Source organism: Cygnus atratus, chromosome 8, assembly GCF_013377495.2.
Source record: "Cygnus atratus isolate AKBS03 ecotype Queensland, Australia chromosome 8, CAtr_DNAZoo_HiC_assembly, whole genome shotgun sequence".
NCBI lineage: Eukaryota > Metazoa > Chordata > Aves > Anseriformes > Anatidae > Cygnus > Cygnus atratus.
The window spans coordinates 10027217-10310512 of NC_066369.1; the positions used below are offsets into that span (position 1 = coordinate 10027217).

General features: G+C 46.1%; 9 protein-coding genes across 16 annotated transcripts; 6 read left to right on the plus strand and 3 right to left on the minus strand.

Moving 5' to 3' along the window:
- Positions 1–538: 538 nt before the first annotated feature.
- On the minus strand, positions 539–17690 carry NTMT2 (N-terminal Xaa-Pro-Lys N-methyltransferase 2). Its single transcript, XM_035537688.1, has 4 exons — positions 17537–17690; positions 10712–10887; positions 4638–4887; positions 539–866 (listed from the first exon to the last, which is right to left on the minus strand). The coding sequence occupies exons 1-4, from the start codon at positions 17688–17690 to the stop codon at positions 592–594; spliced, it is 855 nt and encodes a 284-aa protein (XP_035393581.1). The 3' UTR covers positions 539–591.
- Positions 17691–31040: 13350 nt separating this feature from the next.
- On the plus strand, positions 31041–98341 carry KIFAP3 (kinesin associated protein 3). 2 transcript variants are annotated; one of them, XM_035538256.2, is made up of 20 exons: positions 31041–31199; positions 35951–36082; positions 36838–36992; positions 38277–38332; positions 38818–38959; positions 40298–40397; positions 41336–41460; positions 41889–41987; positions 42685–42863; positions 45129–45291; positions 57535–57635; positions 62046–62154; positions 63352–63464; positions 64402–64567; positions 64780–64905; positions 65287–65385; positions 66796–66881; positions 75714–75903; positions 80076–80175; positions 97913–98341. In XM_035538256.2, exons 1-20 carry the CDS (start codon positions 31168–31170, stop codon positions 98019–98021), a joined length of 2382 nt encoding a protein of 793 aa, XP_035394149.1. In that variant the 5' UTR covers positions 31041–31167; the 3' UTR covers positions 98022–98341. The 2 variants fall into 2 exon arrangements, with proteins under 2 accessions (XP_035394149.1, XP_035394150.1); XM_035538257.2 differs by having other exon boundaries at positions 31065–31199; positions 97756–98341.
- Positions 98342–103941: 5600 nt separating this feature from the next.
- On the plus strand, positions 103942–120179 carry SCYL3 (SCY1 like pseudokinase 3). Of its 5 annotated transcripts, none has more exons than XM_050712379.1 (15): positions 104356–104440; positions 105733–105910; positions 106489–106779; positions 107147–107332; positions 107972–108085; positions 108991–109047; positions 109845–109947; positions 110553–110664; positions 111328–111405; positions 113122–113261; positions 113997–114184; positions 114687–114858; positions 116675–116818; positions 117484–118211; positions 119495–120174. In XM_050712379.1, the coding sequence occupies exons 3-15, from the start codon at positions 106615–106617 to the stop codon at positions 119555–119557; spliced, it is 2250 nt and encodes a 749-aa protein (XP_050568336.1). In that variant the 5' UTR covers positions 104356–104440; positions 105733–105910; positions 106489–106614; the 3' UTR covers positions 119558–120174. The 5 variants fall into 5 exon arrangements, with proteins under 5 accessions (XP_050568335.1, XP_035394153.1, XP_035394155.1 ...); XM_035538263.2 differs by having other exon boundaries at positions 104378–104440; positions 113997–114109; XM_050712378.1 differs by lacking the exons at positions 104356–104440; positions 105733–105910 and adding an exon at positions 103942–103989 and having other exon boundaries at positions 119495–119937.
- A 151-nt stretch (positions 120180–120330) lies between these two features.
- On the minus strand, positions 120331–138512 carry FIRRM (FIGNL1 interacting regulator of recombination and mitosis). Its single transcript, XM_035538259.2, is given in 23 exon segments — positions 120331–120859; positions 121157–121270; positions 122070–122150; positions 122479–122583; positions 122974–123087; positions 123517–123612; positions 124833–124955; positions 125642–125827; positions 126921–127010; positions 127354–127405; positions 127772–127854; positions 128879–129065; positions 129573–129681; positions 130627–130775; positions 132461–132525; positions 133675–133755; positions 134200–134338; positions 134883–134967; positions 135346–135508; positions 136434–136574; positions 137089–137193; positions 138433–138458; positions 138461–138512. Coding segments are annotated over 23 exon segments (2526 nt in total). The 5' UTR covers positions 138507–138512; the 3' UTR covers positions 120331–120673.
- Positions 138513–140022: 1510 nt separating this feature from the next.
- METTL18 (methyltransferase like 18) lies at positions 140023–141961 on the plus strand. 2 transcript variants are annotated; one of them, XM_035537957.2, is made up of 2 exons: positions 140023–140119; positions 140487–141961. In XM_035537957.2, exon 2 carries the CDS (start codon positions 140647–140649, stop codon positions 141682–141684), a length of 1038 nt encoding a protein of 345 aa, XP_035393850.1. In that variant the 5' UTR covers positions 140023–140119; positions 140487–140646; the 3' UTR covers positions 141685–141961. The 2 variants fall into 2 exon arrangements, with proteins under 2 accessions (XP_035393850.1, XP_050568337.1); XM_050712380.1 differs by having other exon boundaries at positions 140066–140091.
- A 4494-nt stretch (positions 141962–146455) lies between these two features.
- Positions 146456–149724, minus strand: LOC118243680 (14 kDa phosphohistidine phosphatase-like). Its single transcript, XM_035537958.2, has 3 exons — positions 149329–149724; positions 148812–148936; positions 146456–146641 (listed from the first exon to the last, which is right to left on the minus strand). The coding sequence occupies exons 1-3, from the start codon at positions 149456–149458 to the stop codon at positions 146549–146551; spliced, it is 348 nt and encodes a 115-aa protein (XP_035393851.1). The 5' UTR covers positions 149459–149724; the 3' UTR covers positions 146456–146548.
- An 18119-nt stretch (positions 149725–167843) lies between these two features.
- On the plus strand, positions 167844–174046 carry SELE (selectin E). The gene is given in 10 exon segments (XM_050712344.1): positions 167844–168171; positions 168926–169033; positions 169969–170154; positions 170619–170804; positions 171269–171454; positions 171919–172104; positions 172565–172750; positions 173211–173396; positions 173504–173700; positions 174026–174046. Coding segments are annotated over 10 exon segments (1770 nt in total).
- Positions 174047–203477: 29431 nt separating this feature from the next.
- RXRG (retinoid X receptor gamma) lies at positions 203478–222943 on the plus strand. Its single transcript, XM_035537709.2, has 10 exons — positions 203478–203555; positions 211241–211500; positions 214207–214351; positions 215003–215182; positions 218889–219049; positions 219782–219911; positions 220179–220311; positions 221086–221177; positions 221485–221590; positions 222589–222943. Exons 1-10 carry the CDS (start codon positions 203507–203509, stop codon positions 222734–222736), a joined length of 1404 nt encoding a protein of 467 aa, XP_035393602.1. The 5' UTR covers positions 203478–203506; the 3' UTR covers positions 222737–222943.
- Positions 222944–229495: 6552 nt separating this feature from the next.
- LMX1A (LIM homeobox transcription factor 1 alpha) lies at positions 229496–256803 on the plus strand. 2 transcript variants are annotated; one of them, XM_050712317.1, is made up of 8 exons: positions 229496–229575; positions 230050–230232; positions 252684–252916; positions 255376–255545; positions 255647–255724; positions 255802–255871; positions 255977–256147; positions 256643–256803. In XM_050712317.1, exons 1-8 carry the CDS (start codon positions 229496–229498, stop codon positions 256801–256803), a joined length of 1146 nt encoding a protein of 381 aa, XP_050568274.1. The 2 variants fall into 2 exon arrangements, with proteins under 2 accessions (XP_050568274.1, XP_035393812.1); XM_035537919.1 differs by having other exon boundaries at positions 229496–229571; positions 230046–230232.
- Positions 256804–283296: the final 26493 nt, after the last annotated feature.

The following is a 283296-nucleotide window of genomic DNA, read 5'->3' on the forward strand; positions in this document are numbered from 1 at the left end:
TGAAAAGCAAAAAAATAAAAAATAAAAATTTGCATAGCTGATGCCAATGAATGGATAGAACTTTCCTTACATTTTAGATATAAATATTTTTAAAGTACAGATAGTGATGACAGTCAAAAGTTGGGTTAGGTTTTCCAGCAGTTATTATTATGAATATCCTGCTTCAGTGATCTGACAGATCCTTCTTAACTTCCAAGAAAATTTAAGTGCCATAGTAAAAAACAGGCTTATTTCTTAACCCCTCATAGAGAGCACTCTAAAATGTATTAGCCACTACAGAAACTTCAGACCTAATTATTTTCTATTAGTTGAGTTTTGTCATAGCATTGACTCTTCAATGAAAGAGAAATCTCACAAGGAGCTGTTAGAAAGGTTTTTAAAAACAGAGGGTATGATGAAACAGGCAGGATTTAGAAGCAGACTATTCCCTGGAGAAGCTGGCTCAATTTTTATTCTCCCCTGATCCTGCCCTACAGTAACAGCAGTAGCAGTGCATGGTTAGTAGGATTCCAGCAGATGCTTTTCTTCCCCTTTCTCCTCCCCAGTCCTGTGGTTCATTCATAGTCCAGTATCTGCCATCACATTATGCAGTCAGGAATGGCCAGGGCTTTTCTGCATGGCCAGCATCCAGACAGGGACACACTGCTCAGGGAATCCCTCCTGCCTCTCCTCTCGTAGGATGGTGAGTCCGCTCATTTCAATGAGGCTGTGGAGGATGTTGAGGTCTCGGATCACACTACTATCCAGACAATCCAGGATACAGCCCTCCCTGGCTACATTGTCCTTGAGAATGATAACACCATTATCCTTCAAGCCGTTCTGGCACCGGATGAGAAACTTCAGGAGATCTTTATCTGTCAGATAGCCTACAGATGAAAAGATGGAAAACAGATCACTATTAACCATTCAAACAGACTCCCCCTGTGCACATCAGAATGGTGCCTAGATCTGATTCTTCATGTCCTAATTACTGATCTTTAGGAAAAGATCTAGATCTGCCAGGTTTCATTATGAAAACCTGGGCAAATCAATGAGATCAACAGTTACAAGCTCAAATCAATATTTATGATCCATATTAGTAGTAGCAACAGATGTGGACAGAAGTCAGTGGCAATAGTGCAGAAAATACTGGGTGCTGAAGGGTTCTTTAATCTGGTGGTTAAAGTCATAATAAGAATCAGTGGCAGGAAGCTGGAGCCAAACAAATTCAAACTGGAAATAAATGACAACTGTTTTAACAGTGTAAGTAATTACCAATTGGAAACTACCAACAGAAGTGGTGGATTTACCACCTCTTGAAGTCCTCAAATCAAGCGTGGTTGACTTTCTCAAGATACGTTTTAATTGAACACAAACTACTCGCTCAGTACAAGGGTAAAGCAATGAAATATAACAGCTTGTAATATAGAATAGGTCAAATTAGATAATCTAACAGTCCCTTCTGGCTTTTTGTGCTACAAATCTCTGTAACTTCATGTAACATTATGTGCCCATCAAAGAAGCTCTGGATTAAAGATCCAATGAGGAATGCAAGACCTAACAAACTGTCAAATAAACATATTGTCTTCATATTGCTCCATACTGTTGTGATTTCTGCATATACCATATGTGTTTAAAAACAGGAATTTTTTAATATGTTATTGAGATTGTGTTTTGCATCTCCGTTCTCAAAGATCACTTCTGTTGAGATCAGTAGAGTGGGGCTCAAAGAAGAGCAAAATGAGAACCTCACATGTGAAACCTATCTAAAATGAATTAACAAGGGCAGGTGGTCAGAAACTGAATTAAAAACTTGAAAAAGTTGATTGTATTTTCTAGTCAAAATATTTAGTTTTCTTCATCGTAGATCTAAACTTTTATAAATGGAAGTTGCCATTTCAAAACCACGTTTTGATATAGAATGTCATTTTTTTTAAACGACTTCACTCTCCCCAAAAAAAGAGAAAGAAAAAAGACACAAAGCCCAAAGCTGAATACCTTCAAAGCTGAAGGAAAATGGTAATTTCAGTACGAAATGTAAACTTACATTTGTATTTCTTCATAAAGTAACAGCCAGGGCTCATATAGTTATGTATATGTAAGACAAATCAAGATTGCATAGGCAAGATTCATTGAAGCATTTGGCCACCTAATTTGGAATTTAATGTTCTCTTAACCTAGCTTTTAGCCTAGTTTCCCTCCAAAATGAGATCTTCATTGTGTTGCTATCTGCCAGTCTGTCCTGCCCCGCTACCCCAAAAAGTGTGGAGCTTGTTGGCATATTTCAGTCAAATTCAAGATAGTGGTGGAAGCTTGATTAATACTGAAGATTACTATATAGTTAATTGCAATTTATGGCTGAAGGGAGGAAGGAGAATCAGCCCTCCATTTCTACAAAAGAAGAGGCATATGCTGCCTTTGTCAGCTGATCAGCACAGCCCCAACAAGTCTTCACTCGTTCTGTCTCATGTTGACTGGGATTTGTTCAAGAGATGACACAGGAGCTAGGTTTACTGTAATGGTTGATTGATTATTCAAAAAGAATAGAAATGCAAAGGAAAATTAAGTTGTTCTGAAGCAATTTGTTTGTATAGCAATAGAGGAAAGACCTGTTCTAAGACCAGTTTCATTACTGTTTAAGACTACATGTAGAGGACAAATTAAGTGCTCCTGAATAAAACCATCTCCTGTGCTGATCTCTCTGCCTTTGTCTTTTGCCTAACAAGAAACTATTTCTGGGGTTTTGGTGAGGAGAAGTTGTTCAGGACTCCTATTGTGCTTTAGAATAACGAATCCTGCCAGCTGAAATTGCACAAGGGACACTTAGGTCCAATGATGAGGAGAAAACCTTTCTGGAAGGACTGCTAGGCACTGCAGCAGGTTTTCCAGAAAAATTACGAATTCTTCAGCAGTAAAGATTTTAAGGAACAGCTTGGGAAAAAACCTGCCAAAAATGGTATTTCTGACTGATTGGGACAGGAGAATAAAAAGTTGACTTTTCAGGTCACCTTCAATTCACTTCTGTAGTTGCATGACTATTCCGTTTGCTTATGGGCTTACAACACTTTTCACTCAAGGATCTCTGCACACTTTACAAAAGTAATTAATTCCCATATCATTGCTGTAAGTAGGAGGGAAAAAAAAAAGAATCTTTTCTGGGGGGAGGTGAGGAGCATAGCCCACACTGTCTAACTGCCTCTTTGCTGCTATTAATGCTCCAGTGCATTCACTGGGGTGGCTGCAGGAGAAGTAGCAGGTATTTGTTATATGGGGTGGTGGTGTTGGATGACACAGCTAACTGAACCTGTTGGATAAGCATCAGTGCATGTAAAAGATACAATCATCCAGTTTATAGCTTTTGATGATTTCACCATGGTGTGGTTTTTTTTAATTATTTTTTTATTTATTTCAGGTTGTTTCCTGAAATAAACCCCAGGTCTCAATAAACAATCATCAGATTCAGAAATCCCTCCGAGAACACCAGCAGGAAGGAGAGATTTCCACTGGCAGAGGCTAAGAAAGGACCAAAGGGGATATCCCTGAAGGGCCACTTAGCCTAACGAGTTCTGTGTGTGAGGGGTATCATGCCAGTGTTTCCCACAAGATCTTTGCTGGAAACCATCCCACGGGATGCCAAAACATGATGCAGAAGTGGTGAAACCTGTGTGGAAAATGGCTTTCTGCAAAGAACCAAAGGAAACCATCCTTAAATGAAGGCAGTATCAATCTTGTAAGCACAGAAACCCAACAACCTGTCCTACCTTCAAATGCTTGCACTGCCCCACCCACAAAACGGGTGAGATCTCTCAAAAAGGCTCATGTTTCTTGTTAAATTGCATGGCACAAGGTGAGAAATCATTACGGGTATCTCCCTGGCAGTCTGCAGTACCCAATGGCCCATGAAAAACACATGTGCAAAGGGGTGTCCAAAATCTGCCAAGATTCAAGACACCAACAATGAGGTCTCACATGCTGTATATCCTCACAGCCAAGCTTGATCCTTACACATTGGTACTGCCACAGTGCTAGTCTTTCTCCCACCACATGCCAGATGTGGAGGTGTTGACAGACCACTTCTCACATATGAGGCCAACGCTCTGTATCTGTCTGCAGCAGTAGTAGGTAAGAAGGAGGATTCCTGCTCAATATATAAGGCCTATCTATAAGGCATACTCCACAGCTGCACCTTAGCATGCAAGCTGCTCCCAAGTATGTGTACCTTCCTCCACTATCTGACATGAAAAAAGCAACTTGATCTGTACCCACTGTTCATGTGGCTAGGGAGAACTCTCAGAAGTCTCTTGTGAGATTTTAAAGGAAGCAGGAGTGTTCCTGGGATGGCAGGGTACTGTGGCAAGCTTTAGGAGATACGGACTGCGAGGACTGCCTGACTCCCCAGGAAGGCTACAGGAGTGCAGCAGTTTCAGATTTATTTATTTATTTTCCTATTTGCTTGTCCTGGCTGCTATGGGACCAGGTACTGGAACTGACTGAGTGCAAAACTAGCCCTGTGCCTCCAGCACTGGTCAGTTCTGGCCTGGCGTTATCAAAGACTTGAGAACCTCCTTTTACAGCTGCACCATTCTTTTAACATTAATTTTAGCACAGGCTGTGTAGTTCTCTGAGATGCTGAGCTGGATGAATCATGCTGAACTAACCTGAAACCCACTGAATCCAGATGACATCATATCTTTGTGGGGCTGGAGTGAATTCCTGGAGGCTTTTGCAATAATACATCTCTACTCTGTCCTCCTTGCCCTGCAGGTAGTTCGGGACCTCAGCCAGAAAATTCTCCATCATATCCACCAGTTCCACGCTCTTGAAAACTGGTAGCAGGACATGCTTGCTGATCCGACCTATCCCAGAGCCGCAGTCCAGGGCGCGGTTGGTGCCGGCTTTCCCCACCCCCTGTGGAACACAAGAAAATCATTTGAAATCTGAAAACTGAAAGATCATAGCAACCGTGTTACCAGCTATGGCCTTTTGTCCTAGTGTCTTGTCTTCTTATTTGTTCAGGACTTTTGCAAGATTGATAAAAACCTGCATTAGTATCAATACACCTCTGGGTGGCTATGGGGCTGCTACATTTCCAGAGAATGTCTTGATGCATTTTTCCTCCATAATCATTTCCCCAGCTGAGAGCAAAGCCCAGAGACATGCAGAACCTCACGTTGAGTGTCCAAGCCAGGAGAAGGAGGGAGTGAAGACAGACCTCCCCTCGTGCTCACCTGGATTCCCTCCCTGCCCGACTCCTATGAGCCAACACTGTCTGCACCAGGTTCTCCTCCCCAGCATCCAACACCCCAGATCTCCAGCAGCCACTGCTCATTTGGAGCTGCAAAACATGAAGGCTGCATTTGATGGGACTTCTTCATTGCAGCTCCGCATTTAGTGCTGTACAGTAGGTTTTTGCTTGGTGTATGAAGAGACATAATCTTTCACAAGTTCCTAGGTTTCTCAGAAGATCCACTGGTCTCTGTAAAGTTTTTTGCAACGTCATCTGTCATGTATTTGTATGTCACAGCCAACTACATGACTAGGTAAGTCTCATTGTATTCTGAGCCCAGTGAAGGCCTAATGAAAAAAACAAGAATATACCAAATACTGCATGCAAGAAGTAACTTCTGTAGCACAGAATGCCTAAGGTGTCCATCGACATCTCTGCAGATGCATAGTGTCCTTGAGATCCAAGTGTGTTTTCCAAAATAAGTTGGATCTGACCAAAGATCATGGAGTTTTAGGTAACTTATCACAAAACAAAAGTTTGGACTGGAGCATATAAAGAATTTCTTTTTTTTTTTAGACAAAGAAACAAGCAAGATGATTGATTAGCTTCTGCTTAAGTATTCCTTTTTTTCTTCCTAAATATCGTCTCTGGATAGAGATCAGACAAGAAAAATTGTTGCACAGAGGATATGTCTTTGAGAAAATAATGAGTCACTGTAAAAGGACCTTTATAATGAAAGCTGTATTTTACCCCTGAAGCTTCCATTCTAGCTATAAAAAGGCTCTTAAGAGCCTGCTGCAGTTCTGTAAAACAGAAATTTTAAGTCTGTACAGTCACCGACTGTGGGACTGGAGCTCCCCTGGCCAAAGTTATCTGTTAAACAAATATATTAAAAACAAATGTAAACACCTTTTCCCTGTCTCTGGAACTGAGCATTGAAGCAAAAGCTATGAGCCAAAGTCCCTGCTGCACCTTTGCTGCTCTTATAGGAAATAAGCCCAGGAAGAGTCCAGCTCTTCCTGCTTATTTGGGAGACCCCCTCTGTAATGACCAAGCATAAATCACGTAACTCACTGTTTTTCTGGCCTTGCTTCAGTGGGTAATTCAGTAGATTATTAAGGTCAAAGGACAGTACTGTCAATGACATGACTATGAATAGCCCAACTCAGCATCTGGTTACACAGAGTAACTGTAGAAAGAGCACAAGGACCTCAATCTCACTGGTCTCTGGGGCTGCTGGTCACAATTTGTATACCTAGGAAGATTAGGAAGATTAATCTCCTGATGTGTGCAGGAGTCCACAAGCCTTCCACCCTATCCGACTCTGGAGAATACCTGTTTGTAGTTAGCCAGAAAATGTGAGCTATTCTTCATTCCCAGGCTGGGCTTAGGAGCATGTGGCTTTTACTGAAGACCAGACTGAGCTGTAACAAGCAGTTCATGAAAGGAGAAGGAACAGTGCATTAGATCTTCACAAGGTGGGTTTCTGTACTGTTTGCTGGCAGGTAAATACAGGCTTATGCTGATGAGATTAAGTAAAATGCTTGAAGAGAGCTGGTGAGAAAACAGGGATCATTTACCAAAAAGCTAATAGAATTAGATAAAAAGCCATTCAACTTCTTTGACTTTGTATATCAGAGAACCTACAGTCACAGTACCTTACTAAAAACAGGGAATTCATTTCCCATGATGTGTCACAACAAGGACCTCTGATGTCACATCTCCATTTGCCATCAAGAAAAGGGAAAGGAAACACTCATGGGAGATGAAGCTTGACCCCATGCTTCACTGACAGGGAGCAAGAGCACCAGGCAGTCAGATGAGAAGCCCTGCAAAGCACCACAGCTCCATTTATAATGAAAATGTTGACATAATTCCATGTTCAGCTAATATATTTTCAGTTTGGGAGTGCTCAGATCTTTGACAGGGTATTAACATTTTCTTTGGAAGGCAAGCATTTTCCCAAAAGCCTAATTGAGTTGAAAACTGGACTTCTTATTTAAAATAATAGTGTATGTGAAAATTTTAAGCCAGAGCAGGCTTCAGAATTTAAGATTGACTGCTTCTCTTTTTACTTGCTTCCTGTTACTCAGAATCACTATCACTGAGGTCATGTACACACCCAGAAGTTCTGCTGTAAAGCTGTATAGGGCACTCACAAAGCTCCTTAGAAATAAAGAGTTGTGGCATATGTTCATGATGCTACTACTTCAGGTGTTGAAAGGGCAGGAAGGCAGTCTAGATGTGTAGGGGAAACAAAAGAAATCAGAGTTCAAGAAATAGTTAAAAAACACAGTGGCTTTCTTTCTAAGTAAATAAAAAACCTTTTTCAATCAAGTATCTTCCATCTCCCTGATCAAACAGAAGAAAAATCACTTTCCAGAAGCTTTTCATTCAGAAAGTCCCTCATAAGGCAGCTGAACTTAGGGCAAGACAGGGCAGCAAGGAACGAAGGGTTTGGGGGCAGAAGGGGAGCTATAAGAACAATATAATCCCCATCTGTACTGCCTCACACACCTAAGCTCTCAATTTTTCCTTAATTAATGGTTTATTTGTTTTCTTTGCTTCCTTTTTTAACAGATTACCTCTGGATTAGGGTCTGGAAAACACAGTGTCTGTGTGGACATCAAGGCTTGAACTGGTGTGAATACATTGCCGTAAATACGCGTTGGTATAGCTCTGCTGATAACCTTTCAAGTATGACTGTACCTAAGACAACCTATAGCTTGTCTGTATAGCACTGTTGGCTCAAGTTCTCGCTCAGATGTTGCTCTTGGTTTGAGTTCTGCCCACACACACATAAAACCTCTTAACTTGAGCACAGTGGCACTTTTAACTCAGTTTGAATCGCCTGGGCTGGAGACAGGTTAAAATATAAGTGAAGCCCTTAGTTTTCTATTGCCTTGTTGTAATTCCTTCCATGTGCCCAGGCAAGATAAATTCTCCCATGGTAAAGAAATCTGTAGCTCAGTTTACAGTGGTGCTAAGAATCATGCTAAGAAATGCCATACATGAAGGTATGCAACATCAGTCATGGAAGGGAAATGTCACTGTGTGGCATTTCCACACCAGCCAAACTAACTCAGGAAGGGTAATTTGAGTGGAACTGGGCAACTGTTTTTTAAGGAGCACTAGTTTTGCCAGAAAATAAAGTTTTGGAAGAATAAAACTCTCTGTGAAATTGATACTTCAAATCTAGAGAATAGTTCTAGCCAAAAAAACATGGGAAAGAATGTTGAAAATGTCAAGATACTTCTTTTTGACGACTTTCAAGGAAAAAAAATAACTTGTCAACTTTTCATTTCTAAACAGCATTTTTCATTTTGGAACTGACTTATATCTTGAAAACAAAGGGAAAAGTTTTTTTCAGAGGGTAAAACAATCAAAAAATAAATGAAATACGTTCAGTTGATCTGAAACTAATTTTCCTATTTTCTGTTTCTGTTAAATTTCTCTGTAAAAAAAAGAAAGCATAGTTTATCTTAGGGTGAAGCAAATTGGTTTTTTTCTACTTTGATTGCCTTATTGGAAAAAAAAAATATCCATGGAGCCATAAACTTGGGAAGACATAGCTCAAATTAGCTGTAGAGTAAGGTCACTACTACAGAAAGCCAGTAAATATCTGTATCTGCTTGAGTAGGATTCAAATTGCAGTAGTAAGAAAGGAAAATAAACCATAAGTAAATAACCAATTGACTGTATCTCAATAGAGGACAGGCTTTAAGAAACTAAATCAGAACTAGCAAAACATGCAGATTCCTTTCTCTTCCTTTTTTTTTTTTTTTTTTCTTGTTTGATCCTGGCCATTCAGAGTATCCTTTCTATCCCTGGCTAATAATAGGAGCAGGAACTCTGCTCTGGAGTATTTTGTACCTGTCATCACACCTGATGCATTGGGTATGAGTTCTCTTTGGCCTGTGAAACTCTGCTACAGACTGTACTTCTTTCCTTTTTGGGGAGAAAGTTTTAACAGTGTGGTGCAAACTGTCTGTTCAGGAAACTGAATCTATATGATGTCTAGGAAGCGTGAAATCTTTCCCTGAACACAGGCTTATGCATCACTTGAATTCCACAAACGTCCTTAAAACAAGACTTAAGTAACATGTAAGGGATATGCCTTGGGCTGGCTCTGGGCTCACAAGTTGCATTTCTTTTTTTTTTTTTTTCCTGAAAATGCCATGTTACTATCAGGTTCATCTGCCTTTCTGTATTTACTTTACATTTTCTTATTTTGTAAAAAGCCTAATAGAGCGAGGCCTTCAAATGTTGGTAAACCATTAATACAAAACACTGTCATTAGAAATAACGTATTTTTTCACTTAGGTAATCGCAGTTTGCAATTACCTGAAAACACAGTGCCCCCAAAGCCTCTGTCAGGTACAGTAAACTTTTTCATCAGCTGCCCTTCACTGCTATATAGGATGTTTATCTATTGTTAAACCACACCTCATTTTCCATCCCACTTCATTTAAACTGTGCCCTTTTGAAACACAACATCTAATTAACTTATTGAGTTTTTTTTTCCACAATAGATCATTAAGGCTAAAAAAAAGGTCATCTGGCTATGCCAAGTTTGTACATTTGAGTAGAAAATGAAGGATCTGTGGTAGTGTTATATAGAACTAGTAATTTTGTGAGCAGGACAATTTAGGAAATTTGGTTCCCTGTAGGTTTGTGAGTTCTTTAGCATCTAATACTGTTGTTGAGCTAATTTAGCAGGCTTTTTATCCCTGGGAAGAGCAAGAGGCAGTCAGAAAACCATTGGACCACACTTTAAAAAAATGTACAGATTCCTAAAGATACATTTAGGCATCAGTGGGATTTTCTGAAACCCAAGTGCCAGTGATACTGCTATTGTACGTGCTTTTAAAATCCTACTTGGCATCTCTTTGCATCTCAGGTCAAACCAGACCTCTAAGATCTTTACAGACCTTTGGAGATCTGCCTACAAAGTCCACAGTGATACTACAATGGTCAAGAATAATATATTTTTCCTAATGGGTAGCTTATTCTATATACTGCTAACACTGGGAGGGGAAGGAGGGTTGGTTTTTCTTGCAGCATTCTCAGAAAAAAAATCTATAAATAGGCAAAACAGAAGCTTGGCATTTAGTCTCAGTTACTTTCCCAAATAGACTGCAGGAATTTGCACAGACGATCATGAAAAGTCCCAGTCCTACACTGAAAATTAATCTCCCACCCAAGCTATAGGAAGTCCTTGCACAATCCTCTTTGCAAGCTTCAGAGTGTGAGAAAGGGATGCAAAACAGGTAAATAATGACATACAGCCAGGCAAAATGTGTATTCACGATGATGCGTGATCTGGCAGGATGCATGTAAATTATATGTTCCTAGCCCCCATCACAGTCAGTTACGACGTGCGCTTCATGCATATCAAATGCAACATATGGTGCCATTTACAATAGCTGTGACTGGGCACACTGCATGTCATTTATGACACACACCACCACTGTCTCTTGCAGAAGATGGGATTAAATGACTCACCCCAACAAACTTCCTGAGAAATTCCCTGGAGGATTCAACGTCTATATTGGAGAGCTCAATGTAGTCTCCCATCATGCCCTCTTCTGTGGCTGGTACCTCCTGGTAGAAGTGTTTGGCCCTGGCGTAGAACTGCATCTCCCCATTGATAACTTGACTTGTTAAAGCGTAAAGTTTCACTGTAGGCAGATAAATCATTGTTTTATTGTTAATGACAGATATTTCTGGGTTAGTTTTATTGTTCTGGAGGCATGGTGGTGAAGAGCTACGAATCTAAGGTGAGCCTCCATATCAGCAAACCTCTGTTTCAAAAGCAAAGGTAGAAGGAAGGGTGTTGGATTTAATCCTGCAAGGCTTTGAAAGGACACAGCACCTCTTGGGCACATTCAGTGCCTCCCAGGCTCAGACCTCGTTTGTCATTACACAGTACAATTTCCCATCAGTGAAAAATCATTTCAGTTTGAAGATGAACATTCATGCCAAAGAGAGAAATGGGGTTGGTTTTCTCCCAGAATTGCTGTGGGCAGAGTTTATTGCTGTACAGAATCCACACTTCTGCTGTCACAAACCTAACCGCTCCTTACGGCCTGCACATTTCCATACACGCTTTCTAGCCATTGACAGCTGCGCGGAGAGAGTATCACAAGAGTGCAGATGAATGAGACACTTGCTCTCGTTTATTTTTAGTGATACTGTACAGTCTGGGGCACTGCAAGTAAACTGAACCCAAGAGCAGATGGTACTCTCAGGCCTAGAAGACTATACAGGGAGGAAGATAATTTAGAAGAGAGAGTCCTAGATTTTCTTCCGTCATAGATCAAGGAGCAAAATAATAAAGCTCCTGTGTGCAGAGGCTTGGATATTTCTTTTCAGTGCTTGGCTATTTGCTGGTAATAAACAGCAACCATTTATTTGAGGCTGTTTTATTAGAACCTGTGAGTTCTGTTGGCTAAAGGCTTATTTTCCCCCATTCTCTGAAGAACTGAGATCTATGTGCTGCATCTGTTTCTTTTCTCTACTTGTTGTGTATTGACATATCAAACGTAGTTATGTTTCATGGCTCAAAAGTTGGGACGGAGGCAGGCCAGAAACAGTTTGGAAACCAGCAACTCTTGCTGTCCCCCTCACATACAGGTGCACGGGCATTTTCCTGCGTGTATGACAAGGAGCTGTTCCCAGCCAGGCCTTCCAACAAAACCACGACTACAAGCCTGGGGTGAAAGCCAAGCAATAAGGAGGGATGGAGTCACGCTGGGAATGTCTTCGTGAGCACCACTTCACAGTGTGAACCCAGCCCTGCTGCAGATTTCAGCGTGCTCAAGGAACTGGAAGCAAGCAAGCAGCAAACACGTTTCTGTTAAGGGCAGTGGGAAGGGGGACCTCCCTGCAGGCTGAGCAAACAGGACAAGGGAGCAGGACTTAGTTGCTGCTCAACGTTTGCCTTCTGTGGGCTGAATCTTTAAAACTGCTGCTGGTAACGCTGGCAAGGCTCTGAACAGGCCATGCCTTGCTTACCCCGCTGGGAGCAGGAACTATGCCCTCCACTCAGAGGATGAGAGTTAGGCCAGAGACCCCGAACATAAGCCTGAAATGAGGGCAAGCAAGCTCAGCAGGGAATGATAAGTGTGTGCCTGCCCATCCTCAGCAGGAGAATGACATTTTGGAGGCAAATGATGGGGGACAAAGGAAGTAGAATGGAGAATAATTACCACCAAGGACCACTCAGAACAGAATAGTGCTATTGGGTTACACACCAGCAGCATGCCCGGCATATCCTTCATCCAACAAAAGCAGCATTACCAGCCCCTCTTGTCATCACCTGCTTAAGTCAACTGCCGAACGGATACTATTAAAGCTTTAATCCATTACACATTTATGTTATGCCTGAGAAATTTATACCACAAGAAGCACTGAGCCCAGCAAGGGTCAAACCTGGGAGTTTTACACACTCCGCTGATTATATTCACATTCTCAGAAGAAACCATTTAGCTGCAGAAATTAATATGAAAGGGGCAGCAGCCAATCCCCAGCACAACTTGGCCAGGGTGGCTCCCAGAGCCTGGGAAATAAAGGCTCCATTGGTGGTAGGGATTCTTCCGGTAAATGATCTCCATCCTCCCTCGGGAGCGGCACCAGCTTATTTTCTCTGGGTCTTTTTTTCTCCATTTCAGATGCCAGCCTGCCTGGTGAACAGAACTGAATCCCTGGATGCTGCTTTACAAGATCTTCCCTATGAGAGCCCAGTGATGATTTCTAGGGTTTGTTTAATGGAACTATCAAGGGACTGTGATTTATCCCGTTCCGCTAGACTGAAGGGAAATGCATTTACAGGCTGTCTGCACACTGGGACAGGGTGTTGCAGGCAGCTGGCAGCACGAATGACAAATATTCAGGGTCCTTCTACTCAATACATGAGCCTGACCCGAGGCAACACATGGAGACGATATGCTGCTCGGGATATCAGATCTGTAGTGTGTGCTCTCAGATTTCTCACTCAGAACCAGTGTCAGACTCGCAGAATGCCTGCCGGGACTCGCATGCATACACCAGCTGACTTCTGCTCCTCCCTGACCAGCTGGGGCCCCAGAGCCCTGCCTTATGTGCTGGCATCTGAAACCACCTCTGGTCTGAACATCCACAGGGTTTTCTCTACACAGCGAACTTTGCAAAGATCTTTTTGTGCAAGTGTCCCCTCTGAGGGCATGCAAGGACACCGGCTAAAAGGGTGGCACTGTACCCAAAGCCTCCTCCTGCAGAGCCACAGAATCTCGCTCCTGGAGTGTGCAATCTACACAGATGATTTCCACCTCTCGCTCCCTCAGTGTTTCTCCTCCCTCTCATGAATTTGCATCGCTGCCAACTTTCCCAACCCACAACCCAATTTTCCAGACACAACCAATCAACCTCACCTCTGATCTGCCTCGCAGCTGTGCCTGGCATGCAGGCTTGAGCAGCAGGACCAGAGGGAGCAGGAGGTTTGCCAGCTTGCAGGAATCTACCGCAAAAGAGAAGTGCGAGGAGACACATGTCCTTGGTGGCAGTTAGTGTTGCAGCTCTGCTCCAGCACACCTCCCCCTCATCACAGGACCTGTCTAGCCAGAGGCATCTTCCCATTCCGCGACCCACGTGGGACTATCTCCTGCATCAGGAAATGAAATACTTGTGAGGTCTGTTACTGACACAGCCTGATTTCAATGTACTCTGCAAAGCAGGGCACAGGCAGGACAGGATGATGGAGCCTGTAAGTCTCACACAGATTGGGGCGGGGGGGCAGCTTTCACAAAGTTTGCAGTGTTAACTTAGGTGCCTTGTAATGTTTCGTGTTAGGAATGTGTTTCTAGTAAAGCGAGAAGAAACTTTTTATCATGGCATACAGCCTCTCAGCTGAACCTGCTGGCAAGACCCTCGAGCAGTGAAGGCTAAAATGAACCCACTGGAAAGGAGGCTGAGAGCAGAAAGTGGCTCCTAAAGGTCACCCGCAGTCATGAGGTGTTAGCAATTTTCAGTTGCTGCAGACGTGGTCTGGATGCTGAGTGGTGACCTAGATCTGAATGCCAGCCCCTGGACTAGACAGAGAACATCTACCTAAGCCCTTTTTCCCTGTAAAGTCCAAAAATGCTATCTCCATTTTTTTGATGGATCACCTCAAAATTTTGTTTCCCTTTTCTGCTCTAAAGCTCTAGAGAAATGGGACCCCATAATACACAGGATTGGGCACAATCCCAACCTGCAGTACAGGTTCTTGGTTGCAGGGTTTGCTCAGCTAAATTTCCCTGGCAGAAGTAAATGTTGCAAATAATTTTTTTGAAGTTTTTATTTGTGAACATTATTTTGTGGCTCCAACTGCTTTCTGCAAGATATTGAACTAACTCCAGTTTGGCTGGGTATTCCCTTTTAAATGCAACATCTGCTTTGTGCATCAGCTGAAAAATAGTTAGTTACTCTGGGTGCAGAGTAGAATTCACCTCTCTACTATGGTCCGAGAACCATTTAAACTCTGTTTTATAGAGGATGAACATCAGCCCACCCCCAAAGCAGATTTTGCTTAGACACGTGCCTCACATACTGAAATATTTGGCTCTGTGGACTGATCATCTGAGTTTTCCACTGCAGATCTCACCCCCCTGGCACCAAGTCCCACAGCCCACGTAAACACATGCACTATTTCCAAAATCTGAGTAGCTTCATTAAAGTCCACTGGGCTTAGGGGCATTCACACATTTAAGTACGCTGTTGGATCAGGGCCTAAAGTTACTCATGTCTTTTATTTATAAATGTTACCCCAGCCTGTAAAAATGACATGTTTCTCTTAACAGGCTGTGATACCAGATATGCTCAGCTCATAGGTAAACATGCCTAAGTGCTCCCCCACTGAACCTAGGAACAGAGGGGTGGGGGAGTGTGGAGTTTGCATGGCTTTAAGTAAACTTTGTACCTTGCCGACTCTTGATTGCAAGGAAGGTTTCAATGTGAGGCCTGATTTCAGTGTAATTATTCATGCGTAGGGTTAAGCACACGCGTAAGTACCCTGCTAGGTCAGAGTCTTGGTGTTGTAGTAGTGGTTTAATTCTGTTTACACAGAGATATCTGGATCTAGCCGTGAAGTTCAGTTCATTTCTGGTCAGTTCCTCTCTGAACTGAACTGGAAAATGACATTCTGCAGAGATGTTCGGACCTGCCACATTCTTTCCTCTCCATCACAGAGAGCACAGGATCACAGGATAGTCTGGATTAGAAGGCACCTGAAGAGGTCGCTAGTCCAAACTTCTGCTCAAAGCAGGGACAGAAATGCGGTTGGATGAGGTTCCTCTGGACTTTACTCAGCTCAGTCTTGAAAGCCTGCAGTGATGCAGAATTGTATAACCTCCCCGGGCAACCTTTTCCAAGGCCTGACTGTCCACACACAAAGATTTTTCCTTACAGCCAGTCTGAACTTCTCTAGCTTCAATTTATGCCCACTGTCTCTTGTCCTCCACCTCACACCACTGTGAAGAGCTTGGCTATTCAGGTCACTGATAAAGATGTTAAATAGGACAGTTCCCCATGAATTCCACTGACCTCGAGATTGAACATGACATATTGCCATGACTTTCTCAGCCCAACCACCCGACCATTTCTTAACCATCTGAGTGTCCACCCATCCAGACCATGACATGCATACTGTGGACTCACAGTACATTTTCCATGGGGTCCAACTGATTTGGTTATGCTGGCAATAAAGTGGAAAACTTTAGAGAAGTTCTAATAATGACTCAGAGCATGAAAAACCTGGCAGAGGGACTCTTCAGTCTGACAGGTAAACATTTTGCAAAGTTTGTTGGCTAGGAATGGAAATTCAAATAAAATTCAGACCAAAAATGAAATATAGTTTTAAAAGAGTGAAGTAATTAGGCCTGGTAACAGCTTAATTATGTACTGATGAATTCTCAGTCATTTGCAGCTCTTAAACCAAGTTATTTTTGTCTTCATAAATATATACTGTAAGCCAGTCATATGTTATAAGCATGATCCAGGTACTTTTATGTGAAATTCAAAGCTAGATGTTCATAACAGTACCTTCTAGTCATAAAATGATCTACCAGTACTTACACTAGCAGTTACATTGTAGGAAATCCTGCTCAGTTTCTAATATGTTGTGTTTATTTTCAAAACAAATGAAAGAATAACATTGTCATAGACTTCTTGAGATTACATCGACCTATAATTAACTTTCCTTCCTTTCCATCTTTCCTTCCTTTCCATCGTTCATAGCTACCTACCACTAGGGACAGGAGTATTTACCTTCCACGTTTCATTTTAGATAGCTGAAGATACTGCTGTATGTGAAAAGCCACATCAAAATACTATGAAAACATGGAAATACTTCTTCTCTTTACAGACTCGTGAATTCTAGCACCTTGAGCAGAGTTCTTACTGGGGTCTGTACAATCTTACAGAGTTGGGTAATCCGCTTGCCTACGTGGATCTTTCAATCAGGAAGGAACCCTCAAGAATTCACTCTGAAGCACAGTTTAGTAGGTCGGACAGACACAGCCCTTCCGTCTTAAATTACTACAGTTCTAACATTGAGAGGAAGCTGAATAATTCTGCTTAAAAAGTAATATGGTAACATAATAAAGCTTCAAGTCAAATCTACTTTTTAGGTATACTGTCCTGGGAAAATTCTGATTCTTATTCAAGGTCAAAGTTTCATAAGAAATGAACATTCTTTTCCTGCAAGTAAAAAAAAAATCTTGGCATCCTGTACTTTTCACTGAAATTAGGCTATAAACAAATGTTTTTGAAGCATATTCCTCCCAGATAACTGTGGGCTAGACAGCCTGCTGCAGAGATCTGGATTACAGCCTCTTGATAAAAAAAACTTAAAAAGCATTACCTTGCAAGCACTTGTCCAAAGCAATCCATATGACAAAGCTAAGGACACACCAAGAAACAACGCAACAGGTATCGGGCAACAGAAAGTACAGCCTGTCAGCTCTGCTACTCCGGGATTTGTCCTTCCAAGTTCCAAATAGGTCAATTCATGTTTTACTTAAATGGTGAGAAGAAAGGGTGCCATCACCCAGAAACTAAACTTTCCTTCACTCTTGTGTTTTTTTTCCTTGCCCTTCTTTACGAATCTGTGGAGTATTCAGGTTAAACAACAGGGTACTGAGTTAAAGGGAGAGAGAGAGTAACAAATAGTGTAGCTAGTACTATAGGCTCCCTAGCAGGGCTTCTCGAAACTACTATTTTTGTCATTAACGTGTCTGCACCCTGCCATCTAACATGACACATCCTTCCGGACGTGGTCACACACGCACACATGCTCCTGCCCACGTTACTCACCCAGGGGAAGCTTTTCCAGCAGATAAAGGTAACTCTGAAAGAAGTCATTCTGGATTGCCTTATGCAAGTCAAAGGACATGCTGTGGCGACAGAGTTCTTCATCTGTTTTGTGCCAGCGTGACTTGAAAGCCAAATGTGCTCCTTTATATGCCATGATGAAGACGTTTTTCGCAAGGGTAGACGGTTGTTGTGCCTGGTGCTTCCTGAAGGACATGTCCTTCCAAAGAGACAGAGGCAGCGTCATTTAAACTGTGGCACTGTGCTGTCATTCTATATTGGGGTGTGTGTGTCTAGAGCAGCGCAGGGGGCGGAGGCGGGCGAGAGCGGATTAAGAAATGCTGGCTGTTGGCACTTCCTCAGAGTAATCTCTGGAGTGTCGCCCTCCGAAACAAGCAGGTGCTGGAAAGCGATAAAAAACTCAACCAGGAAATAGCTTAGCCAGGGTAAAAGTATATCTACTCCAAAAAAGAGTGGCTTTAATTCAGTTACGTTTTTCTTTCCCTAATCTATTCAGCCTTCACTTCAAAGAAACTGAGATACTATCCAGGGTCTCCCATCTCCCTCTTTAATCTCACAGGGCAATTTTGTTTCTCTGTCTCTCCCTCAGTATTTGTTTCTCAGTCTGGGGGGGGGGCAAGAGGAAGGCCAGAAGACCAGAACATGGGCATACCTTTGTACAAATTGTGTGCCCTAGTAAATTGTGATAATTGCACGCAATGAGAAAACAATACGTTCAACTTCATGCTTTGCTGCTGTGTATGGCAAGACAAGCTCTTCTCTACACACTGTAGGGTCTGCCCGGGGTTATTTAAGCTGTTTAAATGGTACAGAGTATCTCATCTGCAGAGGCTGGCTGGAAGAAATTGCTGTCTGGGAGCAGCCAGAGAAGGGTAAGAGCTTTTGTTTTAGCTAACAAAATGCATGGAAGAACGAAAGGAGATAAACTGCCTATTAATAAACTTGGACAAATACATTAGCTGGAAAAGAGGGGGAGGTTCAGGCTATTACAACAGCAAAATTCTGGAAGAGATAGAGTAGGGTCAAAAGCTGAAATGCTTTTAGGAGGGAGAATGGTAAGCTGCTGAAGGGAGCTGTGTGCCGTAAGTACATCACATCCCAGAGCAGGATCAGGCCCTCAGCAAGCGACAAGGACAGAAACGTACTGCTTCAAAATCTTTTTCGTCACTCAGCAGCTCGGGCACTCGCTGTGGTACAGATTCACAACTGCTGAGCTGCGAAGGTACCTGGCAAGGTACCTCTGGGGGCTTTGTGCCGATGGCACTGACCTCCACACGTTGTGCCTGGGAGTCTGACCTGCCTGGTCAGCGCTGTGAACCAACTCAGTTGCCAGAAATGTGTAAGAAGGGAGGCAGAAACATGCAGCTGAGGATGGGGTGGGGAGAGTGGAATCATGGCAGGGGTTAGAACAACTCTGGGGCCACTGCACCAAAGCCTGAGACCTCCATTGAACAGAGAGCTACATTCTTCACCCCTCCTTAGAAACTTCATCCATCCCTTGAAATAACTCAGACTCAATTTTTCTTCCGTGCTACAATCTAGCAGAGAAGCATAAGGCTCTCTCCAACTGTTTTTGATATATCTGGGCCCAGACACAATCCTGGTTTATCTCCTGGTTTTCTCACAAATCTGGCCCTTTCTTTTTGCTTATCTATTTCCAGCCACTTGCCAGTTAGTGCGCCAGGACCTGATGTCTCAAGACAGCATGTGAATGCTTCGGAAAGACGTTGCACAAGCTCACTTTGTCACCGACAAAAGACACCCCTAGGAACTCACGGCCCACCTGCTCCGCATTTGACATCGTGCTTCACATTTGTCAAGGCTCTGGTTTTGGCAATGTCCATTGTGTAGCACAGTGACCTCTCTGCTTAGACACAGAAAAGACTCCAAGCATGAAACCTAAGCCGTGGTGTCTCCTAGTGGAGTCGAGTGCTAGGACAGCACGGTTGAGTGTGCTGGGACCACAGCCTCAGGGCTCCTCATAGCTTTGATACTCACGGGGTCACTGAACGAGGTTCACTGGATTGCTTCTTTACACAGAGTGTTGGTTTTAACCGTTTTTGTCCCACTCAAAAAGAGTGAAGATCCATGGAAGGCTGCATAAACACTCATTATATTCATTCTTTTTGCATGTAATCAAGACTAAATCCCTGTTCAAAATAGCTTTATAATCTAAGAATTACTAATGGAAGCACATCGAGTCCTCAGATGCTAGGGCAGCTGAGTAGGTGAATCACAACAGCACCAGGACTTTTAAAGCACTTTCAAAGCAATTCCTATTGCTGTCAAAGGTTAGACAGAAACAGATTTATGCCCAGAAGTGGCCTATGAAAAATGCCACAGAAGTTGCATTTTTTTTTCAAAAAGTGGATGCCGTATTTTCTGCCTATTTGTCAGCAGCAGCATCTCAATGTCTTCTGCTAAGAACTACTCACAACTCTGCTTGCTTCACACTGCCTCCTAACTCCTCGTTTTCAGCAGGATTGGTACTGATCTACCTAGAAGCTGCAAACAGTTCGTGCACTAATATATAGCCTATATCTCCATTAACAAGAACAGTGGGGATTGAGTATGGGTACAGTGGCACCCACACTACTTGTAGCGTCACTGCTGAAATGTGAGTCAGCCCTCTTCCCAACTTCAGCTTCCTTTCCCAAATGGCCATTTGACCCTTTCTGAAGTTTTCTGAGGCAGACAAGCCTACCTTTTTTTAGGTAGTTGCGACTCTTGAAGAGTCTGGACTTCTGGGTGAACTAAAATAACAGTAGACACAGCCATAATGCATGACAGTCATTGCCTTAAACAGCTTCTTGTCTAAAATAAGAATGTGTTTGTATTTAAGAGAGTAAACAAATAGTTCCTCCATCTGTCTTCTGCCTCCTCCCTGTGAGATCAGGCAGCCCAAGGACATCAGGTTTATCACAGACTAAAATGAAGGATCAGCTAGAGTGGCTCCTAGCTAGAGTTAAAATACCTGCGGCTGATCTCTGCCTGAGGGTAGCAGGTTTAAAGCAAGGTATCAGATGGCTTATGATGAGTCACTGCAAGATCCAAAGCAGATCTGCTTGTTGGAGCGTCAGGGAGAGCTTGAACTTACTTTTATACTAGTAGGCAACTGCCTCTGCAGATCCGAGCTATACTTGCTACTTCTGAAACACATCAGCTGCACAGAAGAGAAAAAGGGAAACATGTGCACTAGCTCCACATATCATGCAGGTCACAAAGGGTCAATTTGGCCTTTAAATTACTGTGTTCTGCTTACAAAACACCTGGTATGCAATGTGATTTCCACACGGACAGGCCATCAGGATCGCTGTAAGATGTCTCTTTATCTTAAAAAGGCATCTATATTAATTCTTCTCCCTTGTGCTCACGCCTGGCATACGATGTCAGCAATAAATGCGGTTAAAACGAGTAATTTTTGTTTTATCTTTGACAACAAGTTTTTAAAAGTTCCTGAAAACCACAGGATCATGTTGATAGAAGAGGCAGAGGCAGAGAGCACACGTGCAGCTATGAGGGCAGTGAAGAACAGCTGCAGGTTGGACGGCAGGTGGTAACCTTTATAACCGACTTTGCTGCAGCCAGAAAAGCAACTGCCTGTATTTAGCTGCAACTGCAGCTCCAGCCGCTTATTCAGTGCAACAGTGGATGCCAGTGCCTGGGTGCCGAGCTGGGAAATAGCAATATGACAATGAATGAACGAATTGTCTGACTTGTTAAAGTCCAGAACTCTTAGTCACAATCCTCACCCACCTAAACTCCACTCATGGGTCCAATTAGACTCAGCGATCTTCAGATGTATTGCTGTGAAAATAATTACTTTTTCAGTTGAGTGCGGAATTGAGAAAAAACAGCGTTTTGGGTAGATGAGAAACTGAAATATTTCTCGTCTCAGACGAATAAAAAAATCCTGTGTCAGGCCAAACAAAATGTTTTGTTTTGTTTGCAGGGTTACTTCCCTTCTACTTCTTTGTTTATTTGTAATTAAATTTAGGTAAATGTGGTTTCAGTGTACCATTTACAAGTGCAAACAATAATGTTGTTGTCACCAGTAGACCAGTCAGTCTCGCAAAATCACTCTGTGGCAAAAGGACACAAGGAAATGCAGAGCAAAACAGGTCCTTGGGCAAAGACCCAATCCCTGGGATAAGACTTCTGATCTCTCATGAGAAATCCTCTCTTTGAACCACATTTCCAAAGCAGAGTTCACTGCCTGTAGGTCAGGATGACTCACGCCCTTCGGGGCATATCCTGCACAATTCCCGTGCCCTTTCGCGGGTACAGTCACAGCAGCAATCTGTTATCATTTATGCAATTGGAATTTAGCAATCTGGAATTCCATCTAAAGCAACAAAACGCAGCATGTGAGCCCTATGGGTAAAGACATTATAATTCATGGAAATGAAATTGGCCAGAGCTTTATCCCTATGGAGGGAATACAGAGTTCTTGCCTTCAAATCCTTCTAGCTCTGGAGCCAACACTAAAGTACGTTTTTAAGGGAGCGAGTGAAGCCAGTCTTAGGTAGGAGTGGGAGCCTGCCTCATGATGTCTCAAGCACAGCGACAGTCACAGTGGGGCCCTGATTTGGAGATCCATAAACAGTATGCTAACGCAAATAGCGATATTTGGGGAAGACTCCTGCATGCTTTGGCTGGGAGGATTTTATTTGGTTCTGGTTAGGGACTCTCAGTAGTGCTGGGGCTGGAGGGAAGGAAGGGCAGGGCTCCTGACGAAACTGCAGCGGGGGCTGCTCTGTTGTTCTTGATAAGAAGCATGACAGCTGTGCCCACAACATCTGGTTTTTATTGAACCCTAGTGAGAGTTCCTTGCTGAGTCTCTTCCACCCCATATGTGGTGGTTTAATTGATGGAGCCTGAGAAGGTTTTAGGTCCAGCGTGGAATGCCGCCTTTCACTGTGATATGTGACTCCAGATACAGTAAGGGCTGGGCTGCTTAGAGTCATCTTTTAAAAGCATTTCTTCTCAATATTGTATTTTGTATATATTGCCCTCTGTTGGCTCGAGTGCATGATAAAGCTCCTTCTCTAGGTGAAAGCTAACAAAAACCTCCTTCTGGGTGAGTGGCAGGGCTTGTGGGTTTGGAAAATGCAGGATCAAGTTAGCTGCAGCCCTGCGTGTGCGTGCGTGCACAGCTCACATCCCCCATGGCTCTGCGTTTAAGAATGCAGGCACAGCTCTTTAACCAAGGAGGAAGGAGGCCTGGAGACTGGCTGTCTCGGCCACTGTGGACTGCACATGAGAAGGGAGTTTTAAGGAGTGACCGGAGGGTATAGTGGTTTGGTAAGCCAGGATAAAGAGGATGTTGCACGCTCAGGAAACAGTACAAAAATCAACAGAGAAAAGCCTGTGGGAGAACTGGGCAAGTGGGAGATAAGCTAGACAATTTCTTTCAGCGCTGGCACATAACTGCCAGAAACACTTTGGTAAAAGGTCTCTCAGAGAGGCTTTATTTTCAATTCCTAAGCAAAAGAAAGATGGCAAACCACACCATCAAAGCTCCTCCTGCACACAGCACTGCCAGAAAAACATGCCTCTCCCACTTCCTTCTCAGTTGGATCCTTCCGACCTAAGGCTTAACACTGACCCATCTGCTCAGACCAAAAAGCATCTCGCCTGGTTAGCTTGTCTCAAATGCCAAATGGCCGCAATGTCTAGGGAAGCAGTCTAAATCCACTACCTGATAAATGTGCTTTGGCTGATCAAGCTGCTCCCTCACAGCCAGACTGCATTTTTGTGAACCCCTAAAAAAACCAGGCATGAAAGCTCCTATCCTGGGCATACCAAAACACACACTAGTGACGTGATGGGACATGACGGTGGTGATGCCAGGAGGGGACAGCCCTTCTCTGGAGTGTGAACATAATAAAAATACAGAAACTCCAACCTGAGGAAGTAAAGGGTGCAATTAATAACAACAGATCTGTAGAAAGAAGTGATGTGGGCAGGCCATGGGTTAGGCAGGTCATTGAACCTCCCGCAATTTGCCAGAGAGGGAGCAGGCTTATCAGAGAGGCTGAGGTATAAAGATCCAGGCTTTCAGATCTGGAGCTTTGTGGATCCCTCTCTGCTGTTGGCTAGGAGTGCAAATGTCAGATTGGCATTCCCCTGATCTGGTAGGGCAGCACACTTCATAGCACCAGTGGAGAACATCCTTCTTGTTAGGACAGTTAAAGCTAGACTGGAAAATGTGTTGTTCTGTGAGTTGTAGAGCCACACGATGCTTCTGTCTTACTGCTTCTACCTGAAATAACCTCCATGCCTCCCCTCATTTGCCACCTATTGTGAAAGACGGATCATGGACAAGAGACTGCCTGTGCTGCGGCCAGCGTGGAGCTGCTCTGAGACAGCTTGGCCAGCCCATTCATCTGTGTTGTCTGGCTGGCTAGTGTGCAGAGTGACTGACCCCTCGCTGCTGCCAAACAGCTGTACTCCGCTTCGCTCTCCCTCAGCGGAGTTTCTATCATGGGTCTCTCTCATCTACCTGGCAGCTGGATTGCACGGACCTCAAGAAATTTAATTAAATTTCAGATGCTGTGCACATCTTTCAATGGTGACTGCACTTGGCCAAAATGTCAAGAAGTTATTAGCTGGAGGAAGAAGAGACCCGATGAATGCAGGGATAGGTAACACAGGATAAAACTCATTTCCTCAGGAAGCCAAAGGAAAACAAGCTGAAAGGGAAAAAGAAAAGTGGATTGTAAGAAATGAGTGACAAGTGACCTTGAAAGGCGTCTTCCACCTTTAGCTCCTGAGAAGGTATGGTTTGGCAGAAGCCACAGGGTGCAGTTCCAGGGAACTGGAAATTAGAGGGCAGCAGGAGCTGTAAGCAGCATTTTTACTGGATCAGTAGGAGCATCACGAGTACACTAGCCCCTGCGTTTCAGATAGAATGTATCTGTGACATTGCTGGCTGGGATAACCTTCATCCTTAAATCGTCTTTGAGTTGCATGGAATTTAACAATAGTAGGAACTATGCACTTAAATCCTGAGCATGCCTTGGAACACTAAACGCAGTTTCTGAAGACTAAGTGGTACTTATCAAGGGGAAAAAAACCTAGATTAAGCCCTACTCCTGGGCAGCATAAACTCTAAGGAACATGGATTGCAGGGACTATAAATACTGCTCTTACCAAGAGGAGTGGCGGCAAAAGACACCTTCATTCAGAATTGAAAGTAGAAACACAAATGATGAAGACTGGAAACTATTTGCTTTGCACGAACACTTTCTGTCTGAGCTTGTAGACTAGAAACATTCAAAAGCCAAACGGGTGTGTGTTGTCCCTTGGAACTGAAAAATAATCAAGACATGAAAAGTTCGAGATGGTTAATGCTTCCTCCAGAGGCTGGGGATTAGAAGTCTGGGCAAGTAGCAGAGGAGGAAAAAAAGAATAAAATAAAAGAAGAAACTCTTAAGTGACCTGACAAGGGAAACTTAAATCTTATTTTTAAAGGGTTAGGTTGTACTAAAGCTTGAAAAATTAAATCCACAGCTGTCTCCAGAGTACTATATCTCACTACGAAAGCTTCAAGTAAGTTTATCATGTATCCAACACCTAGACATTGGACCTCAGGGACCACTAGGATAATATTTCCTCTGGATTAGCAAGAAAGCTAGAAAGTGACATTTGTATGAGACTAAGTTTAAGGGGTTTTCTTATTATAAAATGATAAATGAAGAACGAGCTTACTGGGAAGGAAAGCTCTTACAGTTTGTAAATCTAACGCATCCCTATTTTTTCTTTAAAAAATGCACTGTTATCTCCTAAATTAATTTTACTTGGTGACATCAGTAATTTGATGTTTCTAAATCTATCATCTTCCCAGTGAGGATCAACAAGTTCTTTATGAGCAATATTTTTAATCTTGTAATCCCCTTTATGAGGAATGCTTTTAATTTCAGAGATCATGAGCACTGGCATCGAGACAATATAATATATATGAAAAAATTCAAGAAAGAAACTATAGGAAACACAGGATGGATCTGGCACAATTACAGTGCTTTCCTTCTTCTGGGATTCTTCAGTATTAGCTAATAAAGGCTAGGATATGTTGGAATGCTAGTAATTAACTCACCTCGCTGTGCCTTGCCATGACAACTGATATGCCCCTGGGTTCCAGGGAAATCTTGTGAATCATATCAGATGCAATACTTAGCCTGAGCTGGGTGAACTAAGGACAAGCTTATTATGTTAACTTTGAAATCTGAAATCCAACAGCAAATTGAGTTTTGGACAAAAATGAAACTCAGACACCTATACAAAAGCCAATGGTGGAGTTTCATTGGATAAAGCTCTTTTTATTTATTTTGCACTTTCTGTGTTTGTCTAAAGCCTGCTGGTGTTAAAAACAGACCACAGGTCCACAAAGCAAAATGACTACAGTCTGTGGATGGGCTACAGTAATCTGGCATTACCCCTTTCTGCCCACAAGGCACATCAGTGACAATTGTGTTTTCCAGTACTACTGAAAATCCCCCGAGTTACACACCTACGTGCTACTCTTTGCCCATACAGATGCACATGCAGGAGGTGTAATGAAGAAAAGGCATACGGAGCGAAATTAAACAGTGAAAGCTAAACAAGGGGAATTACCTAAACAGCTCACAGATGGTAAGTAAATTACTTGAAAGCTGAAGGATTGTTTTTTCAACACACAGCTCAACAGCACTGTAAAACTTCCATTATTGTAACCCAGAAGCTCATGAGAAATAGTCATTACCAGAGCTCAACTCCTGGGCTCTCATATTTTCTTACCCATGGCTGTCTGGAGCAGGGCCTGATCCCCCTTCCTTCAGTGCTTTCCAGTCTCCTGGAAACTGCAGCCGCGATGCTGAAGACCTGACCCTGTGTTCCCTTCCTCCTCTCCTGCCTTCTGCTGCTCCTCATATGCCTTGTTGTTAACACAATCACCACCCTCTTCTGACACAAGCAGTCTCTTCCAGGCTCCCCATACACTCCACTGCTCCTCCCTCACTAGGTTTCACAGTCTGCTGCTTCTGTGCTCAGCTGACAAGGACAGCACCTGGAACAAAAAAATGCTCCAGAGCTCAAGTTGCTGGCAAATAATATCCACTATTGTCACAGACATTTTGGGAAGCTCCACAGGAAAAAGATTTCAGGTCACTCTGCCTACTGACATCATTCCGCCCAGAGCTGGTGGCACAGGTAAAGAGTACAAGGTGGGACGTAGGCAGCAAGCAAGTACAAACTTAAGGCTCTCCTAAGTCTGAGGGAGATGCAGCCCCATGATGAGCCTTCACTCCTTGCCATCATCTCCCAGCTGACTGTCACGTAAGTTACCTTTGTTTTTACAATACATACAGATGAAACAAGTTAGTGTAAGAAAAGAAGGAATTTACTGTATACTCATCATCCACGTTTTCTTTTCTACATTTAAAACCAGACGGGACTTTCATGACCATCTAGTTGGCCCTTCGGTATTAATACACATCCAGTGATACCTGCATCAAGACCAGCATACCAGTACCAAGCAGAAGGAATACTTCATGCTCTTAACAACATGAAGTCGTCCTTCTTATCTATTCTTACCTTCAGCTGAAGCATTGGAAATTGAAGATAATGGAAAAGATTTTACCTGTAAAGTGCTTTGCAAAATCTTCGCTTTTTTCTAAGAAAACAGACATTGTCTGAGACATTTTTAGTATACAGTTTCTCTTTTGAATATGTTTGAATAAGTAACTTCTTTCAAGTCAAATGACACTTAAGCAATACCACTTCAGCTAAAGTACCTATTCCTTGCTCTTCCTTTGCCTTTTTTTTTTTTTGAAAGGCATTTTTTTGTGCAAAGAATTTGATGATCACATGCAGAATCCTTTTCTTTTGGAGGGGAGGGATGAGGAAGAGGGGGAATTCCTGATTTATGATCAAACATAGGCTTGTTCAAGTGTAAAGGAGACCCCTTCTTGCAAACACTTAAGCTGGCACTTAACTTTATTACTGTGGCAAAATTAAGCATGTGCTTGAGTGGTTGCAGAGTCAGAACCATAAAATGTCATGGCCTTTATAGCTCTGAGTCTGCTTTCTGCCTGCTGCATCTAATAAACGTTAAGAGGTGAAATTCTGTCCCCATTGGGGTCAATGGTAAAATTCTCCTTGATTTTATTGGAACCATGATTTTGCATAAGAAATCTGCACCATTGTCACCAAGGTCCCCAAGATGGTATCAGCAGAGAGATGCAATCTGCTCATTACTATGTGGTCAATTTTATATTTTACCTTTTTGTGTTTTCCTCAGTCTAATTAAAATGAACCCAAACTGAAAGCACATCATTGGCTCTTTGGATAGGGTTACTGCATTTCAGGGTTTCAGAAAATAAGCATAAATCAGATACACAAGCTCTAGTGTACCATTTAGAGAACACACTGAAAATACACAACTCACTGTTCTGTTTTGTGTGCCTCAGAGAAAGATTCCCTCTTAAAGGGTTGATCCACTAAGGGAAAAAAAGGTAATATAGCATCATTGTGGTACATTTTATATATTCCAACACTTCTTAGGTCAGCCTTACTTAGGACCTGAGTAAACTGGTATTTTTTCCATAAGTAGCAACCCTCACCTTTCAAGTCAGGCACTGAAAGTCTACGTAGATGGTTGGCATTCCAGATCATCAGCTGTGGTTGAACTTGTGTACTGCATTCCTGCCTTGCAGGCTTGCAGAGGTGTGCACACAGAGTTTATAACACTCCTGCTGCTGAGGAGCATTGAGGCACAAGACGGCTGAGGTCAGTTTACGACCAGCTGGATATACTTGCTCAGCCAAGTGAGCAAGAGTGCAAGGCCACCAAATGAAGTCGCTTTCACGGAAGTGAGCAATTCTGATTTGAATAAACTGAGGGAGAAAACAGCATACCCTTTGACCTATAGTGTCTAGTTAAAAGAAAGCTCTGCTTCTCTATGAAGAGATCTGTTTCTTTTCACATGTTTAAAATTTTCTTTTTACATCTAAAACAATGAAAATGTACAGCTAATTTTCCCCACTGGCTAAGTTAGCCGCAAATTGATGCATTTACTTAGGTCAGTGTCAAATTAGATATCGTAAAAAATACAAATCAAGCTCTCCAGAGACTCTTGTTCTCATTTCAGTCAAGTCTCACTTTCAAGGATAACAAGAGCACCTAGTATTTACCAGCATGATCATGTGTTTTACTGAAAATGCCCTTCTCTTGTGTAGATGGTCCTGTCACTGCTGATCAAAAAGCCACTTGAGAATCATCTTGATCTATGTCCCAACATTCATTCAATCGAGTTAAGCCAGACTTTCTCTTTGCATATCAAATTTTACTTTGCCTCATCTCATTCCTTCCTTTTAATATAAACTTTAAGCCCAAGGCTCATTACCTTCATGCCTCAATCACTTACTATGTGACAGCACATCAGATCAACACCATCTCTATCCCCCGCTGAGTTACACAGCCTAATCACTTAAAATATTTACTCTGAAAGTCATCCTTGCAGATTGCTGTACTTTATTTCTGCTTATAAAAGGCATTACAGAAATTTACACATAGTTCATTTTTACGAGGCCTAGGAAAATGTCCTGTATTCACCATTTTCCCCTTGAAACCCACGGACATTCTTTTACCTAAGAGGATAATACAGTCTTTCAGGGAGAGTACAAACCTCAGGGTAGGTTTCTTAATTTCTCAAGAGAAAAACTAATCTATTATATTTTAATAATTTTTCCATACAAAAGCAATGTTGGTTCTTTTTCATGATGATGTTGAGAAGCGCTTGGACTGTGCACTTAGCCACACGGTCTGAATTTTTGGGTAGACCTGTGTGGAGCCAGGAGTTAGACTCGATGATCCTTATAAGTCCCTTCCAACTCGGGATATTCTATGATTTTATGAAATAACTGGACAAGATTCAACGAAACTTTAAAGCAATCAGAACCTAAGGCATTCTCTGTATGCGGCCTTGTTATAACAAAGGCCCGTATAAAGCTCATTGAAGACAATGGAAACATCTTTGTTAACTTCAAAATCAGGCTTAGTATCAATCTGGCTTAGCACCATGATGAATTTATTTAAACTAAGAGAACAAGTAGGAAAAAACAAAACAAACCTACCATGAGACAGGACAGGTGTTGTTCCTACTGCAGGTGTTGCTTCTATGTCACTGAGTATATTCTGTATATCTGGTTACATCTGGCCACATCCTGAGAAAAATAAAAAAATCTCAGTTACACTTTCCACAGAGTCCCATCCAGGCTGGCCTAGGGCACTTCCAGGGATGGGGCATTCACAGTTTCTCTGGGCAACCTGTTCTAGTGCCTCACCACCCTCTGAGTGATTATTTGTGTGCACAAGCATACATATGTATGTAATTATGTATATGGTGGTATGGAGCAATGGAGTAACATCGCAATAGCAGCGGTATCACCCTGCAAGGGCAGGCTTTCTGCTTGACTCCCTCACTGTTTGAGGACCTGTGCCCTAACAAAGTGGCTGGAAAGCTGTGCAGAGGAAAAGGATCTGGGGGTGTTGGTCAATGCCCGCCTGAACATGAGCCGGCAGTGTGCACAGGTGGCCAGGAAGGCCACCGGTGTCCTGGCTTGTATCAGGAATAGTGTAGCCAGCAGGGCCAGGAAGGTGGTCGTTCCATTGTACTCAGCTCTGGTGAGGCCGCACCTCGAATGCTGTGTTCAGTTTTGGGCCCCTCACTACGAGAAGCACATCAAGGCCCTGGAGTGTGTCCAGAGGAGGGCTACAAAGCTGGTGAAGGGCCTGGAACAGGAGTCCTGTGAGGGGCAGCTGAGGGAACTGGGGGTGTTCGGTCTGGGGAAGAGGAGGCTCAGGGAGACCTTATTGCTCTCTACAACTCCCTGAAAGGAAGGTGTGGGGAGCTGGGGATAGGCCTCTTCTCGCAGATAACTAGCAACAGGACTAGAGGGAATGGCCTCAAGTTGTGCCAGGAGAGGTTCAGGTTGGAGATCTGGAGAAATTTCTTCTCAGAAGAGAGCAGTCAGGCATTGGGATGGGTTGCCCAGGGAGGTGGTGGAGTCACTGTCCTTGTGTGTGTTTCAGGAAAGGTTGGATGTGGTGCTTAGGGACATGGTTCAGTGGGGGATAGTGGTGGTAGGGTGATGGTTAACCAGATGATCTTGAAGGTCTTTTCCAACCTTAATGAATCTGTAATTCTATGATTCTCACCCCACCAGGCCCCTGGCGCCGCACTTCTCCTCAAGGCGCCATCTTGTCAGCCCCTCGAGGGGGCTAACCCTGAGGCAGCAGCCCGGCAGCTAACGGCTGGGAGCACACCGAGCTGGGTGGAAGGAACCAGGCACACATTGCCACTGCACCCTGAGGGGACAGAGGGGGACATAGAGGCCAGCCCCGAGCAAGCCCCGAGCAACGCAGGGACGCAGCAGCCACCTCACGCCCTCTGGGGGGGCTCCGCGCCCACCGCACAGGCGCAGCCGTGGCCCCGCCGCCCGCATGCGCGTTCGGCCGCCCCGGGCTGAGGCAGCGGCGCCTGCGCGCTGAGGGGCGGCGGGGCGGGGCTGGCGCTCACCCTGGTAACAGCACCGCTGAGGGGCCGCGCCCGGCCCCGGCCTCCCCCCGCCGCCATGCAGGGCGAGGACGCCCGGTACCTCAAGAGGTAACCGGGACGGGGACACCGGCACCGGGGGGTGGAGGCTGAGGCTGAGGCTGAGGGGAGCGGGGTGCGGCGGGGAGGGGGCGGCTGAGGCGCGGCCGGAGGGCTGAGGCGCTGCGGGTTGGGCTGTGGGGGTTGACCTGGTGTCCCCTGAGGTTGGATGGAGGTTGTGGGGTGGGGAGGCGCGAGAAGGGGTTGAGGTGTGGGGTTTTGGTGAGGGGTGAAGCTGTGGAGGTTGAAATTGGGTTTTCGGGGGGGGGGGTGGGAGCTAGGAAAAGGGTCGGGGGCTGCTGTGGGTGAGAATGAGGGAAGGGGCGTTGTGTGTGGGGAGGTGAGCGGTTTGAGAGGGGAGGTTTTTGGGATTGAGGAGGTTTGGGAGATGGTTGGAGGTTGTGGGGTGGGGAGGGAGACGGGCAGGAGGCGTTGGGGTGATGGGGTGGGTGAATGTTTTGGGAAGGGGAGCTGGGGGCTTTGGGGCAAGCTGAGGGGTGATGCCTGGTAGGCAGGGGCTTGGTGGCGGCTGGTTAGGGGGGAGTGAAGGTTGGGAGCTGGGTTTGGGATGGGCGGCATGCTGGTGGCAACTGGCAGGAGGAAGGCTGTGTTTTGGAGAGATGCCCTGCTTCAGGATGACCGTGGTGGCACTGTGGTGTGTGTTTGGGTTGAAGCAAGCGCAGAGATGAGCGGATGCTATTAGGAGATGAGCGGGGAGGTTTGTAGGGGCTGGGATGAGGCAGGTGATTATGGTGGGGAATGGTGGATGCAGGCTGGGGGGGGATGTTGGGCAGTAAGGGCACATTCAGGTTGCAACAGGGAGCTAAACTGGTTTGGAGGGGATGTTAGAGCACGGCATGGTAGATTGAGGTAATACTAATATCAGGTAATAAGGGGGAAAACAAGTGTTTTGGGATGGTAAACTGAGGGTGGGAGGATGACTATTGTGAGAAGTGAGCTGTGGTATGAGTCCATGTAGAAGCAGATTGGGAGGAAAGGATGGGGTGACAAGGTGAGGGATAAAAGGGTGAGATGGGGGATTGTTGGAGGGGCTGCAAGCGGGTGGCATTGGTTGTGGGGTAGGTTCTGTCTGGAGGAGGGGAAGTGGAGTGTGAGTTGAGGCTTGAAGAGGGCAAAGTGACAGAACGGGAAGAGAGAGTAAGGAATAGCTAGGGACGGGTCATGGATGGGGAGGAAGGCTCGATGGGGGCAGCATGGCTAAGAAAGGAGAGTGTTTCCACCCTGAGGGGATGTGATGATCCTGAGGGGTCACCATGGCATATACAGTGGGTGATCTGCACTTGATGTGATGGATGAATGGTGCCTTCCTCTATTTGGCAGTGAGGCTAGTCAGCCTACAAATTAGGCGTCCAGTTAGGCAAACATTAGATCTCTATCAGTTGTTTCAGAGCAAAAGCACTAGCTTGCAACCCCACAAGGTGTCAGGCCACCAAAGCCTCTTTTAGACTTGATGTGTGAACAGTGTCACTTTCTCTCACTATGCGGGTGATTTTACCCATCACACCTTGAATTCTGTGGAGTTCCTGAAATCTTCCCTTTCCTTCCCATGGTATTCAGTAGCATTTGTAGAAGTTGCTGTTAGGCTGTCTGGGTTTTGCTTTTTTCCCCAGTATGTCACGTATTAAGGTCTTTAATTGGAAATGGTGGAAAAAGATCCTGATATTTTTTTATTTTTTGATGAACATTAGATGATGTTACATGACATTCTGGCATATAAATGTGATAACAGGTAAAATTCCAAGGGCTGCCTGTATGGAAATAGCTGCAGTGTCACAACAGTACCCATTTCTAGCCTTGCATATTCTGTTTGTGCCATCTTATGTGACCTTGCAGGAATCTTCTTTATGTAATTATCACTGCGACAAGCATCGTTATTTTTCTTTTTAGAGAGAAACCCAAAAAACAGCTGAAATGCTGTTTAACATGACTAGGCTTGTGTGCAAGTCTGCAGTTTCTCTGGTCTCTGTTTCCCTTTGTCGTCCTCCATGAGCAGCCCCCCTTCCACCATCAGACTCGCTAGGATTTGTTATTGGATTTTCAGCCTTATCCACGTGCACGATTTGTGCCACTTTTAATTAGGATAGCTTGGTTTTGCTTTTTCCCCCTGAAGGAATTAGTCGATAAAGGGCATTCGCACACGGGCTTTGGCTATGTGAGCTCAGCTGGCACAGCTTTTGTCTGTAGCAAAGGCCTTCCTCTTTTAAACCTTTAATAGAGTGGGATTCTGGTTGACAAAGCAGGCAGTGAAGGGGGAGGACAGGCTGATGTGTGCAGGAGTTCCCCAGTGCATTGCTGCTTCCACCAGCTGCGAGGATGTCTGTATGTTTAAATGTTTTATGAAATTACTGGATGCTTACAAACTGAAGATGGATAGAAAAATCAGTAAAGTAGATGTTTGTTGATTGGGGGAGTTCTTTAAATCAGGATTTTTTAAATTTTTTTTTGGATGATGCTGGCAATCTGAATGCAGTGATCTCCAAACAGAACACAGATTTAGTGGCAGCGTAGGTCTCCAGGCAGTTCACAAGATAAGGTTTTTCAGAGGGGGGAGGTTAGATGCGAATTGATTTGTGAATCACTTAGCCAGGAAGTAGCTCAGACAGCGAGGGTGGTTATCAGGACGAGAGGACAGAAAATCTCTGCAGCTGTAAGTTCACCAGCTTACCCATCTGTCCCTCGTAAGAGGAAAAAATACAGGAAATGCTAAAACTGTTTAAGCAGTCTTAGGCCGAGGTTCTGCTGTTGCTAAGCTCATCAGTGGTTTACTGCTGCCAAAAGGAGGTCTCAAGGCTTCCTTTTTATCCCTGCTCGTAGCTAGGAAGTGTTATTCCCTTTCTACAGAGCACTTCAGTAGAGTAAAAGTGGAAAAACTCCCTCTGCCCCAAACATAACAAGTTTTCTGTTGGATTGCTGCAAGTGGCTGTGGAAGGGTTTGACGATCACTCATGCTGAACCAAGGTGACTGCCAGGAGCAGGGAAACGATGGGAAGATCAAACCCTTCTTCTCAGCGATGAGTTGTTAGTTCAGCTTAGTTCTTGTAAAACTATACCCAACTCCTTCAGGCCTGTCTTCCACCGATCCCTTTCTTTTATCTAAAAATGAGGAAGCACTTAATAGGGGTTTGACCCTCAAGAGGAGTGTTTTGTGGCTAGGATCTCCTGGTAGGTGTAAATACGGGGGAAATATTTTTGGCTGTGAGGAGAGAAAGCTGCTTTTTTTTTTTTTTTTTGAAATAGATTTCCCATAAGCTGTCTGCCTTGCAAGGCTGGACCTCTTGAGGCTTTTGTATGAAAACAGAGAATAGACTGACATGAAGCATCCGCTTCAGAGTACAGTTAAAGGAAAAAAAAAAGTCTCTTCAAAAATGTTAAGTGATAATTGCAGTTTTGCTATGGTCTCATCAAGGAGGATGTTGCTCTTTAGCAGTGAGCTATATTTGTTTGCCCTGTAGCTTTAAGTCTTTAAGGCTTGTAGTTGAACTAGGCGCTCTGTTTCCCAGTCCTTTCCGTGGTTTGTGGGGTTATCTGGGCAGCTGTTAATCTTAAGGAAAAGGTATTTTTTGCAGTTGCATCTCTGCAGAAGGGAAAACAGACACCATAGCAGCTGAGTGGATGGAGGCATGCATTCCAAACATTTTGTACAGAGAGTGGTTACACCAAAGGCTGCATCCAGATTTACTAACTTTTCTAGCTCTGTGAGGCTTAAGAAGTTTCCTTTGATCTAATCAACCCTGTGCCACAGCTGGCTGACACCTCTCTTATGATGATACTTGTGAAGACAGCCACCTGTAAATCTCTTTACTGACATGATCTGATGTAAAAACAAAACCCAAACACGTTAGGATTTTTTGTTTTACTTGCAGTGTTTTAGCAGCTTGGTTTGTGGTGTAGTTGTACGTACCCTATTGGCAATACCAAGGGGGAAAGGCAAGTGTCGGGTTAAAGACAGACATGTAACTGTTTTCTCCGGGTGAGGTTTTGCCATCGGTTGAAAACATGGCCAAACGTAGCCCTTGTAGCTGTGTGACCAGAATTGCTGGCACAAAGAAGCAAGCAGGATAGGCGCTTTTGGCAGTGACAAACCCAGCTGGCTTTTCCCAACTGCCTGTAGCTGTAGTAAAGCAGCTACCCGTGCTTGATTTATACCTATTGATGCCAGCTGCTGATCTGGTAATTGCCTAAACCTGGCAACAAGCACAGCGAGGTGAAGATGTCTGTGCTTCAGGAGAGAATAGTGATTTTGGAATTAAAAATCAATTACAAATAAGTAGAACTGTCAAGATTTAGCTATGCCTACCAAGACAGTCTTTGGGCAAAAATTCTCCTTCGTAAGCGGCGGTACTTGTCCCACTAGGTCGATGCCATTAGTGGGAGATTTTGAAATACTGGTGGGGGAATCAGCCGGGTAATTCACCTTCCCTGTGAAGTACATCTTTTCCCTTATCGTCGTTCCTTAAGAGAGCTGTGAGACTTAATTAAAGATTAATCCTCTTTCTTCCGTGTTTGACTTCCATGACTAAGAATGGCCAATGATTTGGGTGTTTCTGTACATACTAGAGGCAGTGCTTGAGAACTGTGGTACAGCTGTCTGAAATGAAGAAATATGGTACAGAAGGAGAGCAATGCTTGGGTTAAGGATATGAATAGAACTGGAAATGGGTCATTTTTAGTGATCTATATTCCGGCATGGTTTTTGAGGCTTTCAGTTGATCAGTAATTCATTTTTTTCTTCTTCGTGGCAGGAAGGTAAAAGGAGGCAACATAGATGTGCATCCATCTGAGAAAGCCCTCATTGTTCACTATGAAGTGGAAGCAACGATTCTGGGAGAGATGGGAGACCCCATGCTGGGGGAGCGCAAAGAATGCCAGAAAATGTAAGGTCATAAGTTCTGATAACTTATCTGGTTTTACAAGCCATAAATTCAGTAACTCGGAGTATCATCAGCCTGTAAGAAATAATAGGTTTTAATCTTTGTACAATTTAGCACTAGATTAACAGAGGGTTTAGAAGGCGTGAAGTAATGTGCCTAGGAGAGCTGACATCTAAAACATGTTGTAAACTGGTTTTTATCTGTGTACTTTAAGGTGTTTTGTAAATAAGTGATTATTCCCATTCTACATGCTGGAAACTTGAGGTACAGAAAAGTGAAATGTTTGGCTTCTACTCAAGTGATGGCTAACGTTGGAGCATGCAGTACTGTCGAACCTTCTGGCAGCCTTATGCTCTAGCTGTTAGCCTGCATATCTCCTGTTCTTTCAGTCCATCTACTGCTACTGATTTTGCTGTGGCATCTACATTCTAGATTTGGTGTTTTTCTTCTGAGTGTTAAAATATTCCCTATTGAAAAAATCCAGAGAACTATTGTAATATTTATTTCTAAGCTGCAAGTGTTGCTGCTTGTCAGCTGATGGACATTTGTACTCTGTCAAATCTGGTTGACAGTTACCTACCCTTTAGGACTGTAGAGAACTGCTGCTTTCACGTTACCTGTGTAAGCCACGGCACAGACGTTGGGGATATCTGGATTATTTCTGCTTCAACAAATTCCTGATTGTGTAAGCTTAAATCAAAGGACTCAGGACACGAATATCTTAAAACTGAGAAGAGACCTGTCTGACTCTGTTGCAGCATTCGGCTAAAGAGTCTTAATGCAAACACAGACATTGCTTCCCTGGCTCGAAAGGTGGTTGAAGAATGCAAGCTCATTCACCCCTCCAAGCTTGCAGAAGTAGAACAGCTGTTGTACTATTTACAGAATCGCAGAGATGCCTCAGCTGGAAAAGGTAAATAACTCAAGAACAAAGTAGCTTGGGACTGGGTTGCTTCAATATGGAAAACAGCAGCGTGAGGCTTTTCTTAGCTGACATCTTGATGTACAAGCTCTCCAGAGATGAGAATGGGGAAGATGTCTAGTTAAACCACGCTTGGAAACAATGACAGTTGTGGAGTGAGGTCTGTGTGTGGGAAACTGTCATGTTACCAACCAAAATATCTTTTTTTAGTATTGGTGTTTATTGCTGGCTGCCCTGTGCTTTAGCAAGACTTGAGAGGTACAAATTTCACTGTTCGGTGCAGCCTCTTCATGTTGCATCTGCCCTTGCAATGACATCAAAGACTGTTAGGAGGATCTTCCTAAAGAGATCTCAGTCATCACCTGGTGCAAGGGGGGGATAGTGTTCCTTGGCAGAATTCACACCGTCTGTAAAGGTGGGGTGAGGAGTTTCACAGCCTGACGAGCTTTCGTACAGTGTAGCAGCTTGGGGTAATACTCGTGTCTGAACTTCTTAAGTTCCTGGTGAACAAGTTACTGAGTACAATAATTCTCTGCTCTGATGCCGAGGCATCTTGATGGTCATCCTGAGTGTCTTAAGTTTAAGATAAATGTTCTGCTCAAGGGATGATTTCATGCTTACCATCTGATTGTGCGTTATCTCAGCCATGGGCGGCAAGGTTTCTTGCAGTCATGAAATGGTAAGCTCTGTTCTCAAGTAGAATTTGAGAACTTTCAAATACATGGAATGAGCTGAAAACAAAGATTAATGTCACTTACATGCTTTGTGATTGCTTCAGGTGTTTTGCCCTCTTTTATTCTGTGTATACTTGTCATGGTGTATTACAGGGCAGCTTTGCCATAGTGTGCAAGTAGAATCAAAGCTGTTAAGGTATCTCAGTATGGAAGTGAGTTCAGTTGCTCTGAACTTGCAGCAGGGCTTATTGCCCTTTCTCTGCCCAGCTAACTGGGCTGTAACTGGTCCTTTAGACTGAGGAGTCAAAGGCATCTGAGGATTTATTTCGTTCCCTGCGGGCTGGTTAGTTTCAGAAACCTGACATACCCAGCAGTGTTGGTCTGACAGCGATATGGTTTAGTGGAGTACTTAGTGTTAGGTCGGAGGTTGGACTCGATCTTGAGGTCTCTTCCAACCTAGAAATCTGTGTCTGTGTCTGACAGGTTGGCTGGACGCAAGAGAACTTTGACCATGATTTTACCAGAATGTAGACTGTAGAAATAGTATGTTTTGGTCTGTGAATATGTCTAAGTTAACTGCAACTGTGTCTTTTCATTATAGAAAAGAAAGAGAAATCCAGTAAGCCAAAAGATCCGCCCCCATTTGAAGGCATGGAGGTAAATATTGGTGTTAGACGAGAAATGAAAAAAACATTTACTAACAAAATAAGTGGTTATATAAGTGGGGAGGAGAAAAGCTTAATGCTGTTTTTTTTGTTTTTGTTTTTTGTTTTTTTAAACAAAGAACTTGGTTTAGAAATATTGCACAATGGAATAAAAATCATCTCCATAAAGGGTAAAATATTTGACTTGCCTACTTCCCCCTCCAACCATAGCACACAGCAGGACAGCAAGTGAGGTCTGGAACATAGGACAGGATGCAGGGAGTCATGTCTGAGCATCCTTTGTTTTTTTTGTAATTAAATCTTCTCAGATTTCCTGGTGTTCTGATTCTGGATCTGTTTTTTTTTCTCGTTTTATTTTTTCCAAACATCTTAACTCAAAGCTGTGTGCTCTTTTGTCTTGTGACTGAAACATTGTGATCAATTGTGTTGAATTGACATCTCTTTATCTGCAAAACCATTGCTTATGACTGCTTTCAGATTGATGAAGTTGCCAATATCAATGACATGGATGAGTATGTTGAGTTACTGTATGAGGACATTCCTGACAAGGTGCGCGGCTCTGCCCTCATCTTGCAGCTTGCTAGGAATCCTGATAATCTGGAAGAACTGCTTATCAACGGTAACAAGGGATTTAAACTTTTCTTAATGCTGTGCTGTTTTTGTGGAGCTTTCTTGAGGGAAAAGCAGTTCACCTTTCATTTAAAATTTTCTGTAGTTCGCTGTATACTGTAGTTATGCTTTATGCTTGTCCTCAGTAATATGCTAGACTGATTTTAATTTCATAATAAAAACCGGCTGTCAAACTTCAGTTAGATCTATGTACAAAAGGATGCATTTTAGGTTGTTCTTAGGTGGCTCTAGACCAGAAATCCTCCAAGTCTCAATAGGTGTCATCTGTTTTTTCTGATCCTAGTTTTTTTAATCTTAAGTTGGCACTGGTGCTGGAAACAACAACAACAAAAAAGATCAGACTGTAGATGAAACGTGTTTTGAAAATGAGATCTGCAGTCTGACATAATTATAGCTGTTGAGTTTCCAAAAGAATTAATAAACTGAATGTGGATGCATCACCCACTTATTTCACTACTTAGCATACTCCTCTTGTTTAAGATGGATCCATTTTAAAATCGTATTAGAATTTATAAGACATTGACATTAGTGTCATTATGTCTGCATATGTATTCCACACTGAAGTAGCTCTCAAAATGTGCCTGGTAGAGCACCTAATGTGTGTTTGTAAATACACGCGTACCTGTGCATACACACATTTCCTGTTGCCTCCTTTCCACAGAGGTATGAAAAAAAGCCCTTGTAATGTGTAAAGGAAAGTCAAACTAAAGACAAACACAACCCAAAACAGACTTCCAAAGGGAGGGTGTCCTGTTAATATAGTCCTTTTTTTCCTTGCATCCTTTATATATTTTATTGATCGTTCTGCCTCCTCATTCCTCAAGTTTGTGGTGACTTCAGCATGTGCTTTACCCATTCTGCAATGTCTGTGAGTAAGATTATTCCAAGAATTGGAATGGGAGTACATAAACAGAAAGTAATGGATGAAAAAATTGTCATAGATTTAGGTGGAATTTCAGAGGAATTTGGAAGTGAATGTGTTGATGTTGTCAATAGGGGCCACAGTGTAATATGGAACATATGCTGGCAGAGGCGATGGCATCTTAGGGTCAGTAGCAGGTTTAAGTTGACTAATGTTTGGTTGCATTATCCTTGCGTGTCACCTCCTCTTAGGGTTTGTATCTGGATGGCTGCTCAGGGTACTCTTTATGTTAGTACCATCTGCAAACAGAATTTTTGAACAGCGTTACACATTCAAGTGAGATAGATCTGAAAATCATCCATTAAAAATGATAGATGTAGAATAAAGTGTATTCAAATTCTGTCTTACGAGATAAAAGGAGGGAGGTGAAATGCTAATGCTCACCTAAATCTTGTTTTCCTTCAGAAACTGCCCTGGGTGCACTGGCTAGAGTGCTGAGAGAAGATTGGAAACAAAGCGTGGAACTTGCTACCAATATAATTTATATTTTCTTCTGTTTTTCAAGGTAAGTTCAGGGCCCTGTGTGTAGGAACATCAGGAACTTTTCTGTGCTTGGTGGCTTTTCATTTGTTCTTTGCACTGCATTACAACACCTCACTGAAACGGTAAAATTTTTTGAGTTTGGAACACACGTTTTAAATGACAGAACTGAGGCACAGAAAGAATCTCCTTGGTGAGGCAGTGTGTGGTAGAGGTGGGAAGAAAGTAGTAAGAATTTTGACCTATAGGTAAGAGGCTGCGTTGCTATCTTGTATTTTCTTCAGCATTCCTACAGGGAAGAAGCAGCATTCAAAACTGAAGTGAGTGTTTGTTCTTAATGAGATATGTCAGCATTTCAGCATACCCTGACTAGAAAATAATTCAAATGGAATTTGCATTGTGACTTGATTTTAGACCTCAATTATATTTTTTGAGAGTAGAGAGTCCTCTGAAGTGCTTCAAATATGGAAAGCAGTGGTGACCGGAAAACATTCTCCTGAATGTGTGAAATTTGTTTTTATTTTGACTTGGAACAACACTTGGAGATGTTGGAGTTTTCATCCCATTAGAAGGAAGAAAAAGTTTCCATTTGGGTCCATAATATTAAATCAAAAAGGCAAAACATTTATTTCTGTATTTCCTTTTAAATTCATGTTATTAAGCATTATTACTATAAGAACTATGTTTCCTCTTGAAAATTGTTTTGCTTTGACAACTCGATTGTGAAAACGCCTGCTTGCACTTCTGAAAACTTGAAAAAATATTCATGTTTTGGTGAGTTGTTTGTTTTGAAATAATTTTCCTATAAAAACATGCTATAATAGGGCAGAGAAGTAAATACCTGCTTGTTTTTTATGATAATTAGGTGATAGAGTGTTGGGACCTTGCTACCCTAGATGCCAAAACAGTTTTGAGGTTGTTTGCATTGATTTTTTACTCAGAGGTGTTTTTTCTTCAATGTAGTTTTTCTCAGTTTCATGGAATAATCACACACTACAAAATCGGAGCTCTGTGTATGAATATCATAGACCACGAGCTGAAGAGACATGAGCTTTGGCAGGAAGAACTTGCTAAAAAGAAGAAAGCTGATATCCTTTTGGTATGCTGGGGCAGCTTGAGGGCTTTTGACTTCTCTTGATGGCTGTTGTCGAGTTATACAAGATCAGCGTAGAGCAACTTCAGTGGAAGCAGTGGAAATATCATTGTTGATACAAAAAAATCAGAAGTGAGAAGTTTCAATCTGTTGAAGAGATTATTTGAAGGCTATGAGAACGACACAAGAAAAAAGATAGTGTATTATTGTATAAGCAGTATGTCTTAGAAACATTTTTGCTGACTATTAAGATGTAATACATCCAAGACTTGGGGAGTATAGGGGGGTGAATCAGTGTTGATTAGAGGTGTAGCAAGCTGTGGCTGAGGTGGTGTCTTTCCACTGGCTGAATAACACGTCTGAGGACAATGGTCATCCAGGCTATGTAACTTCTATCTGAACTCCTTAACTTCTGTAATTTACTTGATGAAGATCCTGAAAACCAAACCCTGAAAAAGGACTATGAGAAAACTTATAAGAAATACCAAGGGCTGGTTGTCAAGCAGGAACAGCTACTCAGAGGTATGGAATCCAAATAGCGAAGTATTTCTTTATTGGTTAGTGTGGGTAGAGGGTTTTATTCAGATGATTGTTATAACCATGACAACTTAAACATACTGAATGTGTGTATGAATGTGGAATATCTTGGCAAGGAATAGGGAGAAGACGAGTACTTAATCAGATTGACAGTATGCTAACAATTCTCCATGTGATCTGTCAGTCTTAGAGAAAACAGCGAAAGCGATCAGCTTAACTTTTCCTTGCTAGTGATGTTGGGTGTGGTGGTGGTGGTTTTTTGATTGTTTTGGTCTGTTTATTTATTTTTAAGTTGGCCTTCATCTGACTCAGGTTGAATACCTTCTACCCTGTCTCAGTTTTTGTATTCAAATATACTTAATGTCAGACTGAAATGGTCTGAGTGGCAGAGCTTTCTTGGGAAAACTTTCTAATGGCTCCCATTGGAATTGAAAGAAAAAAAAAAGCCTCTAGTGATCATAGTCTATGATTTTATTTTTTTACAAAACCACTGTTAGAACTAATTTTTGTAATGCTTTCTAAACAGGAATAAAAAGCCTTCATGGTCAATTTTGTTTAAAATGCATTGGGAAGTGAGTGGAATGCTTCTGAAAGTCTTGTCTTAAGCACTTAATGTGTATGTGGAGACCCACTTAGTTCGATTGTCTTTGACCTGTTGGTATGATTTATGTTGGACTCTTAGTTGCGCTTTACCTGCTCCTGAATCTTGCGGAGGATACTCGCACTGAGCTGAAGATGCGAAACAAGAACATTGTCCATATGTTAGTGAAAGCACTGGACCGTGATAATTTTGAGCTGCTTATCCTGGTTGTATCTTTCTTGAAGAAACTCAGCATTTTTATGGAGAACAAAAACGATATGGTAAGGCTCGTAGTACTCCAGTGCAGTGTTGGAAAACTGTATGCAGTCTCTGAAAACATTGTGTGGGTGGAAGGAAGAGGGAGATACGTCTTTTGCCACCCTGATTCTGTAGCCCTGATTATCTTCTCTCCTTATGAGAAAATTAGTAAAAGAAATACAACATGCTGCAAAAATTTCTGAAGGGCTGTTATCCCAGACAGACTGAAGCTAACTCAAAATATGATATATGGAGTTCCAAAATTTTAACTTAGCACCCCAAAATTTTATCATGTGCATGCCTCTAGAGATGTCCATGATCCTTTCCCTAAACTTGACTTTTCTGACAACATATTGTTTCTGCTATGTGTTGTCTTGGAAAAACAGTGAACCTTTTGTGGTTTGCTAGACTAGTCTACTACGTTCCTAAGTTATCTTTGTCTCCTAAGAAGGAAGGTGCCTTTAACTTTTGTAGATGAAATCTCAAACTTCTGAAACTGTAGACTTTTTTTCTTCCTGAAAAAACTTCCTTAAGTTCTAGCCAAGTATTTGATTAACTGAATTCCCAGTGGATTTTAGTAGATACACGCCTTCATTTCTATGCCTTTATGACAGTTATTTAAATAAAAATGATAGATTTTCCTTATCCAAGAGGTAATCTGAGATTAATGTTATATTTAGGAGATTAAAAGATTTATGTAATAGAAAATTAATTGCAACTTTGTTACTGGAACTATCACACACATGCATATGTATTGAACACGGTAACAACATGTGTCCCACCTATTTATATAGGACTATCCTGTTTCTTAACAAAAATAAGATGCAAAGTATCTGTTTTGGAGGAATATAGACTATTTATCAGGTGTTTGGTCTTAGATTTATTTTATAGCTGTGTAGTGCCCTGAAGGACTTTATTAGGAAAGTAAGGATTAGCTCTACAGCCCACTTATTTGTTGGCATGCTTTACACATTCCATCTGATTCAGCGGAAAGACAAATGAAACAAAATCGTTGAGTTTATTTTATTGCATAGTGTTTGAAATGTTTTGAAAAGGATTTTAAAAAGGTTTGTATACTACAAGTCGGCTTTCTGTTTGATAAAAGATGCATGCTTTTTTTCCTCCAAAGCCTTATTAAGGAAGGTACCTATGAAGGAGATGTTCTAATACGTTTATTAGGCTATAACACACAAATATTGAAGGCAAAAGTGAGCTAAGACTAGTTGTGCAATGTCTGTTTCTAAGTAAAACTAAATAATCCGCTTATTTATAGCACATTCTTTCCTTTGGTATTCAAGTGCTGTATTAAATTCAAAGCAGTGAAGTAGGAGTTCTTGGTATCTGATTGTTTTTGATCTAAGGTATCCAGTTGTTTGATTATTGCCCCATACCATGTGAGGAGAACTGTAATTTCTTTTTTTAGAATTAATTCTCTGTGTGTTTTTAACTGGAGGGCCAGTTACATCCATGTATAAGTTTGAAGAATACAGAATAATTTTATGTTGCTCCTTCTCGCCAAAGAAGGTTCTGGGAGACAAAGAATGCTTTTAAAAGATTTTTATCAAATAAAAGCAGAGAAATGATGTTTAAAAGACGATAAAAAGCTTTCTGAAGTCTTGCCAGTCAAAGCTCAGATGTCTTTTCTGGCTGGTAATGTGAACATGATCTCAGGATCTGATACCGCTTCTCAGTTCCTAGATTCCACTTTTTAATTTGGAAGTGATACATGTTTCAAGATGACTTTCATACTTCTATTAAATTAAAATACAGGAAGGCTCGTGTCTGTTCTGAGAGCGCATGCAAAGCTCTGGCTAGGGGTTCATTTCAGATTCGTAAGGAAAGGTCTCAAGCTCCTTTTGGATGCCAATTCTGGCTTTTTTGGTGGGGTATCTCTTTTACTTTAACATCGGTTGCTCCCACTTAAATTGGTTCACCACTCTCCATGTATGCCTGCCTTCCACCCCTATCTAGTCTTGCAAGTGATTTCTTCAGATGACATTCTTACAGTATTCTAATCATGGAGAATATTTCCAAGGCATCTGAACTGTTTGGCTGAATTTTTTAAAGTCAACGTGACACAGCAAACCAATCTAGAATACTTCAAGCACGAAGATGTATGTGAAGCTGCTTGAGGTGAAAATGTATTGATGGTTACTGTTGCGGGTACAAATTGCATGTCCACGTGTGCATGGTTGCATGTGAATCTGTAGCACACTGAGAGGGCTTTTACCTGGAAGACAAAGCTAAATTTGGATGGATTATGGGTTTTTCTTTTTCTTGATATACAGGTAGAAATGGATATTGTTGAAAAACTTGTGAAAATGGTACCTTGTGAACATGAAGACCTGCTGAACATCACTCTTCGGCTCTTACTAAATCTCTCGTTTGACACAGGCCTGAGAAATAAAATGGTGCAAGTTGGTCTGCTCCCCAAACTCACTGCGCTCCTAGGTATGTTTTGTTCCAACACAGACGTTTCAGCAGGGATAGCAAAGCTGTTCGCATCATGATGTAGTGTGCCTAAAAATTGCTGGGTCGCTTCTCTCTTTGCCAAGGAACTCTCACCACACCCAACTTTTTATCATTCAAATCATCTTTCCAGATGAAGGTTTAGATGGAAGTCTAAAATAATGCAGTTCCCAGTAGATTTATTCCTAGGTTCTCTTAAGCTCTTGAATGAGTCTTCTGGTCTTTAAAAATAGCTTTGATTGCTAACTGAGAATCATTTGAGCTGACACATGGGTGATGCTTGTAATATTAGAGGAACACCTAGGAAAAATAGCCAACCACTTCAGGGAGCTTAGCTGATGAAGCTACCAGCTACCTCTGGTTTTTATGAAGCTGGTTATATGTTCTGCCTCACGTTACCATAGTGGTCTAAATAAAAAGATCAGAAGCTTCCTAGCATTGTCAGCCTCAACTCTAGACAGTACTGATTTATAGACTTCCAGCTTGACGGTCTAATTTATGTTACGATCACGTGCATACTTCTGATGCAAGCAAAACTTTTTGTTGCCTATAGGGGAAATCTATGGAGATAATAAGGAGGCCAGAAAAAGCAGAGGATTATCTGATCACTGTTGTGTGCTGAGCTCTCGAGACGGAGCTTTTATTACTCCCTGTATGTTCTTTGGCTGATGCTATCTAGAAGCTGCTCCGGTAGATTTACAAAAATGTTTAGTATGATTTGGCTGTAAGGATTGCTGAGTGCTCATTTTTAAGTGGGAGTTGAGGATCTTGTATTGTGGAGCCCTAAATGCATAAAACACTGCAAGACATTGTTTAAGTTTTCCGTGATATGTTGGGTTTGGGATATATTCAGTCCAACGCAGCTGGTGTATCCAGATGTAATGGAACAAGTGGAATGCAACAGTGAAACTGAGCTTTCTCTTCTACCTTTGTGTAGTCTCTAGGGATTATTCGCTTTCTCAATTTTACAATCAGCCACAGCATGGCCTTATTGCTGTTTAGTATACAAGTTAATACCACGAACACTTACACTGATTTGGAAACCCTAATCCTGTCAGTGATTAATGTAGTGGCTATCTGATACATTCTGAAGTTCCTTAGATCTTTCTATGCTTTCTGCCTCACAATCATGTTTTTACTTAATATCCTCCCCTGGGCTGAGCTAGGAAGAAGAAAAATGGCATTTGGAATCCCTCTTTATACTTTTTTTCCTTATCCTGGTGACAGTGACAATTCTCAGAAAAGTAGACTGAGAAGGTGGAAGCTGGTCAGAAAATATATTCTATCTCATCTGAGAGGGGTCTTGCTAGGTAGTCTGGTTCGGCTTGGATGATGGCTTCTGGGTACGAGTCACCCCAGGCAATGGCATAACTCATATCACCGAAGTCCCTGCTCCCAAGAATCCCCCATTTGATACTAGAGTCAGACTAAACTCAGCAGTTAGATATCTGCTTTCTAGTGTCTGATTCTAATGTGGAGAGGAGAATTTCTCTTCAAATGCCATTTGCTTGGACTTGAGCGTAGGCCTCTTCAGAAGATCTGGCTGCTAAAATCACAGTCTGTTCCTGAAGTGGCTGTTAAGGTGATCTATGGCAAGTTTTGCTAGCACAGACAGTGAAGCTTCTGGAAGTACTTGACTGCGTGGACAGTCCTTCTTCCCTTGAGTTGGAAGATTTCAACCCATTTTTTTGTGGTTGGAGGCAAGTGCAGTCTGACCTATCTCCCTCCCTGTAGAAACATTGGATAATTATTTTGTGGTGTGCTAATTAGAAAATGTAGGTGGAAATATTGTCAATTACTTTGTTTTTTTAAGTCAGCTCTGTGATTCGCGAGACCTGTCTTGATACGGCGATTCATATACTTCTCCAACTCATCACTTTGTGTATCCTGGCTCAAGGAAGGCTGTAACCTTAATAATAAAATAATCATGTGCCAGGTGCCCCTTTTATGCAGGTTACTTGGGCATTAAACACACATTATTCAAGTCAGTACCCTTCGGCTTACATTTGCAGGTCACCTTAAAGTGCTAACACATCTCAGCAGCTGTTGACAAGTTACCATACAGATCCTAATGCCAAGAGGTCAAGTTTGTTGACTCAGCCTACTGAAATTTAACATTTGTGCATGCTGTGCCTTTCAGTCTTTAGCTCTGGGTTTGAGATGAGTATAAATTAAGTGTAGTAGGTGTTTAAGGGGAGAGCTGAGATTGCAAGGAAGGAAAGGACAGGATTTGTCAAGCAGAAGTTTAGGACTTAGCGCTGAGATGACTTTCTTCGACAGTCTGCAGTCCTGGAGGATGTGCAGCTTTGCCAAGCGACTCGTGGTGGCTTGGGAGCAGGAGGGCTGCAAACGTAGTTTGAGTCTGAAAGTGGAAGAGGTGGAATGGCTTCAACTGAGCTAGCAAAGGAATGGACCGAGTATGGCATGGATATATTAGAGAAGGACCATCATCTTTGCCTCTCTTTCCAGCATGTTGAGGCTGCTGTTGAAAGCACAGACACAAGAAATTCTGCTTAGTTTTGTTTCCATTTTAATTAGCCTTTTCTTTTTAGTAGTGCCAGTGCCTGCTTCCCCATTTAGCTTTGCCAGTCAACACTACTTGCTAGTTTTCGCGGCTTCTCTTCACAAGTCTGAAGTATTGTATGTGACAAAACTCCTCTTGTTCCCTCCAGGCACCCAAGTTAATCAACTACAGCTGATCTTTATTATGCTCAATCTCAAAGAACTGGGTGCAGTTGAGGGAAATCTGGCTTCAGACTTGCTGATCAGAAGCTGGAGCAGAGCTGTGGAGGCCTATGGGATATAGCCTGTTGTATTCAGGTTTTTCCATACATGAGCTACTTGAAGAAGTATGGAAAGAGATTTTGTTAATTGTGTGACTTCACTTCTTTAATAAAATCTTGTACTTGGTGGTCACCAGGGTCTTGCTGAGAACTTTGTGCTGGTGGCCTTGCTTAAGTACTTAAAAATCGTTTTTAGTGATCTTTCTTTTTTATCCATTCACCATGTGATTGTTTTATGTGCCAGAAGTGTAATTTCAGTGGATTAAGGTGAGAATTTGGGTAAATTCAACAAGTGGTTAAACTACTTGCTTTCCTGAGATGTGAAAAACCCAGATTCAGTGCCTTTAATCATCACCTTGGAAAGAGAGACCAAAGCTGTACGCAACAGAATATTGTGTGGAAGCTTGCTTTGCTCTTGCACTGCTCTCATTTTGCTCTGCATGGCATAATTCATGCGGAGCGTACGAGTGACTTGCTGCAAGTACAGTAGAGTTTGATGGCTAGTCTATTTGCTTGTGGAAAGTATTGTCATTGAAAGGGTGAAGTGTAGAGCTGAACCTTTAAAGAAAGGATCTGAATTTGTTTTCTTAATCCCTGTGAGCATTCTTCCAGTGTTGGACAAAAGGGAAATGTTACCCTTTTTCATAATCCTAGCCTTGTGTGATTGGTTTCTAAAGTAAATGCCCTGGCAGCAAACAGGAGAAAAACATTGTCTACAAGGAAGAATAAAATAACTTCTTGTCTGGACCAAATCCACTTTGTTTTTCAGTTAACTGGCCAAACCAAATGCAAAATTTTTAGTACGGCTCTTAAATACATGCACAGCTTGTGATTCACATTCTTCTAATGAGGCTGCTCTTTTGTGTTGTGTCTGAGTGGTTTCTTAGCGTTCGTGAAGTGAGACAAATAGTTCTCCATTCTCCATGAGAACAGCAGGCAGCTTGTACAACAGAACCAGTTGAGTGCTGCCGTTTGTGTGATGGCAGGATGCAATCTCTTCTTGGTGGACTCCTGTTCAGAAGAAGCTCCTGGCAGTAGGTGTGGCAAGCACTACTGGGGTTTGTGTGTCCTCCTGTGTGAGGTGTTCCTCTCCAAATGATAGAAATGCTAGGGAATGGTGTGGAAGCTCTTACAGTGGGAGCTGTGCTGCTGCTCAAGAGGTAAAATGAGCAGGGAAGATTTCCTTGAAAGAGTAGCTCTGGCTGCATGCAGGGAGCAAAAATTTTGTGTTATGTGCGTTTGTCCCTTTGAGCTGCTGGACAGTTCTTAGGGGTACTGAATGCTATTTGTCTTGAAATGCCGCTCTGTTTTCATTCACTTCCCAGCGCAAGCCGTGTTTAAAGAATGAAAACCCAATATGCTTGGAAGTCAGACAGAAGGATCTTATCATGGTTGCTCAGAATTATAAGCTGTTTTTGAAAATCAAGATCTGATGAAACACAGAGATTGGTGAGCTGAAAAATGGGTGGGTTGCAAAACACTGCCAGTTACAGATCCGTCTCAGATGGGACATGGAGTGTAGAAGGGTTGTTCATGGGGTTGTGTTACACAGTGCCAAGGTGTTCCCTCTCAAAAGGATTTCAGATTGTAAACATCTCGGGTTATGTTTTCCAGTACAGATTACCGTAACTGAAAGAAAATTGCCTTTGTGGATTTCTCTTTAGCCAAGAAGTGTTTGTTATACATTGCTCTGAAATACAGTGTGATCAGTCCTAAGTAGCAATAGTAGAGTGTTGCTGGTCACAGCATGTACTGAGCCTGGATATTTTATTAACGTGAGGGTCCTGACCTGATGCTCTTCAAGTCTTGAAACACCAAGAAATTCTGTCAGCATAGTGGAAGTAATAGCCACCTGATCTTAGGTAGAAATCTAAGGGTTGTGCGACAGTTTGCAAACTCCAAAGTAGGTCAGACTTTCCCTTTGTGTGAGTTCTTTATTTGAGCTGAAGGTAGCCAGAGCAGGGTGTGACTTTGTCAGTCTGAGATTTACGGAAGAGTGTTTTCACTGGATTCACTGACAGATTTTTTTAAGAGAGTTTTATTTTCTAATATCAAATTTTCTGATTTTCTGGAAACTGCTGAAATTCCTCTGATATTTTTCTGTTCTTTATGAGTTACGTTTAATGAGCAATCAAAGAATTGCCAAATGGTTGTATGTTGGTTTCTTAACAATCAGGTCTTGATAACGGTATGCAGCCAAGGCGTGTTGTATGTTGACTGCTGTTTAAAAACCCAAGAAGTAGTTTGCTTTCTAATTAACGGAGTGCTGTGGTTTTTTTAATGTTTGATTCCTTTTATGAAAGTTTCTTTTAAGAAGGCTTAAAGTAGATGTGTTCTCTTTATGAGTTCACTTGGCCTTTTTGTAATGAACTTATTATGGAGCTTCACACATCTGTTGGAAAATGGAGCTTCTTATAGGCTACTGCAGTGTTTTTTCTGATTTTAATAGGCCTCGTTTATCGTGTAAAGAAACATACTTTTTCTTACCTGATCAAGTGAGCAAACAATAGGGGTCAGATGTGGCAAAGACCCTAACAAAAAGCACATGTCCAGCCATCAGGGTGAGGTAAAGTCATATCGGGATTGCTTGAAGTTATTAATGGCAGTAAAATTTATGCTTCCTCCTGTTTTCCCAATTAAATTGAGAAACCTTTTTTTTCTAAGGTGGCTCTGTAGCAGCTGGTTCCAATCCTTGTTGTGTGAATATTGCCTGGGGTGTCTCCATTCCTTTATAGCGGAGGCTGGCTGTAGCACATTAAGTAACAGTTCAGCTACAGGGACCAGTCTGTTGGAAAGCAGTAATTATTTAGGGATTTATTTTAATGGTTGCTTTTTTTTTATCATTTGTGGTAAGTATGGCCATCGTTTTTAAAACAAACAAAGTAACAAAACAAACAAAAACAACAGAAAAACCCTCTTTAGCATTCAACTTGTAATTTCCTATTAGATGTCCAAATAAAAGTAGCATGTCTAACTGACTTAAGGAGAGTGGGTGACTTAGACGGGCAACTTTAGTATTACTAAAGAAGAACTAGCTTCAGACATGGAGGAATATAAAACAAAGTAGAGATTCTTCAGTATCAATACTGTGTTTGAAGCAGAAATAGAATCCCAACTAACTCTATTTTTATGCTAAAAGCTTTCCCTATATCCCTACTTTATGCTACTGGCAGATTGCAGTGATTTATCAGGAAGGAATAACTGAAATTTTTATACCGTTTCTGTATTTGCTTGCAAGTTTTTAAGAACTATTGTCTAAGACTTTTGACTCTATTTTAGTACTGTTGAGTTAGAAACAAAGTATATTGCAATTTTATAGCTCTTACAGGTGGAACATTGCTGATCTTAATACTAAGCCTTAATACTTCAGGTGAGTGGAAGAAGAAACAAACTTCATGGGAGGTGACTGAAAAATAGAAATGCTTATGGCAGGAGCAAGGGCAGGAGTGGAGAGATGGCAGTAGTCTAAAGATGAGGAGGCTGAGTTTCTGGAAACTTGCAAATCTAATGAATGCAAAGGAGATCCCCTGAGCCTGTATTTCTACTGTGGAGCTTACAATATGTGACTGCTTAATTAAGTGAATTATTTTAGTTGTTTCTTTGCATAATTTCAAGAGCAAGTTAATAGTTCTCAGTAGAAAGTAACCTAGTCTTCTGCATGAACTGTTTACATCTGAAGCTTTAGAGGGCACAACTTGGATGCCTAAAGCATGACAGAACAGAACCAACCAACTCTAGTTTCCTGGAGAATCTCCCTAAGGATTGGGCACTTCTACTCTTAGAATCAAAAATCATTTAGGTTGGAGAAGACCCTTAAGATCATCAAGGCCAACCGTCTACCTAGCACTTCCAAGTCCACCGCTAAACCATGCCCGTAAGCACCACATCCACACGTTTCGTAAATACCCCCAGGAATGGGGACTCGACCACTTCCCTGGGCAGCCTGTTCCAATGCCTAGCCAATGTTTCCATAAAGATGTTCTTTCTGATATCCAATTTAAACCTCAAGCGAGGTAAGTTTCAATAAAGGATATATCTAAATTTAGCAGCATATGGTGTACTACTCAGTGGCTGTGCTTTTTCTCCTTGTCTAAGCAGCAATGCTGTGGGTGAGGAGCTTACTGTGTATTTTTCAGTCTGTTTTGTGTAGAGTTCAAAGCAAAGAAATTGAATCTAGTGCTCCAGATGTGCAGCTTCATTTTTGTCTGTAGCTGTAACATTAAATAACTCAACCAAAATTAGTCGTTTATTAGTTCATTGGCTTAGAAATTACTGTTATAGTTCCTTCTTTGTTTCCTAGAAAAGAAGTGTATCCATATTTCAGATGTGGCATGTGCTTAGCTCTTTGGGGAGGGATGGGGGAAGGGAGGACACAGAAATCTGGATTTTAAGGTAGGCTTATGGTAGGAAACGAGTTTCAAACACAAAGGTGGCACAAGAAGGGTTATTGGTAATTAATATCATAGCATTATTTACATAGCCTAGTCTTTTTGAGTATGAGCAGACTTGCAATTTCTTTCAGGTTCTCTTGATAAAACAAAGTGATATATCCAATATGATTTATATTTACATATGTAAATCAAACCAATGTGTGTCTAAACCACACGTGGAGCAACTTAGCACAACTGTTGCAGAGTTGGTTGCAAGGAATTGTACCGGACAGAAAAATTGAGTTACCTTTTTATCACTTCCCCCCCAAGATCCCTATTAATTATGATACATATGAATGAATGAACTCTTAACTTCAATGTAAGTAAAGTTTTGACAGCAGTGTGAGACAGTGTATGAATAAGATGTTCAGTTTGTTACATTTCCATCCGCCTATATTTATTATTTGCCTACTGTTGTAACAGCTTTGACTTAAGAGTATCAGAATTTGAAGCTGAAACAAAGATTCACTCTGCCATTTTAAGAGGTAATTCTTTTAGGTTCTGGTTTTGATTTAGCGTAGTTAATGTTTTGCACGTGAGTTGGATAGGGTATATTTCATATCTGAAGTGCAGACATTGATGATTCCATTAGAAATGATGGCTACTTGAATTACTGATACTCTTACATTTGAATAATTTAATCCATAATTTATATCCTCATTGTTACTTTAGCATTTGAAAGCTGAATGCTGCTGCTGAAACTCAAATTGGCATTTCAGTTTTACAGCTTCAGGGTTTCTCTTTTGTTATTGTGGAGCGAACAGAGGATCTCTTCATTTTAAGCTCACAAACTCAACTATAATGTTAGGACCAGATCTTGTTATCAAGAAATCATTTTTTCTTTAGCTTCTGCTACTGGTACCATTCGATCTTTAACCTCAGTAAGAATGAAACATAGGATTCAGGCGCTGGTCCACAGAACTGGCACATGGCTTCTTATTAATGTTCAAAGGCTAAAAATCTGAAGCCATTTTGAACTCAGAACCCATCGTGTATTTATTTCCCTCTCTAATTTGCAGAAAACTAGTTGTGAAAACAGCCCGAGGGACCTGATATTTTTCCATCCCAGCTGCTCCAGCTGAACTACAGCTGCAAAAAAAATCTAAGTATTGTTTCTATAAACTGTTGAGTGTATTTTATAACACAATAATTCCCACAAAATCAGTAACTGCAGTTAATGACCGGTTTGTTAAGGCATTAACTGCACTCAGCTGGGAATGACCAATTTCTCTGGAATGGCTGTATAAGAACTAAGGATAATTCAGTAACACTTTCAAATAATTATTTGGTTAATTAATGGTAAATTCTTTTGGAAATCCTATCAAAGTACTTGTGACCCCCACATTTAATATCCAATGAGTTCATTATGATTCATGTTTTATTGCCATAAATACCAGAAGAATCCATAATGACTAGGCCATTATTTTCCAGGGCTGCCCTTGCTGCTTTAGGCCATTTGGCTATTCCACCTTCAGTCATAAAATGCTTGATGCTCAAAACTACTAGCGTTTGTAGGCCACAACTTTCTGGCACCCCACCAAAAGTTTGGTGATTTTTATGAACGCATTTGGCAAAGACCTTTTTTCTTTTCTTTCTCTTGCTTTTTCTGGTTAGGGGAATAATCGATGCCTACTGTACCAACCCATAAGGAAGTCTTTCTTGCAGTGTCTGCTTTTTCATGTGTGGCCTTCAGCCATGGTCACAAATAGCAAAAAAGGTGTTGCTTCTGTGCTTTGGAAAGTTGTTCTTTGGCCAGGTACTAGGCAGGGTTTGAAATTTTCGCAGCCATGTTTCTAAGTAATGGCTGACCTATGGCTTTATTCATCATCATTCAGATGAGTGTAAAACAAAACAAAAAGGTGATTTTGGTACTGGCAGGTTCAAGTCATAGTCAATAACTGGCAGTTTATATTTTTGGGAACGAAGCCCCAGTGTAACAGGATGGCATTTGGCTTATTGGTGGATTTTTTCAAACAGTCTGTCACTTCCTACCTTTTTACACCATCTTTAGCCTACAAGATGATGCTTAGTGTTCATAGCATTGTAGCTGTTGAATCTGTTCTCTTCCTAATTTTAGACAAAGTAGTTATGCACAGTTTCCAGTCAACTTTCCAATAGGCTCTATGCTTCCTAATTAAGCATGATATTAACAATTTGCTTTAAATCATTGTGACTGTTCTAAAGAACAAGCCCCTCTTGATTTTCCTGAAGCGTTTGATTCTTTGGATCATGAGTTGCCACAGTTTTACATAAGAACTGATAGAAGTGGGAGGTTTCTGTTTTTTTTTCCACTAAAGTGCTTCCACAGGGAAATTTACGACAAACTTCTGGAAATCAGCCTGAAATTCTGTCCTTTCTGTGAAATTAAAAGGGAAACAAAACTTAAAGAAAATGTCTATACCATTAAATCCTTAAGAGCTGGTTAGCTGCACGCTGTTTTCTTTGAAGTTTAGTTCTATAGTTTGTTTTCATTTCCAAGTTAGTAGAATTAATTTTTTTCCTGTTTATTCACTTGAAAAGAACTTTCTTGCTGTGCCCGTGAGCATCCCAAACCCCCTCCCTGTTCCCTGAGTTGCCGGTAGGACAAGGAAATTTGGGATGATGGGTCAGTTAACTGCGGAGCAAGAAAATTTAAATTTGGCTCTTCTTTTTGAAACTATAGCTGTCTTTTCCTTCTGTGTGTCATGAAATCTACCATATGGAACATGCTTTCGGAGACTGATTTAAGCGTTGGCAAGTGACTTCATTCAGACAAAATAAATTGGTTTGAGTTTTAAGTATTTTTCCCACTTCAGGTTGAGTGTCTAGGTCTTTTTGATTTTTTTTGGTAATCTAGAAGCAGAAGCAATGCTGTCACTGTCTGATAGCTACGATATTCTTTGGGCATCGGAAATGATACTGTAACATACTGGACCTATGAAAAAAAGGGAAAGAGAGAAGAGTGCATATTGTCTTTCCCCAAAAACAGAAGGCTTTGGCTGCTACTGTGGCTGTCTTATTTTCAAATAAGCTAGTAGTATTAACAAATACTAGGAAATAAACTATGGTTGCTACAGAATGTAAGGATTTATCTTAACTGATGCTCTATCTTAGCACAAATGAAATTTGCAAAAATAAGGAGGGGGGGGGGAACATGAAGGGTAGAGGTTAAGCAAGTATAAAGTACCATCATTCTCGTTGGCTGCCTGCCAGTTCGTACCTGCTGAAGATCTGGCCCAACTTCCCTCTAGTCTGTTTTCCATGTTACTGGGGAGCCAACTTTCCTCCCTTATTCTGGTTTACCTTTTACTTCACATAGTGTTTCCTGCACTACCCAGTGAAGTGTAATTGTAATTTGAGTCTTAAATTTGAGTCTTGATGTTTGAGTCTTAAATGGAGGCATGGAAAGAAGTGTTAAGAGCAGTGTAAACAGCTTTTCCCTAACCCCATGAAATTTGAGGGCATAATTTACTCTTTAAATTTTTATATTTGCTTAGGAGAAGCCTTTAGCTGTATGCATAGTAAAGCGTTTTTCTTTTTCCCCATGCAATTGTTGGATTTACAATGTCACTACAAGTTGATAAGTAGGTAAGATGACCAGTCACCAGAGAAGCACAAAAGACAGTAAACACTTCATTTTGTTTGCTTAAAACAGAATTTGTATGCTTTAGCACATGCTTTAGTATGGTCTTTGCTTTTATTTTAATAATAGCCTGATCAGCTTTCAAAGTTGGTCATTATCCTCTCCCTAGCTGATAAATTTGTGGAAGGTTGAGATAAAAGTTGTGGGTTTTTTTTGTTACCTCTCCCTCTCCCCCCAGTAGGTGATCCACCGGAAAGATCCAAAAGGTCAGCTATGTTTTTAGGAAAAGAATACTTCAGGAAAGAATACTTCACTGTTGTATAGCAACTGCCAGAATGGTTTCATGGGTTTTTCTGGTAATTCAATTTTGAAAAAAGACACAAAATGTGCATTCTCAGGATAAAGGCATCGTATTCTTGCTGCTTAAAGGAAATTCCAGTTCCCAATGATGTATGCAGATGAAAAATTTAACTGGGTTGGTTGCTGTTTTAGATCTTGATGCTTTGCCAAAGCGTGAGAGAGATGGTCCAACTTAAGTGTAAGTGGGAGGTAAGATATTTCTGAGCTGTATGAGACCTGTGAATCAATTCTGAGTTGGTGACCTTATTACATACTGGCCTAACTAATATAAACATTCAGTTGTATGTGTTACCCCATATATAGCCAGTATCCTGCTAATGCGGGGCTAGAGAAGAGCTCAAGACGGTGCTCAGTCCAAATTTCAGCAGAGAGTCAGGACCAGGCATATCTATGTTTTTCTTAGCAAGCATTTATGCATTTGTCTAAGCTGTTTTTATAGTCTTCCTGTTAAATACTTCATAGCCTACTCATGTAAGTTGCTTTTTTTTCTTTAGAATCTTTGGTAAGCATTAGTGTGCAAATAAAATATACTATTTTCTTTGAAATGTATGAAACACAAGGCACCCACAGTTTAGGATAATAAAACAATCAGTGTGTGATTTACGTGAAAGGCACTGGTTTCCTTCTACAACACTTTTTAGAGCAGTAGTTCTTATTTATCTCTGTGACATTGATGCGTTCTTTGGTATTTCACTTTGAGACAAGCTTATCGTTTCAACAGGAATATCCACAGCTAAATCAACATTACATTTGGTATTTAATTTCCTAGCTGGGATGTGATGAAGGCTTTCTCTGGATGGTCCGTCATTAATAAGTGTTCCTTTCAGAAAATATATTTCTTGCAAAGTGGTACTAAGGAAATGTTCTGAGGTGCTGAGAAGAGAAGTAGTTGGCATTGCCTTTGTTCCCTCTTTGCACAAAGATGTTGTTCACTTGGACGTGCCAGACAAGACCTTTTCATAAATGCTGCATTTTTGTTTTAAATTTTCCCTCCCTTAATTAGGGTTTTCCTGCTTTTCATTCCTCCCCTTAAGTGTTTATAGTACTTAAAATGCAAATCTTGTTAATATGGATTTTTTTTTCCTTCTAGCAAATGAAAACTACAAACAAGTAGCCATGTGCATTCTGTATCACATAAGCATGGACGATCGCTTTAAATCAATGTTTGCCTACACAGACTGTATCCCGCAGGTATGTGCTTTGTCTGATGAGGTGTCAAGATGCATCTTTCTATGTGCACATCTTTTCCTCACTTATAGCAGAGCTCGCACTGACACCCACAGGTGAGAATGGGAACAGGCGTGATGCTGCTGAGTCAGTAGTGAGCCACCTACTCTTCAGGCAGTCTGACTGTTCTTGCTGTGTTTTGATGGTCCCAAGAAAAAGGTCGGGTGACAGATATTCTTTGTCAGTACTGCTGAGCCTTGAGCTACATCGAATTGGTGAAAAATACAGGGGACCTGATAAATTTCTGTGGAAGATTGGGAATACTTGAAAGAGATGAAAACTTGTGCGTAGTAAATCCTTAGGGAACCTCATGGAAAGTATTTCCTTTACTGTTTTAGAAGCAATTTTTTTCTGATCCCATTGGGTATCAAAATTTCAGTGTCTCGTGTGTTACAGGATATGAACTGGAAACCAGCCAAGCAGTGTTGCATTGCTGCATGACAATTCCTTTTCCAACTGCAGGCGTGTACAACAGTTGGAGACATGAAGGCTATAGAGGGCTCTTCACAGATCCTTCAGACTATACACTTTTTCATAACTTTGTCTCCAGCCATATTCTCTGACCCATGCACAGGCACTGTTTCATGCTTGTAGGGAGGTATTTTATGTGTACTCTCTTGATTTTAGGTTGTAGCATGTTTTTTAACAAACATCGAATACTCTCTAACCAATCTCTCTCAGTCCTGATGAGGCTTGGCGTCGAGAAAGCCTGCGTTGCATAAACGTAGAAAGCTCTCTGGTAGCTCTTTCAGAATTGCACCATGGTATCTTCTTTCCTGCCAAACATGTTTTTAACATCAAATACATCTAGAATGGGAAGTTGCCATGGAAAAATTTCAGAATGTTTCTGGTCATTATTTCATGACAAAAATTGCGATGTTTTTCCAAATACAGGAGGGTTTTGGAGAAAAGAGAGGGGAGAACTGGTGGGAATAATTACTGTATGTTACCAAACGTTCTTGCAAACATCCTACTGGCCACGTTTTCTGTCACAGAAGTAACTTTGCTAAGACATTTGCATGATACGAGGGACCTGCTTTGTTCTCAACAGTCACCTGCCAAACAAATTCACTGTGTTTCAGGGCTCACTTATGATGTACTTTAGGGAATTTTGGCTTGCATCTTAGCATCTTAGGTCCCCAGTGTCAAACATAAGGAGGTGTGGATCTTCAGTGAAATCATACACTAAGCTTTAGTAAACATCGTTTTTCTGATGGGCAGTGGCTGCTCAAAGTAGTGTTTGTAGGGCTTTATCTAGAGCCCACTGGAACAGAAAACAAATCCACTGCCTTAACTGGACTTCCGATAAAACTGCAAAATTTGAAAAATACCTATGGCTATTGATTCTTTAGTGGCTGATGTAAGTTTATGCAGATGATATCTGTAGGCTGTTCAAAAAAGACAAGCTGGATAAACAGATTTTATTCATGAACATTGAAAATTAGGACAATTATTAAGGAAGACAGAGGAAACAGAAAATATGGGGAAGTAGATATTTCATCAAGAGAAGAAAACGACCTTTTAAAAGGACTCCCTGCCATCTGATTCTACCCTGGAAAACTGAATTCTCTCTTCAATAATAGTGTGTGCCCTTCAGTGGCTTTGTCTCCTTTTGAGGAAAGGTGTACATCTAAACTGGCAAATGCTCGATGACGAATTTTTAGCTGTTGTAGAAAATCCATCCCCTGTTGTCATTTTGAACATGTGAGGTGCTTGAGGAGGGCTTTCGCATGCTGTCCCAGGTAAACATCCTTCTTGTGGATTGTAGGAGTTAGTGGGTGCTATTCTAGTAACAGTTAAAAGTGAGTATTAACAGTTCATTCTTGTTTAGACCTCAGCAATGCGTGTTTTGTTTAAATAGGTGCAAATGCCATCCAGATGCTTATAAAAGCATTTATTGGTAATAACCTGGCCAATCAAAGGGCATGGTTAGGCAGTGATGTCATGGTGATATTTAATATTTTACCGCAGAGCAGTGTGCAAGGTTCTCTGCAGCTACCCACATGTTTTCCACCACAGTTGTCCTCTTTGGCCCCTCTTTGATCTATAAGCTTCTTTTCAGCTTAATGCTGGTAAACGTCCTCTCTTGACAGCACCCTTTGCTCCTGTCCGCCATTATCTGCTGAAGTTCAGAAACCAGAGCATCACTTCAAACAGCAGAGTTAGGGAGTAGCCGGTCAGAAGAGATTCCTGAGGCATGCAGTTCTGGCATAATCATTCAAAGATGTTTGAGCTGGGCTCGGGGAGGGGGTTGGACAGAGGTGTATGTGAGCAGAGAACTGTGGGGGTTGGCCTCTGGTCACTGGTAAATAAGTGAAGGCAGGTGCCAGAGAGTCTAGACACAGTGATTTCAGTCCTGGTCTGTGGTATCTGATACTCAATATGGGACTTGTCTGATTGAACACTACTGCCTCTTCATTGCACATGCTGCAGTCTTTTTACTGCCTTCCTGTTAAATCAGTAAAAGATGACAATGGACATAGTAAAAGCAGAACAAATTTAATTTTAATATTTCCTATTTGGCAGCAATTACTCTTCCTTTTGAAGTGGCACAAGAAGCAATCAAATTAAATGAAGACATAATGGGAAACATGGAGCTCGTACAAAACTATTATTTTAAAATTTGAACAGCTTAATTGAAACTGGATATATTTTTCCTTTTTATAGAGAAGTAGCTCAGTAATTAACAGTGTAATCCCTTGTTAAACATCTAATTTCCACAGATTTTGTATTGTGTAAGTAATGAGAATGTTTCCCTTCAAATTGTTTGAAGGGCTTTAAAAATCTATTTTTAAAGGTTTTGTAACAGAAGAGTTGCAGGGGGTGATTTCTGAATGCTCATGTTCTACGTGTTAAGTAGCAACTTTCTTCTCTGGTTAATTCGGTCTTATGTGATTGTCAGGCTTACGGATTTAATAAACTAGAGGTTTTATAAGTTCTTAAAACAGCATAAGGAAATCTGATTCTACCTTCTTAAGAAAGAGAGGAAGAAATCAGTGATGGCTTTTAAATCAGTACGTGGAAGTCTCGGGGAAAAAAAAGATTAATAACTGTTGTAACCTAAATATGTATGGCTTTACTTGGGGTCTGTTTGGAATGTGACAGCTTGCTATCTGGTCATATGTAAACATACTGAATTGCTGCACAAAATACTTGGGAGTGAAATTCCTGCGATCCTATTGTTCCTGTTTTTATTTTTTTCTCTAAATAGGTTGTTTACCCGCTTTCTCTAGTGTTTAATGCGTTACAAACTGTCTTGCCACCAGGGGGCAAGCACGCAAATACTTAATGATAAGTTGCGTTTTTCTTCCTGTGCTCCTATTTGAGAAAAGCTGAGCTAAATATATTTTATTTTGTCTCGCTTATCTTTAGGTTCAGTTGTTTCTACTTCGAGTAATCTCAGGCTTGTCATCGCACTGCTATGCATTGTAAACTTGACGTGTCTTATGAACTGAGCAGGTTTATAGGAGCAAGCAGGGTGATATCCTACAGCCCCTCAGTAGGGAAGCAGTGCAACTTGCCTGCTCTGCGGTTGGAAACAAAGAAATGAGACGGATGTAGAGTCATGTTCATATATTCAATATGCCATTTCAAAAAATGCTCATATTGAACAAAACAATTCTAGATAGCCTGAGATGTAATGGACAATACAGGCTCCAGGTGTATAAAATGATGACAATCTATAGGTTATTTGGCTGAGGAATCATCTGGGAATTCGCAGTCGGAACAGTATTATAGGCAATTGTCTATTTATGTTAACCTAGGTCGTTTCTTCCTGTTACCAAAAAAACCCACAGGATTACTGGTGAGAAGTCTTCGATATATGGCAATGTTCTGTTATAGGAATTAAAGATGCAGAGGTACTGCGTGTTGTTTCAGATGCAACACATTTTACCTATAAACAGAGTAATTTGAAAGCAAAATAGAAGTAGAATTATTCTGTAATTAAGTATCTGTTTAGAGTCGTAATTTTATTGAACAACCAGGTATTATTCTCAATTTATGTGGAACTAACTTGATTCCGTATTAAATTTGTTTTCAAAGGTTAGGTGGATTTATCCATTCACAAGTTTAAATAACACTGAAAATTAAAAAAAAAAAAAAAAGGACAAACAAAAAACCCTCAGTGGCAGCAATAAAATGTAACTAATCCAAGTTATTTTAAGGTGATGAGTGACTGCCATTTTTGGCACTCTGTACATGCATTGTTATACCCAAATAATGGAACCATACGTCTTGTGTCCTTGACTTCACTGTGCCTGTAGAAATGCTGAATATTTAAAAATAAATAAATACTGTACTTGACATCATAATACTGTTCTTCTAAAGCTTTGGATAGATTAATGGCTTAAATGTGCTTGTGTTTCTTGGCAGTTAATGAAGATGCTCTTTGAGTGTCCTGATGAGCGAGTTGACCTGGAACTTATTTCTTTCTGTATTAATCTTGCTGCTAACAAAAGAAATGTGCAACTTATCTGTGAAGGTAAACATACTCAGATTTTACTGTTTTTTGTGTGTATATGTACGTATAAAACAAATATAGCTGTTTATAAATTCACATATATTTTCTAAAAAATGAAACTCTTTTGGGTAAGATTGCAAACAAATGACTACATCCTCCCCAAAATTGGTCTTGGTGGCAGGAGTGAAAGCAAGTAGCCACATATGCCCGTGTCTCATATATGCATGAAGTTCTCTAAAATATACTGATGACATTACTCTAGGAGAATATGAATGTATGAAGAGATCAAGGTTTCGTTCATCCTGATGCCTAAAATCCACCTCCAGCTAATCAGTGTTTAATCTGCCACTACCATCTTTCCATTATTTTTTTAATTGAGCTTCTCTGACATTCTGGTATTTTGTTATGTGGCGTAGGTAGATGTCTGCATTTTGTTCAGTAGCTCTCTATCTTGCTCATTAAGTTTCATTATTTTCATTCTAGCAGTTTTAAGTGGCATATTATTATTTAGTAGCTCTAATTTTAATTTGTGCTCAAAATTTTCACTGTGGACTTACTGTGAATAATTTATTAGACTTTAAAAGGGAAAATTGAATCAATGGATTTTGAGGCTAGTAATCCAACTTCAGAGTTCTCTGTGTAGCTCTGTACAAGGGGGAGATCCAATTTTATATTAAAGGAAAAAAATCAAGTTGTAGCAGTTACTAAATGGGCAAGGTGATCTTGTGGAAACATAACTTTGCACAGGGCAAGTTGCACTGTTAATCACGTACTGCAGATCTGCATGTCTATATGTGCATTTCCACACACCGTTCTACGTGACTGGTAAATAATCTTGCAAAACCATAACAACTCATTTTATTCTAGGGTGGAGAGAGAGGTCTCTGAGCTAGTACCAACGGTTGTGCTGCGTCTCCACTGACAGTAGGATAATGGTTCAGATCTAGAACCTTGGTTTGAATAAATGACTAGAAATACCTGAAGCATTTATTTATTTGACTTTTTAGCAGTGTCCCACCAGTACACACAGTTGTTTTAGAGAGGCTATAGAACTTAGAGCAGTTTTTTCTTTTCTTAAACTAGGAAGAAGTAGTAGTTCTTGTCTAGTTTCTTCACTTTTTCTTTTTTAAACGTGGGGTTTTGCTCTTCTTCTGCTTCAATAGGCCATTACATTTCTCATTTTTATTTGGAGGACTTCCTAAGTGTTTTTCTTTTCAGGAAATGGTTTGAAAATGCTAATGAAACGGGCTTTGAAATTTAAAGACCCACTGTTAATGAAGATGATAAGGAATATTTCACAACATGATGGGCCAACTAAAAACCTGTTTATTGTAAGTATTATCTGTTCCCTAATGTGATCTCTGATTCTTCCTACTGGAAAAGTCTGGCTTTGGAGAGCTGCTGTATTATGGCTTTGCAGATGCCCAGTTTGATTTTTCTTGGCTGTTATGGGCTGATTAGTATTTATGTTTTGTTTTAGGAGGGTATCTCAGTTGATAGATCAGGATTTGGTTTTCTTACTACAGGGAAAACACATCCTAAGCTCTATCCAATAAAACCCTGTTCCAAAGGGAACAAAAAGCAAAACAACTGCTGCGGTGCATGTCGTAACATTTAATGGTTGTTCTAAATATCTGCTTTTAGAGTTAGAAGGCAAAATAAGGTTTTTTTCACTGGGCTAAGTGGCTTATATGATTGGATATTCTAACAATTTTGAGTTCTTATTATTCAGTTAATCATGTAAAGCTGCCTTTTCAAAAAAAAAAAGGGGGGGGGGCATCATTGTTATTGTGGAAATTAAGTATACTGTTAAAATAAGAATTCAATATCAAATTGTCTTAAAGCTGCATGGAATTAAGTGAAATGTATGACTCTTCTCTGTTTGAAAGCCTTGTAGTCATTTCTTTAAAATCTTTGGGGAAGATGGTGTTGTTGTCACTAACAAAGTATGGTGTTCACATTCTTCATTCCTTTATTTTCTAATAGTTTTCTCAAACTTTGTTAGTGTGTGCAGTAGTAGCTTCTTTTGGAACACCTGAACAAATGATTCACATCTCCTGAAAGTGAAAGGACTGAGAGGAAGAACGCTGACGTGCTTGGATTGTGATTTTCAACTGAAATTGAATCTTTTATTAGCCCTTGCTTCAAGAGAAGAGTCTCCTTTAGCTTTCTTTGGAGAAGTAGTTTTGATTTGACCAAGTGGTGGGTCCTTCAGAACCCCAGGTTGTTTGCCTCTAATATGTTATCTGTCTGCTGTGTTTTCGTTAGGATTATGTTGGTGACTTAGCAGCTCAAATATCAAATGATGAAGAGGAAGAATTTGTGATTGAATGCCTGGGAACGCTTGCAAATTTGACCTTACCAGATCTGGACTGGGAGCTTGTGCTGAAAGAGTACAAACTCGTTCCATACCTCAAGGATAAACTAAAACCAGGTCTGTACAAAGGTTGATTAGTCTTTCGAAGTAGAGTCTCTCAAAGAGTACTTACAGAGTGCTCTTTCAGAGTAGAGTGTATTTACCTCTAACTTGTGGTTGTTTGGGGAAGCATAATGCTGAAAAACAGAATTATATATACAAACAAAAATACAACTGCCAGAAGACTAAGGGTTTCAAAGAGGTAATGCTTTCTGCCTTTTGTCTTCCAGGTTCTGCAGAGGATGACCTCGTTTTGGAAGTAGTGATAATGATTGGAACAGTTTCTATGGATGATTCTTGTGCTGCTCTACTGGCCAAGTCTGGGATCATTCCTGCGCTCATTGAGCTTCTAAATGGTATTTTGTCTTGTCCTTCACAGATGTTTAGTTGCCAGAGCTGTGCTGTAACCAAATGCTCCATTCATTTTCTCTTGCAAGACAGGGCTAAGTGTTTTGTATATAAAAGGAGGAGCAATTGCTCCATTATTGTTAGAGATGTTTACCTAGAGGTTTTGGATTTGTTTTTTTTTTTAATACCTCCACAGCTCTTGCTGCAATCTGTAACCTTTCTATTTGACTGGAACAGGGAAAGAGGCATGCAGTTTGTACTGTCAGGTGATGAAGTCTCGTGTACCGCTGAACTGTCTAGCTGACGTGTAAGAGCTGGGCTTTCTCTATGCATCAGGAGCTTCTAGTTGTGAGATCTTAAATTATGGTTTGTTTTTTTTTCCCTTGCAGCTCAGCAGGAAGATGATGAGTTTGTCTGCCAGATCATCTATGTCTTTTACCAGATGGTCTTCCACCAAGCCACCAGAGATGTCATTATCAAGGAAACACGTATCTTTTTAATGGCCAAACGTCTAGAATCACAGCAGCTAACTTACTGATGTTTGGCCCATAAACCTCTTGTCTCAGAGGTCTTGGTAAATGATTTATTTCAGCTGAAGGAAAAATCCATATAGCCTAGGCATGTGGAAGGACTGCAGGATGAATAGTACAGATTAAAATTTGGTTTACTTTGAAACAGGGCAGAGGTGTCATTGAACTAGATCCTTTTGTTTCTTATCCAACCTGAATTATTCTGTGGCTTGTTTTGCTAATCATAGTCCATAGAAAAACTAACTTAGAACATAGATAAACTTCTTTCTCTGCACTCTTATATGTATATGTTGCATAGTCTGAAGTACATTAAAGTACTTCAGTAGCATTCTTTCTTACATCACTCTGGATACCATAAATAATGCCTGCTCTGCATTTTTCATCCACTGTACCATTCTTCAAATTTTATGTTTAGCATAAGTTTCCTAGCTTCTCCCTGCTATCTAGACTTTGATTTCTGTTCCTGGCTTTCCTCTTTCTCCTTTTTTCACCTGACTGTTGTGACTAAATCTGTTCTTTGGTTTCCTTATGTCATGGATCTGTTAAACTTTTGATATGGTACTTGTAACTCCTATTCAGTCATTACTTCTTATTCTTTCAGTCACTTTTGATGTTGAGCTTATTCAGGTGAACTGAAAGCTGTGGAAGGAGGCGCTGTCTGTTGTTGTGGTTCTTATATGAATGTTAAGTTTTATTGAAACATGAAGAGTAGGTTGATTGGGACCCTTGCAGGGACAGCAGATTCATGGTTACTTTGCAAACAATGTAAGGACTACGTATTAACGTCATTTCTTCTGTTGGGCTCTGTGGAATATCTGAATAGCTTGTTGGGGTGTTCTTTGTCTCCTGTTTGGACTCCCGAGTGCCTGGTTTTTAAAGAAGAAAATGGTGTTTAAATCTGTAATGATAAAGCACCAGCATTCAAGTAACACTTTTCTCATTCAGATTAAACAAATCTAGTAATAATTTTCTCACTTGCACCTGACTGTTTTTTTTTAAGACAAGTACACTGGAATATTTTTTTAGAGAGGGGAACACCCTAAAGATTACAAAAGTAACATTCTCAAAAGATTAAACTATTCCACAGAAGTGGACTAATGTATGTTAGTCAAAAAGGCACAGGTGTATGGGTTTTCCCTAGCAGATCAGAATATATTTCCTTTGTAAGAGGCAAGTAATTTTTCTTCACAACTTTTGAAGAATATTTGGGTATCTTAAAATGTGATTTAAAAAAAAAGTGGTGGGAAGGCTGCTGAAATTCAAATGTGATAGAAAATTCCTTGCTACGGTTCATAATGAAATTTGCAGTTGGAGGAAGGCAGGTCTGTGCAAAAGACGTAGCCTTTATCCTTAACAGTTTATTTCCAGAAGCTCCAGCATATCTTATAGACCTGATGCATGATAAAAATGCTGAGATACGCAAAGTTTGTGACAACACTCTGGATATTATAGCGGTAGGTCTGATTTTTCTCATCTGCCCTTCAAGAACCTCTTTACGCGACATAATTCTGAAATAATAACTGGATACCAATAACTTGTACTTGCAAATTAAAAATATTTTTCATGTGCAGCTTCCTAATCACATAGGTAAAAGATGAATTTTCACAGATCAATAGCAGTCGTCCATCTAGCCTGTTACCAAACTTCCAAAAACAGAATATATACTTTGATAATTCATACTTAACTATGTGAAAAAATAATTATGAAAAATCATACTTAAGTGTATGAAGTACACTTACAGTTAACTATTCACTACAAACACTTCTAACGAATGCTTTTTTACTTAAAGAAAATTAAAATTAATCGCAGTGCAGAAGTATGCCAACCTTTCATTGTCTTAGTTTTCCAAACAAATGGCTCTTGTTACCCAGCAGCTTTTATTCAGTCTTTCTACCGTACTTGGTGCCAGTATTTTTTTACTTTTTTTCTTTTTCAAAAAGAAAATGTGGGAGGTGATCCTAATGCTGACGTTTCTGTTGGGAGAACAGGCAGTATAATATTGGAGTTTTTAATACTGTCTTCAACTATTGGATAGATTTCCTTTTAGCTACATGACTTAGTTTGTCTAAATATCCACTGATCAGAATAAACCTTCAGGACAGTTGTTTTGTATTGAACTTAACCTTGGGAAAAAAAATATTGAATTTTGAAGCGCTATTGCTTTATTAGCTTTTATACCGTATATAGTCTACTTCTAGGGATCCTTGGCTTTAGAAGCTTTAATATTTCCTGTGGTGTTTTTCACTAAAGTAAAAACATTGTGATACAGGTTCCATGTAAAAGTTGTTTCTCTGCTAAAATTCCTTCTAGCCTGTTTAATTGGATTGACTTATTGACAGAAATAATCCATCTTTCAGAAGTGTTTTAGGACTGTATGGACTGTACATCTTTTGTAGCCATCATGAAATTAAATCTTATAAATGAAGAGTTTAGCTATGAGTCAATAATAATAATAAAATATTTGACTACGGTAATGCTTTTCCTATCAGCCACCTAGTTTCTTCTTCAATGGGATTGTGCATACTGCAGCTTGTTCTCTGAAAGGTTTTATATAAAGACCTAAATTCTGGTCTGCACAGTACTATAATGTCTTTTATATTTTTCTGTTCATTAGTAATGCCTCCTAATTTAATATTCTTCTAAAGTAAAAAGCAAAATGACACTTTCTGTGCTGGAATTCTTGTTATCCATCTCTGCTTTGCTTCACAGAGGTATGGAATGACAATCATGCCCCACTAGTGAGTGGCAGAGCTGCCACTGACATTCATTAAGGGCAAGATTTCAACTAAGATGAATTTGTATTTAATACTTATTTCTGTTGGGTTTTGTGTTCAGCTTATCAAGATCAGTCACTTCCAGAGACATCTCCAGTTGAAATAGAAAGTCTTTATCCACTGGGTGAGGCTGGACACTGGCAAGTGTTTCCAACACTTCTTATTTTCCCTTGGAGCCAGTGCAGTTTGTAGGTGTCTGAGGGGCTGTTAAATTCATAAAGGGAAGCTTTGCAATCGGGGACTTAATTTTTCAGTAGTTCTAGTTAGTAGTGTTATCCGATTATGGTAGGAGTTAGTAGAGCATATTATGTTAGTAGTTATGTTACTAGATCCTGTTATATTAGTAGTGTTATTCAGCAATGTTTATTTTTATAGAATTCAGAAGAATAAGTACGTTGCTTCATATTCAACATTAACTTCTGAGTAAAATCTACTTGGCTTCTTCTTTGTCCTTCCTTCCTGAGAAGGGGTAATCTTTCTGCTGCACATTTAAAAAAAAAAAAAAATGTGCTATGATAGTAGATGGAGAGAAAATCTCTGAACTTGTGAGAAGCACTGGACAGGGCTTCCAGGGCCTTGAGAAAAGAATAGATGATCTGGTACTGCTGATATTGGGAGTAGGAGAGATGCTATCAGGCGCATACTAGGAGTATTTCATACATTGGTAAACTATTTTGGAGCAGTGCCACACAGAATTATGTTCTTTGGCGTGTTAGAGGTACTTTTCTGTGAAGGTCTTTGCAACTTTATCATCTAGCTGTTGGATTAGAAGTTGCATAAACCATAACTAACACCATGCCTGTGCAGGGAACAGAAAGTACAACACACCCTCTTCTCTGGAAGATAGAAAGCAGTCAAGTAGTCGTTTTCTCTTGGTATGTTACAGGCTGGTTTTACACCACCTTCCAGTACAAAAAAAAATCACAGGCAATGAAGACGACGTATTCCGGATGGTGATTGGAGAATATATGAAACAGTAAGTTATCAAAACCTGAGGGTTTTGATAGGTGTTCTACCATTTAGCTCAGGTGATAGGGTAAAGTAGCCTGTAAACACAGATGCTCGGTTGTGTGGCAGTTTTACGTTGCCAGTGTCTTCTGAGGTGTCTGAACAGACATCTCTAGCATTGTTGAAATTTCTTATCAGTGCTAAATCCACAACAATAAAAACTGAAGTTTGCAGTCTTGTTGTTCTGTACATGCTGACAGAGTTAGCTCCTCTGATGATGGAAATCAGAAAGTAAATGATGGAGAAGAGAGATTTTAAAGTAATTTCTTCTCGGGGAAGACAAATGCTTCTTTCACTCATCAATAAGCTCTATATAGTGTGATTGAAATAACACTGAAGCAAATCAGATGCCTTATAAGCCTTAGGGGAGATATGCTTTCTGTAGTAAAGTAATTGTCACAGAAATTATGGAAATGTTACACTGGTGATGATTTGTTTAATATAGCTTGGCTGGACTCTGCCATTGATGAACTGAAACAGATGTGTTGCTTTAGCATAGTGTGTTCTGGGGAGTCTTGGCTTTGCATTGGTCATGCAAGATACTGCTTTTGTCTGTGTTGATAATTTAGGAGAGCTTCAGTTTTGTTTCATGTGCTGAGTCTTTACACCAAGCAGCTAGTTTAGTGTATTTGTGCACCTAAAGCTGGACAGGTCCCATGGCTCAGCTGAAAGCCTGGAATCAACACTTGGTGTAGGATTCTCAGGCAAATGAAGTTCCCTTTTCCTTTGATTCAGTAGCCTGGCCATCTGCTCTTGATGCTTGTGAAAGAAACGTCAGCTTAGGAAGGTTTTATTCTGTTCAGTTCAGACAGTATTATCAAGAGCTGAGGGAATTATTAATGTCTCATTGTTCTCATCCTCTGTTCCTAGCTCTCCCTCATTGCTGTTAAATGTTTTTTTCCCTTTTTTTTTCAAAGGATCACCAGATCTGTTACACTTTGGTCTAATGATGCTTTTCACTCCCCAATTTTTCCCCGTTTTCCTATTGTTTTTTTTTTAATTTTTAATCTAGGTCCAGTGCACCATCTTGTTTCCCATATGATCTATAGTGGATCATCGTGCTTTTTTCAGAAACAAAAATGATAGCTACAGCACTGTCCACGTGATTTAGGAAGGACCTCATGCTTAAGATGTATTTTCTAGCCCTTATTGTTTTCCCCAAGTATTTGTAATGAAAGCCAAATAACCTTTTTCATACGGAAGGCTGTGTTGATGAATGGCTTGCATCTTTCTGTATTAGCCAAGTGCCCAACACAAATCCTCCATGTTGGGAATGCTGGAAGTTCACATAACAATTAGGAATGTGCTGTGAACCCTCAGTGCTCTGAGGGATTTGGGGCCGGGTGTGCAAGATGTTGACCAGCTCTCAAAATCAAGGAAGAGCAGACCACAGGGATTTGGTGTGGGCTTTATGTCAGTGTGCTCTGAAAATAGATAACCTTTGACTCCACTTGGTGTCCTCCATCCATGAAGAGTGCTATACTCACTCCAGGAAGAGAGGTTCTACCTTTGTTGAGACTCCCTATGTCGGTGGTGTCTTGTTCCCCTGTTACCTTCTAACAATCCTGAATGCAGAAAACAGCTAGGGTGTGGGGCTGCCGGCTGAACTGTTGACATGTGTTTTCACTGATCAGCTCCTGTGTTGTGAAATATGAAATCAGTCCACTTTGGTGCTGGTACCTTTTTGTGGTAAAGGGTATGCATCCAGCAGGAAAGGCTCTACCTGGACTAGAAGAACAGCCACACTACAAGGGGCATTGGATAGAGCAGGCGGGCTCTGATTCTGTCTTTACATGAACCTATTCTGGACGGGTTACCATCTAGTATTGGTGATTGCTCTTTGGAGTAGAAAAACTAGGAAGGTCAGCCAAACCAGTGGTCTCTGTTACTTCCATAACAACAGGCCAATGAGAGACCTTAAATTTCTCTAAGGAAAAAAAGAAACCTCTCTTCAACTATTGACAATATAGGGGTCCTGTGGAAAGTGTGCTTTTTGCGTAGGCACCTTAATTTAGGGGACATGAATATTTGTTCTTTTTTCTACCTTGCCATTAATGTCATATCATAGGTTTCTACTAGTTTCCCATCAGAATATATTTATTGATGAGCCCGTTTGCAGAGAAGTGACTGAGTTTTGTGGGTGTAAGTGGTGGAAGGATTTTTTTTTGACCTGTGAATGAATTGTCCTCTGGTGCTACTTACCCCAAGGTAGGTGTCAGAGACACCTGCAGAAGGTGATCCATAACATCTGTTTCTATCCATGGATTATAGAGGCACACAGTTCAAATTACATGCCTAACTTCTGGCTAGCTAGACAAGATAAATCTTTAACTAAAAAATGTTTAATTTAACCTTTCATGTAAACTGTGTATTTTAGGGATGGTTAAATAATGAAGAATATAACATATCACTTTACCAGCTATGGCCTTAAACATAATGAGCATTCAACTTACTGTATAGCGGTTTTAGTTTAGTATGAGGAATCGCATCAAATGAACCCTATTACAGACCCAATTAAAGGGCAACCACATTAAAGTGAAAAGGAAAAATCTGTTTTTCATCAGCTGTGAGAGAACACAAAGCAGATCTGTGTAGCTCTATGTTATCCTATAGTGTGTTAATCAGATACAAGGTGTGACGGAAGCCAGTGACAAAGGGGACCCCTGATAGGGAACAGACACGCTCTGATAATAGGCCAGTTAACGCTTCATAATGTTTCAATGGTTCAGTAGTAAACAAAGTTGGAAGTAGAACTTCAAAAAGGATGGCACATTCCTCGCAGAGTCGAACCATACATCTTCTATGACACTTTAGGATTTATGGAAACCGAATGTTGAAAACAGTGATGTCAGGGAGCTCCAAAGAGAATAAAATCAATGTTTAGGATTCCTCCTTTTATGTTACTGGCCGTGCTGTATTTGAGGAGGGGGGTGGTTGTGGAGTGGAGAATGGGCACATTCCATCCGCTGCTTTTCCAGTGGACTAACATTTAAAAATGCTGGGGGGCACAAACCTGTGTTTGTGTCTCTGTGATGTTTAGTTTCCTGGTTTCATTTTTGCAGGAATTCCTTAGTTTAAAGAAGGTGAACTTCATATTTAAAAAAAAAAAAAAGCTTTTTATAGCTGAATATATGATTATTGGAAAACTCACTGTTTTAGGGGATCTTTTTGCCCTACATTACTTTAATTTGGTTTCTTTAATTTGGTTTCTTTGTGCCTTTTGGCTGTAGTCCTGCATTTACAGCTTTTCTTCCATTCTGATGTTATTCCATTAATCACTTGCCCAGTGGTGTTTCTGCACATTTCTATGGAAAATCTACAGACATACCCTTGATCTCGCAGTACTTAAATGAACTTTTCTGTGCTGAGGTTATGTAAATTGTTCTAGATTACTGCAAATCATCCTTCTCTAGGATTGCTGCCAGAATGAAACTCTTGACATAACTGATCGTTGATCTGATTCTGGTGTGGTCACATCTTTGTTTTTATTGCTCATTCATAGTGAAATGCAAGTTAAAAACTTAATAAAATAGACAAACAGTTTGATAACTTGTGATTTATAGGTAGTGTGAAACTATGTTCAGTCTCGTAACTAGTAATTTGCCAGGCAGTTGCTTATTCTGTCTTCCGAAAACTTAGATAAATGAGGTGAAATACCTGAGAGTTTGGAGCCTCTTAATATCAGATGGGAAACATCAAATAATACACAGAAGTTCTCTGCTCTCTTGTTGCTGTCTAAAGAAGAACAAACAAGCAAAAAAATAGTTAGGGTCTGAGAAATGCTAACTAATTTTTGAAGGATTGAAGAGTAATAAGTTCATGTCTGTTTGTGGCAAATGTCCAGCCAGTTCAGACAGTGATGTTGGGCAGGTGGGATTCATTTGAGGTGGTAACTTTGGGAAGGTTGACATGTTTTCAAAGTGCACTTATGATAAATATGAATGAGTGATTTAGCTACTGGCCTTTTCTTGTTTTGGGAACTTTTAAAAGTAAACAAGGTAATGTGAAAGGAATTCAGCTTTCCCACAGATTTGTCTAATTTGCTGTTTGTTAAGTTTATTTCCCCCACTGCTTTGCAATCATCATTTCTGGGAATAGTTTTCTTAAGGCTCCAGTCTGATCTCTGGCGGTTACAAGGTGTTTCTTTAAAGCCTGTGAGCAATTCACGACTGCTGAGGGTTGATAGCCCACACTTTAGCTCTGGCAGATGCAGCAAAGTAGATGTTTCCAAGATGCTAGTCAGATATCATCATTGAAACTCCTGCCTTTCTTTTTTTTGGGGGGGGTTATTTTATAAATTTAAATGATGGGCCTGCCTTTCCAAGGGGACTGTTTTGTACTGTAACTTCTAGCCTTTCCTTTCAATTTGGGGGAGTTCTTTTTCTCTTGAGGAGTTCTTTTTCCTAACAGTATAAGGCATAGGGTTGGCTTGTTAGTCTTCCTCCCTAAGGGTGCTGCATTACTGTATGGCTGACAGGAACTTGGAATTTTGCTAGAGGCCAGCAGGGACTGGGAACCTTTATAGATCCTGCAGATGATGCTTGCTCTGTGCACAGAAGCTATGCAAGACACTAGGTGTCGAACAGGACTGCTTGTGTGCCAGAATGGTGCAGAAGGGAGTTAGAAGCGTCTCGTAATTGCTGCTGGTCAGGGGTGGAATCTGAGAAATTCACAATAATGCCCCAGACTGATCAGAGCCCCACACTTGCAGGTGCTTGCGTGGATGTCCCATCAAAAAGGAGTTTACATTCTGCTTTAAGCCAAGAGAAACAAGCTTGCCATTCCTCCAAGTAAAACATAGTTTAAAAACCCGCTGCCATAGAATGACGGTTTGTGGTTGTGCAATGCTATGTGATTCCCCATGAAATCTTGGAGGCTCCAGATAGACTCGTTGGCAATGCCAGAGAATCCTCTGCCAGAATGACTGAACCAGCTGGTTTTTGCATTATCAAACAGTCAGAAAAGTGGAAAAGGCAAAGGATAGGGAACGTTACCTATGTCAGGTTAACAGCAGTGAAGACAAGGTAGCTTCACTATTAAGTTCAAAGCTCAAGTTTAGCCACAGGGGTTTCGGAGTTTTAACCTGAGCTACTACGCCACCTTATTCTGTCTTCACTGCTGTTTTTTGACCTGGAGTTGTAGACAGATCAGCTTTTGCATGTCTAGCTGGAGCAGTTTAAGAAATTACCACTTCAGCAGCCAAGACATTGTCACTAATTGTGTGAACACTCTTCCTCCCCTTCTGGGCTTAAGTAAAGTGGATTTTAAAAACCTTAAACTTCTCCAGCTAGATCTCCAAGGAAAGTCTGTCTAGATCATTTCTTAACTCTCAGGATGGTTAACATATGATTTTCAGTTTTGTTTCCTTCCTAGTTAGGTTAGAAGACAGTGAAGTAGATACACTGGGACTTGCTTCATAGGGATATTTCTTCCCACAAACAGGAACCACTTTTTGGTTATGAATGTTGCTCTTGGTCACAGTCCTTTGATTAAAAAAGTAATAGCCATTGTGCATTATTTGTCGATCTTCCCAAATTGATAACATCTGCAATTTTCTTATGTTCATGAGTTCCTATAGTTAGCTGTGCCCTACTTTTCCAGTCATATTGGAAATCTGAGTATTATGAGGTCTGTGATGGCTCAGTAGTAATCAACAGCCCATATAGTCTGGTCTGCTTAGAGGAGCCTTCTAAACAGCTGATTGCATGGTGACCACTGGCTACGTCATTTCCTTCTGGTATGCCTTTATACTCAATATCATGTTATTAGAGTGCAGTCGGGCTATAATCCAGACTGAAATTTCATGCCTGCCTTTTGTTTCCGCAGTGGCCTGTACTTATATCCTGTTTCCCTCAGAGCACTCTGGAGAAGTTCTTCTCCAGCTTTAGCTTTGTCTTTGGTTCCCATAACCTCTTAATGAATGTTGTGTGCTATTTTTGTGGGTGTTCAATATTAGAAATAGTAAGCTATTACAAAATTTGACAAGAAGTTGGAAATTAAATCCTGTTTTACTGGAGCTCTTCAAATAAAATGAAGACTTGCTGGTTTTATCACAGCCTTTTTTGTTGTGTTTTCTAGTAACTAATTGTCATAGCGAACGCTTGTCTCAGGAGATCATGCTGTGTATTTGGTCAGTGTTAGTATTTAGTTACTGAAGTCCCCCTAAAAATTGGCAGTAATTGGCTCTTCTTGATCCTCCAAGTGAGGAGACCATGGTGATGGAACTCCTTTGCTTATAGCAGGAGGTTTTTCTGAACAGTGTAAAGTTAAAAACCATAAAGGGAATATTGTACTGGTGTTGCATGTACAAAAACAGAATAATGCATAGAGTTTGCAAAATCATTACCCTTTTTTTCGCTCAAAGTATTCTGTAGGCTTAATAGAGGATTTAAGTCACTGAGCACTGAAACTTGGATCTTTTGCTGATGTTAAATTCTTGTTAAACCAAACGGGTCTTTGTCTGTACTTCATCCTAAAATCTTGTGTGATGATTTTGTTAAACAGGAATATGATGAGGAATGGGCTAAAAAAATCCAGAGTGAGAAATTTCGATGGCACAACTCTCAGTGGCTGGAGATGGTGGAGAGTCGGCAGATGGATGACAGTGAGCAGTATCTGTACGGGGACGATCGTATTGAGCCCTACATCCATGAAGGGGATATTCTGGAAAGACCTGACCTCTACTACAATGCAGGTAAGGCAGCATGCATTAGTATTCAGCACGAGGACTGCTACCCCAGTTGTATTTGTTGCCACTGTGCGTCAGCAGCATTGATGAATACTAGTCAGGGGTGTGTTTGCCCTTGTTAGGATGTTAATGAAGGACTGAGTACTGTATATCCATGAATTTACAAAGTGTGACAGGTCTTTAGAAATGCAAACAGATCTACCTTAGCTAATCAGAGTAATCAGAGCATGATTACAGAACTAAATAAAGGTGGTCCAGCCTTGTTCCTTCACAGCTGCCTCTTATGTCTGTAGCTTGTTTGCTTAGCCAAACACAAACCCATTCTTATCCCTGTTAAATTCACAGAGCAGTACAGCTATGGGATTTGATGCTGAATTTTGCTCTATCTTGTGTGTTACTTCTGTAGCAGATTTGTTTTTGCAGAACTTAATGCAAGACTTGACTTGAGCCACATTAAATGTGTAAGTTCCTTAGCAGTGGCAATCATGCTGTGAATCATTATTTGTATAATATTGCTGTCGTATATCTAGGGAAGCATGTGAATTTCTATTGTTTTCAAGATCATCGTATGAAAAAGCTTTATTACTTGATAATCTGAAGAAGTTGATTAAAAACTTAAGAACATAACTCTTATTAATAGTGCGTAGTGGCATGGTTCTGGAGGTTTTCATGTGAAGTCTGCTTGCTTGCTCTCTCCGTCTGTAAAGATTTGTAGTTAGTAAGAACATTAAACATTGCCATACTGGATTAAGACACTGATGTATCTAATCTAGTATTCTCTCTTGCCACCCGTTTCAGAGAGAGGTTCAAAAAGCCCTGCAGGAGATACTCATGAAATAATGTGCGCACTGGATAAAAGTCTGCATAACCTTTAATAACTAGGAGTTGGCTTATGCTCTCAAACTTGTGGTTTTTATATCCTTTTTAAACCCCTGGATGACTGTGTGTGTGTGTGTTTCTTTTAATTGCTGGGATTGAGTCTTTTTCTATTCTTTTTCCATGTAAGTGTCCAGTCCTTTGCTATGAAGCATGAGTCACAAAACTCTGACTCTGGGCGAATTTGCAGGATAGTAATAAGAAAAACAAAACCACTGAAACCTGTAAGCTTGCTTTGTAGCTGCTGTGAGAAAAGAAATGTGCAAGACCTCAGCAGAATTTTAAAATTCATTCTCAAAGTATAAGAGAACTTAAGGATTTTTACTCATTTCGTGGTTACATATGTCAGCGATAGCAACTTGCCCTTTCAGTGGTATGTTTTTCCCTTTTGAATCCTGCAGCACTGGATTTGTTTTCCTGCACTGGTCCTTCAAGGTTAGCAGTGTCAGTCGTGTGTAGTACAGTATCAGGGTCTCTGATTACATCAAGTCTATTTCAGGCTTCCTACATTAAAGACATGACAGCATGCCTATTGCAGTCCTCCTTTTATAAGTCTTAAACCTTTGCTTATTTCACGGGACCGCTTCTTTTCCCAACAACATGAGCTAGAGATGGAGTGTCACCAGTAATACTGAATTTCCTGGTTTTTAACCGTTCATGTTATTGGCTTAATGTTATTTCAACAAAGATTTTTGTGTTGGAATTGATACTTGACTAGGAAGGAGAGGCAGATTTCCAATGATATGTTCTGCAGATGTTTGAAAAGTGCTTTTGTTTTCAAATGTATAAGAGTAACTGATTGTATTTAAGATACAGATTCACTTCTCAAGTTCCTTCCAGCAAGCACCAGTCATGGTGTGCTTCGGAACTCTGCTAAATTTATAGATTTGAGATATGACTGGGGGGGGGGGGGGGCATAGTATTCCTTTTTAAAGGCTATGGATTATTGTACCAACTGGAGTAGGCATTTGGGTTTCTGAACAGCATGGCATTACTTGGTCAAAAATAACAAAAATAAAAATCTTTTTGCAGTCAGAAATTAAATGTTTGTGTTTTGGCACAGTGGTTTTAGAAACAGCCTGCACTGCTGGCTCATGCATGGTACAAATCCCCACCTGAGCTATAATAATTCTCGAGTCTCCTGCTGACAAGACGAGTTCCTGTTGCAAAGGTATACCAATATCTCTTGCAAAGAGATCTAAACCTGTACGAAAAACTTGGTAGAATTTCTGAAGTTACCTTCAGCTCAGTGTCTTCTTTGCTTTGAAAGTACAAAACCCTAATTTATGTTGAAATGTACATAACAACGGATGTCCTTTTAACTGTAATTGTATTATATGCAGCTGATGATATCCATGTGCTTTCATTTTCATATAAATTCCTGTGAGCCGTAACTGAGTGATATGGTTTGAATGTTAGCACTCCTGATTGAAGACGCTTTAAGCAGCAGCAGCTCCGGCCTCAGAGTGAAAATGTAATGCCGCCTTCATTGGTAGAAAGATAGTGAGATGTTATTTTTAAGTGTCTCTGCTTTCAAAGAAGTTTTAAGCCAACCTGTTTAAAATACAAAGTCCCTTAGTTTTATTGGTTTTCATCTGAAATGTAGGTGCGGAAATGCTAATGTCCATTGCTTTTTTTTTTTTTTGAACAATACAAGAATAGGAAAACTTCACAGAACTGTTAAGAACTATTTCAACTTTCCTCCCTGCTGTTTGGTCATCTTACATCCGTGTGTACTCACGTCTATCTGAACACACTGAAAGGCAGTAATACGGATCTGTGCCAGCATGTTTGCTTGTCAAGTAATACTCTTTCACATACTGTATACACATGCATGCAATTAGAATATAGCCATGTTACAGCTGTCTTTATACTGCTAAAAAGTAGTCTGATCATGGCTAGCATTTTTCATTTGCAATCTGTTGCATTGTATTCAGTCACTTTCCCGTGAGGCATTATCTTCTAAACGAATCTCTGTAGCACCTCATCAAATGTCTGCTAGAAATCTAGATGTGTCAATTCTATTCCTTTTATCATTTGTCACTATATTATCTTCAAAAAACCATCAGGTAAATTCATAAAGCACATGGAGGTTTGTTTGAATGCCTGAGTCGTCATCTTTAAGCCCTTGTGTCTGTAAGTAACTTTCCACTGCTTCCTGCACAGGCAGTTTTGTAGGTTTGAAACCACAGAGGTTAAGCTAAGTGGCCTGTGGTTCCGTGGATCTTATCTCTCTTTCTTCAAAGTGGAATGGCATTTGTAACTTCCTAGTCATTAGGAATCTCTCTATCCTCTGTTAAACCATTAAAGTACCCGTTAGAATGTACCTGTTTCTGCCCTGTTTTTATTGGGATGCTTTCTGCACTGCAAGTCTGGGGTTGTTTTCGTACAGTAACAGAGATGAACTGAGATAGGGTCTATTTGAATAGTGTTTACCTAATTAGAGCCTCATATTAATTATCAGGTTTTAACTGTGCCCTTATTATTAACAAGAAATGAGTTTGGGGAATGGGAACAGGAAAGAGTTAAGCTGAGCTCTCACTCAGCTGGGGTCAGTTCACTGACTTCACTTCAACTTCACTTCAAAGACACTCTGGATTTACACTGATGTAACAGAGGGAAGATGTTAGCCCTTGGTTTCCTTCTCTTTATAAAGCAAGCAGAGACTATGAAGCCTTTAAAGAATACTACTGGCTTTACAGATGTTTGCCTCTTCAAATGCTGGTGCTTTAATATAAATGAAGCAAAAGAAAGCAGTAATCTATCTTCTTGTGAGTTTGTTGTGTGAAAAGACCACCCTTTTAGGGAATAGCAAGAAGACGTTGAAATAGGGAACAAAAAATTGTTTCCAAGATGCTTTCCTATTTCTTTTCCTTAACCAGTTTTAAAAGATGGTGGTAAAAGGCAGTCTCTTGAAAAATTAAGACCTTTGTTGCTTTTCTACTTTTATGCTGCTGGCCTAGATCCATGTTTAACCCTTGCCATTACTTTTTCCTCTGTGTTCCCTTTCATGATGTGGCAGACAATATGGTTCTTGATCTAGTATCTCCAGGTCTTAAGATGAAGAGGTAAGAAATGTTCTTAGGTGTAGCTTATCTCAGGGCAGTAGACTAGATGGAATCCCAGTGAAACTTCTGTTGTAGCTGAAGTTGCTCCTTTTCAGTATTATTGTTGCTTGATATTCCTCCCAGAAATAATCCAAGTTGCTAATGAATTTGAGAAAAAACAGCACAAATTAGTGCCCGCCTGCCCCGAAATCATGCACTTCTTTTACAGTCTCTGTATCTTTCTTGTTTTTACAGATGGCCTAATAGCCCCTGATGGAGCAGTGAGTCCAGATTTCTTCAGTGATTATCATCTTCAAAACGGAGACCTTGTTGGGCAGCATCCCTTCTCCAGCAGGTAAGTTGCTGTTTGTGAAGAATGCATACAACCATGGAATCATAGAATATTCTGAGTTAGAGACCGTGCTACGGTCAGTCTGTACCATCTATACCAACCAATGTTGTCTAAAACATTGGTTTCCTTCCTAAGTAATAACATTTTTGCACCACTTACAACTTTAGTCACCATTTGTAGGTATGACCAGTTCACAGTATGCATAGCTGAAGCAAAAAAGTTTCTTACTTTGGCTTCTTGTAGTTTTTAAGGGGCAGTGGAAGGTTACTTGTTTGTTTATTGTACTCATGATGCACCAGAAAGCTGAATTAACATTCAGGCAATATAGCAAGGGTGTAATAGTGGCAGCGTATGTAACAAAAAATTGACTAAAATTCTCAGATCTGGGAGAAAAAAAAAAAACACAGAACTAAGATGTGTTACCTTGAGAAGGGAGAAAAAAAAGTGTTTATACTCAAAGGATCAAGTTCAGATCACTGTGCAACCCTTTGTGTGGAGCTTGTGTTTGGGAAGGGGATACTGGCATGAAGTCTAAGAAGAGTCGCTTGCCAGGTAATGTTTTGGCTAAATTTCTAGTAAGAGCGACATTGTTAACTTACTTATGAAAACTATGATTAATATTTTAGCAAAAGGATTAGAGATGGACCGGTATGTACCACGTCATCTGATCTTTTCCACATGTGCAGCCTTCATCTCAGGGCATGCTGGCGATTGAAAAACTGAGGGAAGTATGAGCCATCTGCTGCTCTTGGAGTTGTTCTGTGTGGCTCACGGTCTTCAACATTAACATAGACACACAACCCAGGAGATGACAGGTTTCTGTATTAACCAGAAACTGTATGGCTATGTAGTCCCAACAGTCTTTATGGCCCCGTGGAAGAAGAGGAAAAAGAAAAAAAGATGAAGAGGGAAGTTTGTAGCCTCCTTTCTTTCCAATAAACTAAGATAGCCCTAGTCATGATCTTCTTGGCTTTCCAGAAAGTTTTCAGCTGGGAAAGATCTTGAGTGTCCGTGGGTAAAAGTTAAAGTAGATTGCTTGGTCTCATATTTCAAGCCTGTATCAGGGAGCTACGTTAATAAGCTGTGTTTTAGTCTGATTGTCTTCCAAGTAAAATGAGTAGCAAAATGCACCTGGTGTATCCTTAATTAAAATAAACATTTGTAGGATTTCCTTGTGATGTCTCCAGGCATTTTGGAGGCCCACCTTAAAAAAGAGGACAGACAAACTGCAATTTGTCTAACTACAAACTTTGTAATTGCCCTTTGTTGATAGCCTCTGTAAATATTCAGATTTCTCGTTACGATTCTGTTTTCTCGGTAGGCTTTTTTTTTTGTATGACTGCTTCATGGATTTATCTGCAGTCCAGACACGGTCTAATTGGAAACAGTATGGACTGCTGCAAATGTTCTGTCCTATTTGTAACATAGGAGGACTGAATTGTTTGATAGAATAGATACTGGCAGTCGGATGGCGAATCCTACTTTTCAGATGTGTGTCATTATCGTTTTGAACTTCTTGGCGCCAGAAGCCAGGATTTCCTGATGCTTAGAGCTAATGTAAAATGCATTATTGCTCCAGGCATGAGGCATGGAATTGCCAGTCCCATGAGTTTGAAGAGTCAGACCCTCCCTTTTCCCAAATTTCAATTGGTGTTGGAAGGTAAAACCATACGTGCTAGGGACCCTAATTAAAAATAATAGCAGCAAGTCAAGGCTCTTTTTATGTGTTATATAGAGTACATTTCATCCATACCAAAACATAATTCGAGGGTATTTTTATGCTTACAGTTTAAAGCTAACAAGAACCTTATGTCAAGGATTTATTTTTAACCAGTTCCAGCTTTTAATAAATCAAGATTTTTGTTATAAAAGTGGTTCATTTTATTAATATTTGGATATGTTTTCAGAAACTTTTCAAAAGAAAGCTGTTATGATTTGCATAGACAACTAACAAGTCAGTTAATCCTAGGATCTTTTTTGTGAGTTTGAGGAGGGATGACTTTAAAATGAGTAGATGCATGTTTTTCAGTCTTTTCATTTGTTACGCTTTTTATTATGCATTTAGTTGTGTCTGTCTTCTGGTCTTGGCCTTTTATATTAGGCTTTATTATTCTGTAATAGAAATGGTTGTTCGCTAAGCAGTGCGGTGAGTTGGGAACGGAGTGAGTCTTTTCCATCATTTAAGACCACCATGTGAAATTTGAGGTAGGTGACAACCATGAGCAGGTTTCTTTCTACTCAACTTTGAATAATCCTTTCTCCTACTTTCTGCGGTCCTAGGAGGAAAAGTTAGGCTATGTCAGCTATTTAATTTCTCTGAGGTTATTTCCTATCCTTGCAGCATGCTCAGAGTAAATCGGGACTTCCCCTTACCTTCAGGAGAGCCTGCATAAATGTACTTACAGGTCAGCCAGCAAGACCGACCTTTTTAGTGCCTGAATCTCATTGAGAAGCTGAGCTGGTATTGAACTAGTGCTGATGTCCCCAGTGTGTTTATAAAGGGAGGCATTACCAGGATTTAAGTGTGTCTGATCACCAACCTCACTTTTTGGAGCCAAAGAAAGGGGTCTAGGAGACTTTTCCATGGCTGTAACCAAACTCAAGTTGCCTGAAAGGCTTTCACCATGAGCAGTATTTAATAACACCTGTACAAGGGAACTCAGCCCACACCAGCTGCCTTATATCAGACTTAGACCAGTTATATTGCATGGAGCAGATAGTGAAAACCATGTGCTGCCTTGGTTGTAGGATGTTAGTTCTAGCAGTGGTCCAGGGATTGCCTTTTCAGTTCCACTGAGTTACATTCAAGAAAATTGAGGGGAATTGGAGCAGCAGATATATCCAGGTGTGTAATCAATGAAATTATTGACTTCCCTGTAACCCAGCAGGGCTACCACTGCAATCTCCTGTGGAGTCCCTGTCCTAGGAGTCACAAGACACACGTGTTGGACCAGACATGCTGCACAGTCTTATGTGGGTAGGAAAGTCTTTTTTTGAAGTCGAGAGTAAAGTAGGAGTTTTTGTTAAATATTTATATGTACCTGGACTCACTGGGCTAGAACACAGTTGGTTTTATTTCCATTGTGTTTTTTTTAACAGGGAAGCATGAAATAATTCTATTAGCAGTAAGAACACATACAGATTTGTCAAACCAGGTGGAATATCATAAGTGTTGGATTTTTCAAAGACATGTTCTTCCCTTTATAGGGTTTCTTAGAATGCCCTTCAAAACAGACAGTACTAACTACTGTCAGAGAATGCTGCCCTAGATGATGAACTCCTACAGTACAGAACAACATTGAAGAGAATTGTAAGAGTATCTAGCCCTGAATTTAGTATGTAAATTTGCTTGCGTGCTGGTTCTGGCCATATCACGATGGCAAGTAGGGATAATGGATGTTTCCAGTATTTGTCAGCATAAAGGAGAAGCAGCACATCAGCAAAAACCTGGAAAGCTGGCATTTTATAATATTGCCACCCTCATTTTAGGTACCCAAGACATTGTTAGAAATAAAGTTGTTTTGTTTCTGGTCATAAGCTGTGAAACCCCACAAGCTATTAGATTAAAGCTCTTATTTCTGAACTATATTTTTAATAGAGTTGTGCTATTGTGTAAGATGTCCGTAGAATTATTTCAGAATATAACGCATGTAGAAATACTGATAAAATACATAAATAGCCTCTCTTGTTTTCCTTAAAACCTTGGAGCAGAATGTAAGCAGATCGTAAGGTATGTTTTCCATTCTGCGCAAAATAAATGGCTGAGAAGGTTGTTTTGACAGCTTGTATCCAGGTTGTTTCATTGGCTAGGAAAAGACTTTTGTGATTAGATTACCAGCTTTGAATTGTCGTACTGTCTTTCAGAAGCAGATGGGCATTAGGTATAGATTTGAATTTTTCATCTGTTATTAAAAATCTGTATTCAGTGCTCCTGGTTCTGATAACTCTTAATATAGAGTGAAAGTTTTACGAGTGTAGCAAACAAAAAATCCCTCACCTTTTGGCTAAAGTGATGACAGCTTAGTGTCTGAGCTGCAAGGGAGAAAAACCAGCTGAAAGACATCTTCAAGAATCTGTGGTCATTTATCAAATTTTAATCACCTTCTAGAGATTATTTTCTTAAGACACAGGCATCATAGTGATGGCTAAATATCTTATAATTTCCACAGTATTTTTTCTTTCCCTTTTGGGAAGAAACTTTTTAACCTTTCCCAGCTATAACTAGATAATGGTAGAAACTTTTACATGTGAAAGGCAATTTGTTGTAAATAGCTTCATCAGAGTTCCCAAATTCTGTCTTGTCTGTAGCTTTAGAAAGATTAATAGGAGTGCTGGAGGTAGCCCAAACTTTTTTTCTCTCAGAGGAAGCTTTCTCCAGTACAGAATCTTTTAACCTGATTATAAAGTGGAGCAGAGCTGCCATTGCATGGTCTTCGTTTTCACAGAGACAAGGTGTCTCTGTGTGCGGTTCCCAGCGTGTGTACTCGCATGTCCTCTCCACAGAGATTTGATGGAAGCTTCTTCCCAGGAAACAGTGAGGTTTGGTGTGTCAAACAATTGTTTTTTATGGGGTGACTGTCTCACTCCTTGATGGAACATCTTTTCTCTTGCCTGGTTTAATGACCTAAATCTGTAGCTGTTTCTCCTCTTTTTACCATGGTAGGACATTGTGATATTTTGTGAGTTCAGGACATGGAGCCAGGACCCTGCAGGCTGCTCTGTGCTGCCTTTAAGCTGTGTCTATTGGGAAGTATGGGCATACATAAGCTAGGTTTTGTGTCTTGGGTTGGCAGAAACTGGTCTTGTGGGCTTCAGTGACTGAATGGCCATAGGTGCTAGTGGAGCATAGAGAAGATTGTTACTGTGGCTTACGTCATCCCTAGCCAAACTACCCACTTGTAATGTTTGCATGTGCTGAAAGCCCATATTGAATGGCAAGCGTAGTCATATCCATGGGCTTTTTTTGCTTGGGTACCCTGATGAAAATCAGAGGTGAACTTTATTGAGGGAAGGACCTAGAGCTGTAGCCTTCCGTTCCTATTAGCTTCTGCGGTGTGGTGCAAGCTCTCAGTCGTGTCACAGCTGAGTAGCTCCTGTTCGGGTCGGGTGCAGGAACTGCATCATGTGGTGGCAAATAAACACTCTGAATGTTTATCAAAATGTTTTTAATTGGTTGTACCTGTAATTTGTCTCCTACATCAGCACTTACAGCTATCTTCCATATAGATCCTCATCTTCACAAAGCAGTCCGATGTTGTTCTTCTCAAGCACTGAGGTTAGGATTTCATTTCTTTTCCTTGCTTAGTTTCTAAACCCTATGAGATATGTTTCTGATATAAAGAACCTTCTTCCTAAGGAAAAGACTGGAGGAGTGGAGGGATCCTGCTGTGGGAGTATTTCTCATCCATTGTATCTTTCTTTTGAAACACCAGTTTTCAGAAAGGTTTGTTTAGAAGTTTGAGCTATCCCTTCCCAGCCTTTCAGCAGTTAATTGCCATCTTGCAGGTAATCTCTGAAGGTGAAAAACTGGTGCATGAGTTGAGAGTAAAAGTGAGCTGCTTCATGCAACCCTTTACAGCCATCAGTGGCAGAAGAAGCTGTGTTTCACAGGTCTTAGAAATATAAATTAAGATTTAAAAAAAAAAAGTTCTGATGTGGAGTCTGTGCTAGAGGAGAAATGACAGTATTCACATTTCTTCAACATCTGAGTAGAGGTAGTGATGTTTTCCTGTCTTAGAGGTGTGATCAGAGATGGACATATAGTAAGTATAAAATCTTTTAACTGACGGAAATAAAAGCTGGTATAATGTAAATTATTATTGCAATATGGTTCTACTTCAAAACACTTTACCATAGTGATATCACTTGGTTTTGTGCATTACTTTTTCTTTTCCATACTTAAAATTTATTTTAAAAGGGGGGAAAAGAAAAGTTAAAATGGTTTTTCCTCTGCAGTACAGAGTTGTACTCAGCTTCTACCATTTCTCAGCTTCCACCATTTGGACACTATTTAATTTGCATTTCCTAAGAGAATTGAATTAGGTTTTACTGGTAAATTGGGCCTATAACCTTGTAGGCAAGTTTTTATTAGTTTATCACACATCAGTATTAGCAAATTGTAAATCCCACTGAAATGAATTTGAAAAGGCCTTAAAGAGAGGCCCAGAACCAATGAAGTTTCTGGAGACAAATAAGGTTTTTTTTGTTGGTTTTCTTTATCCCACAAAAATGTTGTTAGTGGTAGCAGTCATATCTTTTTTATCATAGTCTGTTGTTCTAACTGCCTACATGTTTAGTTTTTAAGAAGTTAAACTCAGCTTGGCCAGGAGGTTTTCACTAAATTTCTGATGCTGCTCAATAAGGCTTGACATAATAAAGCACACATCTTAGGTGGACAGTGCAGCATTTAGTGACTATTCATGTGCAACAGGCAGATAAGCTTAGTCACTTCTTTTTGTTCATCAGTGTCTGTTCAGGTCCTACATATGTATGGAATGAACATCTTGCATCTAAAAGATAGTAGTAAGGAAGCAGGGCCTGCTGTCTTTTGGAGCTTTTGATTCCAGTCTAGGACACGTAAATGGAAAGACTTAGCTTGATTTCTGCAGGTCTTGGATCATGGCCTGAATGTCAAAATCCACTGTATGTACGTATTTGTTTCCCTTTGGCACTTAAATGTGAGAGCAGTGCTTTCAGAACGTGAACACTTTATCACTAAGCTTTTGAATGCAAAGTTCAATTTGTTGGTGTCCAGTTTATAATAATTTGTTTCTGTACCATTAAACTACAGTTACCTCATTCCTTTCCCTGGTGTGGCCATAGTTAGTGGCCATATTCCCTCCTAGCTGTCATTTTAGTAGTTTTTTCGTACCGTTGTTTCAAAGCCTTGTTTATAGAAATTAAGTACTGCAACCTGATCATGTTGTAATCCAGTATAGGTCTGACCAGGATGTATTGAATCAAATTATGCTCTTACGCAGTGGACAGTTACTGTAGCAATTTTGAAGACCGGGGTTTGATTCTTCAAGGGAAAAAGACTTTTCCTGACCCATGCGCATCAGATTTTCCCAGAGCTTGGAGGTCTGCGCATACTGCACCAAAATAAGGACAGTGGTCTTCAAAAACAGTTATTCTTCATACAGCAACTGCTTAATGTGCATGGTTGCTTATGTGTCATTGCTCTCATCTTAGATTGCATGAGGAGAAGCTTCCTAACGGCTCTTTGTGTCCCCCAACACGCAGCTGATATCACAGCACAATGCATGGTCCTTACCCCAAAGAGCAAGGATAGTTGAGGTGGGCAGGGAACCAAAGGTGAGGAGTTTTGTCTCTGCCAGGTGTCAGAGCCTTCAGCAGAGCAGTGCTCTCCTGGCTGCTCTCTGTGCACTGTTGACCAGACCACACCACCTCTCCAAGGTGTGTGGTCCCTGATCATGGAGGATCATGTTGCACTCGTTTAATTTACTGTAAGAGTTGTTTAATTGCTCTGAACAATCACACTAGTATGCTAATAGATGAAATAGCTTGCTTGGGAATATTTTGAAGGTGTAAGTTTTTTTGGCAAGGTGCAGATGTCATTTGGGAAGAGTTAGCATTGAGGTTTTAATGCACTTCGGCTCTTTTGGAATATAGGATACTAGGGCCTCTTTCACTTGCACTCGTCTTTCACATTTTTGGGCTGCTTTTGATTTTATTATATTCCACCTGCAGTTGGCCTCATTTAACCGACATGGTCTAGGTGGCTATTAAGAATTTTAAAAGAATGCCAAAATGCTGCAGCAGTTAGCTCAAGTCCTTTGGAATGTCCTACCAAAAAATCCCCCAAACCTGGGTCTGTCTCTTTTGAAATGTAACATTAATTAATTCCCACGTTCTGTCTGCTGCTCTTAGTCCCTCCAGATGTGCTACTAGGAATAGACTGGCTCCCTGGTTACAAGCCATCTGGGCTCTGTAAACTGATTTGCACTTATATTAAACAATAAGTGAACAGAACGCGGAAGAGTTATTAAAGCAAATGTACATTGCTTATAAATCTCAAAGTAAAATATTAAAACGTAGTAAATGGGAATGGAATGTGCAAATGAAGACCTGCCTGTTTTTAATGAGTTTAGCTGTGACCTTCTCGATTTCAACCAAAAGAAAAGAATTTTATTTTTCTCTTTAAAATGAAAAAAAAAAGAAAAAAACTATAAAACTGCTTACAGAAGTATCTGAGACAAAAACAAGGAAATATAATGTTCTAAACTTGACTGGTCCAAACCACTCAAGCTGCTGTGACAGCTCATAAAACTGAGAGTAGTTTTTAACTGGACTCTGTTTTACATTGCCAGAGTGAATTTTCCTTGCAGGAAGTAGCCAGAAGGTTTATTTAGTTTCCAGACTGCTGCTTTGATCTTTCCATTCTGTCACTTCTCAGGTTACATAGCCCTTTTTCACTGCAGTAAATCTGCAACAGTTAATGAGAATAAAATTTCCTCCTTCTCACTGATCGCATGCTGTTAAATGCCAAACCACAGCCAGCAGCATATTTGCAGAATTCAGCTGCACTGTACAAAAACAGCACAATCAGTTTAATCTTGTTGTTTTTGTAATTCATTTTATTGAGCTTTCCTTTTTCAAGTGACCTATTTTATCAAGGCAAGTGGTTGCAAGGCCAGACCTGGAAGAAAGATTTAAAACTGTAATAAAGTGAAGGGTATTTTGTATGCTACGTATAAGCATGCTCACAGGATTCAAAATTAAACATACTATGGGTAGTTCTTAAGTCCCATATATCAGTGGGATATTTCTGATCGTTATTATCTGAAATGAACATGTGCTGCAAACAAGTCTCTAGTATTAAAAAACAATTGAACGTATCAAATTAATTTCTTTTGCCAAATAGTTGAAATTGCGTTGATTATAAAATTTGACACAGAATCTGTCTTTATCAGCCTCAGTCATGCATGTATGATGACAACTACCCTTCTCTCCCTCTGGAAAACTAAAAAAATTCTTTTTAACCATGAGACTTACGGAAAAAAAAAGTATACAAGTTTAGAGAGTTTATTTGCCTTCTGGGTTTTGAGCTTTTTAAGTTTTGTTGTTTTTTCCAAGACTCCCTGCCCAACTTTTAGCCTAGAAACATTTTATTTTCCTTCCATTTAATTACAGTTGAAATTTTTGCATAATAATGTTACTCAAAGATGTAGATCTCCAAGAAAATATTCAACATCTGTATTTGTATCTGGCATGTTCCCTAGTGTATCTAATGGTAGAGCAAAGAAAAGTGGTAAGAGGCGCTTAGATTTACTTCCTTCTTGATTTACACTAAAACGATCACTGGTCTGGGATGGATTTTGACAAGACTTCACTAGGGCCCTGTGTTGATAAATAAACGGGTTGAAATCTGGATAATCCTCTATGGTGGCAAAAATATTTAATGTTTGTTTATCGGTAATAATGCTCCCATTGCGTTTGCTGTGTGTGCCCTAGTGAACGCTGCAAATCCCCTAGTAATGTTAACTTTCAGAAGAGACTTTGAAAGCTTTTATTGGCTGCAGCTGTAAACCAAGGCAGAGCAGAGTTTTTTGACTCTTCCCTCCTTCCCTGCAGCATCTGGATTGTCCTCCCTGTCGAGTTGCCTGGTTCTTGGTGCTGAGCCTGGAGGCAGCACGACTATCAGCCAGTAACCTGTTGGCACGGCTCTGGGTATTTGTGCACAAGGGGGAACTTTTTTCCCCGTTTGTACTGAAGCACAGAGCTGAGTGGCAGTGCTTGGACTTGAGGAGCTTGTATAAATATTTAAAGGAATAATTGTTCAGCTAGGAGTGCTTCAGTCCAAGGCACTGAAAACTTGCATTTCTGCTTCGACTGCTTATCTGGGAGTGCATTTTCATAGTGACCCTGATCTGTAACCTAGCACAAGAAGCAAGAAACACTTCCCGTCTGGAAACAGGAAGGCTGGTCAGAAGCCTGTGGAAGATGTGGATTAGATCCTGAGCTGATACAGTCAGTGACAAGTCACCTCTGCGGAGTTGCCTCCTCAGGATCTTATTCTGCTCTGGCTGTTGGCTGAAGCTGCTGTACAAAGCATAATACTGACATCACTGGAGCTCAGTAAAAGAGATGTTTGAAACAGCCCCAAGCCAAACTTATTACTAGGTTAAGGTGAAGGCAATGTGCTCTTCAATTTATGGTGCTGACACAAATACTTTAGTCTGCCCAAGAAGAGAGGGGGAGGAAAAGACATGTTCCTTGATTATTTTTTTTTTATTGCCTGTCTCTCAGGGTCTTTTTTTATGTTGTAGTTTTTAATTAATTTTTTAGAAATGGATGTATCTAATCAGTGGGTTTGGCCAGTTGTTGAGCCAAGAGCATAGGAGATGTTTCTGTCAGGCTTATAATGGAAAGTCAGAACTCTTGGTTTCCATTCCAGCTCTGACTGTGCACTTGACCTTTTAACAAATCCTGTGCAGAATGGCTGAGAAATTCCCCTACCGTGTGGTGGAGCTGTGAGTCTGGGTGAGGGAATGCTAGTGAAGTTATTCTGATGCCTTTCAAAGAAACAGGAGAGTTGCATGAAACAACTGAGTTGCTAGTTTGCCTGCTGGCTGTAATCTGGATTGGTTGCTTTCCTAGCAGTTGAAAGTCTTTTTTTGTCTTTTTGAGGGGTGTTGTAGATGAAGGCTTCTGATTCTTTTCTATTGGTCTAATTTGAGTCTTCTAATTACTGTAATTGATCATTTGGTGTCTTCAGCGTTTGGTTTTGTTTTCTGTCAATACTGCATCTGGGAAACTGAGGTCATGGAGAAAAAGAGCAACTTGCCTGGGATCACCCAGCAGGTAACTGACAGAGCAAGAAACTGAGCCTGAGTCCCGGGCTGCTTTCACAGAGCTGAGATGGCAAGCTCCATGGCTTTCAAGCAAGGTTCTGACCGAATTTGGCTGAGCAAGGTCATTTGTTTTCAACTCAGTGCTTTCTTACCCTTCAGTTGGGAAATATGTTTTTTAAATGCTGCCTTCCCACCAGTGAGTTTTGGCATGCTTGTTGCTTGATGCGTAGCTGGAGCCTGACACAGAAGATGCAGTGCTCACATATCCACAATTGTCAGATCTGCATTTGTTTATGATTAAATGGCAGAAACAGCGGTATTGTGCTGAGATACAACTGGGCACCCAGTCCAGAAACAACTGGAAACTTTAAGTCATTAAGTGCACTGAAGAAAGCTGGATCACATGGAAGGGGAGACATGATCATATCCATAAAAGCTGTATCATCATGCACAAGGGAGCTAAAATAACATCGCCTGGGTTCGTTCTGACATTTCTTATCTTTTGAGCAAATACAGTATTACTCTTAAAAGTAGATTAATATTAAATGCTAACGTAGAGGCAGGCTTGGTGTTTGATGCAGTGTGCAAAGGCAGAGTCCCTGCCCCAAAGCTCCCCTCCCACTTGAGCCTGAGGGATAGAAAGTATGGGGAAAAAAGCTTCCCAGATAGGGGAGAAAGTGGGGCTGTAAGAGACAGAATTTAAGAGGCTTGTGGTTTATAGTTTAACGTCATTACCAGTAGTGGGAGAATCTACGGTTACAGAACATTTATATAAAGAAACGTGTTGGGTTTTTTAAGGCTTCTCAGTTGTATGCTGTTTCTCTATAACCAATGGTTTGCCTTCTTACTCTGAAGGACAGGAAAAATTATGGCTAGCAATGCAAAACTGAAGTAGCAGCTGGCACAGAGAAGTAAACTGGATCATCTTCTCAATTGCTAGACTCTAAGCAAAGGCAAAAGCTTTATGCCATTTTCTGATGACTTCCACTGTTTCGTGATGTTTATTATGAAAATAATTTATGAAGAGTTAGTTGGTGGCAGGTATCAGTAGAAAAGCCAGAGAGCCCTTGGTTTCCCAGACTTTGAGCCTTTGTTAAAGTTGGGTTAGCTGTACCTGCAGAGGATTAGCTTCCACCACCTTAAATATTTCTTACCTGAAATAACTTAAGAAACTAGAGGTTTCTGTTTTATTGTAGAATTCAAAAATGTTTCCTACCTCCTTTGGCTGGGTGCACGCCACCCTGAATCCTAACCGTGCGATGGGACAAGGCCTGGATGTCCTCCTGCCTTTCCCTGACCCGGTCTGTGCACATAGGAAAGCTGTGGAGAGAGGGAGCTGCAGTGTTTGCAACGGGTCTCCTGATCTGCCTGGGAGGACTGCAGCCTCTGCTGCATCCCGTACGTGATTATGCTGCCCTGCACCACAAATGTCGCAGGCGTACAGTCTGGCACCTTTCATCAACTCTCGAGGGGGAAAAAAGCCTCAGAGGAAAGAAAAACCTACGGACTTTGCTCTTGTTGGCGAGCGTTACAGTCTATAACCTGCATCTCAGTTGTGCCGGTTATAATGCTGTGCTTGTCTGGAGACTAGAGACTGATGTGCCATTCCTGTGGCTTTGGGACCTCCTGAGGGGGAAAATACAGCCTGGAGCGTTCCTGTCTGTTATGTATAGGAACTTGATACAGCATTATAGCTGATGGGTTTACGGCATGAGCGTTTATATGGGAATACAGGATGGTAACTGTGCCATAAGTTACCAACAGTGCTGTCGCACGCTAGTAGGCTCACAAAGGGAAACGTGAGGACTTCAGGGACGCGCTGCACCTTTCTCTTACTCAGCAGGGGTTTTGTGAAGCCAGAAGTGTGATCAGTGGGAGCAAGAAAAGGTGTCGTGTGTAAACACGGGCTGCGTATTTAGGCCTGCAAATAAACCCCCCTCAGCTCTTCATTTGAACACATGGAGAATGGTGTGATTCCTTCCTGAGGAGTTGGTAGGGCGGCTGAGAGCTGCGTAAGTTGTTTGCTTGGTCTTATCAAGGTCAGAGTACCCAGTGAATTATAAACTTACATATTTTACAGTAAAATATGCTTTTATTGTAAAATAAAATTATAAAACTTGTATCCCTATTGAGTGGTGGATAGCCTGTCAGACGTGAGCCTTGCTGATGCAGAGTAAGGAGAGAGGTCTGCTTCAGAGCAGGTTTAGGATGAGAAAAGATGCAGCTGAAAATGTAGCTCTGGGGGAAGCTGTATGTGCTTCAAGTAAGGTTTGTCTTGGATTTCATTTTCAGTGGCTGGTGATTTCAGGGTGCTTTAATTTTGGGCTTCTAACCATGAAACTGAAAAGGATGAGATGTAGGACCTAAAGTATAAGTTCCTAGACTGTTATTGCACCCTTGAACATCAAGGCTCTGTTTCTGAGCCAACTTTACCTGCTCAGGCAGCTACCACCTTTTCTTTATGGTATGATTTTTTTGCTGTACTGCTCCATGCCTCCTTCTCAAGCAGTTTTTCTTTCTGGGATTGCTCCAAGATCTGTGCATCCTACCTGTGGGTTTCCAGTTGGACTTCAAGGGCTTGGCTTCAAGCAAGAATTTCCTGAGTGACCCGGGATTTGCCTTTCTGAGGCTGTGCTTCTGCCAGAGGAATTAGTCCCCATTTCAGAGCAGCTTGTCAACGCTAGCACTGCTAACAGTGTGAATGCTAGCGTGGACAGGCTCAGGTGTCTATCGCATCACGAAAACTCACAGAAAGCAGCTTTGCTCTGTGGTCAGCCTGCACCCAGGTGCTGTCACAGTGCAGACCAGCCTCAGGAGCCCCCCTGCCTGCACCATGAGCTCATGAGCAGCACAGAAACCTGAGTGGGGACCCCAGCAGAGGGCTGCTGGCAGAGCGTGCCCCGTCTGAGGCAGCCAAGTCTTCCAGACGTGCCACAAAGCCTGTCTGAGGCTCTGCGTTCAGGAGGGAGTTAAGGAAAGTATTTTGTGGACACAGTGGGATGCTGGCTGCCATTTCCTGTGATCGGTTGGACTTTGTTTTAAATGATGTCAGGGCACCTAGGATCTGAGATGGGCACATTAATTTGGATGTTATGAATCCGAGTGAAGTATCAATAAGCAGAGCTGTTAAGAAATCTCTCCGTACTCATGCCCATCAGGAACGCTTTCCTCTTCAGCATGTGTTCTTCAGCTCCCCAGCAGTACAAGCAAATTGGAAAGTTCAGCTGTCATTTGGGGAAGGTCATAGATCACACTAGCAGCCCGAGTAATCCAAGAGGTTTTAAGTATCATAGCATTTAGTTTAAAGTGAAATTTGCTCTGACAGGGGCTGGCAGACCAATAGGAAAAAGAAATATTTGTGCTTGGAGAAGTGCATGTGTAGAGACCGCGAGTATAACTGATGGCTGGAAGTGATTTCAGTCTAAAAAAAACAAATCATTAAGAGAGTGCATAGGGGTAAAATACACAGTTCATATTTTAAAGGGTTTCAAAATGAACCAGCAACTGAGGTTAGCATTACATAGTAATTAGCTGTGCTGTTCACTGTTTAACTCCATGAGCTCCAGGCGTGGTGGTAAACGTGCACAAGAAAGCAGTTGTGCTTTGACTGCGTGGTTAGCAAGCTCCGATCTGTGTGCACGTGTGTGATTTTGTGAGACAAAGCTGCCTTAAATAACTTGCAGGGTAGGGCAGCTGTGCAGTTCGTTTATCTGAGAGGTTATTGTGATACTACATGATCTGTACCCATTCTACAACAAGGATTGCATGCGTTTCTGTTAGGTGTCCAGCTGAACCAGGCTGCCTAAAGGTAGGAAAATAACAATTTGGGGATGTGTACAGTTGCCTTGATGGCCTAACTGTGCCCCTCACTTTCTGGGAGGACAGGCTGATGCTCTGTTGAGCACAGTTTCCGTGTAGATGCTGTATAAATAAAACTGACAACATGCTTTACCTAGGAGCAAATTTTGAAGTTGATTGCTGGTATAAATCTAAGAGCACATGGCACAAATCACCATCTTAGGCCAATCATTAGCCCAGGAGTGTTTATAGCTGAAATCTACCATCTTTCCTGGCTGTGCCCTTTTTGCTGTTCTTGGCGGGAGTGGCAAGGATTCAGCAGGACTCAGTTTTTAAACCAGTCTGCACCTCTGTAGGTTATGCTTGCAGAGTCATTGCACTTCGCTTGCCAGCCTCATGAGTAAGCCAGACTTCAGTCTGCAGATGCGTTTGCTGTTTTGTTGCCCTACCCCTGTTACCTCTTGAGGTTCAATAGCCTTTCCTTCCACCGAGAGGACAAGCTTTGTGCTGTTTGCCAGCCCAAACAATCAAACAAGCAAATCTGGGTAAGTTTCAAGATCACTAACACACAAAAATGAAGCCAACTTTTTTTTTGAAACAGGGGCAAGCCTTCATTTACTGATGAGAAATATTTAGATAGGGAAGAGCGGTGATTCGATCAAGGTGTTTTAATGTGATTTTCTATTCCTTTTTTTTCTTTTTAAACTGTCCAAAGCAGTTATCAGCTGATCCATCTCCTCCAGTTTTCTTCAGGACACTAACATATGTCTAAACCGTTTGGAAACAACTGATACTCCTCAAAGTTTAAACTCTAGGGATCTTTACCTAATTACTTACACATTTATAAAAAAATATATATATAAAAATGATTTGCTGAGAATGTAATTGAAACCATATTTTCCCTGCTCACTTTATCAATTTAAATATATTTAAAAGTGTTTGAATAAGTATTTCTGAACTGGAAATAGCTGGGAGAGCTCTGCCTGCAGCGATAGAGACCCATTGCCACCTCGTGGCTCAGCATCGTTATTACACCTCGCCCAAAGAAAAAAAGGGTTTCAGTTTGGTAGCAGAGTGAGCAAGAGCTAGGAGAGGCCAAAAGGAGTTCTTGAAGCTCTGCAGTTCAGGAAGCTGTGTCTGACAGAGGTCCGTCTGCATGCTGCAGAGCAGTGGTAGAAGCAGGGACCATCCTCTGACCGAAGTGCGTGCAGGCAGAGGTAGAGCTGGAGTGCAGGGTTTGGTGTTTCTTGAGACAAGAGTTAGATGCGGAGAAAGTAACAGGACTTCTCATAACGCCATTTCTTAGGAGTCTTTGCAAGCTTCAAGCCCGCTAAGAAAAAGCTGTTGTTTGCCAGGAACAAACAAGGGACCTGGAGAATTTGCCTCAGATGTTACCAGCTCATTTCATAATGGGCTTGGAAAAGAGTAATAGGACTTTGGAGTAGGTATGGGAAGGAATTGGTGGCCAGAGGCAGGTGTGGAGCCAGAGGTGTGCTCACATAGCTTTGCATCACTACAGGGGGCAGTACTCCTGCTCTGCTTCCTTTGCCGTGCTGAAGGGACTGATCAGACTTCAGGGTCAGACTGATGGCTCCGTGTACAAGTTGTGAGACAGAGGCATTGCCAACCCAAATACGGACAGGCAGACGTGGAAATAGCACTTTCAGGGCACTGCATTCCTCCAGAAACATTCAGGTGGATGTTCAAGTTCAGGCTTGTGGGTTGTGTTCCCTCCCTCTCAGGGGACAAACCTCAGCCTCAGACCTTCCACCTTCATGTGATTATCAGAATATCCCACACGTGAACCAGTTTCCTGAGAAACCAGGCACAGAGTCCTTTCCTAGGCCCTTGTGGCAGCACAAACCGAGGAAAATATCTTTGTGAGGACAAAGTGCTGGACATGGTCCCCCAGTGCTTCAGCTGAGCCCTTTCAATCCAACCGATTCAGTAGTGCCAGCTTTTTGGTGAGCCAGGGCCTGGGGCCCACCCATTGTACGTCTTCTGGATGGGTCATTCTTTCCCAGGCCTTGACTGTTGCATAACCCATGTTCCATATGTCTAATTGGCAGTAATGAGGTTCAGCTTTTCCCCACTCCAAAAGCACTTTGGTTCTTTGTGTTTTGACAGTCTTCAGAAGGGAAGTTCAACTCCTTTCAATGCATCTTCAGGCAGACAATAAATCAGAATCCTTTTCTATTTGTCCTGCTGATGTGGAAGTTAAAAAGTGACATAGCTAAGAATAGGCAGTCATCCAGCATCTTAGGCAATGCTCATTTTTCCTCTACCTCCTGCATGAGAGTTATTGTTGAGCGTGAAATATGTGCCACTTTTCCCTGCACAGTTCTTGTGCTGTGGGACTTTTTAGGTGTAAAAGATGCTCTTCTGTATGAAAAATGACATATTGTGTCTCATCAGAACATAGCCATTTACTATATGATGAATTCTTTCTGCCATTTACTTTTCGGTCTTGCAGCCCATCAGAAACATTGTCCTTTGCTGAACTATGTCGCTATGCCAGATATTCTCACTTTCTCATTTCTAGCTGGTGTTTGCCCAGGGGCTTCAGAAATTGGCTGTCTCTTTGGAAGAAAAATAGATTTGGATGTGCTGTGCAGGCACGGGGTTACCAGTGGGCTTTGCAAGAGGCATACTCAAAGCCTTCCCACAAATACATGTAACCTTCAATATACAGACAGAGAAACTGAGTCACGGAAGCAAAGTGCTTTGCCAGTAAATCCATAGACGGATAGGAGAGAAGAGTTGTGTGTCTTCTGGGATTTTCATTTGAGCTGAAAGTCAAAAGCAGTTCACAAGAAGCTGGTTAATCCCACAATGCCAGCTCGCCATTTCTCTGCTTTCAGAAAATAAAAATAATAAAAAGCTTAAAGCGTCAGTGCAATGACTTGCTAGGCCTGCCTTTCCTGGACAGGAGTAGTGTTGATTTTTCTGCAGCATATCCTTTTTTTGCCAGGGGAAGAGAAGATGGAGCAGTGCTGGCTAGAATGGGGAAGATGGCTTGCTAAACTGCCTTCTAGAACCTACCTCCATCGCGTGCAGAGTTGGAGCAACCAGCACTAGTACACCTTCTCTACCATACAAAAACCTGTAATTTCTTTCCCTTTTTATAGCATCGGAGTTGATGGATTTGGTCAGACACCAGGGGTTCCTGGCCGCCCAGCAACTGCGTATGGATACCGCCCAGATGAACCGTACTACTACAGCTACGGGGCACGATAAAACGGCCCCCGCGCGCTCCAGGACGCTGCTCCCTGCCCTGGCCGGCGGTAGATCTGTCGGCGGTAATGCATGACTGTACCACGACGGGTCCATCCCTATGTATCCTTTGGCGTGTGTAGCTCCGGATAAACCTAGCCTTTCTGGGTCCAGTGTCGTAGTGACTGTTTTACTCCTCAGTTGCTCTTTATCATTTTTGTACAGTATTTGCTCTGTGACTTGAAAGCAAGCATTGAAAGCTACTGGACTGGAAAGCGTCACGTTATGTATATTAAGCTACTAATTTAATTTCTATTAAATATAAAAACCTGTGTGGTCAGTGTTGAATGTGGTGAATGCGTTTCTAACCCATGTTTCATTTGTTTTACAAGGCATTTAAGAAGAATGCTTCATGTGAAGCGTTTTTAATGTGGACCATTTCCCTCTAACACTTCAGTAACAGGAACACTGTTAAGCCCCAGCATCTCCTGGCACTGTCTTCACAAGTAGTTACTGAAGTCCAGTCTTGGGCCTGACACCTTTTAATAATGGAAAGATGGCACAGATTCACCCCCCTTAGGCTTCAAGCATTTACAGCCTAGCTGAAAACACTTAAAATTAGAAACTGTAACACAAAAATACCTTCACCATGAGTGTTCCTGTAGGCTGAGAGAAGACAGCCACCAACATACTGAGGACTAGAGAGAGGAATAAAACCACTGTGGCTTGGTACAGAATCAAGGTGCAAAGTCTTTCCCCCAACTTTCCCATCCTAAAATATGAATGTAGCCATCCTGTCCTGGTTGTTCACAGGGGTTTAAGTGGGATCTAAACCCAGGTGATGGACTGAGCAGCAGAGACATTTTGAGACATCTTCACATTGGCTTAATGCAATCACAGCATTGCAAGTGTAAGTCCATGTTTGAAACGTGCTACGTGAAAGCAGAATTGAGGCTAAGGTCTTCCACCCCTACCCATAACAACTCTCAAAAGCATATGGACAGGGCCCTCTCTGGCCACTACTATCAAGGCAGCAGTTCAAATAGTTTACTTTGAAAGTGAAAAGCTACCTCTAACTTGTGATTATTTTTAAATTGATGTGCAGAATTGTTCCTCTCTTCTCTCTCATGGCTGGCTTAAATTGAAAATATACTTGGATGATGGGCTTATGCTACTAAAACAATAGCCAGTGATTCCTTACGAGTGGTGGCGATGCAAGGAAGGCATTGGGGGTGTTTAGGAAGTTTGTATTTGCCTTATACCTTTAAAGTATCTGAAATCAAGATGTTTTTTAAACCTTGCTTTATCTTTTAAAGGTGCGCAGGTACATTTATATGCACTGTTGCTTGCTAGGTCTTATACTGCGTGACTGGAAATGATTCTAAAATTAGCCATGGTATTTCTTACTAGTTTTCAGTGTCCTCCCTGTGCTGGCTTCACATTAATGGCTTCACTTACTGGAGGTAGGTGGAAGAACAGCCTTGCCAAGATTAACATTTTTTAATAATTTTTCTATACTTTTTTTTAACTAATTCATGTGCAATTGCTTAGAAAATTTAAGTCCTTACTAGAAATGCTGCAGAAAACATGAATTAAACTGGTGGGTTTCCAGTGTCATACCCGTCAAGATTTTTTCCGTTGGTCCGAACCCACATGTTATCTGCCCAGCAGTTGTGCCGCATTTAGTGAGAACCTTTCAGATATTTTATAGCTATAGCTGTGAGAGGAATCACCCAAACTGTGTATTCAAATGCAAGCATTTTTTTTCTTTTCCAGAAAATTAGCATGAAGTTATTTAAAGAAATTGCCCTTTTTCATGGAATGTGTTTTGGGGAGGAGAACAAAAAAAGTGGGTCCTTAGAGCATAGTCAAACTATCAATGAAACTGAAGGAGCCTTTAATTGGAAGCTTCAGGTTAACAAGGAACTACAGTTGAGCTTCAGCAAATGGGTGGATATCTGTAATTGTAATACAGCTGTGACCATGCTGAGAATAAATGGCAGTGGAAAAATCTCTGGCTGCATTTTTAGTATTCAGTGCTAGGAGTTTATGAGAAAAGAATAAAAGATCAAGTATTTGTAGCTTTGCCTGGCAGCAGCTAAGAGAAGAACATCATTTATCTGCAAGCAGAGCTTGGTAAAAATTACTCAGCACTTAGTAGCCTGAGGACAGAGCCTGCTAGCCAAGATGAAAACCAGCTGTGCCACTATACTCTCTAAGGCAGGAGAGAGGCTGATTTTCTCTTTAATTACAGTTCCTGAGCCAGAAAGGGGGAAAAAAAGATATGAGCACATACACTTTTCAATCTATATCACATTTCCTGTGGGTGTCAGAGGGAGACTGGAGGGTCTGACCTGTAGGGTAACTTTTTAATTATCTGTATTTATGGATTCAGTCCCTGAGTACTGTATCCTGCATAAAATGGGACACGGAGGGATCTGTTTTCTTTTAGCAACTTCTACTTTTGCACTTTCCTCCTTTTCCTCCTTTCCCCAATTTTACATTGCTCCTCTTTTCTTCCTCCTACAGCAGCAATCCCTAACCATCACAGGAGTATCCTTCCCTGTCTGCTGTTAATTAATTAATGAGTTTGGTTATGCAGGAGCCTTAGATATAATTAGGCTGTAAAGTTAATAGTACAGTGAAATAAGCATAGGCTGAGAAGTTCATATATTTGTTAGCTATTACTCAAGCTTTCTACAGTTGTACGTTACACTTTGTGAGTTTTTTTACTTAACGCAGCATCCTAAGATCTTGTTTTAAATTATTGTTTATGCCACACTAGCACCTAGAAGGTTACTAGAACAACATAAGGTGGGGAAAGGCAGAAGTGAGCAAATATCCTTGGCCTAGACAGCTTAGGAAGGACCTGATTCAAAGTCTTCTAAACACTGGTGTGTGCATAGAGTTGCCTGCTAACAGTTTAGCATGTATTTCATTCTGAAATAAGACTGCCATGATTCTGTTGAATTTAATCCATTTTGGATTAAACTAAACAGGAACGAGATGTATCTTCTGGAATAAGCCAGACAAGCTCTGTTTAGATACAACAGATTTCAAGCCCCTCTGGCAGGTTTCTTTAATGGAATTCCTGTAATGCACTGCTGGTAAAACTAAGCTCTTCACTCTTCATGGGAAAAAGCAGCATGCTCAGAATAGCCCCAACCTTTGTTTCTTTCATGACTGTCCTCAAAAAAAAATTAAAATAACAATGAAGCTGACTTACTAGTGCAGCTTCTTTTGCAGCTGACAGCCCTTAAAGTTGGTGTGACCTGCTCATTTTTTTTTTTTTTTTTTTGAGATTCAGGAGAGAGCACTGAGGCAACCAGAGGCACTGGAGCTGCCTGCCTGCACAGGCTGGGGAGGACAGCGCTGCTTTGCACATAGCTCACAGCTAGAAGCTGACATTTTCACCCAGTCAGTCTAGAAATGTGCTTGAATGAGAACACAGACTTTTCTCGAGTTGGTATGTATCCTGTTGCTTTGGGCTGTTTTTTGTTTTTTGGGGTCTCCATCCCCCAGAAAGAAAACCCTGCTTCTGTCTATTAAGCAGTTGAGTACTTTAGAAATACTCTTAGTAGCAGAAGGGTGCTGTAACATAGCTGCAACTAATGTGACTATGCAGCAGGAGGACATCCTTGGAAAAGGTATCAGCTGTGGTTCAGGCAGGTGCAAGGAATGCCACCCACCCCAGCCCCGTTTCTTCCCTCTGCCTTTTCCAAAGGCTTTGTGGCCTGGAAGAGGAAGAGCTGTGGAGTATTTCTGCAGTGCAGATAGCAACTGAAGCAGAGTCTGCTGGGCAACGCTCCCTGACTGTTCTTTAACATCTTAGTTGCTCTCTTCCATAGATGTGTTTTCCTTTGTCCTTTTTTCCTTTCCTTTGTCCTTTTCTACAGTAAGTAGCTCTCTGTCTCTCCACTGTGCTGATCTTTTCTCACCAAAATTAGTTAAGTAACTAGTTACAAACCTGATCAGGTACTTTCTGACAGCTCTGTGATCCTTCTAGTTTCTTGTCTGCTCTTGAGAGTCCTGAATTACTCTGGAGGAGCCTACGCGGGCTGCTCTTATGAAAGGCAAATTGCAAATTTTGAAGGGCAGAAACCCAGCTCTGGTGTTTGCCTAGTACCTAGCGCTGTAGGACCCTGGTGAGGGTGAGCTCCTCCACAGCACTTCAGTTTGAATGAAACAATGGAGCCATATGGGAACAGCAGATAAAGGGAAGAAATGCTTCTCCAGAGGATCACAGGCAGTCGAGCAAAGTAAATATGCTATAAATGATAGAGCAGTCAGCATGCTTTTTCCTGAGAGCCTCCTGAGTCACCTCACTGCCTGAAGCCTGCAGCCAGAGCTGTGAGTGGAAGTCATTGCTTATTAAGTATATTTTGTCTTTACCTGCAGTTGCTCAGGTCTTCTACCTTTCCCCCATCACATGTGCATGCACAGGGGATATCTAAATCTGTGCATAGGTCCTTGTGTGGCTTCTCTGAGGTGAGGAGTGTCCAACCCTTTTGCACTTGAGGCCAGGGTCTTTTAGCGTAAGTATTTGGGACAAAGACTTCTGATCTGTCCAAATAGGGAGGCTGCATTTCTGAGCTTCATTTTAATTTCTGTTCCTGTCTGCTTTATTGTCACCCCATGGTGTGTCACGTACTGTGCCTCACATACTACTACACAGGGTAAGGACCTGTTGTACTCTCCTGCACCCCTCTCCTTCCTCCGTCTGCTTTATTTAAAAAGACCCAGTTCTTCTAGCTACCCCTAAAGCCATCTGCCCTAGAGGGGACACTGAGCACTCTGCCCCACTGCTAGACCTCCCCATGCACCGCATTGCAAGGCCGCTTTCCTCTCTGCTTACCGAACAGCTCAACCAGAGTCTGGGTGTAGATCTGAGGGGGTCCCTTTTTCTGTCCAGATGTCAAAGGGGCCCTGGCATTAATGAGTTACCGGCCAGCAGACCAGTATCTCTAGGAGTACTGTCCATGTTCTGGGCAGTTTCTGGCTCTGCCAGAAAGGGCATGGGGGGAGCTCATTGCTAAAGAATAGGCTCTACAAAGTTCATGGCAGCTTTGACAGCACAAAATCTAATGCATGCTAAATTGGTGGAGTTCAGTTATAAAGAAAGCCAAGGAGTTAGCACAGCTTAGACCACCTTTGTTAAGCACCCTGCAATAGCCATTAAATCTTTGTCTAGACAGGGCCACAGGTATGGGGTGTGCTGCTGGGCCCTGCTCGCTCGAAACATTAGGTTCAAAATGACTGAGCAAACCACATCCTAATGCCCTGGCGCTGCATGAAACTGGAATAACATTGGCAATATGAAAATAGTGTGTGAAAAGCTCAGACCTCCCACTGCACTATAGTAATTCCTTTCAACGTTTATTCGGCTGTCCAAAATACTCACATGAAATCTCTCCCTGGAGTCACTTTATTCTGCAGCATAGAGAGCAATTAGTTTTAATGGCATTAAATAGATCTCCTTATGATGCACGAGTTACACCACCAAAGCAAGGGTGGGGGGGAGAGCTGTCCGAGAGAGACCACCTGCCTCGCCTCCGCAGCTCTCACCCTGTCACCCACCCGCTATTTGGGCTGCTCCAGGAGCTGTTGCTGGGCTCCCCAGGGTGCTGGTGTGGGGCTGAGCATGGCGACCCTGCAAGGGGAGCTGGAAGGAAATTAGCTCACGGGCTGCAGCTGGGGCCGTGCACTAGGATGGAGACACCTATTCCCCGAGCACCTGGGGCCTGTAAATCACATGCACGGCTCGTTGCTGCACAGCAGGGCATCTGTCCTGGCTGGGAGGCACGGGGCAGAGAAAAGCCAGGGGAGGATGGGCCTGGAGCCCGGAGCCCTCGGGGCTGATCACAGCGCACCTTGCGCGGAGTTTGTGTTGCGTTGGCTGCCCGTCAACCCTCAACCCTGCCGTTTTCTGGCTTCCCCAGATTAACGCGAGCTGAACCAAGCCAAAAGCCCCAGTGGTGGCTGTGGCGTACCGGTGAGTGCCTCTCCTAAAGGGACGTTCAGTGTGAGGGACTGCTGCGTCCTGCAGGCAGAACCACCCGAGGTGTGGGACTTGGTGGGCACACGGCTGGGTCGGAACCCCCTGTGGTGGCAGAAGGGCTGGGATGAAGCATGGGGATGGGACGAGCCCCCCAGTGGTGGCAGAAGGGCTGGGATGAAGCACGGGGACGGGACGAGCCCCCCGTGCTGACGGGAGGGACGGGCTCGCACCGAAGGAGCCGAGGCCGCCCAGCAGCCGGGCGCGGAGACGGCCCCGCCCGCAACCAAAATGTCGGCCGCGCCCTCGCTGAAGATGGCGGCCGCTCCTCCTCCTCCTCCCGCTGCCCGCCCCTGTGCTGCCGGAAGCGGGCTCGGCGACGGCGCCGTGAGGGCGGCAGCGGGCGGCGGGGCGCGGCGGCACCTCCCGGCCCGGCCGCTGCCTGCAGGTGCGGGGGGACGGGGAGGGCCCGGGGCTCGGAGCCCGGGGCGGGATGGAGGCGGCGCGGGGGTCCCGGGGGAGCTGTGGAGGGGGCGCGGGGTGCGGTGGGGGTGAGCTGGGGAGGCCGGGCTGCCCCGGCTGCCCCGCAGGGCTCGGTTGCGGGGGGCGATGCTCGCCCCGAGCCCGTGGTGGTTGGGGCGGGGGCAGCCGGGCTGCGAGCAAACCCTGCCATGGTAACGCTTCCGAGCCCGAGTTTGTGAGCGGGGAGCGCGTGTGTGAGTGCGGGGTGAAGGCGAGGCACGGGGTCACCCCCTGTTTTGGGCTGTCCTGGACGAACCCGAGCGGTGAAGGAGGCGGAGGTGGCACGGAGCTGTGTGAACGCGCTGTGCCCAGCAGGAGCAGCAGGTCTCGCACCGTACAGGTGAGCGGCACTAGGCCTCGGGCAGCCACAGCAAAGCTCTGCCTGGAGAGGAGGCCTCTGAGCTGAGAGCACATCCCACCAATTTCAGGGCGCTGCGAACCCTTCCAGTGCCAGGGAGCTCACAGGACAGTCCTTTTAGACACATCTGTAAATGCTGTGCCGTGTTTCCTTTTCACCTGCTGGCTCGGAGGCTGCAGTTCAGAGTTGTGTTGTGGCTTTCCCAAAGGTTACGCGAAAGGAACAGCAGTGACAAGGGGCACGTCCATCCCTGACACTAGTGGGGGCAGAACAACAGGGAGCTGTGTGTTCTGTAGATAACTCAGTGTTAGATTTTAGGTGGATCAGAACACACAAGCTCAATTTACAAATAAAATTCAGGCTGTAGCAGCCATTTTACGCCCACCTGGTACAATCTGGAGGGTTAAGTTCTGTTCCATCAGTTAAAGCTGTAATGCTTTCCGTATCTAACGCGTTCATACGGCTCGTTCCTCCCAGCGAGAAGCACGCCTGAAGCTGCAGCTGCCTGCTTGTTACAGGACGTTAGCTGTCAGACAAAGATGGTTAAATGATGTATGAGCAGGGACTTGTGTAAAATCAGTCTCCCGCCTAGAGAGCACTCTCTTGTCACTGTGGGAGGAAGTAACACCCTCGGTCTAGCAAGAAAGTCCTGTTCTATTGCTTGTTAGCGCTCTTTTTGACTAGTGCCTTGTAGAGTTGGTGTATATTATATTTAATGAAACAATGGATCCCGACATGTTTAAATATAGGACACTTTTTTTTTTTTGGTTGTGGGAATTATTAAGATAACCAATTCTTGACCAAAACAGTGAAAATAAACTGGGAAATAATAACAGAAAAACTTTTCAAAATACACCCAGCCCTGCTAAGGTTGGAGCTCCTGGGAAGGCTGAACATGAGGCTGGGGCAGAAGCTCTGCTGGAACAGCTCTGACAGCGAGCTGACAGACTCCCACGTTGTTGTCCTCCTGGAGCCCCGGGTCATGGCTGGAAACGACCACCACAAAGCGATTCCGTAGTTGCAAAAAATATGCTCGGGGTGAGCGATGTTTTTCCCACTTCTCCTGAAATCGGGTTTTGTGCTCATTATCGAAGATCGTTTGCCAGCTTGTGTGCGCAGAGCGGTTGTCAGGATCTCAGCTGTAGCCTTTGATCACCAGCCTGGTTGCGGAGCACGTGCTCTGTCAGTGTTTTCTAAAAGAGCCTCTGCAATCAGCGTGTTTGTTTTACCAGCTCTGCATGCAAGGAAGCAGCACAGAAATCTGTCGGCCTCTTCCTCACAGAGGCAGTGGGATGGAGGAAGGGCTGGTGGGCAGACGGAGCATTGCAGATGGAAGGAAGGTAGTCAGGGGAAAGCTTGCTGCAGGTTAGGGCCTGGCAGGAGAGCTCTAGGGTCTGAGCCCCGTCCTGTTCGGGTTGTGTTTCTGCAGCCACTGTGTCGCTGCGTTGCTGCCTGCAGCAGGGTGTAGTACCGCTTTCACGGGTAGAGCGCTTCCTGCCTGTTGATCTGAACCTGCTTGTGGACACTTTGATGATGGGGATTGTATTTTTGTCCTTAACTCGAAGGAGGGGATGCTGATGAGATGAGGTTCTTCATGGCTGTCTCATGTTTTGCAGAAAATGCTCTGAAAGTGAACTGGATAGTGCCTGCCAGAGCTCAGTCCGCCTGAATAAACCTACCTTCACCCACGGGCCTGTTTGTCATCAAGAGGGAAACTCTCCAACAGCCTAACGCTGCGAGTGATGGGCTCGGAGAACAGCGCTTTAAAGAGCTACGCACTGGAGGAGCCGCCGTTCACGCTGCCAACTGGACACACGATTTATCCAGCTGTGCTACAAGATGGCAAACTGGCTTCCGTCTTCGTGTACAAGCAGGAGAACGAAGATACAGTTCATAAAGCTGCCAAGGTACTGGAGCAAGCGTGCTGGCACAGACTTGAGGGAGTCGTTCCTCCATGTTCTGGGAGGGGTGGGATCGGTCACTGAGGGTCAGAACCTTGTGGGTAAGGGAAGGAGAAGCGCTCAGATCTGCCCCTGGCTGAGCTTTCTAAGTCAGAGTCTTTCTAAGCCAGACCCTACTTAAAGTACCACGTTTATTCTTTTGTGTAAGACTTTGTTTCTAGATGTATTATAAAATATCCTGCAAAGAGCGTGCTGTGGGCTTGGTGAGGAGCAGTGCGGGGCTGTCTCAACACAAGCAGAAAATGTGGCTAAAGCTGTATGGCCGATATCTGCAGCTTGGATGAGGTCTAACGGGTGTCTTTGTTTCTGGAAGCACCTGAAAACCTTGCGCCACCCTTGCCTTCTGCGCTTCCTTTCTTGTACTGTGGAAGCCAACGGGATCCACCTGGTTACCGAACGCGTGAAGCCTTTGGAGATGGTCCTGGAGACGCTCTCTTCTGCAGAAATCTGTGCAGGGATCTACGACGTGTTGCTGGCGCTCATTTTCCTCCATGACAGGGTAAGTACCAGCAGCAGCAGCAGCTGTCAGGCTTTGGTGGGAGCCAGGTGGCATGTGCCAGGGGAATGTCATCGCTGGGCTTGCCTTGCTCATTCCTGGTCCCTCACAAAAAGACAGACCCACACCATGTGATTTTTTTAGGCTGAAACTGCTGAAGTCGTTGCCTGTTTTTTAGAAAGAAGGGTAATTGAAAATGGTATGGTTCTAGGAAATAAAGCTCATGAGTTGAGACCTGCCTGTAGTGCTTCATAGTTAACGAATTGGATTGCTCATTTTTTGCATTTACTTAGATCTGTTGCCACAGGTCAGCAATTGGTGTCGTTGCTCCTCCTGGACAAACATTGCGTGTTTGTCCAGGGCTGAATCTCAATTCCAGCTCCGAGTGTAGCTTTCGAGCTTTGTGTTCACAGTTGGAGGTTTTCTCTGGACTTACAATTGCATTGCAGGGGCTGTGACAAGTAGAGTTTTGTCTGCTCTGAAACCCCAGACGTGCTGTATGATATCTGGTAGTCACCTACAAAATCCCGAAGGGTTTGTAGAATCGTGTGCTTTTTGGCAGCTTTTCCTCAGTTCCTCGCGGCTCCTAATTAGCACTGATTAAGATTTTATGTCTCCTGTTACCCTCTTTTTATGTTTCAGGGAAACCTAACGCATAACAATGTCTGTTTATCATCTGTGTTTGTAAGCGAGGATGGGCACTGGAAACTGGGAGGAATGGAGACAGTCTGCAACTTCAACGAAGCCACCCCAGAGGTAAGAGCCCAGCAAGGTGCAACCCTCCAGTGCCGGGAAGAGGGCTCCCGGCCTGCTGACGCTGGCCTCCTAGTGATGAGAAGGCTCACTTCCAGCTCTCACCTGAGCATTTGCTCTAGGGACGCTTACTATAAACAACAGCATCTACAGAAACTGAAACTAATTCCCCATTAGGCAGAAAGCAGCCACTTTTCTAAGGGAGGCAGCTGGCTGGAGGGTAGATTAAGACTGGAGAGAGGGAGAAATCTTTGCTCCTCTGGACTGATTAAAAACCAAAAACCAAAACTTTAGTGTGTAGCAGGAAGATCCTAAGTTGAAATAAATCAATACAAAAATAATTTAAACAACCCTAGCTTTTGCTGCTGGCATCTTCATTGCTTGTTGCTGGTCTTGGCAGAAAAAGCAGTTTGATTTCTGCTGCGTGCTGTGCAGAGTCATTGCTGCAGCCTGGCTCTGTACGGCAAGACTAGATTGCCTTTTCTCCCAGAGGGTGCACAAATCCTTCACAAACCGTGTTGAGCGTCCTGGGCATGTATCACCTTTCAGAAGGGATTGTGCGTGGTGGTGCACAACAATGCAGAGCGCAGCAGTAAAATCCACCTGGCAAAGGACATTAAATCCTTTCCCTGCCCAGATGGATCATGCAGGGATGACAGGACTAAGACCTAATGGGACGAGGTGGCTGTGATGCCCTGGAGTTGCTTCCTGCCAACTTGGTGCTTCACACCTGCTGCTTCGTGCTTCCCTCTGTCAGAGCGAAGTGTGGTCTGCCCTGGGTGCCAGCTGAAGGGCAGAGGATGGCCTCTGGCCACGGGTTCAGTCCTGGCCCGCAGTGGGGGCTCGCTCCTGCTGCGTGGCCCAGCCGAGCCATGGAGGCAGCTCACGTCTCCCTTTTCCCCTTGCAGTTCCTCTGTCACGTCAAGTCGGTCCGAGACCAGTCGTGCATCCCATGCGAAGAAATGGTAGGTACCACGACTTCCCGGCGGAGCTTGGAGTTGGTGTCACATGGCAGCGCCGTGTTCAGAAAATCGTTTTCTTTCACACATTCTGTTTCCTTGCGTCTGAATGGGAGGAAGTGGCTATTGGATAATATCTGGGGTTTATTCTGTTCCTTTTTTCCTTCCCCTTCCCTCCTGTCCTTGTTCTGGGTATGGTGTTGGGTACAGAGAACTGAAATTGTGAATGAGGAGTGATGAAATAGCAAGCTCTTGTAATATTTTTTTCAGTCAGTTTGTGTTGCAGCTTTAATGCTTTTAAATTGCTAATGCTTTGTGAAAATAAGAGTAGTTGCTGGGATTGCCGAGTTCACTGTGGTCTCACGATTGTGAAGCTCTCACACAGCTTCTTTTTCCACTTGAAGTCATCTTATATCTATTAAACATCCTACAAGTTGCTTATCCTAAAGGAGCTCTCTCTGATTAACACCTGTTCCCATAGAAATGCTGAAAGTTGTTGACTTGTAATTGCCGTGTGTATTCATGGGGGAATTGTTGCATCGTGATGTGGTTGCTCCTTTGGGTTGTAAATTCCCTGATGTGTGCTTTTTGTTGTTGTTTGTTTTTTGTTTTTTTTTTTCACTTTTTTTTTTTATTGTTTTGTCATAATGCTCTACTTGTAGGGTACTTAGTGGAGCTTTGTTGATATAAAAAGAACTGGAGAGTATATATGGGGGAGGGCATAGAGATCTGTGGCAACTACCAAGTATTTCATAAACTCGTGCTTTGCTCATCTTGGTTTTTGTTTTTTTTTTTTTTTTCAGTCTGCAGATTTCAAAATTCTGCCCAGCAGCTACGGGCATGCAAGGGACGCCTACGCTTTTGGAACAATGGTTGAAAGTCTCCTGACGGTCCTAAATGATCAGGGTGAGAATGACACGTTTGTTTGCTACGTACAGACCTGTGTGGCTTTTTCCTTGCACGTGCCACCAAAGACATTTGCTTGTTGGAGCTGACATGCACCACAGGTTTAGTGTCCATCACAGTTCTTCCTGTTCACTAGGTTAAAATCCAGACCTCAGCATCTCCTGTTTTCCCATCTCACTACATTTGAATGTGGTCACATGTGGCTGGAGCACATGCAAAAGCCCCTGCAACATGAGCACTCCCAAGTCTGCTCTGCAGCAGAGATTTGCATGGTTCTGCCCCAGAAGCCACTGGATCAAGGGTTAGGGATGCAGACGCGCAGCCCGTGGATGTTGTGTGCCACAGCTGAGTGGGGGCTGCTGCCTACTAGCAGAGAAAGAGTGGAAAGCTTCTAAGGGGACAGTAACATTCCTTGATGCCCTGATAGCCACACAACTTAGGGAGAGGTGGAAATGCTGTTTTCTCTTCCTTTGGGAGCAAATATGAGCAGTTTTGCTATCAAATAAAGCTTCTAAAAGTAAGTTTTCAGGAGGGTCGGAGGAATCCTGAACATAGTTTGCCCAGTGGTGAGAGAGAAATCTAATTGTAGGTGCTCTGGCTTTCAGTTTCAGCAGATATTCTCTCCAGCTTTCAGCAAACCTTGCACTGTACACTGCTGAATCCAGATCCAAAGTGTCGTCCGCCACTGTCCAGCCTGTTGTCTCACGAGTTCTTCAGGTAAGGAAAGAAATACCTCGCCTCTCTTGGTACGTCTTGATAGTGTTTATTGCTGTGTTGCAAGTGTGCAACACCTGCATTTTGTGACGGTGTGTTACTTATCTGATGGGAAGCGTAGATTGGATTGCTGCCTCTTACAGGGCTCTTTGACAGAGACTCCTTAAATTACGAAGGCATTATCAGCCTTCCAGATGAGGCACTGAGTCAGCACCGGTGATGGAAGTGTGTCCCCTTGCCACATGCAGCCAGTTGGATTGCCCCAAGCTCAGGGGAGGTAGTGGGAAGATAAAATCATTAGAGGTACAACCTGAGCAAAGCACGCTCTGAGATAATCCACGCAGCTGTCTGCTGTCACCTAAGTGCTGTCTGGGTGGTGGCGTTAGCGTGAGGTGGCACTTCCTTCTGCTTCTTGCCCTGGGAGGGTGCTCAGAGGCAGCCGGTGCCCTGTGAATTTGCTGACTTCAAAGCGTGGCGCTGTGCAGGTGTAACTGTTGGGTAACTGGTCAGACTGCCACGCCGACATTCTTGGTCCACCAGCTTTTGAGTTGTATTCCCCTTTCTGCTTCTGTCTGCTAAAAGGACAGGGATCTGCAAGCTCTTAGTGGTGAGTGGTTTAAGCATCAGTGAGGATCGTGCCTGACAGCCTACTTTTTTTGTTCTTAGGAATGATTTTCTGGAAGTTGTGAACTTTCTGAAGACCTTAACAGTAAAATCTGAGGAGGAAAAAACTGAATTTTTCAAGTAAGTGAAGGAACTGTAACCTGGAAGTTTCTTATCTGAGAAATGCTTCTGTCAGATTAGGGTGTCAGGGGGAACCGGGAAGGCTAGTGGCCAGAGAGGTACTTCCTTGAGTGCCAGATTTTGATTGCTTTGGCAGAATATTGTTTGCTCTGTAATATGATTTGTGTTTTCTTCCACCCCCTTTAGCAGCACTATCTGTAGTGCTGCGCTGTGGCTAAGCAGGAATCATTTGAGAAGCACGTTCATCTGCTGTAGTGTTGTGGTAGGGGAGGCAGCATGGTATAACAATTTTTTCTGCACAATCTGGAGATCAGCTTGTCCTCTGTCTCCCCACTGGAGCTGTCCCAGGGTCCTGCTGCGTTACACAAAGGCTATCTGCTTACCCAGTTTCAGAGTATAAAATATCAGAGAACTTCTTTCAGTGTGGTAGAAGAAAAGAATTTTTCCCTCACACCATTCTTGGAAGTAGCTTTATTTTGGATGTGACTTTGTAAAAAAGTGAAATCTAGCACCAGATGCCTTGCGGCTGAAAATTGCTTTCAGTTAGGCAGATCTTGTAAACTGCTAATGAGAGTTTTCAAGACATGTTGGGGGAATTAATCTTTGGTCCCAGCCTTGTCTGGGTAAAGCTGTTGTCTGTAATGGATGTCTAAGCTGCAGAAGTGCAGCATCTGCAGAAAAAACCCTATTGTCACGGTCCCCAAGAGTTCTTCTCTAGAAGTTTCCATGTAGTCATGGCATTATCTAGGCCTGAAAAGGGGAGAAGTTGAGTTTTTCTTTCTTCTTCTATTTTGCATCGTTCTATACTTCTACTTATAATACCAGTTTGATTTTACTAGTTTGAGACTAAGTGAGAAAAGAAGAGAAAGGAGATCTTAGCAGGAGCATGCAGAACCGTTGCCACCATCTCTGTAGCAGCAGTGTTTGCTGAAGGAGGGAACAAATACTTTGTTAAAAGATACGGCAGTATTGCCCCCTAACAGGTGTAGGTGCTTTCACAGCAGGGGGAATATTGTTCTTGGTCTCTCCAAACCTAGAGAAAACCAGCTACTGATATTTTAAAATGAAAATTCTACAAGGAAGAGCAGTTGCACAATATCACTCATGTGACTTAAATAAACCCAAACCATGCTCTGCTGGCCACCTCTAGGATGCAGTAGATGGATATGGTTTCCAAATGGGGTTCCCTTTTTGCAAGGGAAACTTCCCTTATGTGGTAGGCAAGATTGCCTGTACTCAAGCAGTAGAAAAATTATTGTGATGCACTGAGTTGTGGGGTGAGAGAACAACTCTCTTCTGCAGTTTTAACGCTGTAGTGCCTCACGTGAGCTGCCAGCACTGAGATTTGGGCGCTGTGACACAGCAGAGGGGACAGCTGCTCAGTGTGGAGAAGCCTTCATGTGCCAGCTGCATTTGCAGCTGTGCTCCTGGATGCGTTTTTGACAGGCTATGTGATCTGGGCATGGAGTTTTACAGGATGTGTCTCTGGATTTTTCCTTACTTGCTCATGGTTTATCTTATTGCCTGAAAGCCTCATTCAGGAGCAGAGCCGTGTCCTCCTAGGTTAGTGTACGCACACGGTGAGACGCTGTGATGGGACTTTGTCTCTAAGGAGACATGGCAGACCCAAAAAAGAAGGGTAGACGATATTAAGAGAAACAGTTGTAAATGCATGGGAGGCTGCCTTGATACTAATTGCTCTCTCCTGGAACACAGATTCCTGCTGGACAGGGTGGCTGGCTTGTCAGAGGAGCTGATAGCATCACGACTGGTGCCTCTTCTGCTCAACCAGCTTGTGTTTGCAGAACCTGTAGCTGTCAAGAGTTTTCTTCCTCATCTGCTGGGTCCAAAGAAAGGTGACCTTTAAATATTTTCTTCAGAAATATCACCAACAAGTTTGGAATGAATTCAGAGTGGTCACTCCATTGAATCAAGGAAATAGCACTGTTTGTTTAAGCAGAACAAATACTGTAAAGTAAAGAACTGGAGAGGAGAAGAGAGTTGTGTGGGCTTCCCCGTTTCAAGTACTTTCTGTTGCTCTGCTGATGGTGGGAGAGACTTAGAAATTGCCTGGGCTCTTTCCTGTGTTTAAATCTCACACCACATGCCCACCCCAGGCTCTCTCAGTGTCTCACTGAACATCCCTCTTCTCCCTTTCCCCCTACCCCTCTTTGCCCTTTTTATTTCTGTCACTGCAGTCGTTCTCCTTTAAGGGTGCTCAGGCCCTTCTGCCCTCTCTAAGGGGGAGCGTTCAGGATGCCTTGCTGGATCCCCAGCTGCCTCTGTCCCTGCTGCTTGCTTCCCCTCTCTTAGTTTTTCCTAGATAACTATGGGTCTGTGAGCCAAGCAGTGCATCTCGTGACTGTCTGACATGACGTATTTGGAGCCGTTGCTGTAAGGCAATGGATAATGGCATGGCTGCCTCTCCTCCCTCCCATCTCCTCTGACATCGTTGTCGGCTGACAGAGTCAGAGCTGGCAGTGGGGTGACACCGTAGGTCTCAGCTGTGACAGTCTCTCACTGAATAGCTTTTGGGAAGCTGCCTCTGGTTTGCAAAGCAGCCTTTTGCCATCTCCACCTCTCTTCCCCAGAGCAAACTGGAGAAAGCCAGACCAGCTGCCTCCTGTCGCCAGCCTTGTTCCAGACTCACGTGATTCCTGTGCTGCTGAAGCTATTTGAGGTTCACGAGGAGCACGTTCGAATGGTGTTGCTGTCTCACATTCATGCCTATGCAGAACTATTCTCTCGGGAAGAGTTGAAAAACATCATATTGCCACAGGTTAAAGACAGGAAAATAATACATGGCATATATCCAAGAATATGGTTTTTTTACTGTTAGGGTTGACTCTTAGCTCACAACTAAGCACTCATAGTGCTGGCAAAAAACAGTTTTCAACCTCCTTTTTATGCAAGCCCTGGCCCTTACACCCCACCCTGATCTGGAATACCATCTTTGTTAAACCTGGTGCCCTCTGTCACATACCCCTTGTGCTGCTGCTACCTGTCGGTCTTGACCGGCAGCCTCACAACAAGAGACTGCATTCCTGTTTCACACTGTTCCACAACTGTCAAGAGTGGAGGAGTGATGAGACTAAGCTCACCAAGGATTAGGATGGGCTACCCTCTTTAGCTTGTAACACAAAGTGGAAGGCTGATTTTCTGGTATGGAGTAATGTCTAGAATCTACTAAGAGCTGTGGGAGATTTTAGCAATGAGATGTGCTGCAAATGTAATGTATAGAGAAAAAAGTGAAAAAGCAGAATCTTCTGTTCTTCGTGTAGGTATTGCTGGGCCTTCGAGATACTAGTGACTCTATCGTGGCAATAACACTGCACAGCTTAGCAGTTCTCGTCTCCCTCCTTGGACCTGAAGTAGTTGTAGGTGGTGAAAGAACGAAGATTTTCAAAAGCTCTGCACCAAGTTTCATGAAAACTGCTGATCTCTCCCCAGAAGGTAAATGATACGGTCTTGAGTGCTCTCATGATTCTTGCACATTGTGTCCAAGCAGCTTAGGCAGAATTTTTTTATTGATTACTCTTTCATTTGAAGAAAAGTTAATTTGCAGCTAAACTTTAATTCTAAATTAGGTGCTGAATGTTTGCAGATGCAGAATTGGTAACATAAAACGTTATCTGAGAGTAGTTTAAATACAGGAAATACATGGAAAAAAATCTTCGTTTAAGAAGCTCTGTGTGCAAAAGAGATTATATTAAGTTGTGTTTATCTTTGGTAGAAGAACTACACTGCCCTTCTGTAGGACTTATGTACTTACAGCCAGGTAGTTATTTAATATTCCCTCATGTCCTTCGTGTTTTCTAAAAACAGTAAATCTCATCCTCTTCCCCCCAATTTCTATTTGTAGATTGGAAAAGGAATACGAACTTCCCTATTTTCTCAGCTCTCTGGAGGCTTTTCAGCTAATCCAAATGAAGAAAGTAGTCCCTACGCCTGCTAGATAACTTGGAGCCAAGTGTACTAAGGGAAAGCTTTTCTGGATATAGGAATGCTTGTAACTGGAGGGAAGGATCAGCAATTGCTTGACTTTAGACACAAAGTATAGATACCAAGCGAAATGCATGATAGTGATCAATCTAAGCATGTTTTTGTCCTGATTATGTGTGTACTGACAACTACCACCCTTCATTAAAATCTGTGGATGGTTCATTGCATTAGTTTTCTTTATTTTAGTAGAATGTAGTAAATGAAAACCTTCAGCTTGCATGTTAAGAACTGCTTTATCTTTCAGAGTATTTTTAAAATTAAACCTGATTTAACTACTGATGGAGGAGGGAAAAGCAAAACAAAACAAAAAAATAACTTTCTCCTCAACAGGGAGTGAAAACCTACAAAAAGCAGCACTAGATGGTGAATACATGAGGCTTAATGAGATGTTTGCTCAAGCCCCTAAAAGGCTGCACCCTCTGTCGAGGGGTCGTGTTGTGTGTACCAGGCGCAGTGCCGCAGGCCCCGTGTCCCTGGCTGTGCTGGTGACCCCTCGCCTGGGCAGACACAGCTGGCTGGGACCGCAGGCTGTCACGGGGAGGCAGAGGCAGCAGCAGCAGCCCAAGCCACGTCGTTTCAACCCTGACTGGGCTGCAGGGGTGGGAGCAGGGACGCAGCTGAGCCAGTGCTGGTGAATCACTGCTGTCGGTGACAATATGCTGCAGCTCCCCAAAATGAGCTGGAAGAAGATGCTTGCCAAGCTGTCATGCCCAGGGGAACAAACCTGCCTTGTGCAGCTTCCAAGTGCGCTTCAGAGTACCTAGGGTATGATACAAGGGAGGCCATCATACAGCCTTTGGGGTAGAGGGTAAGCTGCTTTGCTCGTGTCCAAGCATAAATCAGAGTTTGTGTGGTGGCAGGGCTTTGCCTATGCTTCAGCTTGTTGTGACTGTCACTGCTGTGCTTTTGTAAGAAAGGCAGATCATGAGATCCGCGTTGCCATGTGTCCAAATGGATCCAGCCAGGTGGCAGACAGCATTTTCAAGCATCTGTGCAGATCATAATGTTTGTTCACTGTGTGTTTCTTGAAACAACATACCAGCAAACACTGACCGCTTACAGTTGCCTAAAGTTTGTTCTGGCAAGAGCTGCAGGAACAGAGGAGTATTATATACAGATCAGGGGTGCAGCTGTTGCATTGCAATGCCAGTCTTCAGTTGGCGTTGCTTGTCTCTAGTAAATAAGATTCTAATACTGCAGGCAGTTTCAACCAAGGCAGAACACATCTTACAGACTTGGTGGCCTTTCTTTTCTTCTGTCCCTGCAGACTCACCCAGTCATGTCGGAAGCAATCGGAGAAATCAAACCACTCGGCCCTTGAAGAACAATTCTAGCTTGCTCCCCATCTCTGGAAATGCACCTGTCAAGAACCATTCTGTGCAACAAGACAATCCACTGGCTTTAAAGACAGGTAAAACTTTGTCCTAGCTCTTCCTGCTTAGAAATCAAGTGCCCTACAAATGAGGGGTTGCTTGAAAAATGTTAATTTTCCCCACGTGCTGATCTGAAAGAGATTCAGTGAACCATGGGAGGTGAAGAAATTCAGTGAAGAAACGCAAGCATGACCACCGATTCCTAGGGAATAGTATTTGGGAGTCTTTGTGTGTTTACTTATCGACACCTTGCTAGCTGGCCAGCCTTGAATGTCTGTTTCTTTACCGTGAATTCCCTGCTGTGCTTTTTCACCCCTCCACAGCTTGGCAGATACCCTGCTGCAGACTGTTGCCTCTGTGATCATTTGTAGGTCAGCTCATTCTGTGACCTCAGAAGCTGGCTCAGTTTACTTTCACGACCTTTTTTCAGGCTTCTAATGGCCTTTTCTCAATCACCTAATGCCTCTCAGCTGTCAGCTTTTATTGCCCCAGTGCTTTGAGATTGATACCCCTCCTTTGCAAACAGGAAGATGGCTGTGCTTTCTAATTTGAGAAGAGCTTAGTTCTGAAACATCTTTCCAATCACCACCACTTTCTGAGCTGGCAGCTGGCTTATCTCCACGCCAGGTGCTACTGGTGATGTCAGCTTGGTCTCCACCTTTGCTCTTCTGAAATGAGTATGCAACACCTTTATCTTCCACAGGTGAGCAAGGCACTCAGCTGCCCTTGAATGGGGCTCCTGGAGGCATTAATGTGCTAGGGAGCAGCAGGAGCTCTTTGACTACCTCCGAAAAGCCAGCAGAGGAGTGGCCGGACTGGAGTGAGCCAGAGGAGATGGACACTGAGAAAACTGTGAACATCCAAATTCAGCCCCGAGAGCCGCAGGGCAGGGCTGGACCTTATTTTGCTGAACGTGATGTGGATGAGAAGCCTTGGGATGACTTTGAGCCCAGCAGCCCTCATACTGAACTGTCCTCAGGGAACTGCCTCACTGTGACGCGAGCTGATGCAGCTGAAATGCAGAGGCCTCCACCAGGTACCCATCAGCTGAGCAAAGAATTCGAAAGCCTCAAAGTGAGCCCCCCCATGAAGTCCTGCCCTGGGAATAGCTGGAATAGCAACCACCAGGAGCAACTGGGAAAAACTGTACTGCCAAAAACGACCTTTCAGGAAAGGTTGAAGTCTTCACTGGAGCCTGGCCTAGGAGAAGAATTCACAATTAAAGTGAAGAGGAAACCAGTGCAGGACCCTGAGCTGGACTGGTTTGCTGACATGACACCAGACATTAAACCTTCTTCAGCAGTCTTGATTTTACCTGAAGCGAGGACAGAAGCAGTTGTTCCCAGTCACTCTGGTGCAGTATCCAGCAGCGAAGGTGCCTCCCAGAATGTGCTGTTTTCCTCCAAATTTGCAGCAGCTGACATTATTGAGGTAAGAGGCTATAGGCAGTGGGGTTAAATGAATGCATGTTTGAGAGGATCCTAGAGCACATACACAGTACAACATACTGTTGTAACAGCAGCAGGCTCCGTAATCAGAGGGCGGATGGCCTGAGAAGTGCCATGGCTGTACAGTTGAGTTTTTACCTGTGAATACAAGATGCTGAGCTCTGAATGATGCATCTTATCGGGCACCAGGTCATTCCATGAGCTACTACTACAGCAGCAATGTTGAATTCTACCTCCTGTTTTTAGTTTGTGCTGCTGTATCCTGCATGCTAGGACCCTAAAGTACTTTAGGGAGAGTCTTGTTGGTCAGACAGGAGGCGAAACAAGGCTGGATAGTGTCTGCTGAACAGACATGCCCCTAAGCCCAAAGAGAAAAGGGCTTTCAATCACAGAGGATGCTCAGGACTTTGTTGCTCCTGACTTTTCTAGCAAAACCTACTGGGAGTGTAAGTAAAGGACCAGGAAACAAGAACCTCTGGATTACACAATGAAGCTTTTTGGATGCCTTGTTCTCAGGAAGGAATAGCTGAGACGTTTTTCCATTTCATAGAACCATGAGGGTTATAAGTAACTCCATCTGCCACCCATCTCTGAGACTCCAGAGACTGCTTCTGTTTGCTGGGGGGAGGGGGAGCACTCCCACCTGAACATCTAAGTCCATTAGGGACCAGGTGTTGATTGCAAGTTGTTTTACTAATTCAGCCTCAGGAGAACTATCACAGGGGTAGAAGGTAGCATGGGGAGAGGAGCCTTGAATCTAAACTAAGGTTGTTTACAACATTTGAATATGGCACACTTGATTTTTAAATGCACTGGTGTGATATCAACCTCATTTTTCTGCTTAGTGTAGTGCAGTCAGTGCTGTTGGAGTAGCAGAAGAGCTGTCAGGGGGCTGGTGAGACCAAGGAGCGTTAGGCAGGACGGCAGCAGTTTCCTAAGGGGAGGGGAAGGAAGTCTTCTATATTAGTGCTTACTTTTGTAATGGAACATGGATGTGATAGAAACAATTCTTGCTTTAATTTGGGGAAGGAATGGTAAGAAACTCCCTGATAGCTTGCTCTTTGTCTTTGGTTTTGGGTTTTATGAGGGGCTTTCTATTATTACAGCTTTCTGTGCTCGAGGAGGCTGCCTTTCCCTTTTGAGGCATTCTGGATGTCTTGCTCTGCCCCCACAAGCCACGCAGGGTACTGCCTGGCTCTTGTGGCTGCGTTAAGTACAGCAGTACTGTACATGCACCTTAATGCTGGTAATTTTACGTGATTCTAGGCTGAAGCTGCAGGCTGGGGTGAAGAAGAGGAGTTGAACTGGGAAGATGATTCTAACTGGTAATGGGACTGAAAGAGACAAAGGCAATTTATGGTGTGTTGGATTCTGTAAGAGAAGTCGCTGCTTCCACACTCTAATGGATAAGTACCTCAGCGCTGCTTTTGGGAGAAGGCAGGCACTTGCTGCAGCAGCCAGCAGGATCCCAGGGGGCCTGACCCCTTGCACTGGATGCTCCTTTCCAGTCTGTGCCAAAAACTGCAGGGGTGAGGCCTGCACTCAAGCAATATGCCCAGCTGTGGTGCGTGCCACTGCTACTGGAAAGAGGGACAGCACGACAGGTGTGTTGGTGCTGGTGGACTACTGGAGGCCAAGTGATGTAAGTGATTGTTCCAGACCTCATCCCTGCTCTGAAAAACTGATGACAATAAACAAAAGTTACCCTGAGTTACTTGGTTAATGTGCCTTTTTTTTTTTTCCAGAAAGGAAGCCCTTAGAACTGGCTTCTAACATTTTAGCTGTAAGATGATTTTAAGATGAATGTACAATTTACTCAGTATATTTATTTGTTTATACAGTTCTGTCAGTGGATTGCACGAAAGGTGCTAGGAACTGTGCAGTGAAGGACTTAAGCACCATAATCATTCTGCTCTTAACTGTAACCAATAAAGACTATTTTTAAAAGATGACCCTAGTCTGGAGTGGAACCAGTGGTGAGGTATGTTCAGAGAACAGTATAGAGCCTTAAATTGTTATTCTTAAGTGTATTTTAAAAAATAATATAAAAACACCTATTGCCTTATTACCTGTATGTGACGGGAACAACTGCACCTGTTACTTTTACAACACATTCAAACACCTCAGCATTCAAAATACAATTTCATTCAATGTTTATCATCATACAGGCATTTGAAAGAGTAAGCTATACAGTGGCAATATACAAAGTGACAGCTCAGCTGCACAATTGTGTCCATTAAAACATACCACTCATCCAGCCAGTTATTACAAATAAAAGATGGGCCTCAGTTCCTTTGGGCATACTAACCAAGACTTAGCAGTACAGCAGAGCATCCATCGCCCTGTGTCGTAGTTCATTCTTCTCCAGCGTTCATGGTACAAAGGCAGTTTTCCTCAGAACAGGGAGTGGAGCTATGGCAGCACCACTGAAGCCCGCTGAGCGCCTTACCGTATACTGTCTCTGAGGCCGGCCATAGCTGTGTGTAGAGCCTCCAGTTTCACTGCAAGCCATGCCGGGGGTGACCCTTTCTGGAGCAGCAGCTTCACAGCCTCTACCGCCCCCTCTATGGTGCCTATGGCTGACTTATACTGCTCCTCAGAGGGGGGGTGACATGCTCTTTTTGCCAGGGGCTGTGGAGTTAAGTAAACAGACATCATTTATAATCCCCTATATAAGCGATCAGTCTCCATCCAAATGGAAGTACTCTTAGATAGGGAAAAGCTGTAAGAGCCACCCTTGTCTTGTGAGAGTTCTTCCTGGCTGACAGGAGAACAGAGCATTCAGCTGTAACATTAAGGGCCAGGCGTGCACACAGACTTTTTTCCTCGAAAATGGAGGGCAACAAAGGCTGTCTTGAACCTCTTCAGATACTTCCCAGAAATGGCACAAATGTACAATAGAGCCCAGATAATTGGAAGTACACGTACCTCTGCTGTTGACTCCAGTTCTCTAGCCATTTTCATAAAATGTGCACTGCAGGTAATCCTTTCTTGTTTCAGGCGTTCTATTCGTGCTTCTGTTGTCTCTTCAGCTTGCCTTACCTGGGGAGAGAGCCACAGGAGAGGTAACTAAAGCAAGAAGGCATTACCAGCCTTCAGAGGTTCTACGTATACCAGAGCAACAGGGGGAAGAAATCTTAATGTGCAGCTGAAATTGAACCTAGTTTCTGTCATTCTTCTGTGCAAGTTATCTGCTGCAACATCAGTGTAGCATCACTCACTGGCTATTAATTCTTTTGCTAATTATCTGCTTTTCAAGTACTACTCATCCAGATAGTGCTCCCTTAGGTTTACAGGCAGAGAACATCCACCTCTTTCCAGTTGTCTGTGTTCTGCAGGAACAGCTGTCTGCTCTACAAGACTGTTTTCTAATGTGCAAAAAGGACTGGGATGTTTCATATTCATACATGTTCACTGAGCTTACAGAAACAAATGCAAGAAGAGGGAGGGAAATCACAAATGGAATGAAGAAATTGCTGCCTTTTTCATAGATACTTTCACTGCCCGCAACAATAAGTGCGATTTAATCATTTTCTTTGTTCAAGGAGGGAAAAGCAAAGCATTTTAAATCAAAGTTGAAAAGTCCTGGAAGAGCACTGTGCGTAGAAGCAACATGTGTCAATACCGTTGACTTAAGAGAATAGAAAAATTCAACCAGATCCCAGTTAACAGATCAATTTAATAATTTATTTAAAATTTAGCTATTTAATCTGCATGTAGATGATGGTACAGACATAAGCCAAATCCTACATGAGTATGGCAGTGAAGAAGAGCTCATAAATCCTGTTACGGATGTGTACAGCACCAACTAAGAAAGCAGTAAAATGGTTCAACAACATACCTTAGCCATAAAATTAACAACTTTGTTCTTAATTTCTTCTGAATTAAGGCACTGAGGAACAACATCTTCATGGATTGTCTCCTGTAAAAATGTTGGGTAACAGCAGTTGAGTATGTTCACATTAACAAAGGAATATACAAAGAAAGAAATGTTTCTCTGGGAAGAATTCTGTGGTGACAGCGTTTTAAACATCCTTCCTCACTGCAACCAATGCTTAATTTTCCTTTACTTCCAGCTCCTGAAATCACATGTAACTACATTAGCCCTCATTACTTTTATTCACGTGCAATAACATCAGTAACATCCAAATTGTTCAGTCGAGAGCAATGAACATTTAAGAGAGAAGAATTTCTGTATGATGAAAGGTAACTGAGCTGAATACACACACCCAAAGTTCTGCTGTGCTTACCTCTGCAAAGTGTCTGAATGCCTCCAGTGCATGCTGATGAATAAGCCACGTCTGGTCAGCCAGCAGAGAAGCAAACAGACACGACAACTGGGGGATGACTTGCCTCTGGAAAAGAACAAATATCTGTCAATTACAAAGAGTTAGTTGTGCATATCTTACCATCGTGACGTATTAGTAGAGGATTGCTCTAAGGTCAAGGGACAGGTTTGTGAAATGAAGAGTGCTACTGCCCTATCTGACAGAAAAGCACCATAAGGGAGATGACATGTTCTGTTCTTTCTTCTTGGAGGTTCAAACATCAGTCTTTTCTAACTGGTGAGAAACGATGAGCAAATGAGTAAACCTAGCCTCTTACGTGCACTCAGTGTGCCTCAAGAAAAGATAAGTCTCCTAGATGATTATGTCATGGTGCTTTTGTATGTATTTAACTCAGTCTTTTAAATAGTTAGAGTATCTCTTCATCAAAAGACTAAAGAAGGCCACAGTTACCATTACCTGTGCTTCTTGGGGTATGAACACCTTTCCCACAGAAGAGAGAAAATCCAACATTGCTAGACGAACATGATCTGGGGGATCCAACTGGAAAAGGGAAGACTGCAGTGCAAACACCTGCAGGAAACAAACCCCACCAAAGCTCCATCAAACAGTGCAGACGAAAACTACTCTAATCATTAAAACTGAGGATGCTGATTTCAGAGAGCAGGACTGAAAACAAAAGGAAATGTGCTACAGCTTGAATAACTCTGGCTAGGATAAAGCTGCAGTGTGCATCTCAGAAAGAAATATGTTCTATGGCACATCCATACATCCCAGTTATATTACAGAATGATTGGTTAATACCATTTTTGAGAATCCTAAGTGCCACATACTTGGTTTAAAGACCAGGAAAGCAATCAAGGAAGAAAAATAGTTAGGAATCTCCATGTTTTAAGGCCAGACAATGAAATCACTCATTTGAGACTTCAGTAAATCACAAAGAACTTGGCTTTTCATAAAGTAAGTTACTCATAAGGTTGTGATGTTGGTTTTTGTTTTTACCTGAGTGATTAATTGAGCATCTAATGCCTGGATGAAAAATTCCAAAAGACGAAGTAATATACACAGTGTTTGCTGGAGACACGGCTCACCTGAGACCTTGAACAGATCACAAGGTATTAGTAATAGCTTAGTTACTAATTTAGTTAATGCATTTTAGTTTATGGAATAACTACTTAAGGAATTTGAAGTTGCAGTAGCATTCCAAAATTCTTAGCCTAATTTCACACACATAGAACAATACATCCTAAGCAGCAGAAGAAAAGATCAAAGCAGAGATACAAATATCTTTAGGTGGTCATATTTCACAAGGCCTTTTCCTTAGATTTTTATTAAGGATCTTTCTTATTCCACTTCTCCTTTTTCCACTCACCAGTATAAGCAAAAAGAGCCTGGCTTGGTCTTCTTTGCACTCTCCCTTCAGGTATTTATGGACATTGATAAGGCCCTCACAAAACCTGCGTAGGCTGAGCAGTCCCAGCTCTCTCAGCCTCTCCTCAGAGGAGAGATGCTCCAGTCCCTTGATCACCTTTGTGACACTTTGTTGGACTCTCTCCAAGAGCTCCACATCCCTCTTGTACTGGGGAGCCCAGAACTGGACACAGTGCTCCAGGTGTGGCCTCACCAGGGCTGAGTGGAGAGGAAGGATGGCCTCCCTTGACCTGATGTGCAACTCTCCTTCTAACGCAGCCCAGGATATCATTAGGATTCACTGCCTCAAGGGCACACTTGGCTCTTCTTAATCCCCTCTCTCAAGCTTTCCTTTTTATCTGAGTGACAAATCATAATCTGAGTGACAAATAATCTGAGTGACAAATCATAACCATGGCAAATCCTTTTTTCTTTACTCCAGCTGCAGACACGAACGGTTAGGTATATAGTCACAAGCTGGAGGGGTCACCTTCCCTCCTTGTTCTCAAATACGAGAGGAAGGTTACTAGCTCTATGGGTTTCCATGTGCTAAGCAGTATCACCATGTTTGTTAATCACATTCTAACAAACATTTTAAATAGGCCAAATACGTAACTGGTATGAATCAGAATGAGGTATTTCAGACTTCTCGTTAAGCAAATCTGAATCTGACACTGCATAACAGATGGAGCAGGAAGGAGCCATATATGTGCCATTCAGGAAAATTCAAAGTCCATTTCCCAGAGAACAAGCCTGTCCAATAAACCAGCTGACAGCACATGGGCAGCACAGTTATATTCTCCTTTACAGAAATGGCCTAATCCAAGTAAAACAAAACATGATGAAACAGCAGCACCAGCCTCCCAAAGACATGATGCTTTCACCATCAGAACAGCAAATCCTCTCACCTGCTTAGCCTGAAGAAAAGTCCAGAACTGACCAAGCACTCCCAAGATAGATGCCTGAAGTTCTGCCTCCAGAGTGTCACCAGCAAAACTGCAGGCAGCCAGCAAGACAGAAATGGCAATATTCTAGAAGGAAAAAACATTGTGTAAGACCAAAAAGAACCTACATGTAAAACAAACCCAAACCCCAGGCTTGTAATTAAGCATCTAAAATGATACAAGATGGCAAGAAGCCTAATGTGCTGTGTCAGCTGTACAGTACAGCTAATCCACCAGGCCACTGGCCAATAAAGCTTCTAAAGTGAGGAAACCATCCGTTCCTTCTGTGGGAGTTCATATGGTGCTGTAGCTGTTAGCTGCATTGCCAGGCGAAAGCTGGCAGCTGGTACTTCGTGTGGAAATCTCTGGTTTCTCTCGCTCCTCTCCTTTGCCAGGGAGACCAGTGTGCATCTTTCAGATTTGATGCCATATAAAACAGCCAGGACTTCAAAACTTAAAAGTAATTGTATGGCATAGTATAAATTGGAAATTGTAAAGAAGAATACATCTGCCCACCCAGAGAGCAAACAGCAACTAGAGTAACTAGTAAATCACAAGACCTCCGCTATCACCCTCAGAGCAGAGGGTCCTGAGGTGCTGCATACTGTAAGAAAACACTAAAATGAGAGATCTTGATTATGCATTTGCCAATTAGTAATGGAAGAAAGCGGTGCAACAGACAGAAAAACAAAACTGAGGACAGCCACAGCATCCTCACAGTTTGGAAATCCAGGGGTCATGCATTTTCACAAAGAGAAGCCAATCTCCTTTACCACAGGTTGGAGCTCTCCCACAGCACGCCTGCTATTCAGCCATTGCCTGCACTGTGCGAGTCCTGCCACACACAGCTGATGGGCCACTCGTTTCCCAAGGTCAGGATTCAGGGCCTTGAGGGATACATGCTGCCACACAGCCAAGTTTTCCACTTCTTCTGGAAGAAACTTATGAGCAAATTCCACCTGCAGATAAGAGTATAAAATAAATTAGTTCATAAAATAATATGAACTAAAGAGACTAGAAGAGAATTTGATAGCTCGTCAAAAAGCTGAGAAACCAACAAACAAAAATGCACTACTTACTTGCTTTAGAAATACCACCAGCTCCCTGTCACATATAGGACATAGAGCAGTTAAGCAATTTATTCTTTCAGCTACTTGAAGCAATAGCCTTAGACAGTAGAAGAAAGCTTAAGGATCATAAATATGTATCACTTTGCTAAAGCAAACCCATATTTACAGACTAAGTTAGAGAACTTGAGAATTAAACCCTTTCTTATTCCTGAAGAGCAATATACCAGTGGATTTTCCTGCAGCAGTCAAGTCTCCTTATTAATAATGAATCAGTTCTGCCAACATCTGTGTATCAGAAATAGGCTGATCATCTGTGATGATGAATCTTAAGAGTTTGCAGAAGCAGGCAGGCTGTTTTTCTTCCTACCCTGAGACAACCTGGCAACAAAATTTGAGCCTACTTGTCTTTTCAGAAATGCTGCAGCGAAAGAACATATAAACAGCCACTATTGTCTCCCTGTGCAGCAGATGCTCTCCGTCCACACATGAGTGTATAACAAAAAAGTTAGAAGCATATTACCAAATAATGAAATTACTTCGTCTAGAACTGTTTTTACCCTGATGATTTCCTTGGTATTAGTTATGTATTCCAGCATGATTCTTTGTTGTAATCTCTATTAAACAAACACAAGTGACAATTACAAGAGTTTATGCCCTCATAAACACCAGGCACAGGTTCAATACAGGGCATACAGTTTAAGTAACTCTGGGAGATACACTCTTTTCATACTTAGTCAAAAAAGGACATCACTGCCACCCAATAAGACCACTATTAGAGAAGTGCTCTTCAAAACAACAAAGGCACATACACATCTGCACAAATCAGGATCCACTACGACAAAGTAATAGCAAGTGCAATATCAAGTAAAGCAAGTGAGCACTCAACATCCTGCCATTTCTGAAGGGCAGAAGATATTTTAAACACAGGCCACTGATTCAAAGCTCTTCTGTTAAAGTCAGAATATGCTGGCACTGTACTTGCCTGATGATCTGGAGCCATCAAGAACAGCATACGCCTCAACAGAACACCCAGGGCAGCGACCTGATAACACTCATTGGGCCAAGACTTTATCTGAATTAGGATAACAGGAAATGCATCTAATTAAATTAAGAAAAAAAAAATCACCACGCAGCAAATGAATTCTTTACACAATGTTCTGAGAGTTCCTATGTGAGATCAGAGCAGTAGCACTAAATAAAACAGTGAAGGACATGTCAGAAATACTGGGTATAAAGATTTATATTTGCACAGTACTGCTTTTGCTCATTGTTAGCCCAATATAAGGAACTAATGAAATCTCAATTCAGGATTTGGAAAAAAAACATTAAACTCTTGTCTTTGGTCACTTAGAAAGTTTGCAGTAGAATTAGGATTAAAACTGTTGCTGAATTCCAAACATCACTTTGGCTCTTACCAATTGAGCGATCACAACACAGTGGTGAGTGCACAGCTCAGCTGTTCCATACCTGGAACGTGAAAAAGAGAGAGAAGTTAGTGAGTCTGTGTTTCCTAGTCTTCTACAGATTAAATAGTGTAATTCTTGTCTCGGAGATAGCCATTTCCCCTAAAACATTTAAACTTGATAGACACCGATACAATTTACTTGAGAGAACTGCTCCAAAAAAAACCAATACGCAATAGAAAAATTATGTTCCCCTTGTATGAATGTAAAAATGGCTAAGCCATTTCTGCTCCTAATTTTCAAAATACACTCTACATTTGAAAATAATCCAATTCTAGGACAATTTTGTCCTAAAAAGGGAATTACATGCAACAACAGAACTAACTGGATCTGTGGAAATCCTGCTTGACTTCTAATGAAAACATCTTACCGGGCAAGGAAGCACCACGAGTCTATTGCTAGCAGAGATGTGATCATACTAGAACCCAGCACAGCATCCAGCAGAGCATACTCCTGAGGAAAACATATTATTTAAGTTCAAGCAGAAACCGACTGGAGGCCTACTATTACTTTTACTCCATTAATTGGCATGAAACGTAATAAGATTTTCAGCATTCCCAATTTGAAATGTTCTAATAACTGATTTTCATCCTCTATATTCAGCTACAGTACTAACCAAACAGCTACATCCTTAGTTTTGCATACTTTGAACATACACATACATTCATTACAATGAGCTGAAGATCCCTCACTTTTCAAAATATTTCTGCGTGCGCATCTCTTCATTGCAAGGCAACTCTTAATGAATATATATAAAGCAATGTATCACCAATTTTTTTGCACACTTTACTGGCACCTTACTAAAAAAAACAAATCAAACTTTTCCTCTTTTAGGAACACAAATTTTATCTGAAAGCAGCATGCAGGAAAAAGAAACTAAATTAGGGCTATAATGTTTATGACAGCTCTTAACTTTTTAAAGCTTTACATTTATGCATAGACAAAAGAACCTCTAGATAATAAAAAGCGAAAAACTTTTAAAATACTACATAACAGTAATCAAATCCCAGAATACTCCTCCGAAGTAGAAAATTTTTCTTATTACCATTTTATGGCGTGTTCTTAGCAGAAATCCTAACAAGATAGTCTACTTGAAATATTAAATACCACTTTCTTATTACTTCACAGTATAGATCAACAAAACCAGGTATACTTAATACAAGTTAAATACTGCGTAAAAGAAAGCACTGAACTTTTAATAACAACTTCAGGCCCTCCTGCAAAGAGAACAAAAGTTTCTAACACAATTAAGTTTCCCAAAAACTTGTAAGAAGCTTGATTTTCCCCATTGCCTCACAAATGACATTTTCTGGATACCTGAACTCCTGCATCATGGCTGCTGTCTGAAGAATAACTCAAAGCACTTTGTAACTAATCATCTCTTCAGAGCTAGATCATTAGCAAGAGCTCATTCTTTTTCAAGTATTATCTATGCATCAGAACAGCTGAAGAAATGATAAGCAAAAATCAATCTTACCAGCTGAGGAAAGTGTGATGGGAGTGTGGAAGCAATGTAGGAGCACAGGTGAATGCAGATACAGTGATACAGGGTGATGGGAACTGCTGGCTGTCCTGTGCCAATCACCTCTGGCAAACAAACAGGGAGAGAAAGCTCGGCAGAACATTGCTGGAAACTGAGGAAAAGAGCTGAGAAAAAAGACAGGCTGGGGATAGGGTTGAGGGGTAAGAAAGGAAGGAGAAAAAAAAAAAAAGAAAACAGTTGGGTTACAGATAGGCAAGTCCAAAATCCTGCAAACATCATCTCTACTACAGAATCTGTGTTTCTGACTAGAAGCTGCAGCAGTAACTTCAATGCTTTATTTGTATGTTAGATTTATATTTCTGACTACCTTCCTCGCTTACAAATTCAAGTCACTATTAGAGAGTTCAGGCATAAAAATGCAAGTATTGACAAACTACATGTTTCTTTGACCTGGACTTAGTCTAAATACTATCCCTTTCCCAAAATAACAAAGGCATCTCTGGCTCTGTGTCCTTCACCCCTGAAGCAGAACATCAGATGATGTTTTTCCCAGCATAAGGATGTAAATTGGTAGTCTGTCAAACTTTGCTGTTGGGTTGTGAGGGAAACCTAAGCAAGTAAGCCCCTTTGTTTGCCCACACTGACTGATCGCTCTGGTGAAGAATTACAGTGAGAACCTTTTCAGTACCGTTTTCCTGTGTTCCAGAGGGTTTGCACTTCTTCAGGCTGAGAAGACAGCTTGTCCATGATGGTAATCAGGAGGAGACACTGGGGCAGCTGCTGCTCAGGAGGAAGACCTGTAGAATTTTGTTTTGAAGTGTGATGCTAGTCACCCTTGGAAATATATATGCTGTGTAAACTAGCTTTTAAGCAATTGGCAAATGATGAAGAACTGATGATGCAAACAAGTTCCTAGTAAAACAATCCAAAATTTCTTACATACACAGCTGGAAAAAAAAGGAACATTTCAACATGAACATTATGTTTGAAATGAAAACTAAATGCAATATCCTGCATCTGATAGAAGCTACAATATTGCAGTTCTGAAGTGTTGCTGCAACGTGCTTGCAAAGGAGTTACAGTCCAGATGCCTCATCCTTCCAGTCTGCCTGAAAGCACTGGGTGCCTCAGACACCGAATACACAAAGTTTTCTTCCAAGTGTGTTGCGATAATCACAAGGCCAGAGTGCACATATGAGAGAGAAGTAAGCCCAGACTGCACTGACAAAAGGAGCAACTGCTGCTCACATTGTAAATCCCACACGGTAGCACAGCTGTCTCAGAATTATGACATGTTGGGCAGGGCAGAATTTTTAATGGCGGTTATGATCATCCTTCATTTTGAAGACATATTATTTTCCACTGAAAATACATAATTTAGGAAAAATAACTGTCTTCCTCCATCAACAGCACAGCAGAACGCATTTACCTTACTTTAAAAGGTTGTGATACAGATATAGATTGAAATTATGCAAAGCAGCAAAATTAATAGGATTTCTGTTAACCAAGTTAATATTGCAGTTACTGTGAGTGCTTTGCAAAACACGCATTCAACAGCAACATCAACTGCTATACAAATTCATCTGAACGAGCATGCAGCTGCCTATACCATAGTACTTACAAAAGAAAAAGAGGCAAGCAACCCAGTACAGAATGTGGTCCAGAAAGACAAAATATCAAACCAGATCCCTCAGAGATGGTTGCATAGTATTGAAACAGTGGTAGTTGTATTTTAAACCCACCTAAATTGTCACTTAACACTTGCTCCATAAAAGGGCTAAAGGGAAGAAGCTGGTTGATGAGAGGGTCTAGAGCCACAAGAAAAACACGGGATATTTCATCTCGATGAACCTCTGAGATCACTGGAGCATAGAGACTGGGAGGAAATTTGCTGAGGGAGATGGAAAGAAACATATTCTCAGTACAATTACTTTTCAAAACACCTACAAAAAGGCAAACTCATGATCTCCCTGTTATTGTTAAAAGACAGAAAAGACTCCTCATTTTTTATTATCTACTATAGCCTGAAAGTTACAACTTTGTATTCAGCCTTTAAAGTAAGCTTCAAAACCCTATATTGTATTAAACATTGAAAGAAAAACCTACAAGCTCACAGAACAGGCATGTAAGTTATGTAATATTAAGAAGAAATATACTGAATCACCAAAAAAAGACAAGCAATGACAAGCCAAGAAGACACTTGTAGAAAAATTGATAGTCATAAATATGACAGTACTAATTTAAACAGACAACACTAATAAAAGGGTACCACTTAATTTCTTTGAAAAGAAAAAAAAAGAAAGCTGAACAGTAAAAGAAAGTGATATGAGAATAAAGTACAAGAGATCATGAAATGAAAACCTACTTTTGTAGCTTATAAAGAGACTGTAAAAATGGTACCTTCCTACTTGAAAAGTCTGAATGAAAAGCGTGAATGAAAGTTTACAACCTTCCACTTGAGAATGTGATCCACAAGGTAAGTGAAGTCAGAAGAGGGAACTCTTTTTTTTTTTTTTTTAAAAAACGAAAAAAAAACACAACCACCCACCACCTGATCTTGGATCTTGCAGCGAAACATTCAGTGAACTCACACACACATCTCACTACAGAATCTGGTTTCAATTCCAAAGGAATAACTGAAATCAGACCTCTCTTTCACTTTGCCCTGTTCTTCCCCACTACTGCAGCACACAGAACAAGTCCTTTGCAAGAAAAATGATAAGCAGTTCGCACATTATAGAAGGGAATACTTATGAGCATCATATTACTAAAGCTTTTGTTTCCAGGAGAACCAGAGTCCTGTTAGGAGATTTCATGAGACTGCAAGCACAGCAGTAAAGCTGTGACAAAAAAAAAAAAAAAATCTTAGATACTGTTTCAAATTCCCTTCAGGACGAATATTGCCATACTTTGTCTTCAAGTAGAAACGATCTGTCCAATGTTGCTACTGACACCTGCATTTACTCTTTTTTTCACTAGAATTTGAGACAAAAAAAGAGTGCAGGGCCATTTAGTTATATATGAAGGAGAAATTAATCAGGATTGCTAGGAAATGGTAATTCTGTATTGTCTTGACTTTGCATGAGTTGACTAACATCACACTACTGTTTTAAAGTACACTGCTGGGCCACTCTTTTAACTCTGCCTAACTGCTTCACGGCAGGGTGACTGAAGAACAACAACTCCCGCCTTCAGGAATTCTGACTTTAGGAACAACAGTTTTCAAATAATCTTTCCTAAGCAGACCCAGTGTCCAACACAATCAATGCGCATATTCTAACAAAACTTAATGAGAAATGCTGACATAAGTAATTGCAACCAAGTTAGTGGTTTGTCAGTATTTGAAACTCACAGCATTGATGAAAAATGAATTTAAGGTAACTTAGTACCATACAAAAAAAGCGCAATTTATACAAAAATCTTTTTAGATTTCTGTGCGTGAAAAAGAAAGCAACAGTTCTAGAACAAGAACTCACCTCAAAATACTCTAACTTTAAAAACGATAATTCATCTCCGTACTTGGAAATGTTATTAAGATGCTATCTATCAGTAGTTAGTTATTGGTACTTCACTTACCTGTATATCTGAAGAAACAGCTGATGCAACTGAGAGCATAAATCCGAGAAGAAAGAAAGAAATTCCTGCAAAAGACATTGATTTTGAAAGGTACTTTTAATGTAAAATGCATGATTATGTTTTTTTCCGGTTCTACTATATTCATGTGTGAAATACTACACATGAAAAAACTGGTTAACTTGCAACAATCCACAGCACAAAGCAAGTGCAAAACAAACAATAAACAAAGTATTCCTAGGATTAATTACCACACATATATTTTTTTTTTCTGAAAAGTTATGTTTCTAGACTTAGTTAAAAAATAATAAGAACAGTTGTAGTAGCCATAGAGAGCTGTAAAAATCTGAAATGCTCTACATGCTATAAAGCTGTCTTCTCCTGTCATTATGCTGTTCATTTTGTGACAAAAAAAATATCAAAGCCTTGCTTTGACACCATGGGACAAAGCAGATGCAGAGCACACCACCACTGCTATTCATAGAGAGCAAAATTCTTCCACGTGCATTCTAAAAATGGGTAGATTTATGGCATCCTTTCTAATAACCGGGAGATTAAATCACAGCAACGAAATGGTTTGGCCAGGGAGAGAGCAGGAAGTTAGTGTCAGAGCCAGTACCAGTACAGTTTCGTTTCTTACTATGAATGCCACATCCAAACTATTTGACTGTGCTGCCTGTTAAAGTATGTTGTCCCATGGCAAAAGGTTATAAGTGCTACTCAGGAAAACATTTAGGTGAAAATACAAATGAAAAGGGGGCTACTCATGTCTTTAAGTCTATTTGAGAATTCTATTAGTCTCAGGATAACAAAGAACTTCGGAAAGTTAGAGCCACAACTGTGATCATTAGGGAAAAATGAGCAACAATTCTGAAACCTTAGCAACGAGATTCACCTGCTTAATTCTTCCAGCTAAAGTTGCTACTGCATTGACTCAAGGCTGCAAGTAAAGACTGGGCATTTCCTACCAACTCCGCAGTGACACTGCTTGTAACAGATTTTTTTTTTTCTTTCTGTTAAATCACATCAATAATCTTGCTTAGGCTTGTGAGCGTATTCAGGTGGAAACCACAAGAAGGTTACGTATGAATGTTGGTTATACCACTCATATAGTATAGTTGTAAATTGGTAAGATATTATGGAGTACATGATTATTCTGTTTGCAGACCAGAGGCTTATATTCGATACTAATGTAGAATTCAAGGAATAAAACCTACCTTGGTGTAGTGTACAAGGGAATTAGCAAAGAATCTGCAGAGTTTGACAGTCTTCTGAAACAGCCTGAGGTCAGTGCCCTCCTGTCCAAAAAAGCAGTTCTAAAATTTAATATACAGAGTAACATGCTACAGATGAAACTTAAACTGCTAACAGTGCTCAAAAACTATTTCAAACTTGATTCTCTACAAATTCTGCAGCAATAGGGGAAAAACTTTAGAAATCTTCAGTGTGCCTCAATATTTTTATACCAATATTCAACTGAAATGTTATCCTTTGATTGACCTTGGGATATCATCAGCTTAGAAAACAAACAAAATTCCCAGAGTATGGTGGAAACTTGTTTTCAGTGCCTCACTAAAACATCCCCAATGTAAACAAAGTCAATGGGCCTGACTTTCTGGTGGTTTCAAAAGAACAAGGGATTCCGCCTAGCACATTAAAAAACATCAAAAAAATAATAATCCAAGCAAAGTGAATTTATCTTCCTCAAGTTCAACAGCAGCTTTGGAACCTTTCTAATTTACCTGTATGTCTGACATCTTCATTTCCTCAGCCAGTTGCAGGCAGGATTGAAAAGAAAGAAGAGTATCCTTGCACAGGCCACTGAGGATGTCACTGTGTTTCAGGTGGCACTGCAGCAGAGAATGATGCTTCAGGCTTTGCCTACAAGGCAGGAATATAATCAGATACTTAATTGTCAGATGTGATCGTGCATTAAGTTAATACAAATCCAATTTTCTCATATTTCTATTTAGGCTTTTATACCTCACTAATCAGTGCAATATCCATGTACAAGGAAACCAGAAACGTAGAGGGAACAGCCCTCTTTGTAGCCATGACAGAAGCACAAAGGAGAGGCAGGATGAAAGCACAAGACAGCACAACTCAAGCCAAAAACATCTACAAAACTGCAGGTCAGACCTCTAAAGATTATTTATTCAAACAGTGCTGTTTCAAATGCTCTTCTGTATTGCAGTGTAAAAAGTCATTACGTTTACTACTTTACTATTACTTTTTCATGCACAACTCCTAACTGTTTTCACTGGCAGTGCATTTAATTCCACTTACTAGCTAAATTTCCAAAGGAATTGAATTCTCTAATTTCAATTTCAGCTGAAACTCTGAACATGAAACTAGTGTAACTCCGGTTATATAAAACCACAGTCCAGTCATATTACAATAAAATGCAAAGAGTTTAAAGACATACTTGATTATGAACTTCCACGCATTGGCATGAAGTGCATGGTCCATATTGGAGATGACAGAGCAGATCTCTAGCACGGTGTGGATCACTGTGAAGGAAATAATAATAGCAACAACTGAGTTAAAGCAGATTCCTAAGTTCACAGCTATGCTTCTCTCCTAGCAAAACAACAGCAATCACAAACACTAGAGAATACCACCACGCTGACACTGAATCAGGAATAGCTCAGTGCTTAGATGCCTCCCCTTTCCTACAAATCTATGCAACATCCCCCATCTCACAGAGTTTCAGGAGAAAAAAATGACTATGTTTCAAGCTGCAAAATGCTGCCTTCTGAAGTGCTGGTCAGGACAGCAGGAACTGAGCATGATCAGTTTTAAAGATTCAAACATACTTCCTATAGAAAAGAAAAAAAAAAAAAGCTGTTTTTTGAACAAAAGTCAAAAAGCTTTAGAACCACATATACCTGACACCATATCTGTGATGTTATCTTCAGCAGAAGCAGAGCCCACAGAAATCTGATCAAATAGTTCCATCAGCTGTTTCTGAAGAGAGTAAGTTTCCTTGAACATAGCTTGTAGGAGATCAGAAATCAAGTGTAGATGCTCACAGTACACTGATTCACTGTCCTGTAGGAAATGGGGAAGAAGAGGTTAAAAAAAACACACACAGGAATCACAATCTGAGCAAGGCATATATGTACCTACTTTAACTCAATATTGAACCTGATCTATAGTTTCTGATACGGACTCTTATTTGCTAAATATAAAATGCTAGTCACCTGCAGTCTAATCAACAGCTAACAAAGTCTGTCTGGCTCTGGTGAGTATAGTTGGCTTTGGATTAGGCTTTGATGCATGAACCTATGATCATATTTCTGAACAAAGCAGTACAACATTAGCAACAAAGGAAGTAGACTATTTCAAATATTTCTCAATACTTTCAAATTAGAATTGTTAAATAAAAGGTATGGCAAATGAGTTCAAGTCCTGACATGGAAAACCGCTGTAAATCTTTCATTAAGAAAGAAAAGTTGAAAAGTGAAAATGAAGGCTGACCAAAAGCTACTGTCCTCACGATAACCTTGTTTTATTTTCACTGTTTAAGGGGAACTTACTTGTTGTATCTGAAACCAATATACATTGCTCATTGTACCTAACAGAAGGGTCCTAATCTCAACATTCAATCCACTTTGGAACTTGCATAGAAATAAGTAGCACCGTTTTGGTCACCATTTGTAGCTCCGAAACCTACTGCAGTCGTCAGAAGCGCACAGATGTCACAGCCTAAATTCAAAAGCAAAATGTTCAACTGACACTGATGCGAAATTTGAAAATAGCATAGCCCATGTCTAGCACTGCCAGGTCAGAAATTCTGGGCAGACAGCTGAAAAACCATCTTTGTACTTGTACACTAAGTACATTCTGTAAATGATTTGATAGCAATAAAAAAAATCTACAACAATATCATTTTGAATTAGGAACTTCTCATAAAGGGAACATTTCCTAAAAACCAACCAGAAGGAGAATTTTTCTCTTTCTAACGGAGACCTACCTTGCAGTGTGTAAATGTGTTCTTTATTACATAAAGAACAGAGGATGGAAGGGTGCGGATACTCTCCAGAGGCACACACTCTTGCAGCGTGCAGACGTACCGTACACAACTGGTCAGAGTTTCCAACAGTTGCACTATAGTCTTAGATCAAGAACAAACAACAGCAATCAATGTTTTTCAATCCTACAGTAATTTCAGAAGCACCTTTTTTTTTTTTTGTGGAATTGCTCCTAGGTTCTTACAACATTTAAAGTTCACAGCTATTTGCATAAATAAGTTGTTTATTAAAGATGAATTCCATAGCTTTTTTCTGACATTATACACTCTTTGAAAGCCTCGTATTTCTTTTCACTGCTGTTCTCAACTTACAAAAAATTTTAAACTCCAAATTAAGTGACTGTATAAATAGTTGCCAGATTTACTGTTTAAATACGGAGAATTAAATTCCATTTACATTAGATACTAAGCAGAATTTGAGATTTTCTTTAAATTCTGATTAGCATCACATGCTAAATGTAGTCAAATAATTCACAAAATTTTAACTGAACTTCAACTGCAAAGGAAGTTCAGATTACATTTTTACGAGTTGGCTAGTAGTATAAGTATTCTAAAATATATTAATTTCTTAGGTAAAATCAAAGCATAATAGACTTGCCTGTAACAGATTCCTTACAGTACTGCATAACTCTGTATTCTGGCTGGTTAATCCTTTGGCCTCACTGGATAATTCATACATCAAGTTATCATACAGCTGTAGAGTCTGTCAGAAAAAAAAGCAAAGCTAGAAATTTATATATAGAAAGGTGTTACTATTTGTGTGCATATGTTTATATCTGCTTGCTTGCTTAGACTGCAGTCATAGTCTACTGAGATAACTCACAGGAGTAAATAATGCTTTCTAGCATTTAAATCATAAAACTTGATATACCAAGATGTGAAAACCATCTATTCTTCTTAAATTACAGCCAGAAGTTAAGTTAGCTGCTATTTTCTAAAAATCTGTAACCAAAATAAACTTCCTAGCTAATTAACTTAACATAACAGATACCTCATCCTCACAGAGATTTTTTTCTTAATTAAAACCACACCATTTTGAGATAAAAGGTTATTTTCATTTTGTCTCAGAAAGTGTTTTGTGTTGAGAACAATCATTAACATCTTGAATAAAGAAATAACGTTTTAAGACCTACAAATAACAATAATTTCTGCTTTGGTCAAGGTCCATGTATATTTTACGAGAGATCCTGCTGAGACTGCAAAGACAGAACAGCTTCTAGGCACGTGCAGGGTACTGCATAAACTGGTATGGCACAGTAATCCCTGTTCAGGATATGCATGTTATGAGCCATTTTTCTTGTAATCTCTAAAATCTGCTAGAAGACATGCAAGAAAGGAAATGGAAATCAACTGGGAATTTTTACAGGCTTGTTAAAATATACAAGCTGAGACCTGAAACTCAGCAATTCACTACTGCTTTAAGTCCATTCAGATATATGTACTGAAGAGTTTAATATTACAGCCCAAAATTCTCTATTATTTAATCAAAAAAAGAGACCTTCTGTTAGTCATTGCCTAAAAGTTTATTCACTATGTTACTCACAAATATCACAAAAATTATTCATGATATATGGGTGTTGGGTTCTTCAGTGTTGGGTTCTTCAACTTATTTGTCCTGAGAGCCTGCCCCAAGTGAAAACAACCTTGGTCATTTATAAAAAGCCCGCCTTCTCAAAAATAAATAAAAAACAATTCTGTTACTAAATATAGAAAGCAGAACATCATGCGTTTGATCCTCTCCCTACTGTAAAGAATGGTAAAAATCATACAAATAATCCAACAACGTAAAACTGTTAAACTTTTAAAGGGTAAAATGTTTATTTCAAGCTGTGCTCGCAAAGCAATGATTCTATCATGAGACCTGAAAAGAATCAAGGCACTCTAAGCAGGTTTTTAGCACTGCACAGACTGAAATTTTCATATTTCATTGAAGGTGTCATACCTTAGGCAATACTTTTGAGAAAAAGTTTGTTCCAAATCTGCAAGGCTGATATGAGGCAAAAACATTTCAGTCATGATCCTCAGAACACCTGCAAAGCAAAGTATTTCTAAAATGTTACTGAAAACCCTGTGATTATCAGAAGTATGTAGCTACCAAGCACATGGAAGAAAGAACTGAGTGAAGTGGAAACTGATCAGATACTTGATTTTGAAACAAGTAACATCGCATTTGCAACATATGCATTTCCTGAATCATCAAGTAACAATAAAAGCTCGAACATGCATAAACCCATTAATAACTGCATCACACCTGACTACACTTAGTTGAAGGTGGGGCACAATTGTTTGCTCACAGTCTGGGCAATTTTCCATGTTCTTAATTGCAAACAGTTACACATCTGAAGTGCTGGCTGGCACTAACACACAGCTGAGCAGTGAATGTTAGCGAGAGTCCTAACCAGGTGTATATCAGGATTTTCTTGATCACTCTCAGGTATTACAAGAGTTCAACCACCTGTAAGATAACGGCCAAAAATACAATAAAATACAAGGCAAAAAGCACTCCTTCTTTCAGCAGTCTACAAATCAGAAGTAGCAGAAAGGAAAAAGCAGCCTTACGTGCATAGCTTATGGGTTTTTCTAAAACATGCAATTCCTGTAACGTGCAATGTCCAGCAGGATTGCTAAAGGCTGTGAAAGTAGGACACCAGTGATAGTGTAAGTATTTTTAACTAGTGCAGACCTTATATTTGCAATACAATAAGCCTTAGGAAGAAGCAGCACCTCTTGGCCGCTACTTACGAATGTGCTCAGTCCAGTCTTCAGACTCTTGATACATACAGTAAAAACGTTAAAGAAAGTCAAGTTCATTCTGCCATAAAGATGTAATTTCTCACACTATGTGCTGTGTGGGCTTTAACCACCTCATGAAATTAACGGGGATGCTCCACAGCTGCTATGGGTGGGTGCTCAGTACCCACATTCCAGCAGCACTGTGCCAGAGAGTAAGATTTAGGGGTTGTGATTTGTGGGCTATGTTTTTTGTTTGTTTGGCTTTTTTTAGGGGGGCAACAGGAGTGTTATTGAAACGGCTAGAAGAACCACACGGTATTTTCTACTGCAGTTTTTTATTTTACTTTATTGTTATTTCGGTGAAGGGCAGCGCTTGCGTTCAGCGAAACCCAGCACACCCGGCTTTTCTCTCCTGTTTCACCCCCTGTAAAGCTTGCAGCGCTTTTCCCTCTCACGAGTCGCTTTGCTCGACCCGTGCAGGCTGCCCATCCCGCCCCCCGCCATTTTAGGGTCACTCCCCCGACGGCGGAGACCCCCGCACACCCACTCCCCACAACAACCCAGCAGCCGAACCGCCTCCCGGGGGAAGGATATGAGGAGCCGGGGCAGGACGGCGGGCAGCTCCCGGCGGCAGAGCTCCCAATCCCAGCCGCCCAGCTCCTGCAGGAGCAGCTCGGGGTCGGTTCGCGACATGGCGGCCGCCCCCCTCACCTCAGCGCCGGCGGCGGGAACCGGCGCGAGCGGCGGCTTTTCCCGCCGCTATCCCAGCAGCCCCCGCGCGGGACCGGGGAGGCTGCGTGCGCGTAGCCCTTTTGTGCCCCGGCCACGCGCATGCGCATTGCGACGCGGAAGGAGGCAGCGCAGCCATGTGGGGCAGGGGTAGAGCGGGCAGCGGGGTACGGGCACCCCCCCTGCCAGTAACGGCTGCTGAGCTTTATCGTTTTATTTTTTTTCTCATTTTATTTTTATTTATTTTTATTATTTCATTCATTCTTAATTTTTATTATTTCATTTTTATTTTTTTATTCTTCAGTATTTTTATTTTTATTAGTTTATTCTTTACTATTTTATTTTTTACTTTTATTCTTTATTATTTTATTTTTCATTATTTTATTCTTTATTATTTTCGGTTTTTAAACAGGACCGCGCTCTCATTTTTCAATAGGATGCTATCAGCATTTTCTTTTAACACGCTATTAATTCCTTACTGTTACCATCTCGCCGTTTAACGATGCCTAAAACTGTTTTTCACTCCTTTTGCAGAAATAATTAAGCCGATCCCTTGGCAAACCAGCCAGCGTTCAGCCTACAGAGCGCGCTTTCCCACCGTGGTGACTGCATGGAAGCATACGAAAGAAAAATCGTCCCGTCTCTCCTGGGGGAGCGTTCCTGCCTGTGACTTTTTGGGCTGTTCTTGCTGAAAATGGCATTTCGGTTTAATTTTGCTATTGAGGAAAATGAAAGCACTGAGCCAGGTGCTCAGGGTGAGGCAGACTCGCAGCTGGACCCTCCAAAACACGAGCAAACCGCCCATGCAGCAGCAGCCTGCAGCCTCCGGCCGGGCACCACAAAGCACGCAGGTAAGGGACTGTCAGAGAACAAGTTGTGCTCCCCGGCTGCCAGGGAGCACCACGTTCCCGAAGATGTCAGCAAAGTACTGGAAAATAAAGTCTTGGAAACCATGTCAGACCTGCGTTACGTAAACATGTCCATGGTGGAAATGGCGTGTCAGGATGACACACATAGGGAAGACATCGTGTCGAAAAGCGTCTCTGCTCACTCTGATCTCATCCCAGGGGTCTACGAGGGGGGGCTGAAAATCTGGGAGTGCACTTTCGATCTCCTGGAGTACCTGTCTGAGGCTGACCTGCAGTTTGCCAACAAGGCAGTGCTGGATCTTGGGTGTGGGGCTGGACTGCTGGGAATAGCTGCGTTACGGGGAAAAGCTGGAAAAGTCCACTTCCAGGATTACAACAGCACCGTGATCGATGAAATAACCTTGCCTAATGTGGTGGCTAACTGTGTAAATGATGGCAATGGGACTGGTGGGGGAGATGATAGAAAAATTGTTAAGCCTCCTTCAAAGAGGCCCAGGAAAGCAGAGTGCTTACCTGACGCGCTCAGCAAATGCAGATTTTTTTCTGGAGAGTGGTCAGAAGTCAGCCGGCTCCTGCTCAGCAGCAACGAACCCTGTTCAAAATACGATGTCATTCTCACATCCGAGACCATCTATAACCCTGACTACTACGGTGCTTTGCACGATACACTGTCTCAGCTGTTGGACAGAAACGGCCGCGTGTACTTGGCAAGTAAAGCACATTACTTTGGGGTCGGTGGTGGCATCTACCTCTTTGAGAAATTCATTGAAGAGAGGAAGGTGTTCAGAATCAGCATGGTTAAAGAAATTGATAAAGGACTGAAGCGGTTTATCATGGAAATGGCCTTTAAAGATTCCAGTTAAAATTAATTCAACCACTGGTGATTCAAAAATATCTTAGTAAAGAACTACTTTAATCCTCCTATCTTTGCTTTTTTTCTGCTATTGAGTTACTCTGAATTGACAGGGTGATGCTGCTCTTTTCTAGCTTTTGAACTGTTTGACAAATTTTAGTGTTTGCCTGGAAGCAAAGACTCTTCTGATTCTGGTTTTGCAGAGAAAAATGTAGTACCTTCAAGTAGCATCTGTTTGTACCACTTTTGCTATTTATATTTATTTTAAAATTAAGCAAGTCACTGTCCTCAGTCTCCCTCTCCCATTCTTTGGCAGTGCCAACACTAAGTTACAGGGACAGCCGCTGAGCACAGCCTGAAGGTGACCATTTAGCATCCTAATACAGTGCAAAAAGTGGTTCTTAAGGGTCAGGCTCCTGACTCAGACATGACTTAACCGCAGTGACAAATTTCAGATTGAACTGCATAACTGTACTCTGCTGTTTTGCCACCAGAGGGGGATGTGATTGTATTTATCACTTGTATTCCATTCTGATAACAATCTTGCAAATCTTTATAGTTTTTCCATATATAATGCACACATTACTTTTATTCAAACCTTTGAAAAAGCATACCAGAGAATATTTTCTACTGTGGTTTGTGAATTTTCGTATTTATATTTTGACGCATTCCTAAGAAATTTCAGCAAGGAATTGGAAAAAGGCATCCTCTTTGCAGAAATAAAAAATAATTTGTTTTAGAAATTGAGTTGGAAGAAGACTCTATGTAAGATGTTCTTTAAAATGAACAACTGATAAACCTACAAACACAGTCTAGGAAACTGGAGGATGACAGAACTGAGTTTTAGGTTGCAGTTAGGAAAGGAGACTACTAGAGTGCTATACTGGTTTTGGTAAGATCTTTCCAGATACTGACCATACAATATGACTCATTTTCCAAACTTGCTAAACATTTTCATACCTCTTCAGTCTTTTAGGCAGTTTGGTAGGGCAGCAGGCTTTTAGAAAAGCCTGTGTGCAAGTCACTCCCATGTCCTAGGCTGATGATACTGATGGTGAGACAAGACTGCACGTTGCTGAAGAAATTACCTAGTCAAAAAAATGCAAACAAACCCAAAGAAGTACAAAATCTGGTCCCAAGTGTTTGGTGTCACCAACAATTCACGCACAAAAAAGCAACCACCGTATGTTTTGCTTCAACTAAACCAGACAGCAGGCTGTTACAGAACTCTACCAGGTACAGCAGTGGTACTGCTTGTCAGCGTACGCTGCTTTACTGCAGCAAAAACGCATTGGGCGCCCTTGCAGAAATATAAACTCCGAGACAAGCCAACCACTGCAGTAAACTGGGTATAAGGATACTCAATAAATGCAGGGGAGAAAAGGTAATAAATAATCTGAGAAGGTGGGGAAAGACTTACTACAGCAGTGACTTAAATCACGTGGTATTGCGTAAAGTAAGTTCCCGTCACTGCAGCCCATGAAAGCCAACGGCAAGATTCCTATTTTGACCGTGTTGCTATTAAGATAACCATAGAGGATTTCCTATACTTTACAGAAGAGCCTTAACAACTACTGTTGTTTCAAAAACAATTGTTAGCAGACTACTTTAAAGGGATACTTAGGAAATTACTGAAGTGCTCTTTCACAGGAGAGAGGAAAAAAGCAGTCAGTTGTGCTCTGCAAGCAGTCAGCTGTGATTGCGCTTTGGAATTTTTCTGCATCAGGTCTGAAACCTACCGATGACAGACAACTACCGACTACAGACTGAGAAACAAAAGGAAGTTTTAGCTTTGGCAGATCAATGAAGTACTGTTAACAGTTCTTTGTCAAAACTGGGAAGTTGGAAACATCACTACCACTTGCTATTTTCCATACCTCAGCCTTAAAACAAATCACTGCTTACACAGCGACTGAATAGCTTGTTCTACACCTGCTAGGTCTAGAGCTGTTTCCAAGAAGGGTACCTGAAGCCATAAGAAATCTTGACCCCTGTAAGAATGAATATGATAAAGAACAAGAATCTCATGTATTTTTTGAATAAAGAAGGCACTTAGAATTGCCTGCTATAATGCTTCATCTGGAAAATATTACATGACCAATCTCACCCTCAGTTTTAATAATATTCCTTTGCTCAGCATCCTTATTTTATTTTTGGCTTGCTCAAGCAGCTTTCAAGCAGACTTTCAAGTGAAGACTGCTAGAGCCACAATCACAATGATTGCACACCTGCAAACCAGGAATCCCAACAGTGGAATTAAGTTCCCATTTCTAAAATTACAGAAGAGAATCAATATAGGATATTTTTCTCAGGTGAAATCAGCAAAATTAGCATTGGGATTTCCATAAGTTCAGATGAGTTCTATTCTGTTCTTAGAAGTCCACAGATACACTCAGAGAGGAAGCAGAATTAAACAGTTCTGTGGGCTCAGTGTTCTGTTGATGTTTTAACATCAATAATAAAGCTGTTCTTAGATTAGGGAAGCCAGTAAAGCTTTCTCCCCTTGCCAAATCATCACCACCCTTGTGACCAGTTTCCTGCTTTTTTCATGATCTGGAATAAAAAAATCTTTAACTTACTTGTAATACTTGTACATCTACTTAATCACTAGGGTAATTAGCATTTCCCCAAGTTAAATTACAGTAGAAAATAACAATTTAGAAGACCCTCAAAAGTCTCTTTCTGATAACACAAACCATTACATCAGGCTCAGTTTCTTGGATGAGGAAACAAAGCGTTCAACTGGCAACTCAATTTTCAGCTCTTTCCAAGTCACCCCTTTTCTCCCCCGGCTCCAGACTTGAGAGAGTCATTACAATAAGAAATCCGGTCTAAATTATGTCCTTCTCGTAAGTATTGTGGAGAGAAACATTAAAATCTGTCATAAAATGTTTCAGGAAACTAAATGAAAAAGCGTGTTTACTTTAACAGGCGCTGTCCTTAACTGATGACTTCCTCTTGAAGACTATTTGCTAATTTTGGGAAATGACAGGATTAAAAAAATAAATCGGTTTTGTATACTGGCAAAAGTTAAATGGCATCCGTTACAGTTACTTTGCTAAATGTTAGGGGAAAAAAAGCCCTGAGGAAAATACAAGTGGGAAGTGCTCAATTTGCAAATTATTGATTTGCATGCTATTCTTGGTAACTAGGTACAGAGGCGTGTAATCATTTTCTGAAATCAAAATCTTGGTATGAAACACCCAATGCTATCATAGCAATTGAAGTGGCACAGACAGAAGAGCAATGCACAAAAGCATAAAGACAAGCGCAAACAGCAGATAAATACAGCGGCATACAGAGGCTGGAAGAGAAAGTCCAGTCTGTGCATAGGGAAAGCAGAGACCACCCAAGAGACCTGAAGCACCAGGTTCATATCTTGCTTCCGGGTGATTATAGGGATGGAAATACCTGGATTTTTTCTAATGAGAAGTGGGACAAAAGGTTTGAGGATGAGAACAGGAGATTCCCCTCTGCCCAGTCTCTGGTGATCAGTAAGTCGAAAAAGGCCATCAGGTGCCCTTCAGCATACATTGGATGCTGTAGTAGCTAACTTAACTCCTCATGTGCCCAGGTGAAAGAAATGTTAAGCAAGAAATCAGTTGCTGCTGTCGATCCAGCTATTCAAAATTCCGTGATCCAACCAGAGGCAGTTGCAAATACGTTGAACTCATGGTGAGTTATATTCCTAGAAGAAGCAGCCACCCCTGATGTATATATACATGACTCACAGTGTACAAGGACCCGAGATTAACTCTGAGACCTTAAAAGGAACCACACCTCAGTGCATAACGGCACCAGTGATTAAAAATCAAAACAAATGTACAGGAGAGTGATGGAGGGATAAGGAAAATAATTCTGTTCCTGCTTTATTATCGTGATAGAAACTAGACTAACCTCTCCCATTTCATTCTGGTTTGAGTTCCACACATTGAAAAGAAAAAGCCGCTGGAGACTACAGATACTGTCAGATAAGTGTAAGAAGGGTCACAGCAAAGGGGAGAACCAGGATTTGTATACAGAGATCTCCTGATGACTGCAAGTCAACAGTGTGAGCAAGAGAAAAGGTACTGCTTTGAAAACCCACAACAGCATTCAACAGAAGATCAACAGGAAACAAAGTGAAAATTGCAGCAAGGATCTTCACAAATGAAGGGCAAAAGCTTGCTACAACAGGAGGAAACAGGTGCCCGTAAATTAATCCTGACCCTGCCTAGGTATACTGGTTCTGGCTGGGTTGGTAATTACAGTCCTAGAAAAGGAAAAAGTCATTATGCTCATGAGGAGTAAAAGAAGTACAGAAGAATCAGAATGAGAAGTACTGTCAAAATTTGACATTGCTTGCCACCAGCCACAGGATCATTACTTGTGTGGAACAAATACCAACTTTTCAAATCCATGGATTAAATGGAAGATTTACATTATTGCCCCCCCTTCAATTTTTATAAGTGTGGATAAGAAAGTTGAACAGCCAGAAGAGAAATTGAAAGAAAAAAATGAAAACACCGCAGACAAAAGGATCAGAGAACATGTTCGGTCCTGGGGCATTAAAGGTGATGGCAAAATCCTGATATACCCTGCAATGCATCAGTGAGATAAAACTAGATGAAAAATTGGAGGTAAGATGATGTGGGAGTGTTTAATTAGGTGGCAAGTCAAAAGGAGCATGAAAAAAAAGCTGAGAACTGCAAAATTTGCACAAAAGAACGACCTGAAAAGTAAGAGATACCTGGGGATTACTAACAGTACTATAAATTACAGCAGAGACCAGTTACTCCAGATTTATAACATGCATACAGACATGTAGTTTTATTGAAGTACAACTCAAAAAGTTACCAGTTTTGAACTGCATGTCACATTCGTAAGTAGCCAATTTATTTCTTGTCATCTGACCATGTAATTTCATAATCTGTATACACTTTTTTCAATATCTCTACAGTCACTGAATGATCTGCTTTTCCATAGCCCTGCAAGAAAGAACAAGAGTTTATTAGACAAGTACAGAAAGCAACTCCACAGGACCATTGAGTTCTTGTCAACACAAATTATCCAGTTACGTGGTTTGACACTGCAAGTAGCTCAAATACAAATTAGAAATAAACACAGGTTCTAAAAGAGTTGCTCTTGCAGTATCAGATTTTATTTTTCTATTGTCAACTCCAATTCCCCCCACCCCAATTTGTAGAAAACAAACGAGTCAATCTCCAGTAACAGAAGCTGCATTTTTTTTTTAACCGTGATTTCTCCAGCAGAAAGATTGCTTTAAAATGCTCCCAACCCCTCAACCATAATATTTACTGAATGTTCTTTTTAAATCAGAGTATATTGACCTGTTTCAATGTATGAGCATACAAGCATCTGATTTGGCTCAGCTGAAGGAAAACAGAACACGAAGCCATATGTGTGAACATCTGAGTACTATTTTAGCCACCAAAGAAATCACACTTTTCACGTTTTATGTATCTGTAATCTTTCCTTAGTTGGTAATAGCATAATTTTAATTGTGCTTTTTTTTGCCACTGAAACTGCAAACTAAGGCAAGTCAGATGACCCATCTCATTTTTAAGCCTCATTTAAATCACTGATCAGTTTTAGTCCTGCACTGAAATTTAAGAGATGTGGTAGAAAGTGCCTTTCCCTCATCTTGAATGACTGAAGTTATCTATAATTCTGAAATAAATCCAGATTAATAGTTTTTCCCCCTGTCAAAAAGACTTCACTGCGCAATAGTGTAGTCTGCTGATAAAAAATGTTATTTACAAGTTACTGTCATTTTCCAGTAATATTTAGTAGGAAACATTTAACTCAGAAGACTGAAAATAGTTCACGATTACATTATCATACAAAATATACTTATTCATCACTGACTCTGCCTCAGAAGAAACAATTTAAGTAAACCAGTGTTTAAACTGCACAGGATGAAATTGATGCGTTATAAAACACAGACTTTTCAAAAATACCAGAAAATACAACTATATCAAAAATACTGCAGGTTTATACTTTCAGCTCTACATCACAGATCTACAGATCGCTCTTGCTTTGGTAACCACTTTGAAGACACCTCTCAGCTTTGCGAATAACAGGACATCATCTACTTGAAAAGAAGTTTCTCTGATTTTCATAAAACACTAAGATAGTGCTGTTTTTAGAGTCTGACAGCAAATCTCCAAGTGAAGAAAAGCATCAAAATAATTAATATACTAATCTATAGCCTACTATTGAGGTCTTCTGAATCTCCATGTCTCTACCAAACAGAAGCCCTCATGGTAGTAAAATTATTTCACCTGGGGCTCATCTGTAAGCTTCAAGGTACCAAAAGCAGAGAAACAAGGTACTTTCTATAGACTTTGGGTTACAAGAGCAAGATTTGACTGCGGCTTCTAACACTAAATTAGCAACTTATTTAGTAATGCAAGTGTTAAGTCTCATCCAAAATACAATTATAAAGGGCATCCAAAATCAAGAGACTTCAGAGTATTACCCACTGCCTACCCTCAGCACAAAAAAAAAAAAAAATACTCCTTAAGATTTGTAACATATGATTCCAGGTGGCAGGAGTCATCTTGGAAAAAAGACAGCAGTAACATTTAAAAACACTTAACACATTCAAGGCCCAGCTTTGATTGCTCATCAGGTTAAGGTTAGCACATGTGAAGTAGCCATCACTTTCCATAAAAATTTCAATTAACTTAATAGAACCATTTTGTATTTGTCTACATTAAAAGCCTATAATCTTTACTTGCAGTTATTACCACTTAATAAGTCTTTTCACAAATAAATTTAACTTGCACAGAACAGCAACAGAAATGTCCTGCTTTCCAGCCAGCCAACTCTACAGCTGGATCAGGACCCTACAGCTGCAAACATTCCCACTCGGGCTGTATGCCTAACACATTCTGAGTCAAGAAATGCTAACTTCCACTTTTAGCCTTGATTATAATCATCATTCAGTATTATCTGTTCTCTTTGTTTTGGTCTCCTGCCCTTAAAAATAGTGTTTTTCTAACCTACCCCACAAGTAAGCCAGGCAAGTTTCCCAGTTGTTTACACTCTGATTCAAAGTGCTGAAAGCCACCATGCGATAAAACAAAAATCCCAGAACAAAAAGATTTGATGGAATACAGGAGAGGCACTTACTGTAGAGAGCCCAAATACCCTAATTTTCTTGTCTTTGCTATTATGATCAATTTTCCCTCCTCCAAGGCACTTGCACTCGTATCCCAGCTTTTCCATTTCAGGATTCACTTTTTCAAATATGTGATCTGCACAAGGAGAACAGTTAGAGCCATTACAAGGTGTGCTGTGCATCAAGCACTCTAGAACTCTTATTTTCGGCTATTTTCAACTATTTTTCCTCCCATTTCCTTCGTTCACCTGTGAGGCAAAGGGCAGGTTCTCTAGATAAGCACAGACTGCACTAATGTTTATATCACTTGGTGAGCTCGTCGTGCTCAGCTAACGGTTTATGAGGCTTGGAAATGGCAGCAGAGACCCGGGATCATCCCCCACATTTTGCATTTGCCTCCTGAAGGGCTGAGGGAAGGGCTCTCCTTCCCCTGGAAGCCTGCGGCCGCGCTGAGGGAGGCGGCCGGGCGCTGAGGCGAGCGGCGCGGCCCCGCCATGAGTCGCGTCCCCCCCGCGGCCCGTCACCCACTGTGGAACTCGGCCGCCTTGGTGCCCCGCACGATGTGACGCTGCCCCTCGCCGCCCGGCCGCTGCAGCCGCACCAAGATGTACTTGAAGGTGCCCTCCGGGTCGATCTCCACATCCTGCACCGCCGCCATGGCGGATCCCGCAGAACCGGAGCACCGAGCGCGCCCCACATAGGGTCGCCCCCAGGCGGCGGCTGCCGTGCGCCGTATGGCAGCGCAGCCGCCGTGCACCAGCAGTTTGTGAGGAAAAATTCTTTCAGTTCCCCCTCGGAGGCCCGAGGGCTACACGTTTCAACGATTCCCTTCCTTAGCTGCCGTTTTTTTGCCCCGTGAGGGGTAAGGAGTCTGTGCCGGGGCTGAGCCTTCCTTCAGAGAAGCCAGAGGTCCCCGTACAAGGAAGCGCTTCTTCTTGCGGGCAGTGCTATGTAGCATAACGCCCACACGGACAGACAGACAGTATTGCACTGTGGTTAAAAATAGCCTACTATAAGCTGGCACCCTAAAGGGTTTTAAAGCTCTCCTTCCAGTCAGGCATTGGGACGCCGCCATTTTCCTTGTACCTGCCAGAGCTTTGTTCACCCTCTGCAGAAAAACAGAGGTAAAAAGAAGAAAACTGCAAGCTTCAGTAGGCTGCTGTTCACACATTAGATAAAAGACAAGCCTACCTCCTGTACACCTCATTTTAACGTGTGCCACTTGAGTTAAGTAAGCACACAGATTCACTGTAAAGTCACAAGTATATGGAATAAATTAGATCTATCTGATACCAAACCAAAAGGACATATAGTTCTTCCTCCCCCCCCCCCCCCCAGCCCCCCATCAATGAAGCAAAATTTAAAATGTTTTATGAGCAGATAGGTCTAACCTTTGCTATGTTTAGTTAGATAGAAGGAAGTTTAAAAGCTTTGTATTACTTAGCCAGCTTAAACTGTAAGAAAATACAGACTTGTCTCTCAAAGTGAGGGCGAGAGGACCCAGGCCTGGAGGACGTGTTAGAAGACGACGAGGTGAAGAACTCATGCTGTGCATATGGCTTTGGAGATGTAACCAACTAAGCTCAATATGTGTGCTTAAGTTGAAGAAGCAACAAGATAAGAAAGCAAAATGGCCTGAGCTTGCACAAGAACTGGGTTCAACCAGCAAACACAGTGAGGAAAACCATCAACGAGCACAAGAAGACCCCAGACGATCACCAGTAGAAACAAATGTGCATGTGTGAGGGACATTTGCATGTTTTAATGACTTTTGGGAAATAATATGAATACATTGATTATTCCTTGGAAATCCAATGAATATGTATATTTTGTTTGCATATAATCCTTGTATTCGGGCAACTCAGCACGTACACTAGGTGCAGTGATCCCCTGTGCACCTCACGCTGCAATAGAAGAATGCCTGCTTTCTAAAACTCCAAATTGAGTGTTAGAGAGTTTCTTCGACCAGCTTGTACGGTATCAGTTTTGGCAACCCAGGTGGGACACAGCTCTTAAGCCTCAATGGTTCCTGGGATTGTGGAGCCTCAGCCAGCGCTGAGGGATTCTTGGAGAGGACACTGATCCTCAGACCAAAGAGCCCCTGAGCAAAAACAGCTGTTTTGTAAGTACAAAGGCATTCTTTTGGAAAATTTGGGTATCTGCCCATAAGACACAGCAAAAGCTACACAGGTTTGGGTTTAGGACAGGGACTGGCGTTAGAGTCCCCATTTGGTTTGAGAAAAAGAGGTTAGAGTCCCCAACTTGGCTAACTGTTTTTATTTGATCTCTGAATTTTGGCTGCAGGTGACAGATGCTGGAGATTTGGGAAAATCATTTGATGCAGCTTGGGTAATTTAACAGAAAAAGGAAGGGAATGCTAGATTGATTGCTGTGCTAGAAGAAACTTATGATCCTTGAAGAGGACCTGGAGGTAGATTTAGAGGGGGTTATCAAGGAAGAGGATATGGTAAAGGACTGCTGAGGCCCCCGATAGGAGAAACTCAGTGTGTCTGTTGTAGGAAGGAGGGACGCTGGAGATGAGTGTCCATTACTACATGGGCCCAAGGGATCAAATATTCCTATAGCAGCCATAGAGGCTAGAGAGTGAAGGGGACCAGAGGAAACTTCCCCAGCAGAACCTCTGGTTTAAATTAAGCTGGAGGAAGATGAAACTGATACAGATTGTTTAGTTGATACAGGGGCCACTTACTTGGTTTTAAATACAAACAAACATGAATTAGGATAATGATACTGTAAGAATTATTGGTGTGACAGGAAAGTTGGAAATAAAGCCCTTCTTCAAACCCTTAAAATTTTTAATTGGAAAACAATGGGTAACATTGGTTTTTGTATCTGTCAGGTGCATCAAAATCATTAGTAGGTCAAGACTTATTGGAAACATTAGAGGCTGAAATAAAGTTTTAAAATGGTGAGGTAGAGGTATTAATGCCTGAATCTAAATTTGTCTAAGCTTCAATATTGTTATTACGGGAGACTGAACAAGGGGAAGGAGAAATCCCAGTTGAATTTGAGGACACAGTGATTCCCATTGCTTCGGCAGGAGAAATACCAGGAAGATCAAAGAGGGCTGAACCCATAAGGATAGATCTTAAGCCAGGATCAGCACCGGTAAGATTGCAGCAATATCACTTAAAATTAGAAGCTAAACTTGGGTTAGTACCTATTATATGGACATTTTTAGAATATGGTGCGTTGAGAGAGCATGAATTTAAGTATAATGCTCCAATTTTACCTGTTAAGAAAGTTGATGGGAAATCTTACAAGTTAGTCCAGGATCTGAGAGGAGTGAATCAAGTTGTTCAAGATATTCACCCTGTGGCAACAAATCCATATACGTTATTAACTGCTCTCACTGAAGAACAAGCGTGGTTTACAGTTTTAGATTTAAAATATGCCTTTCTCTGCATCCCGCTTGATTCTGAACACCAGGAGTTGTTTGCCTTCAAATGGGAGAACCCCAAGGTGGGAAGGAAAACTCAGTGTACTTGGCAGTATCACCACAAGGATTTAAAAATAGTCTGACAATCTTTGGAGATCAGCTAGCAAAAAAAATATTAGAATTATGGAGACAACAAAAAGGGAATAAGACTACAATATGTTGATGATATACTGCTAGTTGGCAACTCTCAGGAAGAATGTCTGGAACTGACAATGAAATTTCCTTGGACTCAGTGGGTATCCAATGTGGAAGGAGAAGGCTAAAATTGCACAAGAATTGTACAATATTTAGGGTTTTGAAATTTTAAAGGGACAGTGAAATACTGAAAGGAAGGAAGCTATATGCCAACTCCCAGAGACTCAAAATGTTTATGAATTAAGAGCTTTCCTGGGAATGGTGGGATGGTGCCACATGTGGATTCCTAATTACAGACTGATGGTGAAACCTTCACGTGAATTCTTGAAATTACCAAGGGGCTCCCTTCAGTGGGCCAATGAAAGGCAGAGTCGGCTTAAAAGAGCCTTGATGAAAGCCCCAGTTTTAGGGCTGTCTAGTTTAGAAAAGCCTTTTGAACTATTCACCTATGAGAGACAGGCTGTAGCCCTCGGTATCCTGCCCCAGCACTTGGGGGAATATAAGTAAGCAGCAGCATGCTTTTCCAAGAAATTGGATCCAGTAACTCAGCAATAGCCTGGATGCTCGAGAGCAGTGGCTGCTACAGTGTTGTTAATACAAGAGGCCTGGAAGCTCACCATGGGGCAGAAAATAAATGTTTATATTCCAGACATAACTGCAGTAGTGGATCAGAAGGGTGGACACATCTGGACTGACTCAAAGTATTCCACGTACATGGAGCCATTTGGAAAGATAAAGGACTGTCTGCACAAGGAACAGAAATAAAGCATAAGGTGTTCCTAAGCTGTTAGTGTTCCCCTTCCTTCTGGAATTAACTGGACAAGCCCATGCCTCTGGCAAAACACAACTTTACTAGAAGATCTGATCTCCAATAGAATTGGGTGTCACTACATTAAAAAACTACATTAGACAGAACCTTCCCTCCATGTATACAGAGCGAAGGCAATACTTCAGTAGGAACATATCCAAACTGTAATGAGAGTATCAGTTTAAATTTCACTCAAGGATTTCAAAGAAAGTGTTATACTGGCTTTCCAGCTCCAAATGGATTAGGATTAATGCTATTGCTGATCACCCTATGTAAGAAATATAGACTTGTACCTCAAAGTGAGGGCAAGAGAACCCAGGCCTAGAGGATGTGTCAGAAGATGAGGTGAGGAACTCATGCTGTACATACAGCTTTGGAAGCATAACCAGCTAGGCTCAGTACACATGCCTAAACTGAATCAAGATAAGAAAGAATGAGGTGGCCTGAGCATGCAGAAGAATTGGGTTCAACTCGTAGACACTATGAGGAAGATTATTGATGACCACCAGTAGAAACAAACACACATGTGTGAGGAACATTTGCATGTTTTAGTGACTTTTGGGAAATAATATGAATACATTGACTATTCCTTGGAAATCTAATGAATATGTATATTTTGTTTGCATATAACCTTTGTAGTTGAGCAATTCAGCCTGCACACTAGGTACGGTAATCCCTTGTGTGCCTGGCACCACAAGAGAATACCTGCTTTCTAAAAGCCTAAATTGAGTGTTTGAGAGTTTCTTTGACCAGCTTGTACATTATCATTATCAACCTACTAGTAGTTAAGTTTATATTTGCTATAGGAAAAAGAATTGTTTCCATTTCCTTACAGTACTGATATATGGGCATGGTCTCATATGAAGTTCTTACTCTGAACAGCAGTAGTATGTACATTTTCAAGTCTACAAGTTTTAAAAAAGTTTCAGACTACTTCTATAAGCAAGTTTCAGCATAGTTACATCTTTGAAGTAACATATGAATATATAAAGCTAATAAGTCATTATTAACATGAATTTCTGAATGTATAGTAGTTAAATAACATGAAAGCAACATATTACAGAAGCCTGAAGCATAATATAAAAAAAGCAAAATAGAGGAAGAGTACCACCTAAACATAACACTACTTAATATAATAAACACAGTTTTTATACTGGAAGTTATCTTATAACTTTAGTTCCTAATCAGGGAAGATTATTTACTTACCTATTTTGTTAGCTACCTTAAGTCTTAATAAAAACTCTTAATGTTTTGCTATTTCAGATACTACCTTTAGTTACCTTTTTGGGTACAGACTACCATCAATACTGTGAACAAAAACAAAGCCCTGATAAGATATACTGCCAACTATCCCTTACAGAGCACAGAGGTGAAGGAGGGCTATAAATAGGAACCCAGTCCTACCATCTCAGCTGTCCTGCATGTGCCAAGTCAGGCAGGGAAAGTGATAAAAGCTGTGGCTGGGTGAGGTGCCCTTTAGCATCAGGAGACTGAGAGAGTGTTGTAGAGCTGATGTGGTGGCTGCATAAATTTGTTTTGTTCTGATTAGTCCAATCTACTAGTAAGGCCTATGTTAGGCTAGCAAGGCCTCTGTTAGGCTATGATAGTAGCAGCTTTTTTAGGCTTGTTTTGGACAATCTGGAAGCTTTGTTCTTGTTTTGGTAGCTTCTGTACATATAAGTTGTTTTTTAATTATTTTGTCTACTATTCTAGCGTAGTATTTGATATTCCAATTTTTCTTCTTGTTGAAGTTAGCGCTTAGAAGGCTTTGCAGAGATTGCTTGTTTGAATGAACCTCACCTTTCTATTTTTAGCTGGAATAGGATATTTAATTCCCTTGAGCATAGAAGCCTGTTGTACAGTCTTGGCTGTGGAAAGCTTGATTGCCCCATTTCAGCTGTGATACATGAAAGAAGCTAGCAACAAACAATGGTAAAGTTGATGAGCAAGGGCAAGGATGGCAATGGAAATACTTATACCATGCTTCTAACAGGCTAAGCTCTCTTAACAAAGAGAATGGGCATCTGGCCTTGACCTGACGTGAGTTTGAGTAGTAACAGGCAAAGCTGAACTTTGTTATGTGCTTGTTAATGTTTTTATCTCTGAAAGCACCCTCCTTGTCCAAAAGTAGTTTCCTATGCCCTGCTGGGGTACAGGAGCTTCCTGCTGGCTTCTAGGCCAACGACAAAAACCCCCTCTTGTTGGCAGTAATTTTTAGTGCGTCACTTTGTGGGCCTCAGGAGTAAACAGAGGATGGCATGGGGCAACAGGGGTCTCAAACCAGAGACAGCCTGACTACTGCAGAGAGGGACTTTCCTTTTGTAGTGCGTGTGCTCATAACTAATTGTGGCAGAGAGTTCGGCACTGCTTTCTGAAAAGTGAAGACTTACTTTCTGAAAAGCAAAGACTTCGTTTTTACTTATTTGGCTAAGTGATATATGTCTTTACTCTCTTGTCCTAAAACCATTGTTCTGAGGGGAAAAAAAAAAAAAATCTCAAACTAGATTACAGTAAACCAGTGTGGCAATAATTAAGGTAGCATAATGGGTATTTTTTGTGTTTAGCTATAGCCAGACCATAAGGGCAAATGTTGCCAGTGCTCTTTTTCTTCTGGGTTACATCCTGGGCTTGTTTCCCTTTGTGGTTTGCAGGCCTTGGATTGGACCCAAATGACTGTGAAGTGAGGCTGTTCCTGTGTATGTCTTTCCTGTTGTCTCCAAACTCCTGTAAAATTCACCTCTTCACATGTTGGTTCGATTTGGGCCAATATTGCAGTGTATATTGCGGTAGTTGATTGTGTCTTAGTGTGACAGCACATGTGGTTAGGCTGTCATCTGACTGAATCTGGGATATCCAAGCCAATTTACTGGTTTAACTAGTACATCTGAACTTGGTTAAGGTTTGTTATGTATTCCAGCACATGCAGAGACTGGGAAGAATAAAAAATACTGTGTTTCATGTGATACAGTGTAAAAGCTGAACAGGTAGAGAACAGGGACACTGGTAATGTTCCTGCTGAGGGAATGGGTTCCTGCATATTGAGTGAAATATTTCATGATGGAAACTAATGGCAGGGGACAAACACAGTCTTGTCACACTTAATGGCACTCCTACTGGGCTTTGTGGTGGCACAAAGGCTGTGATGTTTGTATCTTTCTATACTAACTCTCTAGAATCATTTTTCTTCCCCAGCTGCCCCCAGGGAAAATTGCTTTGTTCAGAAAACATGGATGGTTACTGAGCACTCTTTCTGAATCTTTTGTCCAGAGCTTAACATTTTCTTCCACTGTTGAAGTGGACAAGTAGTCTTCAAGTAACCTCAGAGGAGTTTATCACTTGTGGGTGCAGTGCCCTCAACTTTCCTCTGGTGTGTTCACCAGCTTAACACATCCAATACAGCTACATTATCGCAAGTCTTTATATTCCTTAGCTAGATTGTTACGTGTGTATTAAATGGTAGTTTGAAAAACAGATATGAGTTCTCGATATTTTTTTAAGGAATCCATTTGTGCCTGTATCAAACCTAACAGCAGAAGAATGTGCTAGAGACCTGCTCAAAAAAGCAAACAACACCAACAAAAAAAGTGTCTTAAATGTGCTTTGAAGAAAGTGCAGGAAAAAATGTTAGGTTTAAATGAATGCAACGAGCATACATACAGGCTTATGAGATTTTCTTATCTGTAGTCAAAGATGATTTGTCTTTGAGTGGAACTTTTGAGAAACTGTTATTAAAAATTGACAAGTGTTTCTCGCTTTATCAATGCGGATTGATGTGAGGGATGGGGAAGAGAAGATGTGGCTGTACTGCAGTTGTATGTGAAGATGTCTAAGCCAGTTGTAATGGAACTAGTTCAGGTAGCAGAAGCCACCTGGCTGCAGAAACATGGAGTTCAGATGATGCTGGTTTATCCTGCCAAAAAAAAAAAAAAAGATCCATTTATTGTGTAGGTCTCAAACCTGTTATTTCTAGCTTGCTTTCAGTAGCACCCAGACTATCCTAGTTAACTTGCACATCTTAAAAGGAAGACAGTGAATTACATTTTAATATCAAATGTAGCATTTCATTCAAATAGGAAAAAAAAAAAAAAACCACTAAACAAACACAGCCCTGTTAACCAGGAGTATTTTAATGACAAAACAGTCTCGTTTATTTTGCTATTTAGCCTCTGAACAGCAACTGACTAGGAAAGAAGCATTAGTGTTATACAAATGTGTTAAGTATACATTGTGTTGCAGTGAAACCAAGGAGCTTATCATGGGATTCTCTTGAGCCATTAGGCAAATCCAGGTTACCAGAATCAGGAAAAGGGAAGCAATCAGTTTGAACTCCAGCTTTATAAACTTTTCCTTTTATTGAGGTCTTTGACAGTAGGGCACAAGATATAAGGATATGTTTGGCCTGTTGTTGTATTACAGGAAAATATTAAGAAAAGAATTTTGAAGTAGGTGATTTCCATTGCATGTAACTCTCACACGAGAGAGAAAATAAAATGAGGGTTAAGTTTCAGCACTACTTGCAAATACTTTATCATGGAGTGAGAGCATGCACTTGCATGGAGCAGAAGAATGCCTAATAGTGATACAAATGAAATACTGTTGCACACTGTGTGTGTCCTGGACATCTTAGGACCACAGGTCTGCTTTCCTGCTTGGCCCAATTGTTTTAAGAGGCTTTAAATGAAATTTTTTCTTCAACGTCTGTTAGTTAACAGCTCCCCAGATCAGCACCAAAAGCCAGAACAAATGGAGGATAATGACATTCTCTGTTTGTATTAACATCTTCTGGATCTGTGTATGTGTAGTCAGTTCAGGAGCCAGAGTATTGGTCTGTACACTGAAGAATCCAAGGCCACCTCCAGGATGCAGGAGTATATGGGCTGTCTGCTGGATCCTTCCTACTTTACTTTCATGGATAATGCTCTTGTTACAATTCCTTTCAGAAATGGAACAACATCTGTACCAAAATCTTCGTGTTTTTTGTTCAGCTCACAGGAGGCTGTTCTATAGCCTCATTGCTCTGCTGGCTAGAAATTCTCTCCTAAATTGAAGTCTACATTTACTTGCAGATGGTTTGTATCCACTTGGGTTTTGTACCAGCTTTATCTGTTTGTATCCAGAAGACTCCTGATCACCTTCTTTGCTTACCTGACAATTGTAAAGAGTCCCTCACATTCTTTCTGAGCTTTCCTAGCTGCTGTTTCCCTGGTCTTACAATCTTCTGCTTGGCACCTGGGAAGATAATTCTTTAGAAGGGACCTGATGCAATATTTCTACTGTTTGGACAGTCTAGTGTCCTACCAGGAGGTGTTGTTCACCTAGCTCTCCTTCCGAATGCCCTTAAGTATCACCTGCCTGTCATAGGATTGTTAGTTTTCTCCGTTTTGAACAGTCATAAACAGTACCTGACAGTCATAAAGAGCACACGACTGCCTGTAGAATTCACTTGCTCTGTGAAAACAGTCTGCTGGATTTGTGTTTTGGGCCTTTTTGTTCTTCAGTTGTCCCTCCCTGCTCTTAGTGCCCATGCCCTGCAGCATGTGTTGGGGGCACGATGGAAGCACAGTGTGCAGATGATGGTCCTAGAATCCCAGCTGTTAATTTGTGGCCTGTAGAGATGAACAGTGTGAATGAGCTGTTTAATTGATCCAAGTTGATTTCTATGGGGCCTATAACAACCTGATAATAAAAGCATTTCAGTTGAGGCTCATTTTCTTCAAGGTAAACTCATACTTGGATTTATGGAGCAGAGAGAAGAGAATATTTTGAATGGTGGATTTAGTGCTGGAGGTGCCCATGAGGGAAACTATGGCCCTCCTTAGTCACGGTGTTACCTAGATCAGAGGTAAAAACTAGAATGAAGAAGAGAAGATGAATGGGAATGTAATTGTATGATGTCTTGCAGGATTCTGGGTATAGATTGATTGGAAAAAAAAACAGGTTATTTCTTGTGGTGACTTACTAATGTTCATGTCTGTGGGCTGGTTTACCTATAGCAATAATTCTCCTTTGAGAGGAGGGCCGTTGGCATACAGAGTAAGAAAGAATAGCTGTTTTCCCAAATCCTGGCATTCAATGAGTGCCAAGTTCAGGAAGTAGTTTTGTACACATGGGAGTGGATTCTGGTTACTTGTTCTAAGTGTAGGAAATGCCTTCAAAAGTGCATGTAAACTGTTTATTTCAGGGGAGGACAATTAAATCCTGTCTTAGAAGACAGATACAAGCCTATAGCATTGGCTTGAGTTTATTTAGTACAATTACTAGGTAATTCTGCAACCTGAATAAGAGATGAAATTATTAGAGTACTGTAAATTTTGTTCTGGATTCCTTTCTCATTGTTTCAAGCATCTAAGCAAGTATATTTGCTCTCATTTTTGTTAATGGAGGCAGAATGGAGCTTCTTTGACTTTACTTTTAGATATACCTCAGTCTTTGAGTCTGTAGAGTATAGAGCAACTGCTCTCTTAACTTATTTTTAGGTAGGCATGAACCTGAACCGTTCAATCTGTTTTGATGGTAGAGTAACTTCTTTTCTGTAGTTTATGCAGTTGGTCTAACATGGATTTTGTCACTTAGAAGAAGCAAAAATAAACTGAACTCTTAACCACTTCAAGTAATGTTGCTTTCAGGTCCAGTATTGTTTTAGAGGTGATAAATAGTAATCCCTTCACTTCCTGCTGATCCAATACGTATTATGAAAGCAATCTTTTCTGATTATGAAGAACCAGACTCTATCAATTGCAATCATATATGATTATAAAGGATGAGTAAATGCCTATTGATCAGGAAAAGAAAGAAAAAAAGAAATAATGTGCACCAAGGGTTAGGGAGTGGGGAGCTGTCCTTGTTTTATTTGAGAAAAATGTTTTTGTTTTTGTTTTTTTTTTACTTCAGACTTGGATATTAAAGGCTCTGCTGAGAGTATGGGAGTGTGAAATGGACCTGGGCAGTAAAATGAACATTTACGTGTGGATCATATAGTTATTCTTCCTTCCACGTGCATGGAGGGTGGCGAGGCTCCGAGCCACTGCCATGGAATCCAGCAGTAGAGCTCTAGAAATAATCAGGTTTGGCGTGGTGTCAGCTCCATCTACAATTGCAGGCAATCAAGCTCTAGAAGTTAAGCCTAGCCCCACTTTGATCTTAATTCAAGGTGTGAGGAGGTGTTGCCACTCACCAAACTGTTTCCTCTGTTCCTTTGTGTGTTTTCATGTTCAATGCGCTGAATCACACCTTGCCAGTGCAAGTGATCCCTGGACTCAAGTTAGATTACTGAATGTGAATTTTGGCCTATTTAGAGGAAATTGAGCATATGAGTCACATCGGAGAGTTCCTGAAATGAGAAGTGGAGATAAGATTTTCCGTCTCCTGGGGTTTTGTTCCAGACAGAGTGGAGACTGTCTTAGGAAGCCTGAGAAATTCCAGCTTCTTTTGTAGCAGTTGTATTACCTGCCTTATTCACACTTAATGAGACAGAGGCTGAGGGATGAGTATGTCTTTGGAAATTATCTTTTCCCATCAAGACCTCAGGGAAAACTTGTGCATTATACCTTTTGTCTCAGAATTTTTAAAGAATTAGTGTTTCAAGCTCCTGTCCAAACAGGAAGCAACTTCAGTACTGGCCCCAGAACCCCTTTTCCCTTCAAGGCTGGCTACAGCTCTTATTCTTCCTCTTCTACAGAATGTTGCTGTAAAATTGTAAAATTGTAAAACTGTTGGGTAAAATTGGAGCTTTTTCTGTGACTTCAAAATTTCAGGTTTTACAGCTCTTTACCACAGGAGAAGTATCTGTTTCAGGTTTTACAGCTCTTTACCACAGGAGAAATATCTGCTTTACAAATTATTTTGACATAAATACCTATCAGATTTTTTCATATTTGAATGACAAATATGGCTGCTTTAGAGAGATGGAACTGGGTTACTCACAGAGGTATTTAATTGTTTTTGTCTGACATAAAAGCTTCACTAATTCTTTTAAAAAGAGATAGTGACTTAGAAATGTGTAAATGCAGGTGTAATCTGTTAATATAGGTGAAGAGCTGTTCTTTAAACAAAACATGGGAAACATCTGTCTCTTTCTATATGTATATACACACATGTATACACTCAGGTTATCTAACAACTTACAATATCCTGTATTTGTCTTATTTTTGTTATTCTAGCAAGTTCAATTAAGGATTTTAATAATTTAAAATTTCTCATTGCCTTCCATTTCCGTAAGCTACTGATAAAGATAGAAAATTTTCTCAAACCAAGACTTAAAATCTCCAAAGGAAAGCTAGTCTCTACAAAGAACTGTTCTAGCACTGCATGGCCTTAGCATTTAGAAACATTTCCTTTAAAACTTTATCACTGCAAATCAATCCAACCACTACTTGTTATATACCAAGTGGACATAAAGAAACGTTCATTGCATTCCTCCTAAGCACTCTAAAACACCTTCTAGGTAGTAGATCATGTAGATGTTTCATCTATCATTCTTTTTTTGTTTTTTTTTTTGGCTGGAGGTGTTATAATGGTTAACTCTCTTCAGTTTTTACAGGTAGGCCATATTTTCTGAACATGTATTCCTGAAACTGCAATGCATTCAGATTAGATCACTTGCAATATGCTCGCAATTCAAGCGAGCAAGCATGTGCATGTGTTGTCAGGGAAGCAAGCAAAATAAGGATGTCTGTAAGAAATAAAATCAGTAAATTAATTTAAAAACTTTTTTGTTTGAATATAGTGCAGGGTATCAGGAGTGTATGAGATGGTCATCGATTCTCTTCTAAAAAAGAATAAATAAAACTTTGCTTGTGTCATAAATGTATCAGCTGTCTTGGTCAGGATTTGATTGTATATTAACTGCCTGTACCTTCTTAAAACTGCAGATCAGGTGTAATACAACAGTTAAGATTTGGCAATGGCAGATTGGATGGAGTAATTGCAATATTTGTCTTAAAACATTCTTGTTACATACCAGAACAGCATTTCCTGTTTTTAAAAATGACAACAAATTAAGTTTGTTTTATGTTGTTTGTGAGCTGTTGTAACAGCTAGTTCTTTTTCTACAATGTTCCTGTCTAGCCAGTGATTTCCGAGTTTGCTGCTATTTTTTTTGAAAATAGTGTTTTTTTCTGTTGAGTTTCCTCATTTTATTCAGATCATGTCTCTAATTTATCAAATCATCCTGAAGTCTACATTGGTCCTTTGGAACCCTTGCAATTCCTCAAAGTTTGGTGTCTGCAAAATTTGAGTATTTCAGATGATATTTTGCAATCCAGTGCATGTTAGGTCAAGTTAAGTTCAGCATAAGCCCTTGCACAGCTTGTTTGTACAGTACTGAGACTGACAGTGATCTTTGAAAAACTGCCCTTCAAGTAGTGGTTAAATGCCTTGCATGCTCATTTTATGATAATTTCAGCTAGCCCTATTTCACTTGCTTGTAGGAATGTCTCCTGGGACAGTATTAAGTGTTTTGATTACAGCAATATGTAGCACACTGCTTGTTTTTGTTTTGTAGCCTAGAACTACAAACAAAACTAGATAGTTGTCAAGAAAATTGATATGATTGTTTTATTATTGGCAGATCTTAGTATACTTATTTTTCAGATGTTTTCTTTAATATTTCTCCAGTGAAGTTCTAGTATCTTTCTAGGTGCTTGTGTGGAGAACCTGGCTTGTAATTAACTTCTAGGTGTAGAGAGGCAATATTTGTTTTTCACCAGCCATCTGACACCTTTCCACATGCTCTAAGGTAATTACTGAGGGTTTGGAGAAAACTTCGTTGGATCCTTGAACACTAATTTGATTGCACACAACAAATGTAGAGTCTTCACTCCAGTCTTGCCATACTCTGATCTGTTCTCTTTTCCCAGTGCACAACACTATTGTAGTGAGTATCTGTTAACCTTTCTCTGTACAGAAAGAAATGACATTTGACGTGTCCTCTGTCAGTGGCTCTCTCTTTAAATAGCAGACCTGAACGGCTTTAGTTACTCTTATTCCTAATATGTGTATATAGCCTTTCCTTGCATTTTTGTCCCATACTGGGTTATTGGCTAAGCTTTCCTACTAGAAAATCAGTTGTCATTAGACAATCCTTGATAGATGCTTCTATCTGTAACAGAAAAGAGATGATCTGGAGTATTCCCCTTCACTTTGAAGAAGCTAGGCTTTCACTTGTGGAAATGAAGGTCTGGTATGTATAAGAACAAGAAGTGTTGAGCATTTTTTAGGACAGGCTGGGAGCAGACAACTACAACCAGCCCCAGTGCAGTACAAGAAATGAAGTTCTTTGTGTTCTCAAATCAATTGCCAAAGGAAGAAAAAATGCAAGTGTGAAATAATGACAAAAAGAAAATAAATCTGTAACATGGAAACCAGTTAAGAGGCAGGCTGGATGGCATTTCTAGCTCGAATACCTGCAGTTTAAACTAGACAACTGTGTCAGAGTTACATTTTTCCTGAAATACCTGTGTAACTTAAGATTCAATATGATCTTTAGCTCACAGGAATCCCAGTCTTCCCGAACAACAATGGAGTTGAAATTTTTAAGTACCTTTAACTTTAATGACACTTAAACCTCTGAGTTGTGTGCCTTTAAATGCTTTTCATGCTTTTTATTTCTGAAAATTTTGTTTGTATTTGTCTTCCATTACATTAAAAGGAGATTAAAAATATAATCAGTGGATGGCAGAATTCCCTGGGAAAAACCAAAAAGAGCCCCAAGTCAGTGATGCACAGTGAAATGCTGCCAGCAAAAAGAGGCAGTCTTTTTTTAGGCTGGAGTTTTTACAGACGTATTGCTTTTAGGCTTGCGTTTTTTTTTTTGTCTTTATCTGCTGCAGACATGCAGCCCCAGACAGTCCTTGTGAAGGAAGACTATTGTAAACTGTGAAACCCTCTCTTCCTTCCCCCGGAGATTCCACTGGTAAAGCAATTCTGATATAGTTTCTTCAGCTCAACTTCAGAGCCTCTGCTATGAGAAGGATGAGCATTTACCAGTAGGAAGCTTGTAACACAGTTTGAAAAAGTGAATCTCCAGGAAGAGGTGAATTATTTTTCCCTCTTCTGGCTCTGGAGGGGATAGGAACTCCTCTGGAATTGTCTATAATTCTTCCGTGTCTACATCTATAACACCTGATTAATATTTTAGAAGAAGAATATAACTGTTCTACCAAAACTTATTAGTATAATAGTATTAGGATAACACAAACCCCATGGAATTTTGCCCTGCTGTGTGATATACTGTGCAGATCCATTAAAAGTACCAGTCTGTTAGAGTTTACAGTCTGAAGAACACTGACAGACAGGTTGGCAGACAAGAAGTGTTTTCATTCTCAATTTCCAGATGAGCAGCTGAGGCTAAAGAAATCAGCTCTGACCTGATGCTAACTGTAAGTCTCTGGAAGTCTGGTTGTTATAAGAAGCTGGCCCAGACCTGAGGTCACAGAATGTGGCTGTAGAATAGCCAGGAGTTAACCTCAACATTTCAGAGTTTCTTGATGGCATGTGTCTGATTCTAGCTTTGCTAGTTCACACCTGCCTCTCCCTGCAAATATTCAGTATGCTCTTTTTAATTCTCACTCTAATCGGTAGCTGATTTTGACAGGCTTTCAAGGACTTCATTGCAATTTCTAGGAAACTCTTATTTTGATACGAAGTGGTGCTGTTTTAGAGTATACTGCTTACTCTGTTCTCTTTCCTTTGCCTTCTCTTAATAGGCAGAGATTTATCAAGCTACGGGTGTTCACACATGTTTCACTTTTTCAACAAAAGGAAAAGCCAGTTCTTGAAACTACTTTATGCCTTTACCTGATCTACCTGTTCTGTTGTAATATTTACCATCACCAACTCCAGGTGGAATAGAGTGCTGGTAGATGTCAGCGGGTATTGGAAGGCATATCTTAACATAACTCACTTAGAAATAGGTTGATATATGTCCATTCTTAGGGCACTTGTTATGCTGAATTTAAAGAGAATGTGCTATGCCTTCTCCTGGTTTTGAGGAAGAGATCTGATGAAGTAGGTGTGCTTCTTATAGATACCCTACATGCCTACCCTTGAAGGTAGCCTATAGATATGCTACTTGCATCCAATTAGATAATGGAGACCATTTTGTGTCCTATGGTCTGACAGTGTGATGTGCAGGGGATCTGTCATATCCCTCACCATCCCTAAGGGCATGGGTTAGTAAAAGGGAATAATGCTTTTGAAAGACCAAATGACAGTCCTCCTTCCCTCATAAGTGCTGAGGAACTGATCTACAGTGTGAAGCCGAGCAGTTGTGAACCCGAATAACGAAGTGCACATTCAAGCCAATCAGTTGCTGCTAGGATGCTAGTGTGGTGAAGTGCAGTACGGTATGTGCCAGGGTGATGCTGATGGTGCACATGTTGAGCTAGTGAAATAATACCTCTATAGTACTGATTGGGAAATTGACATCACCTGACATCTTAAATTGGGGTCCAGGAGCCACTCACTTCATTCTGGAAATACAGGCTGAGCCTCCAAAATATGTATTTCAACCTGTACTTTATAAACTGTAACCATTTTACAGATAGGAAGTAGGTGATGCCCTGTGTCGTCCTATTGCTGATGGTGCTTGTTGAGACCTTTCAGCATTGAGCCTGGCTAAACCTTAACCCTATGGGTGAATCTTTGTGCCTGGAGCACTAATTTGGCAACTGGGCCATCTGCTGGAGTACAAGCAGACCTCCTGTAACAAAGAGGGGTCAGAAAGATTCTTAGGTGATTACAGTCGAGATTAGTGTTGTATGTAGCGTGGGAAGTCACTGACCTTGTCACCTACGTGGCATATGTGTGAAGGCGTGCAGGAGGATGGTGGAGTGGTGCAGCTGGAAGGCTATTGTATGAGGACTTAGTGATCCTTGTGCTTGCTGCCTTCTCAGGTGCACTCTGAGTCACCTGTGACTGCTTACTAACCAGCTGTGGCAGTGTCTGTGACTACTCAGGTGTGTGCCTCATGCCATGGATGCTGTGTGACTGCATTACACAGTGGTGTAATTAATCAGTGTATCCACAGTCAATGTGCATGAATTCAGTATATGACTAGCGTATTGTCTTGTCCTCCTGAAATATGGCATGCACGTGGTCAGGAATTGTAGCTCTGTTGAGATGAGGATATCGGAGCATGTTGTCCAAAGCGAAGCCTGCATTCTGGGCTTGACTGTTATCAGCAATTGAATTTATATTGTGAACAAGACCCTGTATGACCACTAGTAAATCTGGAGCTGGTGAACTTCACCACGGATGGGAACTTTGCACAGCATGCTGTGGTCCACAAGGAAAGGCTTGCCCAGTGGTGCGGTTTTCATCTTTTACTCAAACTAGTTAACCAGCTTTTGATGTCAGTGCCTTTCTTACTGAGATGCCCGAAGAGCTGGTACCTCTTGGGTGCAAAACTTTCTAGGAGAAAAGTTGGAATCTGCTTACTCATGCAGCAAACTCTTCTTGTTCTTTCCTGATATCCTGGAATTGTGTGTTTCTGTCAGTAAAACTGTAATCCAGCACTTGGCAGCTTGTCAGCACAGCAAGTCTTTGTGGGAGGGTTGATTGGCAAGGGGAAACATCAAGCTTAATTTGTAAGGATGTGATCCTGGGGTTTTCCAAGAATTTTTTTTCCATGTGGGATTTCCCGTACCATGAAGGACGGGCTGGCTGAGAGAATAAAAGGCAGTAGTAAAGGCAAGGGGTACAGAGTCTGGACGCTTTGAGTTGAATCTTCAAGTCCATATTCAGCAGTTTAATTTAGCAGTCCCTGCTAAATATTAGAGGACTTCTATAGCACCTGACCAATACAACTACACCTGTGAGTATATATGGAGTGTTTTATTATATTTCATTGCTCAGCTAGAGGAAGACTGGATAGGTAGAATTCTGTTAGTTTTTAAAAAGCTATTTAAAAACTATCTTGACATTAAGAACTGTTTTAGATGATTAATCTCCCAAGAATTGCTGTCTTATTTAATTCTTTAGAATGATTGTTTAAATGTAGAAGAGATTAAGTGGATGATATTTTATACTGAATTGTAAAAAAGCAGTGTATGTTCTATACAATTGTGTTCCTTTGATCTTTCATAGCCATCTGCATAAAAGACAAAACTCAGAAACATGACTTGCTTGTGGTTCCTCTCTCTTCTTGCTTATGGTAAGTGTATATGTCTGCAGAAAACTAGATGGATGGTAATGTCAGCGTGCTTGGGTTTAAGCTCAGAATTAAGCAGATTTTTTCTGAATGTGACCTAATTAGCTTGAGGCTAGATTCCCATAGAAAGCAGTAGCTGCAATGGCATGTTACCCTGCTTAACTGTCAAAGATGTAATTGGCTCCTATGATTTACCATGAAGTCTGCAGAGCTTTGTGTGATCAGACATAGTTTCACAGGCTGAAGTTGCTATGCTTGATGGTGACATACCTGATTTGAAGCTTGCTGATTAATCATTTATAAAATAATTGCTGCTAACTTTGTGCAGTTTCAGATATTGACAAATGTGCAATATTTGTAGAGCTTTATGGATCCTATCCTAGAGAAGGAGGGGAAAAAGTCCGATAGCAACTTTTTGCCATCTTTTTGTTCCAGGGCTTACAATACTGGAGGGGGTGAATTGTTGGACATACAATTATTCAGATACAAACATGACCTATGATGAAGCAGAGAAGTGGTGCAAAAAGTTTCATACTAACTTGGTTGCCATTCAGAATAAGAGCGAAAACTACTATCTCAATGAAATCTTACCCTTCAATCCGGGTTACTACTGGATTGGAATCAGAAAAATTAATGGTAACTGGACCTGGATAGGAACAAACAAATCACTGGGAGATGATAAAAACTGGGCTACCGGTGAGCCAAATGGCACAGGAAAAAATGAGGACTGTGTTGAAATCTACATCAAAAGAGGGACGGATGATGGCAAATGGAATGATGAGAATTGTGAGAAAAAGAAGGTCGCCTTGTGCTATAGAGGTATGGTATCAAAAAGTCCTTTTCAGTGAGCTCCTGTGGAGATGAGATAGTGGGATGGGTTGTTTAACCTGGCCTTAGATATTAACTACCTGACCCTGTAAACACCAGTACATTTATCATTACAGAGCTGAGGCTGACCTTATTCTAAGAGCTGGATTGATCTCACCTACCTTCTAGCTCCCAGAATATCATACATCTTTTCTAAGGGAGTTATTAGACCCTCTCCATAATCAGTGGAGAGAAACAGGCTCTTCCAGAAGATGACTGATCCTACTCTGAAGTAGGTGACTGAGCTAGATGAGAATTGTCCTTTTGGAGGTGTCTGTCTCTCTCTGCTAACTACAGAACGCTGGTTTAGATTTGTGTAGAGATGGCTAACGATAGGTCAAAAAAATAAATCTAAGTGAAATATCTGCCAAATCAGAGCAGTGGTGAGTTAATGAAGAATGTCTGAGGATTTCTGCCTACCCCATAGTATATTGTTCCTTTTGCATTTTAATTATTGCTAATAACTGAGAACAAGTGGTCATGGAGTTTCCAGCCAGTGGAATTCTTTCCCTGTGAGCTAGTTTGTCAAAGCTATTGATTTCTGAAACGATTCCATGAAATGACGGAATAGCCTTATGTAGCAAAATTCCCTGACTTTCTTTTGCTCTACAAAGTGCTCGTTTAGTTCCAGAAAGATAAATGAAGCACCAACCAAGTTTCAGTAGTGGCCATTGCTGATTCTATTTGATTGACTTTTTTTTTGCAGCTTCTTGCAACGAGTCTACCTGCAGTGGCAATGGGAAATGCAATGAGACTATTAACAATTACACCTGCGATTGTAACCCTGGATTCTATGGGAGGAATTGTGAACTTGGTAAGGTTACTTCATCCTTCTTTCCAGCTGGGGAGATGGTCATGCTAGCTAGTGCTCAGTTTGTCTGGCTTGATTTGCCTCGTTAGCCAAAGAGACCGACTCTGTACCTTGTGCTTCTTTGAAGTTAAGACTTGTGATGGGGTACCGAAACTTGATCATGGGAATCTTGAGTGCAACCATTCATTGGAGAGCTCTGGCTATAACTTGTCATGCGCAGTTCGGTGTGAAAAAGGCTATGAGCTGACTAAATTGAAACCAGTATACTGTAATTTTTATGGGGACTGGTCTGCCCCTCTTCTATTGTGAAAAGGTGACCTTATAACACAATGGTAGATGGGATTTCCACATTATACATAGCTCTGTGGATACATGTACATAGCTCATAGTGGATATAAACTGAGATTCTGGCCCATTACTTTAATACTCCGGTGAAGATGCTATTGTATTGCAGCACACAGGTCTCCCTCATCCTGAAGAGATAAAACGGCCAATGTCCCAGTCCTGGTTTAGACTATGATGTAGGGAAAACCTTTTCTGCCTTTAAGTGGAGAATGGGGAATGGAGGTGATCTTGTCTGACTGTTCACATCAGGCCAAGTACTCCTGACTAGCTATTTTTGAGGTGTTCAGCATACAATAAGCTATTGTTAAGCAAGTAAAAGCATCGTACATCACCAAGTAGCAGTCAAACGGGGAAAACTTTTGATAGTAACCAGCTGCTGTCATGAACTGCAGATGAATTTACAGCCTTGCCTTAAAACAGTCAGTCTTCCATTTTGACATCTTTCCACTCCTATCTGCTTTCTGAAATGGCAGGATAGTAAGTCTCCTTCCTAAAGATGCTTCTATGCAGCGGATATGTCGCCAAGCTTCAGGAAAGTAAAAACACTTCAGTTTGTTCCAGACTAATGTTTGTGCTGTCTTTTATGCTTTCAGCTGTGACCTGCCCTGCCTTAACACCCATTGCGCATGGCTCTGTGAACTGCTCCGATCCCTCTGTGAATGTCACCTGGGGTAGCAACTGCACGTTCACTTGTGAGGAAGGATTTGTCCTGAAAGGACCAGCCACGCTGCAGTGCGGATCTTCTGGGGACTGGATTGGGGAGCAGCCATCCTGTGAAGGTACCTTTCCTTATCCCTGCCCACCCGAGCACTTGGGGCTATCAGCATGAGCATGCTGAATTCCTTAGACATCTGTGCTGACTGCTCTTGTGATCTGTATGTTACAGCTGCGAGGTGTGAGGCTGTAACCTGGCTAGAAGGTTTCATGACCTGTGACCATGCCCCTTGAGATCTTGTCTGTCACTCCTGTTGTGATTTCCACTGCCAGGAGGGCTATGTTCTGGAGGGCCCCTCCAGCACTGAGTGCATGGCAGAAGGGCAGTGGTCAGAGCCATTCCCAAAATGCAGAGTGAAGAATTACTGGGTTGGAAAATATTTCCTTGTCAATGTGCAACACACTGAAATCCTGTTCCCTGAGTGAGGGCCCAGGTTAAATTCAGTCACTCTCGAGCCCTGGTTGGGTGTGCAAGGTAGTACCATGGCCTCAGTAGAGGTTGGAGGTAATAGAGTTCTTATGCTTTCAGCTGTGACCTGCCCTGCCTTAACACCCATTGCTCACGGCTCTGTGAACTGCTCCGATCCCTCTGTGAATGTCACCTGGGGTACCAACTGCATGTTCACTTGTGAGGAAGGATTTGTCCTGACAAAACCAGCCACGCTGCAGTGCGGATCTTCTGGGGACTGGATTGGGGAGCAGCCATCCTGTGAAGGTACCTTTCCTTATCCCTGCCCACCCGAGCACTTGGGGCTATCAGCATGAGCATGCTGAATTCCTTAGACATCTGTGCTGACTGCTCTTGTGATCTGTATGTTACAGCTGTGAGGTGTGAGGCTGTAACCTGGCTAGAAGGTTTCATGACCTGTGACCATGCCCCTTGAGATCTTGTCTGTCACTCCTGTTGTGATTTCCACTGCCAGGAGGGCTATGTTCCAGAGGGCTCCTCCAGCACTGAGTGCATGGCAGAAGGGCAGTGGTCAGAGCCATTCCCAAAATGCAAAGTTAAGAGTTACTGGGTTGGAAAATATTTCCTTGTCAATGTGCAACACACTGAAATCCTGTTCCCTTAGTGAGGGCCCAGGTTAAATTCAGTCACTCTCCAGCCCTGGTTGGGTGTGCAAGGTAGTACCATGGCCTCAGTAGAGGTTGGAGGTAATAGAGTTCTTATGCTTTCAGCTGTGACCTGCCCTGCCTTAACACCCATTGCTCACGGCTCTGTGAACTGCTCCGATCCCTCTGTGAATGTCACCTGGGGTACCAACTGCATGTTCACTTGTGAGGAAGGATTTGTCCTGACAAAACCAGCCACGCTGCAGTGCGGATCTTCTGGGGACTGGATTGGGGAGCAGCCATCCTGTGAAGGTACCTTTCCTTATCCCTGCCCACCCGAGCACTTGGGGCTATCAGCATGAGCATGCTGAATTCCTTAGACATCTGTGCTGACTGCTCTTGTGATCCGTATGTTACAGCTGTGAGGTGTGAGGCTGTAACCTGGCTAGAAGGTTTCATGACCTGTGACCATGCCCCTTGAGATCTTGTCTGTCACTCCTGTTGTGATTTCCACTGCCAGGAGGGCTATGTTCTGGAGGGCCCCTCCAGCACTGAGTGCATGGCAGAAGGGCAGTGGTCAGAGCCATTCCCAAAATGCAGAGTGAAGAATTACTGGGTTGGAAAATATTTCCTTGTCAATGTGCAACACACTGAAATCCTGTTCCCTGAGTGAGGGCCCAGGTTAAATTCAGTCACTCTCGAGCCCTGGTTGGGTGTGCAAGGTAGTACCATGGCCTCAGTAGAGGTTGGAGGTAATAGAGTTCTTATGCTTTCAGCTGTGACCTGCCCTGCCTTAACACCCATTGCTCACGGCTCTGTGAACTGCTCCGATCCCTCTGTGAATGTCACCTGGGGTACCAACTGCATGTTCACTTGTGAGGAAGGATTTGTCCTGAAAGGACCAGCCACGCTGCAGTGCGGATCTTCTGGGGACTGGATTGGGGAGCAGCCATCCTGTGAAGGTACCTTTCCTTATCCCTGCCCACCCGAACACTTGGGGCTATCAGCATGAGCATGCTGAATTCCTTAGACATCTGTGCTGACTGCTCTTGTGATCCGTATGTTACAGCTGTGAGGTGTGAGGCTGTAACCTGGCTAGAAGGTTTCATGACCTGTGACCATGCCCCTTGAGATCTTGTCACTCCTGTTGTGATTTCCACTGCCAGGAGGGCTATGTTCCGGAGGGCTCCTCCAGCACTGAGTGCATGGCAGAAGGGCAGTGGTCAGAGCCATTCCCAAAATGCAAAGTTAAGAGTTACTGGGTTGGAAAATATTTCCTTGTCAATGTGCAACACACTGAAATCCTGTTCCCTTAGTGAGGGCCCAGGTTAAATTCAGTCACTCTCCAGCCCTGGTTGGGTGTGCAAGGTAGTACCATGGCCTCAGTAGAGGTTGGAGGTAATAGAGTTCTTATGCTTTCAGCTGTGACCTGCCCTGCCTTAACACCCATTGCTCACGGCTCTGTGAACTGCTCCGATCCCTCTGTGAATGTCACCTGGGGTACCAACTGCATGTTCACTTGTGAGGAAGGATTTGTCCTGACAAAACCAGCCACGCTGCAGTGCGGATCTTCTGGGGACTGGATTGGGGAGCAGCCATCCTGTGAAGGTACCTTTCCTTATCCCTGCCCACCCGAACACTTGGGGCTATCAGCATGAGCATGCTGAATTCCTTAGACATCTGTGCTGACTGCTCTTGTGATCCGTATGTTACAGCTGTGAAGTGTGAGGCTGTAACCTGGCTAGAAGGTTTCATGACCTGTGACCATGCCCCTTGAGATCTTGTCACTCCTGTTGTGATTTCCACTGCCAGGAGGGCTATGTTCCGGAGGGCTCCTCCAGCACTGAGTGCATGGCAGAAGGGCAGTGGTCAGAGCCATTCCCAAAATGCAAAGTTAAGAGTTACTGGGTTGGAAAATATTTCCTTGTCAATGTGCAACACACTGAAATCCTGTTCCCTTAGTGAGGGCCCAGGTTAAATTCAGTCACTCTCGAGCCCTGGTTGGGTGTGCAAGGTAGTACCATGGCCTCAGTAGAGGTTGGAGGTAATAGAGTTCTTATGCTTTCAGCTGTGACCTGCCCTGCCTTAACACCCATTGCGCATGGCTCTGTGAACTGCTCCGATCCCTCTGTGAATGTCACCTGGGGTACCAACTGCACGTTCACTTGTGAGGAAGGATTTGTCCTGAAAGGACCAGCCACGCTGCAGTGCGGATCTTCTGGGGACTGGATTGGGGAGCAGCCATCCTGTGAAGGTACCTTTCCTTATCCCTGCCCACCCGAGCACTTGGGGCTATCAGCATGAGCATGCTGAATTCCTTAGACATCTGTGCTGACTGCTCTTGTGATCCGTATGTTACAGCTGTGAGGTGTGAGGCTGTAACCTGGCTAGAAGGTTTCATGACCTGTGACCATGCCCCTTGAGATCTTGTCTGTCACTCCTGTTGTGATTTCCACTGCCAGGAGGGCTATGTACCGGAGGGCTCCTCCAGCACTGAGTGCATGGCAGAAGGGCAGTGGTCAGAGCCATTCCCAAAATGCAAAGTTAAGAGTTACTGGGTTGGAAAATATTTCCTTGTCAATGTGCAACACACTGAAATCCTGTTCCCTTAGTGAGGGCCCAGGTTAAATTCAGTCACTCTCCAGCCCTGGTTGGGTGTGCAAGGTAGTACCATGGCCTCAGTAGAGGTTGGAGGTAATAGAGTTCTTATGCTTTCAGCTGTGACCTGCCTTGCCTTAAAAATATGTGATTTTGGCTCTGAGAACTGCTTCCACCCTAAATTCAAAGTACTTTGAAAGTAGTATACATGTAGTAGTGCAAAGAGTAGGGCCAAAGACAGAAAAGGCACTTTATGACTCTTAACCATTTCATCCTATATTTCAGTTGTACAATGTGAATCACTGACGAGTCCTGAGAAAGGCTCTATGGTTTGCTCACCTGATACTGGGAACTTCACTTACAACACATTCTGCAACTTCACTTGTTCAGAAGGATGGAAGCTCAGTGGTTCTCATGTTCTTAAATGCAATAGCTCAGGAAACTGGAGTGCCAGTCCGCCCACATGTGAAGGTAGTTTGTCTAAGAACAGGCACAGAAAAGTGTCACTAGGTTTCTAGTTAAGTGAAGGAGATATGTAAGGGTAGAGAAGATAACAGCAGCCAGTGAGTTAGAACTTCTAGCGCACAAAGAAAAAAGCCTAATGAAATCTCGGAATACGTTCCTTGAAAATAAAGGAGAAAATTCCTTAAAGGTCTTGTTGGGAAATCTTGATTTCTTAAAAATAACAGAAGCCTTAACCTGACTTTGTTTTTTTGTTTGTTCTTTAATAAAATATTTATAATCTTGAGCTGTTTGCATATAAATAAGGAGCTTTTCTAGAAAAGTATAACTTTGTAGGGATTTTGCATTCTTCAGTCTACTTCTCAGTGGAAGAAGTATAGATTTGTAAAGTTGGTGTGAGAAGTCTTCAGCTAAGCAGTTCACCCAAGAAACTCACAGAGCTTTTCTGTGAAAGGCTGTAATTTTACAGGGCAAAAGTCTCAGCCTTGCCTTCCCATCCAAGGCAGTAAGAGCTGTCTCTGTTCTCAGTAGGCACATGCTTGGCCCACATGAAATGTCTTTGCTTAACATGCTAAGAGCTCAACTCCCCTTTATTTGGGCATAGTTTAGAGTCTTGAATAATTTCATTGGTTTCAGTGGAACTCTTCGAAGGGGAAGAAACCACAGCAGGAATCAATATGAACCAGAGTTTGGAAAAAAAAAAAAAAAAAAAAGAGCATAAATTTTAGCTTGTGGCTGGAGCTTAGACAGACCCTGGGATAGTTAGCCTATTGCCTTGCTGTTGCTTTGGCAACAGGTGGGATAATTTTTGGTATGTAGCATTTCATCTTATGCACAGGATGTCCCCTATCTCAGCAAGAGATAGAACAAGCAAGTGACAAGCAGCAGTTTTGGTTTCTTCTGGAAGAGCACAAGGAAAGGGAAGAAACAGGGTTTCAAAGACCTCGCATGCATCCTGGTCTCACTGAAACTTTTTTTCTTTCAGCTTCTGGACAAGCCAAACAAGTCAACTATGTCACTGTGGGTATAACAGCCACAAGTGCCTCTGTGTTGACTGCAGCATCATTCTTCCTTTGGCTAGCAAGACGTTTAAGAAGAAAAGGTAAGAGATTGGACTGTTTTATTTACCTTCCTGATTTGTGTGTGTGTGTGGTACCTCCAGATTCAAAAAGCTTTTTGAAAAAGTAAAAGCTCATTTAAACAAATTACAAAATTATTTTCAGAAAGCCTGCATATGTGCTACATTTGGCTTTACGATGAGCATTTAAACATCCAAAAGTTTAAAAAAATAATTTAAGAAAATAATTAGAGGGGAGGGGAAAGCAACAGCTATTCATCAGTAATTACTGCCAGGGAAAGTGAGCGGGATTTTGAGACGGGGCTAATAACACAGTAATAACTGCCTATGAGATTTGTTATTAGATCGATGTTTCTTTATCAAATATTCAGAAAAATTTTTAATTAAAATAAAGTTTGCATGAGAGGGCTTTCATCTTGAAATGATAATATTTTTCTTTCTTCTTGCAGCAAAGAAATTCACTCCTTCCAGGTAAGTTGTGTCTCAAAAATCAGCATGAAAAGCATTGGAATCACTTTTCTAAAATCCATTTGATATATAACAGTTATCACTAAAGTACTTTTCATTTCTGTTTTATAGCAGCTGCCAGAGCCTTACTATTGAAGGCAGTTTCCAGCATGCTGGCAAGATGGTTTAACTCCAGGTGTTTCAGGTAAGCATGCAAGAGAGCTACACTTCCCAGTTCTCTTCCTTTTAATCACAGAAGTCATCAGAACTGTTAATTGCTATACATTTGCAGAAATAGCAATATGCATTTGGGGTACCTAATATGCATCTTGGTATTGCATAAAAGTTCCTAAGGAGGCTGATCAATTTATTTGGAAATGGTTATTCAGCTCCTAAAGGATGATTGTGCTGAGTTGCCTGTCTAGCTGTATATAACATTAGGAACACTTTTGTGTATTTTTGCTGCCTGCTGCATACAAAATTCCTCTGACATGAGAGAGAATACAAATCTATGCCAATTTTCTAATTTATAGCGGAATTTTGTTCTCTCTGCAGGAATTGAAGCCATCTTTACTTATGTCTCAGGTTTTCAGGAAATGAAACTGCATGGAGATCAGCAGCTGTCCAGATGTTTTTACCTCTTGCTGACAAGATGATTCACCTTGTGTATTGCTCAAATTTTGAACTCAAGCTGTCTGGTATTTTCACTGAAGACAAACAAGCAGAGGGCAAAATTCTGGCCTTCTGGCAAAATACTGTCTGCATTCAGTCATGTAGTTATCATAACTGGGAGCTTGCCATCTCTTGTCCAGATGGTGAGCAAATAGTAAGCTGCTGCCTAAAGAGGAGGCTGGTTTCTCCTCTGTTCTACTCAAAGGTACCTCGGTGAGGTGAAGACATGCATTATTTCACATCACTTCCTACACTGCTGGAGATGCCTTCTCTGGAGACATGGGTTATACTTGCAGAAACAAAATAATTGGGATTAAGAAACATTCATTGAATTGCTTTGAAGCCATTGATCTGGTTTATTGTTGAAATCAGTTTATTTTAAGATGATGTCCCAGACATAAATGGACAGTTATTTGGGTTTCTGCTGCATGTCCCAGAACAGAAAGCTTGTGGACTTTTTTGCTAATAGCACTAGGAATGTTGGTGCTTGTAATAGGTACTTCAGTTTCTGAATGCAGCAAGTAGATCTGAAATGATCTCATCCCCATGGGATTACTGTAATACAGGTGTATATATAAATATATAATTTCTTGAGTGACTTTTACTGTGGGTATTTCAGTGCTGTTAACAGTAAATGTTTAAAGCACCTGTTCCTGAGTAGGTCTCTGATCACTGATCTGGGCACAGGCCATTTTAAAATGTCAGATATGTTTGTAAGATTACATGCCTGCATATAATTTGCAAATAAAATGGAAGTCTCAGATTTGTATGTGTATATATATATATATATATATATAGCAAGTATGATTTATAAAGCTCTTAAAGGACTTTAAATGAGTCTTAAGTTATGTTTAAGTTATAATCCTAAATTAAACATCTGCTTGACTTGGAATTTGATATGTATTGTTCTATTTGTAACATTATTTAATAAAATGTTTTAAATGTAACGCTCCTTTTCTGAAAACATCCATCTTTTAAATGTGCACTGTGGATATGTGGTTTCAGGAGCAGAATGAGGGTGTGGGGGAAGGACTGGTTAAACAGGAACTCTGGGGAGCTTGCTTATTCAGCTTTCCATGTTTTCATAGCAGTCAGGGAAAGAGTAGCCGGCAGATGGCACTGACTACCTGGGAGCCAGCACAGTCATAGCTAGACCCCAAACCAGCATTCCCGGCCCTGAAAGGAAGGAGGAAGGCTCAGTGATGCATCCCATAAAACAGGTGCTTGGACCAGCAGTGAGCTTGGAGAGAAAGATGCTCAGGAGGGAGAGGAGAGCAGAAGGAAAAGCAAGTAGGTGACCTTGATGCACAGTTAACAGCACAAACCCATGCAGGACTTTCCCAGGCCTTTCTGCTGGGATGTTATTGGGGGGCTGGCAGAGCATGGGCTAGCTGGTGAACATACAGCTCTGGGGATTTGGGGTGACTATCCAGGGGCCTCCACTCCCACCCTGGCTTGGGCTGTAACCAGACTGCCCTGGGCTAGTGATGGCCAGGTGCTGCTGATGGCCAGGCACTGCTGTAGCTGCTCTTCCCTGGCCCTTGACACAGCCGAGGGAGCTGTGCTGTAGCATTCTGTAGCAGCTGCCAAGAGCTAGCCCCTGAGGAAACATGAGGTGCGTTCCTGCCCTAGGCAAGGCTCGAGAGAAGCCATCAGGCCAGTGAGCAAGGGAGATGGTCAGGAGTTGCTGCACCATGAGGGATAGTGCCCATTGCTGTTTATCCCAAACCGATTAACACAGTGGCTGCCAGTGCTTCCCCGTGGCCTTGGCGGCAAGGTGGGGCCCAACCGTGTGAGCAGATGTAGAGCAGTAATCCTTCAGGTTCCCTGAGGGGACGTAGAGATTAGCCTGAAACGCCCTGCTCCGAATCCCTGCAGGAGCTGTTTTGAGAGCTAAACCACCACATGGGTCCCCTAGCTTGTCCTTGTTGTTGTCCTCTACATGCAGTCTTGTAGCATCCTCTGGAGACAGCTGCTCAGGCCAGCACAGCTCCTATCCTGCTGCAGTCAGGACAGCCCCGCTTTTCTCCCAGGAGGTGACCAGAGCTGGTGCTTCTAGCAGGTTTTCTTTACCTCGCCTGGAATCTTATAGGACCTTTCCTACCAGAAAAGAGACTAGACAATTATCCCACTCCAAATGTTCATCCCATGTGACTTCTGGAGGCAGCAAGAGTGAGACCCTGTTTGGGCAGGATTAGTCCTGCATTTCTCCCTTTCTCACAGCAGGTATCACCAAGGACAGATTCCACCCCCCAAAGAAGGTCCCCTTCCTTCCAATGGCATGCAGGCTACATCTATCCTCAAAATTAACATTATTCCAGGGTGTAGTTAAAACCTCCATCTGTACTTGTCCAGGTGCCTTGGTTCTTGGTCCTCTTCTGGCATGGTTTATTCCTGCTTCAGGATATGAATTGCCAGCTCTGATGACATGGCGTGTCCAGGCCTCTAGGGTTTTCAGGAAGTCGTTTTTGTAATGAGCATGTCTCTATTGCTGTGACTGTCAACTCAGCTCTTCTATTGTTTGCTGTCTGTCTAGATCCTGCCCTGGCAAGAGTGGCCATGGGAATGTTTGCTGCCAGACAGTCACTTCGTAACTCTGTTGTATTGCTCCTATCAACAGTGTGCTGCCATGCGACCACCAAAAGTCCACAGTCTTTGCTGGAGGGACTTTCCTTATTTCCTGTTGTTCTATTTCCCGTAAATTCCTCAGTGCTTCCTGGGCCCATGGCATTGTTCAGAACGGGATCCTTGCTTTGCCTGGCATCTTGTTTTGGAACAGATACCTCTTTGTGCTGTGAGTTACGGAAGCTGTGAAGGTGACATTAACTGGGAGGTGTGTGTGTGTGCTTTCATGGCTCTGCACGTTTGCTGCTTGGTGAGGGGATGGTTTTTGTGGTACCACTTAACACTTCCCTGATGAGCTGAGCTACCCAGGCCGCTTTAGATTGTTGCATCTGCAGCCCAACGGAAGGGGACTTAGAAACAAACTTTTACTTAAAGCGTCAAAGACAAGTAGTGTTTGATTTGGGGTAGGTGGCATGGGCAGTCTAAACCCTGTCCACATTGGGGTTTGCCTTGTATTTTCACAAACGATTAGCCATCAAACAAGCAGTCATTTACCAGGACCTGGCTGAAGTTGCCTTCCAGAGCTCTGGTTTTCAAAGGCTGGACTAGACCCAGGATTTGGCCACTGGTTCTTAGCTCACAAAGGTAGGTCTCTTCTACAGGCTCTGGAGACTGCAAGTCCTTGCAGCTCCTTGCATGTTTTGCTGAGGACTGGCAGCAGGGACTTTGAAGCAGTAGCTTCTGCAGGAGTTGGAGTCATGAACAAATCACTAACCTGCTCAGCTCCTGCTCTGGGAGCTGTCAGAGGATATTAGGGCCAGGAGGCCAGACTGCGACATTCAACGTCTGTGCAACGCAACATACTCAGGCCTTTGTGAGTCTGTTTTCTGTCTTGCTCCTGTTTGGATTCCTCTGGTTCTTGCAGGGGACTGGCTGCTGCTTCTTGGCTTGAGCACGCTGCTAATGTAGGGCTGGTGGTGGGTACATGGTGAGGGGTGTTCAACCGTGGCTCTGGAGGAGTATGTTGCCACAGTGAGTGCTAGAGCTTGCAGAGACACACAAAAACGTAAGACATGCTCCCTGGGAGCCGTATTTCCCATCAAAGGAGAAGTACAGCATAGGTTTGCCGATATAGTTACCAACCTCCTGTTGGTATTGGGCAGAAAAAGCCCAGTAGAGGGCAGAACAGCAGGCACTGCAGTCCAGCCTGCAACGTTTGCAGTCATACTATGGGGCTCTGTAGCTTGGTTTACAGCCCCTCCCATGCAGGCATCTAGGGTGAAATGAGCACAACTGCAGGTTAGCTTCAGCCAGTGGAGTCAAAATGGGTGGGTTGTTACTGCTACTCACCTGGTGCTATTAAATCTTGCCTAGGAGGGAGGCAGACTTGGCCAGCACAATTCAGCCATGGCTCCAGTGGTGAGAGAAATCCACAGCCCAGAAAGTGCTTCCACAGCTGATGATGGCCAATGTTTTCTTCCAGCTCAGGACAACTGCTGCCAAGAACAGGTCGGTGTGTAAAAAAAAGCACAGACACCTCCTCAGCAAGGCAACAGATGCCCCCGGGCAGCTGCCAGCAGGTTTTCTACCTGCCTTCCCACGTCAGGGAAGGACATTCCCTGAAAAGCCCAACAGTTGCTTTGACTTTCAGCCTGGGCCAAGTGGGACCTTCATCAACTTCTCGCCTCACCAGCTGCCATGAAAGCAGCGATGGCAGGTGTGAAATTGCAGGTGACTTGCTTGCTTCTGGCACTCTAGTGCTGTCATTTTGGGCTTTTGACAGCTTTTGAGTGGGCAGGAGGAGGGAGTTGTGCTAAATCCATGCCTTTTGGAGCAGGCCTGGGTCATGGAGCACTTGGGTAGAAGGAAAGGGGTTAAACAGAAGACAGGAAACACTTTGTTCAGGGCTTATTCTACAGAGCAATTTCTGGGAAAGGAGGGGCTGCAATCAGGCAGGATGTTTTTCTTTGCGATCTTGGGAAATCAAGCCCAGCCTGGCCTAAACCAAGAGGGAAATACAGCGCAGCCAATGCTGCATGGAGCTGTGATGTCCCCACTTCATCTTATCGCGCGTCAGTGCAAACAATCCAGATAACATAAAAATCAGACATGATGAAATGCTAGGTTCACATGAATAACAAAATGCACCATGGGGAAGTGATATGATTTTAGCAAAAAGGTGATGGGAGTGGTCCTAGAAATCCTAAGAGAGACAGATAGGGTTCCACCCCATCCTCAAGGTGTTCATTGTCACAACTCATGCCGGGGGCTCTGGGATTGTCAGGGAGGAGAGCTGGGGATGCTGTCTGCATCGCAGAGCTGTTCCCAGGCTGGAGTCTGATCTAGATCACCCTCAAAGGCAGCAGAGAGAAGCCCTGCAGGTTAGTTAGGAACTGCTGGGTCAGCATCAGAGAACAGAGAAGATTTTTGCTACTTCACAGCTTTTCACTTTTGGCCAAGACACAACTATTTCAAACAACCAGATGTAGCAGAGGATACTGTTTCCTTCCTAATCGGCGGACCGCTTGCCACACCATTTGACAGAGGCTGAATTATTAAGCCTACAGAGTGCCTGCAAGTTTGGCGGGGACAGGGCCTGAGGTAGAGTTGAGAGACCTTCACCATGTGCCTTTGGAGGAAACAGTGGCAGTTTGCATTGCGTAGTAATTGGCAAAGCCACAGTGCATTTTGCACGCGCTACTCAGACATCCTCTTCATGCAGAGTTTGCTCAGGCTGGTGGTTTATTTGCACTAGAGCCAGGCCAGCTGTTCATCTGGACACATTTGTCACTCTGCTCTTTTGAACTGGGGCAGGTAGATATCACTGCTGAGGTCAGTACAGATCAGCCTGGTTAGTTTTCTGTTCCTTCTCTTAGCTCTTTCTTCAGGAATATTCAGTGCTGTTTCATTTGCCTTGCCAGAATAGAGGGTTTAGGTTTTGTGCAGAGTGGTGTAAAATCCCAGCTGACACACCAGAAGGTTAAAAGTTCCATCTTTTCAAACATTGATTTTAAAATCCAGATTTTAAAAACCTACTGGACATAAAAAGTTTCTTGTGAAGGAACTGTAATTACTTACAAACAAGCATCTGGCTCACTGAATGCACGTTAAGTGCTGAGAACAAGTCAGACAGATTACTATTTTCTCCATTTTCTCCTGACTGCAAGCAGCATTTGTTCAGTTTGGCTGCATCAGATTCATAGGCGGTCCTTCAGGCACTGACAAAAGTGTTTCAGATGCTGCCAGAGGAAGCTAATAACACACGCGTTCCTGTGTGCACACGCACACCAGGCTGGTCATTGCTTCTGTTTTGTCACTTTTACTTCCTGTTTCCTTGCAGATTTTGGTTCTTGGCCCATTAAATGGTGAATGACTCTTCACAACATCCTTCCTTGTCTGCTCTGTGGGAGCAAGTCTGTGCCGTCTGGCAGGTGATGGAAATTGGCGACAGGGTCTCTGGGGACTTTTCAAGCACTTTATTCATGTTCCAGCATGAGCTGGGGATGGTTGCAAATGACAAACAGATTCTCTGCTTTCACGTCAACATTGAAGCGTAGCTCTGGAAGGTGATTGTGCTTCAGAGAAGTGCACTGGGCAGCGATGGACCCTCTGTCTTTGAGGGGTTTGGGGAGCATGGACTCCCCTGGACTTTGCAATGAGCAAAGCTAGCTCTGAAGGGCAGCTTTTTCCCTGAGCTTGCACCTGGGGAAAAAACTTGTCAGAGGATCCTGGGAAATAGGATTTGAGGGGCCCCAAGAAGTCGCCTACTCCAAACCCCTGTCCCAGGCTGAGAGGGATGGCGCTGCAGGTGGAGGTTGGTGCTCTGCACTGCAACCCTGTGCAAAAAGCAGAGGCTTTCTGAGAGGGATCTGGGGGGCTGCAGGGATGCTCCAAGGAGTCCCAGGGATTGGGTCTGCAGGTCCTGGAGAGCTGGAGCAGTTTGGTGTCTGAATCTGTGGCTATTTCAGAAATCCCACGCTGGGGCTATTAGCTACTCTAATACTGGCTTGGAGGGATGAGCACTAGGTTTAATTTCCTGGCATAACTGGTGGCTAAGTCTGAACAATTTATGCCTCCACCTTGTGCCAGTGGTGGGTTGGCCGTCCTTCTGTTCCTGTGTCTGGTGCAGGAAAATCCAAGCCTTCAGGGTGTTTGGATGCTGTAGGAACAGGTGCAACAGGGGACCCAAAGAACAACAGATCAGAAAACATATGGGACAGCCCCAGCTCTTCATTAACCTAATTGCTATAGCTTCCACGAAGGTCTGCATTGTTCCTAGCATGTTGTTTCCGGCGCAAGTAAGCACCAGGCTCTGAGATAGAGTGCAGGCACAGTCCTGTTATCAGCAGCCCCTTCCTCCCTAGAAGGGGCTCAGCAACCAGACCACCTCCATAAAACCTAGCCGCTGTGCCCGGGGTGCAGGTGCTCATGCCCAGACGTGCTGCCCTCCTCTCCAGAGAGAGCAGGGGAGTGAGGAGAGGGTTTTGAAAGCTCTGATCTTTGAGCTGTGTGCCTGTCCTCCATCCCAGGATGTTACTTGCTGACTGCTGCTGCAGGGGCAGTGAGTTGTTCCAGCTGCAGGTCGTTGGTTGATAAGTGTATCAAGCCAGCTCACCTGCACTTTTGATGGCATGGTAAAACCTCTAGGTATTTGTAGAAAGAAATTGCATCGTGACTGGTGAAAAGAAAACACTCCAAATGCTCTTTGGCTAAAAAGCACAACTGGGCTGTAGTGCTTTCCTTGGGATTTCGGATCAACCAAAGGAGAGTCAACAATCTTTGCTAACCTTGTTCAGTGCTCAGGCAACAGCAAGCTTTTTCACTTCAAAGACTTGCTCTTCCTCACTGAAAGTGTTTGGGGAACAAAATCACTCCCAGTTTAAAGATTTGTCTTTTCATGAAATTGAATTGCAAATAAAGATGTTGTCCTAAAAACGCTACAATAACCTCAAAGCTGCCTGAGGTTCGAACATGTCTTCTAATAAAAATCCTTGTGTTGTGCTGCAAACTGAAATTTGAAATGAGTTGTCCAAATGTCTGGTATAGAGGAGCCCAGCCAGCCAGCCTGCTTTTGTAAGGGAGCAGCTATTCCCACCTACATGTTTCACTCCAGCAGAGCCTGGATCCTCTGAAGCTCAGGGACTTGAAGCACAACAGAAGGGGCTGCCTTGAGAGGTGCGGAGATGCTAGCGAGCAAGGAGGGAGTGCAGTATCCGATGCGGGCACATCTTGTCTGGCCAGCCAAGCCAAATGTTTATCACCTTTGGATTCGCCATGCTGCCCAAAAAGCAAAACAGACATGTAGTAGTGTTGGCAATCTCTGTAGGAACCTCCTGTCTGCCAGATTCCCTCTCCCTGCCCTCCCAGCAGGTGCCAGCTGGGTTTCTGCTTCCTTTCATCCTATGATCATCTTTCATCAAAGCAAGCACAGTCAGGGGACGCAGAGCCCAAAGGCTTACTAAAATTAGGTCTGATCTTTGGTCCTGTTTGTAAGTTGTTTCTAGGCCCGGTGGCACCCAACCGGCAAAGTGGCTAAAATCAGGGTTTGCAAGTCCTAAGTGCACCTGTGTTTGTATTATTGTTTGCAAAGTCCCTCGGAGCTGCTGCGTGCCTGTTAGAACAAAACAGCAGTGCACAGGCAGATCAGAGAGCCCCCGTGAAACTGATTTCAACACAGACAAGCAGCCTACGCTATCAAAGTAGCTGACAAAGGAGGATCACGGGAGAAGCGCCAAGGCTGTGATTTTGACACAATCAAACCACGTTCATGCAGTGCCCATGACTCAGTGCTGGAGTCACGCAGGTTCATTGTGGAGATCTCTGGATTTTCTGCAAAAACAACTAATGAACAAGACGTTAAGTCCCAATTAAGTTAATGGGGCTTAAACAAATCTTTCAAGTTGGATGTAGCGTTTTGTGCTCTAGTGGATCTGGATCTTGCTAACGCTTCCCTTCCCCCTTCTTCCCATCAAAGCTACTTAAAAAACAGTGGTTAAAAAGGAACAATTAAGAACAGCGGTTCAAAGCACAAAGTGTGACCAGAATAGGTGTTGGGAGTGGTGGTATGAAACATCTTCAAAGAAGTGATGAATAAGAAAAGAGGCAAGGAGGGAGAGCAAAAAGCGTGCTTTGTGCCCTTTTAAAAATTATTAATTTTCTTATTTAGGTTTGTGTATTTTTGAACAAAGACGAAGTGTTGAAGTCAGGTCTGTGGTTTGTCTGTGATTACCTAACACACTGCCTAGGAAATCGGTGCCAGTTGGCATTGCTGTCCCCACACCTTGATACACTAACCCTGTCTGTCCCCAGGCTAGAGCACCCATTGGTGCCGGATCTGAAATAACAAATCATCCCAGCTCCTGTCTGCTCTCTGGGCACGAATTTTGGTCTAGCTCAGGTCTTCATGAAACACTTGGGTGGTTGGCAGTGCTCCACCAGACCTGTGCTCAACCTGCAGGCTACAAAACGGGCTTCTAAAGAGCATGGAGCCAAGGAGAAGTTGGTCCTGTTACACTGCAGCATGGCTTCACCGTGGTGCACCTCTGGTGCAGAGCTCTCTGTGTTTTCCCTTCTATGTGGTGTCCCTGTATGCTGCAGCGTGTGAGGAGGAAGGGCTGTATGGGTTATATTGTGCCCTGGGACAGGGATGGAGCTCTGGTCCAGGATCCTTTGGGAGCAGGAAGGATGCAAGTTGAAAACAAACAAAAGGAGGTGATTTTCCACTCTTCATTCACTTGCCCTCCCAGCGCCTCCTTCCACACCCTAGGGAGATGCAGGGGAAACCCTGGTGTCAGCTCTGGCTTGGGGCAAGGGCTAGCTTTTGAAACAGGCTGATCCCAGATTGTTAGGAACTGTATAGGCCAAACCCAACATCTTAAACTTCACCTGAAAACAAATTTGCAATCAGGCCTAATGAACATGCTCCCAGGAAGCTTTGCACGGCATGCTTTTATTGTGACTCCATCTGTAAAGGTCTACAGCCTCTTGCTTGACAAAAAAAAAAAAAAAAAAAAAAAAAAAAAAAAACAGCATATTTTTTTCCTCCTAACAAGGTTTCCTTAGAAATGGATCCACTGCTGAATCCCGAGTCTGCCTGGCATATTCTGGGGGACATCTGGCGTAAATTCTTCATTATTAGATTACATTAGTTGCAGCAATAATCATTCACATGGGATTATTACATCCAAGCTTGTCTCATTGCCTTTATCCTTTCACACATTGTGTTTCCCGGTTCCCCTTCAAAGGGCTGTTGTGAGTCTGTGTTGGAGCAAGAAATTAACTCGTTAGTAATTTATGCATCATTTCCTCCAGCCACATGTATTTAGGGCAAGATCAATAAAATATAATAAGGAAGCGGGTGGGTATTGCCACTGCGGGGCTGAAATAATTCCTTTGGTATCACTGTAAATCCTTCCCTCACATATGAAAACCTGCAGTCCTGTCCATCATTAGCTTATTTTGCTGGGCTGTATCATCAGGACATTGATTCAGCTCCTTTGTGTGCTCGCAGGCAGAGTTCACGTCCCTGCTACTCTTGCTCACAGCCACACAAAGTGCTCTGCGTGGAGGTTTCTGATTTTGAAGGAGCAGTGTTTCATAGCCTTTCTTCTGGCTCCTGTCACATATTAAAGCCGTGTCACCTAACACCGCAGCCTGATTTCTGGGGTGGCTCCACTCTCTGGCATCTGCTGCTGTATGTTTGGTCTGAGGAAGGGGAAGGGAACATGAGAGGGATCCGGGCACAGCAGCTCAGGGCAGGGAAGTCTTGCAGTCTGTGGGCACTGGGGCAGCAAACCTGAGTGCATCTGCAAGGTCAGTGGTAGGGCCGACAGGACCTGGAGCCCTGCACTACTGCTCTGGGTGCTGGACGGTCCTTCCTGGGTAAAAGAAAGGGGAGTTTGGATCCATCTCACCCATGGCAGTTTAAGGATGGAAGAGGGGAAATGCCTGTTGTGAGAAGAGACAGCAGACAGCTTTCAGGGTTTCTCTGGTTCCTAGAGAGGCCCAGAGCTGATGCCACAGGGTGCCTCGTCTTTCCATGTCTCTTTTCTCACGTCCTGGCTCCAATCTGGACATCCCTACAGGGTTTCACCTCCATGAGAACATGAATTTGGGGAATTTGCTGCCTTTTCAGATTAGGAGTTCCCTGAATATGCAAGCAAAGTCAAACCAGCACTTTGACATCCCTGCTAGCTCTGTCTGCCTGGACTCCCTGGGGCTGTTTCTCCTGTGGGAGATGTCCCAGTGGTTGGCACTGATGTGGAAGAGGCTTTGTGGTCCACCTTGGCTTTAGCAATGCTCTGTTTGATGACCTGAGGGGATGACAGCAATGCAGGGCCTCTGGTTTCTGAAAGCCTCTGGAAGGAGAAGACTCAAGATCACTTTGCACTCTAGGACCTGCGTGCTTTGTTGCTGTAAATATGGAGAAATCCAGGAGAGGGAGGGGTTTATAAACCCCTCACAGCTCTGACTCATCCCCCAGAGGAATATTCTCGGTGTGGTGTGCTGGGCCGGGCAGCACACGGCGTACGGGATGGGGCAGCACAGTCGGTGCAATCCTGCCCTCCGCAACCCCAGCGATGTTGACACAGCCTGGAGGGGAGCACAGAGGAGATGAGTTCCCGAGATTATCAGTGCAGACAGGGGAGAGGAATGTTGTTTGCTTGTAGCTCCTCTCCATCTGCTCGTAGCTCCTCTCCATCAGGACTAACAAAATCGAAACGCGGAGGGAAGATGCAGGCAGACGCCCACGCAGGGTTTGAGAGTGTAACAGAGATAAGCAGGCACAGAGACAGAGCCAGGGGCTCTAACTTCAGCACCAGAAAAACTGGTTGCAGCACAGGCTGGTTGTCTTCTGAAAGCCTTCTGTAGACAAGGGTCTGTCCAGGTCACCTGTACGCAGCCAAGGACATGGCGCAGGAATGCATATAGGACATTTCTCCCCTGTCACCTGCCCCCACAGTCCTCAGACAGCTTCTCTGAGGCAAAAGCCAGCTATGCCTGGTCTCCCCCAGAGTCCAGCAGCGAGGTGGCTAGCACTACGACCTTCCTAACTGCAAAGTTTTTTATCATGTAGAGTGGGGATGTTTGCAGGTGGGAGAAAAAAGGGCACCTGGCAGAGAGAAAGGAAGAGAGGAGGAGGAAAGCAGAACCGAGATGGGCGACTTATGGAGCTGTGATAAGAGTTCAAAGGACAGCAGCTATCGCAGTCTGAAGTCAGACAGGCTGGGTACAACCCAAGGCTGCTCATGATGGGATGACAGTTGTTTGCTTGGTTTTCTTCCATCAGAAGCCCCGTTTAGAAAAGGAATTGCTTCCAGGAGGCAAATTCTCAGCAGAGCTGCTTTGGACCATCTCCTTTGTGTCGCGCAGCCTTTCGCAGCCAGCCCTCCCCCCGGCATTGCAACACCTCCTGTTGTCCAAAGGGACAGGAGCCCAAGAGCAAACACAGGAAACCCCAGCCCCGGTCAAGGTCTGGGAGGTAAATTTGTAACTTAGGACAGATCGTGAGGATGCTGCTGTGTCATGCACAAACACTCCTTTCTTTCTGATCCTCTACTTCTCCAACAGCCCAGTGCGGATGGGAGAGCTGATCCCAAACCTCCCTTCATGGTTGAGTCCCCTGAAGAGCCAGGACGCAGGTTGGAAATGCAGCCGGGCACGCAGGCTCCTTATTCCCTGGAGACGGGCTCCTTCCCTCACTTCTGTAAGTCCTTGCTTTGTCCTCATGCGAATAGGTCATGCTGAGCTGCAATGCGGGCTGCCAACTGGGCTGAGCCTCAATGGGAATTTAATTCAGGTGTGGGTTTTGGAAAGAAACTGCTCTGCTGCGCTCTCCTGTTCCTTCAGCAATAGTTTCTTCTTGAGCTTGACGAGGAGAGGTACAGTTCTGATAGCAGGTGTAGGGGACTCGTCTTTGCGAGGCGCAGCCACGTGGATCTGCAGGAAAGTCAGTCGCAAGGATGGTGGGAGGGCTGGAGGTCAGGGCTTTCAAAGAAAGGCTGAGCAGCTACTGCTGCTCAGTGAGGAGAGGAGAGAGGAGCAGCAGAAGTCTTTAACACCAGGGGCAAGTTATAAAATGATGAACTTCTGTTGTAGGAGGGAAGAAACAGGTTAGGCACTGGGAAGAACTATTTAACGGAGTGGTGGAGACGTGAAGGGACAGCTGGGCTGGGGAGGAGGTGGCAGCTCCATCACTGACCGCCCCATGTCCTGATTTGGGGAGGGAGATGGGTGAGAGGAGCTTACCAGGTCCCTTCCAGACCTGTTTTCTGTGAGTCTGTGCTTTCCTCCTGAAGTGGAGGGCATTCAGGGTGCGGAAAGGGACACTGCATTTAGGGTTGAGGCCTGCAACGGCTCATATTAAAGGAGTTGTGGGGATCAGCTCATAAAGGTTAATAAAGGATGGGTGGAAGTTACACATAACGTTAGTCATGAATTTTCTTTGAGAATAAGTCTTTTAACAAAGGGCTATTTCTCCAAAAACTGCAAGTCTCCTTGGATAAATATTTTGTCAAATGTATTTAATATGTGTGCATATATACATATACGTTTCCATATATATGTGTACGTATGGAGAGAGAGAATTGATGTTGAGAATTCCACTAGAAATTGTCAAAATAATCTTGTTCATTTCAGATTTGTTTGAACCTAGTTTGTGTTTCGAACTGACCCAATGTATTTCACTACCTCCACTGCCATGTGAGCTCTTTACGGTATATGTACAACCATATCCTGAGCACGGGCAATATATTGAGTTGCCTTTATATATTTCCAAGTCACATAAGATTTAAAACAGCAACGTCTCTTGCTTCTTGCTTAGTAAATATATGTCATGTATCCGTATCGATATGGAATTTAATTAGCATCAGATGATACATTGTTCGGATGATTCCCGTCTATCGGGTAAGCCAGTGGCACAACGCTGGAATCGATTTTCCTGGCCATTAATAACAGCTGCAGCAGCTGGTGGATGCACTGTTTTGCCCAGGGATTATGGGGTGCTGCAGATAACCCTGATGCGGTGCAGCAGATAGGTGGGGGATGCTGCTGGTGCTGCCACCCGTGTGCTCGGGCGTGCAGTGAGTGCCCCAACCAAGGGCAACCCGGTGCCAAGGCATCATCAGCCAGTCTCTTTGCACTACGGGGCTGAATCCTGGGAATCCAAACCCAAAGCTGGCCTGGGTGGGGATTGCCCCCAAAAGTCCAGGCAGAGCACAGCTGCCCTAGGTGTATCAGCTGCCTGCATGGCCCGCTGTCACCTACCTTTGCTAATGTCTGCCCTGAAGGTTTTCGCACCATCGTCTGCGAGGTGAGCCAGGAAAGATACCAGATGTGTTCCTTCTGTCAAGCTTCCTGCCCTGCCTGGGACAGGGCTTGGCACCCTGTGACCTGCATGGCCTGAATCCATCAGTTTTGCAAGATTCCCTGCCTTTTTACGGGGGTGATTCACTGTATACTTGAGAAACTGCAAGTATAGTCCTGGGTGCTGATGGCTCCGTTTCTTACAGAACCCTGGACAAATAGGTGTGCGTGTAAGTGAAGGACAGGGACTGATGTCCAAGGCTCAGAGACCTAAAGAGCTGACTTGTATCATGAGAGCCGTAAAGCTCTCAATCCCACTGGCCTGCTCTCATCCCTTGGGATGAAGGAAGGCTGCCTGGTGCTCGGCCCCAGTCTCAGGCTTTATCCCCAGCCTCTGTTGTCAGAAAACAAGCCACAAAGGATTCATCACTGGCTACAGCCAACAGAGTCCAGAGTTGAAGTCTTGCGTGCGCTGCCAAAACCAGCTCGCAGGTACTCATAGGTTGGCCCCTTCCACTCTGCATCTGTCAATAAAGCGCATGTCCTTCCCCCCCTGACTTTTCCCAGCTGACCTTTTGAAGCACGGCTGCAGGTTCTGCCCCCTCTTCCCTTTGACAGCTCTGAAGATTCACCCTGAACTTTGCGGTGACGACTGGTTTATGGCAGGGACCAGCAGCCTTCCCTGGGTGCAGGGCTAGCCTGCCTTTCTCTTCCTTAAAGCTGAACCCACGCATGCCTGAAAACACTTCAGGGAGATGCTGCCTGTTCAGGGGACAAAAGGGTCCTCTTCAGCTGGTGAAGCTTGGAGCTGGCTTTTGCATAAGGAAGAAACTTCTGCGTTTAAGTTTGGGAGTCAGGAGATCACTGCTGACTGAAATAAAAGGAGCAAATGCTGCTGCTGCTACTTTCCTGTAGTTCTGGTGACCTTCTGGAGAGAAAACTTATTGCTTGACCTGTTCCTTGCAGCAGAGAGGGAACAGTAAAAGTCCTTTAATTCACTGATGAGGAGCAGGTTTCTCCTAGGCTGGACCTACAGTGATGTAGTAGGGACTCCTGCAGTAGCAAGGGGGCATTTCTGTGAGAGTTTGTTGCAGGTGTTTTGAGTCTTGATCTACTCCAGCTGGCAGCTCAGGGTGGGCCTCCCAAGGGCTTTTTTTTTTTACCCAGAGAAGAAGATGAGAAGGTGGTTTGGAGGTAGAGTTTCCTTCTGCTGTGGTGTCTCTGCTTGGTTTCTCTCCTTGCTCCCACTGCAGTGGCTAGCTGGGGCGATTCAGAAGCTGAGCTGGAAGTCCTCACTGTGTGCCCTGTGCGATGCCTGGCTCTGCTCTTCTTGAGAGTCTTTTGCTTGTGCTGAACAGCATCTTTCAAGTAGGTTCCCTTGGGAATGGGGCAAGATGGGGTAGTAGGGTGGTACCTTGTGGCTCATCCACATGTGTGACAGCAAGGACAGAGAGGAAACTTCTGGGAAACTGCAATATTACAAAAAAATGAGAGCAAAACTGGAAATGCCAGGATGGAGAGGCACCGTCTGACATCATGACGTGTTGCTGGGCCCTGCTTTCTCCAGAAGCATTGATGGATCCTGAAGGAGACATTTTGGGGCCAGGTATGGGGTTGTCTGTTACCTGAGAGCAGTGTCAGAAGTGATGGCCACAGGGCAGGGAGGCCAGGCTGCTCCATACCCAGCTGGCGGAGGTTCTGCACCTTTGGGACTTTTACAAGGGTTTTTTTTCTGTGCTTCCTGGTGTAGTTTGTATCGCTGTGGCCGTACATAATGTATTTATGATGTAAAACCTCTGTTTTCTGTGCTTTGAGGAGGAGAAATGTTGCATTGCAAATCTTGTGGAGGAAGCTGTGCTCAGAGACCGAGTGAGACTTGGGGGTGGATCCTCCTCCCATTGGCACCAACCCTGCTGGGCTTGAGGGCACCGAGTCGGAGTGCACGAGGGAGCTGGGGCTCCTTTTGCAAACAAATAAGAGCACACAGTCCCTCAGCACCCCGAGGAGCGCGTGGTGTGTGTGTTGCGAGCACAGAGCAGACAAAAGTTGCTGGGGGATCTGTCTGCTTTGAGGTGCTGCATCACCCTGGGGTACTCAGCTGAAAGGAAAGGGTCTGAGCGAATGTCTCCTGAGGGCCCTTGGTGTGGGAAGCAGCAAGGTTATGGGAGGATAGAGCTGTGTGTTGGGAGGAAGGCTGCTCTGCAGGGGCAGCGAAGGGGTTAAAGCACAGCAATTCTGCCCAATCAGTCCGCCTTGCCCGTAATAAGCAATTAACGGAGTGTAATTGTGCAAATCCATATGTGGCAGTAATTACCAGGGAGATTAATGGATTTCTTCCTTTCTGAGTGGATCCCACCGCAGCTTGCCAGCATCCTCCCGCCACCCAAAAGAACTTGGCGAGGGGGCAAGCGGGAGCTGCTGGGTGCTGGGCACTCCGTGATGAACCCGGCCGGCAGGGAGGCCCTGCAGGGACTGCCCTGTGCTTGTTTAACTAACCCTTTTCATCTCCCTGTCTTTCCTTACGGGCTGCCTGGCTCGGACCTGGCTTCCCGAGGACAGTTCGTGCACGGCCCGCCGTGTCCCTGCCCTCCCCATTGTCCATTCATTCCCCGCTCCCCTCTCCCCTGTTTAGTCCTAATTGCTGCAGAATATCACGTTTGTTTCTCCTCTTTTTTTGGTAGCTTTGTTGTTTTAGCTGCCGTGGGTAAGCCAGCACGTTGCTAAAAGCATACAAGAAGCAAGGAGGGATGGCAGCCAGGGAAGTGGAGTGCTTGGCACTGGGGCTTGGGGCAGATCTGCAAGCCAAAGTGCTTGGGTTCTGTTTGGAGAGGGGCATTTCATGGGCACGCTTAGCCTGCCACATCCCTTGGGACGAGTTTCCTTAGGGGCATGTGGCAACAGAAGCAAAGAGTGACCCTGCAGTGGGCAAATCCTTCCCCTCTAAGTGTTTTTGGAGGAGTGAAAAGGGGCGGAAGAGTACTGATCCCTGCTGGGGGAGAAGGGAGTGAACTGGGGAACTGTCCTGGGCTCGTCCACAGCTGCACCTTGGGTACTCGGGATGCAAAATCCCCTGTCCCACTTGGCAGCCTCACAGCCAGCCTTGCCTCTGCGCCACGCACGTGGGTCTGAGCTGTGCCGCTCCATGGAGAGCTCAGCCCTGTGCCAAGCCGTGATCGCTGCCCTGACAGCTCAGGCAGGAGCTGGGCAGCGTGATCCCGTGGGGAGCCTGACGTGCCGGCCCTCTCCGCACGCACGGGGCCGCAGGTGCCCTGGGGCGGCTGCGCTTGCTCAGCCGGGGATGGGGCTGGGGAGCCAGGTGCCCTTTGGAGCCTGGGACGGCACAGAGAGATCGCATCGCATCTCATGTCAAGCAAAGGTCTCGTCTCCTCGCTGCCGTCCTCATCAGGCCAAAATGTGATGCTGGGGTTTGAAGCTAGGCCTGTGATTTTATTTATTTGTTGCCCTGTTCCCTCAGTCGTAGGCTCCAGGGCTGGCTGTCCCGGGGTGGATATGCATGGATGTCCCCACAGGGCATGGGCTGGCTCCTGCCTGGCTCACGGCTGTACCCATGGGGATGGACATAAAGGACATTTTTCTTCGTGTTACAAAGGACAGGAACACGGCTGTGCAGGGTGCTCGGCAGAGACACAAGCAAAGCTGCTCTCCGAGGAGGGTTGCTGGTGATGGAGGAGGTTTTGGGAAATGCTTGCCCAGAGGTGATGGAGACATATGGAAAGGTGCAGCTACCTACAGGAGCAGGAGAGGCAGAGAGCCGTGACAGAGGAGCTGCTTTCAGCTCCGCCTGGGCTCCTGGGAGGCAGGCTGTGCCACTCAGTGGGTCTTCATCGCGAAGGAGGCATGGGGGCAGCTCTTGGCTCTTGCAAATGGGAGGTTTGTTTGCCAGAGAACTGTGTCTGACAGCGTTAGCTGAGGCCTTCAGCTCTTTTAGCTCTTCGATTTCACCTGACCAAGGGTTCATCGATGCTCATCCTCCCTTGCTGCTGTGTCATCCTAGATTAGAGGTTACATGTGCAAAAGCCTGGCAGATATGTGCATCTTCAAGGTCCCAAAGGCAGGACAGACCCAGAAGTAGCTCGTGTCTCTGCAGAGCAGCCTTGGAAAGCTTCCCACCTGGCACACCTGCCCTGCGGGGCTCAGAGGAATACTTGAGGCACTGAGGGATGTCTTGCACAATTTCTGGGATGCTTGAAGTGTTGGGTCTTGGCCGCCCTGGGTTTAGGCTCTGGGGTTGCGAGATTTAGTGGATAGAAATGATGCAAAAGCCTTGCTGGTGGAATGAGCCCGGGGAGGCTGTGAGGGCAGCCTGGCTGTCAAAACTTCCCTGTGGAAACAGTCCTTGGCCTGTGCTGACTCCCAAACTGCTCTTGGGAACGATCCGATGGAAAGTGCCAGGGCCTGTGATTACAACCAGCAGGACAGACCCTGGGACCATGCCCTGGAGCTGGTGAATTTGCTGGTACAGATGTAGCCTCTGGGGCTGTGCTGCTGGAAACAGTTACAACAAAGAACACAAAATGCAAAAAAAAAAAAAAAAAAAATTCTGTGGAAAGTTTGAGGCCTCTGGATTTTGCAACTGAGATGTGTTTGGCTTACAGAGACAGGACTGTGTTGGAGAAGCTGCTCAGGCATCTTCAGGGCTTGCTTTGTTATGCAGTGTGTGGATTTCTTAAGTCAGTGCACAGAAGTGCATCGCTGTGCCTGCATTATCCCAGCCCTTTTCCCTTCTCCTGCTGCACAGAGCTGCTCCTTCTGCTCAGAGGCTCGAGCGGCTGGGGCTGAAACATGTGGCTGCGGGCAGGCTCTTGCTGCTTCTTCCTCTCCCTTTCTACTGGGAAGAGGTTGGGGGCAGAGAGCAGATACTTGACAGTGCCAGCAAATGTCACTGCACAGCCCTGCCAATTCTTCATGCATTTGCTCCTCGCTGCTGCGCTGTCTTGGCTCTCTGCGTGGTGTGCTCTGCGCTTGCCTTGATCCAGGGCTGTTGCTTTTTGTGAGGCACAGGGAATTTTGTCACGCTCACAAGGCTTTAAATAGCGGTGGATTTTCTATTTGAGGGCGATCATGTGGCTTTCAGGAGGGGAATTTGTTTGAAAGGTGATGGAGGCTGTTGATAAGGAAAGGGACGCTCACTGCCGCTGGCTCCTTATCTGCCCCTTGGCTATGCAGGTGGGTGAAGGGTTTTAAACAGTTTCTGTGGGGAAACGCTGAGGGGAACAGGTCTTGTGGGAGAAGGTTTAGGCTGAGTTTCGTGTTGTGCTTGTCTCCCTTTGGCTGCCACAGAGAGGTGGGTCCCAGGGGAAGGGCGGCCACAGATGAGGGATGTGCTCATCTGTCGGAACAAGGCAACGATGGCTCAGTCACCTGAATGTCAAACAGAGCAGGCTGGCTGTCTCAAACCTACGTTGGCTGGGCGAAGATGTGGTCTTCATTTGTTTTCCTGGTGGCCCAGAGGCATTATAGGCGTGAGCCGAGGGATCAGCTAGTGCTAGTAGTGCTAGGCCAGGGCTGCTGAATCAGGGTACTTGCAGCCATGCAAACGTGCTCCAAGACTTGCCTGAAACTCCGTGGAGCTCAGGAGAGCCATCCCAGGAAGACCACGTCATTACAGAAACGGGTGAGGTCTTTGTGCGTTAGAGGAGACAGCAAAGCACTAAGAAACCCGCCCCTCCTTCTTCCATGCAGACACATTGGTGTATGGGTGGTGCTTAATTTCCTTCCCCTGACCCAAGGGACAGTCTGAGGTCTGCTGGAAATGGGTTAAGGTGCCTGTGGCATCTGGAGAAGTGCTGCAGAGGTGGGATCCAGGTGAGCACCTTGGCTTCTGAGGAGCAGCAAACATCTAATAGAAGGGAGAGCAGCCCTGTCGTTCCTCTGTGTCTTAAAGACAGGGCCTCACTGGCTGGAGAGAGGACAATCCCAAAGGCAGCTGGCTGAGAAGATCTGACGGAAGCTGTGGTTTGGTAGATGTGGCTTTAGGGCCCTTGGTTCAGATGAAAAGCTCTGCAGCCACGTGACACCAAGTGCTAATTTGGTGTAAATGCCTTCTTCCTTCTTCAGATCTGTTTAAATGATAGCGATGGGGCAGCTTGATAAGGCAGGCTTTATGCTGCATCAGATACAATGTGCTCTCTGGCTGCCAGGGTATTGTAGGCATGAAAACACTGGAGAGGCAGCCACGATTTGGTACAAGCCCTTGTCGTGGCATTGAGGATACACCGGGCAGCCAGCTGCCTGCACCATGGCCAGACCCAGTGAGAGCGAGCTTAACGCCGTGGCCTTGCTTACTTGGAGAGAACATGGGTTAGAAAGCCTGTGGGGTGTGTTGGTCTCCCTCCCATGCCCCTCTGTATCATGCCACGGAGAGGGAGGTGTCCAACAATAGGTGTCAACCTTAGGGCTTTCACGTCCATGGTGCTGTGGCTGGTGCTTGCTGCTGTGCCCTAGCCTTTAAGGGGTGGGTGCCAGCCCCTGATGTGAAGCTGCTCCTCTTGCATGCCTCCAATCCTTCCTCCCCTGAGAAGGGAGCTACTCAGAGCAGAAATAACCCCCGTTACCTTGAACTTCGAGATCCACGTTTGCCTGGCTGGTATAAATAGAGCACGCAAGGCAGCCAGATGTGATGGAGATTGACAGGTTGTCTCTGGAGTTTTGCACTTGCTGAAGCAGGAGGAAATGCAAAAGCATGAACGTGGGGATGCACGGAGTGAGAGCAGCAAGCACAGCCTCCGGCTGCATGGGACATGGAGCGTCCACCCCTGGGGACGCAGGTGGTCTCACAAAATGCAGGTCTCACAGCAAAAGAGAGTGAAGTATTGAGCAGGATCCAGGAAAAAATAAGGCTTTTTGAAAGTTTTCCTGGAGTTCTGCAGAGATAGGTGGGAGGACAGAGTTTTATTTAGGTAGTTTGTTTCTGGGTAGTCAGAGAAGCCCTAAAATCATGGAGATTTTTATTTGAGGGATTTTGTTTTTATGTTGCTGTCCTTACAAGCACTAATGCAGGATTAACCCAGTCAAGGATCCATCTTCTATTGAAAAATTTCCTCCGAGGAATGGTTGCTGAGGGAAAGCAGCAGCATTGCAGGCAAGTGCATGGGCTGTGTATTCTAAAACTCCTCTGAAAACCTGGGGGCTGCTCTCAGACGATGAGGGAATGTCATTTTGCTTTGAAGGAGGCCAACCTAGCTGTTCTCAAGCGTGCAGAAATGCCAGCTTCACATTCGTGTATACGGCGGGGTTGGAGTGGGGCTTGTATTTGCATTACAGCTTGGAGTTACTCTGGCAGTCTGATAAAGTTTGCTTGCAGGGGGATATCAGGGAGGCATCGAGTGAATCTCATCTTACTGTGTGCTTTGAAAGCCCCTTGCTGAGCACCAAATGATTTATCAGAGTGTGGCTGAGTTTGTTTCCAGCCCAAGTCTTCTCTGTAACTGAGGGCTCTTAGTCAGAGACCTGCCTGAGATCTGGCTGATTTTGGCACTTGCCAGCGGAAATCCTGGCTCTGTCCTGTCCTCATCCAACCTGCGGTCCTGGTTCCATAGCCCAGCTCTCTGCCCTATATGACTAACAAGTAAAGGAGGATGCTTTCCTTGAGATGCAGAGGACGTGTGACTCTCCCACTTGCAGTATTGTTGCACCTTCCTGTCTCTACGTGCTTCTTTCTGGCAAAGCCCAAAACATGGAGGCACCTGCCTGGAAGGAGGCAGAGGAGCCACAAGCTCCCAGACCCCGAGCTAGCAGCCTGCAGACCCAGCATCACCCCTCAATGCAATCCGTGCCCAAACCTCTTAATTTGGCACACCCAATCTCCCTGCTAACAGCCACGCTCATTCCCCCACGAACCCTGACCCCAAAGCAATGGATGCTTTTGACAGAAAAGGTCCACATGGCTATTTCTTTGGATCCACCTTCCCGGGAATATTTTACTGCATGCTTTTCCATGACGCTGCTGTTGCTGACCTTTCTGCTCCGGCAAGGGGGAGTCGCTGGGAAGCACATAGGCAGTGATTCTTCGCTCTTACAAAGGCTGGGATTGTTGGCAGCTTGACGCCCCAGAAAGTGTCTAATTGACTTGACTCTCTCGCTGGGCTCCAAATGGATTTTCTGCCTCAGGATATCTCGGCGTTATAGTGGACCTGTTGTTTTTGCTCCTCGCATGATATTAAAAAGTGCATTGTTGGAGCAGAAAGCCGGAGTCAGAACGGATGTGCAGAGAGCTGCCTGTCGCCCCATGAGTGAGTGCCAGGACAGAGAAGCAGAGCAGGACAGGGTCACCTGCCACCCACCACCAGGGGCCAAAAAGCTTTTTGGAGCATCCTGGAGAATGAGCTTGGCTTAGAAGAGTGGTTTAGAAGAGTGTTAGCATTAAAAGATCTCCCTGGTTTTTTTTTTTTTTTAGCTGATTTTGGTATGTTTGCTCACTCCACTGCAGGCTTGGTCCTGGATGCTCTCTGGTACCATGCCTGGAAGCATCTTGTCTGCATCTGTGTCCAAAAGCGCTCGCGCTGCACTGGTGCCTGCCGGGGGGAGGTAATTCCTGGGAGGAGTGGGCAGCTGGGCCCCGCAACCAGCAAAGCTGCTGGAGGCGCTTAAGCTGGCGTAAGAGGATTCAGTGACACCACTGATTAGCGTCGAGGGCCTCGTTGTGGTGCTGATAATTTAAGGACTCCCGAGGTTTAAACAGACTGGGAATTATCTGCCCTCGGAGCCTGCTCTTGGCTGCAGGGGACGGTGCTTTCTGCAAGGTAGGCAGTGCCCTCCGAGCGGGGGACAGTGACCTGTGCCCTCCGGACCCTGCTGGTCCTGGCCATGGGCAGGGGACCTGGTGGCACCCGTGGGGCTCGGGGGGAGGTGGGGAAGGTGTGGGGAGGAGGAGAGGGCAGGCTGCGTTGCTGCAGGTGTGTTGGTGGTGCTGCGCTTGGACTGTGTTGCTGCTGGTAATTGCATTAGCCTGGTGGGGCTCTGGGGCTAATTTCATTAGCTTGGTGTCTGTGGTTAGTGCTTCACGAGAGATAGTGGTGGGGAAGGGCTGGTGCAGCAGCTCCCTTCCTCTCCATCTGTGAGGAATGGCCAAATTGATCTCACTCTCTCATGCCAATGCCAACCAGTACAGCAGACACTGAGACTGGCTCCGTCAATCAATTCGCCTGGAGAAACCCAGCCTCGAGTCCCTGCTCTGTCACCAAATTATTATTTGAGCACATCACTTGGCATCTGTGTGTCTTCCCTCGGAGGTGAGCTGGGAGAGGAAAGGGCATTTTGGCTCATGGGGCACCCAGCCTGGTACCCCTGATGCACCCCAGTGGCCATCCGAGGGGAGCCCCACCTCGGCCACCTGCACCCCATGGGTCTCTGCAGCTCAAAGCAGTGTGATGGGAGGGAGATGCACGTGCAGCTGAGGGGTTAGGAGCGCTGCAGCCTTGTTGTTTGCATATGCTGTTGCCACATACATGACCACAGACTGCCTTTAAACAGAGATGGGATGGGAGACTGGGATTCTTGGTCATGTTTGGGGTTTTCATGGTTCAATCCCATGTGTGCAGGGAATGGGGATCGTATTTAATCTCTGCTTTCCTGGTTCTGGGGTAGGGTGGGATAAGATGACTCAACTTTGGGCCTTCACATGTTCAGGGCCTGGCTTCAGAGTCCAGTATCTCAAAAGGCTGGGTGGAGCAGTGCTGAGAAACCTTTTGGATGCTATTCCCACGTGCTGCCAAAACATCAGCTGTGGTACGGTGGCCTTAGGGAGCTGACGGGGACCTGAGAAAGGCAGGACCCCAAGGCAACATTAGCATCTTAGGTGGCTTGAACCAGCACCGCTTTGTCGGGAGTCCTGCTCTGACTGATGTCCTGGATGGCAGTCAGCAGCACCAAGTCGCATTTGGGTGCAGTGTGGCAGTGGTTTTCCTTTGTAAGACAACAGTCGTGGTCACGGTGTTGTCGTTTACAAAATAAGAGGGGAGAAATTGTAAGCCTTCGAGAACACGAAGCAGTGTCTTGCAGAAGCTGAGGGGCTGCCTCTGTATGGTCCCGCAGCACTTAAGGGAAGCTGGGCTGGTTCCTGGAGCCTGTCAGACTGATTTGTGTACAGGGGCTGGAGCCTCTTCCTGCCCCAAAACCCTGAAATGAATTTCCCAGTGTTTACTTTCCTTGAGGAAAGGGCTTGGAGGGGTTCCCTTGGAGTTGCTCAGCATGCATGTGTTCTGCAGCACTAAGCACTGGCTAACCCAGATCTGCTAAAAATCAATAAAGTAATCCACTTACTGCTTGGGACTGTGAGCCTTTTTAAGGAGCTCAGGGCTGTTTTTTTCTTTTCTCTCCCATTTCTTACAAGCTGGAAGAAAGGGGAAAAAAAGAGGATGGGATGCTGGCAGAGTCGGGCTAAAACCAGGCTTTTTGCTCCGGGCAGATCAATAAAAATAACAAATAATTCCCTACTAAAATGTCATTAGCACGGAATTAAGGCTGCTGAGATCCTGCGTGGTGGGTGAGGATTAATACCACCGCTAACACTCAGCGTGGTGGGCGCTTAAAACACAAAGCGGCTTCGCTGCTCACACCTCCCCGTCCCAGCGCTGCTGGCTCTGCTCCAGCTCTGCCCCGTGCCCGCTCGTGGGGGCAAAAAGCACCGCTTCTTCCCAAGCAATTGTTTGCTGGTTTGTTGGTGGTTTTTTTTTTTGATTGAAAAATGTTTTTCAGGCTCGTCACAGAGGGGAAAATGCTTTCCCTGCTGAGAAATCCAATTTTCAATCCAGAGGTTGAAACAAGGCACCTTGCAGCCGGCTCTGCGGGGCCGTGGGGCATCCTGCCCTGCTGCCTCTCACCTCCTGGCCTCTCACAGAGCCCCAGTGCCACACTAAAAGACCGTGCTGAAGTCACAGCCAGCGTTATCCCCAAATAGCCCACCTTGCCTACAGGTTAGAAATCCCCGTGGCTGCCAGTTGGGTTAGTGCAGGGTGGAGGGGACTAGAGAGGACGTGAGCTGGGCTGAGCAGGGCAGGACGTAACCCCTGGGGAGCTGTCAGAGTCCCCAGCCCTGCGGGCAGTGAGCGAGGCGTGCGGGGATGCCTCTCCCCTCTGAAACCATCCTGCAGTGCCCGCCTTGTCTGCGCAATAAAGCGAGTGGAATGTGAAAGGTGGTCTGATGGAAACTAGGGGAGCCATCTCTTCTGTTTGTATTCCCCCCACAAGAGTGCAATTTTTTTTTTTTGTATCAGTAAAACCTACTCTGAATACTGATCTCATGTTGTACTCTGAGAAAACTGCATGCATGCGCCTGGGACGCAGCTGATGGGCGATGCAGAACACTGACACTGCTGCCTGCAAGCCTCCTTGCTCCTGGCACCGGTCCGGCTGCTCAGTAGTTCTGCTGCGTGGAGATGCCCAGGTGAAGGCCAAGTCCTGGAGCTGCCGCAATGTACCTGCTGCCTGTAAGGAGCTGTTTGTGATATGATGTCCTCCTGATGTTGTGTGTTACCAGGTAATGGGAGGAGGCCGAATCACCTTTATAAATAATTTTAAAGATATTAATACGAGGAATAAAAACGTTTCCTTGCTTAAACTATGGTTAGAGAGGAAGGAGTATAGTGATATCTGAGAGCGAAGGAAGAAATGGAGCTAACTAGGGTAACCTTTCCTTCACCCTCCACGCCACGTGTGAGGGTGATGCTTGGCCTCCATCTCCAGCCTCCTGTCCCTGTTCTCCACCATGTGCTGGTGGCAGTGGCAGGGCTGTGATCCTCCTTCCTCCTCCTCCTCCTCCAGCACAGCTCTGCACATCAGGCGGCACAGACCTGGGCCTCTGCTTGCTTTACAACCTCGGGCAAAATTCCTCCCTCTTCCATTCCTTCGAGGTGACTTCATCTGAGGTCACCTGGCTCAGAAGCACGGGGCCATGCTGTTGCCTCCATCCCTGCTGCCTCCCCCCAGAACTGCAGCCGCAAGGCAGGGGGCTTCCCGGGCAGGGAGCTGGGATGCGCCCCCTGCAGAGCACCGGTCGCTAGAGGAGGCAGTGCCAAAGAACTTCGTGTGGCTTTGCCCTGCTCTGGCAACTGCCTGTTTGTTTCCCCTTATTTCTGCCTATTTTCTGCAGTACTTGATTATCCGGGTGGGTGGCAAATAAGTGAGCATTAGGAATGGATGGGGGCTGTCTGTGCAGCCTGCCGCCTTATGCTGCTGTGGCTGTGAACTCTTTGCTGGCTGTTTGTGGTGTGGTTTGAGCCCCCTGGGCTCTGTCCTGTGTCCCCCCCTCCTCATCCCATGCAGCTTCAGCAACCTGCTGTAAGCCAGCTCCTTGCAAGTGGGCTCCCCATCTCCCCCGAGCGGTTCCCCACCAGCCAAGCTCACATTCTTGCACCCCAGTCCTGGCTCCAGGAGGGGCGCGGGGACCCTGCACCTAACTTGGGTGCCAGAAAGCAAGCCCCTGGGTGCTTGATGCTGTGAGCGATGCCCCTGCCCTGCGTGGTGCAGCAAGGAGGCTGATATTTGCACGTGATGCTTGCCACAGTGCATACTGGGTTTGGGGTTTGGGTTTTTGCCCCTTTCAGCTCCACCCAGTGTTTCCTAGGGGTGACCACAACTGTACAGCACGATGCCAGGAGTGCAGGTAAAGCAGAGCATGGCCAGGAGCATGATGCTCCACGTCCTGCACAGCCCCCAAAGCGCTTGGATAGCTGTATGGGGGCTCCTGTTCTCAGCACAGCAGCCCCTCCAGCGAGGGCTGTCCCTTCGTGTGCCTGGAAAACACCTCCACATGGCTGGGGCTAGCATAACTAATAACCTGCATCGAGTCTTGACTGGTGGAAAAGCAAACAGCCGCCTCCTTCTCCACGATGCTCCTCCCCTAAACAACTTAACCTCCCCTCCGCCTCCCAATTTTTGATCTATACCGGAGCCTGTATGCATCCATCGGTGTCTTAGCTGGGCGATTATGCTACCGGGACGCTCTGCAGTGAATTCACAGGGAGCCGAGACAGCCGAAGACAGGAGCCAGCCCTGAGCCGCCGGGAACAAGAGCCCATCTCATCCCAGCCAGCAGCTGCTGCCAGTGTGAAGCGAGGATGAGGCCGCGGGAGGAGGCAGCTGCCCCGGTGCCCCCCGAGAGCCCCCGCTCCTGCAGAGCCATGTCCCGACCCCGGTGGGCTGCGCCGCGCTCCGGGCAGCTTTGAAGTGAGAGGAGGCGGTTGTGTTTAGAAAGGCAAGAGATGAACTGAAGATTCAACATGTACGGGAATTATCCTCACTTCATTAAGTTTCCCGTGGGCTTTGGCAGTGAGTATTCTCCTTGCGTTTGTAGTTGGTGGGTTAGGTGGAGAAACTGATCCTGCAGTAGGAGTACGGGGGGGAAAAGGCAATTTTAAAATGTGTTTAGCCTAGCTCACGTGCGGTGGTAACCTATGGTGCCTGTGTGCTTGTGACTGAAGTTTTCCTGCGATTTACTTCAGCACGGCCAAAGCAAGCTGCCTGAAATCAGGCAGGCTTGAATCAAAGCCAGGCTCTGCTCTGAAGTTTGGTGTTTGAGAGATGTGTGTGAGTTGGATCTATTCTTTCAAAGAGCAGGAGCAGAGCAATGAATTATCTTTCCAATTGCATTTTTATTCATTAAGTTACCGGAGGGGGAAAAAAAAAATGCTTTTAGACATAAAGCAGCCCGCATCGTGGCACTGCCCCCTGGGACACAGATCCCCCCGTAACCGCCAGGAGCTGCCTCGGGTTTGCCAAACGAGGCTGCGAGCAGGGAGAAGGGGCTGTGCGGGGGGCTGCGCCCGCTTGCAGGGCTAGGGGCTGCACCAGTCCCCTGCACGCCAGCCAGCCCCCGTGCAGAAACCAGAACTGCTCTTGGGAAACAGGCTCTGCAGTTCCTAGGGCTCGCTTGTTGTCTTTATCTGAAGGTATTAAGCTATTTCCCCTGCCCTAATGTGGGGGAAGCGGAGGGAGAATGGGCTGAGGAGCTGTTGGGTGCTGCTGGGTGGGATTTCTTTGCTGGAGGTGAGCTTTGTGCAGACGTTGGATTGCACATGGATGTTCCCACCGTGTATAATTTTCTTTCTTGCAATGGATGCTCACTTCTAGTAATTCTCCAGCTCCATAAAAGCCAGGGGTGACGATGCAATACCTATGAGTTTCACAAGCGCTTGACTTTCCAAAGTAAGTCCTTAGCCAGCTTCTGCAGAAAACAGACTTCTTGTTGGAAAAATTCTACTGCTCACTGGTGTTCTTAAGGAACAAGAAAAGCAAAGCCAAGCTCTCTCCTATTGCTGCAATAAGAGGGAAACAATGGAAGTGTTATTTGTGCTTAATTCCTTGAGTATTACGAATGTACAAGGAGACATTCAGACTGATCTTCGCAGGAACCAGGCACGGATCCCTGTAGAGGCAGGGGTCACAGCGCTCAGCAGAGCATTCGGGAGGCTTCTGGGAAAAGGAGCTGGTAGCAAGAAGAGGTATTTCTGCTCCGCCAGTGAAGACTAGGGCACCAATCCAACATCTGGCTGACAGTTCAATATATTGGGACTTTAACTTTCAGTTAGAAGTGCATTTAAGTGGTATTTTAACCTGCTTCTAGCTCGGTTTAGAAAACCAGAGGAGTTTTCTGCTGGTGAATCACTGGCAAGAGATGGGAAAGCATTGGCTGAGTTTTGTTGGGGCTGCTTTAAACCATGTCTCTTGCCCGCCCTGTGCTCCCTGGATGTGATATAGACCTGGGGTCCCTGCTCACATCCACACTCCCCTCAAAGCCGGAGGGTTCCCCTGTCCCCATTGGAGCTCTGGCTTCCTAAAACTGTATTTGCTTCCTTCTTTTTTTTTTGCATTTAAGTGACTGCTATGTACGCTTTAACTTCGTCTACATTGAACTTAGAGATAAAATATGCATTTTTGATGGTGCGTATAACCGTCACTATGATCCTAAATGTCTGAACAACACCAGATTTGTGTCAGGGAACAGACACACAGATTGCCCAGAAGCACATGGTTTGTGCTGAGAAAAGGACTCGGGACTGTGCAATGCTACCGAGGAGTGCAGAGAGCAGCAGTGCCAGCGCTCAGGTTAGTCACCCTCACACATCCAAAGCAGGGGATGCGCACTAAGGCGGATGGATTTGCCTTCACAGCCTGGGCTGTAGGAACATGGAAAGGGTTTCAACCCATGGTCTTGTTTCCCAGAAGGATGCATTTCATCCGACGCCTCGCTCCCAGGGCGAGGAAAGATGCTGCGCTGGCCATCCCCTCTCCAAGCACTCTGGCACAGTTGGTTGGGGACAAGAACTAACTTGGCTCCTCCACAAAGTCTCTTTTATGAGTACTCATGTAACTTGGCCTGCGGCCACACCACCTCCGGCTGCGATCTTGTCAGCTCTCCCAGGCGAAGTGGGGTTAGGCCGGGTCGGCTGGGAGTTTGGGGGAGCTGCAGAGGAAAACCCAGGCTGTGCCTGCAGCAGGGCTGCTGCCTGGCCGCCTGGCACCTTTTTTCCCCATGGTGTCTGTGCCACAGGTTGCTTCTCCTCTGGGTGCCCCAGCTTGCCGTGGCCAGACCTGTGAGAGTGCTTTTGTGAAGGTGGCAGAGAGGTCTCTGACCCGACGGACAGAAGTGTGAGAAAACCCAGTGATGGGGCAAACTCCTGCAGCCAGTGAAATAGAGATTTTGTTTTAAAAGTGGGAGAGATTTGCTTTCACCTGCCTTCACAGGGCCAAAGACTCTGCAGCCCATGGGGTGCTTTCTGATGGGGACCTGTAGCTTCTCCAGGAGCTCAAAGACCACTGTGTGTATGTTTTGTCCCTGGATCTGTGTGTATGTTTTGTCCCTGGTGGATGCTGTGCTGGAGATCCCAGTGAGAAATCTGATCAGACAATCACAAAAAATCCTTCAGGCCTCAAATTCAATGACTTTTTTTCTTTGTGAATGGGAAACTTTTATATAACTCTTGTGCATTACTGTTGTCACCAGGGGGAAGTGATACCTGTAGGGGTAGGTGGTGGTGAATTTGGCATGCGGTCTTTATTTTAACTACCTGACAAGCAGTTGCTAAGGGATTCTTTGATTGGTAAGATCACCATTGCCATAGAGATACCTTGTCCAATTTCAATCAAATCAGCCCAAGATCTCAAACCAGCATCCGATGCAGACTTTGGACCAAGCCAGGTGAAAGTCTCATGTGCTTCCAGCCCACTGCTCCTCGTGGATCAGGTTTTGGGTGGCCTTGGCTTGCAGAGGCAGCACAGGAGCCATGTAGCTCTGCACTGTCTGAGAGGAGAGGTGACAGCTCTTTCCCACTGCCAGAGGGAAACCTTCTCTTGCTTGCTCATCTCCGGCCCTGTGCAAGTCCCCGTTGCGGAAGCCCCTGCTCACCTCCAAAAATGTTTGCTCCTCTCTGATGTCAGCTGTCAGGGGAAGGCTGCGTTATTTATCTGCTCGCAGAGTTGAGTGGGCAGGTGGAAGCACAGAGGTTACTGGACCTTAAAAGCGAGGCAAAACCAGTAACCTTTCTGTAGGATATTAACGTGTGGATCTACTGCCCGTGGAAACCTGCTTGGACAGTTAAAAATATCACCAGAAAGGGGATAGTTTCTTGGGTTAGCTTACATGTATTGAAAAAATATGCAATCATAGCAGCAAAACTTTTATTCTAATTAACTCGTAGTCCTTGCTAGACAACTGCGTCCAATTTCAGGAGCGTTCCTCGCAGGTATTTCCCCACAAAGGCTGTCTCCAAGGATGAGCTGCCTGCCAGGCTGCGCCTCCCACTCCTCTGCTGAAGCCATTCCCTGCACGCCTCTGCCCGGTGCTCGGATCTGCAGAGGAGGAGGTACCTGCAAAGTTCTGCTAGTCGTTGTGTCAGGCAGCACAGCTCACACCTTAATCCTTCATGCCAACGAAATGAACCCTTTTTGTGCATACCTGAGACCCCAGAAGCACAGACATGTTCGTTATTTGAAGAGTTTGCTCCAGCTCTTGGTTCTCTGACGCCTGCCAAACTAGCAAAAACAACTGTAAAGGCTGGTAAAGGCTGGAAGTGGGATCATCTAGAGATGATCATCTAGGCTTGGATGTTTCTAGTCTGTGTTCTCTTTCCACTTTTTCTCTAATGTAATTGGTGAGATTGGTGTCTCCTGCCATTATTTGGGTGAAAACCAGGACATCTTTATGGGTTGCAGGCTGGGCGCTTCTCTTCCTACTGCCTCTACTGAAGTACCTGTGGTCACTCGTGCTCTTGCAGCTTGTCTTCCCTTTCAGACACGGTCCAGTTTTTCCCCTGGGAAGTGCTCATGGCAAAGGGATGTCCAAGCTGGCATCATGGAGCCAGTGCTGGCCCTGGGCCAGCTCAGCTGTGTTAGCCCAGCCCTGGCTGCTCAGCAGCGGTGGGGGGGACCTGGGGCTTTGTGCTCTGCAGCTGCCAGGCACCTGCACCTGTGCTCTGATGGAGATGGCGGTCCTGTACTCCCAATTTCGTGAGGCTGGTCGTGCAAGATTCCCATCGTGGGCTGGGATTTTGCTGTGGTGGAGATAAAACCCAGATTGAAGTGGAGAATCAGAGCTTTGTCATGTGCCTGCTTGCTTTCAGTGGCCATTAGGTGAACGCAATGCTCTTGCTCAAGGGCAACGTTATTAAAATGCAGAGAGCTACATAGTTCCTGGGGTCTCCTCTTGTTTCTTTCTAATGCCAGCAGAGTCGTCAATAATTTCATATGATCTTGCCCCGACTGCTGCAGCAATAGGGTGCACGTTGTGTCCATATGCCCAACCCCTGGCTTCTCTCTGCACCTGTGCTGTGCTCGCAGAGGCAGCTGGAAGCAGCAGAGCACACAGAAACTCGCTCCCTTTTATTTTTAAACTCTTTTCCTACAAAGAGAAGGCTGGTGTGTGTGTGGGGGGCATACAAGAGAGCTCGTGATGGGTTGATCGAGGCACTGGGTCCTCTGGACACTGGCACTGGGCTGCGCCAGCCTGGCTGGGAGCAGAGCCCTCTCCTCCCCTCGGCTGTGCAGGGCCCTGCCGCAGCCGGCCGAGTCCCCAGCCCCGCTTGTCACCTCGCATTACCTGACGGATGGGCTGCAGGCCTGTGTAAATGTCACCTGTGCCCAGCGCTGCCAGAGAGGCGGAGGCGGCCCTGGCTGGCTCTTGGGGCTGGCTCCTGGCTCCACGGTTCCCCTGCGCCATCCTAGGGCCACGTCCCTGCTGCGGAGCATCTCGGATGCTTCTGTTCATCCCCCAGCGATGGAAGAAAATACCTTGAGGAAAGTCCCTGCGAGATGTTCAGGTCACTGTCTGTTGGAAGATGCGTGACACAAATGATATTTTCCTGCGGAACATCTCATTTATTCTTTCCAAGCCATTTTCTGCCTGAATCAACAAGACGTGCAGTCTCTGCTCTGTCCAAGCTAGTCTGGCTCCTTTGGATTGAAACAGCTTTGAGGGTGCTCACTTCAGGGGGTAAGTAACCCCACTTTCAAGGATGTCTTGGCATGTCCTGTCCTGCACACATGGTGCAGAGCCTTGCAGTCACACCCCATATCCCTCCCAGGCGCTCATTCCCAGGCTGGAGTGCTCTGAGAGTTTTCCTGGTGAAGGAGGGTGCACACGGGAGCAGTTTGACTCCCCTGGGGACTGACTTGATGCCCTTATCCTGGGGAGGGACTGGAAGTTGAAGAAAATCCTGGATCACCATGTCTTTCTGAAGATTGGAGCCTTTCTAATAGGGAAACTTAGTAGTGGCAGCGTTTCTGTTAGGTCTGGTGTAAGTGTACACAGGTAAAATATCTCACCTGGGGGGCTTTTCTTATTGGCTTACATCTTCTGCACTGTACTTTAAAAGATGCCCTTTTCTGTGTTATGGAAAAGGATGAAGAAACATCCCTCTTCTCCTTAGCTGTTCTGCTGTGACAGACTTCTGCCCAAACCCCCTTCGGTGGCTTATTCTCCCAAACTGAAGAATCCTAAAAGGTAATGCTGTTATCTCATTGTTTAAAGTGACATAAAAATTAACTTATTTATAAGCCTGATGCTGGGGAGGACTACACGCTCTGGAACCAGACTACTTGGAGGCGATGAGACATATGTGCCCATTTCTCCGAAGCTGTTGATGGCACAGGTCAGGATGCTCCTCTCAAGTCCCAAGGAACAACCGAGGTGCCTCAGAGTCAGGTGCTAGGTGAGGTGGAGGATAAGTGAGCAGCATGTCTTCTGCCCCCCGCCAAAGGCTCTCCTGGCAGCTGTCTCTAGGTGAAAGGCTTCGTTACATGGAAGCCACTCCAAGGTAGGAGTTTTGCTGTTGACTAACAACCCAGGCTGCACATGCTGCTGTCCCCACGGTGGTCGCAGGGGGACTTGGGGCATGTCCTCCAGTGGCAGGGTTGAACCGTGCGCCCTGGGGCTGCCTCCAGACCTCCATGCTGCCTCTGGGGCTCTGTTGTTGTGCTGTCTTCCTCTTGCCACACGTTGCTTTCCCACTGGGAGGATCGATCCAAAAAGCCAAAGCAAGAATTGACAAAGACCTTTTCTCCCCCTCCCTCTGCGGAATTAAGTCTGAAGTGGGTTGATAACAGCGGATCGAGTCCTCCTTGACTCTGACAAATGTCTTTAATGTTATTCAGCAAGCTGACCTTTTCCCGTCTTTATTGTGCATCTTCCTTTTGAATCAGATTTGATTGTTACTTCAGGTAAAATAACAAACGCTGTCACGTAAATAACTTTGCAATAATATTGGGGGGTTGGAGGAACCACCAAACCTCTGCCTTACTTGCAAATGCAACGAGAGCGAGCATCCTCTGTGCCAGCCATGGAAAACCAGCTGTGTGACCTTCCCACACAACATCTCTGCCTTGCTGCTCCGGGGAATGGTCTCCTGTTTTGAAAAGCCAACAGAGAAACAATGGTTCATTGAAATGTTAATGACAGCTAATGCTAACCGGGGTTGCTAAATTCTAGGGAAGGGGAAAAAAAAAAGGTCATACATAAATCCTTAAAGTGCAACTAGATACATAACCCACCGAGGCCGGTAGGCATTTGGTGCCCAGACACACTCTCGAAGCTGTGAGGTTGGTCCTGTTGAACACAGAGTTTAGCCCCTGGCTGAGAAGCTCAGCCTCAGAGCCTGCCCTGAAGTGCCAACGATGAAGGCTGTGTGGTTTTTCTATGCTGCCTCTTCCTCAGCAGGGTTCAGGGGCAGATTGCTCTTGCAGGGCTACTGCGTGACTCAGTTTGGCCATGTGCTCACTGTCCGTCTTTCCTCGTGGCTGTGAGGCTGTCTGCCCAGGGCTGTCTGTGTGGTCACAGCCTCTGTCTGCTCCCTCTTGTACCAATAAGTGAGGACAAACAATGGATAAAAACTTTTTTGGGTGCCTTGCCCTATCGTCTGCACTGCTAGATAGTTACGGGCAGAACTGCTGAGCTGGAGCTTGGCATTTTGTGGGTTGTATGGTTAATGGATCCCAAAGCCTGATGGGGGAGGTACATGGGGGGGGGGGGGGGGGGTGAGATGCTGAGGCATGGGGAAAGGAAGAGGACCCTGCAGGGCGTGACACTGTGAGCCGTCACGGGAAGCAAGGGAGTGTCCCAGGGAGCATTTGGGGTTTCCAGCCTGGTTGGTGGGGATATCATGGCTTTAGCTGCATGCTGTCTCCAGAGCTGGCTTCCCAACAGACATGGGACCTCAGGGAATAGAAAACCAGCCAGAGGCAGGCAGCAGCGGTGCCTTGTTCCAAGTCAGCCGAGGCACTGAAGCAGCGAAGGGAGATTTGATTATTAAATATTATCTTCATGATATGTTTTGTTGCTGTATATAACCCTATTTCCTGTACCATAAGCAATGTTTTGCTCTTTCCCTTTATATAATAAGGCACGTTTGCTGGCCGGTGTTGAGCCTCGGCCAGCATCTAAGCTGATGCGACCGAGTCAGGGCAGTGGATCTCTGCACAGCCAGGCTCATCCATCGTGTCCCTCATCTCTGCCTCTCCCGCAGATTCCCCTGTTCACGCCAGCTCCACATCCGTGAGCCCAGTGTCGAGCCTCTCCATGGGCAGCGCAGTGGACGGGCACCACAACTACCTCGAGGCTCCCACGAATGCCTCCCGGGTGCTGCCGTCCCCCATGAACGCCATCGGGTCTCCAGTGGGCACGCTGGGCTCGCCATACAGGGTCATCGCGTCCTCCATTGGCTCGCATCCCGTCGCTCTGTCCTCGGCCCCGGGCATGAATTTCGTGACACACACCGGCCCACAGGTAGGCAGAGGTGCTCGCTGCCTTTGCACCAGTTTGGGATGCTCAGAGGCTGGCGTGGGTGGGCTGGTGGGGAGTCCTTGGTGTGCTTTGGCCACTTATGGAGATTGGATGTAAAGGACAATAAGCACATGAGTCTTCCTGCATAAATCCACCTGGCACAGACACAGAAGATTCCTGTCTACATTTCCAAATACCCTGCACAGTGAGGGGAGAGAGCTAATCCCAATTTCTGATCCCCACCACTGCATCTATTGCCACGTGAATAATTATTACGAGTGGAAATACACATACATGTATTGTAAATGGAAATAGTCATTCCCATTCCTCCTGCAAAAGGGCATCTGCTTCATTTCACTCTATGGGAAGGAGCTAGACTTTCTAGAGAGACAAATATTGATGCTAAATGCCAGCCGCGTACTCTGGGCTGCATGTAAACTTTGCCTGAAGAAAAACAAAGCACTCCTGTCCTTACTGTCTGAGCTCACTCAGATGCTGAGGTTTCCCCTCCAGACAAGGGGGGGGATCCCTGTGGCTGGGGTCGGTGTCCCCCAGAGCTAGGGGGGACCCTTATGGGGTGCCTGGGCAGGGCAGGGGCAGGAACAAGCTGCCAAGAGCCCACCACCACCTCGGTCAGGTGGCAGTGTGGGATTTTGCTCGTGTGCTGAAATGCTCTGGCAATACTTGTGCCCGTGGCACCCTGAGCAGGTACTTGGTGGTGCTGGAGCTGGTGGCAATGCTGGCTGTACAGAGACCCTTTCCTTTGGGGCAGGGGATGCTCCAGGAGGCAGTTTCCCCAATCCAGGCACCGCGCCAAGCTACCAGCTCCGAGGAGTGTTTCACTTGTGTTGCCTCTAATGCAAGGAGACAGCTGGGCCTTGGGGATTCGGCAGGGAGGCTGCTAATGGATTTGGGTTCAAGCAGTTGTCCCAAATATCGTACGTGATTGCACTTAACTTGCAGGACTCAAGCTCCAAAGACACTGGCTAAAACTGCCCCACTTCTCCCCCGACGTGCAACCTCTTATTGTTTGGAAGTGCAGCCAGAGTAAAAGCAAAGGTGATACCTGAGCTCTGAGTAATATTTTAAACCATAAAAAGTTCCTCCTGCCTCAGCATCTTGGCAAGAAGTTTGCAGAGTTTTTTTTTTTTTTTTTTTTAAAAATGTAGCTGGTTACTTGGAGGGGAGGAAAGGTTTGTATAATCCTTTCCTTGCTCCAAGTTTGGGCTTTGGATCATTTGGATTTACAGCTGCCCATTGTCTGGGTTGGGTCTCTGTTGGGGACAGCAAACCTTTGTTACCCAGGGCAATATTTTTCTGTAGAGTCCTATTTTTCAGTGGGAGAAAACAAGCTGGCTCCTAACATGATAATTTTTGCTTGGTAACTTGTATTTTCAATGCCATCAGACCTCTGAAGCTTTGAAAATGAAGGGCCAGCAGTGAGAGAAGATGAGGACAGACCTCTTATTTTTATTTAGCTAATGACAGGTCCAAAAATCTCAAAGGGACCAACTCTCCTTGTTCTAAGCTGAAATTCCCTGTGGAGGTTATTATATTTTTCATGGTAAATGGACAGTTTCTTGGAACAAATGGATAACCTGCAAGGAGTGGTATAAAACCAGGTGGTTTAGTTACTCTGAAGACTCACTAGAGGTGTAGCTCGACTTTCATCCCAAGCCCTGTTTTCTCTCCCTGCTTCTGCACTCTTGCTAGGAAGCAGAAATTTAGCTGACAAATTGTGGTGACTGTTAAAAACAAGCTCAGTGATGAAGAAACCATCCCTCAAAGCATGGTGATGGGAAAGATGATCTGCCGATGGTTTTGGAGAGATGTTGCTCTGCCCGGGCAGCTTTTGACAAGACGTGCTCAATGGCCCTTAATCCTCGCTGCCCTGCCGACAACGGCTCTAGAGCAAATAGCAATAAAAGGAAGCCCTGGGCAACATCGGGCTTTGGTCTCTGATCGATGTCAGTTTGTAACCTTTAACTTGCAGCAGCCACGAGTAGCTCCAGGGGATCCGAGCTGGGAGCTCTGGGCCCTTCGCCTGCGTCTCGCTGCAGCACGTTTTAGATGCTTAGCTCGCTCCTTTTTTTGATCTGGCAACCCCAAATGTGCTCTGATCGCCGGTCTGTTACTGAGTTTGGCAACCTGAGTCCTAGAGAGCAACTGTGATTGCTGTGTTTTCACGTGTTTATGCAGATTTGCATGTCACAAGGCAGGGAAGCTACCCCCATTTAGCACACATTATTGTTATTAACATCGTTACAGCCTCCCCAGCCATGCAGGTTGAATTGCAACAAATCACCTGGCTGCAGATCTCTTCCTTACTAAGCAGTTGGTGCTGGAGGCCCCAGGCAGCTGGTGACCAGCATCCCCTAATGAAGCAGGCAGGATCCCACCAGCACTGTCGCTTGGAGGCTGTAACTGAGCAGCTGAGGGTTGCTGTTTGCCCTTTTCCAGCTCTGCTTACTGCTGTCTTTCGGTAACAGCATCAGGGCGGTGTGGGAGGTGATCTCTGCTACCCAGCTTCTGCTTAAATCCCTCCAGCTGGATTCACTGGAGGATGTCAGTCTGCTCCAGGCAACCTGGGGCTGGGGATGAGCTTTGGGATGAGCCCAGCCTGGGCAGGGAGGGAGGGCTCAATATGGGGATGGTTTCACTAGGATATGGAGCTCAGCCCTCTCAATGTGTTTTCTTCTGCTTCTGCAGCTCAACGTCCTCAACAACGTCAGCAGCTCGGAGGATGTCAAGCCCCTGCCAGGTCTCACAGGGATGGGGAACATGAATTATTCATCTACAAGCCCAGGTTCCTTAGCCAAACACATCTGTGCCATCTGTGGGGACAGGTCCTCAGGTAGGAGGTTTCCTTCCTCATGGAAGGCTTTGTGCAATGAAAACTCCCCTGGTGCTCTGGAGTGGGGCTTGTGCAGGGGTGAGTGCTACAGCCTCTTGCTGAGGCTGTGCTGGTGTTGCAGGATTTGTAGCTGGTCTGGCTTACCTAAGGGCAGGCTGCCCGCTTTTGTGCTGTGCACAAAAGAGAGCAACCCCAAAAAACAGGCTCTTCTCTGTGTATCATCTCATTTCACACCTTGTGCCTGTTTATCAAAGGTAAAACACAAAATCACTGTGTTCTTGTTCACCTGTGCCTTGCGTTATCTGGGCTGTGGCTGTGCCTGGCTTTTCCCTCCTGCCCCAGATTCCTGCAGCCTGGTGAACTCCACCATGTCCATGTACCCTGTTTGCTACCTATAGATTTTCTGCACTTGAACCTTAGCTAAGACGTGGCTCTGCATTCCTCCCTTGGGGAGTAGGTGGATGTGGTCTCTCCTTACCACAAGAAAGTGATAAGTCGTCATTCCTGCTAAGAGCTGCTAGAGCCAAGCCAGACCTGCCAAGGTCGCACCCTGCAGCCTCTTCACTCGTGTTTTGGGGTTGGTTTGAGTTCCTCCACGCTGTAGGGAAGGAGGGATGCCTGCCTGCTCACAGCCTGTCCTTGCCTCCCCAGGGAAGCACTACGGGGTGTACAGCTGTGAGGGCTGCAAGGGCTTCTTCAAGAGGACGATCCGGAAGGACCTGATCTACACCTGCCGGGACAACAAAGACTGCCTCATAGACAAGCGCCAGCGCAATCGCTGCCAGTACTGCCGCTATCAGAAGTGCCTCGCCATGGGGATGAAGAGGGAAGGTAAAAATCCTCCTTACACACGTACTTTGTGCCTTCAGGCCAGTCTGGCGTGCAGCACTGCTGGTGGCATGATGGGACAATGTGGTCCCATGGTGTGCTGCCCTGGGTTCTGCGTGGCAGAGCAAGAAGCACCATTTTTACTGCATACTGCAGGAGGATGTAGGGCAGCAGCGCTGGTGTTCGTGCAGCCTTAGGGCTTGCTGTAATGTAGGAAAGGGGCTTTCAAGAGTTGCAGACTCACAGAACTGGTCCTTGGTGTCCCACAGTGCTTATGCAGGTCACCTCTCACAGGACATCTTGTCCTTCACATTCATGGGGGGTGATTTTTTTTTCCCCTTCCTTCCTCAGGCTATTGACTGTAAGGTCAGGTAGTGCCCCCCAGTGTGGCTTTTAAGCTGCTTTTTTTTCCAAGGCAAAAAACCCTGCCATCTCCAGGGTTGAATGCTAGCAGGGGCATCCTTTAGCTGTCCCTTTTGGAGGCCACGCTGTCCCCATGACAGCACACAAAACACTCCAGTGCAGGGCAAAGCCTGGGCAGGCAGCTGTGATGCTAGGCACAGGCTGAACCTCAGCCTGTTCCCCATAGCATGGTCACTGCCGTGCTGCCCTGAGCACTTAGGGCAGCAGGGGACTGTGAAACGCCAGTCTGGAATCAAAAACCTAATCTCAGGCACAGCCCTCCCTTCCTGCTAGGTGCAAAGTGGCTCAGAGGACCATGAGGTCAATGCAGCTCCCTTTCACAGAGCATGAAAATGGAAACCCCAGGCTGCTGGTGGACACGGGCAGTGGGAGAACAAACCCGTACCGGGCTGCAGTTGTGGCTGTTCGGCTGCAGTAATCACGGGGGCTTACTGGGGGCAGGTTGCAGCTGGAGCAAGGGGTCCTGGGTGAGTTCAGAGGCCAGGCGACGGGGCTGGTGTTTCCCAAGCATTCTTTTTCTTCCAGTACGATTTTGAGGACTTTAGAAACACCTCCCTTTCCATCATTTATCGGCAGTCCTGGCTATCGGGGGAGGTCCCAGTTGACTGGCGGCTAGCCAATGTGACGCCCATCTATAAGAAGGGCCGGAGGGCAGACCCGGGGAACTATAGGCCTGTCAGTTTGACCTCAGTGCCAGGAAAGCTCATGGAGCAGATTATCTTGAGGGTCATCACGCGGCACTTGCAGGGCAAGCAGGCGATCAGGCCCAGTCAGCATGGGTTTATGAAAGGCAGGTCCTGCTTGACGAACCTGATCTCCTTCTATGACAAAGTGACGCGCTTGGTGGATGAGGGAAGGGCTGTGGATGTGGTTTACCTTGACCTCAGTAAGGCTTTTGACACCGTTCCCCACAACATTCTCCTCAAGAAACTGGCTGCTCGGGGCTTGGACTGGCGTACGCTTCGCTGGGTTAGAAACTGGCTGGATAGCCGGGCCCAGAGAGTTGTGGTGAATGGAGTCAAATCTGGTTGGAGGCTGGTCACAAGTGGTGTCCCCCAGGGCTCGGTACTGGGGCCGGTCCTCTTTAATATCTTTATCGATGATCTGGATGAGGGCGTCCAGTGCACCCTCAGTAAGTTTGCAGATGACACCAAGCTAAGTGCGTGTGTCGATCTGCTCGAGGGCAGGAAGGCTCTGCAGGAGGATCTGGATAGGCTGGAGCGATGGGCTGAGGTCAACTGTATGAAGTTCAACAAGGCCAAGTGCCGGGTCCTGCACCTGGGGCGCAACAACCCCAAGCAGAGCTACAGGCTGGGAGATGAGTGGTTGGAAAGCTGCCTGGCCGAGAGGGACCTGGGAGTATTGGTTGATAGTCGGCTGAATATGAGCCAGCAGTGTGCTCAGGTGGCCAGGAGGGCCAACAGCATCCTGGCCTGTATAAGAAGCAGTGTGGCCAGCAGGTCTAGGGAGGTGATTGTCCCGCTGTACTCGGCTCTGGTGAGGCCACACCTCGAGTACTGTGTTCAGTTTTGGGCCCCTCGCTACAGGAAGGACATGGACGTGCTCGAGCGAGTCCAGAGAAGGGCGACCAAGCTGGTGAGGGGTCTGGAGAACAAGTCTTATGAGGAGCGGCTGAGGGAGCTGGGCTTGTTCAGCCTGGAGAAGAGGAGGCTCAGGGGCGACCTTATCGCTCTCTACAGTTACCTTAAAGGAGGCTGTAGTGAGGTGGGGGTTGGTCTGTTCTCCCACGTGCCTGGTGACAGGACGAGGGGGAATGGGCGAAAGTTGCGACAGGGGAGTTTTAGGTTGGATGTTAGGAAGTACTTCTTTACCGAAAGGGTTATTAAGCATTGGAACGGGCTGCCCAGGGAGGTGGTGGAGTCACCATCCCTGGAGGTCTTTAAAAGACGTTTAGATGTAGAGCTTAGTGATATGGTTTAGTGGAGTACTTAGTGTTAGGTCGGAGGTTGGACTCGATGATCTTGAGGTCTCTTCCAACCTAGAAATCTGTGTCTGTGTCTGTGTCTCCCTGGCTTCTTCCTGTTCATTAGCCTAAGGAGGATAAATGTTTTTTCCTAACACACGTGTCCCACACTGCCCACCCTTCTTCCAGTAGTGGTTACCTAACTGAGAGAACAGGAATCGAGTTCTCAGGCAGCCCTAGGGCTTGCTGTGGGCTTGCAGAGCTGATCCCTTCCTCAGTTTCCCCTGCTGCAGGTCCCCTCTCCTGGATTAAAATGGATAAAAGTCCCTTTTATCTCTTAGTCTCACGGTAAGTGGTTTCCCTACTTCTCTGGCTACTGACTGCCCGATATGCACAGCTAAGGCTGGGGAAGTCATTAAGGTGCTGAATCTCTGTATAAGGGTCCAGCTTTGCATCCAGCTTCTCCCCCACTGAACCTTATACACCTGAAGTGATAAAATGCCTACAGCTCATCACGGGTTATCTGAGACCGGCCCAGCTGCCTACTTGTCCTTTAGGGGCTGTGCTGCCTGGTTGGTGCTGTGCAATCTTGTGCAGGAGTGGTGCCAGTGGGGCTGCTCTTCTGGGACACTTCTCCCCAGCAATAAGCTAAAATGTTGGTCACTTGATTTTTTTTTTTTTTTTTTCCTTTTTTAAGCAAGGTTTCCATGTTTCCCTTTTGGGATTCCTCAAACAAAAACGTGTACCCAGGAATGTTGTACTGAGCACGAGGCTTGGCATGCCATGTATGCACATCCTACACTGACCTGTCCTTCATACACCCAGCAGCCCTCAGGGTTAACAGCTGAGATCCGTAGAGAATTTCAGTGGTTCTGTTTCTCCTATTGGCATATATTTTGGAAAACGTAGATGGTAGAAGAGAAGGAGAGATCCAAGTTTGCAGCAGGAGGAATTCCTGCTCAGCCCCATGCCCCCTTGTGCAGCTGGAGGCCTCAGCTTGGGTCAGGACTTGGGCATGCAGCAAACCCCAGCAGCTGGGTGCTGGGGGCCCTCCTGCCTCCTCCAGCATCCAGAGACGGCTGAGTCCAGGCTGCCACCTGGAGGCATGAACTCCTCTTTCCTCTCTGACGGAGCTTGGAAGTCACTCACTGCCTTTTGCCAAATTTGGAGGCCACTGGACTGCAGCAACCCCAAAGTTATTGGGGGGTGAGGGGGGCACCCTGAAATATCTGTCTATTTTCAGTTCTCCCCCTAACTCCCCCTATTAGAAGGGTTTCTCAACCTTCTTTCCAGAGGAAAAGGAAACCAAAGCAAGCAGGTAAGTGTTGTCTGGGTGTAAAGAGATGCTTTTCTGTCCTCCAGCTGTGCAGGAGGAGAGGCAGAGGAGCAGGGAGCGGAGCGAAAATGAAGCTGAGTCCACAAGCAGCGGCAGTGAGGACATGCCTGTGGAGAGGATCCTGGAAGCGGAGCTGGCAGTCGAACCCAAGACAGAGGCGTACAGCGACGTCAACACAGAGAGCTCAGTAAGGGGCTCCGTGCGGTTTCAGTAAAGTCACTCACATCTTGAGATGAGAGCATTCGAGGTGTGATTTGAAAGGACAAACCCGATGCTAGCATTTTGCAAGATGCTTTTTCTTTGCAACATCTAAAAACCACTGATTGTTTTAAAGCTACTCTGAATGACTGCTATAAAACAGTCTGTATGTTTTGCAAGATTTTTTTCCAGTTCCCTCTATGGTTTCAAGGAGTAGATAGGGCAACAGCTGGATGCCAGAGAGCTGGTGCCAAGTGCTGTCCTCCGTGCCTGCACAGCCCTGGGCACAGATTGTCTGCCCCAGCAACCAAGGCTGAGGTGGAGCTGGACACAGTGGGTTCACTGCTTTGGTTTCACTGGGTTTGGGTAAAACTGCTGTTTGTGTCTGTTCAGATGGCTTTGAGATGTGCCCTGGGGAGCGGGACTCCAGCCGGCCATACAGAACTTGCCTTGTAAAGAACAGAGAAAAAACAGAAATGTCTAGCAACCTGCTAATTTGGCTGATAAGAGATGATGATAATTAAAAAAAAAAAAAATCTCCTCTATTCCAAAAGCACACAGCTGAAATTGTGATTTGATCGTTTTACTTGTGGTTTACTTTGAGTATTGCTAACTGGATTTGATGCTGCGTGCCGTGTTGCTGATGACTATCAGTGATTTTACATTGATCAATTCTCCCCTCTTCCTCTGCTCCTTCCCTTGGATGCCGCCGCTCCATCAGACGAACGACCCCGTCACCAACATCTGCCACGCTGCTGACAAGCAGCTCTTCACGCTCGTGGAGTGGGCCAAGCGCATCCCCCACTTCTCTGACCTGACGCTGGAGGACCAAGTCATCCTCCTCCGGGCAGGTAATGTCCCCGAGGCGTGGCCTCTGGGGCTTTTCCTGTTATCCCCATCCTTCCTCTGGACTCTGAGAGTCCATGAGGAATGGGAGACCCTGAGCTCACAGGGTGAGCAGGGCCAGGATGGGTGTTTGGCAAAAACTAGATGGAGCACTGGGAACCTGATGGTGGAGCCAGTGGGCAGAGACCAGCTCCCCACTCCATGTGGGACTGATGCTTTGCTGGCACCTGCCCTCTTGTGTCCCACACACCTCCCTGTCCCTCCTCTCCCAGGCTGGAACGAGCTGCTCATCGCCTCTTTCTCCCACCGCTCCGTGTCGGTGCAGGATGGCATCCTCCTGGCCACGGGCTTGCATGTGCACCGTAGCAGCGCTCACAGTGCTGGTGTGGGTTCCATCTTCGACAGGTATGTGGCCAGTTTGTCACCCCCAGCAGCAATGTGTCTCCCCTCTGAAAGGGAAGCACGTTCTTCTAGCGAGAGCTAGAGCAAACCCATGGAGACTTGGGGCAGAATTAGGTAGAATGAGGAGGAGATGCTCAACTGGCTTAAAAAACAAACAAACAAAAAAAAAACAAGAAAGGGTTGAAAGCACCTTGGGAAGGGATTTGCAGCTGCAGAATCATCATCTCGTTTGGGTGTGTGTTTCTGCAGGGGGAGGAATGCCTCTCTGCCCTCCCCTTGCAGCTTGAAGCTTTTGCCGTAACTGGATCTAGAGCTAATACTGATCAGCAAGAGCTTTAGCCAGCAGATCCTTAAGCTGCAGCTTGCAGAATTTGCTCATGTAACAGCCACGGGGATTGTCTGTGCCATGTCTGCTCGCAGCCTGGCAGGGTGCTGTGTTACTACTCTTACACGACTGGCCACGTTTCGCAGAGTGAAATGTGGAGAAACACCCATGTGGTTTTCCTCAAGCAAACACAAATTGCTTTTTAAAATCCAAAGAGTGCAGAGGCCAGGTGCTGAGCACAGCAAGAGCAGGGGTGAATTTGATGCTTGGGTCCCCAGGTGCTGCTGATGCGTATGTAAAAGAGCAGTGTGGCATTGCTGTCCCTCACTGCTGCCTCTCCCTGCAGAGAAGAATTGGGGGAATTCCCAGTGCCCATCCCAGAAACTCTCCAGTCCCTAACCTTGCTGTCCAAACCCTCTGATGATCTGCCCACCCGTGTCCCCCAAATGCAGGGTTTTGACAGAGCTGGTGTCCAAAATGAAGGACATGCAGATGGATAAGTCAGAGCTGGGCTGCCTGCGAGCCATTGTCCTGTTTAATCCAGGTAAGCTGTGGGGCTGCCGTGCGGTGTCATCCCCCTGCATGCTGAGGGCTGCCAGCCAGTGACTTACCCTCTGTGCTGGGCCAGGGGAGGAAAATTCCCTGTGAAAAGACAAGGCTCCAGGCTTCTGCAGGTCACGAGCAGGAGAGCTGTGGCACTGAGCATCAGGACTGTGCCCAGCTCTGCCCCAGTCTCTGGGTGCTTGCCTAAAGAGAGCCTGAATCCTCTCCCACCCATGCACCTGGTCACTGCTGGCAGCAGAAGGGTCTCTGCAGTGACTTCCCCTCCATCTGAGCTCTCTCTTGTCCAGATGCCAAGGGTTTGTCCAGCCCCTCAGAAGTGGAGTCGCTGCGGGAGAAGGTCTACGCCACGCTGGAAGCCTACACGAAGCAGAAGTATCCCGAGCAGCCAGGGCGGTGAGTGTCCCCAGCAGGGCAGCGGCCCTCCAGCCTGGGGCTGGGTCCAGCAGAGGGCACGTGGAAGGTCATAAACGCCACTCGATGGGTCCTGTGGGGCATGGGGACGTCCCTTTTGAGCGTGGGGAATCCCAAGTTTGCACAAACGTAGGACCGTCCCCAGAACTTTTCCCACTTCCCTTAGTCCATGAACGCTTGGATTGCACTGAGAGAGCATCCTGCAGAAAGCAGCGTGCGGCTCCGCTGCCAGCTGCTTCCCTGCTCACCCCAGTACCCACCCTGGAGAGGGGAGGCTGGGGCAGGGGAGAGGCTGAGGCTCCCCAATGCTGAGTTGGAGCCTTGGGGACGCCTGGGAGAAGCCCTTCTCCTGCTTCTCGATCCGATCCCACCCTCTGCTGGCCGCGGCACCGAAGCGCCGGTGGCTGGATCCGGCCCCTGTGCCCCGGGCGAGCGCTGCACCCGTGGCACCTCCTGTGGTGCTGAGCTCTGGCCGGGGTTCTGCGATCGGGAAGGGAAGGGGGGAGCAGCCTCCCGCTGCACCCCAAAACAGGAGGCAGAGGCACTGTCGGAGAAATGGGGGAGAGGATTTTTGAAGGCTGTTTCAGGACATGTTTTAATGGCACAGCGGAGATATAAGTCACTAGTTCAAGCTCTGTCTGGGGGGGGGGAATCCAGGTTTTTTCTTTGTTTTGCTTTTCCTTTGGAACTTACAAATGCAACATTATTTTGGGGAAGATGAATATTCCCTCTACACATACGGAGAAAAATTCTTATGTCTTTACTTGGAAGCACAAGGGAAGGAAAAACAGAGCTCCCCTTTTCCTTTGCACCCTGCTCAACCATGGTAATCTGCCCGGGGGTGTCTAACTGTGACTCCACAAGGCATTTTTGGGAGGACTCAGGCTCTGCTCTCCCAGGCCCCTGGCACAGGCTCAGAAACAAGCAGGACCGTGCGCTCAGCACCTTCCTCACGCTTCTGACCGCTCCCCTCCTTCCAGGTTTGCCAAACTCCTCCTGCGCCTGCCAGCGCTGCGGTCCATCGGGCTGAAGTGCCTGGAGCACCTCTTCTTCTTCAAGCTGATCGGTGACACCCCCATTGACACCTTCCTCATGGAGATGCTGGAGACGCCCCTGCAGGTCACTTGAGAAGGGTCTGCCCCCCCGTGTCCCCGCACAGCCTCCCACCCCTTTGCTCCGGGTCCGTGAGAGCTCGAGAGGTGTCCTCCACCCTCCACTCCTCCTCGGTGGGATTGTCATGTCTTTGTACAGCTGTAAATCACCCCCTCTAACCCTCCTCGGAGTGGTCGCCGATCCTCCACCCAGCTAACCAGCCACCTGCTCCCCCTGTACAGATAATTGCTTTAAATTATTTTTTCACTCTCAATGAAAGCCAACAGAACAAATAAAATAATATATGAGAGGTGCTGATGGGAGCCTGCAGAGCAGTGTCCTCCTTTGCTGTGGTCACGGGTCTGGGCTTGGATGGGGCTGAAGGAGACCCTGTGGAGGCTCTTGGACAGTCCAAATCAGGGCAGAAACCTCACTTGGGATATTGCTGCTCCTGCCGATGGATCTCTTGGTGGAAGACTTTTCCCAGATATTGTTGTTCCTTGCTCCTGCTAAGGGAAGACCTGGAGCAATTTGCTGCTTTCAATCAAAAAAATTCATTTTGGCATCTTAAACAGAGCTCTTGGACTTTTTTGAACTCTTAAAAAATGTAAAGTTATTTGGAAAGCAACTCTTCTAATGTGTTTTTTTCTTTGCTAAGCTGCTCCACACCCTTGCACAGCCTGGATGGGAAGGCACCTCTTGTCCCAGCCCTGGTGATGGTGCTGGTCGGTGTCCCCTGTGCGATGCTGCCCGTGTCCAACGCGGGGCAGGGTTGTGTTTGTAGTGTTGGTTGCCAAGGGACCTTATGCTTGGGGTGGGGAGGAGGTGAAAAAAAAATCCAAAAGGCTAAAAAATCCTATTTTGGCAGCTCTTACAGGAGCACCAGGCTGGCTCGTGCGCCACAATGTTTATTATAGCTTTAGCATAGTTCTTATTTTTCTGAGATTTCATGGATCCTCTTAGGGTTTTTTTTCCCCCCTTCCTTTAGCACTAAAACCATGCTGTTCAACACCAAATCTGCGACCGAGTGCATCTGTGAGTGAAACTTATAGAGAGGGAAAGCTCAAGGCGCTCACAAAACCTGCCTCAAAGCTCCACCTGGCTTTTCCCCAGCTCAAACAGCACTGCTGGAGCTCCTGGTACAACGCAGCTAACCAGAGTCAAACGAGTTAAAGACACGAATTTGTTCAATACACGGAGCTTATCCTGGTGGGAAAATGTCCTCCCAGGAACCCAGCAAAACCGCCTGTATTATTATTCATAAAACAGGTGTAGTGTTAAGTGATCTGCCCCTTCTGACCCTCTCGGCAGACAGTGCGCTGAGCTGCAGCCGTGCTTCGTCTGTCCGCGTGACAGATTGCAACGCTGCCGCTCGGCGGCTCGGGAAAGTTCAGGGGAGAGAAGGAGTGACAACAGGAAAGAAAGAAGGATAAAAATGAAACGGTTTGTTAAAACTCCCACACAGGGACATGATTCATTCTCCGGCGTTTCACTGTGAAAAGGAGGAAGAGGATTGAAAGAGCAGGAGAAAGAAACAAAACCGAAAAGAACTCTAATACTATTTTTTTCTCCAGTGATACTGAAAAACAAAAAACAAAAAAAAAAATTTCAAATGAGATGAAAAGCAGTGACCGGGGGAATTTTTTAATTGTAGAGGTAATCTTTCATTAAAAAGGAAGTGTTTAAAGAAAGAAATGTCCCGTGCCAGAGTTTCAGAGCTTGCACGTAGACTTTGCTGGTTTGCATCCAGGAGGTTGGTTGGCATTAGCAGGCTTAGCATGAGACGGGCTGCAGAAGTGATGGCACCTCCTGAAGACTGACCATGTGTTTGATGTGTTTTGTTGAAATACACAGAAAAAGACAGGTTCCTTATGCATATGGCAGACCTCTTGTCAAGATGGTGTCTGGGTTCTGTCCTTGAGCCATGCAGCAATAACTCAGAAGGTGCTTTGGAGTGAGCTGCTGAGCCAGCCGGAGAAGACAAGCTGGAGAGGACAGGGTGCTGCCATGCCAATAGTGCTGGCCCTTTCAATCCCTGTCCCTGGAGATGGGGCATTGAAGCTTAATTTGGCCAAAACATCTGATAAGGGTTTAATGTAGCCAGCAGAATGCCTCTTGTTGGCTTAGCTTGAGCAAGTGATGAGGGTTTCAGGCTCCTTGATCCTCCCCATCAGCAGAGCAGCTCAACACGTGGGTAACAATGAAATAAACTGGACAGCAGAGAGAGATTCAGAGCTTGCTAAGTCCCATAAGCATTTCACCTTGACTGTCTTTGTGCCGGTCTCAATCCACTCTCTGGGAACAAATCCAGACCACTCCCTGCAATGTGAATTTTTGAGGTAGGAAGTTATGGGAGAAAATAAGCAAGGCTGGGGCAGAAAGTCTCAGCGTGACCATTTGTGGCTCCTGAACAGCCCTGCTCTTGGCAGTCTACCTCAAAGCCCTGGAGAGGTGGTCTCTTGGCGTTGGGTCACAAGGTCTCCAGGTTACATTTCAAGCAGGGCTTGTCATCTTTCTTCAGATTGCTTTTGTTTTGTTTTGTTTGAAATTTTGGTGTATTTCATCACCTGCTTGACACTTCTCCCCTCCCAGGGCTGTTAGGGCCATGAGACCATGAGATACCCAGAACAGCTTCTGTAAATAAGAGGCCGCTTGCTCCTCTGGAAGTGTCAATACCACACAGCCGTCCTGTGCAGAGGAAAGAAGTTGCTGAGCAGCAGACCTGAGGTCTGAAGGGACTTCTTCGGCTTGGTCTTAACCCTGGGACTTCTCGTTTATGTAATGGGCCTCCATGCAGCGATGTCTAGCTGCTGCCCAGAGCACTTTTCCTACCCTAAAAAGCACCAGGGCTGGTCACTGCACACACCCCAAGGAGCAAACCCACAACAGGTCATAATAATTCACTGGTGTGGTTTTCCTCCAGGATGAATTGCTGCAGAAGAACATCGGTGTGGCATGGCTGGAGCTTACCAGTTCTGCAGCCCAGAAAAAAAAAATAAGTAAAACATTAAAAACCTTTGTTATGGATAAGTCAGAGCAAACTTCCATCCTTGCACATACATTCAGCCCCAGCTTGTGTGGTGCTATAGCTGTATGCTGAAGAACTCCAAAATCAAGAGACACCAAAGGTTAAATCCCTTCAAATGTGGGCATGGTGCCTTCGAAGTGCAGGCACATCAGCCGCCTCTCAGGCATAACAAGTCAGGGTGTGACAGCGTCCTGCCACCTACCCTTCCTCCTGACACCGGACTCCTATCTCATCTGAATTTTGTTCTTTCCAAATTCCAGTTGCTGGCTCCTGCCACCACTTTGAAGCACCCAGCCATTGGGTGCTCCATGAAAACCCTCACAGTCTCAGCTTAAGCTCTGACATTTTTTTCCTTTCCTGAATGAACCAGACCCTGTAATGACTGGTGCAAGCAGAGCAACGTATCCTCTTTCCCACCGTGCATCACATCTCATGAGCTGTCTGAGTTAGCAGCATCCCCACACCATGGATGAGCTCTGTTTTAGCACGAGCCAAATATTTCAAAGCATTTTTCAATTCTGTTTTGCTGGCTCTGTGGTGTTCCATGGAGGGGAACTTGGAAAAAAATAGTGGGTTTAGCCATTTATAATGATGAGCTTGGAACAGGTAAAAAAGAAAAAACACAAACAAAAAACACACTTAAACCCCATTGCTTTCACTAAGCTGGGTCTGTTTCTCACCCAGTAATGAAGCCTGTGTGTTTTCCTGCCCTGTTTGGGTTCTGTAGTAGCTGCTTCGTTTGCTACTGAAATTCAGCATAAACCTGGAAATAACAGTTCTGAACTGGGAATAAAAACAAAGAGTTCCCAAGCCATAATGGTCCGAGCTGGTGTGCATTCGGTTCAGCTCTGGGTTTCCCGCTGCGTTTAGAGTGCCAAGGGCACATCCTATCGACGACTTGAGGCACTGGTGTGCCTGACTTCAGGCACCACCCTCTTCTTCGGTCTCCCGTGTGCCTGCTTCTGGGTCCAGACCTCTCTGCTCCTGTGCCTGCTTTGCTGGGCAGAGTTAAGGGGATGCTGGAGCAGGGGTCTGGGACCACGTCTGTGAATGGGGCCACCTGTGCCCTGCTGCCCCCAAAGCTCCTCAGCACAAAACACGAGGGTTGCGAAGCTCCAGGGGGGAGATTGCCAGGGGAGATGCTCAGCCCAACTGCGAGCACTGCAGGCTTGGCACTTTGGTAGGCAGCCCCTGTTTGGTGCTGGTTTTTCTTCCCCACCCAGCTTCTGTAGCACCTGGCTGCCTGCAGGCCCTAGAGCTACAGGAGAAAGCCTGGTCCTGCTTCCCAGAAATCCTATTTAATTCTCTTCAGCTGGTGGTGCTGGGGGCTGCTGTGCCTAGTTCAGCTGATCCTGGAAACCGTGGCCCTTGGAGGACACAGTGAGGTGGCTGAAATACTCCCCCCATCTTCTGCAGAGACATTTCTCAAGGTGAAGGTGTGCTTTGAAAGGGGAAATTGCCAGGTGACCCTGTAAATCTATCAGGGAGGGGTTTTTGAGCATACATCTTTAATGTTTTACTGATTCCTGGGGTCACCATCCTCGCATGAGGCAGGGTGGGCTGGTTTTGCTGCCCCACAGCTGACCAGCAGCACCCTGCGTGTCCCTTGGCACAGGGGCAGTGCGGGACCCCCGAGCCCCTCTGCGGTTTGGGGTGCTCACACCTCGCCTTGCTGCTTCCTGAAGGGAGAAGGAAGGGAAACTGAGTCAGGCTTTGCCTTGCCCAGCGCCGGGTGCTGTGCAGACAACCTCAGGGGGATCACCAGGCTGTGGGTGGAGGTGTGCCAACCACGGGAGCGATGCCCTGCTGCAGCCCCTCAGCGTTACACCCCGGGACCGTCCCTCAAACCCAATCCCATGCAGAATGAGCTGAGGACTGTGCACAAGAGCCGCAAGGCAAGGCAGTCTCCAGCCCCCTCCTCGCCTGGGGAGGAGGCAAGGGAACATGTTGGGGGGACAATACCTGCTGTGCCATCACCGCAGCCTTTCCCGAAGCCGAAGGATGGCATCCCCACCCTGCGGGGCCGAGCCCCACCGCCCTGATGGCTGCGCTGGTTTGTGCAGGGAGGAAGAGCAGCACGCAGTGCCTGCAGCCCCTGCTCATGCCGCAATCCTTGCCGGCCTGGTGCCTTGGCACTGGGGCCAGTTACCTAGAAATTTGGCCGGAGCTGCTCCGAGACCTTCAGGAGAGACAAAGACGGGGGTGGCAGAGCCCAGCGCCTCCCTGCTGCAGTCGCAGCTCAGCTTTCCCAAACGGGAGGGCTCAGAGCTCTTTCACACTGACCTGTGTATGCTGGTACCAGTGCTCCTGTGCCTAGCCTCCCAGTGCAGGTATACTGGGCTATACTGGGTCTGTCCCGGGATCCTGTCCCCCTCTCACATGGGATGCTGGCAGCGTGGCTGTCCACCCACGCTCACCCGGGGCCCTTCTCCTTCCCACGAGCTCCCCAAGGACACGACCTTGCCCCCTGCATCACCCACGCCACACAGGCCTGGGGACCTCCTGGTGACAAGGACACCCCGCGGGGGGGCTGGGAGCGCCCCTGTCCTCGCTGCCAAGGTCACTGCTGGGCACGGGGAGGGGGGGTCCCCAAAAACACCCCCCCCAATCCTTCACAAACCCATAGTGGGTCCCTGGCAGCTGCCAGCTGGAGAGGGGGACCCGGCCCCGCTCCGTGCCCAAGGTGTCCCGGGGGGGCCGGGACTCCCCGGGAAACAGCAGCCCCCCCCCGGGCGGGGGAACGGGGACAGCCGGGCTCGGCGACGGGAACCCTCCGGGGCCGGGGGAAGGCTCCGAGTTTCGGCTCCCCCAGCCGGGGGGGTCCCCCCGCGGCCCTCCCCTCCACGAATCCGCCGCAGTTTGGCGGGGCCGGAGCGGCGCTGCCCGGGGCCGCCTCCCCCTGCAGCTCCCCGGCCCCGGGGGCCCCTCTGCGCCTTCGGGATTTATTTTTTTTTGCCCCCCTCCCGACGCTCGTTTGCCTCTAAAACCCCGCAGCGAGGCTCCCGGAGCGACGCGCATCCCTCCGGGGCTTCCCAAAAAAAACCCACCCCGGGCCCCTGCGGGACCGGGAGCCGATTTCCAGCCTCTTACACCACCGGGAGAGCCGCGGTGGCGGGGCACCACCCTCCCCCTTTTATTTTATTTTTATTTTTCCCCCCCTTCCCCCCCCCCCCCCATCTCTTCTTTTGGGGTCGCCCCTCGAGGCGTGGCGGGGCCGGTGCGCGCAAGGCAGGAGAGCGGGGAGGAAACTTATTTCGAGTGGGGTGGAGAGGGGAGGGCAGGGGGTGGGGGTCGGGCAGGGAGGTATCAGCTCCAGGAAATGTGTCTTGGCAGCAGTCGGACGGGCGCTTCCCCGCAGGTCGCTGCGCTCCGCTCCGGAGCCGGCCAAGGGCGCAGCGGCTCCCCCGGCACCCCTGGAGGAGGAGGAGGGGGGCAGGCGGCAGCCCCCCCCCCCCCCATCTAGAGCCGCTGGTTGAGGACCGGGGGGTTCCCCCCCGAGGGCTCCTCTTCCTCGGGCTCCCCGGGGGAGGAAGGCACCGCCCGGGTAGCCGCAGGTAAGCGGCCGAGCCCCTTTCCCCCCGCCCCCAGGCAGCAGCCCCCCGACGGCTGCCCCGCATCCTCCCGGGGGCGGCGGCTGTACGAGGAGGGGGGACCGGGGGTAACGGGGCTCGGGGTGCCCCGGGGGAGCCTCTGCCGGGGGCTGAGCGCTGCGTGGCGGGGCTGCGTCGGCAGGCGGGCCCCCCCCCCGGCCGGCCCGGCTCCCCACCATGCTGGACGGGCTGAAGATGGAGGAGACTTTGCAGAGCGCCCTGGAGCCCGCCGCCCCCTTCCCCTCGCTGCTGGGTAAGTCGGGGAGCCCCCCCCTTGGCCCCGCCGGGATGGGGGCGGGGGGGGGGTCCGCAAGGGGAGCAGCCTCCGCTTCGTTCCGCGCTCGCCCTAAAGCCTTTCCCCGCGGCCCCCCCGAGCCCCCCCCTACCCCAAGGCTTCCCCCCCGCCTCTCCCGGCGGTGAATTCCCTCGATTTCTTCTCCCTTCGTTTTCACGCCGCTCCCCGCCACCGCCACCTCCGCCGGCCGCATCCATCCCGAGAGGAACGAAATCGGGGCCCGCGGCCCCCCCCCCGCGGCTCCCCCCGAGCACGGGGGTCCGCCGGGACCGGGAGCAGCTCCCCGTACCCCCCCTTACCCCCAGGAACCCTCCCGACCCCCCTGCCCTGCCTTCCCCTGATGCCTATCCCAGGGGGTGGCGGCAGCAGGGGCTTTCCCCAGCCTTCCCCCCCCCCGGACCAACGCTGCCCCCCCCGGCTCCTTCCCCGCAGGCAGGGCCGTGCCCCCCCGCTCGGTGTGCGAGGGGTGCCAGCGGGTCATTTCGGACCGGTTCCTGCTGCGCCTCAATGACAGCCTGTGGCACGAGCAGTGTGTGCAGTGCACGTCGTGCAAGGAGCCCCTGCACACCACCTGCTTCTATCGTGACAAGAAGCTCTACTGCAAGCTGGACTACGAGAAGTGAGTGCTCCCCCCCCCCGCCCCAACACCCCAAATTTTGGTCCTCCCCACCTCCGAAAGCGTGGGGTGCTCGGGGACCCCCTTGGCTGCTCCCAGCCCCGGTCCCTCCGTCCCCATGGTGTCGGCATTGCCAGTTTCGCTTCTCCTTTGCAGCCCCCCCCCTTGGTTCTCCCATTTTTTAGAGGTGTTTCGTTGCCTTTGGGAATTCAGGAGTCTTTTGTCGGGAGACCAGGAATTCACAGGCAAAGGGAAAACATTTTCCAATGTCCCCCGGCTTTATTTTCCTACCGAGCATCTGCTGGAGGAACTCCGTGTCCTGTCCGAGCCCCGTCCCACACGCAGCTATTTCCCTAATCCCCCCCAGCAGGGTGATGCTATCGTTACCACCACCCGCGTGGGGAAACTGAGGCACGGGGTGGGGGGGCCCCGCTGGGGCTGGGGCTCTCCCTGTGTCCGGGGCTGCGGTGGAGCAGGAACTCGGGTGGAGGTGCCCTTCAGAAAGCGTGGAGCTGTGTATGTGTCTGCGGGAGGGAGATGATCAGAATTTGAGGAAAAAAAATCAATTAAAAAATTTTTATTTTAAAGAAAAACCTCCCCAGTGGAAATGGGGAGAAGGCTGCTGAGCCTTCCCGCTCCTGCAGCTGATTTTTTTTTGTGTCCCGCTCTTGCTGGCTGAGCTATTCCCTGTTCCCCAGTGGGGAGCTGCTGGGTGCCCCATCAGAGCCCCCCACATCCTCACCGTGGGGCTGGGTGCTCCTTTCCCTGCAAAACTCACCCCCAGGCCCGTGTACAGCCGGGAGAGGCCGCGGTGTCCTCCACGTCCCCCTGCGTCCCCTTGGCTTTCCGGGCTGGAGCCGTAGCGTTCGAGGTGCCTCCGGGCCGGCTGTTTCTCGAGGAGGGCGAATATCAGGGCTGGGTCCCTCGGGATAGCGATGGCACAGTGATTTCAGCACCATGGTTTTGCTCCCAGGGGGGCTTTTGGTGGAGGAAATCCCCATCGGCTGCTTCCTCGCCTCCAGCCCTCGGCGTGCCGGCGAGAGCACCGGGGCCAGCCCTGCTCGGCGCCTTCTTCGAGTTCCCTTTAAGTCCTGTATTGTGGGTCTGAGTTTAATCACTATGGATACAAGGAAAATTGAAAGCAGAATTTGTGCGTGAGACCTTGTTTTCGAATGTTTACAAAAGAGCGGAAGAATTAGCTGCCGCTGGAGTGGAAGGGAGAGATCCGCGGTGCAGTATGGCTTTTTTTTTTTTTTCGGCAAAAATTTGCTGAGTTTGGGTGCGCAGCTTGTCAATCCGTAGAAATTCAGCTACTGGTTCTCATAGGTTTCCAATACAATTTAATATGTGTTTTCTGCTTTACCAGTACCTCTGTTTGGAGCACGCGGAGCTGTTCCCATTAAGGGGAAAAGGGGAAAATATTGCTGCAAAAACGCCTTTCCAGCTTGCGGCACGCATGGGTTTTGCTGCCTGCGTGTCTGAATGCTGGGAGCTCCGACACAAAATATTCCTCCCGTGTCTCTCGGCCACAAAATAAATTCTTTCTCACTGTGCGCCTTGCCTGACAGAGGACCCGGTGCCGTCGGGATGAACGAGAATGATTGCAAAAAGGAAAAAAAGAAGTCATAAATATTTGCGAGCTCGGGCGTCGCACAGCTTGGTCTGGGTGTTCCCGGGTTTGGTAACTTCTGCCTGGGCTCTGCGGCAGTGCCTTCCCCCAGGGGTGAGGGTTTCAGCCTTAAAGGTGAGGTGACCACGGTGGTATTGTCACCACCTTCCCTGGGGTTGGGGACATCAAGGACGTGGAGCAGAGCCCCTGTGGAGCTGTTCCCTTCTGGCTTTATTGAGATCTACCGTGACTGAAATTAATAATAATTTTTAAAAAGGAAAAAAATATATATTTTTTTGCCCAAACTGCCCCTTCTCTCCCAGCTGGGCTCTACCAGATCCCGGAGCACTGTGCCCATGCTCTGATGCTGGTGGAAGGGTGAGGTTTTGGAAGCCCCTGGGAACTGCTGCTGGTTCATCGTGGCAGCGATCGATGCTCCGTGTGCCGAGTGTCCCGCGGGCTGGAAATTCATGTGAAACCATGTCGGTGGGTGCCGAGGATCCTTCCTAGTGATGTGTAGTGGTTTGTTTCATTTTTAATTAAAAGAAGGAATTGCTCTTCCGGATGGCGGCTGCTGGGGGGTTTTACTGAGGAGGAATTGGTGCGGTGTTTTCTGACGCATGTCCTCGCTCCCCGCCTGAGCTCCGGTCGTAACAAGGCTGCAGAGGGTTAATGACAGAGCACGAGGCGGCCGAGTTGTGCCTTTGGTTATAAATACACCCGTGGAAAGTGTTACGGGGCGGCTTTAGGCAAGCGGCTGACTTGCTGGGCTGTAGAAATTGATGAATCATTTATTAAAACAGATGTTTTGCATTTCTTTATCTTTCGTGAAGAGGTCGGGGACCTGCGGAGGGATGGATTAAAGAGCGGGGATGCTGGGCCAGGGCTTGGCAGCGCCTTGGGGCATCTCCCGAGGAGCTGAGGTGGCCATGGGGGAAGGTGGGGGCCAGTGGCCAGTGTCCCCAGTGCCCCCCAGGATGGGAAGAGCCATTGGGGGGGGTTCCTTGACCTGCACCCCCGGGACGGCGCAGGTTTGGGGCAGAGGATATTTGTTACAGAACATCCCAAACCCCGGCGCTTGTCCAAACCTGGATGGGTGACAAGGTCCAGGCTTCGCTTTGGCTGACCCCAGGGTGTCGGAGTGACCCAGGGGGTGGGAGGGAGATTTGGGGGGGGACAGCATGGAGCCTGGCCACAAGCAGGGAGGGGAGGCTGTGGGGCTGGGAGGAGAGGGGCTTCCCAAACCCATTCCCTGTCCGTCGGATTTACAATGGGCCAGCAGAGCCGTGGGGAGGACCCAGCACCACGGGGCGATGCCGGAGGCGAGGGTGGGCGCTGGAAAACCCCCTGGGGGGCTGCGAGCAGCGGCGGCCATGACGGGGGGGCGCAGCTGGGGAGCGCGGCACCGGCGTGCCTGCTTGGCACATCCCCAGCCGCGGCGGGCGGGAGCAGATGGCCAGCACGCCTCGGAGCAGGCTGGCATGCGGGCGCCCGCAGCGGCCCCGCGTCGCCGCCGCCGCCGTGCCGGGGCTCCCCGGCCCGGGGAGGCAGTTGTGTGATGCCGGGGGAGGCAGTTGTGTGACACCGGGGCTGTCGGTGAGCTGCTTGACAGCTCCGTGCGCCGCTGCCAGCTCCCGCGCCGCTGTCATGAAGTTTGGGAGGTGAAGGTCCGAAATCCAACCGAGCCGTCACGCAGGTGCAAATCAGGCTTCTTCCACGTGCACGAAGGGAAATGCCCGTGAATAAACCTTTTAAAGATGGGTTTGAAAAATCACACCTGGTATTTTTGTCTGGGAAGGGGCCGTGGGGCTGGGATGCTGCAGCCTGGTGCACATGAGGGTGCTCATGTTGAACGCTTAGGGCAGGCTGGTCCTGCTGCCTGGACGCTTCCTGGGGTCTGGAGGGTCCCTGCTGGCTGTGAACAGCCCTTTGCCCTCTCTCGGCTGGGTGAAATGTGAATTTCATGCCTCTGGTGACAGAGAAGAGGGCTCTGGATATGATGGTGTGAATGTGGGTGTCCCCCCGGCTGGTGTCTCCCTTCCCCTCCTGCACTCTTCCGACCCTTCCCATCCTTCCTCCCTGCTCTCCGTCCCCTCCGGCCATTTCTCCCATAGCAAACCCCTCTCTGGATTCAGCCCCGTCCCCATGAGGAGAACGAGGACAACGGCTTTGGTGCCTGTAATTAGATTCGTGCCTTACAATTAACACTTCACCTAACGGCCTGCAAGGGAGCAGCAGCCTTGTGTGCGATGGAGGCGAGGCTTCTCGTGGCCGAGCCCGGCAGTGCACAGCCTTGGCATCTCCCTGGGGTGGCCAGAACCGGTGGAATTTTTTTCCAATTTTCATGATTTTTGGCTCTGGATTCAGCATTTACCCACTTGTGGTGAATGCCGAGGGGAGGTGTTCAAGACACCCCCAGTCCAGAGGATGCCTGAGGAAGAGGAGGTGGAAAGGGGAGAGGAGCACGGGGATTTTTCTCCTCGAGGTGCTCGATGAGCTCTGCTTTGTCTCGGGCTCGTGCCCTCCGCAGACACAGCCACGGGGTGCAGGCACCAGCATGGGGACGGAGGGCTCTGCCTGCGGCTTAAGAGAACAGCACCTCCGTAACAGGCGTGACCAACTGCTTTACAGCAGGGAGAAAAATAGTTGTATTTCTGCGGGGAGGAACACGGCAGTTGACCCCACATCCATATATATTTTTTGTGAATGTGTTTTCATGAGAAATTTGATTTTTCTGTATATCCACAACTGATTTTAGAAGCGCTCCCTGAAATCACAAGCGTCGCACAGACGTGTGAAGGTCTATACCCATGCTGCAAGCCCAGCTTTATTTATTGGTATTTCTAAACTGGAAGCAAACTGCTGGGTCCCACCTGGACAGAGCCAAACCAGGGCTTCCCAGGCACCTTCTCCTGGAATTTCATTACTTTTTTGTTATTTTTTAATTTTTTTTTATTGGTTCTTGTGAATAAAATTCTGATTTCCCTGGTTTGCCAGGGGTCTTTTAGCTGCCCCATCTTTCATAGGCTGTTAACTTGAAAATGTTTTTTTCCTCCCCAAAACGCCTGATTTTTCAGGAGGGCTGCGTGCATCTCTCCATAGCGGGGTGAAGTCGTGTCACGTTTGATGCAAGCCGTCCATTTCCTGAGCACGCCATGTGCGTGCACCTGCCTCCTCTCAGTGGAGGCTCAGCCTTTCCTACCCCTCCAGGCACAGTTCTGCTGCTGGGCTCTGTCCAGGCTGGGCTCAGCTAAAATGGGCCATGGTAGTATGCAGGAAAATGCTGACCCTCAGCTTCTTTGCCCATGAAACAGAGCTGGAAATATAAATATATCCAGCAAGGGTTCAATCACCATCGCAAGTGCTTTGAGCATCTTGCCTGGAAGCCTTGCTTGGGCATTATTTCTCAGCCTCTCTCCAGATTTCCCTAACTTTTTATGTCATGTCTGTCTTTGTGTTTTCCACCTTTGACCGAAGGGGTTGTGCTGCACGGGTGATGGCTTCTCCTGGGCTCTGTGGGCAGGGTTGAGGCGAGGGGACCATGGGGACAGCCCGATTACAGCCTCATGCTAATTCCTAGGGCAGGGCAGAGCAGGCTGGTGGAGGCGTCCTTGGCTGGCCGTGGTGCTCTGCAAGCCCATCCCGGCCCGGCGCTGATCCTGCACCGCTGGCTGCGCACCATCTCCTGCCGCTCCCTTCCCCTCTCCTTCCTTCGTGGGCTCCTTTTGCCGAGCGCAGCTCCTGGGGAGATCTTTCTGTCCTTGACAGCGGAACAAATCCCTTTTCACGCGACCATCGCTCCTCTGCCCATTGTCCTCCTCCCGGCCTCCGCCTCCGCCGCCACCGTGCAAAATCCCTCCCCGGTGCTCCTGGGGAACAACCGCCGCCACCTCCCGGCCCCAAAAACCCCTCTGGGCAAGGCTGCCGGAGCCTGCCCCACAAGGGAGCTCAAAAAGCACGCCGAGAGGCAACGCTGCGTTGTGGAGGAGACCTTTATTGGGTTGTCACTCAGCTCCTTGGGGCCTGCAGCCTCTCCTCGGGCTGTTGCTGCGGGGATCCTCAGATAAACCCGTAGCCCGTGCACGGTGAGGGCTCCTGTCCCTGCCCCGGTCTGGGGACACCCCACTCTGTGCTGATTTCTTGCTGGAGAGCATTGCCTGAAGCAGCCGAGCAGCAAGAGGGAGGCTGGAGCTTTGTCTGTGTTCTTGAAAGCTCGGGGAAGCGTTTGGTGTGAAGAATTTGGAATGGGGAGAGGAGCAGGTTAAGGGACCCGAAGGCAGCTCTCAGATGCAGCGGGTTTTTATTAGAAAGAACAGAGGTTGTTATTTCTTCCCCCTAACCCCACCACCCAGAAAGCACAGGGATGCTCTGATTGTCACTGTTTCTGATCAGTGCTTGCCGGCTCTGTTCAGTGTGTGTGCTCCTGCAAAGCAGTGCCTTGGGTATGCAAAACACCAATAACCTCTGCAGTGACGTGTCCAAACAGAATGGGAGAAAAACACATGGAAAAGAGACTGTGTTTGCAGCCCCCTCCACAGCGATGAAGTTTTGACCCCTTTGGGTGAACAAACTCAGGGATGCTGATGGTGGCGTTGGGCTGGATGAACTTGATGTTTGTCAAGACACAACCCCAAAACTCTTGCCCGGTGATTTTGGAGTTGAGCCCCTTTTTCCTCGGAAACACAGCTGTGAACCCATCCGTCCTCGTGGCTGGGGCACCCATGGCCTCTGGTGGGGTACGATGGCTTGGGTTCGTGCGCCTCCGGTTCTGCTCGTGGCCAGCTGGGTTGGCCATGAAGTGCAGTACTGAATTATGTATAGCTCAGCATCTCCGCTGCCGGGCAGAGCGCCGGAGTGGTATCGAGCAGCATCCTTTAAACAGCGATGTTAGGAAAGCTATTAAGTGTTGTTTGAGTCTTCTTGATGTCTGCTCGGGTGGACGTTGCTCCTTCCTTCTGCATCCGTAATTACAACGGACTGGCCCTCGACGGACCGGCTTAAAAGTTTAATGAGGCTTAAAGTCTTGGAGCTTGGGCTCTGGAGTCGGAGCTCGCTTCAGCTCTGCCCCGAGGAAGGTTAACCAGGATGTTAACCAGAAGGGAGGAGAGGCTTCCTGCACGCGTCACCTTCAGGAAATAAAAACCCACGCTGGTGGGAGGTTGGGCTGCGGGGATGGGTTGGGAGAAAGTAATGGGAGAGGAGGTGCGAGATGGGAAAAGTGGGTTAAGCACGACTGGAGTGAGGATGGTGGAAGCGTGATGCTGGGGAGCAGATGGGGATGCAGCTAGCTTCGTGGGACCATTTTGTGATGGCTACAAAAAGATGGGTGCCCCCCACCCTCACCTGGGCACGGGGACTCGATGTGCCCCCAGCACATCACACCACGAGCCTGGCTGCTGAACTGGAGAGCCCAAACCCGCCCTGCTCTGCCGGGATGGCCCAGCCCCTTCCTCCAGAGAAAGCGCGATTTCTCTGCCAGCAATGCCTTTTCATGTTATTTCCAACTGCGGAACAAAAATCCCAGGAACTCCCTGAACCTTTGGCTTTTACACTCAACATCCCCCCGCCCAAGCTGATTTATTTTCACCTCTTTCAGGCACTCCTGCCTCCAAACACCAACCCTGTTCCTTCCTTCCCCATCCCGGTGCCCGCAGAGCATCGGTCCCAGCCTGGGCTTGGGGGGAGCAAGCCCCTCGCATCGCCTCCAGATCCCTCCATGGGGGAAAGGATTCAATTTGGGCTTGTTGTGGGTGAAAGGTGCTAACAAAACGAGAACCGAGCCCACGCCTTCCCCTCTGGTCGCCTTCGCGCTGGAAAAGCACAGCAAAAGTCAGCCTCTGGCACATCCCGCCGAGAGCTGCGTGGTTTTTTCTTTTCCACGTGGATTAGTGGTTCAAGAGCGGGGATTTTCAAACTGACAAGCCCTTGGCAGAGAAATAATTACAGGATTTTTGTGCTTTGCGTTTCCTAAGTCGTTCTAAATGGCTTTATCTCTCGGGGCACTTTTTATTTTTTATTTTTTAATGTGTCCACAAAAGTGTGTGTGGGGGGAAATGTGCGTTTCTTTAACATCCTTGAAAATATGTGGGATGTTTGGGGAGATCGCTCGATTTGCAGCTCTAAGGGCTTTTTTTTGCGTGCGTTCGTTTAACTGCGTCCAATCCACTGAAGTTTCTTGGACGGCGATGCTTCAGAAACCGGAGAAGGAGGGAGATAGATGTGGTCATTTCTCGACCATCCCAGGAATGCGGGTTTTCGCCTCGGCAGTGGATTCCCGGGGGTTTTTACCCCGCTTCTTTCTGCAGGAGGTGGTTTCTGGGCCCAGCAAAGCCGCTTTTCCCCATCAGCATCCATTATTTGCTCGCGCCGAGCTGCTTCCCCTGCCTCCCTTGCTGCACGCATATGGGTTTGGTGTGTTGTAAGGGGTGCAGGATGGGACCCTTAAAAGCAGCCTGGCTCTGCCATGCCTTTATTAAGCAAGGGGAGCCTCTGGTGGGAGGGAGGAGGCGGCATATGGAGTAATTGGATGTGCCTGGTGTGTAGGGGGGGTGATGCTGGCATCCCACAGATGGGGCAGGCCACGGAGGGACACGGTCCTGGGTGGGCAGGGGGGACCCACCTGTCCCATCTCTCCTTGCCCCTGCTCTAATTTCTCAGGGGAAAAGATTTTTTTTTTTTTTTTTAAACCTCATCTTCCCCCATCCAGACGCTGCGAATCCCACTAAAACTTCTGACTGGAGCAGGGATTACGTGCTCGGGTTTCAGCCCTTGTCTGCGAGTGGTGTAAACTTTCGGCTGGCACTCGAGTGACATTTTGTGGGAGATAGGAGAGTATTAAGTGTTGGGCCCTGCAGATAAAAATAGCTGACGACGTTTTCTGGCTTCTCGCGCCTGGCCTGGCCCCGGCCCCGTCGCCTCCACGCTGGCGTTCCCGACCTGCTCTTTTCTTAGCGCCGGGGGCACCTATGGTCACGGCCATGCTCCTTTGCTCCCACGAGCATCTCTGACGATGTGGATGGACCAGGGCTGGAAAAAAAACACTGGGAGCAGAACATCCTGGCTCTGAAGGGCTGGAAGCAAACTCTTTCCTTCCTGCTTATCAGGAGCCTGCCTCAAAGAAGTGCAGCATCCTCCAGGTGCCCCAAAACACCCCAAAAATGAGCACAGGAGCTCTGCTGAGCGCAGGAGCCCCCAGCCATGCACACGTGTCCGTCTGTCTGTTTTCCATGTTGCTGAGTTTTGGAGATGATGTTTTCATCCCGAGGTCATTGCCAGGGCTGGCTCAGGGCCCCGCAGCAGCACGGGCAGAGCTGAGTCCTCGTGCTCCAAAAACCGGGGCTGGGGCCGGTCAAAAGGGAAGGGGAGGAGAGGAGGAGGAAGAGGAGGAGGAGGGAGTGGCAGGGCCTGGCTCGCTGCTGGGGGATGCTCTCCCACCCCTCCTGCCCCCTGCCCTCCCCAGGCCCTGCTTGGCTGCACTGCTCCCTTCCAAAAATGGCCAGCTCCCAGCACCGAGCATTTCTTATGGCTTGGGAAGTTCCAAATGGACAGAGCTGCTGTCCATTTCGGTCCTCAGAGGACACCCCAATTCCAGGTGCTTGCACTTCCGATGCCCACCAGCACGTTTTTGTGGACCTCCTTCAATGCAGCTCGTTAACTGCAGGCTTATTTAAATACCTTTCTCAAACCAATGGCAGCATTTGGGATCAGCGCCTTTTCCTTCCACCCACCGCGGTGGGACCGATCCCCGCGCGTGCTGCAGGCCGCCAGTGGCAGCATGTGTCCCACCAGGAAGGGGGGATGAGGCCCTGGTGCCTGCAGCCCAGCCGACGTGGTGGTGCTCGGCTGCTCGCAGTGGTGGGCGAGTGCTGAACCCCCGCCAGGAATTCCTCCAGTGGGATCGGGAACGCTGTCGAGTGTTAAAATCGTCCCCGCTGCGTGTCACCTCCAAGCGGAGCCCGTCGTGTTTTGGGACGTATCATATGATGTGTCAGCTTCAAGGTCAGAGGGAGCTCAGGCCTGGCGGTGCTTCCCCACCTCTTTTTGGGATCAGGGACTCAGAAACCAGGGCTCTTTTGTGCCCTCATATGCCAGCAACGTGTGGGTCCCAAATCTGGAGACCTCTGCCCCTTATCCAGGACACGTGCACCAGGTGCGGTTCCATCGGGAGCATCCACACTGATGATATTCTGGCTTAGTGCTTCAAAACACTTCATGCTGAGGGCTTCAGGACTTCTTCCTAAATCCAGGGGAGCTGAGTGGGGTTTGCTGGCCCTTGTCTCACTGCTGGTGCTTGGCCTGCAGCAGGAGGGCACGGCCACACCCTGGGAAGAGGCGCTCCCTATCAATAAATAACCGGTTCAGGCTGTACAGAGCAATTACGAGGGGCCCTTTGGACGGCTCGTTAAATAAGAATTAGCGGGGGTTTAAAATATTAATGGGCAATTGGCCCTTCTCTTGTTACACAAATGTTTCGTCTGTAACCCGGAGCCAGGTCGGGGATGTGCTGAGAGATGCTCGGGCTGCGCACAGGGGTTAACGTGGTGCTCGCTCCTGCCAGAAAATAATAGAAGCCAGGGGCTGGAGAGGGCTGGAGAGGGAAGGATTAGGGAGAGGATGTGCACGGGTCGGGCTGCAGCTGCTGGGAGTCTCGAGCGGAGGGTACGCCTGGAAATCATTGCTGCTGCTGGCTGCGAGGGGGCCGGCGTGGAAAGGGAGCTCGTGTCCTAAAAGCTGGGCAGCTCGGCAGCCGGAGAGTGGCTTTAGAGGGTTTTCTGTCCAGGGAGATGGCTGTGCTGGTCGGGAAGGAGGAAGAACCACTGTGAAGATGCTTCTGCCTCCAGTACTGCAGCTGCACGGTGTGAGCGGAGGATGCTGGGCTCTGGGGATGGGGTTTTGGAGTGAGCAGGTGATGCTGGGCTCCAGGGATGGAGTTTTGGGGTGAGTAGAGGATGCTGGGCTCTGGGGATGGGGTTTTCCAGCTTTCTGCAGGATGCCTGGTCTCTGGCCTAGGAGAATCTGGAAGATGCTCAGGTTTCACAGCCTGAATTTTTGATGTTATTTGTGCTGTTTTCTGAACTGCTCCCTTCAAAGTGGCTCGGGAAGCCGGAGTTCGCCCCCCTGGTTAGCAGGTGCCTGGAGATTCCCCAGCACCTCCCAGCATCGGGATTTAACCTTGCAGATCCCACTCTCGTGGAAGATGTCTGCTGAGCTGGAGCATTGCCCCCCCTCTCAAAACAGAGGAGGGTTTTCACATGAACAGCCTGATTTAAAAGCAATAAAGGTAAAAAACCCCAAGAAGAAACCAGGTCCATATCCTACCCAGCTCCTGCCCTGCGTCCTCAGCCGAAATCTGGCCTGGTCTGGAGGACCACAGCAGCATCCGAATCTCCCAAGGAGAGTCAGGACTTGATGGCACTGGCCCAGGAGAAGCACGTTGCTTTTGTGGCAACTATTAATTGCTTCCTGAATTTAAAAAGCACAAATAAACTGGCTTGCCAGGGAATGAGTTACCCGGCGCGTAAATGCTGGGCCATTAATGCACCGCTGACCCTGAGGATGATGTGAGGACCAGAAGGGCTGTCAAAGAATTTACCAGAAACCGTTTCAAGGGAGGCTGTGTTGTAAATCCTTAAGTGATGGGATGGGGGGAATTAGGCTAGATAATAGTTTGCAGAAACCGGGCACAATTCCCCACTGAGGACCCCGAGCCCATTAGAAGCGCAGCACGGTGAGGCCCCAGCAACCCAGGAGGGATTTTACAGCCTGGAAAACGAGATTATCGGGGTGGCTGCTGGGGCTGGTTCCACGCAGGAAGGAGCAGCAGGAGCGGGGCTCGGTGCTGCCTTGATGTCCCCAGTCATGGTGGCATCTGGGGACATTGTGGTCCCCCCATGGGTGTCTGCGCCATGCTCGCCCAGCTCGAGGAGCAGTTCAGGAGGACTTTAGGCTGTGATGGCAAGGCAGGTGGCATCCTACCTCGCTCTCAGCACTGCAGCTCCTTCTCTACACTCCTCCTAAAGCTGTGCAGGTCTCCAGGAGGCCCCACCACCTCCTCGCCACCTCCCCTGCCCGCGGACGGGGCCGCCGAGCTATTTCACAGAGAGGTGCGGGCGCGTGGGTCTGTTTGCTGCCTCCCATCACCTCTCATCGACTCGCTGCTTTGCTGCTGTTTGCTGGGGCTCCCCCCAGCCCGGAGGGATGGGGAAAAAGCTGTAGCTAACGCTAGGAGCATTGCAGAGCCATGGCTTTGGATGGCAAATTTGCTTTTAGCATCACGCACTGCGTTCTCCACTGGCGTTTGGAGACGCTGCCTGCCTCCGAGAGCCAGCGAGCTCGGCAAACAACGTTCAGCCTCTCTCATTTGAAAGGGCAGGCACGGGGAAAAAAAAAAAAAGGAAAAAAAAATGTTTCACCTGCGGCAGGAAGTATTTCCCAAATCCAATATCTATGCAATGAGAGGAGCCGCGGTGGGAATTGCACATCCTTTAATGGGGCAGCGCTTACAGGGGAAGAAGTCGGGCTGCCTCGAGCCCTAATAATCGTCTTGCTGCCTGCCTGGGGCGAGGCGCTGCTGCTTGAAAGATCAAATCTAGCGGCTGGTATTTGGATGCCCTGGGAGGATGCGGCTGTCGGCTTGTCCATCGGGCAGGCAGGAAGGGCTGCCCTGCAAAAATCAGGTGGAGATCTCACTGCAGAGCCGAAATTGCTGTGGTGAGCATCCTGCAGCTGGATTGCAGGGTCTGGCTTCACCCACCACCACCAGATTTCCTCCAGCGGTCTTCACATGAGGTCTCAGCCTCACCCTTTTGCCAGTGAGAAGCTCTCCAGATACTCCTGTCTATGCAGAGGTGGAGGTGGGAGGTGTCTCGTGACGGTCACGGGATGGAAAGGTTGCTTTGTGCCAGGTGGCAGGGCTGAGCTCCCTGCTTTCTGCCCCTCGCAAAGTGGCTCGGAGGAGCCTTTCCCTGCTGTGGGGTGCAGGTCTCTTTGCCTTGCCTGCCCCCGGAGGTGTCAGCTCGGAAGTGTTCAGCAGGTCACAGGGGACATCATTAGGCTTCAGTGCCAACATGCCGTGGAGGGCAGCAGGGAGGCTCCTGCAGGGGGTGATTGCTGCAGTCCCCACGATCAGAGGCTCCATGTTGCTTTGATCCAGGCTCTGTTTGTGCTCAGGTGGTTTTCCTCCTGGTGCATACCTCAGGCAGGCTCAGGCTTCCTGCTAGCAAATTTTTGGGGCCCCCAACCAGCCTGTGCTGCGCTGTGGTTGGGAGATGGGGGGGACAAGCACCCATGCCAGGCGAAATCCCAGCCCCACGAATGTGAAGGGCCTCATCCTCACCATCCGCAGCCCTGGAGAAGCCAAAGGCGAGTTTTGGGGTCTCGGGGTCCCATCAGCTCCGGTGCTGGTTTTATCTGGTGTTTTCCACGTCTCTACTTGGTGGAGGAAGAGGAGGAGGATGAAGGGTCCCCCCGGCCATGGGCAGGGAGGAGGAGAGCCTCACGCCCCGGCCATTTCTGGATGAGTAGGTCATCTGGGCGTGGGAGGGGGGCCGGTGTCCAAGACAGGCCGGAGAGGCCGAGCTCCGGGTGTACGAGCGATTTGGGGGAAAGTGAGAAGGGATTTCTTACGAGAGAGGAATGCGAGTTCCCTCCTTCACATATGTCTCCCGTTCTTCCAGTCTGCAACAAAAGTCATCCCATTGCCCAAGAGCTGGCAGCGAGGACAGCCCGGGAACAGCCCACAAATCACTGCAGAGCATCTCTCTCCTCCCTTTCTGCCTCCAGCTCCTCGTGCATCAGGAACCACTTTAATCCCCGTTTGGGTGATAAAACTCCTGCCCCGTCCTGGTGCTGGACTGCTGCACAGCCACAAGCCTCCAGGATTTGTGTGTATTATAGCACTGGTGGGACAAATGGAGCTTCCCTTGACTTGGTCATGCTGTCAGACCTCCAACTGGCCCGGGGCAGGGCTGGGGCACTGGGACACTGGTGTCACAGCAGGGGACACAGTTACGAGGCTGGTGTGAGCGTCTTGAGTCAGGATTTAGCCGGGCTGGGATGCTCAGCCCATTCCTCCCAGCGAGCGCACCCGGTGTTGCTCATCCTTTGTTATTTTTTGATCTCTCCGGAGTCCCCTTCAGCTCATTTTGCTCCCCCATCCTCTCCAATTTATCATCTCCTGCTAATGTTATTAACATGCTAATTAAGTCCCTAATTGCAATCGCCGATGAAGATGTCAGATAGGGCTGATGCTAACCCTGATCCCTCACGTCGCTCTTTTTCTCTGCATTCTTCTGCCATCTTTACTCCTCAAGTAAAGCCTCACCGAGATGCAGCTCTGTGTGGTTAATGGAACCCCCAGGGCCAAGTCGGTGATGGTCTGTAATGCTGGTGTCACCAAGGGGGGGTCTGGGTGACCCCAAGAGCAGGTCTGACCCCAAGAGCAGGTCTGACCCCAAGAACAGGTTGACCCCAAAGGCAGGACGTGCGCATGGGGAGGTTCAGGAGCAGCATTCGCTACCACGCGCTCTGCCCTCCTGCTGTTCATGCATATCCCCACGTGTCCTGCTATAAATAGGTGGGCAAAGAGACAAATGGAGAAGCACTGGGGGCCAGCACCGTGCTTGCACATGGGAGAGGTGGTCTTCATCCCGGCCAGCCTCCACCTATTTCTGACCACCGAGCCCCTGGCCACCTCTCAGAGGTGCCACCAAGAAGCGGTGGCTGCCCCGAGGCCGCTGCGTGACGTGGGAGATGGCCCGGGGAGCTGCCATGTGGCTCTTGACCGATTGCGAGTAAATCAAGGGTCAGGAGCTTGACTGCTCGCCAAGAAACCCAAAGGGATGAAATACAGCCTCTGCGCTGCCTCTCCCAGCAAACAGCACGTGGGCTGAAATCCGCTGGGTAAATTTATGCGCTGCGAATTGTTCGCCCAGCTGTGGCGGAGGGCCGGCGGGACCCACAGGGAGCTGAGCACCATCTGTGGTGGGCATGCCACTGGTGCTGACCTTCATGGGGCTCGGGGACGGGGCTTGGGGGCCGGTGGTGCCACGGTGACGTTTCCTCGGGGATGTCACCGGTAGGAGGGGATGCGCTCGGTGCACGGGAGGGGGATTGGGGCTGCCCTACACGGACATGGTGGGTGCCAGGCGCCATGCCGTCGCCCCCCGCCTTGGTGTCCCCGCTCCTGTGCCTTGGCCTCGGGCTGTGAATTTTGGCACGGGCAGGACAGATTTAGCAGTGTGCTCCCAACGCACGCGACCGCCCCAGCACCTCCGCCTGTGCCGGCACGGCTCCTGCAGGATCGGCTTATGTGCAGACAGACCCTAAAAGAGTTAAAAAAATATAAAAAAAAAAAACACACATCTTCCAGCTTTACAGGAATGAGAAGTTGGAAGGGCAGGCAGGAGAAGCGTACCCGTCCCCTGCTGCCCAAAACCACCTGCCTGTCACATGCCAGGCAGAAAAAAAACAACAACACTAAAAGGAGCACCTGAGTTCTGGGGGGCTGTGGGGTCTTAACCCACACCTGTCCCAAATTGGTGTGTTTGGTGTTTCAGGGAAAGAAATGGGGTTTCTGATACTCTGTTGGGTGGGTGGCTTTGGGGGTTAACAGATTTAATCTACCCAGACACATTTGTTATTGCTCTTGGGGGTGTTTGTAATCTCTGTTGGTCTCAACCATTAGGTTCCAGAGTGAACAGCAGCATGAGGTATTTTACACATGTCTCAGGCTGGCTGTCACACATCGGGAGCCATGAAGGGACATCACAGCATCAATTTAATGCCCTTCAAAGTTTTTGCTTTGCGACCAGAAGGACGGGCAATGTCCTTTTTGCTGGTGCCTTACAGAGGCGGTAGTGAGGGGAAGGCGCTGCTGGGGGCTCGCACAGCCCTGTCACTGCCCCTCTGTGGGCTCCCAGCCTGCTGAACGCATCCAGCACATCCCCACGGTGCATTTTGGGGCCAGGAGAGCCTCCTCGTGCACGGCCAAAGGCGCCGAGCCGCCTCCGTGAGGGGCCAGCAGCTAATTGGTACAACCAATATTTGTTTTGCAAACGCAATTGGAGGGAGGGAGGGATTGCGAGAGCCAGAAATTCAATTGACCTGTAAAAAACAGATACTGTGTAAAGGGAATCCTTTCCCTGCCAAGCAAATATTTAGAAAGGAGAAGCAATAAAATGAATAAGCAACAAAGTAATATCCTGCCTCGCCGGCCGCCGGAGGCTGCTGGGAAGGGCTGCGATAACCCAGAGCAAACGAGAGGCAGGAACCTGTTTCCTAGAGAAAGTGTGTTTGCTTTTGCAGCCTAATATAATTATTTAATTACATTACATAAATATATATAAAGTATATAAATATATACAATTATAGGTTGTATGTTATTAAATATTATATGGTGCGTTATATAGCAAGTAAAGGAAGGGAACTGATTTCACGGGGAAGCCCCTTTAGCTTGGTTTGGAGCCCCCCGAGCACCTTCCCCCCGTGATGGGCGCTGACCCCTCTGGTTGGTATCCAGGTCTGGGGCTGCTTCTCATGCACTGACATCTCTTATAGCCTTTATTTTGGCATTTATGGCTGCTGAGGCCAACTTGAAATGCAGCTGCTGCACAGAAATCACAAAGATTTGGATTTGCATGGGCATAATATTGAATTTTTGGGAGGCTGTTGGCTGAAAACAGACTGTCCCTGCTCCCTGACTTCTCCAAACCAAGGAGCAAAAAGCTCTAAGAAAGAAAGTGAATTGTAACCACTCAGTACTGCAATTTTCCGGGGGTTTCATCCTGTTTAGCACAAGGCTGTGCTCCTCCAGGATGCTCAGTGCCTCCAGGGAGATGATGCCCAGACAGGGCAGGGCTGCCCAGCCCAAACCACAAAGCTGCTCTGGCTTTTGGCAGACGGGGTGTGATTTGGGAGCAGGTTGCTGCAGGGTCTCTGCCCCTGCCCTGCTCTGCCTGCAGGATGCGAGCGAAGGATTTGTTTTTCTTGCGAGCATCACTGCAGGAGAGGGCTGCAACATGAGATCGGGGCGGGGGTGGGGGGGGAAAGATGGCTTAAATTTAACGTCTCTTCAGATGGATATTTCCATTCATTCCAGAGCATATTCCTCTGGCATTTCCAGCACGCTCGTTTACCCGGGTAGTCACCAAACTGCGCCGAACCACATGTTACAGTGCTCTCTAGTGCACGCAGCTATGAATGAAGGATGCCTCTTTGGAGACACCTCGATGTGCGCCGCAGCTTCGGCCCCGCAGCCGCCTCACTGGCCTCACCACAACAGCTGCTTTCCATTGAAAAAATGTTGGAAAAACAAAAAAAAAACAGCCCCAACACCACCGCAACAACACGCACGGGCGATGTTCGTGCAAAACGCTTTTGGAAATGCAAGATCCAAAACCAGCACGTGGAAATGCAAGATATAGCCACGCCGGGAGGCTGATAACAGTTTGCTGAGCCGGTCCGAAGCAGCTGGCCTCTATTTTGGGCTTAGCTGATTCTGTTTAGATTTCATCCAGCCGAGCGGTTTTTACAGCCGCCGGAGCGTTGGGAAGCGCCCGGCAGCGCAACAGGATATTGGCTACCCGCGAGCGCGCGCTTGCCCCTAAAATCCCCGTGAATTTTAAGTGCCTTTTTTTTTCCTCCTTTTCTTTCTTTCTTTTTTTTTTTTTATTAACCTTCCTTTTGAAATTCTGAACAGAAAATAGAAAGCTTTTCTTTCCTTTTTTTTTTTTTTTATTATTTTTTTCTCCCCATTTTTTTTCTATTTTCATTCTTTATCACGGGAGTTTTGTGAAAGATGCAGAGAAAAAAAAAAAAAAGAAAGACGTAGGAAATGTGGTGTGATGCAGGGGGGCATAGCCTAACCCAAAAGGGATTGGAAACGGCTCCTACCCCCACGGTGGCACAGCATGCCGAAAAAGCAGTGGGGGTGTAAAAAATCCCCACGGGGCAGGAAAACAAGCTCTCAGGGGGGTCAGCCAGAATTCCTGTTTCTTGGAAAGCAAAAAAAAAAAAAAAAAAGTTTCAAGATAATCACATTTTAGTCTGCAAAATGAGTGGCACGAGCAGTGCCAGTCACCCTGCCCCGCTTACAAAGCCGGCCGAATACGGCTGCTGGTGGCAGTGGTGTATCCTCCCGCTTCTGGTGACTTTGCTTTTCCATCATTTGCCTCCCCATTAATCTCGGTACAAACAAAGGCTCTGAAGAGACAAGCTGAAAAGCTCCTGGGGGTACGTTTAAATCAGTCCTTTCTAATAATGTCTGTCGACCTCTCCGTGGAAGCGCTGCTCCCCTAGGAAAGGACACGGAGCCGCGGCAGCGTGCTGAAATATGGTGGGGTGTAATTAATTCTGACCTCTGGCTCCCGCTCGCTCCTTCTCAATATTAAATTTGACTAGTGATATTGTGGTTTTTCAATTATGCTTGTTTTCTTGGGGGCATGGAGGGGAGGGGGCTGGAAATTCAGCTCGGTGGGCGGCCGTGCTGCAGAGCTGCCGTGATGTGGGCTGGTGGGGGCAACGTCCCTGGATTGTGTCCATCAGGATGCTTTTGGGTTTGGGCACCAAGTTGTGTGTCCCCCTGCTCCCCGTGTCTCTCCTGCCTGCAAAACCAATGGATTGAGGTGTTTGATGGGGCCAGCACCCTGCGTGATGCTACAGGCTATTACGGAGGAGGGGTCCCCAAAAATCAGCATTGCATTGCAGAAACTCAGGGGTAGGTTTGCCAAAGGCCTTGGCTTTTTGGGGTCCTTGTCCCCAGCTGCCTGGGGGCCAGTCTGCACCCGGGGGGCTCACAGGAATGCCCAGGGGCAGCATTGCTCCTGCAGCCCCATTGCTACATCCCCTCGTAGCATCAGAGGCTGCATCCCACCAGCAGGAAGGAGAGGGGCTGGAGCCGGGGGTGGGGGGGGAGGAGAAGGGAAATTAAACCAAAAAAAAAAAAAAAAGGGAAACGGCACTTGCTGCAAAGCGAGTGAATTCTCCAATAAACCCGAATCTGCTGAGAATACATTTTACAAACATGCAGCTAAGTTGGCCGCTTTTGTTTGGGCGTTTGTTAAGCATTAACTAAAGAATGCCATGGTCCAGCCTGCTCGGTGTGAAATCTAATTCTCCCCCTTTCTGGAGCCATGGCATGGAGTGCTCAATTTTTTTCTCTCTGTAGGACTGCAGCCTTCTGGTACTCCAGCCAAAAACCACTCATATTTTAGCAAGCTTAGCCCGGGCGCCGTTGCCAGGCAGTAAAGCGAACACTTGTCTGCCTCGGGGGGAGGGAGCCAGGAGACGGGGAAGGGTCAGGGGACAGCCCAGGGGCGTCCCCAACATGGCACGGAGAGCTGGGGCTTGTGGGGAGGGGGTGCGAGGGATGGGATGGGTGAGAACCACTGCTGCTCCCCTGACACCCCTTGGTTTGGGGACCAAAACTGGTCCTGGTGCGCCCAGGTGGCACCAGGACAGCAGCTACGTCCCAGCCCAGCCCCGGGGGCTGGATGCGTGGTTGACAGCGACTGGCATTTTTCCATGTCCCCGGTGCTGCAGTCCCCCGTTCCGACGGGTGACAGTGAGTGAGAAGGCGACCGGGTGCCAGGACATCTCAATTCGGCGGCGCCGAGCCCCGCCGCTGGCATCCCCCTGTGTCCCTCGCATAGAGCGGGACCGCTGGCTTGTCCCGTTGTCCCCACGCACCCGTTGCCTCTCGGAGAAGCCGGGATGGGCGAATGTGTCATTGTGCCTGCTGGGGAGGCTTCTCCTGCCCTAGGGACGGCCCCTGGGGCAGGAGATGGCCGGGGATGGCAGCGCAGAAGCTGCAAGGAGCATCCTGGGAGAAGCAAACCCATCCATGGTGCAGCCTGGCAAGCGCTAGGACTCCAACATCTCCACCTCAGGAAGAGCCACGCCAAAACAAACCTCTGCAGCGTTTTGGATTTGTCCGTCAGTATTTAATATCGCCATCCCTGAACCCCCGCCACCCCCCGGGGGGCTCCACGGGCCCCGTTTGTATGCGGCGCACGCAGGCGGCCGGGAGACAGACAGCAGCCGGGAAGCGCCCGTCAATCACAGCCCCTTTCATTGTGTCACCTCCGCATAAAGGGAGAAAGAGGGGGAGGCAGGCACTCCCCGGCCCCCATCCTCTGCTCCGACAGCCCCATGGGAAAGCATCTGACAGGGATGGGGAGCACCTGGACCAAGGACGTGGGACACAGGACGCAGGATGCACGATGCTCTGCCCCACGGGTGGCTTCGGCCACGTGTCGAAAACTGCCAGCTTTCAGTGATGCTGCGAGGATGGGGAAGCCAGAAGCAGAAGACCGAGATGTTTTTCTCTGGGAATAGGAAATGAAAAGTTGGATTTTGTCTCAGAAGAAGAGGGGGTGCCTTTAATGTCATCTCGCTCTCTTGGGGATCTTCAGGCAGAAAAGGTTTTGATTCTGGAAATGGCAAAATATTTTCTTTAAATACTTTCTTGAAACACACCGCCAACACCTTTCTGTTTCAAAACTGGAGACTGTCATTTCAAAAAGGACCTATTATTGTTTTTTTTTTAAATTGCAATTTTAATACAGATTAATCAATAGAGGAAAGAGAACGCTCAGAAAATCAGAAACAAAGGATCACGTGCAGTGATAAAAATCGCTTACATCACTACATCCTTGTTCCAACTCTCCCTAAGTGAAATATTTTCCAAAATTTATAAATACTCACTGCCAATATTTTGCTGAGGCTTTTACCAAGCTACCAGGGTGTCCTGCCCCTGTGCCTGGCGGCATCACACGCGATGAGACAGAGCCACAGGCTGCCATTTAGCTATGAACCCCACGCTGCGGAGGAGGCTGAAGATCCGGGGTGGGGGAAAACACCTCTGCTGCATCTTGCTCAGGCTCTAACGGGGAATTCATTGCTGGGGCTGGAAGGGAATCTTCCTGCAGCCCCATCTCGGGCTGGGACACCTTTGGTCTGTCCCATTGCTCCTTGGGTGGGCTGCAATATTCGATGCCTGTGGCTTTTGAGATTTTGTGCTGAGCAGGAGGTGTTGTGGGGAGTCTCTCCATCTCACACTGCGCAGGATGGAGCAGGGAAAGGTGCCCCATCTGTTCAGCGTCCCTTAATGGGAGCACTTTGGGAACTGTCCTTTATCCAGGGCCCTATGCACAGCCTTAAGTGTCCAATATCAGGCACCCATCTACCCAAACCTCACACCTTCCTGTTTTGCAGAGTGCTGAACACTTTGAGCTTAGACAAATCCTCTCTTCAGTGGGTGCTGATGTGCCTAATTGGCATGGCTTTGTTGCTTTCTAATCGGTGCACTGAAAACAGATATTTGGGGCACATTCATTCGCGAAGATTAGACAGCACTAACTGAGTAGCTCATCGGTGTTTTATTACTGAAAACACTCAGCAGTCCCACCAGGTAGGGCTTAAACTTTATTTAAGCAGGATGAGAACGCGTTGCCCCCTGCCTACAAATTGCCTTCACTTTGCCACGAAGGAGATGTAACAAAAGACAGAGCAGAAATGCGCGGCGCTGACACAGCCCGCGTTCCTCCGGGCTGCAAAAAGAAAAGAGGACCCAGGGTGAAGGATGAAGTCGATACATTTTGGGACTCTTGGGGGATGCCTCCAGGGCACAAAGATATGAGCGTGCCTCGCTCTGCCCCCTGCCTTCTTGTTTTATGTGCTATCAAGCTCATATAAACGTCAGTATATAAAGCTTTTTATTTTTTTCCCCCTATTTCAGATGATTTTGCTGTGAAGCTGTTGCATACATCTGTTCCTCTCCTTATTGCAACAGGGCTGACTCAGCACTTTGCATTTCCTATGCCTTTTTTTTTGGTAACTGTCCCAAAAAATCAGGGTTGAAAATGTTGTGCTCGGAGGCTCCGGGCAGGCAGGTCCATGCCCTGGGATAACTCAGGGGTGAGGGAGCCAGGCAGAGGACACTGAGCATCCAGCACTGCTTGAATTATTTAACCAGAGCTTTATGCCTTTTTTCTTCATTAAAAACAATAAAATACTTCAGCTATGGACAGCAAGCCTGAAGAACTTCAGCAAAGCAGCAGTGTGAGCTGCCTGTGCAGGTCCCCCCGGGCAAGGCACCCGACGGGGACCAGGGGGTGACCAGGGCTGGGAGCAGCGCTGGGACCCGGGGATGCTCGCAGATAACCCCCGCAGGATGTGTGCTGACTTCTGCCTCCTCTTTCTGGGCCAAAGTCATTAAGGCAGGGGAATAATAATGTCCAGTTCCCACAGATACTTAGGACGAGGCTGGGTAAACAGCGATTTTTTTTTCTCTTTATGGGATCCAAGCCAAAAGCACGGATATTGGGGGTGGTGAAGACGTTCTGCTTTGGTACCTCCAAAAATCAATACTGGGGGAAGCATCATGCTCATGTCAAGCAGGTTTGGCACCAGGTCCTTCCAAGCCCTCTCAAGCCAGAATTATTATTAGTATCATTATCCTAAACCTCCTGTAGGTGGTGTGTCCCACATCCCGTGCTGGTAGCTGGGCTCTTGGGTTTGATGCCTGTTTGCCCCTGGTCATTGGGGTCTTCATCCTTTGGCTGTATTTGTGGTTCACCAAAAATGCCAGCATTGACCCAAACCAGCATCCACTTTTGGCACAGGGCAAGCCTGCAGCCCACTCCTGGTCACCGTGGGGAGCCAGCACCATCCTGTGCCTCCCCTTGGCACATCCAAAGCACAGCAGCGGTGACAAATCCCCCGTGTGCCGATGCCCCCCAGCCCCACCACGGGTCCCCAGGGTGCCCAAACACCATGCCACCCCCCAGCTGCAGCCGTGGCACCTCGGGGCATCCCAGCGGGGTCTCCCCTTGCTTTCCCCATGCAGGTTGTTCGCGGTGAAGTGCGCCGGGTGCCTGGAGACCATCGCACCCAGTGAGCTGGTGATGCGCGCCCAGAAGAGCGTCTACCACCTACGCTGCTTCTGCTGCTGCGTCTGCGAGCGGCGCCTGCAGAAGGGCGACGAGTTTGTGCTGAAGGAGGGGCAGCTGCTCTGTAAGGGCGACTACGAGAAGGAGCGGGAGCTGCTGAGCTTGGTGAGCCCGGCTCTGTCGGATTCTGGTAAGGGGCCGCCCGCGCCCGGCGCAGCATCGCCCCGACCCGCTGCTCCTGCTCCAGGGTCCCGTGGTGGGAAGGGAAAAGGCAGACCCAGAGTGGGGATGCTGCGGGGATAGGGAAGGGGGTGGCATCCCCAGGGTGTCATTTTCGGGGGGGTCTTTCTGGTTGTTAATGAGGGCAGGTTGCCCAGAGCATCAGATAAGCCTTTAAATCCAAATGTGCATTTGATGCAAGTCTGAATGGTTCCCAGGAAGACAAATTTAGGAAGAAAACCCAGCAAAATGGGAAATGAGCTGTGAGCAGAAATTGCTGTCGTAATGGTATCCCTGAAGATGGGGTTGGCACTTCCCAAATCACACTCTTCACCAAAAAAAAACACCAAACATTATCACAGGAAAATCTGCTTTGCAGAGGGAAGAATTTACCTCTGAACGGGGAGGACAGGGGTGGTTTCAGTGGGGATGGAGCAGGAATTGCCCCAGGTCTTTAATATCATGATCCTCCGCAGCCAGAGCCTAGAAAAAAAAAATATTAAAGCCTTCCTACAAATAGCAGCGATGGTAACAAAAAGTAAAAAGCAGCGGGGCTGTTGTGCTGGGAGCCCTGGGAAAGTGCAGCCGGGAGACGCCGTTCTGCCTTGTGGGAGATGCAAATCCTTCCAGTTAAAATAGGAACCAAGGAGGAAACATCATGCAGGAAAAGGATTGAATTGGTCTCTGGTCCCACAGCATTTTGGGTTTATTCCTACTGGGGGAAAAGGGCAGTTTGGGAAAGGTTGGGGAGCTTTTTCTCCCCAGCGACTCGTCGGCCTGCGGCCAGCCCCACTTCCAGCGCCTCTGGCCAAGCCGAGGGCTTTAATAGCAGAAATCCCTGGGGAAAAACGCATATTTCGGTGGAAGCTCCGGGCGGAGGGATGCAGAGGGACAGTGCAGGAGTCACAAGGGCAGCGCAACCCCTTGGCTGGTGGGGAACCCAGAGCAAAACCCCGGCACCCCTGGTCCAGGTGCGCATCCAGAGCCATGGCTTTGCCCCCTGCACCCCGTGTCCCCCAACATATCCATGTGTCCCCGCTGGGGTGCCAGCCCCGTCTGCCCTCCACCAGTGATGTGAGCCTCCAGCCTCTCCTGGCCCCCCCTGCCTCCCTCCCCCAGCCTCCACGCACACCAAAGGCCACTTTATGAGAAAGCGCCGATAAAAAGCCAGCCATATGTTGCCCGTAATCTCCCCAACCCTCGCTTCAATTACTGCCTCCCCCGAGCCCCCCCTCCCAGCGCAGCCTAAGCAAACAAGCCCCTCTGAAAGAGGACCCCGGTTTCCAATTAAAAGCGTCCTAACGTTTCTCCTCTCCCTAAATCCTCCCAGGCGAGGAATGTCCTGGCCCCGCTGCGGCCGCGCTGGCCCCCCCGTGCCGGCGGGTCGGGCTGGGGGCACGCACAATGTCCCCTGCCCCGGCCCCTTCCCGGGTGACGTCAGGGGCAGCCCCAGACAGTCATTAATTTCCCCCCCTCGTTTGGGTGAAGGCTTGAAAGGGAGAGTTAATTAAAAGTAATACCCCGCCAAATCCGGCTCCACTTCTTCTTTGACACATGGAGGGATTTGGGGAGCAGGTGTTGGGGGGGATGGCGAGGAGGGGGGGGATGCTTGGAGTGGGTTTTCCCCCTTCCCAGAGCATGGTGATGTGGTTTTGGGCATCATTTGCTTGATCTGGAGAGGCTCTGGCTCCCCCAGCTGAGTTCATTGCATCCTGGACTGGGGGGGTATTTGGGTGGGCACCCCAAACCAGGCACCTCACTGCCTCCACCAGTGCATGCCTCTCCTCCCAACATTCATAAAACCTCTTCCCCTCCACCAAAATTAAACTCAGCTCGTGGCAACTCATGTCTGGGTCCGAAAAGGCTGCTGAAACACCCATGATGCTGGGAGCTGTGCAGACGGCATGCCCACAGGAGCAGCATCCCTCCTCCCTGCTCCGGGGTAGCACCGCGTGCCGAGCAGGTGTTTTTGGGGACGCCTTGCTGTACCACCATGGGCAGGGTGTCCCCAGATGCTGAGCCCAGGAGAGGTCCCAGAAAACAGCCGTGACCGGACAGCATCCCCGCTCCTTCGCAGGCAGCACTGCCCCCTCCTGCCCTGCATCCACCCCATCCATCCCGGGGACATGGCAGCCCCGAAACGGGACCCAGGCCAAGCTCAACCTTGCAACCTGCTGTGCATTGCGTGGCCTCGAACACAGCTTCGGTAGCAATTACCAGACAGAGTGAGCTTTCTGGAAAGGGCTCTGAGTGATTTACGGCTTGTGAGAGGGAAGGATGCGTGCCAGCCAGCCTGCGCTGCACCCTCCGTGCCAGTTCAGTGAGCAAGGCCATCGCTGTGGAGGTGCCAAGGTGGGTGAGGAGGATAACAAGGAGGATAACAAGACCTCACTCTTGGTCCTTTTTTTTTTTTAAACCCCCTCCCCCAAGGCAAAAGTGATGACGAAGACAGCATCTGCAAAATGGGCCCGGCCTCAGGGAAGGGAGCCGAGGAGGGGAAGGACCACAAGCGGCCCAAGCGGCCCCGCACCATCCTGACCACGCAGCAGCGGAGGGCATTCAAGGCATCCTTCGAGGTCTCCTCCAAGCCCTGCAGGAAGGTACGGGGTGGCCTGGAGGCTGGGCAAGGGCTCTGCCCCCTCCTAAAGTCTCCCCCAAAGCCATGTGAGGCCCGCTGAGATGTTGTCCTCCCTCCTTCTAGGTGCGGGAGACGCTGGCAGCTGAGACGGGTCTGAGCGTCCGCGTGGTGCAGGTCTGGTTCCAGAACCAGAGAGCAAAGGTGGGTGCTGGGGCCCCCTCCCAACCCCTCCTGTGGCCGTGCCGCCACCCCCTGTTTTTCCCCTTCTTCTCGTCCAGATGAAGAAGCTGGCTAGGAGGCAGCAGCAGCAGCAGCAGGACCAGCAAAACACACAGCGCCTGAGCTCAGGTACCCAGCTCTCCACATCTCCCACCCGCCCCAAATGCCCTCTCCAGGCTTCCCAAGCCTCCCCCTCCAAAAAAGCCTCTCTGATGGCTCGTTCTTGTCTTCCAGCCCAGCCCAACGGCGGTGGCAATGGGGGGCTGGAGGGGCTCATGAACCCCTACACTGCTCTGCCCCCCCCGCAACAGCTCCTGGGCATGGAGCAGGGCGTCTACAGCTCCGACCCCTTCCGGCAAGGGCTCACCCCGCCACAGATGCCTGGAGACCACATGCACCCCTATGGTAAGGCTGCAGAAAGGGGCATGTCTGCAACCCCACCGGGGCTTTTTTCTTGCCCTTTCTCTGTCAAAATGAGGGCTGTGTGATGGGGGTGCAGCAAGTACTGGGCAGGCGGCAGCCCCTGCTCCCCTAAATCCTTACACTGCAGAAGTGGGGGCACCAAGGTGGCCAGCACCATGAAAGCATCCCATTGAGCAGCTGGAGCCAAGTGGAGCAGAAAGCAAGCTCTGAAGGTCCGGTGGGAAAATTAGGAGTGCCACATCCTCCCTGGTGGTGCCACCACCTCTCCAATGGTGCCACAACCTCTCCAGTGGTGCCACCACCTCTCCAAAGTGCCACCCCATATGATTTACAGCACCCTCTTCCCCGAGGTGTGCCAGCATCCCCAAACCACCTCAGTGGGCTCTCAGGGACATGGTGGAAGAGGAGACACAGTGCTCTAGGATCTGCAGCAGCACACAGCATCCCTCCACCACTGCTCCTTTCCTGCTTCCCCAGGTGCTGAGCCCCTCTTCCATGACATGGACAGCGACGATACCTCACTGAGCAACCTGGGCGACTGCTTCCTCGCCACGGCGGACGCGGGGCCGCTGCAGGCACGGGTGGGGAACCCCATCGACCACCTCTACTCCATGCAGAGCTCCTACTTCACCTCCTGAGCGCAGCAGAGCCCCGCGACGGGAGGCCGGCACGCGGCATTTTGTAGCTCGGGATGCCCAGGGACCCAGCGAGTGTTGGGTTGCGTAGTTTCACGTTTCTCTTAGGAAATCCTAGGGTTAGGGGCAGGAGTGGGTTTGGCAGCTGGTGGGTTGGTTTTCAAATTCCCACGCGAATATAGAAAGCTAGAGACGTCCCCCTGTGCAGTGGGACAAGGCTGTGTGTGTGTGTTTGTGTGTGTGGGCACGCGCGCGTGAGCGGAGCCATGCGGCTGCACGTGGTGGCGTCCCACATGGGCGCACCCGCCGGGATGTTGTACCCACAAAGTTTATTCCTAAGTCTATCAGAAATTTACTGTACAGCAAAAGTAACTTTATTTTCAGCGCGAACCGTATTTAAGGAAATGCTCGATGCACTTAAGTTATGAGATGAGATAATTTACTTTTTATAAACGTCACGTTTAGGTTGCAAAAGCCCGGTGGCAGGGCAGGAACACCGGCTTGTGTAAGGCAGTAGGTCTGGGTTTTGGGGCCGGTTATTTTTGGTGCTCTCAGGTTGCCCCACTGCTTTTGAACCCCACAGCAGGGACCAGCTCCTCTGCCAGCAGGTCAGTGGGGACAGTGAGGTGGCCATATCCCGTCCTTGCTACTTGCGGTGGCCGGGAGGTCGGTGCTGGAGCCAGGGGACATCCCCAACTCTCTCCCCAACCAGCGACCCGTCCCAAACCCTCAGATACAGGTGCTGGAGAGGTGTGAGGTGCTGTCCTGGCTCCAGGAGCCACCAGCCCACACCACCACCCCTTGTCTGAAGGAGGAAGGAGCCCTGTGCCTCCCATCCCACGTGCGGGTCCACCTCTCCAAGTTCTCCTCCAGGCTGAGCTCTCAGCCAACCCTCACCTCACCCCCCTCTCGTTTCCATGCGTTGTGTCCTTTTGTGCTGCTGTTCCCAAACGATGTAAGCGACCGCCTGTAAAGACGTGCAAGTGACCGTGAGGCTCGAAACACTGGCATGTGGCCCCCATGTGACCTGACACTGAATGTAGCGGGGCCTGGAGGCGGCCGGTCCGGCGGGAGGTGCTGACGCACCGACAGGAATCGCGTAGCAAGGTGAAATTAAAAAAAAAAACAAAAACTGAAAAAAAACACCAAACATGCCTTGTCTCTTCTTGTGTGTTCCATCAACTCAGGAGGGAATGGGTTTGGATAATCTCCCAGGTCAGCGAGGTGTTGGGTATGGCAAGACCCAACACCCATATGGGAAAGCTTCTGCTCATCAGGTTTTAGATATCAAATCCTCTGGTTTGGCACTAAATTGACCTTGGAGGATCCTTTGTGGCCGATGGACGGAGGTGGGTGGCTGTGGAAGGTGACACAAATCTCACTGGTGCCCACTGAATTAACAACTAATTTTTAATCACTGCACAGGCTTTATTTTCTCTTGACAATAACATTTTGATTACAAACCTCTGAGCCATTCTCTGGCCTGTGCTGCCTCTAACATGAGGCTGGAGCACATGAAAGGGAAATGGGACAAATATCGAGCATGTAGGAGAAAGCTTTCCATGGAGAACTAAGTGAGCTGTATTGAACTGTGAGGTCGTCTCCAGCAGAGATATCCCAGCTGGGCTGGCTTGCTCATTTGGGATGTAATTAGTGAGTCACCAGGCAAAGGTGTTGCAGAAGGGAGAGCAAAAGCCTATAAAAACAGGACTCACAGGCTGCATGGGTTTGGGAGGAGGTGAGAAGATATGCCCTAGGAAGCTGCATGGCCTGATTTGAGGCCTTGCGAAGGACGGCAAGGTAGGTGCTTGTGGGCAAGATCCATGTTTCTAGATCCATGTTTCTAAAGCCCTGCTCTTCCTGAGAGGGAATTGGATGTGGGGATGGGGTCCCCTCTCCATCTTCCTGCTCTAGGAAGGTGGTTGGACTTTGCTGGTATGGGCGGGTTGGGAAATTATTGCCTGGGGTTTCTCTGTTGCTTGGTGGTCTTGGGGAAAGTTTGGGTGGTGCTAGTGGGGCAGAGAGTGTCAGGGTGAGGATAGTATTCACTGTGGGATGAAAGTGAGGATGTGCTCTGCTTGGGGAAAAGGATTTGGGGGAGGATGGAGTATGGGTGGTGTGGAGGAGCTGCTGTGGGCTGTGAAGCCAGCATGAGTCTAATTTTTGGGTTCCAGGTGTAGCTAATGGCTGGATTAACACCAGCTGGGTTTGCAATAGAAAAAAAATGATGTTTTCATTAATGATCATTAAAATTGCTTTAAAAATTCTCCTCACTTTCATGTTTCCTGAAACATTGTTTTAAGTTTTTTCTTAGAAAAAAAAAGTTTAAAGATAAAAGGGTTGTCTTCCCCACCCACAGTTATCTCCTATTTGAAAAATATTCACCTCCATCAGTCTGCCTTTCCGTCAGCCCACCTATCAATTTATACTTATGAGATTACTTCCTCCAAAATACTCCCCCCTATAACACCCATGTCACACAGGCTGGTTGACTACTTCTTTTAAAGTCTTGCAATGATATAATGACAATATAATAACAGTATCTTAAAGTGTGTGCATATACTTTTATAAAATGATTATATAGAGAGTAGATAGGTGTATTTTGGGGGAAGGATTGATATTGTGGAAGTGGGCAGGATGTCATCTAGCAAAATTAGCAGAGTTCATGGTCTTAAACCTGCCCTTTTCTGCAGTTGGCCTGTGCTTGGCACAGTCCTTGTGGTAATGGTGCAATGCCCACATGAGTCCTCCTCTCATCTGGGTGTGATGTTCTGCTGTGCCTCATTTCAGCATGTGGACTGATCCTGCCAAAGCAAAGCCATCTGAGTATTGTCTCCTTAGGTGAAGGATGGAGATGCTGTGGCAAATGACTTCTTGTGGGTTGTTGGATCCTGGGCTGGATGCCTGTGCTCTGTGCCCGAGCCACCTCTCAGCCCATGGAGCGACTCCCTAGGGTGAATGACAGCCTATTGTCAAACCCAGGGAGAAAAGAGCAAGGTCTGACCTAAAAAAAAAAAAAAAAAAAAAAAAAAACAAAAAAAAACAAACAAAAAAAAAAAAAAAACAGGCTCTACCTTGCTCTCCAGGGCAAGGGCAATGGCAGGAAGGGGTTGGGAGCCAGCCTTCATATCTCTAGTGGCTCAGTGAACAAAGCCCTCTCTGTTCAGGCACTGCTCGGTGGCCAAGATCAAGCCAGAGATTGCTTTTCAGTTGAGGACACTGATTAGATGATACTGATAGCAGGAACAAGCTAGCTCTGAGTGATATTATGTTAATTAACTTGCTCTTTGTGAATGGATGGGATGGGATCCTGGGGCAGATGCAGACTGCAAAGAAACTCAAAATGGACTTGGCCAATACTGGCCATGTTTGTACCTGGGTGGTATTTCCAGGTCTTTGTAGGCAACCTGCAGTGTGCAGGCACAGGAGGAAGAAACCTGCCTGGAAGGATATGACCTTGTAGATGAGGTTCTCTAGGAAATCATTCTAGATGCAGGCAGGGTCTTTCCCTGAAAGCAAACCTGGGAGGTGGCAAATGGTGCTTTTCTAGGGGGAAAAGGCAAAGCTTTGGTTGCTGTCACCTTTCCAGAGTGAAATCGCTTGCCAGACGTCTGATATCTATAGTGATGCTGTTCTGGGCATAAGATGTCACCTGCCATCAGAAAATGCTTGTCTTGTGACACATGATGTGGCTCAAACCACTGAGGATGAGTGTCTCGGCCTTATGGTAGATGTGTGAGCAGGATCCCAGGTAGCACCAGCTGGCCAGGTCTGAGGCTTGCCTTTGCTAAGTTGCTTTCTTCCACTGCTCATATGCATCAGTTCCTTTAAAAAAATCTTGTATGAAATAGTAAAGACTTGCAATGGAAAGGCAGGAAAAGCCCTTCAGGTGTAAAAAGGTGAATCGTGGTTTCTTATCTTGCTGGAGATCAGACCAAATTCCTGTCTCCATTCCTCCAGTGGCAGGGTGTTGGTCATGGAAAGGTTATCTTGTCAGCTGTACACCTCCTGGATGCTGATGTGGAGGCTGACATGTATAAGTTCAGAGGCTGAGGATGAGTGTATCCAACCAAAAGCAGTGTCAAAACACTCCAAGTGATCAAATACTGACAGCTCTTTTGGTGAAGAACAGCAGCTTCCCAGTGCCCCGGGCCCTCCAAGCTGCTGCGTTGGAGGGAGATCAGGTTTCTCCTGCGGTGACCCCGTGAACAGGGGGCTCATTCAGGAGGATGCTTGGAGGTTGGATCACAGTCTGGAGGCAGAGAAAATCCCTGCCAGAGGGCAGGGAGCATCATAAGGCTGACAGACCCTGCGGCACAGAGATGGGGAGCTGGTGGCAAGCCCCAGTAGGCAGTGCCCTGGTGTCCTTACCTGCTTGGTGGCTTCATGTGGGGGTAAAGAACCAATGACCCTTTATTTACTAGTCTTAATTATGACTTTTGGAAAGTCCGGGCAGGCTCGGTGTTCTGCAGAGTATCTTTGGCATCTCAGATTGATGCTGTGAAAGTGGCTGGCCCCCAACAGCTCCAGCTCTCCTTGTGCTCCGTTCCTCGCAGTACAAATGCAATAATATCTGCTCAGGAGGAGAGGGGTTGTGAAGGGAGATATCCTAGGAGCCTCTGGCTTCTCTTTGCTTTCCCAGAGAGCATCTGTGAGGAAACAAGTCTCTGCTCAACACAACTCAATAATATGTGAGCATGGAGGGCCCTGAGGCTGTGCGCAGGAGGAGGATATGGAAAATAGTGAAAAACCACCCGTTTGCTGAGTGAGGCAGGGACTGTATGGAAAATATAGCATGAGGTCATGGAAGTAAAGACATAGCGTAATGCCTGTGCCTTGGGTGGCTGGTTATGTTGTCCTGACAACTTCGTGCTGGTGTCCCAGCGTTGGAGGGCTTGGCTCTGTGGTTGGGAACATGGAGGTATTTGGGAGGTAACTGGAGAGCCCCCAAGGAGCATGGGAAGAGGAGACCAGTGAAACTCCTTCCAAAAGGATCAGCTGGAGCCTGCCAGAAGCTGTAACAGCCTGCTGACTGCGTGGTCTCCTCCCGGAGTAGGCGGAGGGGTGAGGAAGGAGCGGTGACATCCCAGGGCTGCCAGCAGGAGAGCTGTTGCAGACAGGGCCAGCAGCACCCCACGGTGCTGGGGGATGGGGCACAGACCCCCTGTGAGGGGAGCTGGAGAAGCCCTGGGCGTGGTGGTTAAAGGACAGAAGCAAAGGCAATCAGTAAATGCAGCCCCAAGTCCTTTCCTGAGGCTGCCTCCTTGCTGGAGCAGCAGGGGTGATGTGGGGTGGTGTCCCCACTGTAGGGCATGTCCCCTCACCCTGGATGTGCTGCAAGATCGGCCTCAGTGGAGGTCTGGTCTCCATCTGAGAGGCTGTTTTAATCCAAAGCTCAGATATGAGAAATGGGCCTGATTCTGTATGCCATGGCTGCAGAATGGCTTTTCCACTCCCAGCTGGGTTACCCAGGGGTGAGATGGGGAGGGGGCACAGAATCCAGAGAAATTCATCAGTGAGCCTGGCAAGGGGTTGGACCCATGAAGCCCAAAGGTGGGTGCTGTCCTCAGAGGCATTGTGGGGTGGTGGGACCCACAATCCCCATGGTGCCCCAGAAATGGCTGTAAAAACTGGGCTGTCTTGCCTCTTCCCTGGGCTTTCCAGTTCCCATCAATCAGAGGCTAATCACTTGCTCCAGAAAGCTTTAAAGTGCAAGTGAGCTTATTTGAGATGAAGAAATTGCCTCTTAATTGATTATTCCTGCAGTTTAACAGCTGTTTCCCTGACTTGCTTATTTTTCCCTCTCCTTGAACAAAAACCTGCTATTGGTAGGAGCAGCTCACCTCCAGCCAGGAGCAGACAAGGAGCTGACAAATGCCTGTGGCTGTGCTGGGAAAAGGCTCCCCGAGGAAATACCGATAAGCGGCAGGGATGCTGCACTTCTGGGCATCCCTGTGATGGCCCAAAGCAGCTGTGCTGGGGAGGAAGGAGCCTGAATCCACCCTGCAGCCCCAGGCCACCTGAGCTTATAGGTGCTGCCTGACCGCGTGCAAGGGGCCAGCCCCTGCTGATAGCATCGGGGTGAGTACAGTAGGTGCTTTGTGTCTGGGGGGGATCTGGTTACCTGGGAACAGCTCTGGGCCCGGGGAAGATGACAGTGTGCTAGGGGGAAGGAGGGCTTGGAAAAATAAATGACATGCCACTTTGTGAGCTCCCCTGGGATTGTTTGGGATGCTTCAGTCACTGGGCTCCCTCCACGCAGTGGATGACCTGTTTTTCATCCATACCTCTTGCCTGAATCTGTGCTGCTGTGGGGGCTTGTGCTCACCACAGCCCCCCTGGGACATGCACTCCTAGCTGCTATTGCAGGTCCCACTCTGCATCCTGGCAAGGTTGGTGGTAGCTTTCTTCCCCAGTAAGTTTCCTGCTTTTCTGTTCTTCTTCGAGAGAAATTCTTCATTATAAGGGTGGTGAGGCATTGAACAGGCTGCCCAGAGGAGCTGTGGCTGCCACATCCCTGGCAGTGCCCAGGGCCAGGCTGGATGGGGCTGGGGGCAGCCTGGGCTGGTGGGAGGTGTCCCTGTCCATGGCAGGGGCTGGGACTGGGTGGGCTTTGAGGTCTCTTCCAACCCAAACCATGCTGTGATTTTGCTCAAAACTTGTGGCCTGGCCTTTCACTTCCTTGCCCAAATAGTTCTTGTAGCTGTCAAATGATTTCTGCAAGTTTCGGTAAAGTAAAAACCCAGGTTTCTGTAGGTCCTGCACAAAGGGGTGGTGAAGAGCTCTATTAATGTCCTCTGCTTCTCTTCTCTTTGGGAGGCCTCAGTGAGAGCACAGCCCTTGCTGGGCATGGGGAATTAACTGGAGAACGCTGGTACCAGTGTCACACTCGGGATGCACTGGGAGATTCAGCTCCCCAGCTGGGCTGTTTGCTGTGCCACTGTGTCCTGCTGGCCAGCAGGATTCTCTGCCTGAGGAACCCGTGAATTTTGGACAGCTGAGCTGAGACCCACGAGTCTGTTGTTGGCTCCTTCCTTCCCTCTGTCAGGAGACCTGGCCACAATGGGGCAGGGATGTGCAAGCTTCTTTCTCTGCAGGTATCTTAAGCCACCCTAATAGCTGATTCTGGTGGGGCTTTCTGTTCCATGGGATGTGTTGGTGATGGAGCTCAGCTAAAAGGCAAAAGGCTCGGGAAGTCCGTGGGAAACAGAACAGTGAAATGTAGGGATGGTGATGAAACTTTGCCATCTGCTCCAGGGCGAACTGACTGCGGGGAGCGCTCAGAGCAGTGCCAACACGAACTTGCTCCTTTGATGTGTACGCAGCACTGCTGGTGCAGGGACCCATTGGAGGTGGCACCTCAGCTGCTGGTCCCTAACATGTCCTGATGTGCACCTGAATTCATCCCTTTATTTCAGAGGTGGACAGGAACTGTGTGCTGCTGGTAACAGCTTGGCCGTCCAAGGAGAGGCTGTCAAAGATGTCTTTCCTGGGACAACACAACCTGGTGTCCTGTCTGTGTGCCATAGTCCCAACCCAGGGCTCAGTGATACCCAGCTGATAACCCCCCCCCCTTTAAACCACAGGTCTGCACCACGGACCCAGGCAGATTTCCCTCGTGGGGTGAGCGGATCCAGTTTCATTGCTAATGGGTTTCCCAGGATTTGCAGATGTGAATTGCTCGCATTCCTGACTCCAAGGTGAGCGCAGGTGCATCGGACAGTCCCCGCGAGTCCTCCCCACCTCCCAGGTGAGCGCACAGAGCTGCTATTGTGTGGCGAGGAGCATTGCTGCCTCCGTGCCCCTGGAGTGCTTGGGGTGCTGCTGCCTGGGTGGCGTGGTCGCCTTCTCAAGGTCCCTGCTCCTTCTCCTGCAGGGAAGCAGCAGCTTTTGCAAGTGGGAGTCAAACCCCGACCTGCCCCTCGGGCTCTTGGTCAGGGGTCCAAGGAAAAGCAGACATGGCTTCAAACCTCCCTCCTCAAACTCACTCTGCTCAGACTGCAGGACTATTTAACACACTTCAGCTTCTTATAAAGTTTCTGTCAAGAAGGATTAGCAGTGGGCTGACAGATTGCTATTACAGCCCCAGTGAACTTTTAATACCTGCCAGTAAATTCTGCCAGTCCCTTAAATCCTCTCGCAGGCGCTCGGTTTCGGGAGCAAAGGCTGCTGCTTGCAGTGCTGGTATGGAGGGTGCCTCTGCCTCTCTCCAAGCTGTCAGTGTGAAGAAAAGACCTCCGGGGATTCTGATATTGTCCTCCACAGGGTCTCAAAAGAGCCTATGTGTAGGTGAATTCACCTCTCTATAGGTGAATTTTGTCCCCTTTCCCCATGAGATGAGGCACTGATGATGGAGCTGGAGGTCCCCAGGGTGCAGGAGGAACATGAACCTCCAAGGGAGGCATCTGGGTTTGGGCAGAGGTTGGGGTGGTTGGAGGCACCCTTGAGGCTGCTGTCCATGTGGTCTGATGGCTAGGATTAGAGCATCGCTTAGAGGTGAGACCTGCCATCTGTTACCCCTCAGGCAGGTTTGGGGTGCTCAAGGGATGCTGTGGTCCAAGCACCCTGAGTAAGGGTCAGTGGGCTGGTGTATCCATGTGTAATTTTTCTTTCTTATACTGAATCTTTTAGTTGAGTTTTGATGCACTTTCCCCTATTACTGCCATTAAAACCAATATCAGTTTTGTGAGGAGGAAATCCTGGTGTCCTGAATTCCTCTATGCCCTGGCAGTGGTGGGGCTGATGTGGGTAACCACATGGTGCTGCAGCTTAAGCTGCTTCTCTCCAGGATCTCTGGGTCCCTGTGGGTACAAGCACACATCCTACTCCTCTTTGATCCCACATTTGAGCTTGTTTTTTTAGGTTCTAAATCCTGGAAGCATAACATGTGCAGGAAGATATTTACTACATGGGGTAGTTTCCAGTTGACCCAGATGTGGAAAGTTTGAAACAGCATTTGCCAGTCTCCATTTAAAAAAAAAAAAAAAAGGCAGATGTCACCCATTACTTAGTGGAGGGTTTGTGAATTTTTGCATACTTAGAACAAAAAAAAAAAATTGCTTTTGGCCAGAGTCTTTCTCCCATAGATCCTCTGAGTATCTTCTCCTCTTTGGGTTTCTCAAGGTTTTGCTTAATGGGACACACATTCTCCCAGCAGGTAACTTGCATCCAGTCTTATTAGTCTTTTGAAATGCCATCTTTCTGCTGCACGGCCTTGGACAAATTTGTGTAGCTTGGCAGAGACACCATCATTCAACAACAGGCTGCAGCCCAGCAAGATGTCGTGTCTGGTGTGGCCAAGGCATGGTTGATATTTTGGCCTCCCGCCTGTAGGATGTGCCTCCAGGCACCTAGCAAGAGCTGCAGAGGTGTGTGCTGTCACCCTCTTACTTTGGGTTAGTATGCCAAGGTGGTGTTTGATGTGGTTCAATGGTAGGGTTGAAGTTGCCCTAGAAACCCTAGACAAAAGTGGACCTGTGTGCCTGGCAGGAGTCAGGCCACACAGGTTCCTGGTGGAAAGTGTTTGGTGGATGCTGGTTCAGGGGAGCCCTGTGTAGTGCTTGAGGAGGCAAATTTGGTCCCACACCAGTCCCAGTCTTCTGCTGCTTTTAGAGAGCTTGAGCAGGAGAGTGGGACACTTTGGTTTCCCATCACTTGTCCCAACCCTGCTTGAGCTGGGTTAACTTGGGCGGCTGCTCTTCAAGCTTTTTTTTTATTGTGCAGCAAAATGCTTTTTTGGGAAAGCCAGGCTATCATCCCCCCAAACAGCAAACTCCAAACCCGAAAGAGAAAGGGCCCTTTGAAGTGAGCTGCCCAAACGCGACGTGTGACATCAGAGAGATGGCAGATAGCTGGCAGAACAAGGCTGCCTTTCAGCCTGGCCCGGCCCCGGCTGGTGCACGATTTACACCCCACCTCCCCATGCTGGAGATGAAAGATGCCCCAGGCAGCCTGCCTGACCCCGTTGCTTCTGCTATCTCCACTTGATTGCACAGTGTTTTGCTCCAAACAATCCTTCACTGTCTGGGCCGCACAGGTGAATCTCTCAGCTTGGCTGGTGAGTGGGGATGCCGCGCATAGCAGGGCTGCTTTGTCGTGGTTGCTTGCCTGCTTATACAGGGTGGTTTCTTAGGGCGGGCATTGTTCAGTGGCAGGGCATGGAGGAGGCATGGGGAGAAAGGGATGGAGCGGGACCGGGTGGCCCAGGGGCAGGGAAAGAGGGTAGGGAGCAAAGGAGCATCCCTGAGGACCTCGTGGGGTGGTGAGCAGGAGGGTGAGCACAGCAGCTTGTGTTGGATGCCATGGGCTTCACTCCAAGAAGGGATCTGAGGTGGATCTGACATTTTTTTTCTCTATTTGTTGCTAGGTTCAACCTGCCTTTCTGTCGAAAGCAAGCTGGTCTCCCACCTTGGGTCCTTGCTTTAAAAAGGTATGGTGGAAGGAGGACATTTGCCTGCATGTCTATGCTGAAAGGAAAATCTTTGAGAAGCTGTTCAGTCTTGAGACAATGGATTTGTGTAGAAGATGAGTTGTGGTAAAATAGCTGCAAATTAAACACATCCAACAAGCCTGGAGGACAGTGAGTCTGAGGAACCAAGAAGACGGGCTCAAGAAAGCTCTGAGTGTTCAAGTGGCACCAGGGATGTGCCCACACAAATGTCTCAGTAGGTTCTTCCTGAGCTAATGCAATCCCAGAGGCATGTACTAGATTCGTGTGAGTGGGGCATGTGTCAAAACCCTGAAGGGTATTTGAGCAGCTGAGCTCCCATAAGATCTGAGCACCCTTTTGACCTCTACTGAAAAGATCAGAGCCAAGTTTTCCCTTGCGTTCAGAGACTTGTAAAGGCTGAATGCCCTAAAATCAATGTTACTAGTGGGAACATGGAAATTAATTGTGTCAATCTATCACTCATCTTCCCCTATTACATTCAGTGATTGGAACTTGGCCTCCAGTGCATGAACAAAGTGTCTTCTGTGACAGGTAACCGCTGTGCGGGAGGTGGCTGCATGACTGAGTGGTGGAGAGGGCAGGACAAAATAAAAGTTTGGGTTCAACATCTTGTCTTTTTTTTTCCCCTCAATCTAATGTTTTCCTTGCTTGGGGCTATTAAGGTCAATGTGATGTTAAAATAGGACAGATAGAATAAAGGAGGTAAAACAGCAGGAGGTTAACAGAGGAGAGGAGAAGTATAGGGATGAGGTTTGGATTATTTTTGTGAATTGTCTTAGAGTAGTGCCAAGTAATTACACCAAGATGATTGGTAACCTGCAAATAGACCATGGGGCCAAGGGAAATGCCTTGCAGGATGCTGTATAGGCATTATTCAGGTACCTCTAAAAACTGCTTAGGGCCAGGCTGTTTGAAGTTGTGGATGACACCAGTGCTTTGGGCACTCTTGCATCTCTAGTATTGCCCCATCCACATATCACCTCTAGGCCTTAGGGAGCCAAGTGGTGCTGGTGGTGACCTCTTCTTCCTCATCTTCATACACAGTCAGCTTGGGAGCTGGGTGAGGTGGGTGTCTCAGTCATGGCTATGAACCAGCTGGGGCTCCTGATGGCAGGAGAGCAGATGTAACTGAGCTCCCTTCAAGGGACCAAGCTGGGCAGCAGTAACTGAGCTCAGATTTGGGCTGTAGTGACTCCACCTGGCTGTGGTTTGAAGCTCAAATCATGTCAAGCTGAACAGCTACTCTAAAACTGTGCAGAAATTTGAGCTTTGCCACAGAGCTGTGCTGTTTTGCCCAGGGGAGAAGCTGCTTCCCACCCAAGGTCACTGCTAAACCTTGTGCCACAAAGAAAAACCATAAAGTTGTCCACTGCAGCTGAGCTTTCTGGAGGCTGCTGTGCTAATAGCAAACATCTTGGGGCTTTGCTGCTTCACTGATGTCAGTGTACAACAAAATCCATTTCCCAGGCATGGAGCTTGGAAGAGCCCTCTGTGTGACCAAGGCAGCAATGCTCCCACCGTGCTGCTGTTTGGGAGCTTTCCCACAGCCTTTTTTATGCTCCATTCCTCCTTGTAGTAGGAAAAATGAGTCAGGGAATGAAGTTGAGGAGGATTAACCACAGAACGAGGGCTCTCCTGCCCTCTGCTCACCCCCTGGGCTGGGGGGCTCAAGGAGCTCATGGTGCTAGGCATTTCCAGCCTACCCATGTGCTGTCACTTAGAGGATGGGACCATAGCTGTCCCCACATGTGGGGTCTCTGCCTTGACGGTCGATGCCCAGCCATCCCCTTTCTCCCTCTCCTTCATTAAGGCGCCGATCTCTTCCTGATAATGAGGGGGCTTCTGTTGGACAAAACCTGCCAATTAGTCATTCTGGCTGGGTATAAACGCGGCACTTGAACAGCTGAGGGGACGGCGGGCAGTCCTGCCCCTTCTCGCGGTGTTGCCAAGCTTGCCATTAACACAATGTGACAACTAATCTCTCTATAGCATCTGACCGAGCAGTTTTAATTAATAGCTCCGTACGCCTGCACACACACCCGCACCCCCTCTGCTGAGCGCAGGTACCGCATGCCTTCAAATCTCCTTCCCTCCCATCACAGAACTGCACTGACAAAAGGTGCAAAAATGCCCCGTTCTGCCCCAAATTTGTGGAAATTCTGACTGCTTGGCACAGCGAGCTGGTGGGACCGGCCCTGGTGTCAGCATCCCCCAGGGATGGTGACCCTGGAGGGAAGAAGGGAAGAGGGAAGAAGCCCCTGCTGGGGCTGCTCCTGGTGGCTGTGGTCTGCTGGAGATGGTAACGAAGCAATGAACCTGGGAGCCCCTGCACTTCTGTGTTGTCCTGATGGACAACCCCTCTGGCTGGGAATATTCACCTAGCCTGGAGAAATTGTTCATGATGGGAAGGTGCAGGGGTTCCTGCTTTTTCTTCTTCTTATGAAGAGACATCTCTCCCCTCGGGGAGGCAGGAGGCATGCAGGACATTGGGGTGGTATCTTGGGCCTGCTTTCCTGGAGATGGGGTCTGGGGAGTTAGTGGATGAGAGCCCAGCCTCCTGCTGCTGCCTGTCCAGCCCTGCATCCCTCTGGCTTGGTCCTTGCTGGTGCTTCCTGGCCTGGCTCAAGTTCCTCTTCAGCCCCCCTCGTGCCTTTTGGGGGCTGTTGTCCTCAGAGGATGTCTCTGCCTTGCTCTGGCAATAAGCACCCTGCATGTGGCAGAGGTTGGGACTACCCGAAAGCACCCTCAGCCCCCAAAACAACTTGTAGGAAAACGCTCCGGCCTCCCAAATCTGGGTCCAAATGGGATGTCCCCAAATCCTAGGGCATGACCTGGCCACCCTGTGCTGGCCGAAGCTGCCTGGGTGCTTTGAGCACCCTGTTCCAGCTCCCCCTCCACCCGTGGTACCCCTCTCCATCCCCCGGCGGTGCCCGGGATGCGACAGCACTAAGGGGGAACAGTGCAGAAGCTGGCACCCCCCGGCACCCCCTGCACCCCCCCAGCACGGTGGCGGCAGGCGGACACGAGCCCTGCCCCATCTGCCTGCACGGCAGCACGGCGGGAAGCTAATGAGAAGCAAGGTGAGAGGCAGGAGACGCGCTGACAACTCGCTGGCTCCGCAAGCTGCTGGTGGCACGCGGGCGGCAGAAGGACGGCATCTGCCCCCTCCCCTCCCCTTGCCCCCCTCTCTCTCTCTCCCGGCATCTCCAGCCTCATAATGAGGTTATTACTGGTTATTACTGGCCCGCTGCTTGACGGCCGGCACCAGCATCCCTCACCTCGTCCTCACCCCAATTCCCACTTGTGGCTCCATGAAGGGTCCCCCTGCCCTTGCTCCCGGTTTTGGCACAGGGCTTTGTGGGCGGGGGGGCGCTGGCTTTGACCTTGCTTGCGGAGGAGATGCTGCCACACACTGCCTGTCCACCCCCTTCGTTATCTCATGAACACTCCTGGCCCACTCTGGCGGTGGGAGAGGTCTCAGAGATAATTAAGTTCCTACAAGTTTTGTGGGAACGGACAGGTGATGGGGAGAGGCGCGAGCAGGGCTTCTGCAGCGGGCAGGGCCCATACCGGGGAGCTGATCCTCGCTCACGAAGCTCAGAGGAAGACATTCTGCAGGCAGGGCTGGCTCTGAAAGCTGGGCGATGGTGTTGAGCTGCAGGCTTTCCTGCCCCAGGTCTGCCTGGGGAAGAAGGGGACTTCTTAAGGACGCAAAGCCTGCTCGGTGCCAGAGGGCAGCACAGCACAGCGTGCACCGGCCACCTCGTGGAAGCAGGGTCTAAAAGTCTCCCAAGGCTTTTCTTTGTCCCACCCCATCCAACAGCAACTGCAAACTGCCTTGCTCAGCCGATCAGCCCCGGCACACTGTTAGCATTTACATTAATCACTCATGCAGCAAACAGTGAGTTGTCAAACTCCTCCGACACTCAAAGACTTGCAAACCATGCTGTGGGGTTGCTGCTGCTGGCCCTGCTGCCCACATAGGGTGGGAGCACTCTGCTCCCCTTGTCTTGGCACTGGGCACCCTCAGGGGGTACCCATGGGTGGCACCGTGTGGTGGCTGCCCCATCACCGCATGGGGGGGCTCAGTCCCACAGCTGGAGCATTGCAGCAGCATTTGGGTGCTCCTATCCTGTGAAATGCTGACCGTGTTAGCACGGGCACCGTGCTGCTCGTGCTCAGCCAGGCCCCATGTTTTTGTCCCTTCCAAAATTAACACTGACTTTATGCTTAGACGAAGGAAGAAATGATGCTGCCACTAACCCAGAGCTGGCAGGCAAGCACAGTTTCCTTCTCCACCCATGGAAGGGGACATGGGCGTGATGCAAAAGCCCAGAGGTGGCTGTGCAAAAGCTGGTGGCTTTGCTTTTCCACGCAGCCATGCAGTGACAAGGGGTGCCGGGCAGGGACCGGGCAGCGTTTCGCCTCCTGGAGCAGCTGGCGCGGATGTCGCAGCCGATCACGTCGGGGAAGGAGGTGAGCAGGAAAGCGGTGACACCTCGCCTACGGCGCCCTGCTGTCGGGGGGCAGATGTGGAGGCCGACACATGTTCGCCACGCTGCTAATTAATCATGTCCGTGCCGGCGCCCCGCTCTGTGCGAAGGGTGCAGGGGTCCCGGTGGTCATCCCCGCTCTGTCCTTTTGGCTGCACCAGCCCCCTCCAGGATCCAATGCAGATGAAAGGAGTTTAAAGAGGGAGGAAAGGGGACCTCCTCCCCACCCCAGAGAGCTGCAACTTCTAATCAATACTTAGCAAGGCCTTTTTTTGCAGGAAAAAAAATTATATATATATTGAGAAATGTGATTTTGGCTGTGTGTGTTCCTGTTCTACTCTGGAATGGCCGGCAGAAGGCAAGCATCTCTGCTCAAATTCGGCTCACCGAAGAGGCGAAGTAAAGCACCTTTATCCAGCTTTCCCGGCAGCCAAAAGAAGGGAATCCCAGCGGGAATGCCGCACATTTGCCCAAAGGACTGGGGACGGGGCAGCAGCAAGGTCGGGGATCGGGTCCCTGCTCGGCAGCGCGGGCTGCAGCCTCCTCTGGTGGCCGAGCCCAGAGCCGGATCTTGTTTATTTTATTTATTTATTTATTTATTTATTTTTCTTTCTTTCTCTTTTTATCTTTCCTTTTTTTAAATTTCCTTCCTTCCTTCCTTCCTTCCTTCCTTCCTTCCTTCCTTCCTTCCTTCCTTCTTTCTTTCCTTCTCTCCTTCTTTCCTTCTTTCCTTCTTTTTTCTTTCTTTCTTTCTTTTCTCTTTTTTTTTTCCTTTCTTTTTTTTCTTTACTTTTCTTTTTTTTTTTTCTTTTAAGCGATGGGACTGCTCTTATAGGGCAGCTCAGTCCTGGCTTGTCCCCCCTTGCTTCCCAGCTCTCAGGGCCTGTTCTTGCTTACCATGGGGGTCGCATCCTCCATGACACCAAACAGAGATGCTCCAAGCAGCAGCATCCACTCCACCTCACCGTCAGGGAAGGAGACCTTGATGTTCTCTGCTTCCCAGCCCAGTTCTTCCCTGTGATGGATTTTGCATGGATTGCCTCCAGATTGGGCAAGCCTGGTTTCAGCCTCCCGTGTATAATCCTTTCCCTGCATTGCACAAGTCCTCCTGCATGTTTTCAATAAGAAAGGAAAGGCCCAGAAAGTTCTGCAGCTGGAGGTAAGGCACACAGTGCAGCAGAGGCTTGTAGTGGCATTAAAAACCCTCGCATTTAAAGCTCCCATCTTCGCAGGAGCTTCCCATTAGAAAAATGAAGCTGTTCAAGGCTTGGGGTCTTAAAAACACCGCATAGGAAAACACAGACACCTGAGGGTGGAGGAACCCCTGCTAAGCTCAGTGTTTGACTCCTGTTCCTCTCTCAAGCAGGGAAAAGCTTGATGCAGACAGTCTGGAGGGGCAGCACAGGTTTTGGGTGCTCTCACAGAGAGGCAGCTTCTCTTCCCCCTCTCCTTCCCCCATCAGCTCTCCCCTGGTGGCCCCAGTGCCACCAGCCTGGGGCTCAGCCCAGCTGCGCTGTCCCCAAACCCGGAGCTCCCCCTGCATCTCCCCAGGCCAGGAGCACAAACCAAAGGCACTGCCTTTAAACTTCCCCGGTTTCTCCCTTTTTGAACATCGAGAGCTTATTCCCGCAGCAGGGGTGGTTTTATTTATTTTTTTCCCCTTTGCAGAAATTCCCTGGGGGATCTCCAGAGAAATGGAAACATGCACAAGGCGCCGCGGGACAGAGGGCTGGGCTGCGAGCAGCTCTCATCTGGCGTGGTCTTTGCTTCCTGCCCTTCGGGAGAAAAGTCACAGCACAAGTGACAAAGGCTCATAAATTCTGCTGAGCGATTCAGCCTTTCTGGAAAATAAAAAAAAAAAAATCTGGTTGCTTGCTGGAGTGGGACTGAGAGTTGGGTGTGATGTGGGATAAGGAAAGTTTCTGCAAATGTCTGTGCCTTAATTAATATTAATGCTTCCCCAGCTTTTTATCTCTGCTTTAAATAAAAGGGATCCAGCCGTGGCAGAGTTCCCACCACATTAAGAAACTCATGAAAGCGGCGTGATGGATGCGTTCGAAGATGGCTCTCATTAGCGTCTAATCCTTCCCATCAGCCCCACTTGTCCCTTACACTTTGAGCTTGTTAACCGTTTTTTTCAGCACTTTTCAGGGAGCGCTGAAACTGGGGCAAAATTGCACTGGTTTGGGTTTCAGATGAATTCCCCACGAAATACCATTTTCCCCCCTTTATAGCCATGTTGCAATGAGCAGCTGTCAGACCTCAATGGACCTCTGAGCCCCGCCAGACCTCGAGGGACCGACCCACCCATGCCATGTGGAAATGGCCCTGGGATGCTCCTTGTGGGCTTGCAAAACCTTCTGGCTGCTCTGGAAACCCTGCCAAGAGGATGCCCGAGCTGCTGGGGCTGCCAAGCGTGGCTCTCTTTGGATCTTGAGGTCTATAATGACATGGAGCTTCTGCACCCAGGGGGATGAGCAGGTCCTGGCACAGCTGGAGGAGAAAGGCCACCCAAAATCAGGCCAGTTGCTGCGCTTAGAGAGTGGTTAAGCACTGGAGGCAGTGCGGGAGTCCCCACCCCTGGAGACGCTCAAGAGATGTGTGGACGTGGCACTGGGGGACAAGGGTTAGTGGTGGGACTTGGCTGATGGTTGGGTTTGGTGACCCTGAGGGTCTTTTCCGAGCCAGATGGCTGTGGGATTTTATAACACACGTCTCCCCTTGCACTGAGTTCAAGTGTGTCTCGCAGCCAAAAAAAATTGCAAGGAGGCTTCAAATTAGGTGGACGCAAAGCCAGGTGGAGTAAATAAATAAATGAGGTCCTTCATGCGCAAGCCATGCAGCCGAGGGCAGCCGCTTCTGTCTGCTTTCCACTAGAGGTAGCTGGAGCCACGCACAACCCACTGCCAGCCTGGGGATTTCCACATCCCAGCCCAAGATCTGCATCAATATAAGCCATTAGCCTGCCACAGCCAAAAGCAGGAGGTTGCTCGATGCAGCCCCCTCTCACAGGCTCCATCCTTGTGGTCCGGCCCTGCCCGAGCTTGGGTGGCAAAGCCTCTGTCTGGGGGTATCTTACAAGCAGCAGAAAAAAAAAAAACGAATATTCCTCTCTGCTGCTGGAGTTCATCACACGGCTTCTCAGCCCCAGGGAAAGATGTCTGCAATGCTGGAGGAGAGTAAACTGCTTTTAGCTGCTTGTTCTTGCAGAGGAGGAATGGGGTGGGAGTTTAGTGCTTTGAGGGGGTGCTTGGTGGAAATGCGCTTTATTTTATTTATTTATTTTTTTTTGGAGTGAAGGAGTATATTGTGCCAGGCAGCTACTGCCAGGGAGTCACAATAACCTTGCAAAGCGAGGAGGGAAATAAGGTCGGGAGGAGCGGGGATTATCTGCCTTCCCTGCTCCCAAAGGGATTTTAGCCCTGACTTTTAATAATAGCGAGGAAAGAGGCACACTTCTTGCTTACCCAGAGGGAAAAGCCCTCGGAGCACAAAGAATCAGCCAGAAAAAGCTCTTTTTAATCTCACCTCACCATCCCCACGGAGGCAGCCATGCAGCACCCACCCCATGCCTGCCCCATCCCCTCTGCCACGGGTCAGGGTCCCACCTTGTTTCCCCGTCCTGGCCATGCCTTGCTGCTGGTGGCTGTGGGGCTGGCACTGATGGTGAAGGTCTCTAGCTGCCATGACCTCCTTGCTCAGGTCTTGTGGCCATCACCAGTCCCGTTGGCCTGGCCACCTTGGTGCTCCCTTGGTCCATCAGGTGGGATGAGGCCCATGAATGGAGTGAAACAAACCTTTCTGCAGGCACCTTCTTGTGGCACCTTCTTGTGTTTCATTCCTCAGCGGGGCTAAGCCCTAAACCAACACTGGAAGATGCTCTCAAGAGGGAGTCGTTGCCTTCTACTGCCATCCTCCATGGAGTTTGCTGGGGTTTGAGGGCAGTGGAGCTCTCTGCAGGGTGCCAGGGAGCTTTGACAGATGAGGACTGTTAATATTGAACATATAATTACGCTGGCCGAGGCCGAGAGTCCTTCTGCGGTGGTGCGCAAGGAGGGCATCAATATTAAGGTGAGTTACTAAATGTATCTACCCTAAAGGTGAACTGAAAGGCATTGCAGAGGCCCCCGTCCTGGAGCAGGGTCTCTGCTGAGCTGCGGTGCCCCCGTGCTCTCGAGGGGCCTCTTGGGCTTGGGGTGAGACCGAGCCCTCCCAAATCAGAGGGCAACCTGCCAGGAAAGCCACACATGGGCTTAAAATGTTTATTTTCAAGAACTGCATGGGTTAATTAATAGGAAGCAATATTAACGGGGTTGGGGCTTTTAGGGTCGAAGTGTTTCTGGGGCTGGTTTCCAACAGAAGCTGCTCTCACTGCGTGCCCCAGCTCCGGGCGTTGGGGCTGGAAAAGGGCTTTGGGTACTGGGGCTGGGTGGTGCTGGGGGCATCGGGCTATCTCCTGACCTGCTGGGTTGGTGGGGTTTTTTTATTCTTATTTTTTTATTGATGGAGAAAAGGAAATAATTTCCCTCCATCAAAAATGAATGAAAACTTGAAAAATCTCGACCAGGTTTATTTATTAACCCCATCTATTAAAATAGCCGCATATCTATTCAGCTGGGGGGGGGGCTGCACTTAATCTTGCCTTTTCCATGAGTCACAGAACATGTGTTTGTTTTTTTGTTTTTTCTTTTTTTCAAGAAAAAAAGCCCCTTTTTTTCCCCTTCCATATTGCTGAGTTTCTCACAAGGGGAAAAGTGCTGAAGGATGTCAAGGTTCCCCATGGGGCAGCACCGCTTTCCCCCTGCTGACACCATCCTGTGCCTCTGCAGGTGCCGTGGCACCCGATGGCCCCGTGGCAGCGGTCTGAGACACCGGATCTCCTCCCAGCCAAAACAGTGGCTTTCCCAGCCCTGAACTGGGAGCCACCCGCTGCCAGTGAGTGGCAATTTGGTTAAAGGAGGCAGAAAAGCTTCTCTGGCCACCAGCTGGGACTGATCCCCAAACCTCTCCACCAGCAGCAAGCTGTTTCCAGCAGCTGTGCTCAATGCTGCTGCTGGTCCCCTACCTGCCTGTCTGCACAGGTTTAGGCATTTGTGCCTGAATTTGCGTGTTTTGGCTTGAGAGAGCTTGCCCCACACACGCATGACCTCCTGGACCTTTCTTGTTTGGCAACCTGTGAAAAAATCCATGCTAAGCCAGTCCAACACAAGCGCTGATTTATTTGTGCTGGAAGGGGACATGCTTCGCTGTCCTAACACCAGATGCCCAAAATATGTTAAATCAACCCCCAGAATAGAAACCCCCTCTGATTTTTTTCCCTCTCTCTTTGTCCCTTTGGCAGGATAAGGCTGGAGGCTGCAGGGAGGGCTGCTGAGAGCTGCCTTTTGGGGGAGCTGGGTGGCTCTGTGGGATGTTCTGCCCAGTGCCTGCGTCCCCGTGCCCCGCAGCATCAGGGCAGGGGCGCCTTTGTGTGGGATACCAGCAGATTTAGGGCATAATAAAGTGTATTTAAAAGTTACCCACAGTGCTGTTGGCTGGGCTTGATGTTATTCATGGCTTTTGCTATGTATGGCGGGCACCAGTTTTACATGGGCCCCCGAGAAGCAGCAGGGTGCTGGTGCCTCCCTCCACGGCATGGGGCAAGTTTTGACTTTGTGCTGCTTCTTCTTGGTGTGGATCACACCAGGGACAGCCTCAGCTACATCCTGAGGAGGCCATTTCCCCATGGCAGCCCCACAGCCCCCACACCGCATCCAAGAAAAAGCTTTATTTATACCCATTTAGCCGCCTGCCTTTTACATAATTGCAATCATTAACCTTCTCGCTTAATGAAGAACATGGCTGGGGGCTGCCGGACCCCTCCCAGGCTGCGTGGCAGATTCCTGCCCATTGCAATGCCTTGGTCGGCCGAGACGTCCTCCGGATTTGGCCACGGGCAGCAGGGGCCCCAAACCTCCCGGTGCTGGCGGCAGCGGGATTTCGGCTCCCCGTGCCCGTGGGGCTGGCGGGACTGGCGCTGGCATCTCATCTCGGCGGCGAAGTCATCCGCGCTGACCACGGGGAGGGTTTTTTGCCCGCCAGGTCCCACTTTGCTCCCCTATATTTAGCCCGTTATGAATATGGAATAGCGTTGAAAATGATTCGGGCAGACATCCCTCTGTCCGGCCGAATAACATCAGCGGCGCTCGTGGGGAAGGCAGCGCTCGCCCTGACAGGGGCCCCCGCCTACCCCCCGCGCCAGGGCAGAGCATGGCCAGCAGAAATCCACGCTGGTGGCCTCGCAGACCTCATCCTGGCTGTTTGGGGTGCTGCGGGAGGACCCCGTAGGATGCCCGCCCCGCACCCCCTGCCCCAGGTCTCAGCTGGCCGTGGCTCACCTGAGGGAAGGGGCACAGCGGGGACGCCGAGCGGTGCCCAGCTGCGCGCCCACCACCAGGGGCAAGGCAGCCTTCTCCCTGCTCCTGCCACCTCCCCGGTGCCCCCCGGCCACCTGCTGCATCCCGTGGAGACGAAGAGCTCAAGATCTGGTGTTAAACCCCTGCTTGCCCTCCCGGGAAGTGTCACAGAAGCGTTTGGGCATCCTCCTGCCCCACATCCCCAGGCATTGTCACATCCTCATGTCCCCTGTTGTCAATGGGGTTGGGGCAGCCTGTGGGGTAAGGAAGGGATGCTGTCCCCATGCATGGCCTCGGGGCAGGCGAGGTCCCCAGAGGAGCGTGGTGGCACCGGGGCCATCGTGATGGTGTGGTGTCCCCATGCTCCTGGCAGAGACAGAGCCGGGTGACAAGGGCCATCAGCTCCCAGCCCACTCGTTGTCACACAGCGGACAGCGGTGGCACTTGGGGTGGCCTCGCCATGCTGTTCAGGTGCTCTTTTGGGGCACACACCCTCTCTTCACCCACTGCCTCCCGCCCTTTGCATCACCCTGTCCCAAAAGCCAGGTAGGACAGGGAGGCAGATCTTCCCTGCCCCCAAAAGACCCCCCCCGCCGCCCCCCGGCCCTCCAGCCCTGTTTTGCTCTCTGGGGGGGGGGAGAGGTTGAGGCTTACGGTTGCTTTTGGGCATCGTGGAAAAGAGGGAAAACAGCTTTATTCAAGCCGTTAATGAAATGTCATTTGTGATTCCCTTCCATGGGCATCACGTGGAGGGCTGGGGGGGGGGGAGGGCAGAGCTGCAGCCCCCTCAGTTGCACTGGCTCAGGCAGGGGCTGCTGTTGGTTGCATTTGTTCCTTTTTTTTTTTTGGAAGAGGGGGAAATGTTTAAAAGCATCACCATGCGCTCACCCCTTCCCCAGTGGGGGTACCGCTGAGCCTCGCTGCCCCCCTGCACAAAAAGCAGCCCCGCACCCCATTTCCTCCCACCCCTTCCCAATTTCTGCACGAGCCTCCGCGCCCGTTAGCAGGTTTCACTAATCTTTCTGTCAGTGGGGTACTTTATGGCAATTGGAAACTAATTAACGTTCATCTCGGCGGCTAATCGCATAAAAAACCCACTGCGGTGGCCTCGTAAAATAATGACGGCACGTGAGTGGGGATCCTGATCGAGCCCAGCGGGATGGGAGCTCCCCCAAACCAGGAGGGTCCCCAAAAACCCAGGGGTGGGCAAAGGGGTCACATCCTGCCACCACCAGCCCTAGGACCTGGCTCCTGACCTGCTGAGCCCTATCCTGATCCTCCTCCCTCTGGCCACTGGGACGCAAGGGGTGAGAAGGATGGTGCTGGGAGGTGGTCCTGCTGCATGGGGAAGCCTTTAGGAAGCCAGGTGAAAATCCTGTGCTGCTGTTGGGGTGCGTTCCCCCTCCTGGAGCAGCAGCCCGGGGTGGCAGCGAGCCCACCAAGGAGCGAGGAGCAGGAGGAAGAGTCAGGGCTGCAGCCACACGCCACTACTGCCTCCCGACAAAAGGCAGCGTCCACACAGCCGGGAGAGCGCCCGAGGGCAGGGACAGCCCCGGTGACCTTCAGAGGACACTCAGCAGACGGGAAGAGGCCCTGATCGGGCCAGACAGGTACGCCCTGGGGTCCTCCCCACCTGGCTGTGCGCAGCGGAGGTCCCCCAGGAGGCTCCCCAGCAGCCTTCAGCCACCATCAGCCTCAACCCTGCTCGCCAGCCCCTGGTTTTGTCCCTTCCAGCACATGTCAGGATCCTGAGAGGAGGAAGGAAAAACCCTATAAGGAAAAACCCTACAAGGAAAAACCCTACAGGGAAAAACCCTATAAGGACAAACCCCATAAGTTTGTACAGTGTGAGCCCTCGTGCTGGGTAAAGCCGGGGTGACAGCTGTGTATCCGTGTATTTAAATGGGGTTTTCTGTGGGAGCAGGGCGCACGCATCTCCTTAGTGCCTAATAGGGCTGTCTCCATCAATATGCCCCAAAAAAGAGCCTAATTAACTTTGCTTAAGACACTTCCACCTGTCTCTGTGTAAGTGCATAGGTGTGTAAATGTGTGCACTCCTGCAATGCTCATCTCACCCCAGGGGTGTTTCTGCCCCTTGTGGGGCTGCTGCCAAAATGCAGCCTCTGTAGGGCCTGAGTGGGATGCACCAAGCTGGGTGTCCTGCCTGGATCATCCACTGGGATGCTGCTGCAATAACAGGTTAAATATTTTAATAGGAATTAGCCATGCGTTGAAGGTAGAACAGGCTCCTTGCCTTCACTCTTCTGGTTTTCCTTTTTCCTTCTATGCGACTGGAAGCTTATTAACGAGATTAGAGGCTGGAGCCTAATTAGCAGCAGGACGAGGGAGACATGCTGGAGCTGAGTCAGTGAGCGAGCGGGATCATCGCCTGGCTGCTTCCAAATATCCCCAAAATGTCCCCAAATGGGACAGGCAGCCCCTGCCCGTGCCCTTTGCCCCCTCGCCATGCCACTCACGGCCCCAGAAAGCATCCCCTAGGGTCTAGGAAGAAAACAAAGAAAAATCACAGCAGGAAAACTTATTTTTAAAAAAAAATCTTTATTTTTTTTCCTTCTTTCTGCCACCCCTTGCCTGCTCTGGAGGTTTAAGGGGAGGACAGACTGACCCGGCAGGACGGGGATGTGCCTCGAGAGGAGAAGCTGCCGCGCTGCCCAGGCGCCGCTCCTGTAATTAGCACCTTGTGAAGGCGATAGCAGGCATGCGGCTCCGGCTTTCATTTGCATTTTTAATTAGCTGGGATCTCGCAGCACCTCTGGGCTCCCTTGCCCTTGCTGGGGCCAGCAGTGGCCGCTTGCTAACGGAGACGATTTTTGGGGTCGAATGAAGCGTTTTGGTGGCCTGCAGGGAACGGAGAGCACGGAGGTGGCTCCCAGCCCTCCAGCACCCAGGGCAAGGCACAGAGACCTCGGCTTGTCACCGTCACCCGCGGCTGTGCCCACCCAGGCTCCTTCCTTCCCACCCTCCTCCTCCTCCACTCCCCACCTTCATCCCCTTTTTCCTCGCCGCACCCGACAGCAGCTCTGCTGCTTCATTATCCTGCTCCTGAACACAATCCCCCTCTAAAGCTATTAAAACTCAACCTCATTAGCAATAATTAAAAGGTGGAGTGCACGTTCCCAGTAGGTCCTGCCTCCAGGCTGGGTCATTTTGTTTTTTTTTCTTTTCCAGACTCCTACACCCGCTGTGACACCCCAGGAGGTCCCCACGGTGCCAGCAGGGCAGGGACATGGGGACAGCTCCGTCCCCTGCCCGCCCCGGGGGCTCTGCCTGCAAATAAAAAATATTTTACTACAAAGCAGAGTGACTCCAAAGAGTGATGGGCTGGCTGGCGAGACCCACTCATGTTTATGGCGGCCGTAAGTTATAGACTCCCGGTGAACTCGAGAAAACATAACAATCACCTTTTATAGGCGAAACTTCCCGCAGTATATTAAATTCCCTGGCAAACAGACACAGGGTTTACTGCCGACCATAACTTTAATGCCTCCAAACCACTCGGTTATTTTGGAGGGATTATGAATAACTGGGGCGGGGGTTATTATGAATAACTGCATGCAGGGTTGGTCCTGGTGGCCACGGTGGGGACGAGCCCAGGGACTGGTCCCCTGCACTGGGATCGCATTTGGCAGCACTGGTGCCACTGGTGGGAGGGCTCTGATCCGGGAAAGGCTTCTGCAGCATCTGCTGGGGCCAGACAGGGCTGCTGATCTTTACTTATTTTATTTTATTTTATTTTATTTTACTTTATTTTATTTTACTTTATTTTATTTTACTTTATTTCTTTTTTCTTTTCTTTTTTCTTTTTTCTTTTCTTTTCTTTTCTTTTCTTTTCTTTTCTTTTCTTTTCTTTTCTTTTTTCTTTTCTTTTCTTTTCTTTTCTTCTTTCTTTTTTCTTTTCCTATTTTATTTTATTTTATTTACTTTACTTTTATTTTATTTACTTTACTTTTATTTTATTTTATTTACTTTTATTTTATTTTATTTTACTTCTATTTTATTTTACTTTACTTTTATTTTATTTTACTTTACTTTTATTTATTTTATTTTATTTTATTCTATTTTATTCTATTTTGCTGTATTATTTTATTTCATTTCATTTCATTTTATATTTTATTTTATTCCTGTTCCACTTCTTGCTCCAAAAAATTGTAAACTGAATTGGATGAGAATTGGAAAATGTGGCAGAGCCTCCCCTCCGGGCTTGCTATACCCAGAGCTGGGCCTCCGCAGCTAAACTTGGTTGCCCAAATAGGGGAAAACAGGAAAAAAAAATCCCATTTATAAGTGAGAAGGGGGGAAAGCCCCACCAGAAGGAGAAGCTGTGGGTGCAGAGAGGGAAAGGAGAGGGCAGCTCCCGTAGCACAGAGGCAGGTAACTCGGTTTGGCTGACGTGGGCTGGGTTCCCCCGTTAGCCACAGGCAGGGAAGGGGGATGCTGACCCCCTGGGCTCCTCCAGCACCCCAAAAGCATCTCTCTGGGGCTGCTTGCGCCCTCCCCAGCCCCCATCCTGCTCGTGTCCGGCCCCCAGCGCATCGCCAATTTTTTCAGGGTGATTGTCTCAACAGAGCCCGCCGAGACCTAGCATTTCTCTGCTTGGAGCCCGGCTGAGCGTTTATTGGAATTAACCAGCTGGGAGCGAGGTGATATTTAGACTGGTATTAGGAGAGCACCAGCGGAGGGAGATAATTCCTGGGGCGGTTTTGCAGCGCCGGTGCCGGGGGGCTGCTGGCAGCCAGCGATACAGCTAATGTGCAGCCGGCGCTGGAGGCTGGCCCTCGCTGATACGGCTGTGTTATTTAGAAGAGAAAGGTCAGGCCGGAGATTGAATAATCATTGACAAGAAACCCACAGGGGAGCGCGGGGCAGCGACTGCAGGAGAGCTCGGGCATCCTCGTGCTGCCGGGGATTTTGGCTGGCATCCTGCATCCCTCATCCCACATCCCTCATCCCTCATCCCACATCCCACATCCCACTTGTTTTGCTCCAGAACACCTGGAATTGGGACATGCCAGCCCCCCGGGGGTCACACTGAGCACCCCCAGCCATCAGCAGTGGTGTAGGTGTGCTGGGAGTCCCCCCAAAAGCCCCGAAATCTTCCTCTGCTAGCACCTGGCACAGGGCTGCGCTGCCCTGGGTT

Bases quoted from the DNA above. Each gene is read 5' to 3' on its own strand.
- KIFAP3 (XM_035538256.2), top strand. From the start codon at position 31,168: ATGCAGGGCGAGGACGCCCGGTACCTCAAGAG. The intron at 64,906-65,286 runs GTATTTTGTCTT...TTTCCCTTGCAG, and splicing joins GCTCATTGAGCTTCTAAATG to CTCAGCAGGAAGATGATGAG. The intron at 80,176-97,912 runs GTAAGTTGCTGT...CCCTTTTTATAG, and splicing joins CAGCATCCCTTCTCCAGCAG to CATCGGAGTTGATGGATTTG.
- SCYL3 (XM_050712378.1), top strand. From the start codon at position 106,615: ATGGGCTCGGAGAACAGCGCTTTAAAGAGCTACGCACTGGAGGAGCCG. The intron at 114,185-114,686 runs GTTAAAGACAGG...TTCTTCGTGTAG, and splicing joins AAAACATCATATTGCCACAG to GTATTGCTGGGCCTTCGAGA. The intron at 118,212-119,494 runs GTAAGAGGCTAT...ACGTGATTCTAG, and splicing joins CAGCAGCTGACATTATTGAG to GCTGAAGCTGCAGGCTGGGG.
- LOC118243680 (XM_035537958.2), bottom strand. From the start codon at position 149,458: ATGGCGGCGGTGCAGGATGTGGAGATCGACCCGGAGGGCACCTTCAAG. The intron at 148,937-149,328 runs GTGGGTGACGGG...CTCCTTGTGCAG, and splicing joins CAAGGCGGCCGAGTTCCACA to ATCACATATTTGAAAAAGTG. The intron at 146,642-148,811 runs GTAAGTGCCTCT...TCTTTCTTGCAG, and splicing joins GGGTATTTGGGCTCTCTACA to GGCTATGGAAAAGCAGATCA.
- METTL18 (XM_035537957.2), top strand. From the start codon at position 140,647: ATGGCATTTCGGTTTAATTTTGCTATTGAGGAAAATGAAAGCACTGAG.
- NTMT2 (XM_035537688.1), bottom strand. From the start codon at position 17,690: ATGGCATATAAAGGAGCACATTTGGCTTTCAAGTCACGCTGGCACAAA. The intron at 10,888-17,536 runs GTGAGTAACGTG...ATCTGCCTACAG, and splicing joins GCTGGAAAAGCTTCCCCTGG to TGAAACTTTACGCTTTAACA. The intron at 4,888-10,711 runs GTGAGTCATTTA...TGTGTTCCACAG, and splicing joins TTCTCAGGAAGTTTGTTGGG to GGGGTGGGGAAAGCCGGCAC.
- RXRG (XM_035537709.2), top strand. From the start codon at position 203,507: ATGTACGGGAATTATCCTCACTTCATTAAGTTTCCCGTGGGCTTTGGC. The intron at 219,050-219,781 runs GTAAGGGGCTCC...CCGCTCCATCAG, and splicing joins ACGTCAACACAGAGAGCTCA to ACGAACGACCCCGTCACCAA. The intron at 221,178-221,484 runs GTAAGCTGTGGG...TCTCTTGTCCAG, and splicing joins CATTGTCCTGTTTAATCCAG to ATGCCAAGGGTTTGTCCAGC.
- LMX1A (XM_050712317.1), top strand. From the start codon at position 229,496: ATGCTGGACGGGCTGAAGATGGAGGAGACTTTGCAGAGCGCCCTGGAG. The intron at 252,917-255,375 runs GTAAGGGGCCGC...CCCTCCCCCAAG, and splicing joins CCCGGCTCTGTCGGATTCTG to GCAAAAGTGATGACGAAGAC. The intron at 255,872-255,976 runs GTACCCAGCTCT...CTTGTCTTCCAG, and splicing joins CACACAGCGCCTGAGCTCAG to CCCAGCCCAACGGCGGTGGC.